We start from the raw sequence: 283357 nt of genomic DNA, 5'->3' as shown, positions 1-283357 counted from the left end.
GGCAAACTACGCTATATTTGCGTTTTTAGCTAACAGCTACAATAAGCATAACAGTTACTGTACGGCTATCATTTGTTAACATGACGCTTGTTCTTATACATGTAATACATTTATTACCAACCTGAGAGTTCATCCGCTGGTCATTCGACATGACGAATGACTTCTGAAGTCTTAATTCAGCTAAAGACGCTGTAGATTCCCGTCGGTAACACTTTCGGTCCGCTAGTAAAACGTAGTTCTATTAATCTGCGCTTGAACCGGAACCGGATGTAAGTTCCAAAAAACTGAATTTTGGAACTGAAATTGAATGGTGAGAAGTGAAACTGAAATTATTCAAGAGCTGAATTTTTAAAGGATAAAATGCAGTTTCAAAGCAAATCAATTCATTTTCAAAATATAAAATTCAATTTCAATTTAGTGATGATCATTTTCAAACCATAAATTCAATTTCAAATTAGACTAATTCAAATTCAGTTTTCAAAAGCATTTATTCAAGTTACAATTCAGATTCAGTCTGAGCAATTCAAATTCAAATTTAACTTATTCAAATTCAGTTTCTGATGGCACAGATTTCTGCCCATACATTGGCTACTCTGTTGGACAAGAGAAAATGAACAACCTGAATAGGGAAACTCGAAATCAATGCTATGATCGGATGATGTGGCTCAGCTTGGAGAAAAGAATCACAACTCAAATTAATTTGTAATGTGAACTCCCATAGATTTACTTTGTGTACAAAGTTTTTAACAACTGAATTCAACAAAATGTCAGCAGATGTTTTCACAGGTATCTGAGCTAAATTCCATTTCCTACACTAACAGTACAATATGTATTGTCTTTATAAAGATTGAACTCAGTGAATTGGCATCATCTGCTTAGATGCAAATTCATCTCTGCTACACTTGATGTAACAAAACAGTGACCATGAGCAGCACAGCCACTGTGCACCAGTCCAATACAATCCTCTTTTACTGTGAATTCACCACAGTACTGTAAGCTGCCCTCTTTACCCTGCACAAAATTAACATTTTCATGCAACTAAATATGTAACTAAATATGCAATTTATCAAGTCTCACTGAGCAGCACTTATTTAAATATAACCTCTCTTCTTCCACTCCTGCCTTTCTTGCATCTTTATCTCTGACTAAAGTTATCTGGTAATCAATTATCTCCCCTGTGAAATACAGTAGCTATACCTCTAGCTAGCAATACACTGTGCAACAAATGCACACAAACAGTTTATGTGTTTGCTGATGTTTGTTGAGCTATGTTGTATTTGAAAATATCCAACAGTTAAAAAATATTACTTCCTTTATGCTCACTATTCTTCTGTAGCTGCATACAGAACTACAGCTGCTACAAGTTATGGAGATCTGCACTCGTTGCAGTGTTGTGCCAAACCTTCCCACTTTAACCCCCTGAGTATAAAAGCTATTAATGATACCATTGAACCTAAAGTAACAAGTCTGTTTGAAAATGTAAGGAGTAGAAAGTACAGAGTTTTCTTAACAATGTAAAGAGTTTAATGTTGTTAGAAAAATAAATACTTCACAAAAGATACCTGTTACTGTGGGAACTGATGAAGTATCTGTACTTCGTTACTTTTCACATGTATTGCTTTTTTATCATCGTGTCATATTTTCCCATGGGATCCAGCAGTAGTCAAAGTCATTCTAATAGCAAGTATTGCAACTTGGCCGCTGCAGGTGCATGAAAAAGAAAAACAGTTTAGACTTTTGAGAAGGTCTGAGTTTGTTTCTACGTTGGATTCCTCTTTTTAAATGGCTGAATTATTATTCATTGAGGTATTGGGTCAGGTATAATTTCTACATACTAAAAAATATGTACTTTCAGGAAACGGGGATCAGTTTCTAGAATCAGGTACTTCATATGTGTCAGGTGAAGGCTCAGATCCTTCTGAACCATCTGTGGAGGCAACATAAGGCACTAAAAGATCTTTCACAGGTTTTAGTCAGGCAACCTGAATGATATTTTCAGTTATAGGAACATTAGAGTCCAGTAGGTTGTACATACTGAACGTGTCTTGAACAACACCAGACTCTCCCAGACAGTTCAGTTTCCACCAATCATCACTTAGTCTTCCTCTTTAAAGTCAGTGTGGTAATGCAGTGTTGACAAATGTGGCTCAGACAAGACGTGGCCTGATGCTTGACTGCATGTCTGAATTCCATTAACCAGTTCCTTTTTCACCAGAAAAACAACACTAAAGTTCATAGAAAATTCTCTGATTTAGAAGAACTACAGACCTCACTATTTATAGTTAAAGTTGACTAAGCAACTGTTACGACCAGAGATGGGGAGTAACGCGTTACTTGTAACGTGTTACTGTAATTCGATTACTTTTTTCAAGTAACAAGTAAAGTAAGGGGTTACTATTGCAAAAACGGTAATTAGATTACCGTTACTTTCCCGTAGGAACGCTGCGTTACTGCGTTACTAAAACCGTGATTTTTTTGCGAGAATGTCTTATGACAGTGATGTAAGCGAGTGCGACATTCGTGACAACAGCTGTGTGCAGATCAACAGTGGATAATATATCAAGTATGGAGAGAGTATGAGCATGCATACTCTCAGCGTTTAAAGCGTGGAAGTACTGACCTTACTTTCAGTTTGATTCCATAAAAAGTGACAAAAACATTAGCGTCCGTTGTGCGTGGGAAGAAAACTTCTTTTTACAGTAAAAAAACCCCCCCTAAACTTCCAAGCAAGCACCGAGTGCGCTACGACGTAATGGGAAACTCACAGAGAAACTCACGGATTCTTCCACTGACACCTGCACCAGGGTAAACCACCGCCTACCCTACCCCTGCTTTACAGGTGAAAATAGAGCAAAAGGACTGCTAGTCTTTGACTTTATTTTCTGCTGTGTTTTACTTGCATCTATTTGAAAGAGTGAGTGTAAACACAAATATATATATATATATATATATATATATATATATATTGAGCAGCTGGATAGCGTAGTGGTTAGACTACACGCCTTTGGAACAGAGGATCGCAAGTTCGATTCCTGCCTGGGGCGTCTGTATCCAGTAAGGGTCCTAAGGCTAGACCCCCTATGCTAAGCAAGCCTACCGCAGACATGAGCGAGACAGATAAATATGAAGGCATGCCGGCTCGGACGTCGCCCGGATCAACAAGGTCCGCGTCAGGTGTTGAGGAACCAGGGCACCCTGACGAAAAGTGGGCTACTGGAACAAGAAGGCATCGGTGGGCAAGGGACGAAAACAGGGCGTTGTTGGAATGCTACTACGCAAGTAACCCCGGCGGAAGGGGCTACATGAATAGGATGAGGGACCTATGGATTCTTCGATACCCAACATCCACAATGACGGCGAAACAACTAGTAGCTCAGTGTTCCAACATTCGAAAGAAGGGACTGCTCTCACAGCTAGAGATTGACGAGGTACAACACAAATGCTACGGCAAGGAGGAGTCAGGACGCCAGGTCAGGGGGGAGATATCATCACCCCCACCCGAGATTGGGTACATAGCCCCAAGTGTGATAGGAGAAAGGATCGTTGAGTGCGAGAGGAACTGACCTGAAAAATAGGATCATGGCCAAGCTTGAAACCTGGATCCCCCGTAGCCGGTTACCAAGATTACGTGAAGTACCCTCAGAAGGTCTGCTAGATGATGTTAATGCAGCACTACGGGCAATACCTACAACCACGATTACCGACACTAACAAGCTGATCTACAATACGGCAGCAGTGATCAGTGAGATGCTTGGCTACAAGTTGAACAGCGACAAGGGGCAGTACCCTCCATGGAGAAGGAGGCTAGAGGGCAAGATCAAAGTAGCACGGAGGGAGGTTAGCCAACTAACGGAGTTGCAGAAAGGTGAGACAAATAAGGTGCATAAGAAATACAGCAAGCTGTCCATACCTGAGGCCTTGGAAACTGCCAAGCAAAGACTCACAGCCTTGGCCAGCCGCTTGAGGAGGTACACCAGAGAGATAGAAGGCAGGAGAATAAACCAGCTGTTCTCCACAGAACCAGCAAAGGTGTACTCTCAGTGGCAAGGGAACAATAAGAGAACAGCACCACCAAGGCTGGAGATGGAGCAATACTGGAAGAGCATATGGGAGAAGGATGCAACCCATAACGGCAATGCTCAGTGGCTAGAGGATCTGAGGGCAGACCACAGCGACCTCCCTGAACAGGGTCCAGTAACCATCACAGTGGCAGATATCCAAGAAAGGGTCTCCAGTATGAAGAGTTGGACAGCACCAGGGCCCGACATGGTTCACGCCTACTGGCTGAAGAAGCTGACTGCACTCCACGAGCGTCTGGCAGCACAAATGAACCAGCTGCTAGTTAACGAGAGACACCCGGAATGGCTAACTGAAGGCCGGACGGTCCTGATCCCCAAGGACCCCAAGAAGGGACCGGTCCCCTCCAACTACCGACCAATAACCTGCCTCAGTACTACATGGAAGCTCCTGTCAGGCATCATATCGGCTAAGATGAACAGGCACATGGGTCAATACATGAGCGGGACACAGAAAGGAATTGGCAAGAATACCAGAGGCGCAAAACACCAGCTACTGGTAGACAGAACAATCAGCCGAGACTGCAAGACCAGACTGACCAACCTGTGCACTGCCTGGATTGATTACAAGAAGGCCTATGACTCAATGCCCCACAGCTGGATACTGGAATGCCTAGAATTGTACAAGATCAACAGGAACTCAATGGGGATGTGGCGTACAACACTAGAGGCCAACTCCAAGCCCATAGCACAAGTCACCATCAAGTGCGGGATCTACCAAGGAGATGCTCTGTCCCCACTGCTGTTCTGCATAGGCCTGAACCCCCTCAGTGAGATCATTAACAAGACTGGCTACGGATACCGACTACGGAACGGAGCAGTTGTCAGCCACCTCCTGTACATGGATGACATCAAGCTGTATGCCAAGAGTGAACGAGACATCGATTCACTGATCCACACTACCAGGCTATACAGCAATGACATTGGAATGTCGTTCGGACTGGAGAAGTGTAGTCGGATGGTAACAAAGAGAGGGAAGGTAGTCAGAACTGAGGGGATTGAACTACCAGAAGGCAACATTGCAGACATAGAGGACAGTTACAAGTACTTGGGGATCCCGCAGGCGAATGGGAACCATGAAGAGGCCGCTAGAAAAGCTGCAGCCACCAAGTACCTGCAGAGGGTCAGGCAAGTCCTGAGGAGTCAGCTGAATGGTAAGAACAAGATCCGGGCCATCAACACGTACGCCCTGCCCGTGATCAGGTACCCTGCTGGGGTAATAGGCTGGCCAAAGGAGGAGATAGAAGCCACTGACATAAAGACAAGAAAGCTCCTTACCATGCATGGAGGGTTTCACCCCAAGTCCAGCACCCTGAGGCTGTACGCTAAGCGGAAGGAAGGGGGCCGGGGACTGGTGAGTGTCAGCACCACAGTCCAGGATGAGACAACGAACATCCAAGAATACATTGGGAAGATGGCCCCAACTGACCGAGTGCTCAGTGAATACCTCAGGCAGCAGAAACCCAAGAAAGAGGAGGGAGACGAGGAACCATCATGGAAGGACAGGCCCCTGCACGGTATGTACCACCGGCAGATAGAGGAGGTGGCTGATATCCAGAAATCCTACCAGTGGCTGGACAAAGCTGGACTGAAAGACAGCACAGAGGCACTAATCATGGCAGCACAAGAACAAGCTCTGAGCACAAGATCCATAGAGGCTGGGGTCTATCACACCAGGCAAGACCCCAGGTGCAGGCTGTGTAAAGATGCCCCAGAGACAATCCAGCACATAACAGCAGGGTGCAAGATGCTAGCAGGCAAGGCATACATGGAACGCCATAACCAAGTGGCCGGCATAGTGTACAGGAACATCTGTGCCGAGTATAACCTGGAAGTCCCGAGGTCAAAATGGGAGATGCCCCCAAGGGTGGTGGAGAATGACCGAGCTAAGATCCTGTGGGACTTCCAGATACAGACGGACAAAATGGTGGTGGCTAACCAACCGGACATAGTGGTGGTAGACAAACAGAAGAAGACGGCCGTAGTGATCGATGTAGCGGTTCCGAATGACAGCAATATCAGGAAGAAGGAACACGAGAAGCTGGAGAAATACCAAGGGCTCAGAGAAGAGCTCGAGAGGATGTGGAGGGTGAAGGTAACGGTGGTCCCCGTGGTAATCGGAGCACTAGGTGCGGTGACTCCCAAGCTAGGCGAGTGGCTCCAGCAGATCCCGGGAATAACATCGGAGATCTCTGTCCAGAAGAGCGCAGTCCTGGGAACAGCTAAGATACTGCGCAGGACCCTCAAGCTCCCAGGCCTCTGGTAGAGGACCCGAGCTTGAAGGATAAACCGCCCGCAGGGGCGTGCTGGGTGTTTTATATATATATATATATTTAATACATATATATATATTTTTTTTATATGCTGGAATGTGCAGAAAATAGGTTTAAATATTAAACAAATTTCTTCCAGTCAGTGAATGTTGCATATAATTAGATTTTGCTTGATGCATAAAGTTAAAAGATTAAAACTAATAAAACAAGTTTTAAAAAGAGACTTTTCCATTTGATTACATTTTGTATGATGGATTATGCAGAAAAAGTAGAATTGGGCTGACAGATCTATCGCTTTATCACCTATTCAGGTTGTAAATCGTGTTTTTAAAAAGTAATTAAGTAACTCGGTAACTAAGTAATTAATTTGGAGTGGAGGGCCCACTCCTGAAGAAATTCTATGACTCTGTTGTGGCTTCTGCTATCTTTTATGGCGTGGTCTGCTGGGGCGGCAGCATCTCTGCTGGGGACAGGAAGAGACTGAACAGGGTGATCCGAAGGGCCAGCTCTGTTCTAGGATGCCCTCTGGACCCAGTGGAGGTGGTGAGTGACAGGAGAACGGCGGCTAAGCTGTCATCCCTGATGGACAACATCTCCCACCCCATGCAGCAGACTGTGACAGCACTGAGCAGCTCCTTCAGTGGGAGACTGCGGCACCCACGGTGTGGGACGGAGAGATTTCGCAGGTCTTTCCTCCCCACTGCTGTCAGACTCCATAATAAAGACTTTAACTGATCAAGCACACACATCCATACATATGCAATAATACTAAGTGCAATAATCCTTTCTGTCATCGTTGTATTTTTACTCAGTTGTATATAGTATTTGTATTCTATTTTTATCTTATTGTATATTTATTTTATTTTATTCTACTGTATATAGTATTTTACTTTATTTTATTCTATTCTGTACAGTTGTGTACTGTATTTATTCTTATTGTATTCTAATTTTTGCCTCATAACTTTTGCACTGTCCACTTCCTGCTGTGACAAAACAAATTTCCCACGTGTGGGACTAATAAAGGTTATATGCATGCCTGCCTTTACTCCGCAGCATACATACTCCAGCTTATATACTTTTATACGGGCATGCATCATTAAACATACAGAGTTATAGACCTTAAATGTTTTGTTCTTTCTTTAATTTTCCTTGGTGCCATAAAATGTCCACTTTTCCCACTTAGCAACGAAAATATCTTCCTTTAATCTGAGAATGTAAGTCATTTTTTCCATTGCATAGATTTCTTCAACAATATTTAACCAGTCTTTTGAAGAAGGCGGATCCAGTTTGTACCAGTTTCTTGTTATAGCTTTCTTTGCAGCTATCAATAGGATTTTTGTCAAATACAAGTCATCGTACATAACATACTCTCTAATATTCCCAAGATATACAGTTTTAAAATTGTGTGGTAATTGATAGCCCAAGATATTGCCTATTACAAGAGTCACGTTCTTCCAAAAATTATGCAGTTTCAGGCAATCCCAAAACACGTGCGTATGGTGTGCTTCCATGTTACCACATCTTCTCCAGCATGGCAAACTGTCTTGAGTCTGTTTACTTTCGATTTTTGGTGTAATAAAGAATCGAGTAAGATGTTTCCATCCAAATTCTCTCCAGCATCTTGAGTTAGTCGTTGTGTTCTGGGTTTCACACATATCTAACCATTCCTCATTTGAGATATCAGTTTTTATTTCCTGCTCCCATTTCTTTTTTATGTGTTCAGTTGATGTTGCTGTGTTCTCCCTTAGATTTTTATATAGTACAGAAATTTCCTTGAATTGGAGGCCCCTGTATGATTTAATTACGCAATTCAGGATGCCATAAGACGTACGCGAACTTCGTACTTCCTTTGAAAAGTAGTCTCTGAGTTGCAGGTACCGGTAAAAATCAGTTTTCTCTAGACTATACCGATCTTTTAAATCTTGGAAACTCATCAAATGGCCATCTTTCATTACTGTACAAATCGCTGTTATTCCTTTTTGTTCCCACTTCCTGAATCCTGAGTCGTGAGCACTTGGTATAACATCAGCAACATAGGCAGCCCAGTTTAACATCTTAACCTCCCTTTCCAACTTACTTTGTTTAACTAGGCCAAACCATATCTCTAGAGTGTGTTATAGGATCAAGGAAATGCTGTAAGGTTTTCTTAAGTTGCTCATTTCCAAGAAATGTCTGGACTGGGACATCCTGTACTTTTATTTCAATATCTTTCCATTTAGCATTAAAGTTCTGATCACACCACTTTATTGCTGGTCTGGTTTGGGCCGCATGGTAGTAACGGGATTACTTTTTTGGGGAAGTAATCAGTAATTAGTTACTGATTACTTTTTTCAAGTAACTTGACCAACACTGGTTACGACCCCCTCTGCTAGGCGACAGGAGGGGAGAAACATACACAAGCCCTCTCACGAAATCTGAAGGGGTTTTATTACAAACATTAAACTAAAAACTGACGGGGCTGTTCAACAGACCACCGGGGAAACAATTACACAATGAAAAGAACAGGCAAGAGTAAAAGCTAAGGGTTAACTAAGGCAAGCCAGCATCACAAAACTAATGAAACTAAGTTCAGCTGTATACCAGGTTTAAACAAAGAGCAACACAGCAATCAGATTTAACAAACAAGCTTCACATGCAAAGCAGACGAGGAGGCCACTGCATGTTCACTTCAGAGCAGCCGTTCCCTATAGTGTGAAGGATCTTCAGCCTTTTATACTCCCAGGTGCAGACAATCAGCCAGTCAATTGGTCATGGAGTGGTCATGGGATCTCCAGGCAGCCAATCGTCCGCGAGGTCTGGCACACTGTGATCTGCATAAAAGAAGGCTGGCACAGGACTCCCAGCAGCTAGTCATTCACGAGTCCTGGCATACTTAGATTTGCATAAACAAAAGGGTAGTCTCACTGTGGCGGAGGCGTGGCCCCGGGCGCAGCTGCAGGGGAGGAGTGGAGCGGAAGGCTCATCAGGGCGGCGCTGCGAGGCCGGTAAGAACAGCTGATGTTGTTTATGGACTGATGATGGTCTCCCTCCGCTGTGTTTATAGTGAGACGAGGAGGAGCGGCCAGGAGAGAGATCAGCTGGGCTCGTGAGCTGTCAGACTGTGTGACTGAGTCAGCTGTCAAAACAACAAACACTTGAATAAATGTGGAAGTTGGCTGTACCTACCTGTGTGTGCGTGTGTCTGTGCCTGGTGTATTCCACAAGTGGTGCCGAAACCCAGGAAAGTGCCGGTGGGGAAATGTCCGACCCACAGGCCGCGCCACCCGCCCAGCCTCTGCAATTCTTGGCGCAGATGCTGGCGGAGATGGCGACGATGAGCCGGGATCAGGCGGCCGACCAGCGTGCCCACCTGGCCGCGCTGCGGGAGCAGACGGACCGGCAGACGCAAGTTCTGGAGCGGCTGGTCGGGGCCGCTGCCACGCCGAAGCCCTCGCCACTGTCGGTGGCGGTGCCCCGGATGGGGGACGGGGACGACCCACAGGTTTTTTTGGAGACCTTCCGTGCCACGGCGGAGGCTTGCCAATGGCCGCGGGAGGAGTGGGCTCCGCGGCTGCTCCCCCTGCTGTCCGGGGAGGCACAAACAGCGGCCCTGAGTCTGCCTCCGGCGTCGAGGAGCAGCTTCGCGGACGTGAGCCGGGCGGTGGTGGACAGGCTAGGGCTCACCGCCGAAGACCACCGCCGGCGGTTCCGGGCCTGTCGGCTGGCTACAACGGACCGACCATTCGCCTGGGCCCGGCAGCTGCGCGACGCGGCGGTACGCTGGCTGCAACCGGGAACATCGGAGGGGGAGACGAAGCTGGTGGACAAGGTGGTGCTGGAGCAGTTCACGGAGGGATTGCCAGCGGAGACGGCGAGATGGGTCCGGTGCCACCGGCCCGCAAGCTTGGAGGTAGCGGTGACGCTGGCGGAGGACCACCTTGCCGCTGGAGCAGGGGAACCCGGGGACGCCGGACGGAGGCCGAACAAACAGGCCCCGGTGCCGGCCCCGAGGCGCCGTGTGCCGGCACCAGGGCAGGCAGAGCGGCTGCCGGCGCTGAGCCCCACTAACCCTTTCGCGGCGTTGGTGCCGTCCAGGGCAGCCGAGCCAAGTGGAGCCGCCCCCGAGCCACGGAGAGCAGCACAGACGCCGGGGCCGGAGTGTTGGAAGTGCGGGCAGCCGGGGCACCTGAGGAGGGATTGTCCGCTTATGGAAGTGGGGCAGGTGTTTCTTGTTGCTGGCGCCCCAGCACCCTCCCCCGGTCCAGGAGGGACATACAGTATTCCGGTAAGGACTCGAGGGGGTATACGCCAGGCGTTGGTGGACACGGGCTGCACGCAGACCCTCGTACACCAAAGCTTGGTTCGCCCCGGGGCATTGCTGGAGGCAGAATGGGTGGAGGTGAGGTGTGTGCATGGTGACGTTCACAGGTATCCCATAGTGCCGCTGTTATTAAAGTATAAGGGCAAAACGCATAGAGTAACGGCGGCGGTTAGCCCGCGCCTGTCGCACCCCCTGATTCTGGGTACCAATTGGCCGGGGTTTCATCAGCTACTGGGACAGTACGCGGGGGTGCGATCACGACCGGAAGCAGGGTGTAGCGTGTGCGAGGCGTTCAGCGGTGACACGGGTCGTCCGACACTGACTCCGGGGGGGAGGAGCCGGCGGGTCCCTCACGGGATGTCCCGCCGGCCCCGGAAGTGTCCCCCATGGGTGATTTCCCACTGGAGCAGTCTCGTGACGGCACCCTACGCTCAGCCTTTGACCAAGTGATGGCTATTGATGGTCACGTGGTGCGCCCTGAGGCCGCGCAGACCTACCCGCGTTTCGTCTTATTAAACGACCGATTATATCGAGTGAGTCGTGACACTCAGACAGAGGAAACACACACCCAGTTGTTGGTGCCGCAGGGCCGCCGGGAAACGCTTTTCCAGGCGGCCCACTATAACCCCATGGCAGGGCATATGGGCTATGAGAAAACTCTGGAGCGAATAACGGCCCGATTTTATTGGCCGGGCATCCGAGCGGATGTGCGCCGCTGGTGCGCGTCCTGCCCGGACTGCCAACTTGTTAACCAGCCGGCCATACCGAAGGCGCCGCTGCGCCCTCTCCCCCTCATTGAGGTCCCGTTTGAGCACATCGGCATGGACCTCATCGGGCCGTTTCACCGGAGTGCACGCGGCTACCGCTTTGTGTTAGTCTTGGTGGATTACGCAACGCGGTACCCGGAAGCAGTTCCGCTGCGCACCATCTCTGCAAAGAGTGTGGCGCAGGCACTGTTTCAGGTCATCTCCCGAGTCGGAATCCCGAAAGAGATACTGACTGACCAGGGCACGTCGTTTATGTCTCGTACACTGCGCGAACTGTACGAATTACTGGGCATTAAATCTATTCGGACCAGCGTCTACCACCCTCAGACTGACGGGCTGGTGGAGCGGCTGAATAAGACTTTAAAGTCCATGATTCGGAAGTTCATTAACGAGGATGAACGCAATTGGGATCACTGGCTAGACCCTCTGTTATTCGCAGTGCGGGAGGTGCCAAATTCTATCATTCCCGCCTCCCTCCCTTGTGATGACCATCTCACACAGGCCCAGAGAGCGGATGTTGTCGCGTTGCAACAGCGTTTTGCGGACGTGTTCTCCCCCCTGCCCGGCCGGACGTCCCTCATCGAGCACCATTTCGTGACGCAGCCTGGCGTGACGGTGCGTTCACGGCCCTACAGGCTCCCGGAGCACAAGCGAAAAATCGTGCAGAGGGAATTGGCGGAAATGCTGAGGATGGGAGTAATAGAAGAGTCGCACAGCGCCTGGTGTAGCCCCATCGTTCTGGTGGCGAAGAAGGATGGGTCTATACGGTTCTGTGTCGACTATCGCAGGGTGAACGAAGTGTCACGCTTTGATGCCTACCCCATGCCTCGGGTCGACGAGCTCCTGGACCGGTTAGGCACGGCCCGCTTTTTCACGACACTGGACTTAACCAAGGGCTATTGGCAGATTCCCTTGTCTGCCGAGGCCAGGGAGAAAACGGCCTTCTCCACTCCGTACGGTTTGTACCAGTTCGTGACACTTCCGTTCGGCCTGTTCGGGGCCCCGGCCACTTTCCAGCGTCTCATGGACCGGGTACTGCGTCCGCACGCAGCGTATGCTGCCGCCTACCTGGATGACGTGATCATCCACAGCGACACCTGGGCGGAGCATGTGCTGCGGGTGGCCGCGGTCCTGGAGTCCCTGAGGGGGGCGGGGCTCACGGCCAATCCGAAGAAGTGCGCGGTTGGACGGAGGGAGGTGCAGTATCTGGGGTACCACCTGGGGGGCGGGCAGGTGCGTCCACAGGTGGAGAAGACGGCGGCTATCGCATCCTGCCCGCGCCCCAGGACGAAAAAGGAGGTGAGACGGTTCTTGGGGTTGGCGGGTTACTATCGTCGCTTTGTGCCGGGGTTTGCGCAGCTAACCAGCCCCCTGACCGATCTCACTCGAAAGGGTGCCCCGGATCTGGTCCAGTGGACGGGGCCGTGCCAGGCGGCGTTTGTGCAGGTGAAAAAGGCTCTCTGTGGGGAGCCGCTGCTTCACACTCCTAACTTTTCCCTCCCTTTTGTTCTGCAGACTGACGCCTCGGACAGAGGGCTGGGAGCCGTTTTGTCCCAGCAGGTAAGGGGGGCCGACCGCCCTGTCCTATACATCAGCCGGAAGCTAGCAGAGCGCGAGCGCCGGTACAGCACCGTAGAGAAGGAGTGCCTGGCCATCCGGTGGGCGGTCGGCTCCCTGCGCTATTACCTCCTGGGACGCTCATTCACCCTCTGTTCGGACCACGCCCCGCTGCAGTGGCTCCACCGCATGAAGGATGCCAACGCCCGGATCACCCGGTGGTATCTGGCGTTGCAGCCCTTTAAGTTCAAGGTGATCCATAGGCCGGGGGCGCAGATGGCAGTGGCCGATTTCCTCTCTCGCTCGCGGGGGGGGGAGTTGGCTCGGCCGGACGGCTCCCCGGCCTCGAACGGGCGGTGGGGGTGTGTGGCGGAGGCGTGGCCCCGGGCGCAGCTGCAGGGGAGGAGTGGAGCGGAAGGCTCATCAGGGCGGCGCTGCGAGGCCGGTAAGAACAGCTGATGTTGTTTATGGACTGATGATGGTCTCCCTCCGCTGTGTTTATAGTGAGACGAGGAGGAGCGGCCAGGAGAGAGATCAGCTGGGCTCGTGAGCTGTCAGACTGTGTGACTGAGTCAGCTGTCAAAACAACAAACACTTGAATAAATGTGGAAGTTGGCTGTACCTACCTGTGTGTGCGTGTGTCTGTGCCTGGTGTATTCCACACTCACTCTCTCCAAAGCCCAGGGCCGTAACAGCAACAAATAAATCCATCCAATACCTCAGTCTACAATGATCCAAAACTGATCCAGTTTTAGATCATTTGACAATGATCCAAAACACACAACAAGGCAACAAAAACTGGCCCAAGGATTGGATTGAGAAAAAGGTCTTGGAGTAGTCCAGTCAGTCTCTAGACCTTAATCCCATAGAAAAAGGGAGCTGCAGGTTTGAGTCGCCAAACATCAGCCCTAAAACATTAATGACTTGGAGAGGTTCTGCAAAGACGAGTGGGACAAAATTCCCCCTGAGATGTGTGCAAAATGTGTGGCCAACTACAAGACATGTCAGTAGTCTCTGTGATTGCTAAAGGTCTTGACACCAAGTACTAAAGCACGTTTTGAAAAGGGATCAAATACTTATTTCATTCATGAAAATGCAATTTATAACTTTTTTGAAATACGTTTTTTTGTTATTGTTTGGTCTCTCACTCTTCAAATAAACCTACCATTGAAATTATACTGATCATTTCTTCGTTAGTGAGCAAACTTACAAAATCAACACAGGTTCAAATAACGACGTCGCGTCGTCTGTGTAACTCAATATTAATCTGTGTACTTTGATCACCTCCACGTCTCTCTGCCCTGCTTTCTCCGTGCCTTTCCCGTGTGTCCTCCGGTGTCCTTATGTTTTCAGTTTTGTTTATTAGTTCTCCCAGTTTAGGTTTATGTTTAGTTCAGCCCTTGCTTTTGTTACGTTTTGTGCACTGTAAATGAACTCATTCACATCACCGCCGCTGTCTGCTACTTGGATCCTCCTTCCCATCTCCACATGACTGCTGCCCCAGCCGTGACAGTAACATTTTTGCAAATAGGCTTTATATTCTCAGCTAAGAAAATATTAAAAATGGTCACTAGCTAGTAGGAGTGCCAATATGAAGAATTACATATGACATGAAATTATTAATTAAATGTGTCATTAATTAATTAAACTTGGAAATTATCAAATATATAAATAATTTATTGTGTTTTAAATGAAATGAACTGAAAGAAGAAACCAGCGGATGTTGCGCTAAACAACAGCAACACGTTTAAGCTTGATCAGCTGTTGTTAGAATTTATTTAATATTAATTTCTAGTATCAGCTGATGCTTGCTGGAGCCACAGCTGTAAAAGCTGCTGGTCATGATATCGATTTGGATATGTTTTGAGAGGGAAACATGAAGATGAAACCAGGAGATGTCCTTACTGAATCATCAGAGCTGAGCAGGTGATGGAGAAACAGATTTACCTTTTAGGTGACATGAATGAGTTGAAGGGAAGTTATGAACTGTTTCTGAGAGACAAATAACAGCAATATCATTTTCTAAGCAGCTGACAGCTGGTAACTGTGCAGGGGCGGGTCTAGCAAAGTTTTGACAGGGGGCCAGGTAGGGCATTAACAGGGAAAGGGGGGCACAAAGAAATACTTTTCTTTCTTATTGTCATTTAAAATGTCTCGCTTTTAATAAATAATTATCTGAATCTCACAACCAAAGTTTTTATCTGACATAAAATGTATAGAAATCATACATATAACAACAAGACAGTGTACATCACTGTCACAACAACGTTTGTTTTCATTAGAAGGTTTTATGGCTTTTCCTATAATACCTGGCGGGCCGGCCTCTAGTCAAAATGGCCGGGCTGATTTTTTTGCCCCATTCCAGACACGCAGTGAATTAATCTGAGAAAGTGCATTAAAAAATAAATGGCCAGCTACCAGATTCAACTTGTAATTGGCTAAAAATAACTTAACCTACTGGCGAGAGGGACGTTGCAAGCTGGTAGTTTTTTCAAGCGATGCTGAAATTTCCACATTCCAACACTTCAAATGCCTCAGAGAGCTGTCTGTTCAGCGCAGCATCAGCACCACGGAAATACACGGATACATCCGTAGACTCGAGACAGAATTCACAATGCATTTTTGGGACTTTCAGACGTATGGACCAATTTTTTATTTTCTGATCAAACCAGAAAGCTTTAATGAGCAGCTGGATTTGTCTCGCATTAACTGGATAACATTGAAATGCAGCTGATTGAACTGAAAAGCTCGACTCTGTGGGGGTTTAAGTTTTTAGAACTGCGAACGCAGCTGGAATCCACAGCTGTGCGTGTTCATGGAGCTTGCATTTTCACCTGCTGGACATCACTACTTGAGAAGTTTAACTGTCTTCAGAACATTGCAGAGGCCTTATTGACAGTATTGGATATTCAAGTATTGGAGGAGCTGTCAGCTGAATATGGTGACCTGCTACTACATACGGAAATCCGATGGCTCAGCAGGGGACGGATTTTGCTTCTTTTTTTGTCACTTTTGGGTGAAATCAAGGAGTTCATGCAATCCAAAGGGGAAGACACATCTCTGCTGGAGGACACTGAGTGGACACTTGACCTTGCGTTTTTAACAGACATTACTGGGAAACTGAACCATTTGAACTGTGAGCTGCAAGGCAAAGGTAAGACTGTTGCTGACATGATAAGTGCTTTAAATGGATTTAAAGCCCAGATGAACATTTTCTCTGTGCATTTACAGAGAAAAAAGGTGCTGCACTTTCCCTCTGTGCAGATGGTGCTGAAAGACAATGCTTCTGCATCTGAGACTTTTGACAAAGTTGCAGAAAAGTACACTCAAGTCATAAACCGACTTGGTCAAGAGTTTGAGAACAGGTTTTGTGACCTTGATCAGCTTGAGCCATGTGTCTCATTTGTTTCCAATCCTTTCATGAATGTGGACACAACATGCATTGTGACATGCTGAGCAACTAAGTTCAATGTTCAGCTTGGATGCTGGACAGGTGGAAATCGAAATTGTAACATTGCAAAATGACGTCCACCTCAAAGCCTATCTGGGTGCACCAAACTTTTGGTGCCTTGTTGACACAGAAAAGTACAGTGGTGTGTGCACAGCAGCTATGAAGGTTGCCAGCCTGTTTGGTTCAACCTATCTTTGTGAATCAGCCTTTTCTGACATGAACTTCATCAAGAACAAACACAGAACACGCCTCTCCGCACATCTGCAAGACTCACTCAGAGTTGCAGTGTCAAGTTATACCCCAGATTACAACACACTGGTGAACAGCATGCAATGCCAGGTTTCCCACTAACAGACAAAGAAAGCCATATTAGATGTTCTCAGTGGCAACATTACAGTGTCATGTCAAAGTTTAATTTAATTATTGAAAAACAAATGTGTTTGTTAAGTGTAACATGTGACAATTTGCTTTAAAATGCTGCCAATTTGGTGAAAAGTTCTGTAAAATTTGAAAGTTGATTTTTTGTATGTTACATACATACAAAAATAATGTATGTAACAGTGCATGATTTGTTAAAATTTGTTAGTGGTAAGTGAAAATGTTGTAGAAGTGATCACTTCAAAATGTAAATACTTGCAGAGATATATAGAAATAAAGCGTTGCATATTGATATTTATGTTTCCTACCTTGTTTCCTACTTGCATTCTTTATAATTATGGTGAAAAATAATTAACATAATTAGTGTCCGTACATAGATGAATATCATTAATTATTAATGATAACACATAATTAAGTTAAACTGAGGAAATTTGTTATTTGAGAAGTGTGTGTCAAACTGGTAGCCCTTCACATTAATCGGTACCCAAGAAGTAGCTCTCACTTTCAAAAAGGTTGGTGACCCCTGCTATAGGACATCATTCATTGTCTCATTAAAAGCATGCCCTGACATACAGTTATGCGTACGAGCCGATGGGGGCCATAAAAACAATTTGTAATGCTGCAATGAATGGACTATGTGTCAAAAACCTGCCAATTTTTTTTGTTTTGCTTTTAATTTCTGAGTTTCATTTCCTTGAAATGGTGTGGCAACATTTTATTCCTAACACATTTCCCAATCCACGACAGTATAGATATTCAGCATTTTTCTTCCTGTTGAGCTCTGGTAACAAAACAAAATAACGATAAAAACCCTGAAAACTATACATTTCACACCTGAGCCTCAACTCTCGCGGCCCTGTACCAAACGACTCACGGACCGGTACCGGTCCGAGGCCCGGGGGTTGGGGACCGCTGCTATAGGACATCATTCATTGTCTCATTAAAAGCATGCCCTGACATACAGTTATGCGTACGAGCCGATTTCTTGGTTTCATTTCCATGAAAAGGTGTGGCAACATTTTATTCCTAACACATTACCCAATTCACAACAGTATAGATATTCAGCATTTTTTTTTTCCCGTTGAGATCGGGTGTGTGTATGTTCCAGTAAAGAACTACATTTCAGGAAATGAAAGAATTATGACTGGAGAAGAAAATGCTACTTTGGCAGGTTGTGGTTTGCAGCTCAGCTGCAGGACAGAGTGGAGCAGTGGGTTCCGGGTTTGGTGTCAGGGGAGGCTGACCCTGATCTGATGACTTAACTGTGTATGGCATGTAGCAGAGGCAGGCAGCTGAAAAGCTGCTGCAACTGTCAATAAAATATCAATAAAAAAAACAAACACTCAACATGCAGTGCTGTACTTTATTGTATACCAGGAACCTCAGCCCCATCAATAGCTATAACCAGTCAGTGCTCTGAGTCACAAACTAACATCTGGTGCTGTGGTTACAAATAGGGAAGCATAACCTGATCCTTACAGTTCATTGCAATGCAATGCAGTCCCACTTGACTTAATTCTTGAAATTTTATAGTCCAACTTCCACATCTGGGTGTATATTGTCTATTGCTAAATTTTACTAGAAAAACTTAAGCTAAGGGGGTTTAAAGTTGGGGATAATCTCTACGAAACAAAATTCAATGTAATGTCCTTTGAAGTGAATTAAAACACAAAAACATGGTGCATATTGACTTTCAGCTTACCTTTGGATTTCTCTGACCTCCTCTTCTTGCAGAGCCACCAGTAAGATGAATAAGATGGTGATCCTATCAACTGGAATCAGAACCAAATGAGGAGGCATCCCAGCTGGTGCTTAACAGAACAAATTTAAGTCCTCTATCCTAAAAGTTAACTCATATAACAGTAAAGTTGCACACAAATAATGCAATGTGCATGTGATGACTGAAAAATAAAAAATGCAATTAAATACAAAATGGTAATCACAAGTTAAAATCATTTAAATCATGTTAAAGTACTAGAATATAATCAGGGGTGCACATAAGTGGTCTGCAGGTGCGCATCCGCTGTCAAAATAAAAGACGCGCACCAGATAAGAAGTTGCAACGCGCGTTTGCGTACATAAGATTTTCTGGAGGAGGACAGACATTTGTTTAGAACTCTTAAAGATGTCGAAGAAGCAAGCTCCTTTAAGCAATTACTTTGGTGTTCCTCCACCATAAAATAAGTGGCTATTCCCGGAAAAGTGGTTGCTGTAGGTGAGCTGGCTTCAAACAAATGATGAACGCACAGAGATGTGGTGCAGTGCCGTGAAAATCCCACTCTAGTGGACAAAAACAGTGCCTTTTGTATGTACGCAAACACGCGTTGCAATTTCTTATCTGGTGCGCATCTTTTATTTTGACAGCGGATGCGCACCTGCGGACCACTTATTTGCACCCCTGAATATAATGTATGTTTTTCTGCTAGGTCCCTGATAATTCAGTACTTCTATCTATTACTTACTATACTTTGACCTATTATGGATTTTACTTAAAAAAAAATATTCACATATGTAGTTCTAGACCCTTTCCCCCCTATTGTTCTCTAAAAAATAAAAATCCTTCTTCTTTTTTTTTTCTTTTTTTTTGCCTGTCCCATTTGGTTCTTTAGCCGTCAGAATTGTTGTCTGAAGACCAACAAGGATACCCAATGGATTTACTTTGCCAAATGGATCATCACGGCCTTGCCATATTGGTCCATTTGATCAACCTTTGTTGCTATTATTTATTTTATTTTCAGTTGTTACAGACGTGACTGAGGGATAGGAAAGGGAGAAAGAAAGATGAAGGAAAAGAAAAATAGAAGGGAAGAGAGACAGTGAGAAAGGGCACTTAAAAAGAGAAAGAAGAGGAAAAAAATCTCCTGGATCACCTGTTGAGAGAAAAAGAAGAGAAAACAAGCAAAAAAACAGAGCAACATACTAAACACAACACCATCCCGTTAATCTAGCTAAGTGTAAACAGCAATAAATACTAAATATTGACTGCTGTTGTGTAGCAAGCAGGACTGACAGCACAAAATGTGTTTGGAAATAGTAGCCAATAAAGGTGTAGTTTATGTCTATGAACAGTGAACACCTGTGTGCACACCTGTGTGGATCAGCGTGCTTGTATTCAAAAGGTTTCCCCATGTAATGGTCTGCTAGAGGATGTAGAGAGCCATAGCCCCGTCCCCCAGGGCATGAAGCAGGAATGGAGGAGATCCAGGCTCCAGACATCCAGAGGCCCCAGAGTGCGAGAGCCCAAGGAGGACCACCGGAGGGGCAACCGTGCCACCCTCCTGGATAGAGCTGAGGAAAGCCCCAGATGAGGGGTCACACAGTAGCCACGGAGCAGAAGCCAGAGGGGGCTGCAGTGGCGTGCCCGCCGGCTCTGCCGGCAGCCAGCTGTGCTAGAGTGAACCGAGCCGCAGGCCCAGGGGCCGGAGGCCCGAGGGCCCCCTTTGCCCCGGAGGAGGCCTGACCGAGCAACAAGCGCCAGGCCCTGCCAAGTAGTCACCAGGAGTGAGCTGGTACATAGCAGCAGGGAGGCCCCACATTCCAGACCCCAATCGGACGGCCAACTTCTCCTCCCAGCCCCCCTGCTCCAACAGGCTGCAGTGAACGGGGGTGTGAGAAGACTCCAAACCTCCCTCCGCCCGCTCATATGTAGTGTTGATGCATATGTCAGGGTTATTTCAGACAGGTGTACGTCTGCATGGGATTAATGAAGACTCAGTTTTTTTTAGAAAGTCCCACCATGCTGTCAGAGAAGAGCTGATGTTGATGCTTTTAAAGCATTCATGTCTTTTGATGTTTGAGCTGATAAATGGTAGGTCTGAAATCCTTAAATTATTGCATAGTGCCTGTTCAACATCTAGCCAGGGCTCATCTAAGAAGTTTTAATCATCCTGAGATGTACTGAAGCCTGTTGGCTAAGAAATATTGTTGAAAATTAGGCCAATCTAATCCTCTTTTATCCTTGGTTCTTTGAAGCGTTTCTAAGCTGATACGCGGGGGTTTATCTTTCCAAAGGAATTTAGAAATATACGAATCCAGAGATCTGAACCAATGTTGTGATGGTTTGTTCGGGATCATTAAAAATAAGTAATTTATTTTTGGCAAGGTCATCATTTTTATAGTGGCGACCCTTCCCATGAGTGATAGGTAGAGATTGCCATCTAGTCAGATCGCCTTCTACTTTCTTTAGAAGTGGGATGTGGTTTAACTTAGTTAAGTCTGAAAGCTTAGGAGAGACATTAATACCTAAATATTTAATATTTCCAGATTGTAGTGGCAGAAGAAGAATTATGGAAGGAGCAGTTAAGTGACTCATTTCCAACTGTGTTTAACCACAGAAACCCAGAACATATAAAAGACTGATAAAGAATAAGGAAACAATGAAACAGTTTATTAGTACAACTGCTCAACAAAAAACTCAAACTTAGTGATCAACTAGAAATAAAAAAGAAACCAAAAAAAACCCAATACTAAGAACAAGAAAAAAAAAGTGAGAATTTATTCACCAAGGAAGATGAAGGACACCAAAGCATGGCAGACTTTCATACCTATGGTTAATCTGACAGTTTAATGGTCTTCAGTTTTAACTTTCAAATCAGAAATTTGTCACTTCTCTTTTAAGATGAGGTCCTTTCTTCAAAGAAAGGAACCTCCCCCCCAACACACACATACAATTGTACACTTTTTGGAGTTCATTAATCACAATTGTTATTCATTTATTGCCTTTTGTGACAGTGTACATTACCACCTTCTCTAACTGTAATAACACCTAAACACTTATTTCCATTTCTACTGTCTAGAAAACTTGTTCTAACGCTAAGGACAATAAATCAATAAATGATGATAAAATGATTCTCTGAAGACAACCTTTATTTTGCTAAAAAGCAATAAAACAACATCCAGGTAATGTTGAAAATGTTTCTCTCTCTCCGATGTTGTCATAACTTTCATTTCATCTTTTTTTTTAATGTCACTCCCCTTTGGAGCAGGCGGGTGGGGCTGTGAGCCTTGGGTCTCCCTGACACACCCACACAAACCACTAACTGACTCTATTGGACTCCACATATCACTGCCTTTGTAAATACAGATGCTGCTCTATGGACAATCCTACTCTCAGGAATCCTACTCATGATGGTTACTCTATTTAACACTGTAATCTGTAAAGCTGCTACATGGGTAATTTAAACCACTTCAAAGTCACTTTAAATCTCAATTTTTAAATTGTAAATTTTACTGTTATTAACCCTTTTTACCTCAAAGTGTATATATATTTATTCTTACTTATTTGTTGTTGTTCTTTTGCACTGAATCGAACTGGAGCCTCATTGTCTCGTCTCTCTATACACTGTACTGTATATAGCAGAGATGACAATAAAGTTTACTTTGACTTTGACTTCACACACGTGGAGCATCAGGCAGCTATTTAAGGAGCAGCATTGCAGACGTCCGGTGTTGGAGTATTTTCTCAGCCAAAAGTCGTAACGAGTCAGTCGTTCTTTGTGTGTAAATTCTGCAACAAAGTATTTATAGGATTCAATGCCAACTTGCTTCACAGTCAATCCAGCCGTCCACAGCCTAAAGACCTCTTCCATGCTCGCCATCTTCCCTTACCGTACTTCCTTCCTTGTCATTGACCCACACCACCCCAGCCTCAGCCACTAGCTCCACCCCGTCCGAGTCCTCAGTAAATGTGTGACAAGTAAGCTGTCCAATTTTATTCTTTATAGGTCTTCCTCTCATCGTTGCCCATTTATTATAACCTCTTCTCACTCTCCCTGCCCATAGAATGATCCAGTGTCTCTGTCAGCAGGCTCCCGCATCCCCGTACTGAATTTGTATTATTTCTCACTGTAAAAAAATATATTTTACTACTACCAAGTAGTGAAATTTTGATCATTTGTACTCACATAAGCTGAACACTAAGACCTTTTACCGTTTTTTTAGCTACGATGTAGAGGCGGGGGGGGCAGCAATCTCTTCCTCGATCTTCCCTAGGTCACAAAACAATGTACTGAGTTTTGCTTCTTCCACAATAAATGCAGCGTATTTACAAAAGTATTCACTCATCCATCCAGATGATTGAATTCAGGTGTATAAAATCAAGCATCTAGGCTTTCACACTGTTTCTACAATCCTTTGTAAAAGAATATGAGAGAAATTTGCTCAACACTAAATATTCCAGTCAACTGTATAAAGTTATAAAGTAACACATTACTGTAATCACATTACATTTTTCAGTTACACAGTAATGTAATACATTACTATTGTAAAAACAGTTTTAATTACTTTACAGTTATAACTATTTTATTACTTTCATTTAAATATAATTTTCCATTATCAGACCAGGCAGATAGAAAGGAAAAAAACATCAAACAATTTGTTTTGTTTTCTTCTTGCACACTTATGAAGCAATCAGCTGATTTAAGTCCATGTGCTGAGAGATGGGAAATGGTGAAGCAGTTTACAATTTTCCAGGAGCAGAAATATGAACACACTATTTCTGTCTTTTGTTCTTTCATTTTTTTAATTGCACAAAAGGACAAGAACACGATGATGAAATGGAAACTGTGTGCAGGACAGAAACAACTGAATTATACTACTAACATACCTTTGACTTTGCAAGCATCTGCACTGACAGTTTGCTAACACAAAAGCCAGTGAAACCATTATCTTGGCCTCCTGTAACACTGTGAGGAATCATTGACAAGTAGGGAGTCATTTTTGACCAGGCGATGTCCTTCAGTGTGCATATTAAACAAATATGTTGGACTGTTGTTCTTGCATTTGTGCATTATAGCGATAATGCTAAAAAACAAGTTAATGCATTTATTATTTCTAGGCTGGATTATTTTCTATCACAGTAGATTTGTTTTCTTTGTGGACATGCTATAGTCAGCTGACCTGTGACCTGCTCTGTTCTGAGGTTTTACTGCTCTTTGTGGATTTAAGCCAATTAAAGTAATATAAAAAAGGGGGACACGGCTGGGACCCCAAAACACATAGATCTCGGCCAGAGGGGCAGAATAAATCCCCTGATCTATGCAACGGACCGAAGGGTAGTCGACCCCTGACGTTGAAGAAAGAAGAACAGCAGAGAATCACCCGACTGGAAGACACTGGTAGCTGCAGAAATAAAATAAAGGTCAAAAGCTCCTCGGACAGAGGTTCTAGTCTGAGTACATTTGAAGGCTTAAGGTAGCACCATGATGAGGGTGGGGGGAAACTAAAGCTGGGGGAGAACTGGCGAGTGATGGGAGTGTTATCTGTAACTACTGCTGTTGTTGTAACCATTATTTTTCTGGCATTTGAATTGCCCAAACACAGCGGTCATCCCACATATGGTCGTCCCGTTAAAGGGGGACAGATGGCCTCAGGGGCAAGAAGAAATGGACCTTGCAACGCTGGATTGTAAGATGTAAGTGATCTCTTTATAAAGAGATCAAAGGGGGAATTGTGAGATTATTATAATATCTTATGCCACCTTATGCTTCTAATCAAATAATAGTTGAATCATTATACGTCTATAGGCCACATTATGCCTTGGATTAAAGATTGTGAAATCATTACACTGTTTTATTATTCATTATACTGCTGAGTTATAAGAAATGCTGTTTGTGTAGAATCATGGCCTTCCTTTTCTGATTAGAAAGAACAAAACATATCAAACAGGAAACCAAGGTCGTAACTTAGGCTCACTGAGAGAGAGAAAGAATGTGGATGTTTAGGTTTTATGACTTTGGAGGGGGGCTGAAGCTATAAGAATGTGAGAGACGGTTAGACACTTCCAGATTTTGCCAGACACCCTCCTGTGAAAATCTCCCTTCCTGACGTAATGCTCAAAGTGTTGTATGGAATAAAGAGATTGTTGATTGAGCATGAAACACAGAGCTTTGTTCTTCCTTCAGCCCAGAGATCAAAGAATTGGGATATTTAACAACACAAATAAAAACATATCCTGAGAATCAAACAGTTTCACCTGCTTTTTTTTTTATTTCATTTTTATATTTTGTGTAATTTATTGTAGATAAAGATAAGAAAATGCAGTAAAGTCACATACGTATGTGCCAGTCACATTCAAAAACACATGTGCATTTAGACGGTATACACAATCAAAACACTGTCAGCATGACAAAAAAAAAAACAGACTCAAAGGACATTACATGGATAACATACAACTCTTGTTATATTCACTGTTTTTATTAAGCAAAGTAGTCAGATATTTGTGTTAGTTAAGCCACTTAGAACTCATCTATAAATTATTTAAGCATAAAAATGCTACTAAGTTAAGGGATGAACTGCTGTTGTGTCTCTACATAACGATTAACCTAGTGAAGAATCAATTTTAATATCATCTCTAGGCACTTTGTTACTAGTGGACAGTCACAAAACACATTTGTTCTCATTTATGTCTGTGAAGGTTCTCAGTAATCCAGGTCATTGTAGTCTAAGGAGCTTGGAAAGAAAAGTGTCTGAGAACAAAGAAAAGCATTTGTTCTCATTTAGTTTCAGACATGGACAAAATTGTTGGTACCCTTCAGTCAATGAAAGAAAAACTCACAATGGTAACAGAAATAACTTTAATCTGACAAAAGTAATAATAAATAAAAATTCTATAAATCTTACCCAGTGAAAGTCAGACAGTGCTTTTCAACCATGCTTCAACTGAATTATTTAAAAAATAAAATGCATGAAACAGGCCTGGACAAAAATTATGGTACCCACAACTTGTTGAGCATGGTACACACCATGTCACCAAACAACACAGTGACTACCTGGAGTTCTATATATAGGCCTACTGACTGATTACAAGATTGTAGACACCTGTGATGCTGATTAGTGGACACACCTTGGATTAACAAGTCTCTTTGGTCACATTATTTTCCTTCTTTTCTAGGGGTACCATCATTTTTGTCCAGGCCTGTTTCATGCATTTATTTTTTAAATAATTCAGTTGAAGCATGGTTGAAAAGCAATGTCTGACTTTCACTGAATTTTTATTTATTATTACTTTTGTCAGATTAAAGTTATTTCTGTGATCATTGTGAGTTTTTCTTTCATTGACCGAAGGGTACCAACAATTTTGTCCATGTCTGTAGGTGAATGTACAAAAAATGCCAATGATGGCACAGTTTGACAGACACAAAATAGTAATTTTGTAGCAACGAGGTGATTCCTAAAAACCTATTAGCTGTAACATGCCACTTTTCTTAAAAAACTATGAAAAATTACATGTTTCAACAAAAAAAGGGGAGGCAGGGTGGAAGGGTGGCTGTCGAGAAGCCATTCCTAAGGAAGGGAAACTACTTGGGAAGGCTTAGGCAGTTTACAGGTCAGGAAAGAGGTACAACAGTGAGTGCCTACAGCTATCTGTAAAACACAGTAGAGGTGGAGATTAAGCCTACTTAAAGAGAAAGCCTGCTTAAGAGGCTGTGCTGAAGAAATCTTCATGTGTATTGAGGGTGAAAAATCATTTTTTAGGCTATAAGATATCATTGCTTTCAGCATGTCAGACTAATTTTCTTTAATGATATTATTGTATGATTAGCATTAAGCATTTACAAGAATAAAGTATAATCAGTAAGCTCTGTATTTTGTCTTTTTTTGGCAAATGAATTATACTCTCAATAAGAATGAAGGGTGATAGAGAGAGTCTACCACTGACCTTTCTTATGTTGTGTGTTGAGGAGCAGGTATGCCATATACTGTATAAATCTGTACTAAAATCCAATAAGCCTACACAGAACTGTGCTGCAGTGGACTCAGGACGGTGTAGGGATTTTAATGGGTTGTTTCGTATGCACATACTAGCGTTTATTCTAAAAGAAAGAAGAAAGAAAAACAACTAAACAATTAATTATTATTTTTCAAGAAATATGCTCTGCAGACTAAACTCAATTAATGAGAAGAGAGCCATAACCTTAAATTCAGTAGTCTCGGTGTCATTAAAAACTGATGATGTGGATGGGGAACTAATACGATTCAATGAAAAGTGAGCAGGAAGTAACCTGAAATGAGTAAATCTCAGCTGAGATGTAAACTTCATCTCAAGATTAATTTATGTAAATAGCAACAGTAAAAGCAGCAGGTACAGAAGGGCTGTGAAAGAAAAACTATTTAATGCAATAACACTTGTAGGTAAAACTGTAACATAGTATTTCCATGTTGGTAAGATAAACTCTCCAGCTGCTAAAATTTACCTTCACATATGACACCGGCGTCTTCTTTGTGGCTGCAGTCGTGAGATCCAAACCCTGAGTGGAGACACTCAAACAGGTTGGATTCCCAGCCTGTGCATGACACCTCATCCATCCAGATGGGCCCTGTGCCTTGTTCAAATAGTGCATTAGTTGGTGCAGAGAGGACCCTACCACAGCCCAGCTGCCTACATACCACCTGAGCATCCCTCAGGTCCCAAGAATCATCACACACTGTCCCCCACTGGCCACTGTGGAGGATCTCCACCCTGCCAGAGCAGGAGCCATGAATGCTATTTACCAGACGGACCGCCCCCTTTACTCCTGTGTTGTTATCCACTGCTGTTGAACCAGTGACATCTACCGGGGTGGATGGAGAGGTCTGTGGTAGTGAAGCAGGTGTGGAATAAGGAGATCCAGGGTCTGTTTATAATTGAAGAAGAAATACAAATCAATTATAATAGTGCGCTGATGCTGAAGGAATTTTGTCAAAAACAGTTTGAGAACAAGATTTAAAAATTAACCCGTTAGCGTGTATTCATATTTAAAATGTATCAATTCAGAGACAAATTTGAGATTACACATTTGAATTTTAACAGTTGAGTTTTAACAGTTTTATGTTCTATTGTGAATTAAAGACATTTGTCGTACTGCCACAGAGAAACCCTCCCAACAAAAACTAAAAAAAAGTCTTTAGATGAAACGAATGAAAGATTATCTTGATCTTATTAAATATTCACCATGAATTTGTTAATGGAAGAGGCAATAATGGAAACATCAGTATAATATAAACTTAAATTAATAATGGTGGACGTCCTCCTGGGTCTAGGTTATTGCCCAAAGAAGCCTTTTTTTGGTTTTCAATAATAACTGATGCTCCAAATTTCATGACTGTAACTAAATTGCAGTGATTGGGTTGTTTCACTGAAATATTTCATGAGGGCCAACAGTTATGAATATTACGAATATTCAAGTTTTTCTTCTCCCATAAAAATAGCTTCATATTTTGTGGTGAATTGTCTGCCACAGGAGGACATCATTATATGAATACCCATAATTTTTGCATTCAGGGAAAATCAAGGTCTTTTTCTGACCACATTTGAGATGGATGTAGTCAGCTTCTGAGGAGGAGTATGCTAAAGTATATAACATGATATGTTCTCTTACAATTAGGTGGCGCTCTAACGATTAATAAATATTGATATTTAATGACAAAATATTTAATATAACAAAACCTGTGGGTAGCACAGTTTGAAGTAAATAAAACATAATATTTCTATTATTGTATAATAAACTTTACAGCATAGACACAGAGTAAAAAAAATGTAACCTCCGTGATGCCACCTTCTCAAATTTACCTTGACAGATGACACCAGCGTCTTCATTGTGGCCACAGTTGTGAGATCCTAACCCTGAGTGTCGACACTCAAACAGGTTGGATTCCCTGCCTGTGCATCCAACCTCATCCATCCAGATGGGCCCTGTGCCTGCACCAAATCGTGCATTAGCTGATGCAGAGAGGACCCTACCACAGCCCAGCTGCCTACATACCACCTGAGCATCCTCCAGGCCCCAAGAATCATCACACACTGTCCCCCACTGGCCTCTGTGGAGGATCTCCACCCTGCCAGAGCAGGAGCCATAATTGCCATTAACCAAGCGAACATTCCTTTGAGTTTCTGCGATAAAAGGGATTACATACAAAAAATAAAGAAATGCAAGAATACAATGATAATTTTAGAATGAGCCCCTATGAACTGCAGATTAACATTGCAAATTACCCAGTTTAAACTCCACATTCCTTCAACTTTAAATGTTTAACAAAATTGAAGCATTCAATGTCAAAGAGCCTGTAGGTAAAATATTTTAGTATAAAGTGAATATAAATGTGTAATAGTTGGTCACTGAAAACCTCTCAGTTAAAATTTTATCAGGGACAAACAGTCAAACACGTACAAACTTGAGTCCATCTGCCTTCTCAAATTTACCTTCACAGATGACACCGGCGTCTTCATTGTGGCCACAGTTGTGAGATCCAAACCTTAACTGGCGACACTCGAATAGGTTGGATTCCCTCCCTGTGCATGACACCTCATCCATCCAGATGGGCCCTGTGCCTTGTCCAAATCGTGCTTTAGTTGGTGCTGAGAGGACCCTACCACAGCCCAGCTGCCTACATACAACCTGAGCATCCTCCAGGCCCCAAGAATCATCACACACTGTCCCCCACTGGCCTCTGTGGAAGATCTCCACCCTGCCAGAGCAGGAGCCATGAATGCTATTTACCAGACGGACCGCCCCCTTTACTCCTGTGTTGTTATCCACTGCTGTTGAACCAGTGACATCTACCGGGGTGGATGGAGAGGTCTGTGGTAGTGAAGCAGGTGTGGAATAAGGAGATCCAGGGTCTGTTTATAATTGAAGAAGAAATACAAATCAATTATAATAGTGCGCTGATGCTGAAGGAATTTTGTCAAAAACAGTTTGAGAACAAGATTTAAAAATTAACCCGTTAGCGTGTACTCATATTTAAAATGTATCAATTCAGAGACAAATTTGAGATTACACATTTGAATTTTAATAGTTGAGTTTTAACAGTTTTATGTTCTATTGTGAATTAAAGACATTTGTCGTACTGCCACAGAGAAACCCTCCCAACAAAAACTAAAAAAAAGTCTTTAGATGAAACGAATGAAAGATTATCTTGATCTTATTAAATATTCACCATGAATTTGTTAATGGAAGAGGCAATAATGGAAACATCAGTATAATATAAACTTAAATTAATAATGGTGGACGTCCTCCTGGGTCTAGGTTATTGCCCAAAGAAGCCTTTTTTTGGTTTTCAATAATAACTGATGCTCCAAATTTCATGACTGTAACTAAATTGCAGTGATTGGGTTGTTTCACTGAAATATTTCATGAGGGCCAACAGTTATGAATATTATGAACATTCAAGTTTTTCTTCTCCCATAAAAATAGCTTCATATTTTGTGGTGAATTGTCTGCCACAGGAGGACATCATTATATGAATACCCATAATTTTTGCATTCAGGGAAAATCAAGGTCTTTTTCTGACCACATTTGAGATGGATGTAGTCAGCTTCTGAGGAGGAGTATGCTAAAGTATATAACATGATATGTTCTCTTACAATTAGGTGGCGCTCTAACGATTAATAAATATTGATATTTAATGACAAAATATTTAATATAACAAAACCTGTGGGTAGCACAGTTTGAAGTAAATAAAACATAATATTTCTATTATTGTATAATAAACTTTACAGCATAGACACAGAGTAAAAAAAATGTAACCTCCGTGATGCCACCTTCTCAAATTTACCTTCACATATGACACCAGCGTTTTCAATGTGGCTGCAGTCATGAGATCCTAACCCTGAGTGTCGACACTCAAACAGGTTGGATTCCCTGCCTGTGCATCCAACCTCATCCATCCAGATGGGCCCTGTGCCTGCACCAAATCGTGCATTAGCTGATGCAGAGAGGACCCTACCACAGCCCAGCTGCCTACATACCACCTGAGCATCCTCCAGGCCCCAAGAATCATCACACACTGTCCCCCACTGGCCTCTGTGGAGGATCTCCACCCTGCCAGAGCAGGAGCCATAATTGCCATTAACCAAGCGAACATTCCTTTGAGTTTCTGCGATAAAAGGGATTACATACAAAAAATAAAGAAATGCAAGAATACAATGATAATTTTAGAATGAGCCCCTATGAACTGCAGATTAACATTGCAAATTACCCAGTTTAAACTCCACATTCCTTCAACTTTAAATGTTTAACAAAATTGAAGCATTCAATGTCAAAGAGCCTGTAGGTAAAATATTTTAGTATAAAGTGAATATAAATGTGTAATAGTTGGTCACTGAAAACCTCTCAGTTAAAATTTTATCAGGGACAAACAGTCAAACACGTACAAACTTGAGTCCATCTGCCTTCTCAAATTTACCTTCACAGATGACACCGGCGTCTTCATTGTGGCCGCAGTTGTGAGATCCAAACCTTAACTGGCGACACTCGAATAGGTTGGATTCCCTGCCTGTGCATGACACCTCATCCATCCAGATGGGCCCTGTGCCTTGTCCAAATCGTGCTTTAGTTGGTGCAGAGAGGACCCTACCACAGCCCAGCTGCCTACATACCACCTGAGCATCCTCCAGGCCCCAAGAATCATCACACACTGTCCCCCACTGGCCTCTGTGGAAGATCTCCACCCTGCCAGAGCAGGAGCCATGAATGCTATTTACCAGGCGGACCGCCCCCTTTAATCCTGTGTTGTTATCCACTGCTGTTGAACCAGTGACATCTACCGGGGTGGATGGAGAGGTCTGTGGTAGTGAAGCAGGTGTGGAATAAGGAGATCCAGGGTCTGTTTATAATTGAAGAAGAAATACAAATCAATTATAATAGTGCGCTGATGCTGAAGGAATTTTGTCAAAAACAGTTTGAGAACAAGATTTAAAAATTAACCCGTTAGCGTGTACTCATATTTAAAATGTATCAATTCAGAGACAAATTTGAGATTACACATTTGAATTTTAACAGTTGAGTTTTAACAGTTTTATGTTCTATTGTGAATTAAAGACATTTGTCGTACTGCCACAGAGAAACCCTCCCAACAAAAACTAAAAAAAAGTCTTTAGATGAAACGAATGAAAGATTATCTTGATCTTATTAAATATTCACCATGAATTTGTTAATGGAAGAGGCAATAATGGAAACATCAGTATAATATAAACTTAAATTAATAATGGTGGACGTCCTCCTGGGTCTAGGTTATTGCCCAAAGAAGCCTTTTTTTGGTTTTCAATAATAACTGATGCTCCAAATTTCATGACTGTAACTAAATTGCAGTGATTGGGTTGTTTCACTGAAATATTTCATGAGGGCCAACAGTTATGAATATTATGAACATTCAAGTTTTTCTTCTCCCATAAAAATAGCTTCATATTTTGTGGTGAATTGTCTGCCACAGGAGGACATCATTATATGAATACCCATAATTTTTGCATTCAGGGAAAATCAAGGTCTTTTTCTGACCACATTTGAGATGGATGTAGTCAGCTTCTGAGGAGGAGTATGCTAAAGTATATAACATGATATGTTCTCTTACATCTAGGTGGCGCTCTAACGATTAATAAATATTGATATTTAATGACAAAATATTTAATATAACAAAACCTGTGGGTAGCACAGTTTGAAGTAAATAAAACATAATATTTCTATTATTGTATAATAAACTTTACAGCATAGACACAGAGTAAAAAAAATGTAACCTCCGTGATGCCACCTTCTCAAATTTACCTTGACAGATGACACCAGCGTCTTCATTGTGGCCACAGTTGTGAGATCCTAACCCTGAGTGTCGACACTCAAACAGGTTGGATTCCCTGCCTGTGCATCCAACCTCATCCATCCAGATGGGCCCTGTGCCTGCACCAAATCGTGCATTAGCTGATGCAGAGAGGACCCTACCACAGCCCAGCTGCCTACATACCACCTGAGCATCCTCCAGGCCCCAAGAATCATCACACACTGTCCCCCACTGGCCTCTGTGGAGGATCTCCACCCTGCCAGAGCAGGAGCCATAATTGCCATTAACCAAGCGAACATTCCTTTGAGTTTCTGCGATAAAAGGGATTACATACAAAAAATAAAGAAATGCAAGAATACAATGATAATTTTAGAATGAGCCCCTATGAACTGCAGATTAACATTGCAAATTACCCAGTTTAAACTCCACTTTCCTTCAACTTTAAATGTTTAACAAAATTGAAGCATTCAATGTCAAAGAGCCTGTAGGTAAAATATTTTAGTATAAAGTGAATATAAATGTGTAATAGTTGGTCACTGAAAACCTCTCAGTTAAAATTTTATCAGGGACAAACAGTCAAACACGTACAAACTTGAGTCCATCTGCCTTCTCAAATTTACCTTCACAGATGACACCGGCGTCTTCATTGTGGCCGCAGTTGTGAGATCCAAACCTTAACTGGCGACACTCGAATAGGTTGGATTCCCTGCCTGTGCATGACACCTCATCCATCCAGATGGGCCCTGTGCCTTGTCCAAATCGTGCTTTAGTTGGTGCAGAGAGGACCCTACCACAGCCCAGCTGCCTACATACAACCTGAGCATCCTCCAGGCCCCAAGAATCATCACACACTGTCCCCCACTGGCCTCTGTGGAAGATCTCCACCCTGCCAGAGCAGGAGCCATGAATGCTATTTACCAGACGGACCGCCCCCTTTAATCCTGTGTTGTTATCCACTGCTGTTGAACCAGTGACATCTGGAGAGGTCTGTGGTAGTGAAGCAGGTGTGGAATAAGGAGATCCAGGGTCTGTTTATAATTGAAGAAGAAATACAAATCAATTATAATAGTGCGCTGATGCTGAAGGAATTTTGTCAAAAACAGTTTGAGAACAAGATTTAAAAATTAACCCGTTAGCGTGTATTCATATTTAAAATGTATCAATTCAGAGACAAATTTGAGATTACACATTTGAATTTTAACAGTTGAGTTTTAACAGTTTTATGTTCTATTGTGAATTAAAGACATTTGTCGTACTGCCACAGAGAAACCCTCCCAACAAAAACTAAAAAAAAGTCTTTAGATGAAACGAATGAAAGATTATCTTGATCTTATTAAATATTCACCATGAATTTGTTAATGGAAGAGGCAATAATGGAAACATCAGTATAATATAAACTTAAATTAATAATGGTGGACGTCCTCCTGGGTCTAGGTTATTGCCCAAAGAAGCCTTTTTTTGGTTTTCAATAATAACTGATGCTCCAAATTTCATGACTGTAACTAAATTGCAGTGATTGGGTTGTTTCACTGAAATATTTCATGAGGGCCAACAGTTATGAATATTACGAATATTCAAGTTTTTCTTCTCCCATAAAAATAGCTTCATATTTTGTGGTGAATTGTCTGCCACAGGAGGACATCATTATATGAATACCCATAATTTTTGCATTCAGGGAAAATCAAGGTCTTTTTCTGACCACATTTGAGATGGATGTAGTCAGCTTCTGAGGAGGAGTATGCTAAAGTATATAACATGATATGTTCTCTTACAATTAGGTGGCGCTCTAACGATTAATAAATATTGATATTTAATGACAAAATATTTAATATAACAAAACCTGTGGGTAGCACAGTTTGAAGTAAATAAAACATAATATTTCTATTATTGTATAATAAACTTTACAGCATAGACACAGAGTAAAAAAACTGTAACCTCAGTGATGCCACCTTCTCAAATTTACCTTGACAGATGACACCAGCGTCTTCATTGTGGCCACAGTTGTGAGATCCTAACCCTGAGTGTCGACACTCAAACAGGTTGGATTCCCTGCCTGTGCATCCAACCTCATCCATCCAGATGGGCCCTGTGCCTGCACCAAATCGTGCATTAGCTGATGCAGAGAGGACCCTACCACAGCCCAGCTGCCTACATACCACCTGAGCATCCTCCAGGCCCCAAGAATCATCACACACTGTCCCCCACTGGCCTCTGTGGAGGATCTCCACCCTGCCAGAGCAGGAGCCATAATTGCCATTAACCAAGCGAACATTCCTTTGAGTTTCTGCGATAAAAGGGATTACATACAAAAAATAAAGAAATGCAAGAATACAATGATAATTTTAGAATGAGCCCCTATGAACTGCAGATTAACATTGCAAATTACCCAGTTTAAACTCCACATTCCTTCAACTTTAAATGTTTAACAAAATTGAAGCATTCAATGTCAAAGAGCCTGTAGGTAAAATATTTTAGTATAAAGTGAATATAAATGTGTAATAGTTGGTCACTGAAAACCTCTCAGTTAAAATTTTATCAGGGACAAACAGTCAAACACGTACAAACTTGAGTCCATCTGCCTTCTCAAATTTACCTTCACAGATGACACCGGCGTCTTCATTGTGGCCGCAGTTGTGAGATCCAAACCTTAACTGGCGACACTCGAATAGGTTGGATTCCCTCCCTGTGCATGACACCTCATCCATCCAGATGGGCCCTGTGCCTTGTCCAAATCGTGCTTTAGTTGGTGCAGAGAGGACCCTACCACAGCCCAGCTGCCTACATACAACCTGAGCATCCTCCAGGCCCCAAGAATCATCACACACTGTCCCCCACTGGCCTCTGTGGAAGATCTCCACCCTTCCAGAGCAGGAGCCATGAATGCTATTTACCAGGCGGACCGCCCCCTTTAATCCTGTGTTGTTATCCACTGCTGTTGAACCAGTGACATCTACCGGGGTGGATGGAGAGGTCTGTGGTAGTGAAGCAGGTGTGGAATAAGGAGATCCAGGGTCTGTTTATAATTGAAGAAGAAATACAAATCAATTATAATAGTGCGCTGATGCTGAAGGAATTTTGTCAAAAACAGTTTGAGAACAAGATTTAAAAATTAACCCGTTAGCGTGTACTCATATTTAAAATGTATCAATTCAGAGACAAATTTGAGATTACACATTTGAATTTTAACAGTTGAGTTTTAACAGTTTTATGTTCTATTGTGAATTAAAGACATTTGTCGTACTGCCACAGAGAAACCCTCCCAACAAAAACTAAAAAAAAGTCTTTAGATGAAACGAATGAAAGATTATCTTGATCTTATTAAATATTCACCATGAATTTGTTAATGGAAGAGGCAATAATGGAAACATCAGTATAATATAAACTTAAATTAATAATGGTGGACGTCCTCCTGGGTCTAGGTTATTGCCCAAAGAAGCCTTTTTTTGGTTTTCAATAATAACTGATGCTCCAAATTTCATGACTGTAACTAAATTGCAGTGATTGGGTTGTTTCACTGAAATATTTCATGAGGGCCAACAGTTATGAATATTATGAACATTCAAGTTTTTCTTCTCCCATAAAAATAGCTTCATATTTTGTGGTGAATTGTCTGCCACAGGAGGACATCATTATATGAATACCCATAATTTTTGCATTCAGGGAAAATCAAGGTCTTTTTCTGACCACATTTGAGATGGATGTAGTCAGCTTCTGAGGAGGAGTATGCTAAAGTATATAACATGATATGTTCTCTTACAATTAGGTGGCGCTCTAACGATTAATAAATATTGATATTTAATGACAAAATATTTAATATAACAAAACCTGTGGGTAGCACAGTTTGAAGTAAATAAAACATAATATTTCTATTATTGTATAATAAACTTTACAGCATAGACACAGAGTAAAAAAAATGTAACCTCCGTGATGCCACCTTCTCAAATTTACCTTGACAGATGACACCAGCGTCTTCATTGTGGCCACAGTTGTGAGATCCTAACCCTGAGTGTCGACACTCAAACAGGTTGGATTCCCTGCCTGTGCATCCAACCTCATCCATCCAGATGGGCCCTGTGCCTGCACCAAATCGTGCATTAGCTGATGCAGAGAGGACCCTACCACAGCCCAGCTGCCTACATACCACCTGAGCATCCTCCAGGCCCCAAGAATCATCACACACTGTCCCCCACTGGCCTCTGTGGAGGATCTCCACCCTGCCAGAGCAGGAGCCATAATTGCCATTAACCAAGCGAACATTCCCTTGAGTTTCTGCGATAAAAGGGATTACATACAAAAAATAAAGAAATGCAAGAATACAATGATAATTTTAGAATGAGCCCCTATGAACTGCAGATTAACATTGCAAATTACCCAGTTTAAACTCCACTTTCCTTCAACTTTAAATGTTTAACAAAATTGAAGCATTCAATGTCAAAGAGCCTGTAGGTAAAATATTTTAGTATAAAGTGAATATAAATGTGTAATAGTTGGTCACTGAAAACCTCTCAGTTAAAATTTTATCAGGGACAAACAGTCAAACAGGTACAAACTTGAGTCCATCTGCCTTCTCAAATTTACCTTCACAGATGACACCGGCGTCTTCATTGTGGCCGCAGTTGTGAGATCCAAACCTTAACTGGCGACACTCGAATAGGTTGGATTCCCTGCCTGTGCATGACACCTCATCCATCCAGATGGGCCCTGTGCCTTGTCCAAATCGTGCTTTAGTTGGTGCAGAGAGGACCCTACCACAGCCCAGCTGCCTACATACAACCTGAGCATCCTCCAGGCCCCAAGAATCATCACACACTGTCCCCCACTGGCCTCTGTGGAAGATCTCCACCCTGCCAGAGCAGGAGCCATGAATGCTATTTACCAGACGGACCGCCCCCTTTAATCCTGTGTTGTTATCCACTGCTGTTGAACCAGTGACATCTGGAGAGGTCTGTGGTAGTGAAGCAGGTGTGGAATAAGGAGATCCAGGGTCTGTTTATAATTGAAGAAGAAATACAAATCAATTATAATAGTGCGCTGATGCTGAAGGAATTTTGTCAAAAACAGTTTGAGAACAAGATTTAAAAATTAACCCGTTAGCGTGTATTCATATTTAAAATGTATCAATTCAGAGACAAATTTGAGATTACACATTTGAATTTTAACAGTTGAGTTTTAACAGTTTTATGTTCTATTGTGAATTAAAGACATTTGTCGTACTGCCACAGAGAAACCCTCCCAACAAAAACTAAAAAAAAGTCTTTAGATGAAACGAATGAAAGATTATCTTGATCTTATTAAATATTCACCATGAATTTGTTAATGGAAGAGGCAATAATGGAAACATCAGTATAATATAAACTTAAATTAATAATGGTGGACGTCCTCCTGGGTCTAGGTTATTGCCCAAAGAAGCCTTTTTTTGGTTTTCAATAATAACTGATGCTCCAAATTTCATGACTGTAACTAAATTGCAGTGATTGGGTTGTTTCACTGAAATATTTCATGAGGGCCAACAGTTATGAATATTACGAATATTCAAGTTTTTCTTCTCCCATAAAAATAGCTTCATATTTTGTGGTGAATTGTCTGCCACAGGAGGACATCATTATATGAATACCCATAATTTTTGCATTCAGGGAAAATCAAGGTCTTTTTCTGACCACATTTGAGATGGATGTAGTCAGCTTCTGAGGAGGAAATCCATGAATTCACATGGTAGGATTTGTAAAGAATTTATTCGTAAATCAGGGTGGAAAATAAGTATTTGGTCACCTCAAACATGGAAAATCTCTGGCTCTCACAGACCTGTAACGTCTTCTGTAAGACGCTTTTCTGTCCCCCACTCATTACCTCTATGAATGGCACCTGTTTGAACTCATCATCTGTATAAAAGACACCTGTCCACAGCCTCAAACAGTCAGACTCCAAACTCCGCCATGGCCAAGACCAAAGAGCTTTCGAAGGACACCAGGAAAAGTATTGTAGACCTGCACCAGACTGGGAAGAGTGAATCTACAATAGGCAAGCAGCTTGGTGTGAAAAAATCAACTGTGGGAGCAATCATCAGAAAATGGAAGACATACAAGACCACTGATAATCTCCCTCGATCTGGGGCTCCACACAAGATCTCATCCCGTGGGGTCAAAATGATCATGAGAACGGTGAGCAAAGATCCCAGAACCACACGGGGGGACCTGGTGAATGACCTGCAGAGAGCTGGGACCAAAGTAACAAAGGTCACCATTAGTAACACACTACAACGGCAGGGAATCAAATCCCGCAGTGCCAGACGTGTTCCGCTGCTGAAGCCAGTGCATGTCCAGGCCCGTCTGAAGTTTGCCAGAGAGCACATGGATGATACAGCAGAGGATTGGGAGAATGTCATGTGGTCAGATGAAACCAAAGTGGAACTTTTTGGTATAAACTCAACTCGTCATGTTTGGAGGAAGAAGAATACTGAGTTGCATCCCAAGAACACCATACCTACTGTGAAGCATGGGGGTGGAAACATCATGCTATGGGGCTGTTTTTCTGCCAAGGGGACAGGACGACTGATCCGTGTTAAGGACAGAATGAATGGGGCCATGTATCGTGAGATTTTAAGCCAAAACCTCCTTCCATCAGTGAGAACTTTGAAGATGAAACGAGGCTGGGTCTTCCAACATGACAATGATCCAAAACACACCGCCCGGGCAACAAAGGAGTGGCTCCGTAAGAAGCATTTGAAAGTCCTGGAGTGGCCTAGCCAGTCTCCAGACCTCAACCCCATAGAAAATCTGTGGCGGCAGTTGAAAGTCCGTGTTGCTCGGCGACAGCCCCAAAACATCACTGCTCTCGAGAAGATCTGCATGGAGGAATGGGCCAAAATACCAGCTACTGTGTGTGCAAACCTGGTAAAGACCTATAGTAAACGTTTGACCTCTGTTATTGCCAACAAAGGTTATGTTACAAAGTATTGAGTTGTATTTTTTTTATTGACCAAATACTTATTTTCCACCCTGATTTACGAATAAATTCTTTACAAATCCTACCATGTGGATTCATGGTTTTTTTTTTTTTTTTCACATTCTGTCTCTCACAGTTGAAGTGTACCTCTGGTGCAAATTACTGACCTCTGTCATCATTTTAGGTGGGGGAACTATCACAATCGGTTGCTGACTAAATACTTTTTTTTGCCCCACTGTACTTTGTTACTTCCTGCATGTATTGCTTTTTTATCATCGTGTCATATTTTCCCATGGGACCCAGCAGTAGTCAAAGTCATTCTAGAAGCAAGTATTGCAACTTGGCTGCTGCAGGTGCATGAAAAAGAAAAACAGTTTAGACTTTTGAGAAGGCCTGAGTTTGTTCTTACGTTGGATTCCTCTTTTTAAAAGCAGAATTATTATTCATTGAGGTATTGGGTCAGGTATAATTTCTACATGCTAAAATATATGTACTTTCAGAAACGGGGATCAGTTTCTAGAATCAGGTACTTCACATGTGTCAGGTGAAGGCTCAGATCCATCTGAACCATCTGTGGAGGCAACATAAGGCACTAAAAGATCTTTCACAGGTTTTAGTCAGGCAACCTGAATGATATTTTCAGTTAAAGGTTCCTTCAGTTAAACGACTATCACAACGTTTCCCAACCAGAAGCCGTGGGTGGATAAAACCATCCGCGACGCTCTGAGATCCCGCACCGCTGCCTACAACACGGGGGACGGGGGACATGGACCCGTACAAAGCCGCGTCATATAACGTGCGGAGGGCGGTGAAAGAGGCGAAGCAGCGCTACGGGAGGAAACTAGAGTCACAACTCCAACAGAGTGACTCTAGGAGCCTGTGGCGGGGACTAAGGACAATAACGGACTATAAAGCACCAACAACCGGTATGACGAACGCGGCCGTGACTCTGGCAGACGAGCTGAACACTTTCTATGCTCGCTTCGAGGCTGCAGCTAAGGTCTCCAACAATGCTAGTGTTAGCGGCGCTAACGGCTGCAGACAGGAAGATACTGCCAGCACCGGAAACGTGCTCGTCATCTCCGAGCATGAAGTAAGGAGAGCCTTCAAGAGAGTGAACACCAGGAAAGCAGCAGGACCAGACGGCATCCCAGGTCGTATCCTCAGAGACTGCGCATACCAGCTAGTTCCTGTGTTCACTGAGATATTCAACATCTCTTTATCTCAGTCGGTGATCCCCACATGCTTCAAAGAGTCCATCATTGTTCCTGTCCCGAAGAAACCCCACCCTGCTTCTCTCAATGACTATCGCCCTGTAGCCCTCACCTCAGTAGTGATGAAGTGCTTTGAACGCCTGGTCAGAGACTTCATCATTTCTTCACTACCAGACACACTGGACCCACTACAGTTCGCTTACCGTCCAAATCGTTCCACAGACGATGCCATCTCTCATCTCCTCCACACATCACTCACTCACTTGGACACTAGAAGGGGGAATTATGTTAAAATGCTCTTCATAGACTACAGCTCTGCATTTAACACCATAATTCCCTCCACACTCACCACCAAGCTGGAGCATCTGGGACTCAGCTCATCTATGTGTCAGTGGATCTCCAACTTCCTAACTGGCAGACCACAGGCAGTAAGGATGGGCGGACATGTCTCAGCCTCCACCACTCTCAGCACTGGAGCCCCCCAGGGGTGTGTTCTGAGCCCCCTGCTGTACTCTTTGTACACATATGACTGTGTGGCCACTACCAGCTCCACCACCATCATCAAGTTTGCTGACGACACCGTCGTGGTGGGCCTGATCTCTGATAACAACGAGACGGCCTACCTGAAGGAGATTAGGAATCTGGAGAACTGGTGCCAGAGGAACAACCTCCTTCTAAACGTCAGTAAGACAAAGGAGCTGATAGTGGACTTCAGCACTAAGCAGGAGAGGAACTACCAGACCCCCGTCATCAACGAGTGCCCAGTGGAGAGAGTGGACAGCTTCAAATACCTCGGAGTTCACATCACGCAGGACCTGTCATGGTCCTGTCACATCAACACCGTGGTGAAAAAGGCCCGACAGCGTCTCTACCACCTCAGACGCTTGAGAGACTTCCAACTGCCCTCCAAGGTGCTCAGGAACTTTTACTCGTGCACCATAGAGAGCATCCTGGCGGGAAACATCTTAACCTGGTTCGGGAACAGCACCATGCAGGACAGACGAGCTCTACAGAGGGTTGTGCGGTCAGCTGAGCGCACCATCCGCTCCGAGCTCCCTGACCTGCACTCAATCTACAGCAGGCGGTGCTGGACCAAGGCCAGGAAGATCGTGAAGGACCTCAGCCATCCCAACAACAGACTGTTCTCTCTGTTGAGGTCAGGAAAGCGATTCCGCTCCCTGAAGACCAACACAGAGAGACTGAGGAGGAGCTTCTTCCCGCAGGCGATACGGTCTCTTAATCACACCACCACACAGTACTGACCCACACATATGGTTCTTACACACACACACTGGACTTTCTGGACTTTGGTTTTGCACAACACTGGTCACTATATTCTTCATTTCCGGTTAATACTTGTACAGCTGCTGTTATTGTGTATATATTTATTTATATTTAGATTCCTTCATACATTCTTATATAGTTCTATATTGTGTATTGTGTATTTTGTTGTACAGTTATTTTATTTTCAACTTTAATTTATATATTTTATCTTATTCTTTCCCAGTTAAATTTACCCTTCATTCTAATTTGTGTTGTACAGTTATTTCATTTTTTAACCTTAATTTATATTTTATTCCTTCCTAGTTAAATTTACCCTTTTTAATTTTTCATATTTATTTCCTATCTTATTCATAGCCTTTTCCTTTTTTGTTTTCTTTAGGTCACGAGCAGTTGTCCAAGCATTTCACTACATATCGTACTGTGTATGACTGTGTACGTGACAAATAAAATTTGAATTTGAATTTGATTTGAATTTGAATTTGAATTTGATAAAGGAACATTAGAGTCCAGTAGGTTGTACATACTGAACGTGTCTTGAACAACACCAGACTCTCCCATACAGTTCAGTTTCCACCAATCATCACTTAGTCTTCCTCTTTAAAGTCAGTGTGGTAATGCAGTGTTGACAAATGTGGCTCAGACAAGAAGTGGCCTGATGCTTGACTGCGTGTCTGAATTCCATTAACCAGTTCATTTTTCACCAGAAAAACAACACTAAAGTTCATAGAAAATCCTCTGATTTAGAAGAACTACAAACCTCACTAGTTATAGTTGAAGTTGACTAAGTAAAAAATTTGTCCATCCAATTCCTCAGTCTCATAAAACTGATCCAGTTTTAGATCATTTGACAATGATCCAAAACACACGGCCAAGGCAACAAAGAGTGGCCCAAGGATTGGATCAAGAACAAGATCTTGGAGTAGCCTAGTCAGTCTCTAGACCTTAATCCCATAGAAAATCTGTGGAGGGAGCTGCAGGTTTGAGTCGCCAAACATCAGCCCCAAAACATTAATGACTTGGAGAGGATCTGCAAAGAGGAGTGGGACAAAATGCCCCCTGAGATGTGTGCAAAAAGTGTGGCCAACTACAACATGTTTTGTAGTAATATAGTGTGCTTGTGGAGGTATGGAAATGCCTAGGAGAGAGGGCAATGGACTTGTTGACCAGACTGTCACTCTTCAGCATTTTTTAAACAGAGTGCCAGATGAGTGGTGGATTTTCTAAACAGAGTTCCGGAGGAATGGTGTCCTAACAAATGGAACCAGTTGTCACCATTGCTGATGATGTCCAAAGCTGTATGAGTTGTAGCATGAAGCTGATGTGGTAAAAGTCTTGACATCCAGCCTTGCCAAAAAGGTGTTGAAAATGATCAGTGCAAAAACATAGCTTTTTCCTATTTGCTAGAAAGCAGATCATCTTTACTTTTGTGTAATAAAGACAAGATGCAAAAACACCCACAAAAAACTTAACCAGTAATAGCTTAGTTCTCCAGATATTCTTGACATGTTGGCTTTAATATTGTGCTCTTAGAAGTGAATACTTGAGACACAGCATGCACGAAATGGAAGCAGAGCATTAGCATTAACGATGAACTAGTTAGCTCATTGTTTAGTTACAGGATACAACACCATTATCAAAAATGTCCTTGGTTGTTCGAAGTGAACTCACCACCAATGGGATAAGTACGATTACAGATGTTTAACCTCACAAAAAGATGGTTCACAAAATTCACAAAGCACTCAATATCCTCTCTCATGTTCTCCAACAACAGGGCCGAGTCTAGGCCACAGATTTCTTCGTCTGTCTGTGCTGTCTTTCTTTTTTGAAGCAAGTTGATGAATGTTCAGACACTAATCCAAACATTAATGCAGAGAGCTGAAAGACATTAAAGGCTAAGTGGACTAAACAAAAGTACATAAAAAGCATTCTTTACTAATATACAACAGATTAGTGCAGATTTGAGAGAACAGGCATTGGGTGTTTGCGGCTCTGTGGGGTTGGTACGTGCCATGGGTCACATTTCAGTGTTTAATACTGAAGTGAAATATCGTTTTATTCTGTTCCATTAGATGTGCTAAAATCTGCATTTACAAACTTAAATTAATTGCTCACAGGTTTATAATTTCAGCGTTAATTTGCATTCTTAATGTTTATTAACAATGTATTAATGTATTTTTTGTATTGTATTGTTATCAAACTGCATGCTTGAGGGAATATTTCAAACTGAACGCAAGCACAAAACATCAAATCCATTAAACAAGTACCAAAGGGTAATGATTAGTATAGTAAAAAAAAATCCAATAACACTGAGAACTGAGAAATTGACAGAATTAAACAATTATTTATTCACTGAAGAAGATGATGAAGCACAAGGTGTGACAGATTTTCAAAGCGAGGCTCTGATGGGATAATGCTTTTGCGCTTCTTCACTTGCAAGCCAGAAACTTCTCACTTCTCTTAATGATGAGGTCCTCCCTTCATTACACGTTTACACGGCTCCCCTCTGCTTTAAGCTTTGTTTCCACTAACATACTGTACTGTAATTTTTATTGTCAGGCTTTTTGTTTAAATTTTGTCTAATAACGTACATTTTGGTTGTCAAAGCTGGACATTTAAGGTTTATTAAAACAAAATTCTTAATATATTGACTGGCAGTACTGCAGTTTTTTCAGTTCAAATAGAACATTACCATCTCTTTTTCTGCCTGTCCCATTTGGTTTTTTAGCCGTCAGAATTGATGTCTGAAAGCCAACAAAGATACTCTACGGATTTACTTTGCCAAGTGGCAAACGGCCTTGCCATTTTGTTCCATTTGATTGACCTTTGTTGTTATTATTTATTTTATTTTATATTCAGTTGTTACAGACGGGACAGACATGGCTGGGGGATAGGAAAAGGAGAAAGAAAGATGAAGTAACAGAAAAACAGAGGGGAAGGGAGACAGTGAGAAAGGACACATAAAAAGAAATCCCCCGGATCACCTGTTGAGAAAAAAAAAAAAGAACAACAAAGTGAGAACAAGCAAAAAAGGAGAGCAACATAATAAACACAGCACCATCACATTAATGTAGCTAACAGTAAATGACAGTAAATACTAAATATTGAAGGTTGTTGTGCAGCACGCAGGACCGACAGTGCATTGAAGTAGCAGCCAAGAAATGGCCTGTATTTATATAGCGCTTTACATATCCAGTCATCCACCCATTCACACACACATTCACACACTGGTGATGGCAAGCTACATTGTAGCCACAGCCACCCTGGGGCGCACTGACAGAGGTGTAAGCTGTGTCCCAAAACGTAGGCTGCATCCTTCGGAGGGGGCATTTGAAGGTCAATTACGTCACAGCCACGCGACGAAGGCTGTCCCAATTCGTCGACTCCTTAAAATGCGGTCAACAAATGCATTCTTCCTTTCCCCGAATTTGAAGGCTGGGCCAGGTGTGTCCTTCGTGGCACACCATATCCCAGAATTTATAGCGCAGCCCAGCCAATTCCAGTTTCCAAGAACGGCGGCTGCTGCCAAGTTTTAATATCACTCTTATTAATCTTTCTGGGTCACAAAATAAACTTTTAATATATTTTCAAGCGAGAAAGTAGCTGTGTAAACTTCAAATATCTGCTTGATTTATCAAGACATCACATATTTGCAAAAGTGCTCCGACGTTTTTGGAGATGTCATTTACCCACCCGCTCGCTCGATAGCCAGCCGGGGTGTTCAATGGTCACTCGAGCCAGCGAGAGCAGCGGACTCCCGGCTTTATCGTTTTCAGACCCCCGCTGTCTTTTGCTACTCAGGTTAAACATGATATATAAATCACTCGGATATCTTAAAAATGTAATTGTTTGGCTTTTTTCTGTGTTTTATTTGTTCCGGAGTAAATCGGTTTGGCTGAGATCAAAGTTATTAGATTAGATTAGATTTAAAAAAAAAAAAGTTCCATTTATTGTTTGTCTTTTGCACTGAATGGAACTGGAACCTCATTGTCTCGTCTTTCTATATACTGTTCTGTATATAGACAATTGTTCTAATAGAATATTATGGTGAACAGTTTCGAAAAGCTGCACTTAAGATCTAGCAGGACATGCACAGAGATGAGTCCACTGTCAGAGGCCACAGAAAGACCTTCACTAAAGCTGTTTGTGTACTGTGATGAGCTTTGAAATCTGACTGAAACTCTTCAAATAAGCCATTCCTCTGCAGATGATCTGTTAGCTGTTTGACTAATACAATTCTCTGAGCTCGACAGGGCCATAGAAGTTCCTTAACCCATCCTGCTGATGGAGGAACAGGATGAGCAATGTCAGAGCCTTAAAAAATTAACTCCAACAGCCACTGGTGTGAATGTCTCTAATTAAACAATCAGAAATGGACTTCACAAGGGTGGCCTGAGGGTTCAAGGTCCTCTCGTGGGCCCTGTGTTCTGTGGAACCTGATTAGCATTTACAGTACTTGGAACGTCCATTAGTAACCTCCTGTGCTTTCTAACTATGAGAGCAGGTTCACCCTGGTAACATGTGACAAATGTAAAAGGATCTGAAGAAGGAATGGACATGTACCTGTAACATCATTCGAAATGACCTGTTTGGTGGTGGGTCAGTGATGGTCTGAGGAGGCCTATCCATGGAGGAAAGCACATAACACCACCCTTTCTGCCATTAGATATCAGGATGCTTTGGTCCACATCTGGGAGGACATTCTATAGGACAGCGGTCTCCAACCTTTTTTGCGCCATGGACCGGTTTATGCCGAAAATATTTTCATGGACCGGCCTTTAAGGTGTCGCGGATAAATACAACAAAATAAAACTAGTACCGGTACCGAAAAAAAGAAAATTTATTCATAACACAAGTGAAACGACCCAGGAAAACCGAGTAAACGATAAAAATGATAACAAAATAACGATAAAAACCCTGAAAACTATACATTTCACACCTGAGCCTCAACTCTCGCGGCCCTGTACCAAACGACTCACGGACCGGTACCGGTCCGAGGCCCAGGGGTTGGGGACCGCTGCTATAGGACATCATTCATTGTCTCATTAAAAGCATGCCCTGACATACAGTTATGCGTACGAGCCGATTTCTTGGTTTCATTTCCATGAAAAGGTGTGGCAACATTTTATTCCTAACACATTACCCAATTCACAACAGTATAGATATTCAGCATTTTTTTTTTCCCGTTGAGATCGGGTGTGTGTATGTTCCAGTAAAGAACTACATTTCAGGAAATGAAAGAATTATGACTGGAGAAGAAAATGCTACTTTGGCAGGTTGTGGTTTGCAGCTCAGCTGCAGGACAGAGGTGGAGCAGTGGGTTCCGGGTTTGGTGTCAGGGGAGGCTGACCCTGATCTGATGACATGTAGCAGAGGCAGGCAGCTGAAAAGCTGCTGCAACTGTCAATAAAAATCAATTTAAAAAAAACAAACATTATAAAAAATACAATTAAATACAAAATGATAATCATAAGTTACAATCATTTAAATCACATATTTACTAGATTAAATCATGTTAAAGTCCTAGAATATAATGTATGTTTTTCTGATAGGTCCCTGATAATTCAGTACTTCTATTACTTAATATACTTTGACCTATTATGGATTTTACTTAAAAAGACATATTCATATATGTAGTTCTAGACCTTTCTTTCCCCTTATTCTTCTCTAAAAAATAAAAATCCTTCTTCAACAGATGTGCCATTCATGCCATTCATTCTGTGTTGTTGTTGTTGGTGGTAGTGATGTTGGTGTTGTTTATATTGTTGCTGGCGTTGCTGTTGTTGCTGGTGGTGTTGTCATGGTCATTTTTGTTGTGGAGGCCGATGAGAAAAATGTAAAAGCTGGCAAAGGTCGCACGGTGGATTTCAGTTTTGAACTCACTGAAGCTGCGAAGAATGACAGTCAGAGTCATAACACTACTACCAATAGTCATAACAATACTGTTCAAATCTGCATGTGACAAACAATTTGAGGTTTTGTGGTGTTTTGCTAAGAATGAAAGTTGTTTTGTTTTTTTTGTCTAAACCTAACAGGTAGTCTACTTAAAAGATTGTCAGTGAGAAGCAAAGATTTCTTCACAGATTTATAGACATGAATACAATTCTTAACCTTTTAGAGTTTTGCTCAACCAATTGGTAGAGTACATTTTCAGGCCCTATACAGTATGTAACTGAGGCTTTCACTGAAATTGTTTTAATGACTTACTGTCCAGTGTAATCATTTACCGTCATTCCTTACTGTGAAGCACTTTGGGGTACCCCCTGGTTTTAAACGTGCTGTATAAATTGTATTGTATCTACAACCATTTATTTGGTTACAAAAATCTACCACAAATTCCAATTCAGAATTCTTTCAGTGCCATGTCTTCCTTTTATAATGTCTCTTTCTGCTATCAGGACCTAACATGGCAGTGATTGTGGATATCGCAGTCTGTCATTCACCAGTACAACATAGCCCGCCTCTGCAAACCAGCCCAACTAGCACATATTGCATAATAAACTCTGAACATCATGACATTATTATCTTTTAATTTGTTTTCAAAGACATTTCTCAGTTTGAAAGAAACCTTAATATAAAGCATGTGTGGTCAAGTTGAAAAGAATCTAAATTAATTCAGAACAATACATTAAATTTCCAGAGCATCAAATGTCACTTGCTGAGCTTTTGTTACCTTTGACGATCTCTCATCTTCCCACCTGTGTGTCTTTTTTCTGATATATTTTGCCTTTAAGAGTAAAGTTATTACTTTTTTTGGACCTTTAGCTAGCACAAAGATGGTCTATGGTCCAAACCACACAGAAAGAAATTGTGTGTGGTGTTTGTTAACCTACTGGAAACATTGCATTTGAAATCACCTGGCATATCAAAGAAAAGTTAGTGAGCACCCTCTTGTGGTGCCATGCACACAAATAAATCATGATGACATTTGTTTCTTACTAAGTTTCTTCTGCCGGGAAGCATCTGGGTTCCTGCAGCTCAGGATGTAGAGCAATAATCAAATATCTAATAATTGGGAGTTTGGTGGTTCAATTCCCATCTTCTTCAGTCATGCTGACTACATGCTGAAGTATCTTTGGGCAAGGTACTGAGCCTTAAGTTGCTCCTGATGCAGTCAGTGGAGTGTGAATGTTACATAGAGCACTAAGATGCAGACAAATGTGTTTTTAGTTACTTTTAGAATAAAACAAATTTTATTTCCTTTGTTGTTGACTTGTTTTAGTTACATATTTTTTATTTGGTCCTTCCTATATGTCCATAGATAAATTATAAGTTTATAATACAAGTTTATAAGTTCATTTCCTTTCCTTTGATTTTTTTGAACATCATAGTCTCAAATAATAATTATATTACTATACTTTACATTAGCTGGTTCATTCGTGAGTAGTTATCACAACAACTTAACCATTTTAACTCATATGTTTCCTTTTAGCTTTATTCCTTAGTATATCTTTCCTATCCATCTCATTCATCATGTCATTAGAGTTGTTTTAAAGCATGCATGAGCTGGCACACACAGACAATATGTAATTTAGATTTGATATCTCTGTGAGTGTAGCGTAGGTTTCGTTCCGGTCCCTGGATTGATGCTGTGGTACGTCAAATCTTCATTTGTGAACACGGCAGAGCACTTCGCTTAGAGAGCACCTAAGAAAAGAATACATATTTAAGAAGAAATGGCAGAATACATGAAACGCAGATCAGTAATGATAAGGTGAAGCAAAAGATGATGACATGGATCAGTCATTACACAACTGGATTCATTTCATTCCACTGGCTCCTCAACAATTGCAAAAACAGTCCAATTACTGCTCTGATCAAAAGATAGCATTTATGAAAAAAAATAGTTATGATTAGCTGTACCTAATAAACTGGATCCAGAGTGTGTGTACATTACCAGCAAATCTGAGTATCATAATTACCTGGGTGACAGAGATCCATCAGAAAAGCATAGCAACTAACAGAAAAGGGAAGGTTAAGTTGGTATCACTCTGTGTTTATATAGAAAGGTTTGAATAGCTTGATTCTTTTTATATATATATTAGTATCAACATATATGCTTAGTCCTGAACCGTCCAACATATTATTGACATAAAATCTGAACAATCTTTGAAATCCTTAATCCCATAAATTAAAAATAGTTTTTTTTAATATAAATTTGAATCCAAATTTATTGTAAAATACAAATTTAAAAGACTTTTCCCTCTCCAATACACTTTTCTCCTCAACAGGCAGCTCCACAATTCTTTCATAGGGGCAGCCATATGGGGGCCACCAAATAAAGAATTTCCAGTTGTATTATGCTGTTGTCAAATACAGGTTACTTGAAAAATATGGCAAAAATGAGTGAAAGAAAAGAATTATATAATAATAATGGATTGCATTTATATAGCGCTTTTCGGGACCCCTCAAAGCGCTTTACAATACCACTATTCATTCACTCTCACATTCATACACTGGTGGAGGCAGCTACAGTTGTAGCCACAGCTGCCCTGAGGCAGACTGACAGAGGCGAGGCTGCCATAACACGCCATCGGCCCCTCTGGCCATCACCAGCAGGCGGTAGGTGAAGTGTCTTGCCCAAGGACACAATGACCGAGACTGTCTGAGCCGGGGCTCAAACCGGCAACCTTCCAATTACAAGACGAACTGCCAACTCTTGAGCAACGATCGCTGTCAACTTAATTTCCTGCTATTAAAGTCGATATCACTGAAAATGGGTAAATATGAAAATCAAATAAGATTTTGAAATCTATAATAATTTGCTTTAAATAACGATTTAATGTTTCAACTCATTGTAGGGTGTTTTTGTCTCTCCTGTGCTCAAGTTTATTTAACTTATTACCATCACAGGACAGTTTTGGCAGGAAGGCCTGCAAATTTTGAGGTGGTGGCCGGTGCCACCTTGGTGCACCCTGTTTACAGTTAAAGAAGAAACGTTCATATCTTTAACCGTCAACAGTTTATTGGGAAAAATTATTTCACAACTTTCATCTTTGTGTCTGAGAACTGAAAAATGACTATTCCTATTTTTACCTGATTCACTATAAAGAACTGAACTGAAAGATCACGCCACTTACACCGTTTTAAGTTCTAAGTGGCGATGCTTTAGTCATCTGAGCTTTCAACTCCATCTGGCTGGGGGCGTGTGGCAGTGGTGTAAACTGTAGACATTTCCACAGGAGGTGGAAATGTCTCCTCTCTGATTTCTTCATACAGCTGGTTGTCCTGAAGGAGGAGAAGAAACCACCTGACTGATACAAACTTAGCAATAATGAAAGTCATGTCTCATACTTCCTAAAACTTACATCTATGATGCTGGAGTACACATTTTCTACTGGAGGTCCTGAAAACATAAAGTTCAGAAAATAAACATCTTGCATGAGGAAACCTTGCAATACGTAGAACCTGAGGAAGCAAACTCTGTAAAATATGAGGAACTAAATCTGAAGAACTAAAATAAGTTCAGGTCAGTGACATAAATATCTAAATGACTAGTAACTATTAACTAAATAGTAACTACAAGTAATTACTGCTGTAACCAGTCACTGTTCTTAGTTATAAATGAACATCTGGTGCTTTGGTTACTGTTACACCCCGGCCTAGGCAACCGGGGTGCAACGTAGAAAAACAAAGCGACGGCGGACGGCTGAAGCGGTCCCCGGGCCCTCCAGCGAAGACAGACGGAGGCTGAAGCGGCCCTCGGACCCTCCAGCGATTGGACGAGCCCCCATATGTTACACCCCGGCCTAGGCAACCGGGGTGCAACGTAGAAAAACAAAAATAAGGAAAATAAAACCACGAAGGCCCTCCACCAAAATCCCAAAACGAAGGTGTCTCAAACGAAAATATTAACAAACCCATTCACAACTATTTACAACAGACTATTTATTTACAACAAACACACCAAACTATTTACAACACGGGGGAGATCGCGACCATGACATACTGAAACACGAGGCTTAAATACATAGAAGGAGCAATCAGGGAATGGACCACAGGAGGGAAACACAGCTGGGGCAAATTAGAACTGACGAGACAGGGAAAACGTAAACTGAACACACTAAGATAACACAGATTTTCAAAGTAAAGCAGGAAATACATAACAGTCACGCAAAAACAAAACACTGACACACCGAAACGTAACATTTCCCCCTACCCAAAAATCAAACATGTAACCCCAAGTGAAATGTTTGATCAAAACCGGATGAAGGCTGGTGGAGGCTGGAGCGGTCCCACGGACCCTCCAGCGAAGACGGATGAAGTCTGGAGCGGTCCCACGGACCCTCCAGCGAAGGCAGACGAAGGCTGGAGCGGTCCCACGGACCCTCCAGCGAAGGCGGATGAAGTGTGGAGCGGTCCCACGGACCCTCCAGCGAAGACAGACGGCTGAAGCGGTCCCTCCCTCGGACCCTCCAGCGACGGCGGACGGCTGAAGCGGTCCCCGGGCCCTCCAGCGAAGACAGACGGAGGCTGGAGCGGTCCCTCGGACCCTCCAGCGAAGGCGGATGAAGGCTGGACCGGCCCGCGGACCCTCCAGCGAAGACAGACGGCTGAAGCGGTCCCTCCCTCGGACCCTCCAGCGACGGCGGACGGCTGAAGCGGTCCCCGGGCCCTCCAGCGAAGACAGACGGAGGCTGAAGCGGCCCTCGGACCCTCCAGCGATTGGACGAGCCCCCATATGTTACACCCCGGCCTAGGCAACCGGGGTGCAACGTAGAAAAACAAAAATAAGGAAAATAAAACCACGAAGGCCCTCCACCAAAATCCCAAAACGAAGGTGTCTCAAACGAAAATATTAACAAACCCATTCACAACTATTTACAACAGACTATTTATTTACAACAAACACACCAAACTATTTACAACACGGGGGAGATCACGACCATGACATACTGAAACACGAGGCTTAAATACATAGAAGGAGCAATCAGGGAATGGACCACAGGAGGGAAACACAGCTGGGGCAAATTAGAACTGACGAGACAGGGAAAACGTAAACTGAACACACTAAGATAACACAGATTTTCAAAGTAAAGCAGGAAATACATAACAGTCACGCAAAAACAAAACACTGACACACCGAAACGTAACAGTTACATACAGGGAAGAGAGAGTGTGTGTGTGTGTGCGTGCGTGCGTGCGTGCATGCGTGCGTGTGTGTGTGTGTGTGTGTGTGTGTGCATGCGTGCGTGCGTGTGTGTGCGTGCTATGGAAGACAAGTTTGACTTCTGTGTACACAATTTAAAAGAAAATTATAGCTTCATAGATGAATAGTATTTTTTAAAAAGTGTTCTTTAAAGTCTTACACTAAACACTTGGTACATACAAATCTGTCCCACTGAAAGTTATTTTTGCAAATAGTCTCCATAAAGTATATTTCTAGATCTTACTGCAAAAACTAGGTTGGGGATAGTCTCCAAAACAGGATAATGCATCAATAAAGTCCTTTAAAAATATTACAAAATGCTTTAAAATTCATTTTTTGTACGCTCACTTATGGGTTTAGTGGCTCTCCTCTTGCAGAAAATCAGCAAAGCTGCTGATAAGAAGGCGATCAGGACAATCACAAACAGACCCGTGTATAGCAGCAGATCTACAGGAGTTGAACAGAACAGACTTAGTTTATTTAGTTTAAATACAGCATGTGGCCGTGGGCCAGTTCATTTAGCCACAGTGTTATGTGAATTCATGTGCTTGCATGTTCACAGTAAGCAGGTATTTTCCTTATCCATTCAGCACCAACACATACAACAGCTCATTAGGTAGAGAGAAGTGTTCACTTAATATTACTTAAAGCATAGTTGCTCCTACATGTCCACCTTAAGATGAAAACTATAAAGAGAAGTTTTTTTTGGTTTTAGGCATGATTATCTACTGCTGTGCTTCCTCGTTTTAATTAAAGTATTCATTAATACCTACAGTTCAAATGAGGCTTTTTGTGTGCTATAACTGCTGTACTCACAATTGTAAAAATAGAAAGATTAGAAGATTAGAAGTACTGCACTTTTTCTACTTGTGTGTTATTTCAATTTAATGTATTCTTACTTCTAACACAATTATTCCTTTGTGGGTATGTGACACATTCTAATAAACTCATGCATAATTTAAATAGACCCATCTACATACATGCAAATATAAATGTACCTGAACTTGCAGGTTGGGTGGGAAAGTGTTGGAAAGCTTCAGTGGAGGATGATGTAGCAGTGGAGATTGAACTCTCTGGTGTCATCTTCATTGTTAGTGTGGAGGCTGATGTGACAAATGTTTATGTTGAAAAAGGTTTCAGAATTAAATTTAGCATTGAAACACTTGAAGCTATCAATAATGAATAATGCAGCTAGTTAACTGACAGGTTCACTGGAGGTTCATTAATATTCTTTTAGTGAAACACGTACAAGAAAGTAATAGTTTGGGCTTCACAGCAGAACTGATAAAACTGCATTTTTACAGTTGATATAATATACAAAGGTTATTTGAATAAGGTGTCAGTAAGTATTTGGACAGGTATGAACAAACATTTTCATGACATTCAGCAGAAACTCACCTTCTTTGACAGAGATCTGAAATTCATAGTTTGAATCAAAAAAATCTACACCCATTCTGCCCAAAGAGCACCTGTACACTCCCGAGTCAGACACTTCCAGCTTTGTGATGCTCGCATACATAATTGTCTTAGTTCCTAGAAAGCTTCCTTCTTTATATTCAATGCTGTATCTGCCTTGTTGAGCTGTGTCCTCTGTTGTTTCAATGAGAATTTTTCCTTGTTCACATTTTTCCTTACAGAAGAGCCTCAAGCTTCCAGACAAAGAAAATGAACAGCCAACTGTGATGTTTCCTCCCTCCCTTTCTGCATGGATGGGAATTTCAGCAGTAGCAAGATCAGCGTTTCCATCCTGAAGTGCTTCTGAAAATGCAAACAATCAGTAATTACGACATGCCCAAAATAATTTAAAACACCTTTATAAATTAAATTGAAGACCAAAAATTATTTAAGCAGATCGAACATTTTCAGTTTCAGTTAAATTCACTACATTTTTATTGATTTTGAATTTGCAAACACAGCTCCATGATTCTTCCTGACATCAACACAAACCATCGGCTGATGAAAACTCAGAACCTTATTTTAAAAAAGCTTGAAAGCTGGACTTTTTGTGTTTCTGATTAAATCTTCTTTTGCTTTCTTTGAATGTGAAATGGAGGTTGTGGATTTGTTGTTTAACATCTGAAGATTGCCGTTAACACGTTCATGTTGTGCTTTTTAAAACTGTCACGGTTCTGGGTCCGTTGGACCCAGTGTTTTGAGTTTATTATGTTTTGGTTTATTTTTGCATTATGGATTGTTTTCTGCTGTTCTGGTGCTTTGTTTATCCACCTCCCCGCACACAGAGCGCTGACAAAAACAATGGAAACGACTCTCTAAGATTATTTTTTTTAATATCCTGCGTATTTGCTAAAGCAGTAAGTCTGACGCAACACCAGTCTGCACTTCTAACTCTTTATACCAGAAAAGGCAACGAAAAATTGATCTTTTAAAAAAAGAAAAACATTTGGGTAATTCAACAAAGATGAAACTATGATTAGAAGGCCAATGTCTAACGAGAGATCTATTGTGAAACTAAAAATATATCTATAAAAAAATATTTTTGTGCTAAGAACTTATTTTCTCCATACATTTATATTTTTAAGCAGTTAAATTGTGTTGTTGGTGAGCTATGTGTGGAAGTGACCTTTTCCCAACTCTTAACCACGTGTTTAACCACAGAAACCAATAACTTGTAAGCGAGAGGTGACAATAATGAGCAAAACAGAATAAACCATTTAAACTGTTCGTTAACACCACATAGAAATAAAATAATAATAAAAGTGATAAAACAAGTTAAATAAGAAAATTTACTCACGAATGAAGATGAAACAGACCAAACTGTGACACAGTTTCATATCGAGGCTGTGATGAGTAACTGCTTCCTCTCTTCCTTCTTTACTTAGAAAAAAGGAACATTCGACTTCCTGTTTTGCAAGAATGATTTAGTCCAATTTTCTGAAAAGGTTTCATTAACTACAGACAAAAATTTAATCCTTTGTTTTGAATGTAAAACAAACCAGAACTAGTGTAAGTAAAAGTGCATTTCAGTGCATGCTTCAGCTGTTGCAATGTTTGTTCATTGCCCCTCATTGGTTTTGTTTCAGTCCTGATTTTAGCTGATATTTGTGCAAAATTGTGAGGTTAACCACAAACAGTGATATTGTCTTTTGTAACAAAACCATGATAATTTACTACTCACACAGGGTTTTTACCGCTCAGAAATTTGACACCGGAAGAAACCTTAAGTTGAATCTAAAGGTTAACTATGTTGGCACATTAGAAAAAGTATGTGTAGGTTTGGTGGCAGAGAAAGTCAACGAGGTTACACACAGATGAACAAGGAAGGAGAGGTGGCAGTTTAAACTGTCACATGAGAGATGACCTACAATACTGAGACACAGAGACTAGAAGGATTTCAGAGTCTGCCAAGTTGTCCAGGTGAAGTTTAAGATGAGCATGTGCAGTTTCTAATGTCTCTAAACTAGGAACCATCTTAACAACTTCCCCAAACACTATTCAGCTGAATTACAGTCAAAATCTTGTCTTGTGTGTTCTTTTGCAAGAACATGAGATTGTACGCTGTGCTTAACACTCGCAGGTAAGTACTCATGACTGCATGTGCCTTTGTTCTGCAAGGAGATCTTACCTGTCATGAGCAAACCAGTCTTCCATACTTGCCTGTTTTTTTTTTTTTTTTAGCATGCTTTTCTTTTTGTACTTTCACTTTGTGTTGGACCATGTCCCGTGTTCCTGCACACTGCACAAAAACATATATTAGTGTCACACATTGTGAATACCCACAGTGGCATTGAAGTCAAGCACTTGTGGTTGCAACATGCCTTAGGTTGTCCCAAGGTTGTGCAGGTGGATCTTACCTGTGATGGTTTCACCAGCTTCCATATTTGCCTCTGAAAATGTAATAAGTGATTTATTCAGCTCTTTTGGTCTCAACTGTGCCAAACATGTTGCGTAGCAGGTTATGTTCCAGATTAGAAATCCACAGATATTAAATCGTCACGAACTGACTGATTGGATCATTGGAAAAAGCATCTCCATTCCTGGAAGATCCCTCAGGCCTCTGTGTGTGTACAGCAGGAGGGTGTAAAGTTTTCCGGTGGGAAAATATGGTTAGGAGTAAGGTGGACATCATAGACATTAATGTCTAATCAGGGAAATGTGCTGGACAATAGATGCTAGTAGACAATTGTGTCTATTTTCTACCACTTTCCCATGATTATCAGTAAGAAATATATAGTCTTCGAGGAAACTTTATTTTTTCCTGTTGGTTCCAAATATTTTGTTTGTTCTCTAAGCACAAATACATGACACTAAAACAGAGTACTTGTTTGTACTTGCTAAACTTACATCCAGTTTGCATGTAGACTAATTTTTAATTTTGTTATTTATTCTTTACTTACTCTCAAACTATTAAACACCACCGAGGATTCAGATGAGAGAATAAAGTAGTGCTACATTTATATCTAGTCTACATCTAGTAGATCTTCAGAGAGTACTTCAAGTAATCTTGGTAACCATGCAGTAGCTTGGTTTCAAGCTTCACCGTGATCCCATCTTGCAGGTCAGTTCCTCTCACACTCAAAGCTCCTTCTTCCATCACTCTTGGGGCTTGTTACCCGATTTTGGGTGGGGGTGGTTATATTGTTAATGGACTGATTCATATATAGCACTTTTTTACTCTCCTGGAGCGCTCAAAGCTCTTTATGCAACATGCCACATTCACCCATTCACACTCAGTCACACATGCACTTTTTTAAGTGCTCACTAACTGTTCTTCTAAAAAATGTAGCTTGATCTCTGATCCTTTAAAGAAAGTTCAATTCACCTTCATTATTAGCTTCAAGGGTCTCTAGACCCAAATACAATATTGTATTTTATATTTGATTTCAGTTAAATTTTAATGGTGTTTTAAAACTTTGAAGTCCTTAAACTTACTACTATGCAGTTTATTATGTTGCCAGAGTCACTGAAGACCAGTGTTGGGCAAGTTACTTTGAAAAAGTAATTAATTATAGTTACTAGTTACTTCTTCAAAAAAGTAACTGAGTTAGTAACTGAGTTACAATATTCTAAAAGTAATTAATTACTTGAAAAGTAACTATTGCGTTACTTTAAAAAAATGTTTAAAATGTTTAAGCCTCTGGGGTCCAGGGGCCATTTTTAACTACTTTTGATTTTCCCTCCACATTTCACCTTTAAAAACAGTTTATTTGCCTTGTTTGGTATCATCCTTTTCAGCGCAACCTTGTGTGTCTGAATAAAGAGTTGTGTTTTCATTTTGACATACTGTATTAACACAACTGATCTAAAATCAGACAAAAAAAACATAAAATCAGAGTAGAAAAAGTTATATTTTTTATCGTAACAACCACAAACATGTTTATTGAATCATATTTCATAACTTTAAATGCAAATACAAATTGTCAATTTTAAAATCATATGCACAAGTTTTGCAAACAACAAAGTTATTCATTTACCTTTTACCCTTTTTTTAAATAACCATTTCAAACTATTTACAGAACAATCAGCTGTTCTGCATTCAATAAGACACACAAATTATTTGTGCCACTCCAAAAACACAATTTCTGTCCACTATAAAGGAGAATATCAAAGCCTGATACGTGCAGGTCTGACAGCAGCAGGTTTCTACCTGGAGACAGCAGTCGCCCCATTGTTCTGACACACAACACAAAACTATCCACAACACTACACACTAACTACACAAGACAACACATTAACACACTCCAAACACACTAGACGTCACAAATCTCTCACATCTCAAAACTCCCTCTCTCTCTCTTTTTCTGCTCTCTCTCTCTCTCTCTCTCTCACTCCTAAAACTTCCCGGGTTCTTTTGTTGTTGTTTTTTTTTTTTGGGGGGGGGGGGGGGGGGGGGTACTCATGAGCAGAGAGTGCTTGCTAGCGCTGTCCTTAGACAGTAAACATGACTAAACTATTCAGGAAAAACATGCTGCCTATATATTGTTTATCATGACTCTGGTTTTACGTAGCCTATCAACACAATTTAAAAACTGGTATATATCACCTTGTTGCTTTGTCTTTAAGTGGTCATGTGATTGGCTTACCACCACTACTTTATTCTTCCTCAGTCAAACAGCAGCACTCATGCGATTGTTTTGACCCCTTAGCTCCAGGTGTTGTGCTAGAAAGTGATCGTGATTACTAGGGGTGCAACAATACTCGTATCGATATTGAACCATTCGATACAGTGCTTTCGGTTCGGTACACATATGTATTGAGCAATACACAATTTTTAATTTATTTTATCAATTTTTCTTCTGTCTGTGTTGAGCGCTCAGTGGATCTGCACTCGACAGTGCAGCCTAGGCGGAGTAGTCGAACGCAGATCCACTGAGCGCTCTGAGTCTGGATGCGGAAGTTAAGCTCGTTGCAACATGGCAACTGCCTCAACGATACCCGAAATTGAACCTCCCCCACCCTCATTCAGATCTGGCGTTTGGAACCATCTTGGTTTTCATGTGAAACATGACCCTGATGGTAAGCGCGTCATGGACAAAAGTAAAACAGTATGTCGGATGTGCCACACAATGCTCAATTGGTGGGAACTAGTGCGTTAGCGCAGTTAGCTCGTTAACGTGTTGACGCCCCACGCACGGAGTGATCCGAGGTAACTTGTTAACGGAGATTTTCCGCGTCATTTTAACAAGATTAACGCTGACAGCACTAGTGGGAACACAACGAATATGACTGCACATTTACGCCGACATCATCCTAGTGCAAAGACAAGTGGAAGCAGACAAAAACAACAAGCACGCATGCTACAAACTTTACCCGAGTCATTTAGACAGCCGTTAGCACGTGATTCTCCTTATGGGGACCTGATATGTTTAATATGCTGCTGGGAATATATCCCAGAAGAAGCGGATAGTATAGCTTTTATTTTGGAAAGAGCCATTTCTCTGTAATAAACTCTCGTTCCCAAAGATGAGTGATTTCTTGATCAGAAAGATTTATTTATTTATTTTTATTATTTTGTTGTTTCAGCAACATTTAATTTAAAAACTGTACTTTTGAATTAAAATATATATTTATAATTTTAATAGATGACAAAATTAAAAGGCATGAACATTTTTTTGTATCGAAAAAATATTGAACTGTGACACCAAAGTATCGAACCATCACTGCTGAAGACAAACAAATTGCTGTTCATCAATACTTTGAAACATAAGAGTTCAGTTTGAAAGCATACAACACAATATTTGTGAGTACTGTTGCATCACCACCAGGTGGTGCTTTTAGGTTAACTGAGGATTTTGTACATTACAAGAAAAAAACAAAAGAAACTCACTGGCACATTCAAATCTTTATTTTTTTTTTTTCATTAAAGGAAAGAAAAAGGATGAGTTTGAAGTCACAATCCATAGTATGAGTTTTTGTTTCTCTGGTTGCAAAATCCATATTCAGATGTGGACAGTATCATTTGTGTTGTTATGTGTGAGTGAAGAGTAGATTTGATCCAGGTCCCTGCTGGCTGGATCAAGGCTCTGATAGATCGAATCGTCTGGCGTCGGGACTGGAGAACAATTCTCATAAAGTGTAACCTAGGGGAAAATATACAGATTTGATAAAACTGTGACACATTCAAACAGAAACTGATGACATGCCTTAGCTTTAAGTAATTGAGGAAAATTGCAGAATTCACCACCATCCTCCCAGACATTTTCACCAGCACAATGCATCCGGACCTCACCACCATCATCTGCATGTTGGTAAAATACTTAGCTAACTAGACATAGAGAGTTAGACTCCATCCCCAATTTTTTCCATGTCACTCTGCACCACTGCTCCTTGAAACCAAGCCCACTGCCTTACTTCCTGTAGAAACCAAACAGCGAGCCCATAAATGCACGGCACAACAAAGACAAGCCACCTCGACAGGACAAGACTCAGCTGTACATCTGCATCTAAAGACAAACGGTCAGATTTTCAAGGATGCAAGTGTTCACATTTTGGTCCAAGAAGACAAATGGTTTGAAAGAGCAGTGAAAGAGACCATTTATGTCCATCATCACTGATCACAGATGAACCATTATTAAACAGAGGGGGTGGCTTATGACATCAATTGTCAGTCTTGAGATCCCTTCCCAGGCACCTCAACCTCTACTCACATCTCGCATCACCTCAATAAATCCCATGATAAGCTGAGGCAATATCACACAGTGGTTTCACCCCAAACCTCTGGTGGTAATGACCCATGCTTTTTTTCACACAGGCAAAAAACACCCTACATGGCGACATCCGATCTGCTGCAAAGATCATTGGCTTATCACTACCCACAAAGGATGACATTACCACATCCCACTCCCTCAGTAGAGCCAGGAACATCATAAAGAATCCCTTACACCCTGGCCATAATCAGTCCTAGCTGCTGGCATCAGGCAGGCACAACAGGACTGCTAAAAAATCCGCATCCAGACTCAGAGATACTTTATTCTCAGTTCCAAAATCATAAACTCTTGTATGCAGTAACAGTCACTGAGTCACAGAGACAATACAATCAATCTTGATTTAAAAAGAAATGTGATTTGTGATTCCTTTCATCGATAACATATTGCCACTGTTGTGGTTTACAAAGAAGACCCGGATTTGTCTGTAACAAGTAGTGAAACCTGAAATATGTGTGATGCACACTGGAAACTGAGATCTTCACATTCAAAGCACAAGTTTCACCTTACAGCTACTCCCAGCATGTTTCAAAAGGCACATCAGCAAACAAACAAAAAGAAAAATGAAATTGTACTAAAAGATTCATAATTGTCAACACAACACAAAGCTATTTGATACACCATTAATTAAAAGAAAATCTGATTACTGCAACTTTAATTAAAGGTGAAGTAGGGATTTGATACAAAATCAGAAATAAAGCTCTTCTAAAAACAAAAGAAGAAGAAGAAGAAATGAAGATGGCTCGCCTCAGTCTGGTTGTGGTCGGGGTTTCTCCGTCTGTTCTGACCTATAGAAAAAACATCAGTTAAATATAACTTCACAGTCATGAGGACAGTAGAAAGAGCATCACTTCCTTTGAGGTGACAGTGCTGACCACTGCACTACTGGGCCACCTGACTATTTGAATGAGTTACAGTATCTCACAAAAGTGAGTACAGCCCATACATTTTTGTAAATATTTTGTTATATCTTTTCATGGGACAACACTGAAGATATGACACTTTGATACAATGTAAAGTAGTCAGTGTACAGCTTGTATAACAGTGTCAATTTGATGTTACCTCAAAATAACTCAACATATGGCCATTATTGCTTAAAACCCTGGCAACAAAAGTGAGTACAGCCCTAAGGGAAAATGTCCAAATTGTGCCCAAATAGCCCTTTTCCTTCCCTAATGTCATGTGACTCATTAGCGTTACAAGGTCTCAGGTTTAAATGGGGAACAGGTGTGTTGAATTTGGTGTTATTGCTCTCACACATTCTGATATCATCATGGCAAAGTATTCTCTAAGGATCTGAAAAAGAGAATTGCTACTCTACATAAAGATGGCCTAGGCCAGCGGTCCCTGACCTTTTTTGATAAATACAACAAAATAAAATGATACGACCAAGACAATAACTGTGGTGCTTTGTAAATATATATAAAAACATAAATTCACTGTGAAATTGTGTAACTTTATTAGCAGCGTCCTCCTGAAATGCGCCAACAACATAGTTATAGTTATAGTTTATTTATTTATATAGCACATTTAATTACAACAGGAGCGTTGACCAAAGTGCTGTACAAGAATACAACATACCTAAAATAAAATAACTTAGAGTATTGATGGCAAAACACCTAATATGAATTAACAAATAACTCTCATGCTGTATTAAAGGCCAGTAAATAAAAATGTGTTTTAAGATAAGATTTAAAAAGATTGACAGTACAAACCTCGCCATGGTCGAATATGGTCTGATGAGACCAAGATAAACCTATTTGGTTCAGATGGTGTATAGGATGTGTGGTGGTAACCAGGTGAGGAGTATAAAGCCAGATGTGTCTTGCCTCCAGTCAAGCATGGTGGCGGGATGTCATTGCTGCATGAGTGCTGCTGACACTGGGGAGCTACAGTTATCTGAGGGAACCATGAATGCCAGTATTTACTCTGACATACTGAAGCAGAGCATGATCCCCTCCCTTCAGAAACTGGGCCACAGGACAGTATTCCAACATGATAACGACCCCAAACACGCCTTCAAAAAGACCAGTGCTTTGCTAAATAAACCAAGGGTAAAGGTACTTGACTGGCCAAGCATGTCTCCAGACTATTGAGCACCTGTGGGACATCCTCAAATGGAAGGTGGTGGAGCGCAAGGTCTCTAACATCCACCTGCCCCATGATGTCATCATAGAGGAGTGGAAGAGCTCTAGTGAACTCTATACCCAACAGAGTTAAGACAGTGTTGGCAAATAGTGGTGGCCACACAAAATATTGAAACTTTGGGAACAGTTTGGACATTTTCCCTTGGGGCTGTACTCACTTTTGTTGCCAGCAGTTTAGAAATTAATGGCTGTATGTTGAGGTATTTTAAGGTGACATCAAATTTACACTGTTACACAAGCTCTACACTGACTACTTAACATTGTATCAAAGTGTCATGTCTTCAATGTTGTCCCATGAAAAGGTATAATAAAATATTTACAAAAATGTATGGGGTGTACTCACTTTTGTGAGATACTGTATTCTTAATCACACAGATAAGGTTGGAAGGTAACTTACGATCAGAGATGTCTGTCTTCTTTTTACAAACGAGAAACAGAAATACGGGCAACACCAAAACCCACAACGCCTCCTTTTTAAACTCAGGCAAATCTAATGGAAGACAATGAGAAAGCGAGACAGAACTTTAAAAGGCCAGAATAACATTATAGGAAGGAAAGAGACCCTTGAAGCTCAGACTACCATGTAGAATAATGAAGGTGAATTAAACTTTCTTTAAAGGATCAGAGAAATCAAGCTACATTTTTTTAGACAAAACTCACCTGTGACGACAATATGAAAATTACAGCACGACTCCAGATTCCCCGATTTGTTCAAAGTGCAGTTGTACATGCCTGAGTCTGAGTTTTTCAGCTGTGTGATGCTCAGATAAAGAAAATCTTCGTTGTGAATGCTGTATCTCTCCCTCTGAGCCGAGTCGTTAGTTGTTTGAAAGAGAATAATTGTGTCACCATTTTTCTTGCAGAACAGTTTCTTTTGTCCAGGAGAAGAACATTTGCACATGATTGTGATGGACCCTCCTTCTTTTGCCATATGATTGGGAAAACCAGTGTTTCCATCCTGCAGCGCTGTTGAAAAACCATTAGTTAAGATTTTCCTACAGGTTAAAGCAGCGCAAAGCTAATTCCTTCTTCATATTTACAGGTTTACAATTTGATTTGATTATTCAGATTCAGAAATTTATACAACATTATCTTCTGCTAATAAATGTATAAGACTTGTAAAAAGAAAAAATACCAGTAGCCTATAGAAAAAATATTGATGTGACCAAAGTTTATTGGTCTTCATCTGTGGATTGCATTTTGTGTAAGAAAAGGTCATGGATGTGGAAGAGTGCATCTACAAATGTTTTTATCAACAAGTTGTTTAGTGGTGAAATGCTGTTCTAAAAACTCTGTGAAGGTTTTCAGTCATCTAGGTCATCGTAGTCTAAGGAGCTTGGAAAGAAAAGCGTCTGGACTTATTTAGGTTGCTTGCAGACGTTTCATCTCTCATCCGAGAAGCTTTTTCAGTTCTAGGATTAAATGGTGGAGGGTCTCAGATTTAAAGGGAGTGTCCCCCCAACAGGGATAATGGACCCCCTTATGATCCTCTAATTAGTCACACAAGCCAAGGTGTGAAAAGAGGTTTAGGTCACAATCAGCCAAGGTTTCGGGTGAACTCATTGTGAAACCTAGCCGTACCCTATCATGTGAGTGGGCGTTAGGTGTCTGGGAAGGGATCTCAAAACTGGATTATAGATGGCAGACAGTTGGTGTTGTAAACCACCGCCTGTGTTCAAAGACGGTCGTTCACAGTGGAAATAGATAGCCCCAGTGGACATAGATGGAGTCACCACTCCCACCACCCTCTGGAACACAAACTTGGAGTAATCAAGACCCTACAACACTATGCAGGAAATGTTCCCTCTGAGCCTGATGGGAAAAAGAAGGAACGCACACATGTGAAAGAGGCTCTTAAAACATGTGGTTATCCTAATTGGGCCTTCATCAAGTCAACAAAGAGACTGAAAAAAAGATCAGACAACTGGGGAGGGGAGGATCAGAAAGAGAAACGCAATATTATTATCCTGTATGTAGCAGGTTTATCAGAAAAACTCAGGAGAGTCTACAAACACTACATCCCAGTGTACCTCAGACCCAGCAACAGACTCAGACAAAAACTGGTTCATCCCAAGAACAGAAATCCTAAACACAAACTTAACAACGTAGTATTTGCTGTACAGTGTAGCCAGTATTGGGGAGTAACGGAATACATATGAGTAACTGTATTCCGTTACAGTTACCGTTCAAAAAGGTGGTATTCAGAATACAGATACTTTGTAGAAATAAAAGGATTACACAGTGGTCTTCTCCTGTTTCATATGTTAGGCTATGCTCTCTCTATTTCTGGTAATTCCACAGCAGTGGGAACCCCCCCCCCCCAAAAAAAAAAAAAAAAAACATGCATTAAGAGGCTCTAATGCCTGTGTCTCAATCTCGCGGCCCATGTCACCCCTAGTTGCGGCCCGCATTATGAAGTGAAGAAATATTTTAAAAAATTATTATTCAAAAACTTATTTAACATGAAGGCAATAGGCTGAGTGTTTGTACAGGCATCGCCCTAAAGAATGTAGCTTCATGGGCAGCGTAGCCCATGCTGCACGGAGAATGGAGGGAAGGAGAAGGTCACTCCTTTGAGGACACCTATGTTCACATTTTGGACAGAGAAGACAGATGGTTTGAAAGATGTCATCTATGAACGACCATCTTTGAACAGAGGCGGTGGTTTACAACACCAACTGTCTTCCATCTATAATCCAGTTTAGAGATCCTTTCCAAGACGCCTTAATGCCCACTCACATCCTGGGCGTTTGACCTCAGGAAATCACATGATAGGGTATGGTTAGTTCTCACAGCGAATTCACCCGAAACCTTGGTTGATTGTGATCTACACCCGTTTTCACACCTTGGCTTGTGTGATTAGGTAGAGGATCATTAGGTGGTCTATTTTCCCTCTTGGGGGGACTCCCCACCATTTGACCTTAGAACTGAAGAAGCTTCTCGGATGAGAGGTGAAACATCTTAAAGCAACTTAAAGAAGTCCAGACGCTTTTTTTTCCAAGCTGTGCTAATAAAATAAAATAGCATGTTTTAGACCAGTGGTCCCCAACCCCCAGGCCAAGGACCGGTACCGGTCTGTGAGTCGTTTGGCACCAGCTGGGGTGTGAAATTTATGGCTTTTGGGGGTTTTAACTCGGTTTCTCTGGCTCTTTTCCTGTATTGTAGTTGTGTGTCTGATTTTGAAAGAAATATACATGTTACCATTGAGACCAGAAAGCATTAAGGGGCACAGAGAGGAGGATTTTACTCTCAATGTTGTCAATATTTTAAAGGCAGGTCAGTGAAAATATTGTCTGACATTAAAACGGTCTGTGGGCAAAAAAGGTTTGGGGACCGCTGTTTTAGAACATAAGGAAGCCTCTAAATTTAGTGAACTTGTCATTTGCAATGGGGTTTTCCTAGCTGCAGTCTAATAAAAGCAAAATCCACCCACTCTTGTTTTGGTTGAGTGAGCTTCCTGCTTTATCTGTTTTAGTATCTCAGCTAGAGCTAGGCAAAAGCAACATGAGTAAAACCTAAAAATGTGTTAAATCTTTAAAAAATATATATATTTTTACAGCTTGGACAGTCTCTGTCGTTGTGTCCTTGGGCAAGACACTTCACCCGTTGCCTACTGGTGGTGGTCAGAGGGCCCGGTGGCGCCAGTGTTCGGCAGCCTCGCCTCTGTCAATGCGCCCCAGGGTGGCTGTGGCTACAATGTAGCTTCCATCACCAGTGTGTGAATGTGTGTGTGAATGGGTGGATGACTGGATGTGTAAAGCGCTTTGGGGTCCTTAGGGACTAGTAAAAAGTGCTATATAAATACAGGCCATTTACCATTTACCATAGTTAGAAATATACTGTAGTATAATATATAATAAGCTCAAGTTATTTGTGTCCAGTTATTTCCAAATCAATACCCATTATCGATTATCCTAGTGCTACACAATGTTTGTGTAGTCAAAGTAAACAGCTGTCATGTGAATATATCAGATTTTTACAGCACTACAAACTCCTTAAAGTACATTTAAAAAGACCAAAGGAAACAAAATGAATATATATACAAAATATATTATATCATTTTCTTAAAGTAAATGGTGCCCAGAAAGTGAGCTCCCTTGGTTTGCTCTCACAGTGCTTCGTGTGTGTCTGTTCTTATCCTGAGTATAAATTGCTATCGAACTGTGCTTTAAAAAGTGCTAGACACTTATTATATAAGTTATTATTATTATTGCTGTTACTGTTATTATTATTAATATTGTTATTATTATATTATTATTATATTATTGTTATTATAATTGTTGCCTAAATTAAAATTGATAATTGATAATGTGCACAAACTTACTGGTCAACTCTAAATATGTTAGTATGTAAATAAAGAATAACATATTACAAAGATGTACTCACAGATGAAGACGAGGAAGATCAAAGTCTGGTATACAGTCATGTTGAGAATCTGGTTTCATCTGACGTCTCGTTTTTCGCTTGCGAACCAGGAACTTCTTACTTCGATTAGTAATGAAACTGTATTTTTCTTTGAAAGACAGCTTTTGTTTGATTTCTCAGCAAACCAGACTTCACATAATAATGAGCTACAACATGCTGAGAGAGCGAAAGATCATTCACCAAAATAACTGTGTAGAATTCATATGATAAGAAAAAGTCCAGTTTTCCCTTAAGAAATGTCTTCATGTATTTCAGGAGCTGATGCATTGGTCAAATCTTAATCACCTCTGCAGAAAACAGAAGGATCAACTTGTAGATTCATGAGAAGGCTACTTTAATGATTCGAGTCATTGTTATAGAAATAACTCCACAGGAAAAACATCATAGTGGTGTCATTTAATGTTTGAGACAATTTTAACTTTTCTAAGAACCATTTTCTTAAACTCCCTTAAATACTGTCACTTCCTTTTTTCAAACCTCTGTATGCAATTGTTCTTATATCTTATAAAGCGCAGATTAATTTTAAATACCTTCAAACTTAGGGGAAGTGAAAAAAGTTACTAGTAAGGCAAGAGTAAATAAACATGTTGTTGGTGAGTCATATTCTAAAAACAAACAAACCAAAAGTCACTTCTGAAGTTCTTTATTGTTAGTAAAAGGAAAGTTAATCACAAAATCACCACTGAAAATGATCAATAATAACATTAGCCTAAACCACATATAACAAGTTAAACATTCTAAGTCAAAACAATTGCATTATAATGAACTTTAATGAGTTTCTTAGATCAGTGATTCCCAAAACGTAGGCCATGTCTCACAGGAGTATCATGAATGTAATGCTCGTGAAAGCGAAAGGTCCTTTAAGGAAGTGTTTGCTCACAGGGGGTCGTTTGACGGTTGGGGTTTTCTCTGTACCACCTTAAAATATAAAGAGTTTCCGGGTGACTGCTGTTGTGATTTGGGGCTTTATAAATGAATTTCAATTGAATTTATTAACAATAAATATACACTAATAATCACGTGATTATGTCCACATTGCTAGGCTGGGCCCCATTTTACCTTAACTGTAATAATTTCAGTCCATATTGACGTGATAGCATCACACATTGCTGCAGATTTGTTGGCTTAACATCAACAATGCGACTCTGATTCAAAAACAAAAGTTGCTTTACTTCCTAATTAAGCTTCAAATTCAAAGTTGCATTTTCCTTGCACCGCTCCATCAAAACTTGCTTTGTAAAAACACATGCTACCAATGATGCCTGAAGCAGTAACTGCTTCGGCCCTCTATTTGAATCGCATGACTGGTCCAAATTAATGGAACTGCTAAGCAACGCAAAATGCTTCGTAACAGCTCATCAGTGCTGGAGAAAGAAAAACTGCAGAAAAGATGTTGTTTCTCAATTACAGTCTTTGAATTCCCATACCATAACTACACCCTGTCCTAGTTATACAAGCACAGCTTACCATCGCATCCCCTGTTTCTCCAAGCACATCGTCTTCCAGCTACTAAGTTACATAAGTTTACAGAATCAATTGGCTAGTCAAACTATCTTTACAAAATTGTATTTACATCATTCACACAATCCTTAGTTACACTCAGCACATGATTACTGAGATGTTGTTTTGGTGTCTCCTGTTTCGCCACTGTCACTTAAACAAAGCTTTGAATGAATGAACCAACTTTCAAAACAACTTATGAAGTGGTTCAATACTGATTGATTGCTTTATTTGCACATCACTACTAGCAAATAAGACAGAAGCAAAACAACCTCACAACTTCTCATCTAGTTTTGTCATGCATCATGGGGCTGAAGAATGACAACAGTTTTGGGTAGGAACAGACTGACAGGGGCTCAGAAAACAGAACAGCAGGAGAGGCAGACAATATACAGTGGCTTACAAAAGTATTCGGCCCCCTTGAACTTTTCCACATTTTGCCACATTACAGCCACAAACATGAATCATTTTTATTGGAATTCCACGTGAAAGACCAACACAAAGTGGTGCATACGTGAGAAATGGAACGAAAATCAGACATGATTCCAAACATTTTTTACAAATAAATAACTGCAAAGTGGGGTGTGCGTAATTATTCAGCCCCCTTTGTTCTGAGTGCAGTCAGTTGCCCATAGACATTGCCTGATGAGTGCTAATGACTACATAGAGTGCACCTGTGTGTAATCTACTGTCAGTACAAATACAGCTGCTCTGTGACGGCCTCAGAGGTTGTCTAAGAGAAAATTGGGAGCAACAACACCATGAAGTCCAAAGAACACACCAGACAGGTCAGGGATAAAGTTATTGAGAAATTTAAAGCAGGCTTAGGCTACAAAAAGATTTCCCAAGCCCTGAACATCCCACGGAGCACTGTTCAAGCCATCATTCAGAAATGGAAGGAGTATGGCACAACTGTAAACCTACCAAGACAAGGCCGTCCACCTAAACTCACAGGCCGAACAAGGAGAGCGCTGATCAGAAATGCAGCCAAGAGGCCCATGGTGACATAGGACAACTATTAGTCGTGCACTGAACAAAGTTGGCCTTTATGGAAGAGTGGCAAGAAGAAAGCCATTGTTAACAGAAAACCATAAGAAGTCCAGTTTGCAGTTTGCCACAAGCCATGTGGGGACACAGCAAACATGTGGAAGAAGCTGCTCTGGTCAGATGAGACCAAAATGGAACTTTTTGGCCAAAATGCAAAACGCTATGTGTGGCGGAAAACTAACACTGCACATCACTCTGAACACACCATCCCCACTGTCAAATATGGTGGTGGCAGCATCAAGCTCTGGGGGTGCTTCTCTTCAGCAGGGACAGGGAAGCTGGTCAGAGTTGATGGGAAGATGGATGGAGCCAAATACAGGGCAATCTTGGAAGAAAACCTCTTGGAGTCTGCAAAAGACTTGAGGCTGGGGCGGAGGTTCACCTTCCAGCAGGACAGTGAACCTCACGTGTACACCACTTTGTGTTGGTCTTTCATGTGGAATTCCAATAAAAATTATTCATGTTTGTGGCTGTAATGTGGCAAAATGTGGAAAAGTTCAAGGGGGCCGAATACTTTTGCAAGCCACTGTATGTACAGGAGCAGATTAGGGCAGAGTGTACACACCCGAGAGCACAGCTGAACAGCATCAGACTCACTAGACAGGGGAAGCAAAACTGAACCTAACACAGGAACCAGAAATAAACAGACATGGAGACATGACTTACTGGGGGCACAAAAGGACGGAACACAGAGAGATGATAAAGAGATAAACACAGGGACCAGGAGATAGAGTGACCAGACAGACACAGGGGTATGACCGGGGAGACAGAAGGAATAACAAAACACAGAGACAAGACTGATTTCCACAGGGTCGCTGATGACAAGACAAGAGACGAGATTGGGACAGATAGGGAACTAACATAATTAAACAAGAACCAAGAACTAGAAATATCTCTAGAAGTAGAAGAAGTATCTCATAATATTTGCAAAGAAATAAATCATAAGAACAGAACAGGCTCAGTGATCCATCACCGTTGGCTTGTGTGTCAACATTAAACAACTCATTAAAAGTCAGGGTCCATCTGCAGATAGGATCGTGTGTGTTATTGTGCCTCCATGAGTGTGGAAAAGGTCCAGTCCTTGTCCTTCAGGTTGCACCAAGAGTAAGGTAAGTTCAGCCTTCACATTTGGAGGTTGGAGAAGTGTCATCATAAAGAACCATCTGAGGGGGGAAATAAATAAATAATTTAGCAGAAGCTGTCAACAGACAGCAGATTTTCACTTCAAGTTGTTTTGTTCATATTTTTTTATCTATCTACTGTATATCTATATATAGTTTTATATTGTATATATATATATATTGATTCCTTTTTCTGTGAAAGCTTTCAAAGTTTATGTAGGTTGTGTGGGTATTGTTGAGAGTCCATATCATAGCTGGTATGCTCTTTGCAGGGCCGATATTTAAACTGCCACAGATTTAAGTAGAAATATTTGATTTACAAAACCAGTGGTTCTTCATCATTGTCATTTTTATGTTTTTTTTTTTAATTTAGTTTGCCTTTCTATTTGAAATTCAATTTAGTTTTAATTTCCAGGTTGAGTCAGTACAAGTGTGAATAAAAATTTGTTTTAGTTATACGTAACTGTGATTGCCAGTGACAACACTGTATACAGATATTCTAAAACATTATATTATGAAACAACTTCAGAAGAGCATTCAGCTTTTTAACAGGTTAATTCTTTTATTCAACAGAAAATCACTGACTGTGTCTGTCTGTGCATTGTACTGGGGGTTCACTGAGCTTTGCTCTTTTTTGTACTCAAAAGGCTTAACAAAAGCACAGACTCTAAACCAAAACAAACACCAACACCATGAACAATAAAACCAAAAGACTGCAATCACAGAACTGAACAATTATGAGGTGTAAAAATTCTGATATTACTGGTTTTAACATTACGTCAAGATATTTGATTGACTGTTAATATAATTGCAGATTAGCGAAATTTTCAGTGAAAAGAAAACTTTAAATAGAAACAGATGAATGATTGATCTTGGACTGAAATAATTTTCTCATGAACATTAACCACAAAGATGACCATGAAGTTAATCACTGCCCTTAAAACACGGCTCTGAATTGGTAGCATAATGATGATTTAACTTTATAGTCTTTGTGTTTTTGAATGTAAAATCCTTGACTGCAGTTTTAGTGGATTTAGCAAACCGTGAAATCACTCCTTGGCTCCTTCTTTTTATTAAGTAGTACTTAATACTAAAGTACTTAAACTTACAGAGAGAATAAACAAAGATAAGTCACCTCAGTCTGGTTGTGGTCTGAGCTTCTCCTGTTTAAATCTGTAGAAAACACATTGCCATTGTCTAATCAGTCATGGCACTGTTGAACCACCGAACTACTGTCCCACCTTTTAATAAATTTAATTTGAATAAATTGCTCTTAAGGGTGCAGAAAGAATCGTTTGGACTCACCATTAGAATGAACTGCCCTTTTTTTATAGATGAGCAGCAGAACAACAGGCAGGAGAAACACAGCCAATACCACTATTATAACCACAGGCAAGAGGATACCTGTAGGAAAGAAGATGCAATTAAAGAAGCCAGAATAACCTCCACTATATGCACTGCAGAGTAGTTAGGAAAGGAACTCTGTTCCTGTCCATTGGCTGAGAGAAAATCTTATAAAATGTAGAATAATGAACCTGAACTTGCAGGTGATGTTTTAGGATGCTTGGTGCTTTCACTGAAGGCTGATAAAGGTAAGGTGCTTCCTGAAGTAAAACTCCATGTTAGTGGTCGTGGTGATGAAGGGAGATGTGCTGACGATGAATTAGGTTTCACATGGGATTTAGTCTTGAAAGTTGAAGCTGAGAACAAAGAAACAATCAGAACAACACTTACTGCTCAAAGCAGTCTCTAACCAAAGAAAGTTCACTAATATTCTAACAACACAGTTGTTCTCAATCTACGATAAACTAAATACACATATAATCCTCAGAGACATGAAGGTTTTCGTGACTTTCTGTAGAAACTCACCTTCTGTGACAACAACTTCAAAATCCCAGTTTAAAGATAAGTGATCTGAAGGTGTTCTGTCCAAAGAGCACCTGTACCGCCCTGAGTCAGACTTTTCCAGCTCAGTGATGCTCACATAGACAACTGTATGAATGAGAAAAAATCCTTCTATATATTTAATACTATATCTGCCACTCTGGGCTGAATCATCTGTTGTTTCAATGAGAATATTTCCTTTTTCACATTTTTCTTTACAGAAGAGCTTCCTGCTTCCAGACAGAGTAAATGAGCATCCAACTGTGATGGTTCCTCCTTCCATTCCAGTGCGGATGGGAATGACTGCACCGACAACACCAGTGTTTCCATCCTGCAGAGCCGCTGAAAACACGAAAAATCATTATTTACTGTCTTCATGTAAGACAAGACTGCTTTATATTTAAAGATACACATGTTGCTTTGATTTTAAACTATTTAAAATGTTCTAATCAATTCTGTTTACAGATACTCTACATAAAAAGGTCAATCATGATCGCAAAGATCTAGATTGCTGAGAATTGTTTAAAAAAAACCGACACGAAAAATCATACAACGATTTTTGATACATTAGTTCTGAATTTAAAATTTACCAGTAGCCCAAAGTAAAACTCCATACTGTGTTGCAGTTGTCTTAGAGAATTACTACAACTTACACATATGAAAAAGAATATTTTCACATGACCCTGTGTACTTCTGTGATTGAGTAGCTTGCTGAACCACCATAGCAGTGGTACCCTGAAATCATTGCTTCTAACATAAAAAGTGTTTGTTTTATCAGTCTTTCATATCTTTGTGGACACAAAGATATGGCCCACTCTTATTTACAGTGTAGGCTCAGTTCAGTCGAGGCTTGCAGGTATTCATTTGTGCACTGCTCTCTTAAGTCCCACCAAAGCATTTTAATCAGGTTGAGGTTTGGACTTTAACAGGGCCATTGCAATATCTTTATTCTTATATTCTCCCTCAAAGGGAGGCAGTATCAAATTGGTTCCATTTGTTTGTCTGTTTTTTAGAAATCCATCCATCCATTCATCTTCTTCCGCTTATTGTGGCCGGGTCGCGGGGGCAGCAGCCTAAACAGAGAGAACCCAGACCTCCCTCTCCCCAGCCACCTCCTCCAGTTTCTCCGGGGGGACACTAAGGTGTTCCCAGGCCAGTCAGGAGCGTGTCCTTCGTCTGCCCCGTGGCCTCCTCCCAGTGGGACATGCTTGTTACACTTCACCCAGGAGGCACCAAGGAGGCATCCTTATCAGATGCCCAAACCACCTCAACTGGCTCCTTTCGATGTGGAGGAGTAGCAGCTCCATTGAACTCCTCACCGTATCTCCAAGGAAGAGGCCAGCCACCATTTGGAGGAAGCCCACTTCTGCCACTTGTATCTGCGATTCTTGTATCTTTCTTTCGCTCTGTCTTCACCACAGTGGACTGATAGAGTGTCCGCATCACTGCAGCAACAGCACCAATCTGTCTGTCGATCTCCGGCTCCCTTCTCCCGTCACCAAGACCCCGAGATACTTGAACTCCTCCACTATGGGCATGAATTCGTTCCTGACCTGGAGTGGGCACCCCACCCTTTTCTTGCTGAGGACCATTTGCCTCAGAGTTGGAGTGGCTGATTCTCATTCCTACTGCTTCACTCTTGGCTGTGAGTGCTAGTTAGAAATCTATCCTTCAAATTCTTATCATATTCTTAAGATTTAGATTCTTAAGATATCATGTTTTGTGTGAAGACAGACAACAACAACAACTCAAGCTGATTTAAGTTTGGTGAAAATCGGGTCAAGGTCAAGGTCACACCGTTTTGGGGGAGTCTTATTTTTAGGCTTCTGTTGTGATTTAGGTTTTGAGTGCTCAGATGAGTAGAAAAGCGCTATATAAGAACCAGTCCATTTACCATCAGCTCATCACAGCGGTTGATAGGGGGGATAAGGTAATAGCTAAAGCTGATGCTAAAGAGGATGATGAGACAGACAAAGGGTTATTTAACCTCACATTTCAGCCTATCAATCTCAGGCTATGTTGGCTGATTAGTTTTGTCCTAATCATAAAGTGAAGCATCTGATCCACTGATGTCATTTCAGTTGCTGTGTAGAAGATGCTTAAAAAAAGATTGTTCTAACTTATTCACAACAATAAAAGGAGACATTGAAGAGAAGCCTGGAGCCTGTGAAACTGCATCAGTGTCAGACAAGCTGCCCACTGTTCATGTCTTTGAGCGTGAAATTAGATTTTTGATGTGTTGCTCAATAAGCAGTTTACTGCCGCACTGCTGTTCCTCTTTAACATTAGTCTAAAAAACAAACAAACATGTTTTTCGTCACCAGCTCTACAAGGCATGTAGAACTATTTACAACACACTTTGTGTAGAATGAAAGGTACACTCTGTGAGTGGGTGGGGATGTTTCAGGCTATTTGTTGATTATAGTTGAATAACCCACAGATCACCTATAAATAAATGAATAAAGCAACAGGAAACAAAGAGGTGGATGTACTTACTGAGGAAGATAAAGGCGATAAAAGTGTGGCAGACTTTCATTTTGATGCTTTGATCGTTTGTCGCTACCTCCTCGTCCTTCTTCACTGGCAAACCCGAAGCGTCTCGTTCTTTTTATGTTTGGGTTCTTCTTCTAAACACAGGACACACTCAGCCCTACTCTCCTCCCCATCTCTCTTTACTCAAGGTTCAAGGTTCTTTATTTGTCACATGCATAGTTATACAAGTATAACACACAGTGAAATGTAGCCTGACACGCTCCTCGACATGTGCAAATTTGGGGGGGGGGGGGGGGGGGGTGTAGAGGAAGAACATTATATATATATATACATACATATAGTATGTACATTGGGTGAATGTGCAGTAGTAGCAGCAAGCAGGTGAATTCTGTACATTAATATGAATAGACATCTGACTATTTTACAGGATAGACAATATAAACATATTTAAAATTAAAGGAATTGAAATGTACATTGTGCCTTGGTTTAGAGTGTCTGGAAGCGAGTCCTGTCTCAGTCAATTATAGATGATGTGAGAGGGCGGGTGTGTGTGTTTAGGGCACGGATGGCTTGGGGATAGAAGCTCCTCTTGAGTCTCTCTGTCCTTGCCCAGATGATGCGGAACCTTCTACCAGATTGCAGAAGTTGGAACAGTTTGTTGCCAGGATGGGACGGGTCCTTCAGTATCTGCGCTGCTCTAGTCCGGCATCTCCTGGTGTAGGTGTCCTGAAGCGGGGGGAGAGCAATCCTGCAGCAGCGTTCTGCTGTACGGATCACTCTCTGGAGAGCTTTTTGGTCCTTCACACAGCTGTTCCCAAACCACGATGTCATGTTCTGTGTGAGGATGCTCTCCACAGCGCCTGTATAGAAAATCCTGAGGATCTTTGGAGAGACCCTGAACTTCCTCAGTTGTCGTAGGTGGTACAGGCGCTGCCTAGCCTTTTTGGTCTGGACCTGAATGTGGGCAGACCATGTCAGGTCTGAGGAGATGTGGACACCAAGATACTTGAAGGACTGCACCCTCTCCACTGGAGCTCCATTGATGATGATGGGCTTGTAGTCTCTGTGCTGACCCCTTCTGAAGTCCACCACCAGCTCCTTGGTCTTGCTGACGTTCAGCTGGAGGTGGTTGTCCTGGCACCACGATGCCAGATTCTTCACTTCATCCATGTAGGCCGCCTCATCGTTGTTGGAGATGGCACCCAACACCACTGTGTTGTCAGCAAACTTCACAATGGTGTTGGAGCCGTGGGTGGCCACACAGTCTGAAGTGTAGAGGGAGTAGAGCAGTGGCGAGAGGACACATCCCTGAGGTGCTCCTGTGTTGATGGTGATGCTGTTGGAGAAGCACCTGCCCACCCTCACCACCTGAGTCCCTGCATTTGATCGTATTAACTGATATAATACAATGAAAGGATAAAAAATTAAAGCCCCATCTAAATGTTCAAATATGTAGAATTCATGTGGTGACAAATGATCCAGTATAATTCCTGGAGCAATTTCTTCACAAATTTCAGAAGTGGAGTTTTTGGTGTAAATTCGGATCTTTTACTCAGTAAAATCATTTTTTTTAGTAGTAATGAAAGACTTACAAGAGCTTAAAACCATTAACAACAACCAATTAACTAAAGAAGAAGTTAAACATAAAGAAAAAGAAAATAATGTTTAAATACAGTTTTTGTCATGGATCCTATGTGTTAGCACATGATACAGAATATAGCGGTGCTTCAAAAACAGATGTCAAGTCATGATTCTGTCTAAATCTTTTTATGAAGTTTTGTCTTCTGCTGGGAGTCATTCCACAGCAACATCAGACATATTTACTTTATTAAAAAGTCAGACCAGATTTTGGGGCAATTTTATACTTCTCTTTTCGACCCATTATCACAGATCAAAAATAAATAAATAAACATAACTAAAAATCCCCCCTCCATGAATCGGGGTTTGTGTCTCCCACAGGTTCCAGGGTGTGTGCTGACAGTTAGCTTTTGTTCCCTGGTAGGGTCTCCCATGGCAAATTGGTCTGGGTGAAGGACCCGACAAAGGCACTTATCAGTGTAAGCTCAAGGGAACAGTTCACCCTGCCTGGGATAGGGTTACCAGGGCCCTGCCCAGGAGACAGGCCTGGAAGAGGGGGGGGCCAAGGGAGAGATCTTGGTGGCCAGGTTGGACCGGAAGAAAATGGGTGGATGACAAAAAAAAAAAATCCCCCCAAATAAATAAATGAAATTGCAATTATTTTTTCTTTTTCTGTTGTAACCATCTCCAAGTAGGTTATGTTTCTGGTAGTTTTAACATGCATGTGTGTCATTCTTTCTGTGTGTAAACACAATAACTCAAAAAGGTTTGTGTGAATTCTAATAAAACTTTGGTGGATGTTTGCACTCTCAGAGTGCTTCGTGGTTTTTAGGGTAGGAGGGTTTGTTTTCCCCTCTGGTTCTCAGATGTTCTCAGAGTTTGGAAAACCTGTTTGGAAAGAAGACATACCAATATACAAATGTTTATTATTGCTTTGCAACTTTACAGATCAGTTTGATGAGCTGTTATTTAATCCTGATATTTGTCACTACTCCTACAGCACCCCCAGGTGGTGCCTTTGAATATAAGATGAGCTCTAATTTTGCACCAGAATGAGAAGAGAAATTATTTTAAACCAAAATATTATAATGATCATAATGCTCAATCTGCAAAATCGTTATCTTTTAGTAAAGTGAAGAATAAAGAAGTGTTTAAAGATGTTGTCTGTTGTATCAATCTGTGTCTGTTGTGACACATAAATTCAGGCCTGAATGCTGGATTATTTGTGCTTTCATGTCTGTTTAAGTGTAAGGTACACTTGGTCTTCATCCCTGCTGGCTGGATCCAGGCTCTGGTATACTGACTCTTCAGGTGGCAACGTCAGAAGATTGTCATAGAGAACAATCTGGAAAAGACAGAATGATGAAAGTAACCCTGTGAAATCAGAAGCTCTTGAGGTTTGAGATAAGCACCTTTAGGTGGGGGAACTCCAGGCCTCAAGGGCTGATGTCCTATCTCCTCAACATGTCTTGAAGTTCTCCAGAGGCATGGTAATGAACTAATCATTTGATTCAGGTGCGTTAACTCACGGTGATATCTAACACCTGCAGGACACCGGCCTTTGAGGCCTGGAGTTGCCCATCCCTGATATATAGTAATAATAAGGACTACATTACCCAGAATGGCTCCAGGCATTCTGGGTAATGTAGTGCATAGAATGAGGCATTACGAATAGGGATGGGTATCGTTTAGGTTTTATCCGATACCGGTGCCAAACCGGTACTTTTGAAACAGTGCCAGTGCTTAAACGGTGCTCAAACCGGTGCTTAAAGAATGGAGAACACAAACGTTGTCGAAAAACCTCTCATGTTTAGCTGTTTTCCACTTTTTCTTTGGTCATTTTTGGCCAGGGTGAAGGGAGTATCTGCCATCAAGCAAGAAGACAGCCGCATTTAACTACGATGGTGTTTGCTAGTTCACCTTACATGCATTAATGTAATAACGTGGTTAGCCTACTCAGCGTAAATTACACATGAACAACATTAAGCTACTCACGCAGAGAAGAACGGCTGCTGCTGCCGTCATCATCCGTCATCATTTCTGCTACACTGGCAGGGCAAGGGATCTGGACTGTACTCTTCGGGTTTTTGGAGGATGTTGCTAACTCCAGGTCCGATAACAGACACCACACCCGCAGTAGATGTGCTCGGTGTGAGGTCCCGCAGCAAGCTATCAAATACGGCGCATTTCTGGGCTTTTAAAAAAAACGCTATGCGTCACCAGGTGTTTCATCAGATTCGAGGTGTTACCTCCTTTGACAGTATCACAGTATCAGCTTAAAGCACTTGTTGCTGCTGAGTTTGCATATTTTGCTGTGAAGTACAGCCAGACTTTTGACCGCTTCGCCTTGGGCATTTTTAATCTGTAGCTCTGCTCTAAAAGAACGTACGTACCTGGCCCCGCCTACTATCCTCGGAAACGTAAAATGATTGGCTAGAATCTAAAGTGTATCACAGCTCAGGGAAAAAAAGCACCGAAATGTGCGCTGCTTTTCGGTCTGGTTACTACCGTTTAATCAGAATCAGAATCAGAATCAGAATACTTTATTCATCCCGAGGGAAATTAGGGCTACAGCAGGCAGCACGCTAATGGCGCATGCGCACTTACAATGTCAGAACGATACCGGTACCCATCCCTAATTAGGAATAGTGCCATCATTATTGTTGTTCTGGCTGAGTATAAAACTTTTGGGCCAAGTCAGTGTACTATAAGCGCTGCTCTATGCTGTTCATAAAAGATGCAAAACAAGATTCCTCCCCCTGCCTTCATTGGTATTCGTCATGTTGACATCATAAACAATAGATTCTGTACAAATTACCTCGCTCTTTTCATAATTCAGAATTTTCTGTTTCTTCAAACCTGAAAACGGTAAAACACAGAAAAGTATTAGACAAACATGAAATATTCTTAGATGTAAGGCTGGTTGGAGACTGTACACTCTGTGCGCTCCACAAATGTCAGCAGTCGGTTACAGGGTTAAAAATCCACACATTAGAATCACTAATCAGCTTATCATAAAGGTGCCAAAGAGGTGAAACATAACTCACAAGAGTCCGTAGTCTTCTTTTTGCAGATGAGATGCACAACAACAAACAACACCAAAAACACCATGACTACAGCTATAACCACAGGCCAGAGAAAACCTGCAGAGAGAAAAGAGAAGACCAAAATATGGGAGAATATAATCTTTGTATAAAAACTACTGTTCTTATATATGTATGTACGTATGTATTTATGTATAGAAAAACTACCCCTTCATGTTTCTGGATTGAGAGAAATAACTTGTGAAATATATTTCACTGCACCTGAATTTACAAATGTTATTTCAGGCTGTTTAGTGATTGCTGTGGAAGTTGAAGAAGATTGCGGGCCCAATGCTGGTGTTGAAGCTGTTGATGCTGCAAACAGGGACACAATCAGAAACATTACTGATGTAAAGAAGTTATCAGTGAGCAATGAAAATATTGCATGTTAATGATGACTAGTAAAAATTCACCTTCTGTCACCGTGAGCTGAAAGCTATCAAACAAATATGGATCCAAGTCTCTGTCCAAATAGCACCGGTACAGCCCCGAGTCAGATTTTTCCAGCTGTGTGATGCTGACATAAAAAACTGCATGACGTGTTGGAAACTCTTCTTCTTTGTATTTAATAAAGTATCTGCCTCTTTGAGCTACAAGGTCGGCTGTTTCAATGAGAATGTTTCCCCTTTCACATTGGTCCTTACATAAGAGCTTCCACTTTCCAAAGATATAAAATGAACATTTAACTGTGATGTTTCCTCCTTCCACTCCTGTGTGCATGGCAATCTTTGCATTGTAAGGAACAGTGTTTCCATCCTGCAGTGCTATGGAAAAGATTAGTAAATCATTACTATCACTCAAATAGATATTCGGGTCTGATGATAATTTGAAGATCAACAAATTGATTTAACAATAATTCTCTGTACAAATATCCACATTTCCTAACACCTGAAATACTATATTAACGTTTTATCAGCTGTAATTAATATTTAGAATCTCTCTATGTTCACCTAGGTTGATTTTCTTGCTTAATTTTATCCTTTAACCATCAACTAAATGCTGATGTTCTTTCAGTGGATACTGAAGCTGAAGACGTACTTACTTGTGAAAGTCTGCTTTGTTTTCACAAGTATTTAAGCCTCAGCTCCACCAAGAGACTCATTCTGCTTTTATGAACTTTATAAAGTGCATTGGCAAAATTCAAGTGGCGCTGTGGGAGTGTTGAGGGTGCCACAGCACCCCCTGTGTAAAGCTAAGATCACTGCATTCCCAGTCAAGTGCAAAAATAAATAAATAAATGCACAATGTAATAATTTAGTAAAATAAACAAAGGTGTTAAAACACTTAAAATATTATTTATCTAAGAAATACATGAGTTGGACAGCTGTGGTAAATAAATCAGTAAGGATTTTTCAAACATATGGTCTTATGATTTTACACGTAGCCTCTTCGTCACCATTAACACGAAATTATGCAAAATGAGCTGACAGATCATTTTGCATAATTTCCGGCTGGTTCAAATGGGCTGGTATCTGATAATTACCACAGCTGTGGTAACGAGCTTGCAGCTGCTGCTGTGTTTACCCATGTCAGTGGCCTCATCCAAGTGAGCATTACTGACAGACCACCATAATGCAAAAGTGACTCACGCACTGTTGTTTTATTAATGTCTTCACAGACATTTTGAACACATCAGTGCCCCTCATGAAGAAATTTATCACCAAGTCACATTATAAGTCACAATATCATAACTGTGCACCCAAATCAAGGTAAGTCTTTGGCTAATTATGAGCAGCACAAGACCCGTTTAACATTAAGCAGTAGTTCACCACTGCTGCGAAAGGGTGTTTGATTATGTTATAATATGTTGATTATGTTACTCAACCTCACGACTATTCCTGAGGCTCTGAATGCAAGTTAACAAAAAAAAGTTTGGTTTAGAAAATGCTAATATAGTTGGAAAAGGCTCTTTGGTTAATCAGAATAAATGTGTTCCTGTGTTGATGTATAAACTATTCTGAGAAATACATGAAATGCAAGAAAGAGACAAGTGGTGTCAGAGTGATGAAGGTAAAATCTCCATAGTGACTAATGAATCTTAAAAATTAAATCAAATAACAAAAACCTTTAGAAATAATACAGGTAAATGTACTTACTGAGGAAGATGAAGCAGATAACAATGTGACGGACTTTCATGTTGAGACTTTATCACTCGAATCCTTGAATTTCACTGTCATATCAGAAACTCCTTATTTCTAAATGAAGAACTTGTTCTGCTAAACAAACAGTCAGCCCTACTCTCCACCCAAATTTTTGCATCATTTCTCTTAATACAGTCACAGCAGGACACTTGATTTAGCTAAGTCACGGTCACATGACTTTGAAAGAAAGCTGTTATTGGTATTTTTTTCTTATAAAGATATGAAATAAGAAAGTTTTTTTTGTTTAGTTTTTTTTTAATTATAAGATTAACTGTATGCTCTTTCATGAACCCTCACTGACCTTTAAGGTGTTGTAATTACTTTAAGATTTCACAAGAGAGATTGCAGGAAAACAGCTGCTATGAGGAAGCACGCTCAATGAGTATATCATTTTGAAATTTCTAAAAATGCAAGAACATGAACATGCTGGTGGCAGAACTGCATTTTTCTTTTTCAAAAAAAGAGGGGGAAAGGACATATTTTTCTCTTCTGGGTACTGGTTGTTTTTTTCATTTGTTTGTTTTGAAATAGAAATGAATACCTAAATTTAAAAATGTGCATTCTGAAACTAGATGAAAAAGTAGCTGATATAAACGCATCTGAAGCGCTATTATTTTGAAATCCAAAGTTCCATAAAGTAACGCTGAGTGTGTACCCTGTCATCTACTCTTCCACTGGTCTGTGGAAACAAAAACTTTCCTTGCAATAGATTCTGAATTCACACACAAACAAGATCATGGTAGCGATTTCACAAGGCTATTATTATGAAATCCAAAATCAGACTGACGTGTGATATTGACTGAGTAACAATATGAGGGCGTATTCTGTTGATCTACGTATAAACTGGTCTGTGGAAACAGGAAGTTTCCTTATAACAGCCTTCTAGTTTCAGAGAAAAATTGCGCATATAAGACATTTCTGAGGGCTTTCAATTTGAAATTAAAATTCATGTTTCTTTTTTTACAAACAAAATATGATATTGGCACAATAAAGGATTTTCTTTTTACCACACAAATACAAAATTAATTGGTATTTTGTAATGAAATCGAAATTCAACTGTAGACAGGCTCATTTGTGTTATTGTGTCTGTGTGTGTTAAAACAGAATGATAATGATATTTATTATGACACTGATGTTTACACTCTGTGAAACAAAGTAAGCATAAACAGACCGGTGGAAGTTTGGAAAGTTTCCTTAAACGTTTTTCTTCCACTTTCTCTTTGAGAAACCTGTCACGCTGTCACTTTTTTTAATGTGTAAATAACTTTGAGACTATGGGGTAAATAGTTTAATTTTATCAGAAGCATAATGACCATGCTGAGGCAAAATCAGGTTTGAAAACTGTAACAAACTCTAATCAATAAAGATGTGCCTATCCTCACCTATGGTCACAAGCTGTGGGTAGTGACCAAAAGATCAAGATCGCGGATACAAGCGGCAGAAATGATCTATCATGTAGATCGACTTCTTTCCATAGTAGAACTTTTGGAAGTATTAGAAGCAGGTGTTACTGGTAGGGACTCAAGCCAATACCATCATTTGCAATAGTTAATATCATTGTATGTATTATGTAGAGACAAAAGTAGTAGTTTTCATCAGGAACGGGTTCTTTAAAGTGTAAAAGAAGGTTCTGGAGAGCTGCTAAGTCTGCAAAGTTTTTGAAAACTTTATTGAGTTGAATGAACTCATTAAGTAAAAAGAAGACAGAGTCATTCAAATGAAAAGACTGAAAATGCTGAGATCAATTAATTAATAAAACTTCCATACTTAGTAAGGAAAAAACAGGTAATTTCAATTTCAATAAATGTAGTGAAGGAATAATAGCGGTGCTATATTAGGCTTAAATGTGGCTCAGCAGTGCACATTCTTGACTCACTACTTCCTCATTTTAAAATGCACTAAACGTACAAATAATTGTTTTCTATATTTATCTATATTGTTTTGGGTTTCAGACATTTTTAAGACATGTACCACAGCTATTTAAATGCAAGTATATCCTTTATAATATTACTGACTGCATCTCATTTTCACTGTATTTTATTTCATTTTTACAGCTCAGTATCCAGAGAAAAGCAAAGAGCTGCCTGAGGTGTCAACACCTGAAGACACAAGCGATCCAATTTCAGGTAAAACACACCTTACAAAGTAAGTCTCCCACTTCTATGGGAGTTTCCCTGTGTGAGATTCAGGGAGTGTAAGTGTGAATATGTTAAGGCAACATTGAGTCAGTTCAGTTCGACTTTCTATGACTATTTCATACAGTTTCATCTCCTGTGTTTAATAAAACAAAATTAAGAAAAAGCTAAAGTGACTGTGGAAAATTACAGTATGTAATTTTCACTGTTCACAGCGTCAACCACGTTCCCTACAACCACCAAACTGTATGAACGGGAGCTGGCTGAGAAATCAACTACAGGTATTAATCCACCTTCTTGGCTTTAATTACCTTGCAGTCCTACAGCTGATCATTTTATTAAAGATGAAAGACTTTAGACAGTTTTTCAACTCTCAGTAATGCCATAGTGATCGTTTGATATATGGACCTGCAGCGGAGTTTAGGTCCAGACACGGCTAGTGACGTCAGACTGAACAACCGGATATACGCTGAATTCTGAGAACTCTCCTTATCAATCTTGCACCTTCCGCAATGGGTGGCTCGCGTATACGGACAGGACATGGCTGCGACAGACTTCCCAAATCCACCTTCGCTTTTATAGCCGTGGTCTCTCATCTTGCTTACATGAAGTAATTTACTATTACTACTCTGAACTGTGAATTACATCTGAAATAATCAAATACATGAAATAGAATGATTAATAGTACATTTCCCTTTTTTTAGGAAATGACCTGTATGTATCTGTATGAAATCAATAAAAGGATCAAGTGCTGCATTATCTTTAGTTACATTGATAATATTTATTTATGGTGAAACAGTGGTAAAATATCGCTGTTGCTTTCGTATAAATGAAGCGGACATACCTGAGTGGCCGCGATCTAATCCTGTTTACATAAAGTGAACCTGCTCCCGAGCAGGTTTACGCTTACGGATCTGTTGCTATGACAGCAAGTCCCGGATGAGCTTCGGAGAACCGAACGATCCAAGACCACGCGAAATCATCAGCAATCAAATCCAGCTAACTTACTTAGCGAGGTACGAAGAACGGACCCCAGGTTATTCTCCTGCTTGTCTTTTTAGTAGACCACATATTGTAGTTATGGCTACAATATGTAATAATACATATGATTTATGTACTACATATTGTCGTATGTAGTACATAAATCAGTTGACACCAAATACTGTACTCAGACCACTTAACCACCTGCAGTATTTAAGTGTTCATGATCTTTTCAACTTTTTAGCGTCCATCAACAGAGTCTGAACAAAACAAGAACAATCAGTAGCAACTTGGATACTTTAATTGGATTGAGAGAGAAAGCATTGTATTGTGCTTAAACAGCACAGCTGCTTTGAAAAGTTCAATAGGTAAACGCTCTACAGCAGGGGTGCCCAATCCCGGTCCTCGAGAGCTACCGTCCTGCAGCTTTTAGATGCATCCTTGTTCCCACACACCCGAATCAAATGAATGGCTTGTTATCAGGCCTTTGCCAAACATGATGGCATGCTGAAGAGGTAATCAAACCATTTGATTCAGCTGTGTTGGAGTAGGGATGCATCTAAAAGTGTTCCGTTATTTGAGGTTATGGATGTTATTTGACTGGAGGCATAACTCACAGACACACGAGACGCGCCATTACTCCAATGAGTGTCCTTTATTATTTTTCATCCCCCCCCCCCCCCCCCACAACAACAACCCAGCAGAAACGTTCCTACCACTTAACATTTACCTGATACTACAAAAAGCTGCAGGATAGTAGCTCTTGAGGACAGGGATTGGGCAGCCCTGCTCTACAGTATTTAATGAAAATTATTACCACAAGGGGGCAGTGTTTTCATCAGGTTTTAGTCAGGCAGCCGCAGTGGATTCAGCTCTGTTCTTCTGTACTGTTATTTTCATGAATGACTTTCTAACGATTCTAGTGCTTCTGTGCTCTTCTAGCTACCAAAATAACTGTGAAATTATTTCTGATCAAAAGTTGAGCTAAAAGTAGCTTTAGGGATTGTAGAACAGCTCATGTTGGGCAGATTTTACTTTACTTTTTAAAAAAAAAAAGTCATCCAAAACCTACATTAAATGAATAAAATGAAGAGATAAGGTGCTATGTGGAATGGCAGAGCTTGGTCACTGTCTTAAATAGACACTACCGGTATGAAGAAAAGTGTATTTATCATGTTTATTCAACACCAAATCTTGCAGGTATTCGTTAAAATGCAAACCACACCTGATCAACTTCCTAATTTCTTGCTTTGTCTCTTATAGTTTACACCCTGATTGTCATATTTACTGCGGTTTGTGCTACGATGGTTGTCATTGTGGTGCAGGTGGTTTTACTACTACTGTTTTATAAATGGAAGTCAAAGGTGGAAACTGCTGGTGAGTTACCTGCTCAGGATTTTATTTATTTATTTATTTATTTATAGTTTATTTAAATATACCACTGGGGATGGGAACTGATAAGATAAGTTCTCATTGGCTCATTGTCACCTTGATCTCTAATCAGCATACCAAAGACATTACATTCATGCAAATGAATCACATGCTACTAAGTCAAATGTTTGTGAATGTTGGCGGTATTGGCCGTCTTTGTTGTGATTGGTGTTGAATTCATTGCTCAAAAAAAGTAAAGTAAAAAAAGTTATTACACATATTGCACACAACACTTTTCTTAAAAGTAATGGAGTACTTTATATAATTACACCCAGTAGAAAGACATTCATTATACTACTTGTTACATTACTTTCATGTCAACAATACAACCCTACAGGCTACAGCCCTGCACACCAACACACACCAGCACAAAGAGACTTTAAAGCATCACTGTGATTCTACTGCAGAAACATAAACAGGTAGAAACGGAGGCAGCAGCATAACTGCTCATCAGTTTGTTACCTGTTAAAGTGACTTCTTGACTAGCTTATTGTTAGCATACTGTCTGTGCAGGTGCTTGCTAAGAGCCGAAGTTGCGTTAACAGTATAATGCAGTTGTTTCTGTCTTGGAGCATTGTCCACTTTACCATTTGTGCAACAAAAATAAACGTAATGTCCATAGTAGGGTTGCCAACTATCCGGCTTAGTCCCTTATGAAATGTCCCGCATATTGACCGGTACCTGCAATGTCCCTTTCTGACCAACAGATGGCACTGTGATACATACCAAATCTGATTTGATCGTGATTATATCAGATAAGCGCTTGTGTCCAGTCAGTGATGGCCCATCATGCACACCAGATGTAAGGTGTGATACGTGATTCGTAAAAATATGGCGAGGTTTGGTCTGCGTAGCATAATAACATGAGTCATTAAAGCCGGTATTTACAGTATTTTAAAATTTTTGTCTTGCTTATTTTTCAAAGGAAATGCCCAGATATGACGCAAATAACAAGAAACTGCATGCAGTCATGACGCAGTCTGACCCAAGACAGTACAAATTTCCTGCGAGTAATTCTTCCTCCCTGTGTTTATTTCAGGAGTTAGAGCTCGATATAAGGGTTGAGTCTAAAGTCTGCACATTTAACCTCATTGCATAATACTCACCACGTTATCATTTACAATTTTTGATGTCATAAAAAGCATTTATATAATAAAACAAGTGAACAGATGTTTTTTCACATTTTTACACCTGTAATTTTCTGTTCAATAAACGAACGTTTTGATCTCATATTGCTGGAATTTGCTCACTTGGGAAAAAATATAAACTGATTAAAAATAAAAACCACATCCTAAAATTGTTGCACTTTAAATGTTTTTATTTTAATGAACACATTCTTCAATCTAAATGAAGCAGCCATCTGATGCTAATAAGAAAAAGAATACAGCAATAAATGCGAAATATGCTGTCACAGCTTCATAAGTTAAATTACACACACAAATAAAAAGCAATTTTATGTGGCAAAATGTGATTATTATTCTTACTACTCATCTGAATCACCTAATTAATCTAGTTACTAATTGATCTAGTTACTTGTCCTCTGAAAAGTGCCAGGACAAAATGTATAGAAGTAGTACAAAATAAGCTACAGCCAGATTTCCAACCACTTGATTGGTCTGTTTTTAATAAATCAGCATGGACTAACAATGCCATATGTGAAAAATAATCAGATAAACTGAATGTCCAATGCATCTCACCTGTTAACCAGTACCACCACAAAGAGATCAACAGCCTCATGTATGAAAACTTTTTGCACCTGAATTTGTTTGTACTTTATGAACAAATAGGCCAGTAGCATATTTACTGAAAACAAGTAAGAAAAATTCTGTATCTGATAAAACTAGACAAATGTTTACAGACGTTTTTTCCTTTAAGACACTTTGCCAACAGAAATTCTGTATTTTAACTAGCATCATTAAAAGAAGATAATCCCTGTTAGCTAAAATCAGAGGTTTCAAACTCCTCTGTCTCTGGTTTAAACAGTTCTCTCTACGAGGCTCCATAAGGGGTCAAAGGAACTAGAGATCCTTAATATGGTCTACCCACCAACCAACTGTTCCAAACATCTGTTTACAAGAGATAGCCAATTAGAGAAAAAATAGCTTAAAAGAGGTTAGCTTTAATGCTACAGAAGCTGATTTCAAAAAGAAGATTAACTACAGGGCTGCACCAAGAACCAGTATAAGATAAAGGAGGATTACTTTGCTGACTGAGGTTAGCGAAACGAGATTAGCATAGCAGATTCAGGTGGGGGATTCAAAACATTATTTGATTTAAAAAATTTATGTCATTGTCATTAAATTCATTTTCAATGTGAGATCTTTATATTTAGAATCTTAACACTTTCTTTAACAGTATATTACTTGAGCTAATTCATACTCTTTGAACCATCAAATATACAATATAATCAAAGTTGTTCTATTTTTTCCTACTAGATACATGTTAAGAAATTTCTGTTTAATTCTATTCTTTTTTTTGATGATCACTTCCACTTTCATTTATATCAATTTAAGAAATCTGTATTACCACAGGCTTTCGGACCCCTGAGGAGAAAGGGACTCTTGAGATGCAGATATCTCTAAATATCACAACCTGTTATGTACGGAAATAGACACAATATATTATCTAATGTGACTCCACAAAGTACTGATTAATTCTGATCATTTTTATTTTTTACAGAAAATCTAATCGGTCTTTCTCAGATCTGTCTCCACCACAATAAGGAAGTAGTCACTTCCTTATTGTGGCACCTGGCATCTATTATTATGTTTAAATTATGCTGCATACCTTCTATGAGTAACAGCCAATCGAATTCAACTGAAATTTGTCAGATGTCCTATAAAATAGAAATTGTATGTTTGGAGGTTAAACTGAGACATGTGTTTATACAAAAAGAGAAATTTCGGGGTGGCACATTTTTCTCAGTTTAGAATCTAAAGTGAAACTTGAAATAAGTTTTTTCTTTTTCTTTGTCATATATAATCCCTGTAAATACAATTCAGAGGGACCAGGGGCTTTAGAGACTCATAAGACTTTATCATTGCATTGACTAAACAAGTCAAATTTATATAGCTCAGTTTAAACCACCAATATACAAATCATTTCAAAATTATTTAATAAACAGACTTCAGTTTGAATTAAGTTCTGGAGGTGGAAGTTTAAAATAGACTTTGGTAAAAGAACGATAATCATAAAAACAAGTGTGCAAAAATTACTGAGGATGCAAGAGTGTGTGGGTGCAGGAAAATATGTTGTAATGAAAACTTTTCAGAAAAGGGAACTAGAAAAAGAATGTATGTGTCACACAGGCAGAAACAGAAAGTGTTTTTTCCTTTACACTTAAAAGAAATGTCCAATCTGTCTCATGTGCTGAATGCTGGGTGGGGACTCATCACCTTAATTTATCTTAAATGCTTTTCTTTGTGTAACATTTGTTCTTTAGTTGTGCTCAGATGGAAAGTTCTGACTACTCTAATTATTATCACCATAGTCTTCCTGAACATGCTCTTCATCATCATCCACACAATCATCATCATGTTTATTAATATAAATCCTTAATTTATAAAACCTGGAGTGTTTCTGTGGACGTAAGATCTAGGCATAACCAGGTGGTGGAGTGTGTCCACTTTGGTGGCCTCAGGATTTCATGTTTGCTTTTGACAGACAGATTGAGGTGATGTCCGCAGTGATGTGGAAGCTTTACTAATATGTTGTGTTAGAGAGAGACCTGAGCATAAAAGTGAAGCTGTCGATTTATCAGTCAGTCTATCTTCCTACCCTCACCTATGGTCACGAGCTCTGAGTAGTACCCGAAAGAATGAAGTCGTGGATACAAGCAGCAGAAATTAGTTTCCTCTAAGGAAGAGTGGCTGGGCTGTCCCTTGGAGATAGGGCAAGGAGCTGGGTCATTCAAGAGGGACTCAAAATAAAGCCACTGCTCCTCCACATCAAAAGAAGCCAGCTGAGGTGGTTTGGGCACCTGACAAGGATTCTTCCTGGGCGCCTTCACGGTGAGGAAGTCCAGGCATGTTGTACCGGGAGTTGCCCCGGAGCAGACCCAGGAGTTGCCTTGGAGATTATGTCTCCCGGCTGGCTGTCTCAGTGTCCCCCTGGATGAGCTGGAAGAGGATGCTGGGGTGAGGGAAGACTGCGTTTCTCTGCTCAGACTGTTACCCCCGTGACCTGAACCCTGTTAGGCACAAAAATCACACAGAAGTGTAAGAATCAGTCTCAGCACTTAAAAAATGATGCTGCAGTTTTTTTTGACACATCTGCCAGTTTGACCTTTTCAAAAAAATAATATGTTTAAATATCTAAGGTGTTTGTTTAGTCAGTTTGTAGAGAATCATCCTTGTCAGTTGTATTCAACCGGGAGAAAGATCTGTCAACACCTGAGACGTAAATGCCAAATAGATACCAGTGAGGAAGAGTGAAGTGGTTTAACTGGAGGAAAGGGGTGACAGGCATCATCTAAAAATGTTCAACATTTATCTCAGGTTATTATTTCCAAATGAGGTCACAGTCAAAACAAAAATAAGGAAGACTGAGTGGGAAATTGAGTAAAAGCTCAGTTTTGGAGAAGGCGGCAGGGGGGTGACATAACAGTTTAGTGGAGTAACTTAACTCAGGAAGTTGGTAAAGGTTAAACTGAGAAGTTGCAAGGATTTATTTAAACACCAGACAGAGGCAGTTCTCCAGCCATTTGTTGATTGTCTGACTGTCAAACCAACAGGCTCAAGATTCAGAATGAATATCCACCATGTTCTGTTCTTCTGTGTCTTATCAGGTGAGTATCCGTCACCAGAATGACTCTTAAATACAGCAGCTCACATTTTGTGAAGTTTTCATTATCATTATTACCAGTTTCTGGGCAAAAAAAGTTAAATTCATACTAATTTATCTCTGAACACACAGAGACTATGAATTTGCAAATTTTGAATGTTTTTTTATTGATATTGATATCATTGTTTGTCAATAAAATAGTCCAAAATATTTCTTACTGTCCAGGGTTTAAATCCAAAACCCAGAAATGTCAAATTTGGATGACAAAAGCAAGAAAAACACACCTGCAAATTTCATAAATTAGAGACATTAGAGAAAATAATCAAAATACAAGAAGGTATTAAATTAGCTAAATACTCACAACTCTTGAGTTGAGTCACAAACAAGAGTTTTATATTGACCAAGGGTGTTGTTCTTTATATCACAGCAGGACTATTTGACAAAAATACTCATCTCATCAACGCACAAACAAACCTTTATACAAAAGTGGAAGGCGAAGACTTCAGAATTGAACTTGACCATGAAGTGCCTGCAGGAAGTAGAAAATATATCTGCAGGAATGACACTGAAAAGGAAGACATCCTCATTGAAACTACTGAAAACAGAGCTGAGAGTGGCAGATACATAATACGATATGACATAAGTGACAAGAGAGTGCATGCAGTCATCAAAGAGCTGACCCAGTCTGACTCTGGACGGTACAAAATTGGTGTGAGCAATTCTTCATCCCTGAATTTATTTCAGGTAGTAGAGCTCAAAGTTAGAGGTGAGTTTCTTCCAAAGTCAAGGATTTTATATTGATTGCTTCAGGTAGTTCTCTATGTCAGTCTATATTTTTATATCTCAACAGAACTCTGTGAAGAAGATATCACCAATGGTAAACCCAAAGTCTACAGTGCTACTGTGGGAGGGGAGGTTACAATCAGATGCCTCTTGCCTTTACATTCACGAAACATAAAGTTCCTCTGTAAAGATGAATGTAAAACAACGATCATCAACACAAATAATCTCACAATTATGAATGGCAGACATGAAATTGAGTATTGGAGTAACACGGTGTTTAACGTGACCATCACAAACCTAATCAAGTCGGACTCTGGGCGGTACAAGTGTGGCGTGCGAAAAAAAGATGCAAAAAATACATGCCTGGAATTTGAGATCTCAGTAACAGATGGTGAGTTTCTACTGGAAAATGTACCTGCATGTCTCCGGGTCTGATGAACGACTTTACTGATACATGCAATGGTCCATAGTAGTCCTTCCATTTGCTTTCATTGTGTTTTCAAGATGAAGAATGAACTTTTCCAGTCCAACTTGATGCAGTCTGCAGAAACCCTGTGTCAACTTACATCCCTTAATCAAAGAGTAGCAGGTTATAATCAAGCTTATATCTCATTTTAAAATGGGAGAATATGTGAGGCATCTTTTAGAGCCCTTATCACAAATAAAGTTCAGTATAACCAGAAAATCCTTTCCTTATCTGATTAAGTTTACTTCAATATCAGGAATCACACAAAGACGGTTACCACCTCAATAAGTTGATCCAGGGTTTCAGGCAGTTTGTTAAATTATTTTAATGTGCATAAAACTCTTTTCTCCTCAGTCGTTTAGTCCTCTTCTTTCAGCTGCAGTCCCAGGAGTGTTAAAAGTGAGATCATGCAATGAACAAGTATGAAAACAAGAATTAAAACCAGCAGGAATGAAGTTTGTAAGAGTCAGTGTTTATACAACTACTACTTTGGATCTTATTAAGCAGACTCCAATCCTGCTTCATCGTACAGACCTTGAAGGTGTACTATATGAGAGAAAATTACAAGCTAATTTGCCCGAGGTCATCTGCAATTCTCATGTGCAAATGGTTTAATTTGTTCAATCGTTCCCACTCTCCCCCGCCTCTCAATCAGGTAACATCCTGCTGCTGGCTGTATGCGTGACTGTGGTTGTGGTGCTACTCGCTGTTTTTGTTCTGCTCTTCTACAAACTGAAGATAAAGCGTAAGCGTGTTCAGTGTAAGTTACTTTTATTGTTTATTAAGTTTCTATTAACTCATTCACTGCCAGCCATTGGCAGTGAATTGACGGCTATAGACGTCAATTGCAGTGAATGAGTTAAAAGGAAAGAAAAAAACACGTTTCTGCTATATCTTACAGATGTGAACACGAGAGGTAATGGAAGAAATATGGAGGTATTTCTCTCTGAAATCAGTTATTTCAGCTATCACTCCTTGTCATCCCAATAATTTGTTTGTGGGTCTGTCTGTTTGCTTGATCGATTGTTTGTTTGTTTTAGGTTGCTGTCTATGATGATGTTGCTGAAGTCTACCAAAGTGCCACTGACGGGTCAACATACCAGGAGCTCAGCAGCAGGGAAGAAGCGCTGTACTCTTTATTTGAGCCTCCACCAAATGCAAATCTGCACTGATAATCAATAGGTTATGTTCGGGGGGGTTTCTTTCTGGTAGAATGTGTCTTTTCCTTTTCCTCACATTGTTTATAAATTTAGTTAGAAAAGAAGAAGAAAGGCAAAAGGTGTGGATTTACTTTGGTAAATCTTTTATTCAGTTAAAAGTAAGTGTTACCTGGTTAGTTATGGAGTATTCAGTAAAGATGTAGTAGTTTCTCGTGGTATTTTTGCTGCATGTGACAATAAAGCTTAAACAGTACGAACAATTTGGAGAGTTTTACTTTTTTTCATGTCTACATAATGAAATAAAGAGAAAAAACATAAAATCAACATTAGCCTTCACTGGTTTATTGCTAGGCAAGGAATGTCTCAAGTCAATGAGCGTGAAGTTAAATTTCAATGTTTAAATGATATCTGATCCCCTTAAATGCGGCCCTGTGAATGTAATTTATTGGTAATGTCACATGAATCATAATTATTCTTTTGTCTGCTAGATACATGTCAAGAACTTCCGTTTATTTCTATTCTTTTTCATGATGACTTCCACTTTCATTACTATTATTATAAGAAATCTGCATTGCTGTAATTTTTACGGCCCTGAGGAGGAACTCAGGTTACCTCAGGTTATATCTCAATATATATATATATATATATACAAACACAATATGCTATCCAGCCTCAATCTGACTCCACAGAATACTGATCACTTCTGACAGGAGATGTAGATGATCTATTTTTTCTTACATCTGTCTTCACCACAATAAGGAAGCGACTACTTGTCAGAGAGGCACCTGGTGTCTATTTTTAATCTCTTTGAAATTATGCTGCAGAGTTTTCAGGAGGAGCTTATCAAATGTAACTAACTTTGATGTTCATATATTTACTCTTTGTAGAGTAAATACAGTATGTATATTTTAGAGACATTATCACGTAAACAGAGGATATGACTTACAAAATATATCCACTTCGTGTTGTATTAGGCACATGGCAACTTAGAACAAGACAAAAAGAGCATTTACCTTCTGCTGCCTTCATCAAAAATGGGCACTGATGTACATGAAATACATAAACTGTAAATAATTAAACAATGTGGTCAGACATACTGTGACCATTAAATTTCAGACAGTCAACATCCCAACAAAAAATACTCAGGTTGAAAAAGTTATTGTAGGAAGGAAGATGTGGCGTGAAAGTTCACTCCAGGTGAACCTCAGCGGGGGTTCAGTTAAAGTGTTTTTGTTTTTAAGATTTTATTTTCTGCAGCGTTAGCGGGGAGGGTAACCTTTGTGTTTTCAAAACAAAGAAAACAATCTTTAAATCCTATATTTTACTGGTAACCAGTGAAGATAGGCCTTTACTGGGCAAGTATTACTGGTGAATTCTGAACCAGCTGCAGGTCAATAGGACTGACTGATTCCTAACACAATTAAATGGTGGGTGTAGAAGAAAAGTTCAAAGCAAAATGAGGAAGTGAGACACTGAAGTGTGTAGCTTCAGCTTCCCGACTGCTCAGATATTTAGAGACTAGAAGCAGTGAAGTGATCTCCTGCAGTTTATTCTCCTACTGAATTAACTTCAGAATGAACATCTACTGTCTCCTCTTCTACTGGTCCTTCTTCTTCTCAGGTGAGAACTCATTGTCCTTCTCATCATATTAATTCAAGCAGTTTAAAGCAGCTATAGGTTCACTCAGGCGCTTTACTTTATTGTGCATTTCAGTGTTTCAGTATTAATCATATGCATCTGTTTCAATATATTTTTGTAATCTAATTTAGTAAGAACTAAAAGGAGTGTAAAAAAAAAAAACTATCTAAACCTAACTGGCCCAATGCTAAAAGAAAGGAAACCACGCAAATACTTAATAATAATTAATAATAATTAAGAATGATTAATACTTATTTCCTTTTATTTTCTGTCATAGTGCTATTTAATTTATGTTTTTATTTATAAACATTAGTTTGACAATTTTCAGCCAAAAATTAAAATTTGACAAAGTAGTAAAACCTTGTGCAAAGAAAGAAGGCAACCATTTTTAATGAGCATGACATAAGCTTAAAAAGAAAAAAAGTTTAAAAATTTTAACTAAGCAGTTAACTGACTGGACCTTTTAACCCAGAGTAAAATTTCCACACTGTAAGATTTAACAAATATAGAGTTAATTATATGAAAGAGAGACGAATGCAGACGTAAAACTTGATTGTCGGTAATAAACTAGATGAATTAAACAGAATCAGAGATATGCTGAACGTTCTCAGCCTGATGCTGGATTCTGTTCAACAATTAACGTTTAACAGAAAAGAGTAATCACTATCATTATGTATGTTTTCCACAGCGCTGTGTAGCTGTGGGCTCATCAGTGCAAAAACAATCATCCACACAGAAGGAGGCAGTATCACAGTGGAGTGCTCCTTCTCCTTATCTGGAAGAAAAAAGTTTCTCTGTAAGGATAAATGCGAAGAAGGAGACGTTCTCATTGAAACTGAAGGTGACACAGCTCAAAGGGGCCGATATAGCATCCAGTATGAAGAGGGATCCTTTCCAGTATCGTCTACAGTTCTGTATGTGAGCTTCACAGAGCTCACAAAGTCCGACTCTGGACGATACTCGTGTGGTTTGGAACGGCCTCTCTTACCAGACTCATATCAGGAGTTTGAAGTCAGAGTTATAGATGGTGAGTTTCTTCGTCATTTATAAATAAGGACAAATCAAAATCCTCAGTCATAATCCTCACAATGCATTGCATTTTTATGGATCAGCCATAAAGTTTTCACCATTTCGTTTCATCTGTTTTGTGTAATACAAGTGCCGCACCTGCAGATTTACCTGCAAGAACAGTCAAGACATGTTTTACTTTACAATCCAATATTGAGCCAGTATTGATAATATTAAAACTTTACAATTTTAACATGAGGTTAAAAAAAACTAAACAAAAAAAACAACCTTTTACTGTTAAAGTCTGATGTGAGCCTTTGTTTCAGACATGAAGGTCACAAATAAGAAAAATGACCTCACATAGACATTGAACAATCCCACTTAATTCTTAAGTCATGCCTTAAACCAAGTAATGGTTTAAGAAATCAATGGTTCTACTTTTTATTATCAAGATTTCTGCAAATGTTAGCTTATTGTGTTCCCGGGTAACATGTATAAAAAATACTCTGGTCCAAAAATACAGTAATTGGTGGCGACAGTCGATGTTGCCAAAACCCTCGTTTCATTTTTTTTATAGATTACAGACAGCTGCTGATCTTTTAAATGTCATATTATTATATTTAAATCAATAAACTTAGTTGTTGGTCATAAAGTATTGCATGCATCATGCAGCTACATTAATTAACTGGTTTATTTTGTTATTCACAGCCTTGAAGACTTTCCCTGAGACACTGAGGCAGCTTGAACAGCAGCAGACTGACGAAACCGCTCAGGCTCTCAGTTTCAAAGGTACAAGTGTGCACAGCTACCTCTCTCATATCTACAGAATATTTTGTTATTTATAACAAAATGTAAAGACTACTTCAAGTTTTTAAAACCTTATTTTAGGAGTCAGTCAGAAAGCTTAACTAGTGACTCTCTGGAGTGTTTTTATTGTCTGGTCTGAGTGAAATAAAGTTGATGCCTTGGACTTGGGAGCTGAGAAAGCACAAATAAGCATGTTGAGCAAAAATAAGCAAAAAGAACTCCCTGTATTTTCCTTGTCCTTGAAAATATTTGTCATCTGACTGCTCTTGTATATACAGATTCATGACTATATACACAAAATGAAAATTTTTCACCTTTAAGCTGTTAAAAGTACATTTTTGAAGGCAGACGTGGTTGGAAGTAGCATAAATAAACTTTATATACTGTCTATATATTCTACATCAAAAGGTATTTAAGTGGGTAAAGTATTCACTTAAATAATGATTTAATTATTAGTCATTTAATTTTTCTGATGTTTTCTTTTACTCCTCTGTCTCTTCTTCCCTGCTCAGCTCATGTCCTGCCTCTGGTCACATGTGTCTCTGTGCTGTTTGCTGCTGTTGTGTTGCTCTTCTACAAATGGATCAGAATAAGGGAGACTGATGGTGAGTGGTTCTCTAGCTCAATATTAATAATCTTTTAACTAAACAGAAAAAGAAAAGAAACAAAAAGCTTTTGTATTTGCGCTCCACAGGTTTGACCACCAGGAGGCAGTCAGACACAAAGAACAACACAAGCAGAAACCTGGAGGTGAATCATCTCTGTTTATGTCTAAATTCAGAGGCTGGATCACCGAGTATATGAATGTAGAACTAATACTTTACACTGTGTTGTCAGTTTTCCACATGCAGGAAGTGCTCTCCAGTCTCTAGATGTGCAGACTTCACCCCCCCAGTGGATGAAACCTGCAGCAGTCATAATAAAATCTACTGTAACCTCTGAACCTTTGTTTCACCTTCTCACCATCAGAACTAATGCAACTAAAACGATCTAATCACTCACCAAACAATTTATTAGGAACATCTTGCTTTTACCAGGTTGGGGCCACTTGTCCCATGCTGGAAGCACCTGCCGTGTGGTCATCAGGTGTTGTACATGTTTAGCAACAATACTCATGAAGGCTGTGGCACTTAAACAATGCACAGTTGGCACTAAAGCCCCTTTTCCATTAGTACCTATTCGACTCGCCACAACTCTACTTGTATGTGTGCGCTTGTCGTCAAACGCATCTCTTATGACTCGAGTGATGCTCTTAAAGGGAGCAGCTAAAAGAAAAAGAACATTAAGATCAGAAAAACATCTTGAATCCCCAAAAGACTGTTTATATGTGATATAGTGTTTGTTCAGTTTGCTTATAAATGTTATAATTGTGCCAAAAAGGACCTCCCAAGGTGTATAACCTAATAAACAAACCAGTCTTTATTTAGGTGAAAAACTGAAGTCCATAAAAATCCACAAAGAAAACTCAGAAAAGACTCCAAAATCTTCCTGAGCTCCAGAAGCACACATGAATAGGCAAAATAAGCAAACTACAGAATAAGGAGAACAGCACAGGGTTGAAATTCAGGCCAAAGTTTGATTAAAATCAAAACGGTAGCTTTTATTGCTGGAAAAAACTAACATCAAATGCAAAACTAAACAGGAAACAAGAAACTTCAACAAGAAAACAAACCAGCATCTGTCAACTTGGCATAATGAGGGTACAACACAACAAAGAATAAGGGAAAACCCAGGGCTTATATAAACAGTGGGATAACAAGGGAATGAGACACAGGAGGAGAAAACAGCTGGGAGTAATCAGACTCAATAAGACAAAAAAAAGCAAAGCAGAATCCAATGACTAAAAACAGACTGTCAAAATAAAAGAGGAAGTATAAAACAGAGAAGCGGACTCTACACTGAGGCAGAGGATTGAACCATGGGACGGGAAAAAAGCACAGAGTAGATATAACATGGACACAGGGAAGGCACACTGACTGAAACTATAAGCTAGAGCAACACAATATAACCTCAAAACAACTAAAACCACGAATAACAAATAATGAAGAAATATTAATTAAACACAAAACACTGGGTCACACCCAGGACCATGACATTGAGAATTACACACAGCTGAACAAGATCAGATAATGAGATTTGAGAAAGTAAAATAAAAACAAGGCACAAAAGACAAAGACTGTCAACTTAAAACAGAAAGTAAACATGGCAGAGAAACAAGAAACAAAGTATACAAGGGAAGCTTAAGTAAACTTAAAGTAAAAATCATTACAACAACATGATGTCACAGCCCTGGGCCTCGGAGGGAGTGAGACCTCCCTTTGCTTCAAGCAAATCCAAGAGTGCAAGGACTCGTTGACAATTGGTTAATTGGAGTCCTGTGCCTCCCTCTCGTAGGCAGATTGAAGTGTGACAGCCCACGCAGATGATTGGCTGCCTGGGGATCCCATGGTAATCCAAGAGGCAATGAGTGGCTGATTGTGTGCACTGCAGTTATAAAAGGCTGAAGCGCCTTCACTCTATTCACTTCTTTCTAATCAATGATTTTAGATGTTATTTTTTTCTCTTTTTATATAAGCAAATATGTGTTTTTGTGCTTGAGTAAATTAAAGCCCAATTTAAAAAATATAAGATGTACTATGTTTCATATTATAATCATGATGATTTTCTTTTGCGTGTACGCCAAAAATCCTGTCAAGTGGAATCAAAACATTCTTGTATGCATAAAAAATTCCTGCAACACATTTTGGAAAACTTTATACATGTAATATGAGACAGAAAATTGCATCATATTTTTATTTGAAAATCTTGTTTTCTGTAACATGCTTTGCTGACTTTTGAGTTGTCTAGTTTAGAGTTAATAAAATAAAAAAAAAAGAGTTAATAAAATCATACATACAGTAGAAATCAGAGTAGAATCAGTCTTCATCTGTATAAGTGCACCCTATTTGCTACTGTCTTGCAGCCACTCACGGAAAATACTTGCTCCAGTTTGGGGTAATAGACTAAACTTCTGGCCACCTGGTCTGCCACATTTTCATCTGGCTGAAGACCTTTGTCTCTCATCGCAGCCATCGCACACTGTACAACATGTTTGTACTCCAGAGGCAGGAATGGGATGAAAACATCAACCAGACAACTGTCAATAAAAGTTGACTTTGAAAAACCGCCTACAAAGAGAGATTTTCAGTAAGAAAGATGATCATCGTAAGTGGTGAACGATAAAGACATAAGGATACACTCACTTTGATCACTGTTGAAAACTATAGGAGAAATGAAACTTTCAAAATCTTTGAGCATCATCTCTTCTCGATCTTTTCCATTTTTCCAGAAATCTACAGCTGTTTTTGTAATTTGATCTGCTCCTGTATTGCTGTGAGAAAGAAAAAAGAAATAGTAAAAACATAAGAAGTGTCATAACGTGAATGAGCAACTGGTCCGTTTTCAAATATTTTGTATTTTATAATAGGTGCTAACAAATATAACTATATATAACTATAATATATTTTATAGATAGTAGATGCTAAGATAGCATCTTAGTTAGTTTGTTAGTTATCACTTTTCTAATCACATGCCTGTTATCATCCAGATTTCGGTGCCATGTCCTCCAGTTAAACCTCTTTTACCTGCGCATGAATTCTGCATCATCACTCCTGCTACTGCTGGACATTTCTCGGCTGTTTATCAGAATATTGGTGTCCCTTCCTTGGACAATTGTTCCCTTAAACCGCATGCTGATCATTTGCTCACTTTGTTCAATACCACTTCTTCAAATGTTCTTGATATTGTTGCTCCTTTTAAATAAAACAAGTTTAATAGGTCTAAAATGATCCTTGGTTAAACTATGTCACTCGGGCTGTCAGAAGGACGTGTAGAAAAGCGGAAAGAAAATGGAAAAAGATAAACTCCAGATTTCCTTTGATTTGTTAAGGGAAGCCCTATTTCTTTATCAGGATGCTATTCAAAAAGTATTTATCAGATATAATCTCTAACCACAGCTACAGGCCCCGTGTCTTATTCAACACCATTAATTCTGTTATCAACCCTCAACCCACCTCACACCTACCAGGGTCTCCAGCCACCTGTGAAAACATTTTTATGTTTTTCTGTCGATAAGGTTGATACTATCAGGTCTCATATCTCTCCTCCAGGTTATGATCCCTTTGTTCCCCTGATTTCCTCAGTTGTGTTTGATCACTTTGAGCCTTTTTCAGTGAGCACTCTGCCCGAAATAGTCTCCCATCTTAAACCCTCTATGTGTCACTTTGACTTTTTTTTTTTTCTTTCTCACCAAATGGACCATCCCAGCCTTGCCATATTGGTCTATTTGATTCACCTTTGATTTAATTGATTATTTTATTTTATTTTCACTTGCTGAACACAGGACAGACTTGACTGGGGAAAAGAAAAGGGAGAAAGAAAGAGGGAAAGAAAAATAGCGGGGAAGAGGAACGGTGATAAAGGGCAAAAAACAAAAACCAACAAAACAAACTGACAAAAAATACATAAATCAATCACCTGTTGAGAAAGAAAAAAGAGAAAACAAGCAAAAAAAGAGCAATATAATAAACAACATCATTGCGATGATCTATGCAAATATAACAGTAAATACTAAATATTGAATGTTGTTGTGCAGCATGCAGGACCGACAGCGCACAGTGTGCTTTGAGCCAAAAAGGGTGTAATTTGTGTGTGTGAGCACCCGTGTGTACACCTGTGAGCATGAGCGCGCTTGTATTTAAAAGGTTCCTTCATGTAATGATCTGGTAGAGGGTGTGAGGGGGGCCATAGCCCCATCCTCCTGGGCATGAAGCAGGTATGGGGGAGATCCAGGCTCCAGACATCCAGAGGCCCTCAGAGCACAAGAGACCAAGGAAGACCAACGGAGGGGCAGCTGCCACTATCCCAGAAAGAGCTGAGGAGAGCCCCAGATGAGGGGTCACTCAGCAGCCGCGGAGCAGAAGCCAGAGGGAGTTGCAGTGACGTGCCCGTGAGCTCCGCCGGCAGCCAGCTGTGCCAGAGTGACCGAGCCCCAGGCCGAGAGCCCGGGGGCACCCCACCTCCGAAGGGGCCCGAGCGAGCCCCAGGCTCCAGGCCCCGACAAGCAGCCACCAGGAGTGAGCTGGTGCGTACCTGGACGCCCATCCCCGAACACAAAGAACCACCAATGCACCAATGTCTGAGAGCGTCTGCCACTGGCAGGGGGAGTGGTGGGGGGAGATAGGCCTCCATACCTTGGATGGCCTGAGAAGTCCCTAGAGAGGTGGCATCTGATACCCGACCTGACATATATTGTAACAAATTAAGTTATTTTACCAGTCCCTAACAAAGTGGAAGCATTAAACTTACCTCTGGAAAGGCTTCCAGATTTTTACCTGAGAAAGATGATGATCGATCTTTGAAAAAAAACTCCTTCCACTTTTCCATAGTCCAAATATGGCTTTATGCTGTCAATCACACCAGGAGGAATTTTGTCCATCTCATCAAATATGAACATTGAGCGTTCACAGTTTGTAACGCTGTTTTTGATGGACTCCTGTAACTGAGACTGAGGAGAGAGCAGCAAATAGAATTAATACAGACAGAACAGACAAACCAACCAGAACAAATAAACTGAGTTTCACTTGAAACACATGATACTCCATACTTTATAGGTAACAATTTCACTTCGATGGGGGAAGTGATGTGTAGCTGAGAACACGTGAACAAACTTGCTGTGATATCCCTTCTTGTAAACATTGTCTGCAATCAGCTGGCTAACAAAGTTCTTCCCTGTGCCAGTTGGTCCGTGCAGAGAGAGCACCAGAGGCTTCTTCGGGTTATTATCTTTCATAAATCCACTCACAGATTTAAAAATGGTATTTGAAGCAATATGTTGTCCAAAGAGTTTGTTTCCCAGGTCAGCCTTCAGACCTATAGAGTGGAAGAATACAGAAAGTCACCAGGATCCGTTGCTAAAAAGTGACTGAAATTACACTAATCCAGTAAAATTCTACTTCCTGTGGTAACCTAACATGTCAAGTCAGCCTTCAGACCTTGAGAATACATAGCAGAAAGTCAGCAGGATTAGTGACTGAAAATGTGACTGACGTGAGAGGAGGTTTAAAAGAAAAGCTATTTGAGCAAGGGTGGACTTAGCAGATCTACCCACGCAAAAATTGAGACAAAATTAATTTTTTGTTCAGTGAATGGAGAAATTGCATAGACTGCACAAGAGCCCTGTCTACTTTCCAAAGGGGTGGGCAGGCTGCAGGCCGACAAAAATGTGTAGATCTTCACTCCTACAGCAATGACTGTTGCTCTGAGAAACCATCACAAAACTTGTGTACATGTGTAGTTTAGTGGAGTTGTCTACAGTGCTAACTTTTGTTAAGTATCATATACAAAACTGCCATCTCAAAAATGCCAGGATCTCAATATGGACTCAAAACAGAAGCCTGCTACTAATAAATACTGCTTTTTAGTGCCTAGCCTGATCAAGTATCTCCATAAAGATTTTTAACGCTCAACAACTGCTGTCTTTTCAGCCAGTCGTGGTTCATGTCATGAAGTCATTACAGTTAAAGTTAAAGAAACAGAGCAACAGAACTGACTTTTTGTCAGCCTGACTACAGTGCTGAAGAGAAATGTAGGGTTGTTCTTATTTTCTTCAATCAGTGATGAATAGTAAAATGATCTAGCTTTATAGAGGGCTTTTTTATAAAGCAGTAAACTACTTTTCCAGACTAAAAGATGATCTTCTAAATTAGTGCACGCCATTCCTTCTCAGGCTTTAACCTCCTAGGACCTGGCGTCCACATATGTGGACATCACATTTTGGGTTATTTAGACCAAAATACTCAATTTTGCTCTGCAAGGGCCTGATATCCACTGACGAGGACTTTATAATGCTACTGTTCAATTGAAATTTTAAAAGAATATCCTCATATGTGGCTCTCATTTTCTTAGAAACAAAAATTAGGTTAAAAATAATCTGGTAATTCTTTGTTTTTACATTCATCGGGTCCCAATCAGTCCAAATATCAAAGAGAAATTAAAAATGCATGCTGTGGAAGAGTTTGGGACTTAGGAGGTTAAGGTGAGTTTTTGAGAGTTATACCAGGAAATCAAATACTTCTGATTTAAGGCTCTCTGTTTCTGAGAAGCTACAGTATCCAGTCATTCACAGTGAAGATGTAAAACCATTAACAGTATAATCGACCTCTGTTGGATTTGCGTTCATGTAGCTGCTCTCCACTGTGTTGGTTCAGGGCATTGAAGATGATAACAGTGGGTGAATTATATTTTTCAACTTAGTTACAGTGTTTTCAGAAAGATATCTACTGTGATGAAATCTACTACCCAGTGCTGTGTAACCAAAATGTAAATGTTTTTAGGAAATGATCAGAAAAAAGAGGTATTTCAGGAAATAATGTTAAATGTTACGTTTCTATGCCATATGTCAGAACAAGATCTAGAGTGTGATTAAAGTGCTGGGGGGCTCTTTTACATTTAGAATTAATTTAATTCAGTCTAATAACAGATTAAATGCTATGCTGAGGCTGTCATTGTTAGCATCTAAACATATATTAAAGTCTGACCACTAAATCAGATTAAATAAAAGCCCTGAGAAATCAGACAAAAACTTTGTGTAAGGCCCAGGTGGACGATAGATAATAACAAATAAAACAGGTTTTTGAGTTTTCCAGTTAGAGTGGACAAGGCTAAGCATCAGACTTCAAATGAATCAAAACTCTGTCTGGGTCTTTGGTTAATTGAGAGTGGAAGACTGCTGCCACACACCCTCCTCAGCCTGCGCTTCAAGGATTCTGATAGTATGATTCGGGGGTGTTGATTTATTTAAACTAACATAGAAACATCAAGGATGATCCAGAAGCAATCTTATCTGGGGCAAAGCTAATTTAAAATAAACTGAAGCAAAGTGCAAAACTGTTCTGTGGTCAGATTTGATCAAATCTGTTGGGGTTTTTTTGTTTTTGTTTTTTGGGGTTGTTTTTACCAGCACTCAGTTCAAAGCCTGCATTTGCTGATAGGATGTTCGTGCATTATTACCTATGGAACTGGCAGCTTGAACAGCTGGAAAGATTTTTAGAGTAACATATGCTATCATTTCTTTTTCTGCAGGGAAAGCTTTGCATACTTCAGGAAGACTGTGTTAAATCATACACTACATCTATTGGAGATTATGTATCTGAATTTCAGGAGCGGGACCACGCCTCCAAACACGCTCCTTCTGGTTGCATCTATATAGGTTCCCCCCAGTTCCACAAACTGTTCATTCTCGTTTACGTGCCCCACCCACCCTCCTTGTTCTCAGTTCTTTAACTTCTTCACTTCTATTTAATACATGGGGATCTGCCAGGCCCGGGAGCCGTCGCCAGTCCCCTTCGAGGCCTTCCCCACACCGCAGCTCAATTCATGTCCAAGCATTCACCTTTACCTACTAAAACGCTGTAAATCCTAAAATGAAGACGTGGGCCCAGCCAGTGAATTACAACAGCATGACTTTGTAGAAGACTCTGGATGCTTTACATTGAGCTCTTTGCCCAGTAGATTTATATTTAAAAAACATAACATAATAATTATCAATTGAAATAATATCAATATCTGTACTGTATATCTATGGAGCTATTTTTTTAATCATACTAGAATACTAGTTCTAGTAAAGCAGAGATCACAAGCATTTCAGAAGCAGTCAAGTAAGCTAGGACTTTTGCGCCCCACCCTGAAAGCAGGTTAAACCAGCACGGCTGCTTCTTGGGTTTTGTTTTAAGAGACAAAAGACACTTTGATATCTAGACTGTGTAGAATCACAAAGACTCAAGGTTACACAGTTCTTCCTTTTCTACATGGCAAATGTATGAATAATAATAATGATAATAATACACAGTGGATCACCCAAACTGTGTGACCATGTTTGCTTCTGTATTAATCTTTTATATTGTTTTGTATTTTTTTTCATGTAGATTATTTAATATACAGTAGTTTTCAGTAACCACAAGGACTTATAATTTGGAAATACAATAAATATTTGTGTTGTATTATTTTGTTATATGCACTTTTGTTTTCAAGGCAGATGCACCCCAGTTGATTTAGGGGGTGGACTTCAGCCCACTACCAAGATCCAACCTGTAAAGGTGCTGTATCTGTGTCATTTATAAACTATATTCTTGTCATCGGTCTTTTTTCTAAACTCAATTTAAATCATGGAAATTGGTTACCTTCCCAAGTAAAGTTAAAAATTAATAATTAGACCTTTACTGTTTAGATTTCACAAGCTGTTTGCTGGGTGTGTTACCTGTCTGGTTGAAGGAAATCCAGTATGAATTACAGCTCTCGCCCCAAATAGAATTCCATGTCTCTTTGATATTAGGGAATTTGAAACTGCTGAAGGGCTCAGTTTCCTTGATCACAGTGGAGGAAAGTAGAATCCACAGCAGCAGGACATGTTGCTTCCTTGGTTTCATTTTGCAAGTATTGCACCTTAAACTAGCCCAAAGAACAAACTGACCAAGAGTTAACATCATGTAACTTCAGGGCGTTTCATCGTGAAACCTAAAAATAGACATCAGTTCAAACATACAAAAGGAAAGCAGTCTGTCCTCTCAAACAGTGTTGTCTCACTTATAGTATCGAATAGTCCCTCTTTTCATTAACCCTGTAATGTAGCGCCATCTTGTGGCCATAGTTGGCCATTGTCTTTGTAACGTGTGTGAACATTCATTCATCATTTTATACTTTACACTTTATTCTACACTTTACTAAGTACACAGTTAAACTGCTTATTATTGCAAATATCTAATCAGCCAATCACATGAAGGCAGTGTTAAAATGTACCTTGAAAGACAAACACCGAAATACCATTAGCTCAACATTTTTTTGTTTGTAACAGCGTGGCAATGAACATTTAGATGTCCACTGCTGTTCTAGCAGAAGGGTATCATTTGCAATGGTAACTGATTTAGTTTTACACACTTGAGTTTCATAATAAGACTGCCAGCCAGTTTCCGCTGTACCCGAATAATTTCCTGAATGTTACTCTAGCAAACTCTTAAAAATAACATTTATTGGTTTACAGTTTTAAAAACATTACACACCAATAAATGATCAACCATTTGTTGTCCTGTAATAAGTCATAGTGATGTAAAAATATTAATATTAATGTTCTTTTTTACTGAAAGAAGGTCGGGAGACAATCTAGTGGTTCACACTATTTTATTATCAAACAATTCGAGATGCACAGCTGTGCACACAAAGTACAATTTGTTATTAAAGACAGACAATACATGTGATTGGCCATTGATGGAGAGAGTCTGTGGTTTAAACTTGATTCTGATTTGTCCTCCTTGTGCTCTTTCCGCATGCCAATTGTTGGTGTTGGTGTCAGCTTTAACCCGACACCTTAAAGTTTCTGTGCCTTGCCCCACCATCACCAGTGCAGGAACACCATTCTATCATAACCCCCCACTCATTTCTAAGGCAGCTCTCGCTAATAGTGATCTGTATTGGTGTCAGTGTGAGCCAGTCTACCTTCAACACGCCCCTTCATACCATGAAGTTAAATACATGCAACTTTCTAATAAGAAGTTAATCAACTCTATTATGAACATACATTACAATTATTATTAAAAAGGTTATTAAAACTTATTTCTAACATATTTACAGGCTCTTGATGATGTGAATAAGCTGGTTGTGACTGCTACACCTCTGGAACACTAAAGCGTGGTCCTTCAGATGTTCATTCCCACTCTACCGTTCAACAAATTTGTCTCATAAGGGAAACAACTAGGTTGTGTAAGAAAAAGCTAATGTTCTGTCATATTAACAACTGCATTTCCTGCTGGTGCTATAACTTTAAAACCACTCCCTTCATAATCAAGCTTTAAAAGTCCTAGATAGCAAACCAGTTTTATCACTGCAATGTTCTTGGTAAATATAAAATTATGCTTTGTTAAGTTCTTTATTCACATGCGTGACTATGTGTCATTTTATTAAGACTTGGGCATTGTTTGTGATTTTGACATATCAGCTTGGGTGTTTTATTTGTCCCTTAATTTATTGATTTTGTTATTAAATATTATTAAATATTTACAATTCGGTTGTTATCTTATTATCGTTTACATTTTCATCTTGTATTTCCTTAATATTTTGAGTCTTTAGTTAAACTGGAATTAGTTGAATTTCATAGAGTTGATTAGTTCCTTTTGTTTTACCCTCTTTGCTTTATTGTCTTTCTCCCATCACGTTTACTACTGTCTGTGTTTTCCTATTTGTTGGTGGCGGTGAATTTTTTTTTTATTTATTTTTTAAACCAATGTCTGGTGATAAAGTGGTTTTTTTTTAAATTAATTTCTCTTTTTTGGGGGGGGTTGACAGTGCTACCACTTAATTTGCTGTTTTCTTTGCCACAGGTCCATATTTTCAGTTATTTTGTTTAATAAAATTATGTAAATTGATTTGCCATGCCTCTGCCTTTGTTAATAATGAGCCTGTGTGCCTTTGCAAGTAGTAAAACCTTTGCGCTGGTTTATGGCAGTTCATGAGATTTTAGATTTTTTTATTCTTTATTTCTAGACACCAATTCCTGTTGTTTGTCCATTTGAAAAACAAAAAATCTATTTCTTCAAATTAGAGCCCGACTGAAAAACCAATGGGAGGTGAAATGTTTTGGGGTTTTCTTTGTGATTTGTTTTGTTTTCAAATGTATAAGAAATCCTTATAACCTGTATTAAAACATGTCTTGCAAAAGTTGCTTTCAATATGATTTATTAGCAGTACAGTTTTTTGATTCATATCTGTGCAAATGCCCATTTCTGTAACACATTTGCTGTGATGACCTGTGTACGGTAAACATATGCATAAAAAATCAAATAAAGACAGTGTTTATTGTTTATCTACTCACATTAACTAAACAAAGCTGGGCCATTTCAGACCAATGCAAAAAAAGTAAAATCAGGAGCAAATACACAGATTTAAAAAAAACAAAAAAAAAAAACAGTGACAGTTTAAAAGGAAACCAACACTCGTTCACATATGACAGCGTTAATCTTGAGGTACCCATTTGTTACCTGAAAAAACAGAAAACTCCTCAGGCTCTTTATTCAGTATAAATGAGACAGGTGAAGGCTTCCTGATATCAAAGCTCAGACACAGAGACAGACCTCCACACAGACAACAGTGAAATATTTGAAATAACCGAAATATATTTAATTGTGAAGGAAAATAGCACAGCTTTCAACAGTGCAGAAAGTGTATGGATTACGATGGATTTTTGGTTCATGGATCTAAACCATAAACCAAACATATTCCTGATTACTGGGGAAAATTCAGTGTTGGCACACATAGACCCCTTGTACAGCAATCTGAGAAGTTAGTTAAGGAATGACTCCTCTTTGGACCCACCTCTAACAACCTCAAACCAGGATAACAGACAAAGGGAGAGAGTGAGCAGTCATCACAAGTGAACTTTACCTCCTTAGATGCTGACATTAAATGTACAAGTACAACCTGCTTGCTACAGTCATACAGCCACTCTTGACAAACACATTCTCAGAGAGGTGAACAAACTGCAAAAGTAGACTTAGTCAACATCATGGGTGTTCCCTGAGGGCATGCAGAAGTGCTGAGTGAAGTCCATTAAAGTACAGGGTGGGCCATTTATATGCATACACTGTAATAAAATGGGAATGGTTGGTGATATTAAAGTCCTGTTTGTGGCACATTAGTATATGTGAGGGGGCAAACTCCTCAAGATGGGTAGTAACCATGGTGGCCATTTAGAAGTCAGCCATCTTGGATACAACTGTTGTTTTTTCAATAGGAAGAGGGCCATGTGACACATCAAACTTATTGGTAATGTCACAAGAAAAACAATGGTGTGCTTGGTTTCAACGTAACTTTATTCTTTCATGAGTTATTTAAAAGTTTCTCTTTGTTCACAGCCATTGACATGTTGAAGAGGTTAACACGTGAGGAGCGGATTGAAATCGTGTTGATATCTGGTGAACGCAGTAACCGGGTCATTGCAGCAGATTTCAATGCAAGACACCCTACGAGACCACCCATCTCCCATGCTACAGTTAGCAAACTGCTTGCTAAGTTTCGTGAAACTGGTTCAGTGTTGCCAAAATGTGGACGCAAGAAAACTGTCATTAATGAAGAAACATCAGTGGCTGTCCTAGCTTCATTCAGCAAGAGCCCACAGTGTAGCACTCGCCGCATGTCACTGGAGAGTGGCATTAGTCGAACATCCCTTCGGCGGATGCAGAAGATTTTGTTCAGTGATGAGGCAAACTTTTATGTGAATGGTGAAGTTAACAAACAAAAGTGATGGTTTGGTGTGGTATATGGGGTACAACGATAGTGGGTCCATTCTTCATCAATGGAAACCTCAAGGCCACTGGATATTTGAAATTGCTACATGATGATGCGTTTCCCTCTTTATGCACTGAAGCTGGCACGTTCCCTGAGTTTTTCCAGCAAGATGGTGCACCACCACATTATGGGTGCCAGGTCCAAGCATTCCTAGATGAACAGTTTCCTGGAAAGTGGATTGGTTGTCGTGGGCCAGTTCAATGGCCCCCAAGGTCTCCCGATTTGACCCCCTGAGACTTTTATCTTTGGGATCATCTGAAGGCAATTGTCTATGGTGTGAAGATACGAGATGTGCAGCATCTGAAACTACGGATACTGGATGCCTGTGCTGGCATTTCTCCTGCGGTGTTGCTATCAGTGAGTGAAGAGTGGGAGAAGAGGGTTGCATTGACAATCCAACACAATGGGCAGCACATTGAACACATTTTATAAGTGGTCAGAAACTTGTAAATAACTCATGAAAGAATAAAGTTACATTGAAACCAAGCACACCATTGTTGTTCTTGTGACATTACCAATAAGTTTGATGTGTCACATGGCCCTCTTCCTATTGAAAAAACAACAGTTGTATCCAAGATGGCCGACTTCTAAATGGCCGCCATGGTCATCACCCATCTTGAGGAGTTTGCCCCCTCACATATACTAATGTGCCACAAACAGGACTTTAATATCACCAACCATTCCCATTTTATTACAGTGTATCCATATAAATGGCCCACCCTGTATACCAAAGTGATCTCTATCCACACATTTCAAACAGTAGTGTTCTGTACCACAGAGATGCTAACATTGTCTTTTTGCATCAAGCCTGTAAATTCCTACCACCTTGTGGTTGTAATTGGCTGTCATCTTTGTAAGGTAACTTGACTACCAGCAACAGGAATAAGTGTATAGTTGGTGTAGCAGTCCTGTTAACAACTACTGTGAGTAAAAAACTTCTTCTTTTTTTTTTGTGACTTATTACACTCATGATAATTTTCCTTAAGGACCTGAATCCTGAGTTCGAATTTTGGTTGGTGCACAGTGTTTAATATTGATTGGCTAGTAAATAACTTTGAAAAGTAACTTTTTATTTACTGAAAATGCAAAAGATTTCAGGGCTGGGGAACGCCCCCATTGTTTCCCTATCCTAACAATGCCTCTGGTGATCATCAAAGAATGCAATAACATTTCCGACCATTATTCTATGTTTAGAAAGTTGTTTATCCTCTACTGAGGGGGTATCAGTTTCATTCTGACTCACATAAGTTTCATTTTGAGTCTCTGCTCAACAGAAAACAAAAGTTAAAAAGTTCAGACCAACTAAGGCTACTCGTGGGTGCACTCAGCAGAAACGCACACACTACACTCTTTGTTGAGCAAGAGTAGGTGCTCCTGGTTCAGTGTTTATACTCAGTTTTGGATTGTGTAACACCTATGCCAGTCAGTCTTATCTGGCGGTGCTCTCTGAGTTACTCAGCTCCACCTCTCCTCCTTGCAGTTGAGCTAAAACCATGAGCTAAATCCTGTGTGTTTGTTTCCATTCAGAATTCTGTACAGTACCTACACCCCCCTGCTGAGAAAAACAAAGCCCCAGACAAAGACAATAAAAACCTGGCCTGAAGGAGCCCTTTCTCAACTGCAGGACTGCTTCTCAACAACTGTATGGGATTTGTTCTCCAGCCACAACCTCCAGGAGTACACGGACACTGTACTCTCGTACATCAGGAACTGTGTTGACAATGTCACCGTCAACAAAGGGTCAGGGTGTTTCCAAATCAAAAACCCTGGATGAATAGCGAAGTGCAATCCCTCCTAAAAAGCCGCAACACTGCCTTCAAGTCAGGGGACAGGGCTGCGTATAGGGCGGCCAGGGCAGACCTGAGTAGAGGCATCAGGAAAGCTAAGGCTGCCTATAGGAGGAGGATTGAAGATCACTTTGCTGACAACGACCCCAGAAAAATGTGGCAGGGGATCAATCACATTACCAACTACAGAAGCAATAACCAGGAAACATCTAGGACTGATGCCTCACTGGCTGAGGATCTAAACTGTTTCTTCGCCCGCTTTGAGACGACCAGGCCCTCAGCTGCCACACCACTTCCACCCGCCCCCAGCACTGGCACACTAACACTTAGGGAGCATCAAGTGAGGTGTGTTCTAAGGTCAGTGAATCCCAGGAAGGCGGCAGGTCCTGATGGAATACATGGAAAGGTTCTCAGAGCATGTGCTGATGAAATGACCGGAGTCTTCACTAAAATCTTCAACCTTTCCTTGTCATCAAACACCATCCCGCCCTGCCTCAAAACCTCCACCATCATCCCCATCGCCAAGAAGACAGCTGTGGCCAGCCCAAATGACTACAGGCCTGTTGCACTTACGCCTGTAGTGATGAAGTGCTTTGAGAGACTGGTCTGTCAGCACATCAGGGCCGATCTGCCTCCCACTCTGGACCCCCACCAATTTGCCTACAGGACAAACCGATCCACCGAGGACGCTATCACCATAGCGCTCCACACTGCGCTGAGTCACCTGGAGCACCGAGGAAGCTATGTGAGAATGCTCTTTCTGGACTTCAGCTCAGCATTCAATCATATCATCCCGGAGATCCTGGTCCAGAAACTGTCTCACCTGGGACTCTCCACCCCCATCTGCCTCTGGATCAAGGACTTCCTGACAAATAGACCACAGTCTGTCAGACTCGACCCCCACCGGTCCAGCACCATCACACTCAGCACCGGGTCTCCACAAGGATGTGTTTTGAGTCCCCTCCTGTTTACGCTCTACACATCCGACTGCTCCCCTACCCATCTCTCAAACACCATCATAAGGTTCGCGGATGACACCACAGTGGTTGGACTCATCTCAAAGGGGGATGAGTCGGACTACAGAGATGAGGTCAACAGACTGACTGAGTGGTGTTCAGTTAACAACCTCCAACTGAACACCACGAAAACTAAAGAACTTATCTTGGACTTCAGGAAGGGCAGAGCAGACCCGGCCCCACTTTACATTCACGGGAACTGTGTGGAGAGGGTACGCTCCATGAGGTTTCTGGGCGTGCAGATCTCTGATGACCTCTCCTGGACTGCAAATACTACGGCGGTGGTTAAAAAGGCCCAGCAGCGTCTCCACTTTCTGAGAGTGCTCAGGAGGAACAACCTGGAGGAGAGGCTGCTGGTGACATTTTACAGAGCCACCATAGAGAGCATCCTAACGTACGGCATAACAACATGGTATGCAGGGTGCTCAGCTGTGGACAGGAAAGTACTGCAGAGGATCATCAACACAGCCCAGAAGATCACTGGCTGCTCTCTGCCCAGCCTGGAGGTCACTGCAAACTCTCGGTACCTCAGCAGAGCTGGCAATATCATCAAGGACTACTCTCACCCCAGCAACCAACTGTTTGAACTATTACCGTCAGGCCGACGGTACAGGTCACATAAAACCAGGACAAACAGATTCAGGGATAGCTTCTTTCCCAGAGCTATCACCGTAGTAAATAAGCACAAAAACAATTGAACCTATTCCATACCGTCACTGTCATTATATTAATGCTGCTATTCGTACTGTCATTATATTAATGCTGCTATCCTGTATATATTGTACATACTATTGTTTGAGTACTTACGATTGTTTTTTTTGTACTTTTTATATTTTACATTTATATTTATTATTGAAACTTGCACCAAGGGAGTGGCACTCCAATTTCGTTGTACTCTGTACAATGACAATAAAGGCTATTCTATTCTATTCTATTCTAGTTGAGAATTAAAAAATGTATGATACAGGTGATGAATGCTGTAATGATTTTCCAAACATCATAGTAACATAAAAGTTGTATAAATGGCGGGAATACATCTTCAATGTTAAGCCAAGCTTCAGTGTTGCAGTTAAGATGGCGCGGCCATGTCCAGACGCCTTCCTGACCGGTCCGCTCCGACTATGCACGTTTTTAGTTTTTCACTTATTTTTTGCTCTGGTTTACATTCCAAAATCCTCTAGTTTTATAGTCTACGACAGCAGATCACTTGTAAACATTGGTGACAAGGTTGCACATTTAATCTTGGACACTTTTAAACCCGACCCATCCTGGCCACCAGCGATACTACTTGGCACGGAGAACAACAACGGACGGGCCGCTCATCCAAGGCGTAGAACAAAGAAGCGCGCTGGCATTCGGGACAGACTGAGACAGCAGGCGCATCGCTCACCGCTGGCTGCCCAGCATTCTACTGGCCAACGTACAATCACTGGAGAACAAGCTCGATGACCAAAGAGCAAGAGTCACCTTCCAACGTGACATGAGGGACTGCAACATTCTGTGCTTCATGGAGACATGGCTGACCCCCACCGTGCCGGACCAGGCCGTAACTCCGTCGGATTCATTCTTTGTGCTCCGCGTGGACAGAACAGTAGAGTCAAACAAAACCAAAGGTGGAGGAGTGTGTTTCATGGTAAACAGAAAGTGGTGTGATGCCGGGAGCATTTCTACTCTTTCCAGCGGCTGCTCGCCACATCTGGAATTCCTGAGCATTAAGTGCCGCCCTTTCTATCTGCCCCGTGAGTTCACCTCGGTCATCGCCACGGTGGTCTACATCCCACCCCAAGCGGACACAGGTATGGCTTTGTCCGAACTACATGATGTGCTGAGTTCGCTTCAAAACCAGGACCCGGGCACAGCCCTCATTGTAGCAGGAGACTTTAATAAAGCGAACCTTGGACAAGTCATGCCAAATTTCTACCAGCATGTCTCGTGTCTGACGAGGGGGGAATCGAATTTTGGACCACTGCTATACGCCATACAAGCAGGGCTACAAAGCTGTCTCACACCCGGCTTTTGGGAAGTCTGACCACAACACCATCTTCCTCATTTCCCAGTATAAACAAAACATACGGAGGGAAGAAGTAACCACGAGGGACGTGAAACGTTGGTTTGCCCAATCAGAAGCTACACTACAGGACACACTCAACAACATGTTCAGAGCATGCACAGTCGACATCAACGAGTTTACGGAAGTAGTAGTATGCTTCGGCAATATGCTAGCGGAGGCGATTATCCTCACTGCGAGAGTCACCACATTCCCGAACCAAAAACCGTGGGTGGACAGATCGATCCGCACTGCAGTGAATGCCAGGACCGCCACCTACAACGCGGGTCTCGCCACTGGCGATATGAGCTCCTACAAAGCAGCCTCATACGGCGGTGAGAGATGCCAAGTGCCGGTACCGGGAGCTACGCACCATTATGGACTACAAAGCAAGGGACACTGCACTGATCAACGCCGACTCTGCATTCACCAACAAGCTGAACCAGTTCTACGCCCGTTTCGAGGTTAGCCAGGCAGCTAATGCTAACTATCGCCTGACTACCGAGGACAGTGACGTCATCAGCGAGAGACCGGCGATCAGCATCGCGGATCACGATGTCCGAGCGGCACTGAGGAGAGTGAACACAAGGAAAGTGGCGGGGCCAGACGGCATCACCGGCCATCTGCTGCGCTGCTGTGCTGACCAGCTAGCAGGTGTGTTCACTTCCATCTTCAACGAGTCCCTGGCAAATTCTCTGGTCCCCACATGCTTCAAAAGATCCACCATCATCCCTGTGCCCAAGAACAGCAAATCCTCATCCCAGAACGATTACCGGCCAGTTGCACTGACCTCGGTAGCAATGAAGGTGTTCGAGAGGCTGCTGAAAAACATCATCTCCTCCTCCATCCCACACACCATAGAGCCGCTCCAGTGCGCCTACCGACCCAACAGATCCACAGAGGACACCATCGCCCACGTCCTGCACACCACCCTTAGCCACATGGACAAGAAACAGGGTAACTATGTGAGAATGGTGTTTGTTGATTACAGTTCAGCGTTTAACACAATAGTGCCCAGCAGACTGTTCACAAAGCTGATGGATCTGGGACTCAGCAGCCGTTTGTGTGCATGGGTGTTGGACTTCCTCACTGGCAGAACTCAGGTGGTGAGGGTGGGCAGGTGCTTCTCCAACAGCATCACCATCAACACAGGAGCACCACAGGGATGTGTCCTCTCGCCCCTGCTCTACTCTACACTTCAGACTGTGTGGCCACCCACGGCTCCAACACCATTGTGAAGTTTGCTGACGACACAGTGGTGTTGGGCGCCATCTCCAACAACGATGAGACAGCCTACATGGATAAAGTGAAGAATCTGGCATCATGTTGCCAGGACAACCATCTCCAGCTGAACGTTGGCAAGACCAAGGAGCTGGTGGTGGACTTCAGAAGGAGTCAGTACAGTGACTACAAGCCCATTATCATCAATGGAGCTCCAGTGGAGAGGGTGCAGTCCTTCAAGTATCTCGGTATCCACATGTCCTCAGACCTGACATGGTCTGCCCACATTCAGGTCCAGACCAAAATGGCCAGGCACCGCCTGTACCACCTACGACAACTGAGGAAGTTCAGGGTCTCTCCAGAGATCCTCAGGATTTTCTATACAGGCGCTGTGGAGAGCATCCTCACACAGAATTATGGTTTGGGAACAGCTGTGTTAAGGACCAAAAAGCTCTTCAGAGAGTGATCCGTACAGGAGAACGCTGCTGCAGGTTTGCTCTCCCCCGGCTTCAGGACATCTACACCAGGAGATGCCAGACTAGATCAGCGCAGATACTGAAGGACCCGTCCCATCCTGGCAACAAACTGTTCCAACTTCTGCAATCCGGTAGAAGGTTCCGCATCATCCGGGCAAGGACAAAGAGACTCAAGAGGAGCTTCTATCCCGCCCCACCCCACCCCTTTTTGCACAAGTCGAGGAGCATGTCAGGTTACATTTCACTGTGTGTTATACCTGTATAACTATGCATGTGACGAATAAAGAACCTTGAATCTTGAACCTTGAAGCCAGAACACTGAGGATGGGTCACAAATGGGTCCAAATCATAACACCGATGCAGCAAAAAGAATGGCTAAAAAAGAAGCATATTAGGGTAATGAAGTGGCCTAGCCTAGTCTGCTGCAAAAACAGACAAAACCCATCATTTCCATGGTGAAGAGAAACCAAGTGAACAACACTCTCCAAGAGGTGGGCACATCGATATCCAAGTCTACCCTAAAGAGAAGACTGCATGACAGTAAATACAGATGCCACTGTCATTTTCGTTCATAGCCTTGTTACCTCTCAGATCTACTGTAATTTACTCTTATTTGGCCTTACACAATAATCCTTTAATAAGCTTCAACGTGTCCAGAACTCAGCCACCCGTATTGTCACTAGGACTCCCTCTACCCACCACATCACCCCTATTCTGAAGCAGCTTCACTGGCTCCTGGTCAAATCTCACATTATATACATTTAAGGCTATTCATTCTCTCTCCCCACCATACCTTTCTGACTTGGTTCAGATCGCCATCCCATCCCAGTGCCTCAGATCATCCTCTTCCCTTTCTCTTTCTGTTCCTTCCTCTCCTCTTGTTTCTATGGTGTGGCAGGGCTTTTAGTCGCTCTGCCTCTTGACTTTGGAATTCCCTACCCACTTACCTCAGAAACATCACTTCATTCCCTCTTTCGAAGTCCAACCTGAAAACCCACCTTTTTAAAACTGCCTACTCCATATAAATTATCCATGATCTTAGACTTTCTATTTGCTACTCTAATTATTGTGTATATTTCATGTTTTTATCACTTTTTTATTTTGCTGTACAGTGTCCTTGAGTGTTTTGAAAGGCACTTTTAAAAAAAATTTATTATTATTATTATTATCGTTAATATTACAGAGGGTTCACTGCAAATGCAAGCCACTATAAGCTTCAAGGATAGAAAGGATAGATTGGACTAGATTGACACTAAGACACTCCCAAACCAAGACATTCTCCTTTGGGATTTTTGGTAAGGGGGAGAATTCATAGCTCCATCAAGTACGTTCAGGTCCTGAAGCAGCAAAGCAGCCCCGGACCAGAGACACACTACCACCACAAGGTTTGACTGTTTGTATGATGTTCTGTGTTGTTTTTACAGCAGACATAACGAGACTTCAGGACGAAAAAAACAAACAAACAAAAAAAAACAGCAGCAATTTTTACCTTGAAACTCTCCCGTGATTCCATTTTCACCCAGTCTCTTTCTTATGGTTGAATTACAAACTCTGATCTTAACTGAGGCAAGTAAGGCCTGCAGTTCTTGAGATGTTGTTCTAAGTTCTTTTGTGATCTCCTGCATGACTATTGTCGGTGTGCACTTGGTTGGTCGTCCCAAAGTCATAGAAATGGATTTGCAACCCTTGTCACACCAAATTTGTTGACATCTGTCAGTTGCATAGTTATCTGTCAAAATCATCTGAGGAAGTCATCTGACAAAGTAATCTGTCAACAATGCCATCAACTTTATTTCTGATCTTGAGGTTTTTAGACTGTGGCATAACGTGATGCTTTTTTAAAAATCTGTTAGCCTGATTGTTCAGACAGGTTAAATTTAAGCGATTTCTCACTTCAACATGGAAGTAATCAGGGTGTTGTAAATTAAATCAACTCAGATGATCCTATTTCATTATCATTGTGTGCAGTGATACAGCTTGTTTTAAGTTCGTCCTTCCTGATGCTTGCAGAGTTCAGTAAACTCTGTGACTAGATTTTACAATGTTCCTGTCTGATATTTGTCATCAGTTCTTAAGCACTGCATCACTGTGAAAACTGTACCTCCAAAAACAAAAGTTTTTGTCTGTGCAAACTGATATAAATCAAAAGATGCAAAAAACCCAACCTATCTCATAGATATTAGATGACTTTAGTTTCATTTGGAATCACAAGTTTTTAGTATGTTAAACAGAAAGCAATTAAAATAATTGTTTTTCTTCTAATGGTCTTCTATTATGCACTTGTCATAGTATTTGAAAAAAGCGGAAGCTTTTTTTCTTAACAGTTTTTAAGATTTTTAAGTTTTGAAAGACTTTGATAAACTTATACATACATTTATCACCACTAGACTGGACTACTGCAACTCTCTACCTCTGCCTCCAGCACTCTTCTCTCCATCGTTTGCAGTTATTTAAAAATGCTGCTGCACGCCTTTTAACTGGTACTAGAATGTATGATCACATCAATCCAATTTTAGCTAACTTGCACCGGCTCCATGTCAAATATCACATTGATTTTAAAATTCTCTTGCTTACTTTTAAAATTTTAAATAACTTGGCACCTAGCTATCTATCTGAACTCCTACAACCCCAAAAAAGAACAAAGATCTTCTAGTCAGATGCTCTTAGTTCAACCAAGGTCTCGGCTGAAGTCCAGAGGTGATCATGCCTTTGCAACTGCAGCACCTAGACTCTGGAGTAAACTTCCTGTTGATATTCATACTTCTGAGTCTATTCAGTCTTTTAAATCACTTCTAAAATTCACTTTTTTACTTTGGCTTTTAAATCAAAGTAGTTTGACTATCATTCGGCTTGCTTTTTATGTTTGTCATCTGTGTAGTTTGTTGGTCTGTTTTGTTTGTTGATGTTTTGTATTTAATTTTTTATTCTGTTTTTGGCTGATTGTGAAACACTGTGGTCAACACTGTTGTTTTTAAAATTTGCTATAGAAATACATTTTGATTTGATTTGATTTGATTTAAAGAATCACCTTCATTGCAAAAATCAGCGGCTATGTATTATTATTATTATTAATAATAATAATAATAATAATAATAACAATAATAATAATAATAATAAACATTGACTTACCCTTAGCATCTGGATTTGAAGGAAAGAAAAAATGTTATTTAGACAAGATTTTTAGTCCTTTTTAAAAATCAGATCAAACTTGTTGAACTCAAAATTACTTTTTTACTTTTTTTCTAGTCATGTTTACTCCATTCGAGATGGAAGCAAATGAAAAAACATACATATCAGAAACTTTTAAGGTTTACGAAAAGGTGATAGCGTTGGTTAAAATATATTTCTTGTATTTCTGTACAGTAAACAAGAAAATATGTTTGTTTGCATACCAGGCATCTTCACATGATTTTTAGTCTCTCTTTACTCTGAAATGAAATGTTAACCCATGATTAAATTATTAGACTAGTAAATTAGTAAATTATAGATTATATAATATTAAATATTGAATCCAGAGAAAATGATTTCTGTATGAATGTTCAACAAGTATTTAAAATTAATTTTAAAAGTCACAAAAAGCTGATTCACAGTCCTCTGCAAGTCAGCTTTAAAAGTAACAAAATATCAGAAATCAGACAAACTATAACTTGCACTAAAACATGCCACACCATTTATATTATAACACACTCACACACATAGAGTTTTTTTGAACTCAATAGTTACATCATCCCATGATTACTTCCTTAGAGAAGTTGCTCAGATTATAGGAAATGGTCTTGTGCTGGATGCACCGAGGCGGAGGGGAACAAATACCAGACCAAAAATAGAAGAGCCCTCCCACCCAGTTACTGTGTGTGTGTGTGTGTGTGTGTGTGTGTGTGTGTGTGTGTGTGTGTGTGTGTGTGTGTGTGTGTGTGTGTGTGTGTGTGTGTGTGTGTGTGTGTGTGTGTGAGTTTGACAGTAATATAGTGCACGTAAGAAAGAAAATGAGAAGAGACTAATACAATTAATAAAATATGGTAAAGGGCTCATACAGTGTTGTGTACAAGCCCTGACCATCTTTATGCTTTACTTAGCTGACAAACTAGTATTGAAATAAGTTGAAAGATAAAAATTTAAAAATTCAGCTATTAGTAGGTAGAAGACTGACCATTCTAAATTAAATACCGCACGTGTTTATTATTCATCATTCTATTATTCTTCATTTCTCTAATAAGTCTTTATTATTCTTATTTTACCATTTCACACATCAAGGTCAGTGAAACTGCTATATAACTTACCATGTGGTTAGGGTTAGGGTCTTAGAGGGTTAGATGCCTTGATATCTCGCTCTGTGACTTTGCACTTGTGCTGGATGCACAAGGGCGACCGTGCTGTACAAACTCTAGCACCAAAGCTGTGGAACAGTTTACCTCCCCCTCTACATACCATTAACTCTGTGGCTTCTTTTAAAAGCTGGTTTTTATATTCCCCGTAAAGCACTTTTTAATAGAATCCTGTTTTTAAAAGTGCTATATAAATCAGTTTTACTTACATAGCCTGATTCTCTGACCTCACCTGCAGCTCAAGTGTTATGTAACCCTCCATGGCGTCAAGGCTCTAACATCAGCATGTGTAGTAGGCTATCCACAGAAACCTTAGAATCTCAGCTAAATTCTCATACAAACCTTTTGTACAACCACCACATGTAAACGGCTAAAGAAAGGCTAGTTCGCTTCTAGAGCTATCACCAATTCCAAACACCAAGTTTCACCATGCTCCAACTAAAATTCAGTGAACGAGCCGCAAAAGAAGACCACAAAAACGCGTAGTGGCACAAATGAAACTGAGTTTTTAATTGCAGAGAAATGCTCCACTGCTTTTGGGCATTTCATTTTCAAGCAGGAAGCTCAGAAAACCCCTAGGGGCTTAACAGTGACCAAATATATGGGTCCATCTCTCTGTTAGCACTGCGTCAGACTGACCAGGGTGTTCCCTGCCTCTCGCCCTGTGCAAGTTGGCTCCTCTTTTCCAGATATTTGCTCAGTAGGTACAAATGAACAACTTAATAATAAATCTTAGGATGTCCCATTTTTCTTCATGACATGTTTACTTTTGTGCTATATCAGTATTTGTTTTTGTTTGTGTGTCTGTGCCTGCTTGCACATCTTATAAGGCTGAAAACTAAAGCAGACAGAGCTTTCACCACAGCAGCCTCCAGACTGACTTGCGTTTGGTAAACTTTTATTTTCTTCTTTTTAATGATCTGGTATTTTTGTTGTGAAGTACTTTGTGACTCAAAAGGCGGTATATAAAAACTTACTTACTTGTTTATTTGGTGTCAAAACCAAAAGGATGAGAGAAAAAACAAAGACTACTGTATGATACACAGTCAGTCTTAAACCTTGTGAAGTAGTATTGACCTCCAGCTCCAGTCCATCATTTACATAACCAGGAGGCACTCTGAAGGGCACCTCTTAGCCAAACAATGGACTGCTACCCAACTTCTGGAAAAGGTGCAGCAGACTGTTTTTCTAAACCAGCTTCTGTCTCCAAAAGTCTTCACATGTACTCTGTAGATGTGTATATTACGTACATGTAGTACCTACATGCATGTATTGATATAGATATGGGTAGATGAACATTGGTGTGTATATACTGAAACCAGGCTGGAGGGTTCCTGTTTTCTTATTGTTAAAGGGATGTAGTGGAGTGTGGTCTGTGACTCAGCTGCAGGGAGGGGTAGTGCATTGGGTTTAGGGGGCATTGCCAGGGGAGGCTGGCCAACGCAGCTGGCAATGACCATCTAATCATGCCTTTCCTATTTCAGTGGCACGTGGAGACCTGGAAGGGAGAGGAGAGAAGCGGGAAGTGGACAGCAGCAGAGAGCAAAACACAAACAGAAACTCTCTATGAGCTAGTTGATGACATCATCCTGAGCCATCCTGTAAATCAAAGACTGTAGAGCACTGAAACGGTTGTCCTGGTCAGGAATAGCACAGAATCATGTTACAATCCCTGTGGGATGGAGATTTTCCAATCCCACATTAGCAAAGAGCTTGCTCATGGGGTCATTTGATTGTTGCCGTTTTCTCTGTATTACATTGTGTAGTCTTTACATTATAATAAAAAGTGCCTTAAAGAAAGCAAAGCAAATCAGTTCTGTCAGTTTGACAGCTTTATACTCCATAAAATGTTACCATTGTTTCATTTAACTCTGTAAGTCATGACAGAATATTGAAATTGTCAAAAACTTTTATACAAGTATTTTAAAATGTATTTATCACGATTCAGCATAACAGAATAAAAAAAAAACAGTCAGTTAAGGCCACGTGTTTTTTGGGCAATGATAATTACTAATTTGGTAATTTTGGATAGGTATACCATTACAGCACATTTTAAGCAAACAGCTGAGATGAGATTAAAGTGCAGAGTTTCAGCTTTAATTCAAGGGCTTTAACAAAAAATGCATTAACAGTGGATTAACTGTTAAGGAGTTAGAGCCAGTTTATATACGGTACCTAATCCATTCTATTGCCTATCCAATTCAGAGTTGAAGGGTGGTGACCTTTAACAGAGTGTAGACTGAAAATGAAACTGTCAGTTGGGTTAAGGATAAAAAACTTTCTAAACAGAATCTATCAACAGGAAATACACTGTGTATTTACCACATTTTACTTTCTATTTAAACCAGTCAACTTTTCACTGCTGCTGTCGGTGTATAAGTTTGTGTGTGTTTTGGTGGATTGCCTCTAAAACTACCTAACTGTTCTTTACGGCTTTTGTCTTGTCTTTCACTTTTTCTTTCTGTTTACTTCAAGAATATCCAGTGCTTTATGGTACCTTAATCATGTTTATACAAATCATATCGTGTGATAGAGTATACTAATACATCTTGTCGCATAGCTTTACTCTGTGACAAGATGTTTCTAATTTAAAAGATGTTGCAGAAATGCAAGAAAGCAGTCCTAGATATTTGTTAAATATGGAGATTAAAGTACATAACCTGGTCAAAAGGGATTCTAAGATTCTTCACAACCAAGGTAATAACATCCAGAGTAAGTCTGGCTAGACAGCTCGACTTACCAGAATTATAACGATTAAAATTTCACTATTTATTTTAGTGCTATGAAGCTTTAATAAGGACAAAGCTATTTTTTAACTTTATTATTAAAAATGTATTGATCAGAAAAAAACAAACAAACTGCACCTTCCATCTACTAAACCAATTCAAACGATTTAAATAAAAAGACGACTGCCTAACGTGAAGTAAAAAAAACACCTTCAGCTGCACGATGTTGTTAATTCTCACCTACTGTACAGATGTCTCAAAAAACATTTCTAATTTCCTTTTCTTGTTTTCTGTTTGATCGGCTTCTCACTCAAAATTTAAATGAAAGCCTTCTAACTACCCCTAGCTCAAATTAATGACACCCCCTTTTCCTGTCAGTTGTCCTTTTACCTTTTTCACATCTTGTAGCTATTTTTGGCTGCTAGGACACACACACAGACAGAGGGTGGACTTTTGATCTAGTATTTAGTCCTCTTCCCCACAGTGGACACACCATAAGAGCATTTCTTATAACCCAAGCAACTTCAAGTAATTGAAGTAAGTAATCATGGGATTTTTTACATATGCGATTTTTTTCCTTCTAAAGTGTATACATTAATTGTCAGTGTGCGCATTTTGAGTGTCTTTTGTATTTTTGATTTCTTTTTGCTGTTTGGGGAAAATGTTTTAGTTCTAGTGTTTACAGTTAGAACCTAACCAAGACTAAACTCCATACCAAGTGTAAGTGTAGTTAGTCTTATGCTCTGTTTTCTTGTTGATGTGTCTTTCCCTGTTTCCTGTATGAGCCTGTATGTCTCTTAAGTTATGCCCGTGTCTCCCTCTGTCTACAAACTATGTAAACTCTTTCGGTTTACATATTCCGCTCATTATATTACTCTGTGTCTCCCCAGCATGTCTCCTCCCATCGTTGTGTGAAATAGTCTGCGTCTTATTGTTTCCTGTTTTACTTTGACAGTGTCGTGTCCTGTGTTCAGTGTGTATAGTTTTGCTTCCTCTGTGTTGTCAGTCCAACTTGCTCCAGTTTTGTTCCCTGTGTGTTTCCACTCTCCCTAATTACCCTTGTGCACTTATATTGTGTCTTTTTTCCTCTTTCCTTTGTCAGATTGTCTCTATTTCCTCTGTGTCCTTTGTGTTATGGTCCAGTTCGCTCATTCGATTTTCCCTGTGTTTTACTTTTGCTTTTGTTTTTCAAGTTTAGTCAGTTAGCCTGGTCTCGGTTTCATGTTTTGCCTTTTATGTTAACATTGCAGCTTCAATAAACGGCTCGCTTTCTGTTCAGCTTTATTAATTTAAAATGTCTGTAGAACATTAATCAATAATTAATAAATTGTTTAACAACTTGTGTCAGAGTGGAAATATATATGGGCCTGACTGTATTTACATATATATTGGTTGGGATTATTTGAAGTTAAATAAGGCCAAGCGTGAATCTGACAAACATTTTTGCAATTTTGAAAAAATAATACTTAAGCTAATGAAATTTCTCTTGTTTTTTCAGATATGGAGGCTGAGGGTAAGTGATGTAATGTGGCAGTCCTACAGTCATTTTCAGAATGTCTTTTAAAACTAAAATAGTGGTAAGGTGTGCGGTGAGATGAGAGATGAGAGAAAATGGGAGTAGAGAGATACGAGAAGAAAACACAAAGTAAGGAAGCTGTTTGAGAGGAGTAGATTAATAAGCTGGAGCCTGTAGCGTAAGAGGCAGGCTACATCCTGGACAGGTCACCTGTGGGCTAACACTTAGAGACAGACAACCATTTGTACTCACATTCACACCTACGGACTCACACCTAATCTAGAATGACCATTTAACCTAACCTCACTAAATGTCATGGTCCTGGGTCATTTGACCCAATGTTTTGTTTTAATTATTATTATCTTATGCTTTAGGTTATTCTGGTTATGTCTTTTGTTATGATTTCTCGTTCCTAGGTTTTGGTTCCCATGCTCCCTCTGTTCCAGTTCAGTCAGGTCTTTGTGTAAAGCCCGTGTCTCTTAGTCTGTGTCTTTGCATGTGTTTTTTGAGTTTCCTGTTTTATTGTGAAGGTCTTTGTCTTATGTCAGTGTGTTCAGTTTTGCCTGTCTCGTCTTGCTTATTAGGTTCAGCTGTGTCTCCCTCCTGTGTGCGGTTTCCTCATTTCCCTTTGTGTATATTAGTGTGTGTTCTCCAGTCAGTAGTGGTTTTTGAGATGGGCGACTGGTAGTGGTGTGCGGATCGATACTGAAGTATCGATTCTTCTGATACCAGTAATTTATGTTCTAGAATTGATTCTCATATTAAAATATCGATATTTTAGTACTTTGGGGTAAATTTGTAGTTTATCATTAACAGGAACACAGTGGAAAGAAACTCATTCGGATCATCTGGATTGTAAGGAACTACTTCCCCTTACGCCTTTCATAGTCATGTGCGAAATACGGCTGAATAAATGTGTCGCAGCCCCTGGCATGCGCACTCACAACAATGGCTGAGCATAAACGGAGTGGCACCTAATAACCAGCTCGAAAAACAAAACTACACAAAAACAAACCAACAAACTAGGGCTGTCAACGTTTTACGCTGTCATCACAATTAACGCGATTAAAAATTTTAACGCAATTAATCCATCTGTGGCGCAGAATTACTCAAAATCCCTGAAATGTTTCTGTCAAAGCATTTCAGGCTGTTTGTCCAAAGTTTGTCCATTCTGCGCTCCAGATGGGTTGATTGCATTACAAATTTTATTCGCGATAATCATGATGACAGCGTTAACGCATTAACATTGACAGGCCTACAACAAACACAAAAACTGAAGTAAGTAACTATAAGTCTATTATGATATAGACTTATAATTTGCACCGATGTGTTTTCTAAATTCTATCACACACATATACGCGAAAATGTTCGCCCAGGGCACCAAACAGGCTGTTGGTCCATCTGTGTTACCTACGTTTCTCTGCTCACCGTGTCCCGTGTTTCTCCCTGTGTGCTTATACAGTGGGATGCAAAAGTTTGGGTAACCTTGTTAATAGTCATTATTTTCCTTTATAAATCGTTGGTTGTTACAATAAAAAATGTCAGTTAAATATATCATATAGGAGACACACACAGTGATATTTGAGAAGTGAAATGAAGTTTATTGGATGTACAGAAAGTGTGCAATAATTGTTTAAACAAAATCAGGCAGGTGCATAAATTTGGGCACTGTTGTCATTTTATTGATTCCAAAAGCTTTGAAACTAATTATTGGAACGGAAATTGGCTTGGTAAGCTCAGTGACCCCTGACCTACATACACAGGTGAATCCAATAATGAGAAAGAGTATTTAAGGGAGTCAATTGTAAGCTTCCCTCCTCTTTTTATTTTCCCTGAAGAGTAGCAACATGAGGGTCTGAAAACAACTGTCAAATGACCTGAAGACAAAGATTGTTCACCATCGTGATGATACAGAAAGCTGCCTCAGAGATTTAAGCTGTCTGTCTCCACAGTTAGGAACATATTGAGAACATGGAAGACCACAGGCTCAGTACAAGTTAAGGCTCGAAGTGTCAGGCCAAGAAAAATCTCGGATAGACAGAAGCGACGAATGGAGAGAACAGTCAGAGTCGACCCACAGACCAGCACCAAAGACATACAACATCATCTTGCAGCATATGGAGTCACTGTGCATCGTTCAACCATTTGGCGCACTTTACACAAGGAGATGCTGTATGCGAGAGTGATGCAGAGGAAGCCTTTTCTCCGCCCACAGCACAAACAGGGCCACTTGAGGTTTGCTAAAGCACATTTGGAAAAACCAGCTTCATTCTGGAATAAGGTGCTGTGGACTGATGAAACTAAAATTGAGTTATTTGGGCATAACAAGGGGTGTTATGCATGGAGGAAAAAGAACACAGCATTCCAAGAAAAACACCTGCTACCTACATGGTGGTGGTTCCATCATGCTGTGGGGCTGTGTGGCCAGTGCAGGGACTGGGAATCTTGTCAAAGTTGAGGGACACATGGATTCTACTCAGTATCAGCAGATTCTGGAGACCAATGTCCAGGAATCAGTGACAAAGCTGAAGCTGCGCCGGGGCTGGATCTTTCAACAAGACAACGACCTGAAACACTGCTCAAAATCCACTAAGGCTTTCATGCAAAGGAACAAGTACAACGTTCTGGAACGGCCATCTCAGTCCCAGACCTTAATATTGTTGAAAATCTGTGGTGTGAGTTAAAGAGAGCTGTCCATGCTCGGAAGCCATCAAACCCAAAATACCTTCAACCACAATCTAGACTCTCATTGGAACCTACAGGAAGCGTTTAGAGGCTGTAATTTCTGCAAAAGGTGGATCTGCTAAATATTTATTTTCTTTCTTTTTTTGTGGTGCCCAAATTTATGCACCTGCCTGTTTTTGTTTAACAATTATTGCACACTTTCTGTACATCCAATAAACTTCATTTCACTTCTCAAATATCACTGTGTGTGTCTCGTATATGATATATTTAACTGACATTTTATTTTTTATTGTAACAACCAACGATTTATTCAGGAAAATAATGACTATTAACAAGGATGCCCAAACTTTTGCATCCCACTGTATAAGCACACAGGGAGAAACACGGGACACGGTGAGCAGAGAAACGTAGGTAACACAGATGGACCAACAGCCTGTTTGGTGCCCTGGGCGAACATTTTCGCGTATATGTGTGTGATAGAATTTAGAAAACACATCGGTGCAAATTATAAGTCTATATCATAATGTCTTCAGTTTTTGTGTTTGTTGTAGGCCTGTCAATGTTAATGCGTTAACGCTGTCATCATGATTATCGCGAATAAAATTTGTAATGCAATCAACCCATCTGGAGCGCAGAATGGACAAACTTTGGACAAACAGCCTGAAATGCTTTGACAGAAACATTTCAGGGATTTTGAGTAATTCTGCGCCACAGATGGATTAATTGCGTTAAAATTTTTAATCGCGTTAATTGTGATGACAGCGTAAAACGTTGACAGCCCTAGTTTGTTGGTTTGTTTTTGTGTAGTTTTGTTTTTCGAGCTGGTTATTAGGTGCCACTCCGTTTATGCTCAGCCATTGTTGTGAGTGCGCATGCCAGGGGCTGCGACACATTTATTCAGCCGTATTTCGCACATGACTATGAAAGGCGTAAGGGGAAGTAGTTCCTTACAATCCAGATGATCCGAATGAGTTTCTTTACACTCTGTTCCTGTTAATGATAAACTACAAATTTACCCCAAAGTACTAAAATATCGATATTTTAATATGAGAATCAATTCTAGAACATAAATTACTGGTATCAGAAGAATCGATACTTCAGTATCGATCCGCACACCACTACCAGTCGCCCATCTCAAAAACCACTACTGACTGGAGAACACACACTAATATACACAAAGGGAAATGAGGAAACCGCACACAGGAGGGAGACACAGCTGAACCTAATAAGCAAGACGAGACAGGCAAAACTGAACACACTGACATAAGACAAAGACCTTCACAATAAAACAGGAAACTCAAAAAACACATGCAAAGACACAGACTAAGAGACACGGGCTTTACACAAAGACCTGACTGAACTGGAACAGAGGGAGCATGGGAACCAAAACCTAGGAACGAGAAATCATAACAAAAGACATAACCAGAATAACCTAAAGCATAAGATAATAATAATTAAAACAAAACATTGGGTCAAATGACCCAGGACCATGACATTTAGTGAGGTTAGGTTAAATGGTCATTCTAGATTAGGTGTGAGTCCGTAGGTGTGAATGTGAGTACAAATGGTTGTCTGTCTCTAAGTGTTAGCCCACAGGTGACCTGTCCAGGATGTAGCCTGCCTCTTACGCTACAGGCTCCAGCTTATTAATACTTATTATTAAGTACTTCAAATACTGTAGTGGTTAATACATTAAAAACTGTAAGGCTGCACATTTAATTCCAGCTGGAGATATTAGCTTTTAATAGTAATAAAATTCTGGAGCTTACCACCAGCACATTGTTATTATCCATCATTAAGATGGTATATTTCCTTCTGTGTAGCCCATGCAGATATCTGAGGACCTTATGTTGGGTTATTTGGCAGACTGGAGGTGATCGACACTTTTCTCTTTTCTCTTTATATCTCTGTATTTGCAGCGCATGCAGTTCTGCAAGGAGGTGCAGAAATTACTGTTAATATGGCCGGGATAGTGGAGATGATCGACACCTTTGATCGGCCCGGTAAAGCTTTTGCTGCTGGTACCTACGCAGGAGCAGATGCATTTGCAGATGGATTTGAGGACAAACCTGGAAAGCGTGTTCCAAAGGCAGGAGTGTATGCTGCTGCAGGAGTGGGCTACGCTCGTGCTGAATGCAGCGTTTTTGACGCGGAAGCCAAAGGTCCAAATGCCAGTGCAGGAGCCGGAGCTTCTCTATCTTCTCTCAGTGCACGAGCTTTTGCCAGAGCAGAAGTAGCCAGTGCTTCAGCCTCTGCTGGTCCATTGAAAGCTAAAGTCGGCCTGGCAGTAGATACAGGAGTTGGAATTGGTGCCAGTGGTCTAGAAGCACAAGTTCTAGGAACTGGTTTCACTATTGGCCCTAGAGTGAAGATTTCCCTGTTAGGCAACAGTTTTGAACTTAACCTTGTATAGATGTCGGCTTTATACCAAGAAACCATCATCTATTTATGGCTTCTTGGTGAAACTGATTACTAACTAATAAATAAATAAAATAACTAATTATTTATTAGTTCTTTTAGTTATTTTAAACAATCTGTTGGGTAATGAACTTACAATGAAATTCAGAATCCACTTTAAAACTCTGTTATTAACATATTAAGTTGTAGATTACAGGTCCCTGCTTATATATCACAGCTTCTGAGACCTTATCAATGAAGCTGGCATCTCCAGTTCTCTAACCAGGGTTTCCTAACTTTGCCTCGCACTGATTTTGAAAGCAGGGCTGATGGTGCTTTTGAGGTTGGTGCGCCCAAGCTGCTTACTGCTGAAAACACATTTTTATTCATTAGCTTTTCTTTAATGTTCACCTTACAGCCATAGTTGGCAACTATTTGCAGGTATGTGTGTTTGTTGGAATGAATGTCTGAATGCTACGGTTGATTATGTGTCTGTAAATTTGAACATGTTTACATAGCTTCAGTCTGTGGCTTTTGTTTTAATTCAATCTTTTGCTTCAATCTGTTTTGAAAAGTGCTATACAAGAGTATACAAATAAAGGTATTATTATTATTATTGTTACTACTACTATTATTGTTATTATTATTGTTGTTGTTGTTGTTATGGCAAAAAATTATAATCATGACTACTTTAGTCAGTATTGTAAATATTTTTCCTAATTATTCAGAAAATAAAAATAATGCCATTGCTGGAGTTGTGTTTTTGCAGGAAGTTGCTGTTGTTGAAAAACATGCAAAAAAAAAAAATTAGAACAAAAAAGAGAAAAAAATAAATAAATGATGAGGTGGTGCAGGACGCAAGTTCATCCACTAGGTACAGTTTGGCACTTTTTCACCTGTAAATCTTGTGAATAGGATGAGCAACTGTAAGAGCTTGTCACCACTGTAGGATTTTGAAGGCATAGATGAGGCTGAATAGATGCCTGGGTGGCAGTAGACTCTCCTCATGTCTTAGATCTAAGGAGAGAGGATTTGAGGCAACATGTAGTTAGTAGAATGAGACATCCTTACCTCACAGCCTCATTTTGATTGAGTGATTGATGACAATTGAATACACTGTGCAACAGAGCTACATCATAAATAATTTCGTTTAATTAATTGTCCTCCTTTCTTCTATGGTTTGTATATTTGACCTGTGTGCCTCTTTTATATGTTGAAATCACTTCTAACGGATACACCTGTGTGTCATCCAGCAGGCTTCTATTCATCACATACACTTTAAGAAGAAAGACATCTATCAACATGGCTTTCTGAGATCAGATTCTGGGTCACAGACAGGAAGACAGGACACAGGAAGGCACAAATTATAGAAATTAAAAATGAATTAGGTTTAGCTTGGGATGAGAAACAGAAATCCAACAGCTAGCTCTCCCAGGCTAACAAGCACCTTGTATGCAAACAATGGATACAGTCTCTGTGATGTCACCTACTGGTTGTGTTGCACTGTATTGCGTTGTGTTAGTTGGCTAACTCTATCCAGACATTTGTTGGTCAAAGTGGCCACACGTGTCTAGCAAGCTGGTGCTCTTTGGTGGTGGAGGAGGGAAAATATCCACAAAGGCCCAAACACTCTTTTAAAATATTTGTTTATTCTCACCCACTGTACATAAATCTGAAGAAAAGTTGTGTATTATTTTACTACAGCAGTTCTCACAGTGAAATTCCAGGACTAATCAGCTTTCATTCAGGGTAAAGCTGAAGTCAGAAAATAGGCAAAAACAATTTCAAAGTATACTTCTTTACTTAACTCAAATAACTATAGTTTATTAAGGATTCTAAATAAAAGAGATTCACTTTGATTAACCTTTAGTTCTGACTTAGATATCTGTGGAAACAAATTAACCTTTTTATGTTGATAGATTTGAGCTGGGCATCAGTGATATTTTGCGCAGTTTTCACCTCTCGCTATGAACACTTGCTGTCAGCTGCACACAGTGATAAGCTGGTTTAATGTTGTGACTGACTTTTGTAATACCATGGCCATAAAGGCTGCCACAAGCACAGTCAAAAGTTTCACAAGGTGTGCAAACAAATTGACAAAATGACATGTAGATGCAGGGTTTGTGTTCTTTGTTCCCCTTCAAATCTTAGTGTAACAGATGCATGCCAGAACCGACCACATATTCACACTTTCGAACACTTTATTTGCTGTCTCTTGTAACGTGCGGTGGAGATGAAGTGACAAGTGTCAATGCAGTTTATTTCCAAATCATTAAGCCCATTCCCATATCCGGATCTGGCCCACACATGGGCCAGCACAAGGCCAGTTGCAGACACACTGGTGGTCCTGTCCTGGCGCATGTGTGGATTACCTCTGGCAAACCTGATCTGGGCCACCAAAGGGCCATCATTCTTTGCGGTATGTGGGCCATGTGTAAGTTTTGTGCAGCCACAGGGCCAGTTGCAGACACACTGCTGGCCCTGTGCTGGCCCAGAACAGTTTCAGCTCTGGCCCCAGATGTCAGCCTAATGTGTACCTTAATCAAGCCATGTAATAACAACATGTGCATAATAGTGCAAACGTAACATGACAAAACTCTGTTCAGACAGTGAATTAACTTATTCTTATATAGGGCTTTTGTACTCTCCCATATTACTCAATATGCTCTATACAACATTCAGCCAATTTCTCTACACTGAATGCCCCCTAACTACATTCATACACATTCACACTTGACATGGTGGAATCAGGGATTGAACCACTAACCTTCCGATCCATAGGTGACCTGCTCTACCTCCTGAGACACAGCCCCCCAGTGGTAAACATGAGTAAGCCCTCACTAGGTTTTCGATAAAGTGTACGATAAAGTGACTTTAATATCGCCAACCATTCCCATTTTATTACGGTGTATCCATATAAATGGCCCACCCTGTATATTAAGGAATTACTTTTTTTTTAAATAAACGTCGATTCTTGTCTACTGTGCAGATATCTAAAAACAATCAAGTTATTTGAACTTGAAGCCAAACAGCAACACTGTAAAATCTAGAGCAGATTTTCGTTACTTGAATATTCTCACTTTGACAACTTTAGCTTATCGTACAGTACAGATATCTGGGGTGGTTTTGATCCCTCCCTGTTCATATTTCCTGCCTTCACAGTGCAAGCTGGAACAAGTGCTCCCCCACAATAACAGTCTATGCCGCTTTTAGTTTAACTTCTGCATTTTAACAGAATCTTGTGAGTCACTTGTAAACCCCCCCCCCCCCCCCCCCCCCCCCCCCCCTCCCAAGGCCTCCACCCTCCTGCTCTGCTATTTATTCCTCTCACCCTCAGTGCTTAGAGCAAAGGCGTGCAAACATTTCCTGTAACCCAAGCGACATTATTCAAGTAAGTAATCATCGGATTATTATCTGATTCTTACATTCTACAGTCCATATCAAATGTTGTAGTATATATTAATCTATGATATTTTAATTGACCTGTTCTTGCAAGTTATTGTTTTAATGAGAAAACTTAACCCTTTCTCACAGATGATGACACATAATCTATTATCAGTGTGTAACTGATAATTTTCTATATTAATTTTTTACAGCAGCTCTCCCAGTTTTCTTAACAATAACTGACCAAAAGATGCCTCGCAGGCAAACTTTTTTTTTTCCAGGCTTTTCCAAGAAACAGATTAACTTATTAACTTACTCGTACTTTGTTCTGAAAAACAAATCAAAACAATAAAAAAAAATACTGCATGTTTAAGCACCTTTGTGTTTAAATGTTTATATATTCAAGTATTTCAGAAGTAACTTTTTTCTTTCCAGGACATATCCAAACAAGAAGCAGCTCAACAGCAGCAAATATGGGAGGTAGGTTTCACCCACAGGCTTCTAACATAATTTTAAGGGTGTAATTTAACCAAAGTTACTAATTTCTCCCAACAATGAAAAAGTACGTGTGATGCAGTGTTGCCAAATTAGCGACTTTTCCGCTATGTTTAGTCAGTTTCCAGACCCCCTGAGATCATTTGCAAGTCCCAAGCCCGAGTAAAGGAGGAGAGTTGGAATTCAAAGATTGAGAGGGGAAAAAACCCAATAATTGCTAAAAGAAATTTAATTTGTAGTTCTAAATACACACACACATATATAAATACAGAGACAAATATAAATAAAATATACAAAGGGGATAAATAGAATAAATAGGAATAAAAAATAAAAATACAAGTGAATTGCACATTTCAAGTATTGAGTCTATTGCACTGTTGACTATTATGAACACAATAATACTATTATAACACTATTATGACATTATGAACACAATGAAACATTTTACAGTCCACAGAGCAAAGTAGCATACATGATAAATAGATACACATAACACGGTCAGTGAGAAGTAAAACTCATCATCTTACCACGTGTTATATTCTGTAAACTTAAAATAAACCACAGAAATTAGTGTTTAGTGTTTTAAAGTCATTATTAAAAAACATGAGTCAACATTACTGAAGTGACACTTTAACGATGCTTCATATCACAGTCTTTATGATGATAAAACATAATCTCTCGTTAGCACATGTCTGCGCTGACACTTGTCATGAAAATGTCCTGAGCCAGGGTTCAAGCTTCCTCTTCAATTACCATTAATCATTAATAGGACGCACAAAAGATTTGTCGCATTATCCCCATAAACAACATGCTTTTATAGAAATCATTGTGACACAAATATTTAGATTCTTGTTTCACAATGTGCCTGAACTCAAAATCTTTAGAGTTTCATATTTATAAAGTATCGCAAAGAATACATTTATACCATTGTATGAGCTACACTTCTTGTAAAAAATAAACTGATTGGTAATGCGTTTGAGAAAACCTCCTGCTGTGACCTTCCTTCTGTGAGGGCACACACACTCATACAGCGAGAGAGGGGGGAGATCATTAATACAACGGCTTGGAACCGGTTTTTGGATTTTCACTTGTTGTTGGCTTTAATATGAACAGTCACATAAAATTCATTCCAATTTTTTGCCTTTGCTTCAATTAAGATGTTTCTTTAAATCTACAACAGCTTCCTTCCTTCCTTCCTAAATTTATTAATAAAAATGTATTGATCACAAAAAACAAACAAACTGTACCTTCCATCTACTAAACCAATTCAAACTATTTAAATAAAAAGACGACTGCTAAACATGGAGTAAAAAACACCTTCAGCTGCACAACGTTGTTAATTCTCACCTACTGTACTAATTTCCTTTTCTTGCTTTCTCTTTGATAGGTTTGTGTCTCAAAATTGAACTGAAAGCCTTCTAACTGCCACTAGCTCAAATTACTGACACACCCTTTTCCTGTTGGGTGTCTTATCATTTGTTTCACATCTTCGAGCTATCTTTCAGTCCTTATTTGGTCCTTATATCCTTCTGATCATTATTCCTCTTAGCCACAGTGGACACACCATAGGAGCATTTCTTATAACCCAAGCAAATTCAAGTAATTGAAGTAAGTAAACATGGGATTATTGAAATATGGGATACATACACCATGCATTAATTATCAGGGTGCTGAGATGTTGACCCAGCATTTTGAGTGTTTTTTTGTTTTTTTTTTGTATTTTTTATTTCTTTTTGCTGTTTGGGGTAAATTTTTAAGATCTAGTGTTTACAGTTAGTATGGAGTTCAGTCCTGGTTAGATTTTAAGTGTAGTTATTCTTATGATCTGTGTTTTCTTGTTGATGTCTCATTCCCCATTTCCTGTATGAAGCTTTCATGTCCTCTGCTTATGTCTCCTAAGTTATGCCTGTCTCCCTCTGTCTAAAAAATACAATATGTAAACTCTGTCGGTTTACATATTCCCCTCATGTTATTACTCCGAGTCTCCCCTGTCAGTATTTTGTTTTGTGTATGTTCTACCGAGTCCGCCATGTGTGTCTCCTCCGTTGTTGTGTGACTTAGCCTGTGCCTTAATATTTCCTGTTTTAATTTGATTTTGTGGTTGTGTGCTTATATTGTGTCTGTCCTTTGTCAGGTTCTCTGGATCTCTCGTTTTGTGGTCCAGTTATATATATATATATATATATATATATATATATATATATATATATATACATATACACACACATGTGTATATATGTGTGTGTGGAACGCCAGGACTGCCATAATATAATAATAATAATAATGGATACTTTATTGATCCCCATGGGGAAATTACTTGTTTTTCTCTGCATTTGACCCATTCACTCAGTGAAGCAGTGGGCAGCCCACTAAGCAGGCGCCCGGGGAGCAGTGTGTAGGGACGGTACCTTGCTCAGGGGTACCTCAGGGTAGCCGTTAAGTGGATTCGAACCGCCGACCTTCCGATCATGGGGCGACCACTTTACCTACTGAGCTATCCCTGCCCCTATATATATATATATATATATATATATATATATATATATGGACCTGACCGTATTTACATATAAATTTGTTGGGATTGTTTGAGGTTAGATCAGGCAAAGCATGAATCTGACAAGCTTTTGGAATTTTGAAAATACAATATTTAAGCTAATGAAATTTCTCTTTTTTTCAGATATGGATGTTGAGGGTAAGTAATGTAATGTGGCAGTGCAACAGCATTTTGAGAATATCTTTTAAAACTAAAATAGTGATAAGGTTGAGGGTGAGGAGGAAGAGAAGAGAGAAAATAGGACTAGAGAGACACAAGAAGAAAACACAAAGTACAGAAGCTGTTTCAGAGGAGTACAAGTTACATGTATAACGTGTACAAGGTATAATTACATTAATTATACCCATACAAGAATAGTACTTCAATGAAATACTTAAGTAAATAACCTACTAGAGTACTTGTTTTTTTATTATTATTATTATTATTTAATTAATATTAATATGGGTTAGCACAGTGAGTCGTGAGTTCGACTCCACCAGCGGGGTCTTTCTGTGTGGAGTTTTCATGTTTACCTAGCATTTGTGTGGGTTCTCACTGGGTACTCCAGTTTCCTCCCACAGTCCAAAGACATGGAGTTAGTGGGGTTAGTTAGACAGGCGCAGGGCCATGCAAAGATGTTTGAAGGGGCGGGGTCTCAAAGTTAAAAAAGGGGCACATAGAACCAGGCTGAATAACAACAACCGATGACACGAAGTACCATCATGTGGTGGCCTTGCTGGATCCGCTGTCCACTCGTCGTGTGATGACCCTCATCCGGGATCCCCCCACCCAAGGGAACAACCAATCAATGAGTCGGTGGCCCCTGGGAGATTTGGTGGGGACGCGGGAGATGCCATCGGATGCCGAAGCTCCTAGTAGCCGGGAGAATGTGATCCGGTTCTTCTGTGAGTGAGTGGTAATCCTTCGCGGCCAGCAGCAGGAAGTTGGCAAGGCCAGCTGGCATTAGAGCCAGCAACTGTTGAAGGAAGAGGTGAGTGAAGAGGAATCCGCCATTATCCATTCCTGGCAAGGACAGCATGCTCTCCATGAACTCGAGAGCGGTACCATCACCCAGGCCTGAGTGAGAGAGGAGTTTCTCAGCCCGCTCTGCATCAGAGAGGGAGTAGTGCCGCAGCAGTGCCTTCAGAGTGGTGTATTTACCTTGGGTTCAAGGTTCTTTATTTGTCACATGCATAGTTATACAAGTATAACACACAGTGAAATGTAGCCTGACACGCTCCTCAACATGTGCAAAGAAATTGGGGGGGGGGGGTGTAGAGGAAGAACATTATATATATATATATATAGTATATACATTGGGCGAATGTGCAGTAGTAGCAGCAAGCAGGTGAATTCTGTACATTAATATGAATAGACATCTGACTATTTTACAGGATAGACAATATAAACATATTTAAAATTAAAGGAATTGAAATGTACATTGTGCCTTGGTTTAGTGTCTGGAAGAGTCCTGTCTCAGTCAATTATAGATGATGTGAGCGGGCGGGTGTGTGTGTTTAGGGCACGGATGGCTTGGGGATAGAAGCTCCTCTTGAGTCTCTCTGTCCTTGCCCGGATGATGCGGAACCTTCTACCAGATTGCAGAAGTTGGAACAGTTTGTTGCCAGGATGGGACGGGTCCTTCAGTATCTGCGCTGCTCTAGTCCGGCATCTCCTGGTGTAGGTGTCCTGAAGCGGGGGGAGAGCAATCCTGCAGCAGCGTTCTGCTGTACGGATCACTCTCTGGAGAGCTTTTTGGTCCTTCACACAGCTGAAGGATGGGGGTGGGGGTATCTCCGGGTGGGGGTATCCCGGAGTAGGGTCATCACACGGCAGGTGGACAGCGGATCCAGCAAGGCCACCACATGATGGTATTTTGTGTCATCGGCTGAAACACCCCAAAGAGCAAACTGAGCTTCGACTTGCACAAACCGCGAAGGAGGGTCGTGAAGCCAAAAATCTGGCCGCTTAACCGCCACAGCAAAAATGAAAACATACAGCTCTGCTATCACTTCCAGCATAAATGAAGACAGAAAACTAAACAGCAGTGACGTATGTAGGGTTGCTGAAGTTGGGCTAGCTGGTATATAATGATGTGCTATGTGGTGGCTAGCTACACAGCTATGGTTAGCATAACATAAACACAGTGCTGCCAGTGTCCGGCAGCCTCGCCTCTATCAGTTGGGTTATTTGGCAGACTGGAGGTGATCGACACTTTTCTCTTTTCTCTTTATTTGCAGCGCATGCAGTTCTGCAAGGAGGTGCAGAAATTACTACTGATTTGGCTGGGTTAGTGGGGATGATCGACACCTTTGATCGGCCCGGTAAAGCTTTTGCTGCTGGTACCTACGCAGGAGCAGATGCATTTGCAGATGGATTTGAGGACAAACCTGGAAAGCGTGTTCCAAAGGCAGGAGTGTATGCTGCTGCAGGAGTGGGCTACGCTCGTGCTGAGTGGAGCGTTTTTGACGCGGAAGCCAAAGGTCCAAATGCCAGTGCAGGAGCCGGAGCTTCTCTATCTTCTCTCAGTGCACGAGCTTTTGCCAGAGCAGAAGTAGCCAGTGCTTCAGCCTCTGCTGGTCCATTGAAAGCTAAAGTCGGCCTGGCAGTAGATACAGGAGTTGGAATTGGTGCCAGGGGTCTAGAAGCACAAGTTCTAGGAACTGGTTTCACTATTGGTCCTACACTGAGGATTTACCTGTTAGGCAACGGTTTTGAACTTAACCTTGTATAGATGTCGGCTTTATACTAAGAAACTGTCGTGTTTTTATGGTTTCTTGGTGACACTGATTACAAACTAATAAATAAATACAATAACTATTTATTCATTGATTGAGTGATTGATTAAGTGATGACACTGTGCAAGAGAGAAACATTATTTTGTGTAATTAATTGTCCTCCTTTCCTCACTGTTTTGCATATTCAACCTGTATGCCTCTTTTATATGTTGAAATCACTTCTAACGGATACACCTGTGTGTCATCTGACAGGAGTCGCTTCGCCACATACAACCTGATCGGAAGGTTGGTGGATTGATCCCTTGCTGCTCTAGTCTCCATGCAACTTGGGCAATATACTAACCCCAAGTTGCTCTCCATGCATACATTTGAGTATGAATTTCTGTGATTAGTAGCTAGTAAGCCCTTAAGTATAGAAGAAAGTGCTTGGATGAATGGGTGTGAATGAAACAGGTATACATGTATAAAGTGCTTTGAGTGCTCTGGGAGAGAAGAAAAGTGCTACGTACGAATCAATCCATTTACCCCCTTCCCCCTCTCCTCTTCATTTGTCTTTGACCAAGAGTTAACAATAATCCTGGACCAAGATTATTGTTACCCTAGACCCAGATCAATCCAGTATGGAAATCTTATTTTTGATGATCTGCATGTTTGATTTGGTGAATGCTGTTTTAATGCTGGACACCGTTCCTCGTGCAACCGTCTACATATATACAGGCTTGGGACCAGCCTAATGTGACCTTAAAACTCATTACAGTTGAAGAAACTTTTGTCGCGGGGTCCTGAAGAAATGCAGGCGTAGTCAGGAAGCGTTCAGTGTGGATAGTTTATTCTGCTGGCATCCCAGGTGCACAAAAGATTATTTACAAAGAAAATAAACAACTAACTTAATTCAAAACAAAACAAACATCTATATACAAAACACAAGCAGCTGAGCCAGTCTTCAAGTTACCCTCACTGTAACATCTCACAGAAAGCCCAGGTAGGCCCTGACGGCCTCCCTTTATATCCCATTGCCCCTCCCACTAGGCATAATAGTCATCCCTTTATCATTTCTTTCCCCAAAACACTCATTTTTCCTCAGCTTATTTCCAGCTGTATTCCTACAATACATATATGTATACACAAATTTATGGCCACTTCCAGACAGCCTAAAGTGTTTCACAGTAACAAAAAAAACACAAACAAAAATAATGCAGTTCACGTGACCTTTCCAAGCGCATGCGAACCCACTATTTGAACCCCAGAACACCATACCATTATGGCATTATTTTTGTGCCACTATTCTGAGCGCACGTAAAAAAAATTGAGCGCACGTAAAAAAAAATTTGCAGGTGCAAGTGTTGCATTTTGAGGAGAAATTTTATTTTGAGCGAAGAAAAGCTAAATTTGAGTGAACAAAATTCATTGCTGCATGCAAAAGATGTATTTCAGTGTTTGCTATTATCCACACACACACACACTAGCAGCCCCTCTCGCTCAGTTTTTGCATTTGTGCTTGCTCGCAATGTGTTGCTTGCGCTCTCAACATTTCTGCCCGTCTGCGTCAACTCTTTCTGTATATTTGTGCCACAAAACCAGCCAATCACAGACTTGGATGCAAAAAAATCTGATTGGCTGTTTTGATCTCCAATCAGCTCGAAATGACGAAATGCAATATCCCAGAATCCATTTCGTCCAAAACTCAAACGAGGCAGTGGCGGAAGAACACAGAGTGGCGGAGTTTGAAATATTACTCTTTCTGGGTCAAAAAATAAACTTTTAAGATATTTTCATGCGAGAATGGTGCTGTGTAAACTTCAAATACCTGCTCGATTCATCAAGACATCACATATTTGCATAAGTGCTCTAATGTTTTCGGAGATGCCTGTTACCCACCAGCTGACCGGGTGGTCACTCGGGTTAAACATAATATACACTGAACAAAAATATAAACGCAACACCTTTGTTACTGCTCCCATTCCCCATGGGATGGACGTAGAGACCTAAAATTCAGTCCAGATACACAATATAACCATCCCTCCCAAACAGTGGTCACAAATCAGTCCAAATGTGTGGTAGTGGGCACATCTGCTATATTGAGATAATCCATCCCACCTCACAGGTGTGCCACATCAGGATGCTGATCTGACATCATGAGTAGTGCACAGGTGTACCTCAGACTGCCCACAACAAAAGGCCACCCTGGAATGTGCAGTTTTTTGCGCTATTGGGGGTCTGGGGACCCAGAACCGGTCAGTATCTGGTGTGACCACCATTTGCCTCATGCAGTGCAACACATCGCCGCATGGAGTCTATCAGATTGTCAATTGTGGCCTGTGGAATGTTGGTCCACTCCACTTCAATGGCTGTGTGAGGTTGTTGGATATTCGTGGGAACTGGTACACGCTGTCGTATACGCCGGTCAAGCACATCCCGAACATGCTCAATGGGTGACATGTCCGGTGAGTATGCTGGCCATGCAAGAACTGGGACATTCTCAGCTGCCATCTGCCCTGAACAATGTGAACCATGATTCATCCGTGAAGCGCACACCTCTCCAACGTGCCAGACGCCATCGAATGTGAGCATTTGCCCACACAAGTCTGTTACGGCGACGAGCTGGAGTCAGGTCAAGACCCCGATGAGGACGACGGGCATGCAGTTGAGCGTCCCTCAGATGGTTTCTGACAGTTTGTGCAGAAATTGTTTGGTTGTGCAAACCAATTGTTCCAGCAGCTGTCTGGGTGGCTGGTCTCAGACGATCTTGGAGGTGAACCTGCTGGATGTGGAGGTCCTGGGCTGGTGTGGTTACACGAGGTCTGCGGTTGTGAGGCCGGTTGGATGTGCTGCCATATTCTCTGAAACGCCTGTGGAGACGGCTTATGGTTGAGAAATGAACATTCAATGCACGGGCGACAGATCTGGTTGACATTCCTGCTGTCAGCATGCCAATTGCACGCTCCCTCATTGCTTGTGGCATCTGTGGCATTTTGCTGTGAGACAAAACTGCACATTCCAGGGTGGCCTTTTGTTGTGGGCAGTCTGAGGTACACCTGTGCACTACTCATGATGTCAGATCAGCATCCTGATGTGGCACACCTGTGAGGTGGGATGGATTATCTCAATATAGCAGATGTGCCCACTACCACACATTTGGACTGATTTGTGACCACTGTTTGGGAGGGATGGTTATATTGTGTATCTGGAATGAATTTTAGGTCTCTACGTCCATCCCATGGGGAATGGGAGCAAAAACAAAAGTGTTGCGTTTATATTTTTGTTCAGTGTATAAGGCTGAACTGACAAAAAATCACCGACTACACCACCAGGTATTATAGGAAAAACCATAAAACCTTTGAACTAAAACAAGCTGACCACCAGCTGACCAGGAGGTCAAGGCTCAATAGAGCGTGCGAGCACAGCTAACTCCTGGAGTATGGTTTTCAACCCCCCTGCGGTATTTTGCTACTCAGGTTAGTTAGTTATGGCTACGATTGAAAATACCCCCCACACCCCACCCCTAATGGTTGCACCTCCCGAAACTTTTGTCTGGGCTCTTATCTCATTTTTTTATTTGAAACAATCAACAGAGAATTTCACACATTTCACATATTTTTATAAAGTTTTTAAGGCTGTGGTGTTAGTTTTTTAAGTAACATGAGCCCAGCAGCAGCAGCAGCAATGCTAGGCTAACACTAACTAGCTAGCCATATTATAAACCTCATGCTAAACTAACAGAAGCCACAAAATCAGTTTAAATAATAGTAAACATTTACTCACCAAGTCAGTGTATCAGGTAAAGATCCACAGCAATGACAACAATAATCTCTTGAGCTGTAGCTTCTCCAGGTTTGCTCAACATATTCCGGAAAAAAAATGCTGGCACCGCAAACATGCGGACTGATCTGTGCGAGGGAGGAGGATGGTAGTGACGTGGCATTTTCAAAACACATCTTTCATCCTTCCGCACTGACGAGCAACATTTCCAGTTTACTTCGTTTTTCTAAGTTAAGAAAACTCAAATAAATTGAGCTGATCAGCATTTTTGCATAAAAAGTATTGGTAACTTATTTAAATTGAGTTCTAATAACAAATTGATAAAGATTGAGTTCAGCATACTTTTTAATTAAACACAATATTACATTTTACAGTGTAGGTTAATTGGTAATTCTAAATTACCTGAATGCTAATGGTTGTTTGTCTCTATGTGATAGGCTGGTAAGCTGACCAGGGTGTACCCTGCTGCTTACCCTATCACTTCTTGCCTCAATGACTACCGCCCAGTAGCACTCACCCCCATCATCACTAAGTGCTTAGAGCAGCTGGTCCTAGCACACTTCAAATCCTGTCTCCCCCCCACCCTGGACCCCCACCAATTCGCATACCGCCAGAACAGGAGCACAGAGGATGCAGTCTCCATCGCACTGCACTCTGTCCTCTCACACCTGGACAACAACAACACCTACGCCAGAATGCTGTTTATAGACTTCAGTTCAGCATTCAATACAATCCACCCCTCACAACTCACGAGGAAACTGACAGACCTGGACATCAGTTCCCTCATCTGCAAATGGTTACTGGACTTCCTGACCAACCTCCCCCAACATGTCCGGCTGGATAACCGCTGCTCATCTACAATCACAGTGAACACCGGTGTACCACAAGGCTGTGTGATGAGCCCTTTCCTCTACTCCCTCTTCACCCAGGACTGCAGACCTGCTGATGGTTCCAACACCATCATTAAGTTTGCAGATGACACCACGGTGATTGGCCTCATCAGTGACAATGATGAGGCCGCCTACAGGGAGGAGGTGGATCGTCTGGCTGAGTGGTGCGACACAAACAACCTGCTGCTTAACACCGAGAAGACCAAGGAGCTCATCGTGGACTCCAGGAGGAATGCTGACCCACATCCACCCATCCACATTAAGGGGACGGCTGTGGAGCGTGTGAGCAGCTTCAAGTTCCTGGGAGTCCACATCTCCGAGGATCTCACCTGGACGACCACCTGCTCCAAGCTGGTCAAGAAGGCTCACCAGCGCCTCTTCTTCTTGAGGACTCTGAGGAAGAACCACCTGTCCTCAGACATCCTGGTGAACTTCTATCGCTGCACCATCGAGAGCATCCTGACCAACTGTATAACAGTCTGGTACGGGAACTGCTCTGCCTCGGACCGGAAGGCGTTGCAGAGGGTCGTGAAAACTGCCCAGCGCATCGCCGGAGCACCACTTCCTGCCATAAAAGACATCTACAGGAAGCGGTGTCTGAAAAGGGCTGGGAAAATCATCAAAGACCCCAGTCACCCATCACATGGACTCTTCACCCTCCTGCCCTCTGGGAGGCGCCACAGGAGCCTCCGGACTAAGACCACCAGCTTCTTCCCCACAGCCGTCAGACTCCTGAACTCTGCCTCCTGACATCTGACCCACGTTAACACATGAACTGAACATACACACACCCACAATGGACAACTGTACCCTCAAACACAATAATAACATGGACTGAACCACCACTCACAACCACTAGCACTTTATACAGCCTCTGTAGAAACTATCTACACCCTCACTTATCTTAACTGCACTACTGTATAGCCCTGTGTAAATAATCATTCTGTACATTCGATAATTTTTAATCCTACAACTGTTTACAACTTGCATAGTTCCCATTTCTGTATAGCTGTATATCTCAGATTTCTGTAAAGTTATTTATTTCATATTCTGTATAGTTTTTCATATTTATATCCTGTTCATAGCCTGTACATAGCTTGTACTCACTACAGCCTGTACATACTTATAGTTATAGAATATTCACAACATACTTCATACCGTGTACATTATAACATACCATAATAGACCCATTTCTGTAATATACTTACATATCTATACTATTGCTAATATATATTGTAATATATCTATATCACTAAAGCACTTCTGGATGGATGCAAACTGCATTTCATTGCCCTGTACCTGTGCATGTGCAATGACAATAAAGTTGAATTCTATTCTAATTCTATTCTATTCTGGGTTATGCCCTTGCAACCCATATAAAGATAGGAGGACGGTAGTCATTGTAGATCCATTCAATTCTTATGTCAAATCAGACTCTAGACTTTGTTGAACATTATGTAATATGAAGACAACATGTAGTATTTAAGTGACCAAGTAGTATTGGGGTAAACGTTATTGAATAGTGTTGAAATAAAATGAAACTTGTTTTATTAGTTTTAATCTTTTAACTTTACGAATGAAGCAAAAATTAAATTATATGCACTGGAAGAAATTTGTTTAACATTTAAACCTATTTTCTGCATATTCCAGCATATAAAATAAAATGTTTTTTGTGTTTACACTCACTCTTTCAAACAAATGCAAGTAACACACAGCAGAAAATAAATAAAATCAAAGGCTCAGCGGTCCTTTTGCTCTATTTTCACCTGTATAGCAGGAGTGGGGCAGGCGGAGGTTTGCCGTGGTGCAGGTGTGTCATAGCGGTCAGTGGAAGGATCTGGGAGTTTCACATTCCCGTGGCAGCGTGTGGGTGCTTGCTCGGAAGTTTAGGGAGTTTTTTTGCTGTAAAAAGAAGTTTTCTTCCCACGCACATCTTTTTACACACATGACTTAAAATAATTGAATGTATTTTTTATAGTTATGTTGCATATTTGCATTTACAGTCATGAAGTATAACACCTTTGCATTCAAGACAATCTTACTATAACATCATAACATCATTCTTGTATAATTACAGAATTTTCCATCCTGTTTAAATGATACTCTATGAATAATTTACACTGTAACATTGTCTTCTATATCCAGTTTTGGTCAGAAGTTTACGTACACTCATCATGGGCATTAATGACAGGGCAATTTGAGGGTTTTGGTGATAAACAACAGTTCAAATGACACATCTTTAATGATTATGAAAACAAACAAAAAAATGATTAAAAGCCCAAAATTGCCACAACATTGATTCTGCTGATGAATGTATGTGTCTTCTGGCCATAACTATATCTCAAATATGATATTTCTCCTTACTTACAGCACATGCAGTTGTGTGAGCAGGTGGAGGAGTTACTGCTAGTGTTAGTGGAGATGATCGATACCTTTGATCGGCCTGGCAGAGCTTTTACTGAGGATACTTTCGCTCGGGCTGGAACATTTGCAGATGTTTGCAGTTTAAAGACAAGCCTGAGAGGCATCTTCCCAAAGCCAGAGTATATGCTGAAGCGGGAGTGGGGCACGCCCGTGCTGAATGGAGCGTTTTTGATGCAGAGGACAAAGGACCCAATGCCAGCGCAGGAGCTGAAGCCTCTGTGGCATCTCTTGGTGTAAAAGCCTATGCAAAAACAGTAATAGCCAGTGCTTCAGCCCCTGCTGGTCCAGTCAAAGCTTCAGTTGGTGGGAATCGGTGTAACAGGAGTGGAGGCCAAAGTGCTGGGAACCAGTATCTCCTTTGGTCGAAACTAACAGTCTATGCCACTGTTAGTTTCACTTTTGCATTCTGTTTAAAAGAATCTTGTGAGTCACTTGTAAACCCCCCCAAGGCCTCCACCCTCCTGGTCTGCTATTTATTCCTCTGTCCCTCAGTGCTTGCAGCAAAGGCGTGCAAACATTTCCTGTAACCCAAGAAACATTATTCGGGTAAGTAGTCATGGGATAATAATCTGATTATCTGAGTCTTACATTCTACAGTCCATATCAAATGGTGTAGTATATATTAATATATGATATTTTAATTGACTTGTTCTTGCAAGTTATTGTTTCAATGAGTAAACTTAAAACTTATTCACGGATGATGACAAACCATCTTTTATTTGTGTGTAACTGATGTTTTTCTATATTAATTCTTTACAACAGTTCTCCCAGTTTTTTAAACAATAACTGACCAATAACAATGAAGAAAGTACTGGATGTTTAAGCGCTTTATAGTGTTTAAATGTTCATATGTGCAAGTTTTTCAAAAGTGACTTTTTTTTCCAGGACATATCGAAAAAGGAAGCAGCTCAGGCTGGGAGAAAGAAAGTGGAAACAAAGGCACAATAACAGAAAATATGGAAGGTAGGTTTCACCTGTGTGTGTGTGTGTGTGTGTGTGTGTGTGTGTGTGTGTGTGTGTGTGTGTGTGTGTGTGTGTGTGTGTGTGTGTGTGTGTGTGTGTGAGAGAGAGAATACAATATTGATACTTATTGATAGAAAAACAATATTGATATTTTCATGTGATAGGACATATTTGCCTTTCATATTTGTGAGGTTTAACACCTTTGCATTAACAACAGTGTTTGTTAGTCCATCATTAGCATAATTCTTGTTTTAGTACATTTTTAAATCCCATTTCTATAATATTGTAGGAATATCCACTGCTATAACATTGTCTTCTATGTAGCTCAGATTACATTTCTCCTTACTTACAGCCCATGCAGGTGGAGCACTTTAGATGATCGATACCTTTGATCGGCCTGGCAGAGCTTTTACTGAGGAAACCTTTGCTCGGGCTGGAACATTTGCACATGCGTTTGAGGACAAACCAGGGAAGCGTCTTCCCAAAGCCGGAGCGTATGCTGAAGCGGGAGTGGGGCACGCCCGTGCTGAATGGAGTGTTTTTGATGCAGAGGCCAAAGGACCCAATGCCAGCGCAGGAGCTGAAGCCTCTGTGGCCTCTGGTGCCCAAGCCTTTGCCAGAGCAGAAATAGCCAGTGCTTCAGCCTCTGCTGGTCCAGTCAAAGCTACAGTTGGTCTGGGATTAGACACAGGAGTGGGAGTTAGTCCCACAGGTGTCGAAGTCAAGGTGCTGGGAACGGGTATCTCCCTTGGTCGCAAAATGGGCATTTCTCTGTTTGACACTGGTTTTGAATTCAATCTGTGGTAAACTGTGCCCAGTACAGATCTTTCTAAACCGTGCAGTGCCTTGTATTAAAACAACAAGCCCTCGAATCTGCATATAATTAATAAATTGTCATGACATCTCCAATCACTCCTGAAAGATTTTTCTTAATATGTGTTGTCGCTGGTGATAAAAACATTAAAATTGATAAATGATATTGTGTGTGTTTATTTTTATTGCTTTCAGATTTAATATTCTCATATGAGCACAAAGTTTTACCACTTTGCTTATTTTATCATCTTACTTTATCACTTTATGACACAGAGATTAAAGAACACACACCATCCCGCAGGTGGTGACAAGGAAAAGGAAAATTCATTGTAGCTTATTAGAGTTGGATGTCTCGAGACTGGTCTTGGTTGCAACACGTAGCAACTAAACTTTCCACACTGTGTCACGCTGAATATGATATAAAACTTTAACCTATAATAACACAAAACTCCAGACACTGAAACGGGTCACTCAGCAATCACTGGGCCCATAAATCGATTTATTCCTACCTACAAAACTAAATTCAGAAAAATAGCAAAATGTTATCTGAACTTTTTGATTTCTCTTTAACGTGCAGGGCTCGAAAGGATGCCTTCACTTCCTCAACTAAGAATAAACTACTTTGAGAATTCGGTATGACGCTTGTTCTATTTTTCTTAATATGACCTCAATATCATAAAACACTCAATAAAAGCACTGAAGAGAATGTGAAATCTGGTGAGTCATGAATAGGGATGGGTACCGGTGTCGTTCTGACATAAACGGTAGTAACCAGACCGAAAAGCAGCGCACATTTCGGTGCTTTATTTCGGTGCTTTTTTTCCCTGAGCTGTCGTTTTACGTTTCCGAGGATAGTAGGCGGGCCCAGGTACGTACGTTCTTTTAGAGCAGAGCTACAGATTAAAAATGCCCAAGGCAAAGCGGTCAAAAGTCTGGCTGTACTTCACAGCAAAATATGCAAACTCAGCAGCCTGCAACAAGTGCTTTAAGCTGATACTGTGATACTGTCAAAGGAGGTAACACCTCAAATCCGATGAAACACCTGGCGACGCATAGCGTTTTTTTTAAAAGCCCAGAAATGCGCCGTATTTGATAGCTTGCTGCCAGACCTCACACCGAGCACATCTACTGCGGGTGGGTTGCCTGTTATGCAACATCCCCCAAAAACACGAAGAGGAGAGTCCTGGCCCCTAGCCCTGCCAGTGTAGCAGAAATGATGACGGATGATGCAGCAGCAGCCGTTCTTCTCTGCGTGAGTAGCTTAATGTTGTTCGTGTGTAATTTACGTTGAGTAGGCTAACCACGTTATTACATTAATGCATGTAAGGTGAACTAGCAAACATCATCATAGCTACATGCAGCTGTCTTCTTGTTTGATGGCAGATGCTCCCTTCACCCTGGGCAAAAAGGCTAAAATGACCAAAGAAAAAGTGGAACACAGCTAAACATGAGAGGTTTAGGACAAAGTTTGTGTTTTTTCCATTGTTTAAGCACTGCTTCCAGCCAAGAGTGATACCATATATGCCCCATAGCTGCAGAAAAGGCTAACATTGTTATCTTTTTACAAAAACCAGCTGAACATGAGAGGTTTTTGGAACAATTTTGTGTTCTCCATTCTTTAAGCACCGGTTTGAGCACCGTTTGAGCACCGGCACCATTTCAAAAGTACCGATTTGGCACCGGTATCGGATAAAACCTAAACGATACCCATCCCTAGTCATGAAGCTGCAGAAAATCCAAAAAAAGCACTCAACAAAAAAAGGACTGGGAAAAAAATCATCAATTAAGTCTAATGTGGCTATGAATTTTCTTTATATAGTGAGGAACTTTGTTTCTTTCTTTCTTGTCTTCTGTATCACCACAATACTGTGATAACATACAATGTCTCCCAGAGGCTCCAGGAAACTGCAGCTCTAAACTGATGTTGGCATTTGTTCATTCAGAGTAAAACACCTGAGGATGGAATAATGGCAAAAACTGTTTATTGATCCCTCTCTTTCAAGCAAAAGCTAAATAAATTCTCATCTACTGTGCAGATATCTAAAAACAAACAACTTATTTCAACTTGGTTTTGCTTTCTGTTTCAGGCTGGAGGCTTGTGACTCAAAGTGAAACTAAAAGCCTTCTAACTGCCACTAGCTCCCATATTAAATTATGACACTCTTTTTCCTGCAGTTTGTCTTAATTTGTTTTTTTTTTACATCTGGAAGCAAACCAGTGAACCTTTGGTGTCAGAATCGGCTGGTACAGACTTAAAACCTGTTTTTTGGTTTGTTTTCTCTTTAGAAGTTACATAGTTTTTAGGTTTTGATACATTCAAGTGAAGATTTGATGGAAGAATTTAGGGGTGGGCGATATAAACAATATACGATAGAAACTATATAAATTTGGCCAACGATAGAGATGACTATATCGCTCTATCGCGATAGCGCATGTTGATGATGTCATCAGGCTGCGCCTGTTTTGGTCGAAAGCATCACAGCGGCTACAACCATTATCATCTGCAAATTATGCCGGGCGGCAGTCATAGCAAAGAGATGAAGCACTTTTGAAATATGGGGAAAGCCAAAAACTGCGCTTCCTCCACTTCTGTAACATTGATTCATTAATGTTGAATTCTCTCGCAGCTGCTCTATTCCCATGTTGTTGCAGTATATTAGTAACTAACCTCGTATTGCGGATGAATAATCTCAGTTGTTCTCCTGACTGAAGTTTGGCCCGTGTATAGCATCCTGCTATGCGATTGCATTTGTCCCTGACCACCAGAATCCCTCACGTTCACTTTTATCAAGTCGAAAAAAAAGTTGGCGTTCATCCTCCAGCTTCACTGTGCTAATGTTATGCTAACATAGCTGTGTCGCTAGCAATCACGTAGCACATTATATACCAGGTAGTCCAACTTCAGTAACCCTGCAAACGCCACTGCTGTTTAGTTTTCTGTCTTCATTTATGTTGGAAGTGGTAGCAGAGCTGTACGTTTGAATTAGTTTCAAATATCGTGATATATCTCTCAGTCAGAACACGGTATGAAATGTTTAGGTGTAAACTAGCGAGCTAACTTCCTGTTAACTTCTAACTCCATTAAATTTCATAAATTCTGTTTTCATGGATGCCTGGATGTTAAACTTAATTGTTACACCCGGTAAAGCAGCAATGCTGATGATTTGATTAAAGATGAAAGAATTTAGACCGTTTTTAACTCTCGGTGTTCGTTTGACTTTGGGACTTGAAGAGGACGGAGTTTTGGACCCAGATTACTCCGCGAAGCTCCTCACTATGGCAGCCGTAATGCTCTGACAATCCATCAAGCAGTGCGGCTTACCAAAGTTGTACTAAAACGTTTTTTAACAGATTTCTGCACGCCAAAATCTGTTCGAGGTCAGTAAGCACAACCAGAATTCATACATAAGGCACACTCTCGATTTTTGAGAAAATTAAAAGATTTTAAGTGTGCCTTATCGTGTAGAAAATACGTTATACAGAAGAAAATAATATATCGTGATATATATCGTTGCCGCACATGCTTCAAATTATATCGCGATATGAATTTTAGGCCATATCGCCCAGCCCTAGAAGAACTTTCAGTTTCCATGTAGCACTACAGTTAAGTGATGTTCAAGAACTGAAGACAAACAGGAACACTGTAAAATCTCGAGCAGATTTGTATTACTTGAATATACTCAATTTAACAACTTTACCTGTATCATACAGTACAGATATCTGGGGTGGTAGAAGTTGAACTTTTAAACCCTCAAGTACTGTTTATATATATCCTGCCTTCACAGTGCAGCCTGGAACAAACTAACAGTCTATGCCACTGTTAGTTTCACTTTTGCATTCTGTTTAAAAGAATCTTGTGAGTCACTTGTAAACCCCCCCAAGGCCTCCACCCTCCTGGTCTGCTATTTATTCCTCTGTGATGAAAGATTTTTGAGTTTTGTGTTATGTTTATTTGTAGCTTCATTTAAAGGAAGAAGAGCTTGTGAGTTGGACAATTGAAGGAAGGGAGTGAGGCACTGTGTGCAGAAAATATGGAAGGTAGGTTTCACCTGTGTGTGTGTGTGTGTGTGTGTGTGTGTGTGTGTGTGTGTGTGTGTGTGTGTGTGTGTGTGTGTGTGTGTGTGTGTGCGTGTGAGAATACAATATTGTTACTTATTGATAGAAAAACAATATTGATATTTTCATGTGATAGGACATATTTGCCTTTCATATTTGTGAGGTTTAACACTTTTGCATTAACAACAGTGTTTGTTAGTCCATCATTAGCATAATTCTTGTTTTAGTACATTTTTAAATCCCATTTCTATAATATTGTAGGAATATCCACTGCTATAACATTGTCTTCTATGTAGCTCAGGTTACATTTCTCCTTACTTACAGCCCATGCAGTTATGCGAGCAGGTGGAGGCATTACTACTAATGCAGCTGGAGCACTTGAGATGATCGATACCTTTGATCGGCCTGGCAGAGCTTTTACTGAGGAAACCTTTGCTCGGGCTGGAACGTTTGCAGATGCGTTTGAGGACAAACCAGGGAAGCGTCTTCCCAAAGCCGGAGCGTATGCTGAAGCGGGAGTGGGGCACGCCCGTGCTGAATGGAGTGTTTTTGACGCAGAGGCCAAAGGACCCAATGCCAGCGCAGGAGCTGGAGCCTCTGTGGCCTCTGGTGCCCAAGCCTTTGCCAGAGCAGAAATAGCCAGTGCTTCAGCCTCTGCTGGTCCAGTCAAAGCTACAGTTGGTCTGGGATTAGACACAGGAGTGGGAGTTAGTCCCACATGTTTCGAAGCCAAGGTGCTGGGAACGGGTATCTCCTTTGATCGCAAAATGGGCATTTCTCTGTTTGGCACTGGTTTTGAATTCAATCTGTGGTAAACTGTGCCCAGTACAGATCTTTCTAAACCGTGCAGTGCCTTGTATTAAAACAACAAGCCCTCAAATCTCCAGTCACCCTGAGAGACTTTTCTTAATATGCTGACAAAAACATTAAAGTTTAACACTATTAGTGCCACCAGAGCAGACACCAGGTTTGTTCTAGAGATTTCACTCAATCTTTAACACACAGGAAACACAGGTCATCCCTCCAATCTTTATGTATGTATTAGGGGTGCAACAATACTCGTATCGATATTGAACCGTTCGATACAGTGCTTTTGGTTCGGTATGCATATGTATGAACAATACAAAATTTTTAATTTATTTTATCAACTTTCCTTCTGACGATGCTGTCTGTGTTGAGCGCTCAGTGGATCTGCGTTCGACAGTGCAGCCTAGGCGGAGTAGTCGAATGCAGATTCACTATGCGCAGGGCAAGCTAGCGAGACAGAAGTTAAGCTCTCCTTGCAACATGGCAAATTGGACCTCCCCCACCCTCATTCAGATCTGGCGTTTGGAACTATTTTGGTTTTCATGTGACGTATGACCCTAAAGGTAAGCGCGTCATGGACAAAAGTAAAACAGTATGTTGGATGTGCCACGCAATGCTCAATTACATGGGTGGGAACTAGTGCGTTAGCGCAGTTTGCTCGTTAACGTGTTGGCCGTCCAGCCCCTCGCACGGGCGATCCGCGGTAGCTTGTTAACGGAGATTTGCCGTGTTGTGGCGTTAACGTCATTTCAGATTAACGCTAACAGCACTAGTGGGAACACAATGAATATGACTGCACATTTACGCCGACATCATCCTAGTGCAAAGACAAGTGGAAGCAGACAAAAACAACAAGCAAGCATGCTACAAACTTTACCCGAGTCATTTAGACAGCCGTTAGCACAGGATTCTCCTTATGATATGTTTAATATGCTGCTGAGAATATAGCCCAGAAGAAGCGTATAGTATAGCTTTTATTTTGGAAAGAGACATTTTTCTGTAATAAACTCTGTTCCAAAGATGAGGGATTCCTCAATCAGATAATTTATTTTTTTATTACTTTGTTGTTTCAGCAACATTAAATTTAAAAACTGTACTTTTGAGTTAAAATATATATTTATAATTTTAATAAATGACAAATTAAAAAGGCATGAACATTTTTTTTTTTGTATCGAAAAAATATCAAACCGTGACACCAAAGTATCGAACCGAACCGAACCGTGAATTTTGTGTATCGTTGCACCCCTAGTATGTACGTGTACATACATACATACACATGTGACACCAAGCTGCATGTCAGGTAAACATCCCGGGGAGATTGTAATAATTATAATAATAATTACAGTAAATGGACAGGCGTGCACTGAGATTTTAGACTTTTCTCTTTCCATGGATGAAAAGTAGATTTATTAAGAAGTATATTTGTCTAGACGATAAAGGATCTTAACACAGAGCAAAGAATGCTCATGTTTTTCTTCCGAACCGACATAATGACTCAGTGATGTGTCCCACAAACAGACTGGATGTCAAGACAAATAAAAATTTATAATAGAAATTGAAGGGGGAAAAAAGTTCATGGCAATGCAAAATCTCTGTCGGTTTCTATTTAAGAAAGCTGGAAGTAACTTTATTGAGAATATTATTTTCTGATTAGAGAGGTTTGAGAGTTTTGCTGAGGATTTTTTTCCCTTGTACTTGTTCTGGAAAACCAATGTGCCAGTAATTAAAATAGTTTATCCTCCAGCTTTCACGAGGCTGGAAAGTTCATGTACTAAAGCAAAAATAAGATTTGTGTTATATATTTGTTTGGGTTTTTTGCTACAGATTAAAAAGGAGAACATCAATCACGTGAGGTTAATTTCCATCATTTTTAACCACTTTCACTCACAGATTAGTCAAACTTGTGATGTTTATTGTACCATAGTCAGTTTTTACATTCCCATAAAATTTTGATAAAACAGTCAGTGATTCCTGACAGACATATTTACAGTGTGCAGATTTTTACAATGTAAATACAGCCACAAAGACAAACATACAAGACTTGTTCTATGAACTCAGCAGCCTGTTCTCACACTGTAGATGCTGTCAGATGCACAATGTTACGTATGATTCATAGCAAGAGTCGGACCCATTCAGGACCACCTGGCGTCACATTTAAAGGCACTCGGGCACTTTTTTTCTCTGCGTATGGATTTCTGTGTATTTTAGCTCCAAACCTACACGAGTAGCTAGAAGTTATCAGTGAGTGAACACAAAATTTAAAATGGAAAATGCTACCATACGAGAAACAAACCGCAGCCCTCCTGCTTTCTCAAACTCCTCACATCGAACTACATCTTTCATGTATCTTTGTGTCGCCAGCAGATTCTGATAAAACACTGAGCTGAGAACGGCTCAGGGCTGCATGCGAATGGCTCCGTCCAGTCTAATGACCTCCCCGTTGATCATGGGATTCTCAACCAGGCATGTGACCAGGTGAGCAAACTCAGCGGGGTCACCCAGGCGCGAGGGGAAGGGCACCTGGCGCGCGAGGAATGAGCGCACCTTCTCTGGAAGACTGGCGAGAAGAGGAGTGGAGAAGAGCCCTGAAGGAAAAAACAGTTTTGTTGATTTTTGTGTCAATTTTTGATAAAATAATCAGAAAATCTAATTTCTCCACATAGTTTTCGGTTTAGTCTAAGTTAACTATAACGGGCTAAGTAGGAACACTAACCGGGTGCTATGGTGATGACTCTGATGCCCACGGGTGCCAGGTCTCGTGCGATGGGAAGAGTCATCCCAACGATGCCACCTTTAGAAGCGGAGTAAGCCGCTTGTCCAACCTGAAGAATAAATAAATACAAAATCACTCATTTATTTTATCACTCACTTAAGAAATACTATATATAGTATTTTTTTTAACCTTACCTGTCCATCGAAAGCTGCCACGCTGGCGGTGTTAATGATGCAGCCTCGGTGTCCGTCTGCGTCGGGTTCGTTCTTCCCCATCTCGCCCGCAGCGAGGCGAATCACATTAAAAGATCCTGCAATGTTCACCTGCAGGTTAAATTAAATAAATAAATAAAAGCCACATGTGATTCTCTGATTACTACTTCTTCTGTCCGTCTGATCATCTGTCCGGCCGTCTTACATTGATGACACGCTGGAAGTCCTCCAGGCTGTGAGGGAGGTCCTTCTTAAAGTTATATGTTTTCACAGCCACAGCAATGCCAGCGCAGTTAACCGCCAAGTCCAACTTCCCAAACTTCTCTTTGGCCAGGGAAACAGCTGACCGCACCTCTGCCTCTGATGTCACCTGGAAAACGACGAGGACAAGAAGCCCTTTTGCTCACATCAAATTATAAAGCATTCCAGCCAATAACAACCCCAGTAGAAGAACTCGAAATGCACCAAAGATTCTTTATATTCCCTGTTTGCAGGAAAATAGAGGACAAATAAGAATAATTATGGCCAAAATATACAACATGAATGCACTGGGGCTCAGCATCTACTGTGTGTGATCGCCATCTACTGAGCTGACAGGGTATTACATTTCCAGTGGTACATGCAGAATCTACACGATGGTGAGAATTTCACATCCAAACGCTGAACAGACAAAGATTGTATCCACGTGATGGCTATAAAGGAGCTGTTGTAATTTTGCCTTTGTGTCAATGCTGGTGTGAACCTCGTTCATGCTGTTTTGATCCCTTTCCGAAGGTTTTCACTTTCTTTCAACAAATCTCAGAAATCTGTTTGGTTTTGATGCTCAAATTATTTTTCCACAACTCACCCCACTATATATTTATCTGTCTGTCAATCAATCTAGTGGTCTCTGGCTCAGGTTTTAGCTGCCTTCATGTCAAAATGTATGCCACATTCTTTTCTATGGGGTCAGAATGGCGTCCTTGATGGTTCTAGGTTGAAGTTGTTGCACTTTTTTTTTCTTATTAATCCCACACACCCCAAAAATCCACTAAAATAAACCCTTTTTAGGAAAAGTCACGAAATATAAGATGATTGTGTTTTAATTCAACAGAGTTACTTGATTTTTTTTTAAATGCCAGGATGTCAAAATGACCGCTTTTGTGGTTCTAGTGCTAAAGGACAATCAGTATTCATTTCACACATGGCTTAAGAAGCATTTTGGTCCATTTTGTTCTATTCGATTCATGTAAACTCTATGCCCCGCACAGCTCGCACAGATAGGAGTGTTTACAAATGTGACTTTCTCTGTTAATGTTTCCAAAATATGCAGTCTCGCGTCGGTTGAATTTTGGACTCACATCTGCAGGAGCAAAGGCACAGCGGTTTCCCAGACTGGCTGCCACAGCCTGTCCGTCAGAGGAGGGCAGGTCCACGATCACAGCAGACGCTCCGCTCTGCACCAGACGCTCCACGGTGGCCCGCCCCAAACCGGAGGCACCGCCTGTTACCAGGCCGACCATACCCTGCTCAAAACACACGTAAAGAGGGACGCCCACCGGGACAAGAGGAGGGGGCAGAAGAAAAGGGGAAAGAAAGTCGCAGGTCAATAAGAAAGACGAGTGAAAGGACAGATCAGAACATCACTGGGTTCCTTTCAAAAAGACACTGCATGTTTTATCTGTTCAACGTTAATTCCTCAGTAATGGATTATATTAGGTACACTTCATGAAATTGTGATGGGATTTGTTTTTGGTTAGTCAAACATATTTGATGTTAAAGCTGCTTCATTGAATTTAAAATACTTTTAAAATCTTGTCCTGTGTCTTTAAGGTGACTACCAATGAATCCTATTCAATATCTCTCTGCTGTGGTTTTCAATTAGGGCTGCCACGATTAGTCGACTAGTCACGATTATGTCGACTATTAAAATCGTCGACGACTAATTTAATAGTCGACGCATCGTTTGAAGCTTTGTAAGATCACAAAGGCCGCAGGAATGAGTAGTAGGATTTAAGAGTGTAATAACGGACTGAAACAGAAGATGGCAGCACTGCATGTACAAGGATGCCAGCTGCCGTTAAACCCCGAAGAAGAAGCTGTGTCCCAGAATTCATAGCGCAGCCCAGCGCAGTTGTCAACAATGGCGGCAGCTAGTTAGTTTTAACTTTACTCTTATTATTCTTTCTGGGTCACAAAATAAACCTTTAACATATTTTCAGGCGAGAATGTAGCTGTGTAAACCTCAAATATCTGCTCAGTTTATCAAGACACCACATATTTTCAAAAGCGCTCCGACGTTTTCGGAGACATCTGTTACCCACTAGCTCGATAGCTAGGCGGGGGCAAGGCTAACTAGAGCCGTGAGAACACCGGACTCCCGGCAAATCGTTTTCAAACCCACCGCCGTCTTTCGCTAGTCAGGTTAAACATATATATAAGTCACTTAGATAACTTAAAAATGTTATTGTTTGGCTTTCTTTAGTACTTTATTTGTTTCTGAGTAAATCGGTTTGGCTGAGATTAAAGTTATAGTTTTTGCACAGCTAAAACTGTCAAGCAGACAGCTGATTATCAGAAGTGTGAGACGCTGGAGAATATACTCCGGTGTCCTGTTATATTTTAGAAAGCAAGGAGTTTATTAAACTTCACCGAAACAATCTGCAAATTTCATTAAAATTTAATAAACTACCATCTTGTCTTTATTTTTAGTTAGCACAAACACTTCAAGCTGTAAGCTAATGATAGTTATATAAGAGCAGATGCTGCTGGTGCAATAAGCTGTAGTTTTACGTCCAATGGATGATGATCTGATTAGTCGACTAATCGCAAAAATAATCGGTGACTAGTCGACTATCAAAATAATCGCTTGTGGCAGCCCTATTTTCAATGATTGAAATTCAATAGTAATCAGATCAATACTCCAATAAAGGCCTTTCAGAAATAGTATAATACTGCAACATCCACACTGCATTGAAAGAAAGCTTTAATTCGAAATAATTGCATGCCACAATTTCCCTAAAAATACTGTTGGAGTGGAAAAAACTGCTAGTTGAATGAACTAGACAAACTTTGGCACCATTTCTTCGTAACCCTGTACCTTGAACTTTGACCTTCCCGCCGTATGTGTAAGCTGCTGCTGTGGAATGAGGAGCATTTTAACCCAAAACATAATCTTTACCGACATCTAAGCAAATGGCATTGTTACTTAAATTTAACAAAACGGCGACTGAAAACATGTTAAAGGAATGAAACCTTTATGGCAGAAACATTGAATATAAAGTAGCCAGTTGCCATAAAGAACATAAACAACATACATAACTTCTGACTGTCTGATCACAGACATTTCATAGGAAATTTAGCTGTCATTCAAATGTTTTAATTAAAGAAAAAAGAGACATGAATTAAGGTCTTTGCTGCAATAATATGAACTACATTCCTTCCATTGTATAGGAGGCATATGAACCATTATTCTACATGTAAACGTCTAGATCGTGTCTTTATATGGGAGATGCAGTCAGTGTTTTCTCAGCGTTTGCTGGGATCAGTCATTCAGTCTACATCAGGAGACCCATTACATCATAATGCCACAGGTTTCCCTGCATATGAACATTTTGTCACCCACCAAAGAGGCTTTTGTTTCCCCCATGAAAGAAAATCACAGGATGTTTAACCAGGGTTTTATACACTCCAGCATAACATAAGACTGTTTGTATCAAATATCCGGAGATTATAAGAAACTTCCCAGGCTTCCGTGATGTAAGGTGACACAGACTCATTGTGCTTTTGTTGGCAGACAGTCTCCAGAGACCAGACTTGAGCCTGAAAAAACCTGATGCGTAAAATACTGGGGGGAAAAAATTTTTAAACACCTTCTTCTAAATGATCTTATTTGTCTTATTTGTTTTTGCAAAGTTAACAAAAAAAGGGGGCTAAGCAGCACACATGCGCGCACCTTCATTTACTCTTCAGATTCATCTCAGTGACCGGTTTTTATTAACTGAAATATAAATACAGCATTATTAATTTAATTAATTAATTTAAGCTGCCATGTTTAAAAGCCCTCGTGTGTCCTGTGTCCATCTAACTGACAGCCGGAGGTCAGCCGGGAGGGCTGAAGGGGGAGCTATCAGCATGTTTGCTAACCTGCAAGTATGCTAGCCGAGCACTCAAACTTATGGACTACAAAGAGAGCGTGCACGCCGAAAGAACCAGAAAAACTCGCACAAATCGAAACCGAAGCAGGGTGAAAGTCTAGCGTCATATTTCCTCAGAGGAAAAGAAAACGGCGAGGCAGCGCGGAGGTGTTTCATGTTTATTCTGCTGCTCACCTTCACACACCGAATGTTCGCCATCGTAGATCCGACTCGGCTGACGTCATACCAAAGATCGTGTGTGTACGAGAGAGGCTGTGATGGATCTTCTTCTTCTTCTTCTTTGTGTTTAACGGCGGTTGGCAACCAACGTAAAGGAGCATTACCGCCTCCTACTGTTCCGGAGTATGGGTCAGACAGTGAGTTCACAAGCTGTATAAAAAAAAACACTAAAAAAAAAAACCCTACACTCTTTCATAAACACCTATAGCCTTCAGAAACCCCACCAGTTCCCTCACCTGTGCCCTACTACCCTCCAACACACTCTTCAGATTAAATTCCCCAATTCCCCGCTCCGTCAACCTATTCTGCAGAACTGACCTCTCCACATCATAACCCTTGCACCGTAGTATTACATGCTCTACTGTCTCCACCTCCTCCTGGCACACTCCACAAAGCCCCGTCTCATGTTCTCCTATCATCTGTAGCGTTTTATTTAATGCACAATGTCCCAGTCTAAGCCTGGTAATGACCGCCTCATCTCTCCTATTACCCCTATACAACCTACTCACTGCCACCTCCTTAAGATGATACAATTGCCTGCCCGTACTCCCTGAATCCCACCGCTTCTGCCACTCCTGAACAACCTGCCTCCAAACAACACCTTTCGCTTCAGATCCACTGCTTGTAAGTTCCATCTCAGTCCTACTTTTAGTCAATGATCTTTTCGCCAACCTATCCACCTTTTCATTTCCACTGATCCCTACATGAGCTGGCACCCAAAGAAAGTGAATATTGCCACCACAACACCTTATCCTGCTTATAGTCTCCAGAATAGTATACAGCATGCCCTGCCTTGTCTTCGAACAAAACGACTGTAGACTTGAAAGAACAGCTGCCGAGTCAGAACATACTACCACCTGCCTGATTTTCGAACACTCTACCCATTTCAATGCTACCAAAATTGCTACCATTTCAACCGTGTATACTGCCAGTCCATCCGAAGTGTATTCTGTGTATTCCAATATTTTTTGACGGAACTGTTTCCAAACCCTGTACTTCCAGTAACTGGACTTTTAGCACCATCCGTGAACACATGAATACACTCAGGGTATTCAGTCAAGCTGTGAAAATGAAATGCTGAAACAAGATCGACTCTGCCTTTCAATGTTCTCTTCAGATCCAGCAAGTACCAGTCCACAGGAGGAGTCTCCAATAACCATGGGGGAACCACAGAGAACACTACTGCAGGACATATTTTAAGTTCATACACCTGACACTCCTTAGCCCACTGATTCCCCACCTTTCCAAAATGAGCCTTCTGACTTCTTCCATACTCCCAGCATTCCAAAAGTACCTCCTTTGTGGGATGTGCATCACCATGACCACCAAGATGAACCCAGTAATTCACCGACACTTGCTTCCTCCTAAGATCTAGGGGCATTTCTCCCATCTCCACCTGTAGGGCACCGACTGGAGACGTCTTAAAAGCTTCACAGCACACTATAAGGGCTTCCGATTGCAGAACATCCAAACGTCTCAACGCAGAAGGAGCTGCTGAACCATATGCCACACACCCATAATCAAAGACCGACCTAATTAATGCCAGGTAAAGTCTTTTCAAAGCAGAAGAGCTTGCTCCCCAACCCCTCCCAGCTACACACCTCATAACATTAATAACTTTTTAGCATTTGGTTTCAATCCAATCAATATGCTCCCACCATGTCAGTCTCGAATCAAACACAACACCTAAGTACGTAAAAGAGCTCACTTTCCCAATTACCTTGTCATACAGTGTCAATGTCAAAGTCTCACTCACTTTTCTTTTGGTAAAGAACATCATTTTTGTTTTTTCCAAAGAAAACCTGAAGGCTGTGATGGATGAAGACGAGCTGAGCTCTTTACTGTTACTTTACTGATTTACTGTGACCGATACCGCGTCTTTAATATGAGATTTAAAAAGGTGTAAAACGTTCTTTACGTCCTCACCGACTGATAATAATAATGTGAGCAGCTATTTACAGTTTGCACTTTATGCTTTATTCTGCGCTTGTAATATGAAATGTTTGTAACATAACAGCTACAAACACTTGGTAGAGCCTACATTAAGACAGACACACACACACACACACACACACACACACACACACACACACACACACACACACACACACACACACACGGTTTGTGTACCCGAAAAACCATCAAAGTGAGAGCTCTTTTACTTATCTTTGCTCAGAACCCCGCCCACTAAGTTCTGACCAATCCGGTCTTTAAGTCTGACATCGTAGGGTCGCTGTCAGACCGGATAGATAGGCTGAACTACTGTAATTCATTATTATCAAGATGTCCTAAAAATTCCCTGAAAAGCTTTCAGCTACTCGAAAATCCTGCAGCTAGAGTACTGACAGTACTGCATACTGCAGCTTTCAGTTTGGATTCGGGAAATTGACACTATCTCTACTTTTAAGATTAGGCTTAAAATTTCCCTTTTGCTAAAGCATATAGGGCTGGATCAGGTGACCCTGAATCCTCCCTTAGTTATGCTGCAGTAGGCGTAGGCTGCTGGGGGGTTTCCATGATGGATTGAGTGTTTCTTCTTCAGTCACCTTTCTCACTCACTATGTGTTAATAGATTTCTCTGCATTGAATCATTCTTGTTCCTAATCTCTGGCTCTCTTCCACAGCATGTTTTTTGTATCCCTCTTATCCCCTCCCTGAGCCTGGTTTTGCCGGATGTTTCTTCCTGTTAAAAGAGAGTTTTTCCTTCCCGCTGTTGCCAAAGTGCTTGCTCCTAGGGCGTCATATGATTCTTGGGTTTTTCCTCTGTATGTGTTATTGCAGGGTCTAGTATAAAGTGCCTATTTTTTTTAAAAAAAGGAATTGAACTGAAAATTGTTCCCGTCCTGGTTCCCTGCGAAAGCAAAAACCCGTGCCTCCACCGTGACAGAGCTGGAAACAGCTTGAGGTTATTGGTGCTCATCTCCTTATCAAGAGCATTCTCAGTCCATGTGACAAAGTCAGCCAGGGTGAGACTCCCTTCAAGGCTGTTGTCATCTTAAACTTTTCACAATATTAAGCACGAACTGCCTAGACTTACTTTATCATTTTAATCACTGGTGGTTCAAGAAATGAAGTGTAATCTCACAGACTCAGATTCATGGAATCACGGGTGTTTGAAAGATTTTATTGCATGTGTTGTAAAAAAGTTGTGTTTAACTGCAGTAACATCATAACTTACAGGGCAAAAAGTGACTTAATAACAATAATAATAACAACAACAATTATCATCATCATCATCATCATTATTATTATTATTATTATTATTATTAATACGACAGTGTATTTGCTAAAAACATCAGTCATAATCAGGACAATCTCAAGCCCACCAAGGGAGGGCTCCAGCAAAGTAAAATCTATGGCCAGGATTTCATTTAGCCTAGATGCCTACAAGTGGCCCATATAGCTATGCGATACCAACCCTGAATCTTCTGTAGTTTGACAACGCTCACAACCCTGGACCCACTGCTTGATGTCAGAGGACATCCCTGGGCAGTAACAGTGCTGTCTGACCAATTCGGTGGTATGCTATGGTCCTGGTGCAGCTGTCTCAGCTGAAGTCCCAGAGACTTTAGAGCATCTGGGAGGACAAGTTGGAGCACTTCCTCACCCCCATCAGGACGTGAAGTCTGCTGATAGAGTATGCCATCCTTCTCTACCAAACGGTCCCACTGACGTAGCAGAACCATAACTGGCTTGGGAACCTCGCTCCTCTCCCTTGGAGATGGCGGAGACTGCCTTTTCCAAAACACCAAGAAATCCCTCAGGTGTGGATCAGCCTGGTGTCCTCTGGCAAATGCTAAGCTTATGTACTAAGAAGTGGTCTGTGGTCACCACCTTGCTAATTGCCTATAATTTCCACCTATTGTCTATTCCATTTTCACAACAGCATGTGAAATTGATTGTCAATTAGTGGACAGTTTGATTTCACAGAAGTGTGACTGACTTGGAGTTACATTGTGTTGTTTAAGTGTTCCCTTTATTTTTTGAGCAGTGTATATACATCCCAAAAGGCTCACACAAGCTAGGTCCCTTAACTTTTGGTAGCTGTTGAAAGGATTAAGTTGTGGTATACCAATGGCCAGAAATGCCATTATTATTACTTCATCACAAAGTCAGGGGTGATCTGAGACGAGTGCTGCAAGGTACACTGTGCTGCAGATGTGCTGTTGCTATCCTCCATCTTCAAAATGCATCACCCTCCAGGACCTGAAGATCAGTGAAGCACCAGCCAAACCAATCTTAATATTGGAACAATATTATAGTTTGATGTTGAATTTCCACCACCTTTGCACCAGTGGTTAATGTTGAAACAATAATAAAATCATGATTAAAAATCAACAGGACTTCACAGATATTTCAATCAATACTAAACCACTGCAAATTACCATCAATGTCTTTTTCAGAGGTTTATTATCTAAAAAAAAAAAAAAAAGGACACAATTTAACATGTCCAAAATAATATCTCTATAACATTGAGTGCCAGACCTGATCTAATAAAAAAAAAAAAGACATTTTTGCATCAATTAAGAAAACAGTTTATTTTATGAAAACATTTTTTTGTTAAATCTATTATTTACACAGTGTTTTCAGTTTACTCTGTGATGGGGCTGGACCCCCCAGGACCGTGACTCAGATGTTGCAGGACACTAAAAGCTGTAAGGCTTGCAAAGAAACAACAGAGAAGCACCTAGAAACACTGTGAGACTAGTTAACAGCACCCAGTGCAGGAGGAGTTTCAAGTGAAACCATTGTGAGACCTTCTCTCTTTAAATGCCCTCTTTTGCTTAGTCAGGCCCTTATTTTTTCCTCCCAGCCCAGTTAGGTCCAGAGGCCAGCTCAATTGTAATGGCAAAGGCCAGCATGCGACAGACTTGCACCTCCTGTGTGTTCCCTCCAATCAAAGAAAAGCCTTCCAGGTTTTGAATTAGTTTTTCTCTCTCTTCCTGATAATTTTGACAATGGAACAAAACATGTTTAATAGTTTACTACTACATTTCCCCATTTGATTTTTCCCTATAATGAACAGTGAACTGTTTAACCCAGTGTGTCCGAATCTGAATCGAGATATTGTCTCTTCTCTCCTGGTTCTCCTACTTTCCTTTGAATAGAATAAAACCATCTCCCTGTCCTCTCCTCCTCCCACCGATTTGCCATCTTTCCCTTGTTTTCTGTTTTACCATGCTCTTCATTTCAGCTTTGCCAATACTGACATTTAAATCAACTTGATCTCCTTTAGCAGCCTGCTTTGCAATTTTATCTGCCACCTCATTGCCAATAACACCATAATGTGCTGGTATCCATACGAATTTAACTATCAGTCCCATTATATTTATTCTGTAGATTGTCTGTAAAATCTCAATTAAAATGTCTGGTCTGGCATCTGAATGACTTATCCAAGCTGGTCAATGATGAACTAGAGGGAACAGATTATTGTCCATAATGGCTTGTTATCCTCCACCCACTGAACAGCTAACAACAAGGCCAACATTTCCCCTGTGCACACTGAAAGTCCATTATTGAGCCTTTTTCCAACCTTTATCTTCAATTCTGGAAAATTGAATGCCACACCCACTTGATTGCCTATATTTTTTGCTGCATCTGTATAGAGTTGTTCAAAATCATAAAATTGATTAATATAACCCTGCACTATATAGGAATTCAAAATAAATTCCTTGTCTTTGAAAACATGCGACACTGAAACTGTTAGGTATTTTAGTACCATGGTAGCATTTACTGGATATTGTTTTATAGTGACATTATGCAGGAAAACTCTGTCATTCAATAAGGCCCCTTTGTTTCAGTGTTTTTCTCTTTGACCCAAGAATTGATGTGTGAGAATCACAGGCTGGTACAAGGTTGAAATACCACAGAGATCACTCCCTCAGCTACATTAGTTTCTTAATCTTTTAGACGCCTGTTGAAGGCCAAATGGTTTGTTTCAGATTTCACTAATGAAAGAACTCTTTATTTTGTGCCTTGAAAATATGTCGCTGAGATAATCACAATTGTAGCTGAACTGATAAACTACACAAAGGATGCTTCTTCACCCAGGGGCAGGAAGACGCTCCCTTATCTTGGTCTGTACTGGTTTAAACTGATAATCTGCTGTCTCATGAATTTTACCCTCTATATAAACTGTTGTACTTGTGAATAAAGTTGAGTCACTTTGGGAAGACAATCTAAAGCAGTCTCTGTTTTCTTGTTCTCCCAAGCTGCTCCCGAGCTCGTACTAACACGCTGAATGGCATGCTTGAATATTACTTGAGAATATATTTGACTGTGTTACAGACTAAGGGACATTCTCTGCTGATAGGTGAAGGGACATTCTCTGCTGATAGGTGAAGGTACATTCTCTGCTGATAGACGTCCACGCCTCGAAGGAAGTCGATCCACGGATTAGGCCTTGGAAACCGTTTCCTTCAGAAACCACCACGTGTGCTGCAGGCACTTTGGAAAATCTGATCACATTTCCACAGATAACCTAAGCAAGGATCTATAATCCAAAAATAATAGAAAAATGATTAAATATTTTTAAAAAAAGACCAGTAGAAAGTTACAACACTGGAACAAATTTATGACCAAAAACCTGAGGAGGTAAGACGATGGAGGGGATGGTTTCGGTTGCCGTGAGAAAGACAGTAGGCTGTATAGTTATCTCCCAGATCTGGTGTGATCCTAAAACTATACAAACTACTACCTCATTCCACAGCTCCCACTTTCTCCCTCAGTCCACCCCGGTCATATATTAACTTTATATGAGCATAATAAACATGGCCCTGCACTCTTGGAAACAGGACAGATGACCGGTCTTCAGAAAATCCTGCAGCCTTCTTCCCAGAAGCTCTTTGTTCTTGAGGATAGGTAGGCATCTCCCAGGACAAACCTAGGAGAAATTTAAAAAAAAAAGTAGTAATAATAATAATAATACTACTACATCTTTAAATGATCACAACCAACAAAACCTGAACAAAACAAAAAGCATCAAAGAAGAGTCAAATAAGATGTGGGAGATGTTATGACGCATCATTTGAAGGCCAGCAGAAGGTGACATTAGATGTGCTGCTAATAAAACGTGTGAATTAAGGTATTTGTTTGCGGTACCTTTTAAACTCATCTTTGCTGATACTGTGTTTGAATATTATCACATGTATCTGCACTGCATAGGCTCAGGAGGGCATTTCCTGTTCTACATGCAATATATTTTTACAAAGCAAGAAACTTCTTCTTGACAGTGAGATACGAGAACAATGACAGCGAGCAGATGTGGGGAAAAAACAAACCCCAAAACAGTCAAACAGGGTTTTTAACATTGCTTCTCTGATTGTTTAGTGAACTTCTGTCATTGTCACTGAACCCTGGTAGATATACAAGATATTAAATGGTGGATGGCTCAGAAATTCCTGCAGCTAAAGAGGAGATCATTACCTGCCCTCACAACCATGTCAGAAATGACACTTTCCAGTTGTTTTTTATTCAACAACTCAGTATGATTAACTCAATTTTATAAAAAACAAAATCTAGGGACAGCCATGCATGCATTAATCTCCTCAAGGTTAGATAATTGCACTTTATGACACACTTTCAGGCAATATAACATGAGGTTGCTCTGCTGACCATCCCACAGTCTTGGCTAAGAACCAAAGTGATTGGGCTTTTTCTATCAGGACACCCATCCTCTCCCTGAGGAGATCAGTTTGACGAGCACACTGTTATATTTTATATCCGTCTTAAAGACATTTTTAAAGCAGGTTTTTATCTCTTTAGTGTCCATAATTGTTTTACCACCTCCTCTACATTTTTTATTTGTGCTTTTAAAATACCTGCATTTCATTTTTAACTGTCCTTATTTCCCCTTTTAACTCCTTCCTCTGCCATTATTGATGTTCACTTTTTCCACGTCATACATTTTTTATTTCCTCTGTCACATTATTCTTTACACATCAAAATCAACAGACATTGTGACGGTCCATCTGGATTTAAATGATAGATTCACACAGTTAACAGCGTGGAATAGTGGTCAAAGTTTTAGTCATTTTTGATGGGTCACATCACACTGGCCACTAATGAGTGGCATGACGGGAATCTGCAGTGTTTCTGGATGCAGCTGCTTTTTGAATTGAAAAAGGAAGAATGTGATACAACACCACAAACCTACAGCCGAAGCAAATCCAACATGCAAGCTTTTCCCCGTAACAAAAGCCTTTACGTTTTGCTATTTCTCTGTGGGCGCTATCCAAACACAGCCATTTCTAAACATCAATTTGTGTTATTATATTAATAAAACGCAAATGAAACCCTCAGCTTTCTGCCTGTGTGGTGTTCAGAGGTGATACTAAAGGTTTGGGTGGGCCCCCTGCAGATTTTCACACTTCAAACTGGTTAGTCTGATGTTTGGAATGACTGCAGTAAACGATGTGGAGTCACTATTTTAAACATGTACGCATAAAGTGTGTGCGGCAGAGAGTTAAACTAAAGCAGGGATCCCGTATCATTCTACATTATTAGGTGGCGCTAACATGCTAACCCGAGCACAGTCTCAGCCTCTGGAAACATCGGCTGCTTGGTTTACAGTAACCCTGTCCCCGTCAGAATCACAGCAGTATCTGTTAAAGGAGGATGGAAAGCAGCCACTGCCACCGTGTGTGGAATATTTATCTGAGCCTGCCTCAGAAGTAGCTAGCCTGCTGTTAGCTCACAAAGCTAGCTGACAGCTACCTCGAATTGGCGGTTCTCGACCTGCTGTCATATCCGCACCGCACGCGACAACACACACCTGCCTGTAGGCTCGGTACTTCCCCCCGTAACTAATCGAGTGTTTGGGTGCCGACCTACAGTAGTGGTTTACCTCAGAAGCCTCCCTGTAGCCTGGGTGGCCCCCCCATATCATCGTCGCCATCTTTCCGAGCGGAGCGGTTTGCAGCCAGCTGCTGATACGCACAAATATCGCGAGATTCATGTGTCGTGCCGGGATTTTTTATTTTTATTTTTTTTAACGCGTATATAATCCCTGAGCTTATAAAATATCAAGATTTCCCACTTTCAGGACTTCTTACTTCAGAGTGGGCGCCAATAATATGAAAATTGTGTGTGTGTGTGGGGGGGGGGGTAAACTTCATGATAGATTTAGGCAATAGATTTAGTGGAGTCGTTTTTTTATGAAGTTCCAGTCTGAAAGTCACTGTTAAGCATAAATTAGCAGAATGCTAGAAAATTAAATTAAAATTTTATGTCTAGAAGACAGTGTAAATAATAATTTTAAGCGCTTAGTTCTATCATGAGCGCCCTCTGCCGCTCTCCAACGTGAATTGCAGCCAATTTCTACATAACGGGAGTCAAAGGAAGTGGAGTCACTCTCGATAGATTGGCTCCGATTTTACATACATCTTCAGCAGAGGTGCTTTTTACTTCTTTATTTAAAGAATTTACACCTGGGTCATTTCTTATTAAGTCATTGGGAGGAGACAGCGAAGTAGTAGCACACCAAGAAGAGCGCATCTACTGATCGTGAAGATTTTGAAACTTAAATTTCAAAGCCGTAACACACATCTGCGAGTACTGAGAAAATTATTTTAACACAGAAGGAATTACATCTAGAAGTTTGTTTTCTTAAATATAAATATGGATAAAAAGGATAAGGTTGAACTTTTTTCTTTGACCAACCAAAACAATATGACAGGACCCTTTAAAGCAGGGGTGGGGAACTCCAGGCCTCAAAGGCTGGTGTCCTGCAGGTTTTAGATGTGTCAGTGATTCAACACAGCTGATTCAGATGGCTACATTACCCTACTCACCATATCTTGAAGTACTCCAGATGGCTGGTAATGAACTAATCATTTGATTCTGGTATGTTGACCCTGGATGATATCTAAAACTGCAGAACACCGGACCTTGAGGCCTGGAGTTCCCCACCCCTGCTTTACAGGTTATCCAAAGTGGACTTTTTGAAATTTCCTCCAGTGAATCATCAGTGTTTTTTTTTTCCTTTTTAAAATCCCTCTACATCACAGACATTACATTGGTGCAAATTTTGCTATTAAAATCCCTCAAAAATTCAATGAATGAAGACACAGGACACAGGAAATACTTTTTTTTACTAAAAGAATAAATTTTATTTCAGCACTGTAAGTCATTTCCCAACCAGTACAAACATGACTGCCATCTTTGTCTCTTTCTGAACCAATCCTCCCCTGCCTCTGTGAGATCAGACCACCAACAGCCAGACAAATTAAAAACAAAAGAACAAAAAAAACTTTCTCTCACCTTTCCACAAACCGTCTGGTGCTTCCATAATGCTAACAATGATGACAAATTATACCAACCATAATTATAACAGCAATAATGATGATGATAATATTTCTATAACAATAATATTATGGATAAATTTTAACCCTTTTTTCGCTGCACAGGTAGTTTTTGGGTGGTTCCGGGTACTGATGCGTTGACCGATGTGATGTGAAACGGCCCCCAACTTGACGGGGACTTGGCCACGAAGGGAGGGAGGTGGAAGGGGGGGACAGGTTATTCTGAACCTTCTGGGGGGCTGTTGAGGGGGGGAGAGTGGCAGTGTAGAGAGAGACAGAAATTAGGGACCCTTATTCAAACCGGACAAGAATGCTGTGAGATTTCCTGGACAGATACAACCCAACCGATGACTCCTTTCTGTATGACAGAAGATAATACTGTTTCATTTCTACAATAATACATGCACACACTCCTGTTCCGGGGCTTTTGCTTCTCTTCAGAGGATGCTCCCGTTTTCGTGGGCAGAGAGGTGGGGGTTACTTTTAACCAGCTTTATGACACAAATACTATCATTTCAGTCAGAGAGCAAGAATTTTCCTCACAGCGCTTCAGCTGAGACGGTTTAAACCTCCTGATTTAAATCAGAAACTGGAAATAAAATTTTATGATGATCAAAGCGAGATGTAAGCCATGGATTGGAATTTGTTAACTAGGACTGCAGCTAAGGCTTGCTTTATTGATTCCTTCAAAATAAAACCGCTTTTAGCAGAGAAAATGTCTTAAAATTGCTTCTTTTTATTTGAACAAAAGCCTCTAAACCAATAAATGCCCTAACTAAGATGGAAAATAATTTTTATTCACTATAAAAACAGGATGTTGACTATGGACTGGGATTAACTAACAAGTTCTGCAACTTGCAATGATTTTCACTACTGATGTCAAAAGTAACAGACAGCATCTTAAAATCTCTTATTTTTGTCAGACCAACTGTCTAAAATTTATATATTTAGCCTAAATCATATCCGATCATGAAGTCAATGATGCAGCTAACAATTCCTTTAAATATAACTTAATGATTGCACTAAAATGTGCCAGGAAGTAGCTGTATTTTCTGCAGCTCGATGAGACTAACGTCAATTAGCTTGTTATGGTTTAAACGTACAAATGTCAGAATAAAACACTAATTTCCACCAAGAGATCGGCCCTACATCTACCAAATATGCATTCTGATTTTTAGTAAGTGACAGAAAATTGCTCATCTTGCAGCAGCAAAACGGCATAATTAAAATCGCAAGTTCAAGTCCACAAAACTATGAGATTCTATCAAATTATTTTGTATGAGAAGCCCGAAAGCTCTGAAAGCAGATCCTCATGGCTAAAATGTTTATTTCCTTGATGTGAATAAATCTCCTGGATGGTCGATCAATCTCAGATTCGCACTGTGAGGAAAACTGTCTCTCTTTCCTCCGCCTCAGTGCCCACGTACAGCATGAAAAGACCCGCTCAGCTCAAGTCCTGGGAGCTAAAAGACAATGTTTTGAAGAAGAAGAAGAAAAAAAAAAAAAGCAATAGAGGGTGCCAAGAAGCTCGGCGTGACAGAGAACATATTTGTCAGGTGTCGTTCCTTCTTCCCGTGTGTGTGGTTACTTGTAATAATTTGATGTGATAGGAGCAAGTGGAGCAGTTCACACCGCCTAAAACTTCACCATGAGGAGCGAGCGGGAGATTTTGATGAGACGCTCACTCGCCGCCCGGTCCGTCTGCATCTCCACGAAAACCACAGTATGAAAAACAACAAAAATAAAAATGAAACACCACACCGTTACCTCACAGATCTGTCGGATAAATCACACGTGCTGTAATGTCATTATACATATAATCATCAGAAACTTATTACTCAGGGTGGAGGGGCGGGGAGCTGTCAATGTTGGGCAGGGGGAGGGGCTATAGAGGAGCTTGTTTTTGGGGGGGCGGTGGGATAGACGGGGATACTAGGTGTACTTTGGTTCTCAGGTGTTCACAAGAGATATTTCGCTGCTTTGTGCAAGGGCGCAGAGTTGAGCTTTGATTAACGACGAAGAGCGAAAACTCGTTATCGGGGATAATATGAGAATCGAACATAGTGCAGACGACGATTTTCAATCCGAAAAAACGGGCAATATTTACTTACGTACAATAATAAAACGGTGAAGTGGTCTACAGATGCCATATAAAATACAGGTAAGGAAAATGGCGATCGTTACAGTTCAAATCTCTAGGTTGGCTAAGCGTATTTCAGTACTAACTGAAGCGATGGTAGAAGGATTAGATTAGAAGATGTAATAACATTAAAAATAGTAAGAAAAAACACATTTTGCACAATTGAATAAAACAGTTTTGATTTTTTTTTCAGATTTTTTTTAAATCCACTCTGGCTAGATACATACAGAAACTGATTATCAACGTTAATATAACCTTTACTGTTAGTTGGGTTGATTAAGGGGGCGGGGCAGCCCGAAGAGAAAAAGAGAAAAAATTAAAACGGCCAATAGAAACGGTCCTAAAGGGGCTAACGGAGCGGCAGAGAAGGAGGTGAAAGGAAACTGAGATACAGTGGGAGGAGGACAGGGGTGGGATTAACCTGTGTGGAGGATATCTGTGTGCGTGTCTGCAGTGGGCTTGATTTATGTGTGTATGTGTCTGTGTGTGTTTTCGTGGATGTAAGTACTCTACAAGGAGGCCGAGGAAAAATTTGAGGGTGGGAGAAAAGAATAAATGGATGAACAGCGAGAAGAAGTGTCATAGCAGGGGCGGGTTAGAGGATAACAAGCATAAAAATCACTGATCAAATACCTATCAAACTAAAACAGACGAGGACAAAAGAGGGACACTACATCATGTGTTGTGTTGACTTTTTTTTTCTTTTTTTTTTCCAAACTACCTACTGTGTAACTCAGGATTTAACATCTATATATCCGTGTGTTTATTATGTGCGTGTATTCTAAAAATGTGTCAGTGTGCGCGTGTTTCTCCAATCTGTGTCCATGCAGCAAAAACTTGAACGTGAATGTGGGATTTATTTATTTTTTCTTCCTCCTCGCGGTCAGTAGAAAGTGTTACCAAAAAAGATCTCCAATGAACTGACGACCACTCCACTGGGAACTGAAACTGCACGAAAAGAAATCACTTCAGCACGAAAGCAGAGAGAATGCCGCTGGTAACAAATCAACTGATTCCTCTGTGTGTGTGTTTATGTATTGTGAACGTGTGTGTGTGTGTGTGTGTGTGTGTAACTGTTATCTGGCGAGCGAATCGAGAGAGGGCATCAAATACCAGGTCACACTCTGGATCGCCGCAGAAAAGCCATCTTCTAACAATGTACTGCTGTAATACACGTATTTGTAGTAATGTCAAAAGTTGAAAGCAGTTAAGTATATGACTCCTAGTAATTCTAGACTTAGTATTTCGGCCAGTGGAGCTATATTCTCTAGCCTAGTCTTGGTGTCTGTTTTACAGTCCTGTGTTAAGCCCCGACACTGTTTACCTACTCTCAACCTAAGAACACCTAAAGTGCTCGTAGATCCCTACCCATTAACGGCTAACTAGTCCGAACCTTTTTTTGATTTCATTTGGTGTTGGTGTAAGAGGCGGCGGCGTGGCCTCGGCGGGCCTACGCTCACGGCTGGGTCGACTGTCAGCGTGTCACTGTAAATGGCTGAGTTCATAACAGAGGGGATGTCTGACGCGACTACATTAACACTTACTTATATATATTTATATATATAGTCAGGGTCTTCTGTTTCCTTCAAAAAACAAAAAAGAAACGAAAAAAGAAAGAAAAAAAAAGCATTTCATAGGAGCTTTTTTCTTCCGTATTAAATTTTGTGGCACACGATGAAGCGCAAGTCATCAATGTAGTAAGAAAATAAGGTGCTTCTTTGCTGACTTGCCCTTTTTTCCATGTGACGAGTTTATTTCAGCCTCTCTACGTACGTTTTAGAGAGATTACAACGACCATGGCCAGCATCTCTCAGGCAGTATCTGTCGCTCTACTGCTTTGACGTTTGCAGTTGTGCTACAGCTAATCGTTAAGAAGGTACATGCTTGTATTTCCTTTGTCAGATGAGACGTTACTGTGTGTGTGTGGAGGTGGGGGACACATTTCATTCTCTACAAACATAAATGCTCTAATAAAACATTTCCTAGAAGTCTCAGATTGTGAGCGGCACGCTCGGGGGTCCGCCACGAGGCCTCCCTCTCCCCTGTCAAGTGACGATGCGGTCCAGCCCGTGAAGGCTCGCGCCACGCTCGGCTGAGGCGCTTCAGGGGCAGGGAAGTGCTTCCTGCTGGTCTAAAGTGACACACCGGAGCTTCGCCGAGCAGCGGCTCTCAGTGTCGGGCATTCGTAATGACAACAGCTGCTCAATCTTTTGAGGCTTTGCTGCCACGCCCCTTTTATATCACATGTGTCTTATGAAAATACACTTTGGAAATAGTTTTTAAGAAATCTGAAATGATTCCCAGGATCTCCTCGACGTGGACGATCAAGACTCCTTTTAGCTTCATAGCAAAGTGAATGTATGAGGGCAGTCTGAGGGGAACTCTGCCTGGCAGCAGTCGCCCAAAAACCTCACCGCTCATTTCCATCTTTTACTGGACAGTTTCCATTCCTACGTTTTTGGCCTTTAACTGAAGAAGGTGCCTCAGAGAGGTTGTCATTTCTATATCAACTGTTAGAGGACTGTCCAGTGTGGTTTAACATTTTTTAAAACAAAGTGCTTCTTTGTCTGAAACCACTCTGTTCACATTCTGACGTCTCTCAAATAGATCTCTACCTTTAAATGTAGATCTATGTGTCATAATGATTTAATCGGGCGCGGGGAACGCCCCTCACCGACTGTCAATTCAACTGTCTAGGGGCTTGTTGAAATCCATTATATTTAAATAGAACATTAAGTGCTTCTGCTGGGGTAGTACAATCAAAGCTTTGGGAGGAGGGGGCCGGGGTGAGGGGTGGGACAATAACATAATAATGCAATTTTTTTTTCTTTTTTTGGAGGGTCGGGGGGAAATCTTGCATACTGTAGGGCTTAAGGTGCATAAATTCATGGGATCTCTTAGCACAGCTAAGTACTAGGCTATGCTACACTGGGCAAAGTAAGATATCACACTAATGCCGTGGTGGTGCAGAAGTGCTTCAGTGACTGATTAACCAATCAAATCAATCAATCAAAGAATAAAATGAAACAAAAAATAACGGGGTTTGATGCGAGTGCTACCGCTGCATGTTTAGCAGCGCTGCCCGCCGACCTGGTTGCAGAATGGAGTTTGGCAAGGGTCGCTGCACAGAAGAGTCAGACTCTGAACATCTCTGACCTCTCGTGAGTTGGCTATGGCAACAAACCACATCAACATACAACGACTGCCTGTCACCGTTGCTGCATGCTTAACGTTTGTGTGCAGAGTCGAACAACGGGACGACTGAAAAAACTAAATAATCAAACTGTACAAACAGACCTAATAAACGGGGGCGGGATTGATTAAAGATGTGGCGGTGATGGGGCGGGGTTTTAAGCTTATTTCACTCTGAGTGCGGATAGGGGAGGATTTTTTTCTTTTGACAGGTGGGGCGCTTACGGACTCATGGAAAAACGTCTCTTTAGAAACAATGTAAAACCATATGAGAAAACTTATAGGGGGGAGGGGGGAACGGCTAACTGGTTTAGCTAATCACACGTCGCAGCAGAGGAGGCGAGGACGGGCCTCCCGTCGCCTCCTGCGCCGTGTGATGATGTGCACAGCTAGCAGACAGGGCTACAAAAACAGGGAAAGGCAGTCGAACACAGATAACTCTCTTAGAGCAGCACATCCTGATAAGGATGCCATCACTCCTCCTTCTGTAGTGCTCCGTCTGACGGGCAGTCGTCAAGGCAACAGGGGGCCTCCACTTCCACCCCCTCTGATTGGTTGTCTCTGCTGGCTAAGGCACACGGGGTTGGCTGGGCCAGGGGAGTCAGCTCCAAGGGCTGGCCGATGGCGGAGGCTGCTGAGCTGCCATTCAGCTGCTGAGAGGCAACCTCTGGCGTGGAGCCCACCTCCTCGGAGGGCTTTGGGGGACTGCTGGATGGGGGGGACGACGTCTGGGGAAGGAGAGACAGAAATGTTGGAGTGCAACAAAGTTGACGTCCACGCCTGATTTCAGTGTTCACCTGAGAGTACAGAGGCTTGTCTGGGTTTGTCTGCTGTCACACCTGTGTTCTGTTGGCAGTTGTCTTCTTCCCTCCCCTTAGTTTTGCTGGAGTCTCTTTACCCCTCCTGTGGTGCACAAAGAGAAAGGCTTTTTAAAAAAAGTCTCCACTGGGTTAACATTACAGTTCTTTTAGGTCGGCTCCAATGCATGAAGTGGCTAGTATAACCTTTAGGCCTTTGACTAGAGATGAACTAACTGGCTGGTGACCAGAGCAGCTGATCAGCCTCAAATATATCCAGTTCTGTAGCTTTATATTCAGTTTTTTTAGAATGATTTTACATAATGTAAACAGGAGGGAGGGAAAAATACTACACACTAGTTTAAAAGCAGGAAAACACAGGAAACGGTCAAAACACAACTCAATATTCAGGATTAAACTAAATTAGGGCTGCCACAAACGATTATTTTGATAGTCGACTAGTCACCGATTATTTTTGCGATTAGTCGACTAATCAGATCATCATCCACTGGACGTACAACGTACAGCTTATTGCACCAGCAGCATCTGCTCTTATATAACTATCATTAGCTTACAGCTTTAAGTGTTTAAGGTGCTAACTAAAAATAAAGACAAGATGATAGTTTATTAAATTTTAATGACATTTGCAGATTGTTTCGGTGAAGATTAATAAACTCCTTGCTATCTAAAATATAACAGGACACCGGAGTAAATTCTCGAGCATCTCACACTTCTGATAATCAGCCGTCTGCTTGACATTTATTCAGCTGTGTAAAAACTTTAATCTCAGCCAAACCGATTTACTCAGGAATAAATAAAATACAAAAAAAAAGCCAAACAATAACATTTTTAATTTATCTAAGTGACTTATATATTTAACATGAGCAGCGAAAGACGGCGGTGGGTTTGAAAACAATTTGCTGGGAGTCCGGTGTTCTCACGGCTCTAGTGAGCCTTGAACCCCGGCTCGCTATCGAGCTAGTGGGTAACAGACGCCTCCGAAAACGTCGGAGCGCTTTTGAAAATATGTGGTGTCTTGATAAACTGAGCAGATATTTGAGGTTTACACAGCTACATTCTCGCCTGAAAATATGTTAAACGTTTATTTTGTGACCCAGAAAGAATAATAAGAGTAATATTAAAACTAACTAGCTGCCGCCATTGTTGGAAACTGAGCTGGGCTGCGCTATGAATTCTGGGATACAGCTTCTTCTTCTTCGGGGTTTAACGGCAGCTGGCATCCTTGTACATGCAGTGCTGCCATCTTCTGTTTCAGTCCGTTATTACACTCTTAAATCCTACTACTTATTCTTGCGTCTTTTGGGATCTTACAAAGCTTCAAACGAGGCGTCGACTATTAAATCAGTCGTCGATGATTTTGATAGTCGACGTAATCGTGACTAGTCGACTAATCGTGGCAGCCCTAAACTAAATGCTGTTCTACTTATCATGTAGTTGAAAGAATAACCAACTCATATTGCGCATTTGGGATGGTGACTTCACGGCGGTCATCTTTTGTACAGGCTATGATCGACACAGGATTTGTTTCATTAAGTAGTGATCTCTTTTTTACAACTGTCTGTCCTTGAAGTCCGAACAGTAAGAGCTGACTTTACAAACTTGATCCAAGCAAGAGGCGATCGATGGTTTTCAGAGGCTGAAGAAGACTCGTCACTATAAGAAAGATGAATTTTGAGAAGAATTTGTTTCCCTGTCAATGTAGATTTTTACTACTTTGATATATTAATTAGATACCAGAGCTGTTAATAAACGGAAAGAAGCCCAGAGACTATGGCTCAAACGACATCATGACTTTTTAAACTCAAGCCGCTTATTCAAACCCTGCAATGTGTTTATTTTACTTGAAAAAAAAATTATAGCAGAACTCACCCTTTCCCGGCTCCCACTGACACCACCTGCATGTTCAAGCCCCCTCTCCCACGGACTGGTTTGTTGCCAGCCCACTGACCAACCACCATGCCAGCGATCTCCAGTTTCCCTCCCTGAGGGGGGATGGACTGAATGCCTGAAAGAAAAGATTGCAAAGTCACTACACACCAACTCCCTGTGTTCCTGTTTATATTCCATATTATCTTAATAGGACATAAACTGCGTATTTATCTATATTCTACCATGTTTTGTCACCTAGTAGATAACCAAGCACACAGTTTTATACCAACAAGAAACTGTACAACATTAGTCTGGAGTCAGAAACATTTTCTTGTATCAATTAAATGTAACTGCATTACATACAAGACAACTTTCTGTTCAATCTGTAAAAGGAAATCTATTCTGCTTCATACTGAGGTCAGTGTATATTCAACGACTACTTGAGTCGTACAAATCTCAGTTTTCAGACTGCTCCAAATGCTCAAGAAGTATTTTCCTGCTTTGTAACTCACAGAGTGGATATTTATAATATGGTCATCTCAGAGCTCAAATGTTTTGTTTGCAACAAACAATCAGAAAAAAGTTGCTTAAAAGAAGTTGGAAAGGAGCTCAAACTACTTGTTTCAAACAGTGGATGAACTGTGGCATACCTGGGAAGCCTCGGGGTCTGTGCTGGGCTGGGTGGTGTGGATGATGTGGGTGATGCGGGGGCATGCCGCCCATGGGACGGGGTGGGTAGAGAGGAGGCATGGGGTAGAAAGGGGGCATCATGGCAGGGGGAAGGAAGGCAGGAGGTGGAAGAGGTGGTGGTGGAGGAGGAGGGCGAGACAGGTTAATGCCCTCGAGGATCGCCTGGCGCATCTTCTCGACCTTGGACACCAGCTCTTCCTGCAGAGAAGAAAGAATTACGGCTGTTAATACGCGACAGATACAGAGTAGATCCCACTTTCTCTTTAACTGTCACTTTTATTATCCATAAAACTGGAGTGGGCATATTGATGTATGGAAAAATAATAATAATAAAAAATAATAATAAAAATAAGTGTTTCTCTCTGATGGCGACTCAGTGCTACGTTTTTCCTCCCACGCCAATAGTGTAACTCCATACATATAGATATCTATTAACTTATCTTCCTCCAATCTCTTATGTATGCACCTATGTGGGTCAGGACGTAGTTAGTTGTACTCTCACAGTTCTGGATGTAGCATGCACCACACTCATTAACCCCCCCAAATCTATCCTGCTTATTTTAACTTGTCCTGTTTCCGAGGCTGCATGTCTGCATTCTGTCTTATTGAAGTTCTATTTTTGCAAAAAGTTAAATATAAATATATTCTTGCCATACGGTAAGTCACTTTATTACAAAGGTTTAATAACATATGAAACACAGCACAAGCCCATTTTAGCCCATGTGACACCGTCACAATGATTTCAAACACAATTTTTATTCATTTTCAATCTGCTGTCATTTCAGCTGTGAGGATGAATAAAGCTTTTTTCTGAAGCTCTTTGTGCTTCCTCCTGTACTCATTTTTCATTCTGTTCTTTTAATGTCTACTTTAAAATTTGGCCATGGGATAACAGCTGGAAACTTTGTTAACACACACATTCAGAGACATGGTGACTCATTTGCACTTCTCCTGATAAAGTGAACCGAGCAGCCAGCCTCCACCACGGTCACTGATTAGGGCTTCAACCAAAAAACACAAAACAAGTCTTTAATTCCTTCAATAATTCAGTTTTGTATTTGTGTTAATTCTTATAGTACTTTCTATTTTTTTTATTAATTTAGCTGTTTAGCATGATGAAACATCGCTGCCCTAGCAAGCTAGCAACAGAAATATAAAGTTAAACTGATCAGTGATATTCTATTAATGTAAATTTACAGTACCCTACAGGAACTAATGCGTTAATAAGGCAAGTTTTGTATCACGGCTGGGTAAGCTGATACTGTGTGTTTATTTTGGGGGTTTTAAAGGCTTCGTTTGACTGGAACAGCACAGGAACACTGGAATGGACCTGAGCTCAGAGCGCTGCGGTAAGCATCAGGCCCATGGGCTGCCAGATGAGCTCCTATATGAAGTACACCAAGGCTCTTAAATAAAGCCGATATTTGCACGACCGCAGTCATTAAAATGGTCTCAATTTTGACTTGTCTCAATGTCTTATTTGTTTCTATCCCAATGAAGGTCGCCAAGAAAATTTGTGGTTTATATTTTTTTGAATGTTTTTTTGGTGCTTTTAGGTCAAAGGCAGTGTAGAGCAGATGGCCTGAGGGTGGAGTTGATCGACCATCCCAGTACATGCAGCGTGCTCCAATCATTTACAATTGTTACGTTTTTGTGTTTTTGTGTTATTGTTGGGGGGGAAAAAAGGACAATTACAATATGTAACAAATTAAAAAATATATATTTAGAAGGCAGCTGACTTAATCTTTTTTTGACTCCTAGTTTTTCTTGTCCAACATCCCATTTTATTCACCTCTGCGCACTCCCATTTTCTATAGTTATTGGTTTGTGCCGTGTATTTATTTCAAACAGCTGTTAGCTTGTGTTTTTATAAGCTGTATTGGTGTGTCCAACTTAAATGGGCAGAGTAACCGTAAATCATTTTGAATCAATATTACACTTCAAGTCTTAAAACAAAAGAAGATATGAACTTCCCCATCCTGCTCTTTAAAATAACCTTTACAAATTTCTTAAATTGTGGGGGAAGGTGGAAAAAGTCCATTTTAAAAGCCATTTACACACAGAGCTGTATGATGACTGGACTATAATTCACCCTCCAACAGGGATTTTGGGACATGAAAGACAAACGATGGTCACACTCAGCCCTGCGATGCTCTGCTTCGTACCTGCCCCTCACACATGTCCAGCAGGGCGGCTCGGTCGCGGGCGGCTCGGGCCAGTTTGCTCTGGAACAGTTTGCCGTCGAAGAAGCCCCAGGGGCAGCAGTGTTCCCACGGCAACGGCTGACCGCAGACATCATTGATAAACAGCGCCGTATCGACGCCGGCCATAAAGAGAGCAGCCAGCTGCACGCCGCGAGCATCCACCTTCTCCACCTGACAGCCAACACACAGATGAAAAATGACAGCATTTAAGAGGTGGGAACAGAAACGAGAGCAGAGAGGTGACGGCGCTGAAGAGCTGCGAGGTCTCTGCGACACGTGAGCGTGCACTCTTCTCAGAGACTTTAGCTTATCGGGGATTTTACTGACTCTACAGAGTTTCATAAAGGCGCCTACACACTGCGCTCTCTGGAGGTTCACTGCCACCCACATCACAGCTGATGCATGTATCATGATAATCAATACCTACTCAGGGCCAAGAAGCACATCGCCACTATTCATTTTCACGCTACTTCCTCCTTGGCTCGGTCGATGATACATCATTCAAACAAAGCTTCTGTTAAAACTGAACTAAATTTTCCTTCCACAGTTGAATCTTAACTTTTTTCGAGGTTTTTTTACCGCCACCTTTTCTGTTTGGGTTTATTTTGCTGTTTTCACATTTAATGGTGCATGATTGTGCATTTTGGCTTCTTGTGGATCTCCTGTTTTTTTATAACCTGCTTCACATAGTACAGCCAGGATTTCAAAAGAAAATTTGAAAAACGTGGCAATGACTTCACTGAGTGAGTTCTGATTTTTTTTTGTAGTTTTCTGGAATTAACTTCTGGAGTTGTGACACATATCCTTAAGGAGAAACACGGAGCATGTCGAGGATGCATCAACCATGACCGTGGCATGAAAACCTACGCAAAAGCGGGAGTGTTTGCAGTCAGCTGGCAGTTTGGGTACGTCGCGTCCACCTGCAATGAGCTCCTTCGCCGATGGAAGCGGAGTATAAAGTATGTGATACAACCAGTCTGTGGGATACTCTTGATTCGTTGGTCCGAGCCAGCCGTGGAGAAAGGCGAAGTTATAACAAAAAGAGCGGAAGTGAAAACGAGTGTCCATTAGAGCCGCAGCCTGTTCTTTTCATGCTGTATTTTTCATTTTTGGTGGGGTTTTTTTTTTTTTTTTTTTGCAGTTCACCTATTTCTAGTGAACTCTGCCGTCACTCCCTCCCTTATTTCAGTCCACTTGTCAACCGGTAAGCATTCAGCAAACGCATTCCCCATCCAATTCCAGCGACATGGAGTCGGCATCTGAGGTGTGTGAAAACCCATCTCCACTCACCATTCAAATGGAAACATATGAGAAGACAATAAATTACACTTTAACATGCCATTACATTCTTCCCTTATTAACCAAACTGCCTCAGAGGGAAAGGATGTTTTATTTTTCAGCACTTCAGTTTTCTCAAACAGCACCAAGACATATAATTTACACCACAAAGCAAGAAAAATAAGTGCAGGAACAACTCTTATTAATGATTATTCCCTGAAAGGAGGGGACTCTCACCTTCAGCTCCTGTAGCTGGTCAGGCTCATAGAGCTGGCTGGAAACAGCTTGGGCCAGGAAGGCATCGAGCTCATGTCTCTGGAGGATCCTTCCTCCAGGCCACTGCATCATATACCTGAAAGAACAATAATTAATTCAAACAGTGCCCTGGAAGTTTTCAGTTTTAATAAGCAACAACAGAAGCAGAAACTGTAGTTTTCTTTCATTCTTCAGGGAATATGACATAACAGTTCTCAGAGACACACACTTATATTTAAATCAAAAGGATGACTCGAGTGCAGATTTTGATGAAAAAAAGAACAATAAAAAAAGATTAACTTCAGCATCACTCTTACACTCTTCTTACATGACTGGAGTGGAAAATCTTTAAATCAGTTTTTATTGCTTATTGTATGAACGAAAATTATTTCTTGCAACACAAATTGTGACAAACAAAAGCAATTATATTTATTTTAGGGGATATCGAACAGTCGAACGCTGATGTGCTTTTTCAACATGTACGCAATGAGGAAGTGAAACTGGGAGTCTTGGGCTAACACACGCAGCATTAACCTGCATGTTTCTGAGAAACCGGAGCTCCCAGGCAAAAGCCAGAACAAGCCCAGAGACATCCTGCACCATTACATAAATCAATCCTAGGCAAGGCATACATTCAGTGCCAGTAAGCTGTTCCAGTTCATGTCTGAAATGCAAAAGTGAATTTTCATCTCGTTATTTGTTAATTTCTCAAGTGTGCCTGTTGTAAATGTTCCTTCCTGCTGTCACTTTGTCTGCATCAACAAGGCTGAAGCTTCCCTTCATGTTTCACTCGTGAAAAACAAAGCAGCAACTATTACCTCTCTGATGAATTAAAACGTAGTTACATTTAACTGTAAAGCATATAAATACCCACACATAGAGCTGGGCGATATGAGATTTTTTCATATCACGATATGTTTTTTTCATTTCAGGCGATATCAAACAGTTTTAACAGTTACTTTAGTCTGACAAAAGCCGAATGACGAATTAGCGCTTCCAGTCAGAGACTGAGGCTACGTCCACACGTACACGGGTATTTTTGAAAACTGAGATTTTCCGTTTTCGTTTTAAAAAATAATCCCGTCCACACATAAAGGCAGAAATGAAGGAAAACGCTGCTATGAACATGCCAAAGCAGCAGGTGGCGCTAGATTCCTAACCGTGCAGAAATGTTGGCCAATCAGAAGTCTAGAAGCCTCGGTGGGAAAAAGTAAAAGCTGGGGCATAGAAGCAGAACCGAGTCGTATGTGTGGAGGGACAGTAACTGTGTGTATATGTAAGCATTTAAACACTGCAGAGAGTAGAATTAACAGTAACAGTATTGTAGAAATTCATTTCACCGAAACAATAACGTGGCGCACAGTGTGACGCATGCACCAGTTTATTGTATTTCCAGACTTGCTTTCGGCACAATTTACAGTGCACCCTACTCTATTTTTTGTCAGACTTGAAATAGCCGAAATACCTTCAAACTACGGAACTTCTATGGCTCTTCCGTTCGACAATCTCTCCGGCATTGGAACCATCATCTGTTTTCTCTTCGGTCACGCTCGGTTGATTTTTCTAGTCGGCACACTCATTTCCTCCATGCGCTGGCTCCATTACCCGCTGGCTGCTTCCCAAACAAACACACGTGCGGCTTGGCACTTGTGCTGTACGTAACAAGTCACGCGACGTGACGCTGCGGCTGTGATTGGTTCGGCTCTGCGCTGCTTAATTTGGATTGGCTGACCTTTTTTTTTTTTTTAAGAGAACAAGAGCGGCGAGGTCTATCGCGATAGCTTAATTTCTCTATCGAGTAAAAGTTATATCGCGATACATATCGTTATCGTTCTATCGCCCAGCTCTACCCACACAAATCAAAAATAATCAGCATGTTGTTTAGTTTGTCTCCAGAAAAAGAAAGCAGGGCAATCTTGTGTAGGATTTATGCTGCAAAGGCTGAGTTACTGGCTCCATTGTATGAACAGACATGTCATTTTCTGTCAACCTACTGATGAGCCTTTTTCACAGAAGACATCCTGACATGTCACAGTAAGAAAAGCACTGCTATAAATAATAACGCGACTGTTGAACTGCAATTAGAGTCCTGGTGTTGGGAGTGCTGGCTCACTACAGCGCTGATGGGGTTTAATGGGAGAGCAGACAAAGTTTTTGTTAATGGTATTACACGTGTCTTTCCTGCTGTAGTTAGTGGAAATGTCGGTCTTTTTAATTTGTAACTATTTGTTATAATCTACTTTAATAACAAGCAGACAGGAGGATACTTCTAAGGCTGTAATCCATGTCTCCAGCTGGTTTATCAACAAGTGAAACCAGATTCAAGCAGTGTGTATTTATTTTATTCTTGTAACGCGTGACCCTGAGCAAAGGTTGCTCTGACCTGAGTTTTTGGGCAGAATTGCTCCGTAAATACAGCCACGAATGAGGACTGAGAGGAGACAGGAGATCGGCAATAAGAGAACATGACAAGAACAAGACACGTGCTGGAGCGCCACAGTTCACGGCCTTGTTTGCAGAAGACATTCTGGCTTTAACAGGTATAATTATGACATCGAACTGAGTGACATTTATCGTTGTGAGCTTCCTGTTCTGTGGTAGCCTGTATGCTGACTCACTGTTTGACAGGAGCAGAGCCATCGTTATCATAACGGACATCACGTGTGACAAAACTACTACAAACAGTAAGGTGTCAGTTTAAACTGAGTAAATTTAGCATTTGATGAACTGGATAAACATAAATACTACAAACAAATATAAATGGCATATACCTGCTACTGCTCAAGTCTAGGATATTACTGTTATTACTGAACAATGGCCAAAAAGAGTAAATCTTAAGGAAACCAGTAGGGGTTTTTAAGCTTCAAGAGAAAGGTTTTCTTAAGACAGGGCTCTAGACTAACTTTTTGCCATGGGCGCACCGGTGAGAATGAAACAGAAAAACATGAAGGAGATTTTTCTGGCCTGGCTTTTTATAGCAGATAACCTTAAAAATATTCTGCAATATTCTGCAGTTTTGCATAATTTTAAAAAGTTTAAATTTCTTCAGTATTGAACAGCAGAAATTTGGCTTTCTTGTCCGAGGTCATTTAAGTGAAAAAAAAAAAAGAAAAGAAAAAGACAGCAGCCGACAGCGCTGTAAACAACGGTAGACTGGTGGGTAATAAGCGAATGAATAATGCAGAAAACAGATTTGAGACGGGAAACTGTTCTTGAAGTACAGAGAGAGAGAGAGAGAGAGCTAGCTGTGCATGAAGTGTGATTTTTATCGTGGTGGAAGCAAAACAGCAAAAGTCAGAGGGAATTCATGACGACATTTATCAAATGTGAAGCGCAGTTTGCTGCTTCTTTTGCTGCTGGCTCGGTGAATTTTGGTTGGAGAGAGACAAAACCTGCAGCTCAGAATCAGCGCAAAAAGACGTAAACACAGAGCGGACCCGACGCATCAGATTCGCTGAGCTCCGACAGCGTTTCCATGTACGGACCATCGGGTGAGAAAGCCGAGAAAGACAAAGCTGATTCTGATGAGTCGGGTACGCTCTGTGTTTACGTCTTCGTGTGGAATCCGTGTACCTGCTCTCATTTGCTGTTTGGTGATTGTTAAATAGTTTTGTGAGCTTTAATCTGAGAATCAGTCCACACCTGGACTTTCAACTGGACCACAGCCAATCAGAGAGGTCCCGCCCCTGACCATCTCCGATTGGTTTAGTCCACAATTTTATTTTTATTTTTTTTTAGTCGCACCACTGAAAAATTTGGTTCGCAAGAGTTAAGTCTTGCAAAATGTGTTTTATGTATCACCATTATCACTAAACAATAGTGCCTCTGGGAAAATTCAGGAGAAAAATGTAAATACTTTGAATTACCTATGACATCAGCCTAAAAAACTGTTTCATTGTAACAAAGGCAGAAGTAACATTGGATCAATTCTCAAGCAGGGAGAGGAAAAAAGAAAAAATAAAGACACAAGGTCTGTTTTTCTTTTCTTTTTTTTTAACTATTTGACCAGATTCCTTGACATGTTTTAAAGTAACTACCTACAGGAATTGTCAAGATGCCTGCTGAGTGCCAAAACTTGCTTCTGAAAGGATTGGCTGTTTGGTTATACCCAATTATGCACATATTTTGCTCTGTCACCTTTATACAGGGCAGTATTTGCAACAGAAAACATATTTGGATATCCCACCCTCCAAAAAACCCTATTTGCCAAATTTAGATTTGCACCCAGCAAAGCGTTTTAAAATCCCTATAACTGATGATACCTGAGCACGCAGCACATGAGCAGCAGATGCTGTGGGACCTGTGCTGGGTTGAGGAGGGCTGGGCAGTCAGAGCGTAGGCAGGCCAGGAAGGCCCTGGTTCTCCTGGAGCGGTCCTCGCTGGCACGACCTAACCAGAGCCGCCGGAGGTTGGGGCAGGTCCACTCACGGAAACACAAGGCGGGAACCAGCTCTGGTGTTAGGGCCGACTTGGCCTTACCGCTGCTCCACTCTTTGATAATCACTGGAGGAACTGCAACACAGAAACAAATGTTGGAATAATAAGATACATACGGTGGCGTTGCTTATGATGCAGATGCCTCAGTTTTGGAGATTTCCGAAGCTGCTAAAGATGAGAGCATGTAGAGGTTTGAGCTGTTTCACACATAGAGATTCTGCCAGTGCTGTGAAATTGGAATATTTAGTGAAGAGACCTTGAGCTGTAACGACCAGCTGGGTACACAACTTCTGCCTTTGTTTGCCACACATGACAGTCGAGTGAATCTTTTGTAAAACAAAAATTCGAGGATGTCCAACATGTCACTGCAGTCATCATTATTTAATGTTTACAAGCCTGAAGGCTCGTCTGACCTATAATGACAATAAACAACAACTTTAAGTCAGTTAATGTATCTCGAACATCTATGGCTGCCTGAGCCATACCGACTCAAATCAGGTAATGGCAGCATACGTACAAGCCTGATTGGCATACTGACCCAGGTAACAGCAATGTATGAGGAACAGGAGGTTTTAAGCCTGTATATTCCTTGACTTTAACAGTACATCTCCCTACAACACAGGTGTCGAACTCCAGGCCTCGAGGGCCGGTGTTCTGCAGGTTTTAGATGTGTCCTTGATCCAACACAGCGGATTTAAACGGCTAAATTTCCTCCTCAACATGTCTTGAAGTTCTCCAGAAGCCTGGTAATGAACAAATCATTTCATTCAGGTGTGTTGACCCACGGTGATATCTAAAACCTGCAGGACACCGGCCCTCGAGGCCTGGAGTTCGACACCCCTGCCCTACAATGTAATATTAAGTAGTTTCTCAATATGAAATCAAAATGACTTCTGGATGAAAAAGCCCAGGAGCAGATGAAAAACTTCAAATAAGCATCTAGCCAGCTTTCTGACAATTCAGCAAATATACCTTTTAGTCAAGAGAACAGAGAAAGGAGAGAAAGGGAAACAAGCACAACTATAGCTAGCAAGATTTTAAACGACAGGTGGCCTAGTAAGAGGCCAACATGAAAAATGTACCAAGTAAGAGTAAGGTTTGGGAGGCTACATGATACTGACTGAAAGTGTAATAAAAATTGAGTATCTGTAGTCTGTAAAGTCTGTAATCTGTCTCAGCTGATGCAAGCTTTAGATGAGAGGCCTATTTAAAGTGAACCAATGTGGCTTCAACACACTTTTTATTCTTGAACTCTAGTAGAGCAGCATGACTTTGTTCTAGCAGTATCCAGTTCACAGCATGCTTGAGCCTTGGTGGTTCACGGGTTCTTCCTGAGCATCCTAACCAACTTCCTCTCATCTGAGGGTGACTGTTCGAGACTTCCTCCAAACATTAGAAAAGTGGAAATACATTCAAGTAACTTCTACTTGCATAGAATTGTTTGAACTAATGATCTTGGAATCTGTAGTTATTTAGAAATGGCTCCAAGAGGCCGTCCCAGCTTGTATAAATCAATATGCACTTCTCCTCCTTAGACCTGCTTTTTAAAGTCATTAAAGATGCATGCCATACAATCGTTCCAGCTTTGATAAAGAACAGTTCGAAGAAATCATTAAAAGCCCCAACTATGATGACATTCATGCCATAATTCATTCATTCAACTGTAGTTACACTGAGGTTAACTGGTCTCTCAAATGAAAATATTTCAAAGAAAATTGCAGTGTAAAGTGTTTATCCAATCACAATGCCTGTTATTCCATATTGCACTCAGGTATCTAAGTCCATCCCAGACCAAGACCTACCTTCCAGGGGAGCCCTCTTGCGGAGAGCGAGCCTCTCCAGGCGGCGGTGTGTTTCAGCCAGGCTGAAGAGGACGCCGTAGGCATACTGTCTGGCAGCACGGAACAGCAGCGAGGCAGGAGGCAGCTCAGAGTTACACTCATCCTCTATACACACTGGCATCTTCATCTCTCCCTGAGGGATGCAGGGGCATAAGGAATAGTTGAGGACAAAATGAATAAGAGAGCAGGATCGAGAGCTCTAAAGAGTCTCATACGCTCTCTCTTAACAAGACAATATCATTTAGACATGGACAAATGCATAGATACGGCTTTTGAATGAAAACAATAACTATTTAACAGTCTTATGCAGAGTGGTGCCAGCCTAAGAAGGTGTTTTCAAATTTGTTTATGTTGAGTCTTTCAGTCAGCCTTGAATGTATTTCGTTAGTCCAGTTTAACCTGCAGGAGTATCTGAACACTTCCGTAATGCATTTTTCTATGCATTTAAAACTACACGCTTAGGTTTCATTGTTGCGGTACACCACATTTTACTACAAAACAATTCATTTAAAATTTCGGAAAACCCTTCTTGCTTTTTGGGGTTTTTTTTAAGGAAAATGACATGGGATCGTAGAATATAAATGGCTGGGATGAGGATTAGCACCTACAACATCGAGGCCATACTTCTCAGCCACAAAAGTGTAGCATGCCAGCTGGAAGTTGGAAATTAATTTCTTCGTCAAGTTGTAGCATTGCAGTAACACGGGGATACCGCGGATCGGGGGATAGACAGACGGATTGGTGCAGCATCTGCAGTGTTGCGGATGTTGTACCGGACTGTTGTGGTAAAAAGACAGAGTATAAAACCAAGGCTGTCGTTTCACTGCTCAACATACGTTTCTGCCCTCACCTGTGGACACAAAGTTTAGGTACTAACTGAAAGAATGAGCTCATGGATACAAGGGGCATAAATGAGGCTCCTCCAAAGGGTTGTCTGTGCTGTCTGTGGGCTGAAGCTCCTTTTATCTGACGGGAATGCCTCCTGGCCGCCCTCTTGGTGAGGTGACCCTGGAGCAGACCTAAGACTTGGTGGAGAGATAACGTCTCTTGGCTGGCTTGGGAAAAACGCAGTGTTCTCTCAGAGAAGCTGATGGAGGTGGTTGGAAAGACGGCGGTCTCGGCATCTCTGCTGAGCCTACTTTCCTGCATGTATCCAGGGTTGGTACACATGGCTGAACTTTGATGGATAGATAGGTAGGTGTATGTAAGCATACGATGGCCATTTTTCAGCAACCATAACTTCAGTGTTCAAAAGACACACTGCGCACCTAAGACATACCTATGAGGTTAAAAGAACTTTTTTCCCTCATAACATTTTTCAAACTTATATTAGTACAAAAAAACTTTTCTGCTGATTAAAAAGGAACACATTTCGTTAGTTGAGTGTGTGGCTCATGAGTCTCTGTGGGTTTGATTACAATCTCTAAACTTCAAACTTTCAGAAACCTGAAAGTGTTTTTGTTCCAGGAAATGAAGGGTATTCATGTGACACAGTGTTTCATACAGGGGTGTGCACTACTCTCTTCACAAAATAACACCAAAAGGCTCCAACCAGAGAAAGAAGTCAGAAATCCCAGCACAAATCTGAGCAAAAACACCAGTACACAAAGGGGGTTTTCCTGCATAGAAGCACTTTTTGACAACCCGCAGAGACTTTTTAAAGAATTGTAATAAAGTGCCAGAAATATAATGTTTATAAATAGATTTCTGCAACATAACACAGCAAAGGTATGGCGTTGTCTTTACTGTACATGGCTTGTTCATGTTTAGTAAATGGCCTGTATTTGTATAGCGCTTTACTAGTCCCTAAGGACCCCAAAGCGCTTTACACATCCAGTCATCCACCCATTCACGCACTGGTGATGGCCGCTACATTGTAGCCACAGCCACCCTGAGGCCCACTGACATATGCATAATCAACCAACAAAGGCTCACTGTAAGCCAGGAAAAACCTTAAGAAACAGGTGCCCTCACAGGTCCATTAATGGTAGTTTGTGTCAGGTTGTGAAGGCAGTAGTACACACAGCTGTAAAGTTTTTGGGCATTTGAAGACTAAAATCAAAACTACAAAGGACAGTCCTTCAGAAATCTAACCAACCCAATGATCTTCTCCAATGAGCAGATTTTCTGCTTTCTAGTTGTGCTGTTAACATTAAAACTCGTATTACATAACACAATGTCTGTGCTGGAGCAAAGGATTGATGGTCTCAGGTTCAAGTTTCCTCTCAAAAACAGATTTCGAAAAGGAAATTAAAACCTTAACGAACTGTTACTAAGAACTGTTTCACCTTGGTCAATATGTGGTAAATCTGGGGGTACATCAGCCCTCTTCTGTGTCTGTGTTCGGCTACACGAAGAACCTCAGCGCTGACCTAAAATTAAAAACAGAAACACGGTGACAGACTTTCCCCAGAAACACCCCACAACTGTGCTGTGAACTCTGGAGTTTGTGTCTGACCTGAGGCAGAGGGGGTGTGGTTATGTCCATGTGACTCCGCGTCGCCATAGATAACAGTGACGGAATGTTTGACCCGCTCCCGTTGCCTTGGGAACCGTCTCCAGAGCCGGAGCCCCCTCTTCCAGTGGGATCCTCCCACCGAGAGGACTTGTCTGTCAAATGGCTGAGGAGAGAGGGATTATGAGAATTTTTAAGTTATCCAGAAACTGGCATTCAGGGTCAACATGTGTGTATTGTGGCTAGTTGAGGTGTAACGATTAGATTGACAAGGACAAACCAATAGTTTAAAAGTTTAAAATAATGTTTTGAGTAATTTGACTAATAGCCACTTCTGACTATTGTCTCTGCATTTATCAGCACTGGATGTTACACCTGTCATCATTATGACATAGATGTTAAAATACAGAACAAACGGATGCTGTCTGTGACTTTTCAGTAGGTTTGCATGAACATTATTGGCCACCAAGAAAGCAGTGCAGGGTGAACCTGTATTAACAAGGTGTTAATAAGGTTTAAAAATATAACAGCACAACCATTAATATTCTAAAACTAATTATGGCTGTGTGGTTTTATTAAATAATTTCATTAATTTTTGTTATTTATTATATGACATTTTATATTCTACCTGCAACGGGTGTGTTAATGGTCGCTCATATCAAGGATCACCCCTGGTCACCGATCATTTTCACCAAGAAATCTCCCCACAGATGCATTAAATTATTAACAGACTCATAGTAAACTAAATCAGCCTCAATATAATATCATGTTGCATCTCCACATGTGAAAGAGACATTTCTGGATGTGCACTTTAACATTCATTGCTATGTGTGATCAATCAACCATCTTTAAAAGAGAAAACAGGAGGCCAATTCTGGCTGCTGGTTGAATTAATTTCACAGTGCACCTGATGAGACACTCATCTATCACGTTCTTCACTTAATTTTTCTCCCACCCCTTCCCGTGGCATGTGTGATTTTTGGTTTAAAAAACAAAACAAAAAAACTCCACAGTGTGTGGAGGGCACAGGTGAGACACGCACACACAAGAACAAACTTCAGTTGTGTGTTTATTCATAAACTAACTAAATAAAAACAACAAAAATACACAGTTTTAGCAGTTCAAATATGTGTCCTCTCATGTTAACCGGCTACTTTAAAATTAGATCATTTGTAGTTGTGTGTCGACGTCTCCTCTAGAAGTGAGATATGGGCCCCACATTGCACATCATAGAGAAAGGGTGGATAGCACAACCATAATGTTTGCACATTCACCTCCTGTGCCAGCCTGCCATGGCTGCACTGGTATGAGTCATAGGTGATGTCACAGGGGAACAACCGGATGATGGAGCAAATCACCCAGCCCTACTACCTATTCCTAGTAGGAGTATGAATCACTGAAATCCTATATAAAAGCCTACTTATGAAAAATAAGATTAGTAATTAAACATTAAATACTCCGACATCGTGTGAAACTGTAATTATTTTATATGTGGTGTCAGTGTCCACTACACGTCAGATTTATGAGCCATGGCTGCCTGGGCTTGCTCAGTCTTGTCTTGATGAACAAGTGCCCTAACAGGTTGGTATGACATGCATATGTCTTCATCCAGAAATGCAAAGCTCTTTGACTTTACTTTTCAGACACATGGTACCAGGGTTGTTTTATACTCCCGAGTAGGGCTGCCACAAACGATTATTTTGATAGTCGACTAGTCACCGATTATTTTTGCGATTAGTCGACTAATCAGATAATGCATCCATTGGACGTAAAACTTACAGCTTATTGCACCAGCATGCATCTGCTCTTATAGAACTATTATTAGCTTACAGCTTTAAGCATTTAAGGTATGTGCTAACTAAAAATAAAGACAAGATGAAAGTTTATTAAATTTTAATGAAATTTGCAGATCCTTTCGGTGAAGTTTAATAAACTCAGCCTTCTGCTCCTTGCTATCTAAAATACAACAGGAGTAAATTCTCGAGCATCTCACACCTCTGATAATCAGCTGTCTGCTTGACGTTTATTCAGCTGTGTAAAAACTATAACTTTAATCTCAGCCAAACCGATTTACTCAGGAACAAATCAAACACTGAAAAAAGCCAAACAATAACATTTTTAAGTTATCTAAGTGACTTATAAATCATGTTTAACCTGAGTAGCGAAAGACGGCGGTGGGTTTGAAAACGATTTGCCAGGAGTCCGGTGTTCTCACGGCTCTAGTGAGCCTTGCCCCCGGCTAGCTATCGAGCTGGTGGGTAACAGACGTCTCCGAAAACGTCGGAGCGCTTTTGAAAATATGTGGTGTCCTGATAAACTGAGCAGATATTTGAGGTTTACACAGCTACATTCTCGCCTGAAAATATGTTAAACGTTTATTTTGTGACCCAGAAAGAATAATATTAAAACTAACTAGCTGCCGCCATTGTTGGAAACTGAGCAGGGCTGCGCTATGAATTCTGGGATAGGTTGGCCCACGAAGTATGCACCAGACCCATCCTTCAAATCTGAGGAAATGAAGGCCGCATTTGTCGGAGCCTTCGAATTTGGACAGTCTTTGTCGTGTCGCTGTAAACAGGAGGATGCGGTTCCTGAATTTGGACACAGCTACGATAGCGGACACTACGTCGTCTTCTTCGGGGTTTAACGGCAGCTGGCATCCTTGTACATGCAGTGCTGCCAACTTCTGTTTCAGTCCGTTATTACACTCTTAAATCCTACTACTTATTCTTGCATCTTTTTGGAACTTACAAAGCTTGAAACGGCGTGTCGACTATTAAATCAGTCGTCGACGATTTTGATAGTCGACGTAATCGTGACTAGTCGACTAATCGTGGCAGCTCTAGTCCCGTGTTAGGAACCCACAGAACCACTTCAAACTGTGCAAAAGGAACCTGACATGCTCGAAAAGTGTCTTACTTGGCGTTGCTGTCATTGGGTTCATCTCCATCCGACGATGAGGAAGGAGACGGAGAGGGGCCAGACAGAGGGCCGGTGTGATGATTGGGTAGTCGACTTCCCCCCTGAGTGGAATCATATGGAGCTGACCAGTCAGTGAAGCCCATCTTGCCCGTCAGTGAGTCATTGCAGTCTTGGGATGGTGGCTGTGGGGTCTGGAACAGAGGGGCGGAGCCAGGTCCATATGGAGCATTTTGATAGTGTGGCTTTAACCCCGGGACCTGGGGGGGAGGGAACTGGGAAAGGGGGGATAAAGAAGGAAAATTGGGTTGGTGGAGGAAGAAGCATGGGAAATTGAGTACAAAAGAGGAAGAGTAGGGAAGAGAAGACATCTCAGGGGTGGGAACTGATACTGTCCTATTTTATATCAGATCAAACTGGAAGCATATCATCAAGGCTGGTGGGAGGATACAAGACGGGAAGAAGTGCACCCTCCTCCATCAGTCACTAAACGAGCACATGCCTCAAAGGGATTTCAAAGAGCAAAGGGAAATAAAGCCTAATCCACTATTCTACATGTAGACTCATGTAGACAGAACACAATTACACATCAAAGAGACTTAAGGATTAGCGAGAAAAGGAATCTACCTGATTCTTTCCAGGCTGCATCGGTCCCATGTGACCAGGTGGTCCCCCAAATGGAGCAGGTCCAAACCCAGGTACTGTGCACAGCGAGAGAGAAAAAAAACAGGGATTAAAAACAAATAGACAAATGTGTTTTATTCACAGTGAATAAAATTACATCGAGCAAGCCAAAAAGATTACATAACAGCAATCCTGTTTTCTGAACTTGCGTCCTGAGCAGCTTGCTACTCACAGATGAAAGAGGAGGGCCCCATGTTAGGTGAGCGGGGTTTGGAGGCAGCTGAGAAATACTCCACAGCTTTCTTGAATCGCTCCACCTTGTCCTCCATACGAGACTGCAAAGGGGGGGCAAAAGCATTATGAAGACTACTGAACCTGCTGGTATTACAGATGGCAGTGAGGATGTTCTAACTGAGGGATCTGCTGGAGAGATTTCCTGCATTACGCACCCAAGAAGGAAAAAACAAGAACAAAAAAAACCTTTGGCCTGTTCTCTGTCCGTGGACCAGTGTTTGATGTTTTGGTTTTACAAAGGGGAGGTTGTCACAGCAACATAGCCATAAAGTCAAACCTACTTGGTCACTGGTTTATCCAGTGTAAACAAGATTAAATAACATGCCTAAGGCCTGATTTAGACCTCTGCGGGGACTCTTTGTAGAGCCTACAACCTATAACCTACAACCTATAACCTTTGCAAGTGGCCGATATCTTTGCCTGCATTCATGCTCATGTGTGGCACATATGCATTAATTACCGTATGGTTGTGTCCCACTGATTTACATGCTGTGCTATCCAAAAGAAAGAAAATAATGGGACGTTTTTCACTTTTAAGTCCCTGCTCTTTGTTTTGGTCAGTTTATTTTCCAGGGGCACATGGCTGTGTCCCTCAATTTTTTCTACTTTTTTGTACATCTCCCCACGTCCAGAAACAGTTTCAAAAATCTTCCACAGCATGCATTTTTAATTTCTCTTTGATATTTGGGCTGATTGTTTTTACATTCATCGGGTCCCAAAGAATCACCTTTTTTTTTTTTTACCCGATTTTTGTTCCTAAGAAAAATGAGAGCCACGTATGAGGATATTCATTTTAAATTTTGATGAAACTTAGGCAGTAAAATGTCCTCGTGAGTGGATATCAGGCCCTTGTAGAGCAAAATTTAGTATTTTGGTCTAGACAACCCAAAATGTGATGTGCACATATGTGGACACCAGGGGCCCGTTCTTCGTACCTCGCTAAGTAGGTTAGCCGGATTAGATTGTTGACGATTTCGCGTGATCCTGGATCAGTCGGTTCCCCGAAGCTCATCCGGGACTTGCTGTCATAGCAACAGAGCCGTAAGCGTAAACCTGCTCGGGAGCAGGTTTACTTTATGTAAACAGGATTAGATCGCGGCCACGCAGGTATGTCCGCGTCATTCATACGAAAGCAACAGCGATATTCCACCACTGTTTCACCATAAATAAATAACATCAATGTAACTAAAGACAATGCAGCACCTGATCCATTTATTGATTTCACACAGGTCATTTCCTAAAAAAGGGAAATGTACTATTAACATTCTATTACATGTATGTGATTATTACAGATTTAATTCATATTTCAGAGTAGCAATTGTAAATTACTTCGTGTAATCAAGATGAGAGACCACGGCTATAAAAGCGAAGGTGGATTTGGGAAGTCTGTCGCAGCCATGTCCTGTCCGTATACGCGAGCCACCCATTGCGGAAGGTGCAAGATTGATAAGGAGAGTCCTCAGAATTCAGCGTATATTGCGGGACAGACAGGATCCTTTAGCTCAGCGCGACAGTGTGCTCATAGAGAGATATCGATTTTCCCGTGAGGATATTATTTACTTAACCAACTTGTTGACGAGGGGGTGCAGGACCACCACCTGTCTTTTGTTGCTCTGCCCTTTTCTTGGTTGCTGTTATAAACAAACAGATTATTCCAGGGTCTCTTTCCAAGAGACTAAAAGCAATATAAGTGATAAATATTACCATTCTGTAGAATATTCTTATATTTCACTTTTACCTGTTCCCATGTTCTAGTGGGTCCTGTCGTGGCTCTAATGTGACAGAGGATAAAATATAACATATTATAATATAATGTAATATAATATTGGATAATATAGTGTAATATAATAAATCTACCCTACCGCCTACTGGTGTTGGCCAGAGGGGCCGATGGCGCGATATGGCAGCCTGGCTTCTGTCAGTCTGCCCCAGGGCAGCTGTGGCTACAACTGTAGCTGCCTCCCCCAGTGTGTGAATGTGAGAGTGACTGAATAGTGGCATTGTACAGCGCTTTGGGTGCCTTGAAAAGCGCTATATCAATCCACTCCATTATTATTGTTATTATTAAATTACTTACGAGTTTAATTTGTCAGCAACTTCCTGCCAGCCCTCTCTCCTTGCTTTTGCAGCCTTTGCAGTGTTCCCTTGCGTTCTGATTAAACTCTGAAACTCCTGAAATCCCTCACTCAAGAGTTCTTGCTCTGCTGCCGAAAAATACCGAGCCGAGCGCGCTCCGTCGACATTTTCGCCGACCAATCAGAGGGTTGCCGATCAATGTTTCTACTATCGATGCGTAGCCCCTTTTACGACACCCAGTGATGTCACATTACTGCGTCCAGCTGTAGTAATCGTCAACAGCAGGTGTGTTCGGGGAACCGGATTAGCGAGCTCACGGTTAGCGCGATGATTTGATCTTGGATGTGTCATTTGATCTTGGATGTAGCGACGTACGAAGAACGGGCCCCAGGTCCTAGGAGGTTAACATTTACTGATATGTTGACACGAGTCTATATGGCTGAAGTATTGGTCCTTTTCTGTGTCATTCATTACTACAGGAACAACTGGTTTGGTTTCTGACACCTGGTTAGATGTTTGCCGCTCTGGTTCCAGATCACTAAGTCCTTGTAGCTGGAAGAGAGTCGCCATGTTTACTATAAACTGACCCCATGCAAAGGTTTATCTTTCAATCTCCCCGTCCTCTCTGTGACACTTTGGTTATAACTGAAGACACAAATCTGCTTTTGAAGAAGAAGAAAAAAGGCCCCACATGTACTGTTTAATATCAAACAGGAGAATATACTGCATTTAGAAACCTATACTTTGGTGTGGATTAAACCACGTTAATGCTAGAGTGAGCACATGTATAGACTCAGAGTTTAATGTGAGATTCGTTCAAATTAAAGAGTGAGCAATAAGTTATACGTACATCGTTATCAGAATCTAGTTTGCTGCTGGATTCAGGAAAAAATACAAATAAAGTCGCTTCTTACTGAACTCTGTGATTATTCCAGCTCAAGAAAAATGTTCAGCTTTACATACTTTAACTGCAAAGATAAACTGAACATGTTATAACAAGGATGGCAAACTCTGTTTTACGAAAGGCTATGTGGTTTATTGATAAGTTGCTTAATATGAGATGGGATGGACGCGGTTTTTCCAATAACCCAGTTTGGGCCATGGTGTAATGGCAAGAATTTAGACATAAGCCACACAGTAAGTAACAGCAGCACACTGCTGTGGTCATGGCAGGTCAAAGTAACTTTTTTCTAAAGGTTTATAACATTTTTTTTTAACCTTTATTAATGGCTGAATCCAGCGTGTCGCTTTCCATCAAATGGCTGAATAATTACCATTTAACTTTGTATTATGGACACAGGAGAAGATAAGAACAATTACCTATACTTTTACATCTTCCTCCAGAAAATTACATGTAGTGTAACCCTCTGTTTACTTAAAGGAAATCTATACTTCCATGTTCCACTCTACAGTAAAATGGCTGTTGATTGGTTCCTAGTTACAGGGGGGACAACTGTCATCTCTACTCTACATAATTATCCCATAGATGCCATTTTATTTTTTTGGTCCCTCATCCTATATCCTTGTAGGTACTTTCCTGTCCCATTTAGTAATTACAACTGTAATAACAACTTTACTCAATCACAACATGTTTTTTCCAACGTATCAGTTTATTTGGCAGCCCTAAACCATTTTGACGTCACATTTCATCAAAGTCAGAAGCCTTAAGTACTTGAGTTTAGCATGCATCTTTGCTTCACAGATGGACAAAAACAACAAAGATGCACTGGTTTATTTTGGGTATTTTAGGTTTGCCTCAACTTTGTGCGAGTCGCTCACCCTCACAAAACCTGGAAGGCCTGTTTTGGGCCATGAAAACAAAGTACAGAATGGCTTCTTGTATGTGTTGTCAAGTAAATGCACCATCTTCACCGTTCAGCTTTTTTTTGCTGTGTGAAACAGTGGAAAAACACATGCACTCTAGCAGCGCAGCTCAACTGATCATCTAAACTAACCACAGTGGAAAAACCCTATTAGTCAAAGAGCCATATAGTTTATAAACATGTTCAGTAAACTACGACTTAACTCCTACCATAACTTTCCTTTTACAGAAGACATCAAACTCAACACGCCACCCAATTATAGATTTAAATGTTTATGTCCTTTAGACATGAACAACACAGCAGAAACCACTTCCCGAGGCGACACCGGGGACTAGCTAACCCCGTGCAGCACAGATTTATATCGGATAAGCAGAAGGCTACAGTTTAGCACTGATGTGTGAGGAAGTACAGTTGCTGACTCAGGCCTTGTGTCAACAGTAATAACCTATTTAACTGTCAGCAAAAATCTGATATGTAAAGTCAAACCTCGGCTAAAAGCATGTTCACATTGTTCTTTTCTTTTCATGTAAATCTTATTTAAAGACATTTTAATTCACCCGGCAGGATGTCGGTCTCCGAGCAGTCGGTAAAAAAACCCATCAGTGACACACATGACCTACCTGTGACTGTTTGAAGACATCTCTGGCAATGGCGTCGAGGTTTCCCAGGTCTTTGATGGAGGCGACGTACTCTGAGACGGCTTTGATCACCACCTCACAGGGCGGCAGCACCAACTGATGGGCTCGCACCTGACAGCAAGAGAACAAAGGCTCTCATGTACTTATATCGAGCTACGAGGACAGCGGCACTGTGAAACAGCCGCATGACAGACAGGTAGATTTTTTAAGAAGCATTGCACAGAAGCGGCATTCATATTGCTCACTTTTTTTTATTAGATATTTATTATACACTTTTTTCTAAGCAACTTTGGTGATATATATATATATATATATATATATATATATATATATATATATATATATATATATATATATTAAAAAAAACACCAAATACTGCAATGTTCACCAATAAAAAAATGACACTTTTGACAAAAGAATGATTCCAATAACAGAACGATCGCGTTACAGATATGTGGCTTTTGGCATGTGCCCATAGGAGCGTTAAATTAATAACGCCTGTTCCTCGCTCTGAGGGAGAGGCTGGTTAGGTTTATCAGTTTGTTTGCAGGGTAACTAAAACTTTATGGAGAGCTTTGCATGAAATTTGTGCCACTGGTGGGGCTTGGCCACACTTGAAGAAGAAAGAAATGATTAACCAATAGCATTTCGTGGCAGGTAGTAAATATCAGAAACTCTAAACTATTGATCGACTCCTGGATAGGAATTTTCCACTTTAACTATCATCTGACCCATTTCAAAAGTAGTCATTTGTGTCCATGTACACGAAAGTGTATTTTCCTTTTTTTTTTTTAAAGAGTGAAAATGTCAACGTTCGAGTCTCATAGGTCACAGATTATTATCTACATTTTTTTTAACATGCTATTAATTTTATGATTAATTTGCATGGAAAACCACTTTGTTAGAGCCAGGCATTCAAAATGACTGAGATTTAGGTATAGAAAAACAACTTATGTTTAGTCATAAAGACTCACTGTCAAGTTTAGAAACTAAACTATGTGATTAGGGTCAGACATCATAAACAGGTTAGGTCTAGTCTTTAAAAGATCATGGATAGTGGGAAACAACGCAGTTGCCACTTTTTTCAAAGCTTCATTTCTTTGGTTAGCATACTGACAGATTCCACACGCAAGCCTTTGGACTGTGGGAAGAAGCCAGATTATCTGGATTGAAAGATCCCAAAACCTTCTTGCCACAGTGCTAATAACAGTCCCACCTGCTGAAACACTTTACTTACAAAGTCATGTTGACTGTCACAAAAAACCAAAAGAAAACAACAAAAAAAACATGACATTTCATGATCATGAGCACGATCTATGTTCACAAGTATTTCACAAGTTATTTACCTTGTGAAATACTTGTGAACACAGATATGTAGATTAACCTCTGAAGTCAATCTACATATGTGTACAAGAATTACCATTCCTGCCAAGGAATGTTAAGATAAGTAATCACTAATGGAAATCAATAAATGTTAAAAATGAAAAAACAAATTAAACTGGGAGATCTGCTTTCCAGTTCCAATATGATACCAGTGGTGTTGCTTCAGGTATTTGCTGATAACAAGTACTCATCCAATACCAGCGCTAAATTAATAAGCCTTATCCCTCAATGCTAGGAAAGGACTTGTAATCATCATTTTATGTGTCAGGAAACATACAATATGCAAAAGTAATGGACTGATATTTGCTGATAAATTAATGCATATCAAAGGAAAAAGCGTAAAAGAAAGATAACTGTATTTATGTAAGGGAACTAATTCATTAAAATTTGTTGTTTACCGGTCACACCGGCTTCTTCTTTCCCTGCTCTCAGTTTCAATGTGGGTACACCTCTTCATATACGAGAAACAAAACAGATGAGAGGAAGATGAAGTGAAGATAAGAAGCGAGTAGAAAACAACTTACGTCACCCTTAAAACAGAAAATCTTCTGAACAAGTGTTAAACTTATTGGAACTATAGAAAGAGGGTGAAAAGTCAACAAGGATAGCGTAGTCATCTGAGCCTTTCAATCATCGTCAGCAAAACTTGTTAGTGCAGGTATTCCATACCTGCTGCAAACTGCTAACCCTTTTGTTAGCACTATTTCTAGCAACTGGTGCACTGCTGCTGAGGCATGGCAAAGTAAACACAGACCAATGTAGAATTAAAATATTGACTGCTTGCCACCAGTACACAACTTCTTGAGTCACTGTCAGAATAACGTTTTTTAAGGTTCATCTGCCTCTGCATTTGTCTGGCTAGCAAAGATAAACACTACCTGTATTTTGGGGGTTTTCAGCCATAGCTGACTGTGTGCTTTAAAGGGATGGATGGAATTCACAGTATTCACATAATCATATCAAAAGAAGAAGAACATTTCATTTGGATGTTAACCTTTGACAATATCACTGAGGGGCAAGGCCTCTCTCGTTTAACGTAATCTGATCCCTGATCACTTATATCCACTGAAGCAGAACTGACTGTAAAATATTTATAAGAATCCAGGTTGTCTGCTTTTTACAGGATAATGGGAACTAGGCTATACTGTTATATCTTGGCACAAAGAGTCACTTTTGAAAGTAAAATTAAATTTTAATGCAGCCACCAGGAGCCCCGACCTTTGACAACACTTACCACACACTGTGTGATGGGAAATTATAAGCAAGCTAGATGGAAAGTAAGACAAGACTGGCAAGTGAACCAGCAGCGTACTGCATTACTTCAAGCTTGAAAACACAATCATATAAATGCCGTGTCAGCGTAAACCACATCAACCACATTGTGCAGAGTGTGGACGAAGGCTGCAAATGCTAGCAGTGCTACACACCACACTCGGCACTCTGTAAGCCATTAATTGTAATACAACGTCGGTCTGCCACTGTTGCGGGCACAACATCAAAGTTCAAAACAGCCAGTGGAGGAAACGTTGAAGGCATGTGACTTAAGCACTGCACCCGGACCACGGGACCAAAGGCCTTTCTTGGAAACAGGTTCCATCCGGTGATACACTTCAGGTGTATTTTAACAGTCAGCTTGTTGGAACACGTCAATACATTTATTTATTATCATTTGCTACAAACATTTCACAATAAAAGCCTTCTAAAGATCAACAGATGGATCTTGTTGTAAAAGGGGGAAAAACGTAGTGAGAAAAATAAGACACAAAAATGAGGTAAGGGTTCATGTGACATTACATACTGTTACAGCTAATATTTTCTTTTATTCGCAGAGAACTATGGACAAAGAAGCAATCGTTACCTTGAGGGAGGCTAGTGGGTGTTCTGGTCCCAGCAGACTCCAGTGGAAGGCAGCCAGGTCTTCATCAGGCAAAATATGATTTCCTGAAAGAAAGAAGTTCTTAACTTTTTGTTGCATCAGTGAACAAAAACAACAGACAAAGGCAGCTGTCAATTATAACCCACGTACAGGGGTGTGTCCTTCAAAAGTAAGAAGTGTGGTATATAGTTTGGATTTTGAGGTGTGTGCCATTGTATCGCTCCTCACCCAGCAGAGCAGCAAAGCAGGGCAGGTGCTGTGTCTTGAGCCCGAGCTGCCTGGCGGCCTCGGACAGCAGATACTGGTGTGTGGTCAGGTTCTTTCCGTTCCAGCTCAGTTTGAGCGCATGCGAGGAAAAGTAGGCGGGGACGTTGCAGAGGGCAAACTCTGAATCCTGAGCGATCAGGCCTGCAAATCCATAGTCCCTGTAGAGAGAGAGCACTTCCTGGTGGTGGTCCTCCAAAGTCTGTACAACCTGTAGATACAGAGAAGACAAATTTGTTAGCTCTATGAAATTTCGCACCACCTCTTTCATATTTAAAGTATAAATGGATTAAGAAAAAGTTATTTATTGCTTATCTGATCACTGTTTAAGTTGCTTTTTTTAAGAATAAGAGACAAGTTTTACTCAAACTTAGCTTCTCTAATTTGTGGCTTTTTGATATCAGCGTTTCCCCACACAGAGCCTGGAGGTTTATTTTATTAGCTTTCTATACAAGTTTACAAGTGGAGAGCCTGCACACTCTTATTTTGAAAGCTGAGCTGCTGCTAAAGTCTGTATACAAGTGACGGAGCTAGCCATTGGGATGTTCCGCCTCAACCTGAGACTTTTTGTTTGAATAGCTATCTGTCTGAGAAAACATGGAACGCTGCTCAACCATAGGCTAGCACAGCTGTCAATCACAAGGCACACCTTACCCTGCTTTACCCCAAATGGTTTTTGTTGTTTTACACCAATGGGGACCATAATTTACAAAATAAACTTTCTGCTGCATTCATTAAAACTTGAAGCCAGTGGTTGAGACTATAAATGGTCTAATGAGATCACAGAGTAAGAGAGCTGAAGGGAGGTTTAGATAGATTGGACTGTAGAATTTGGTCACCCACACCACTGTAGTACAAGACAGCTGGTTGGTGAATCACGATGGGCATTTTTCAGTACTCCCCAATGTTTTATAGACCAGATGACATTTCAGAGGAATTGAAATTATTATTTTTTTTTGAAGTGGACTGCCAATGGAGAAAATGACAGTCTCTCGTGCAAGCTGTCACTACAACATACTTCGTTTATGATGAATGTAGATGACAGACTAAAACTGGCAGTGACACATTTTATGCCAACACAATACTTCTGCTCCACGGTCCATGACAAGGTTTCATAAAACACTGTTTGCTCGCAAAATTACATCTGAGGCAAAACTGTGCTGTACCGGTTACTTTCAGTGTCCTGGTGATGCATCTTTCTCAACATATGGCCGCGTAATATTCTTCATAGTTTGTGGATGAGGGGCCATATTTTTGTCAGATAGAGGGAGAGCACTACGGCCTCGGGATTATGTGGAATCTTTTTAATCGATGTCAGCGTTGATCAATGTGAAAACTAAATAATTAGACAAAGCTTTGTTATTAAAATTCCATTTAATGAGCTTGTAATCAAATATCTTTTTTTCAAATGAATGCAATATGGGACAAAGATGGCAAGGATGATTGAGACTTGTTTAAACTAGAGATGGACCGATCCGATATTACGTATCGGTATCGGTCCGATACTGACCTAAATTACTGGATCGGATATCGGAGAAAAATAAAAAATGTAATCCGATCCATTAAATATCACGAAAGCACCTCACAAAACTTGCAACACGCCGTAACTCGCCTCAGAACGTCGGAGCAGTATGCATCACGTGATAGAGCGGCTGTGGCATGCGGGACCTGTCGGTGGTCTGGATAGCATTTGGAGCTTCGCTAGCAACCTGGCATTTCATCTCCGACAAAGTTATCCCCGAGAGAAGTAAAGCAAGTGTGTAAGTCCATCTCTGAATGTTTGTAAAGCATTCCTGCGTTAAGCTTAACGAGCGACTGCCTCTCGCTCTCCGGCTGCTACTTCAATCGTGAAACTGCTAATGATCAGCTGATCGGCTTTTCTGTCGTGAGTCTCTCTTGTTTGTTTTTGGTCCACTTTGCGCCAGAAAGAGCAAACCAGCGGCTGAACAACAACAGCACGTTTAAGCTTGATAAGCTGTTGTTACAATTTATTTAATATTACTTTCTACACCAGGATCTTTTTCTAAGTAGCTGACGCTGGTAACTGTGCAGGGGCGGATCTAGCAAAGTTTAGCCAGGGGGGCCGATAGGGCATTAACTGGGAAAAGGGGGCACAAAGACATACTTTTCTTTCTTATTCTCATTTAAAATGTCTAGCTTTTAATAAATAATTATCTGACACCCAAAGTTTTAATTTGATGTAAAATGAATAGAAGTCAATTACTGTATATAGTGACTATTAAGTCTAATATATATATATATACCCTAGTAAGCTATAGTACATTTTCCTTTGGGAAGGTACCATCTGTGCAGTCTGCAATTTTGTTGAAGAAAGATGTTGAATCTATTTAATATTTCTTGAAAAATAATTGATTTCTGTGCATTTTTTTTCACACTGCATCAAATTAAGGTTGATTACGTTGATTAAGCATCATGAGGTGGAGCGTGAGGGGTGGTTCCCTATTTTTTATTTATTTATTTTTGTTGTTGCTGGGAGTTGGAACCCTATTAGTTAGGTTGCTTAATATTTACGCTAAGTACTCTTTAAAATACCAGAATAGGGAGGATGGTGTAGGTCTAAGTTTATTAGATTGATCAGTATTGCTGAACTATGAAATATTTTTTTTGTATACAGGTATAACAGAATAGCTTTAGTGTAGTTGTTGTTTTAAACTTGAGTATGAACTTCTACAAAATGCAGCAAGATATTTTAAAAAACAGTTTTGTTGATTAAAAAACACTATATCGGATTCATATCGGTATCGGCAGATATCCAAATTTATGATATCGGTATCGGTATCGGACATAAAAAAGTGGTATCGTGCCATCTCTAGTTTAAACTATTTCATCTCTCTGTATCACTAAAACCAAGCAAACATTAAGAATCAATCCATTTTAAGATCTTAAATAAAACTGAAGAATGAACAATGTCAAAACGATGCAAGACATTTATTATCATTGGGAAATACTAATTAGTTACTATTCAACAGTGCTAGAACCACTACAACACGATGATGCTTTTAAATCAACTAACAGTGAAGCAGACTTTAAAAGCCTAGCAGCGATATAACAATGACATTCAGCGACTGGTAGCAACAACAGTTAGCGACAGGGAGAGTGGGCGTGTACGAAGTGAAAATTCAAAATTTTGAGGTGGATAATTGAAGTGACTACCAATGGGAGCAAAGAAAACCACTGATTGATGTATAAAAAAAACTTTAGGGTGACAACTACCGTGTTAAAAAAAATGCTGTAAGCTCAATTAGATAACGCAGTTTACTCAACATTAGTTTACTGAACTTAAAAAAAAATCTTTAAGTCTTTTTTTTCCCCCCATCAACTACATATACTGTATACCTAATTCAACGCACAAATCAGTAGGTTAAAAACGTGAAAGTGGTGGAGCATGCAGATGCAAATATATTTGACTATAAAGCCCAGCGATTCTGAGAAAAAGGCTGCGCTAACTGTGATGATCCTTCCACCTTCGTTTGTTGGATCCTTTTATGACTTTTACTGTTTTGAGATAGCTTGTAAACCAAGGACACTCTTTAAGCCCACTCAAATCGAGCTGAACAAAATGATGATTGCGTTTGTGCTTCAAAGGAGAGGATGAATGCACGATGCTATGAATAAAAGGTCTGCAACCCAAGACAAAATGAGTGACATATTTATAAAGGCCTGTGGCTAAATCCAAAGTAAAATGTTAATTAAAATTTCAATAATCAAGCCACAACATGCAGTAAACACTAGAGACGTGCATAACTAGTTGGCCAGATATTTAAACGTTGCCACCCTCACTAGTCAGCATTAGAAACTAGTTGGTTACACATTGATGTGTAGCAGTTGGTTGTCAGATGTTATTATAGCCATGGCAATAGGCTGTATTTAGTCCCAAATATTTTGAGTGTTTTTGGGGGGGGGATTAGTCAGTCTTATTTTTTCCCCCTGCATATTTAAACATTCAATAAATTAGTTGCCAGGGACATCCTCAGTAAATACCTGACTATTACAAATATTCAAATTTATTTAATTTTATTAAGACTAAGAGTAGGTTATTAATTGTTTTGGTTGTATGGTCTTTGTTTTATTTAAGTTAACGTTTATAACAATGTTAAAACGTTAAACGATCGTGGCTCAAGAGTTGGGAGTTCGCCTTGTAATCGGAAGGTTCGAGCCCCGGCTCGGACAGTCTCGGTCGTTGTGTCCTTGGGCAAGACACGCAAGACACTTCACCCGTTGCCTACTGGTGGTGGTCAGAGGGCCCGGTGGCTCCAGTGTCGCCGGACACTGTCAGTGCGCCCCAGGGTGGCTGTGGCTACAATGTAGCTTGCCATCACCAGTGTGTGAATGTGTGTGTGAATGGGTGGATGACTGGATGTAGCGTAAAGCGCTTTGGGGTCCTTAGGGACTAAGTAAAGCGCTATACAAATGCAGGCCATTTACCATTTACCAATTTGTTTCTGACAGAAGAATGAATGCCCACTTAAATAGAAATTATACATCAATAATGGCATAATATACAATAAAACAGCTAGAATCTTAAAAAATATTGTGATGTGAATTTTTAGCCACACAGTCCAGTGCTAAAAGTAAACAATTAGTTTCAGCTTTAAGTCTGTATATCTAGAATTAATACCAGAGTTTAATGACCAGAAAAAGGCATGTGTAGCAACTCCAAAAACACTAAACTGGCATCCAGTACACATAGAAGTAAGCAGAGACCCAAAGCTGCACAGATAAGAACAACAGTAACTAAAGTGAAGGTGCAATGCAAGCAGAGGTGAAATACTTGGAGCTGCAGAAGCAACACAGTTTCTCAGAATACAGGTAGGGCAAAACAAGCGTGCACACATGGGAACTGTGAGTAACGATGCTGTACGAGCACATGAAGCATCAGAGTGTGTTGTGTTGTAATGTAGGTGGGATTTTTCTATTCTAACAAGTATCCTCTCAGGAAACAATATGGCACTGTGTTTTTGTTATACTAGCTATGGGAATGTAGATCAAAGGCCAAACATGACAGCAGGCTACATAAAGCTGACAAGAGGGGACTGCTAGAGGCACATTTATGGCTCTCTAGGATGCATTATATATTTCACATTACTGTATGATAACAGCAGAGTGGTTCAGTGCATTTATAAAGCACATTACTGATGTTTCAAAAGGTCAGATGCACAAAAATATTTTATTTCTAGTATTCTGTATAGGGCTGTGCAATATGACCAAAATCTCATATCCCGATATAATAATTCTATCGTCTGACGACGATATAAATCACAAAAATGTAACATTTTCTGTAAATTCTGTGAATCTCGGGCAGCTCGACTTGCGGGAAGCGTTTCCTGCATGAAACTATACATTTTTAGACATAAGTTGTAACGGCCGCCGTTTTCTTTGTGAGTATTTATTACACGGCGTGCTGCGGGGAAAAGCCTGTTCTAACATTTGAGTCTAAGGTTTATTTTTTAGCACCTGGAGGCTCTTTTTTACTTCTCATCTGTAAATAATCTGCTCTTTCACGTGATTCAGTTTATTTTGAAAAGTCTCAACAGGGTCTTGAGCTTTATTGTGAAAGGCTTATGTGGAACATAAACAAGCGGACACGCGATGGTGTTACCGTCGTTGTTGCTAACCACAACGCATAAAAACAGGCGCTTGTCCGTCTGTAGTGTGGTTATATTAAATATGAGAAAGAGAACTTTAAGAAATTAATATAGCCACTACAGTGACCATCAAAACGATGACAAAATATTGCCTCAAACAGTTTATTTTGCGACACCACGAAACAAACAATAGCGTAAAATTAAAGATAGACGTTTTTATATCGTCATCCGATTTATATATCGTTATATCAAACAGCCCTATTCTGAAACACCAACTAACTCAAATATACAAATTAATTCAAAGTATACCACTGTAAGTCACCTGGGAACTATAAATAGTGCTCCCAACTCAGCAGCTGCTCAACAATGTATAAAAAAGTTCACCGAGTTCATGTTATGTAATATATAGGCTAGACAGGTCATGCCTTAAAGTACATGTTTCCAATCTCCACTTTGGAATGACAAATTCTTTTAGACCAAGCATTTATCACTATATCTGAATTTATCTTGGACAGACTTCACCTCCTTCCAGACCGTTACAAACACGGGGCACCAGCTGCAAGGACCAGCTAGAGATACCAATTGCTAAATTCTTTAAAATCATGACAGTTGTGTGAGACATATCAAATCTACAGAAATCTTGCTGAAACACATCTAAGCTATTAAAATCCAGGCATTTAGAAATCCCTTTTTGGACAGGTATTTTAGGCACCTCTGAGCAGGTGACTTCTTCAAACAAAAGACAATAAAGTAGCCTGTTATCAGGCAGAATTATCAGCCGTTTACACTGACTTTCATGTTTAAACACGAGGAAAAACAAAAAAGGACTGACAAGAACTGAATCACATCTATGGGAAGGGAAAATAAATGAGAATAATTATTTGAAAGTAATGCAGAATTCCCCAAGAGATTTGCTGAATTATACCCCAGATATTAATAGCATAAAGTGAAAGGTGAAAATTGGCCTAAAAATTCACCATGAATAAGTGCAACTAAATGCCCTGTGCTTAAGCCTGCATCCATGATTGACAAGTACTAGGGGCTCAAGGAACAACTGGAGCAGATGCGGAAGGTGAGGACGGTCCCAGCAGATTCCAAACGCATGTGAGTGCAAAGAAGAGCAGCTACACACAACAGCTAGAAGCAAATATGTAGCTCAACCGGGTAGAAAAAGCCTGTGCAAATTTTCATAAATATCATCACTGGTGTATATGGAAAGTGTAGAATTTCTTTTCTTAAATAGGCAGAAATCCTACATTAAAATTCAGGGACTTATAAATATATTTTTGGACAAGTGTAATGCAAAAGCAGGCTATATCACCCCCCCCCTCCAAAAAAAAAAATCAAAAAAAAAAAAAATCACAGAAGTAGCTCACTAGCTCACTTTCAGACAGAATTATCAAGTATTACACACTCTGATTCTCATGTTTGGTCCACAAGCACAAAAGAGACCAGAAATGAAATCATGAAAGCAATACAGAATGCATGAGTGAGACTATACACTACATCCCAGATATATGCAGCATAAAATGATGCAGAAAAGATGGGAGGGGGGGAAAAAAAAAATCACAAAGAGTGCACTAGAATAAGTGTCTGGCGCTCCAGATCTAGTGGGTTGGAAAAAAAAAAACCTATGCTCAGGATTTTGGGACTACCAGTGGCCAAAAGAACAGGCGTGTCTGAAGCATTGGAGGCTGTAACCCCACAAAGCAAAGAGCAGCAGCCACATGCAACAGCTAGAAACTGACATCTGGCTTTGCTGGGTGGAAAGAGCTAGTCCAAAAAACACTGCTTTAACAGAAAGTGATTGCATTTGTGCAAAAAAAAAAAAAACAAAACAACGGGAAAAAAAAAACAACGAAAAAATAAGCATAATAATAAGACTCAGGTGTTCACTCGTTTCTGTGGTTAGAGCTGCTTCTTGCACTTGCCACAAACCAGGGAAGGCGTTAAAACGGTTGTGAATGATGCAAACAGCTAAATGGGCCTGCTGCACCTAACAAGTGTAAAATGAGCGGCACGCCGTATGACACGACCACAATAAAACAACTTTCACACAGCCATGATTGATCTGCTTACCCGCACTCGGAAGCGGAACATGGCGAGGCGGACACAGTGGCTGAGGCAGGCCGGGGGCAGGAACCATGCCCGGGGAGGCGGGGTGGCCTTGCTGCCGACGTGGTTGACTATCAGCTGCGCCGTCTGTCGCTGGCTCTGAGCTCGCCGCGCCCACTCGGGCCAGCGCTCCTTCCCCAGGGTGCCGTTGAAAACCACGACCAGCTCCAGGCCACCCTGGTACAAGCAGGCCTGCGACAGGGCGGCCAGGTATCCCAGCATGGCGTTCCACTCGCCTCCGCACACCCAGTCCGTCTGGTAGCCGCCGTACAGGCGCTGCAGGCCGGAATCAGCGTCGATTAGGATCCTGGCAGGCGGGGGCGGGGGAGGCATGGGCCCGGGGTGATGTGGGTGGTGGTGTGGGTGATGATGGTGAGGGGGCTGGCGGGCCGCGGTCCGGGCAAGCTTGAGGAGGTCCACGGGGACCGTGGCCCCGGGACACCGCTTCTCTAAATACTCCTGAAAGCCCTGCACTCCCATGACGGTGTTATTGAGCCGGTGCGTCTGACCGGGAGCGGGCTCTGAATACGTTCTGTACGCCGTGTTTGTAACGTGTTGTGGGGCGAGACTTGCAGCTAGCTGTGCACTCCGGGGCAAAGCTAACTGGTCTCCGATGTAGTGACAAAACTGTAGTTTAGGTAACCCAGCAAACCAACTTGGCTGTCACGCTGCCTAGCAAAACGAGTCACCATGCACCGCCGCACGACTGTTTCTGGTAGTTATCGAAATGCCAATTTGTTTGTTTTATTTCTTTACTTTAGTTTTGGTCGAGGGTGCTCAGTTTAGTGTCCATCCCTGTGGATTTTTGGTGAGATGCCAGAAAAGGCCAGTGTAGCTACCTACCTACCAGAAAAAGTTTAACACGTTTCCTGCTCCCATAATTTGGCTTTAACAAGACCAGCTTCCAAAATGCAGTCGGTAGCGAGTAACAAAAATGCAGCGAGATGGTGGACCGAGAAATGTCTGCAAAATAAAAAAAAATCCCGCTGTTTTGTGCACATGAAACAGATGCAATACTGCGCTTTTTTTAGTTAGCAAACCCACAGGCTGGATGGCCAGTTCGCGGACATGATGGTGAACCGAGCAGCTTGAAAACCGTTTTTTTTTTTAAACCTGACAGATGAAAATGTTCACATTTATTCGCCACTGGCTCTGGGAAATTTCAGCACGTGTGCTACACCAGCGTGCAGGATAACAGGTGTCAGAATATTAATTTAACACAAACTAATGAGCAGCGTGCCTGGCTGCACTAATATTTGCTAACTGTGGCTAAGCTGCTAGCTGCTGCTGGCAGGGTCCCCGGCGTGATTTGACGCGTCAACTCCCGAAGACAAGTCCGGGGCGGACACGACGCGGAATGAGATGGATGTTTGACGAAAGAAAAGAAAAGTAACTAAAAGAAAATAAAAATAAAAGCCCGATGGTGCCTCCCTCGCTTTCTTCCACGCTCACGGCTTCATGTTGCAGAGGGGAACGTTACTTCCAAGCGACGTCAGCCATCTTGCGACTTCCTCGCGGCCCAGTGGAGTGGGAGGGAAGGCGGAGGGAGGCGAGGAAGGAGGCGCGGCAGAGCGCGGGGAGCGACGGGAACAGTAGTCTGACTATGGCATAGCGTCCGTCCAGAACACGAGCGTCGGCAACGAGAAAAAACTACAACTGCCAGCGACGGTTTGTACGAGGATAAAAAAGCTGGAGAGCAGCAGTTCTCCAAGTGAACCCAGTAAATACGTGATTATTTGACAGTTCAACGTGCAGACCGTTATTTTTTCTTTAAAATAAAAGCATAAAAGCAAGCAAAATGTATCGAAATATAGCTGGTGTTTTATATTTCTGATATTGACGCACCAATCTCTATCGTGTTGAGATTTTTTAAGCATTTTATTCAAGGAATCAAAGTAGTATAAAGTGGTCAACTACAAAATAGATATAAATTGGTGGTAGTTTAAAATGAATCAGTTACTTAAGCAGTGTAACAGGTAGAATGGCGCTGTCCCACCTGTGCCGAAAGTCTTTGAGTTTGTCGCCTCCTTGTGGCAGCATATATCAAATGTGCTGTTGAGAAAAATCAACGTACTGTATTAAAAAAATCATCTTAATAAGTCTTTATACAAGTTATATGAAAAGAAAGAGGAAATGAAGAATGAAATGAAACCAGGTGGCGTGGTCTGAGGGGAAATCAGAATAGCTCTGGACTCCACCTGTGGGAAGACTGTGCAAGGTTTTCAAGCTGATTTCTGGATATGACTAGAAGAGTAACTGAGCCTGTGGTGACTCAGGAGGGATGTATTAAATGAGAAATTCTGAAAGCCTAACATTGCTAACGTCTGCCCAGCAGAGACTCACCTGCTCTCTCACATTAATGGTTTATTTCACTTTAGACTCTGTACATTGAGCCACAGTAATTCTGTGAAAAAGGATATTTGAGACACTGTTATTTACTTCTACCATTCAGTAACATTAAGCATGTTTAGTATTGTATCCAGACTACTGAAGTTTTGCAAACATGTGACTGCTGGATGGAGGATTGTGTGAATAAGGCCCTGGTCAAGCTTAGAGACTGCTCTGGTCATCTGGCAACCACCATTTATGAAAGAAAAATGATTATTCCCTGACTGGTTGGAAGGTTGCTGGGAGAATGACTACCAAGGCCAGGAAGATCGTGAAGGACCTCAGCCATCCCAACAACAGACTGTTCTCTCTGTTGAGGTCAGGAAAGCGATTCCGCACCCTGAAGACCAACACAGAGAGACTGAGGAGGAGCTTCTTCCCGCAGGCGATACGGTCTCTCAATCACACCACCACACAGTACTGACCCACACATACAGTTCTTACACACACTGGACATTCTGGACATTGTTTTCACTTCATCACTTAAATCACTTTAAGCATATTTGCACTGCACAAGACATAATGTGGATTGCACAACACTGGACATTATATTCTTCATTTCCAGTTAATACTTGTACAGCTGCTGTTATTGTGTATATATTTATTTATATTTCTTCATACATTCTTATATAGTTCTATATTGTGTATTTTGTTGTACAGTTATTTTATTTTCAACTTTAATTTATATATTTTATCTTATTCTTTCCCAGTTAAATTTACCCTTCATTCTAATTTGTGTTGTACAGTTATTTCATTTTTAACCTTAATTTATATTTTATTCCTTCCTAGTTAAATTTACCCTTTTTAATTTTTCATATTTATTTCCTATCTTATTCATAGCCTTTTCCTTTTTTGTTTTCTTTAGGTCACGAGCAGTTGTCCAAGCATTTCACTACACATCGTACTGTGTATGACTGTGTACGTGACAAATAAAATTTGAATTTGAATTTGAATTTACCAAAGCCCCAGTCATGTTGGCTAGAGATCAATCAGTAGGCCATATTTTTCCTTAGAGATCCACCTGTTGCCAAGGAAAAACCTTGTTGCATGTAATTTGCATGGAAGTGATTTTTCTCCTAACATTGCAGCTACGCACTTGAAATTGTGAAAAGTGTGATAGAAACCAGAAACAGGGACCATTCCCCTTTGAACTCAGTGTTACACCTTTTGAAACATGTTGGCGGCTCCGAGGCACAGCTTTTACTTCAAAGGCGAACATTAAAGGCCCATCTATTCACATTTTACTACCATTGGAGTAGTTAGCGAGTGTTTGCAGAAAAAATAACAAACTAAAGGCGACTGTGTAAATCAAAGCAGTCACTGGCATGTTTTTGGTGCTACACTTTATTTACTGCTGATTTTAATACCAAGAAGTTATACGCGCGTTTCCGTAGCAACCGGTGATCATATTATTTCCAGCGTTACTGAGGAGGACTTCACGTTAAATTGTTACAACAAATTTTCGATATGTTTCAGGTGCTTTTGGTTGGTTTTTAATTCTCATTTCTGAGGTTGTTTGTTTTGTTTTTTTATTTCCCATGAGCCTCCGCCCTCCACACCCTGATTCTTGTAATCCCCGTGGCACCCCATTTAAAACTCCTGGAACCGCCCCTGGCTGTAGGGCTCAAATAAAACCTACGCCCATTACAGACAGATTAACGTGATCGCGCAGCTCGTCCCCGTGTCTTCCTGTCTTCAGAGGGAAGAGTAGACATGACGACCCGCTCTATGCGCGCTCTGTCCGGTACCCTGAAACCGCTCTTCAGCCCCCGGTCACCGCAGGTAGGAGCCGCCCGGTGCGGTTACCTGTTGAACACACCGCGTTTTGGATGGTGCAGCAGGTGGTTAGTTAGCTGCCGCTGTCCGTTCAGCACCACGGGTCAGCGTCCGGTTCGCGTCAGCGTTTTACGTAATTCTGCAGTTTGAGGATGTTTCCTGCTGCCATCTGTAAGCCTACACTCTTCCCTGCAAAGTCATGCATTATTCAGAGACTACACCTCTGCGCCGAGTAAAGACAGACAGGTTCACTTCTCCGGCGGAAAAGCTGTCTGTTGTCCACGAGTCCGTGTTTTGCTTGTGTTGTTACTCAGACGCAGTTTTAAGAAGTTTCGAGAAGGTATAACTACACAAATATGCGCCTCGCTGTTGTGTAGACATGCCAGTCTGCACAAAACAAACGCAACAAGCCTCATCAGGCTCGCTCTTATGTTTAAGCTGCCAATCCGGAAGGCATTTCCTGTTTTGTTTTTTATTGTATTTGAGCTCAAAGAAAAACCTCAGTTTTCCACGCTCGTCGACTCTGCTATGCTTACATGTTCATTAAAGTCTGCAGGTCACGGTGGAAATGCATGTTTTTATTTATTTATGATTCAAACAGCCTGTCGAGACCCATAATTACGTTTGTTTTCACTCCTGTGTGGTAATACTAGCATCACAACATAGAAAACATCGACTAATTATTACTTTATTGCACTTGTAATACTTCCACCAACCCTCCTAAAAATATCCAAACAACAGAAATGTTTCTTTTGTTTCATCTGCATGTGGATGAGTAGTGTCAAACATATGGGCCGGGTTCCAGAACAGGTCCATCAAACACGTCCAGATCAGCCGTCTTTATCTAAATAACAGCGTAACAGTGAAGCTGCTAGGAGTAGAGGCAGCCAGCCTCCAACGTGTCTGTGACCTGGTTTTATAGCTAAAAACAAATAAATAAAATGAAATAAATAATTTTTATAAAAGTCAAAAACTATATATATGTAGATATAGTTTTTTGGTTTTTTTTTTTTTTTTAGAACATTTTAAAATTAGAATACTATTTATTATGAAGGTAATTTGGTCATTTTAAGAGGACTTGTCTGCGTGTAACCTCTGTTTTTTCTCTGCATCTTTAGGGTTTTGTTGTGGCAGCCTGTCATCAGACTCACAAGTCAACTTACACTGTAAGTTGTGTTATATATGAGGATTTATTTTATAGCTTCTATAATTTCTGTAAGCTCGGTCTTTAGGAGACCTTCTGACTCCCCACCTCTCACCATGATTCACATTTAGAGTCGATTCTCCAAGAAAATGTGGTCTCAGCCTCTCCTTTGTCCTATTTTCTCTCCCCTGTTTGCTCTGAATCCTTCCTCCCTCCACCCACCCACCCAAGACCATAGTGAGTATGGATGCTTATAAGTGCTTATAAGATTTAGTGTAACAGCTAAAAGAGTGACAGGTCTCTGTAGTTTGTTTAGGGTTGTATCTAAAATGTGTGTGTTTGTGCATTACAGGCTCCACCTGCTCGTTACGGAGGCAGACACACCGTGACTCTTATTCCTGGAGATGGCATCGGACCGGAGCTGGCCAAACACGTGTGTGAGCTATTCCGGTGAGAATTCCCTCATGCACTCACGATTACTCTCTGCAGAATTTCACTGAAACATTCACCACCAGCGTGTTGAAAATTCAAAACTTTTTACAATTTTTAGCACTTCATAAATTTCGTCCAGAGGCTTTTTGCCTGGCTGCCATTGTAAAGGATGTCTGGATAAATAAAGGTTACCCTGACTTCTTGAACCATCCTCGGCTAATGTTTCCTTCTCACAGTGTGTGCACATTTTAGACAGAAAGCTGTTCATAGTAACAGCTTTTAAAGTATTTTTTAAAACACAGAAATGTATAAGCAATGAATTTAAGACTTCAGTAGAGTTTAGAGGATTAGATTTGCACCTCATGTCAACTGGGATACGCTCAAGCCTACATCCATCCATCCATGCATTCCCATGTCAGATGAGATGTATAACATCTCTGGTTGATTCTGTGTCTTCAAAGAGAGGAGCTCAGACAATTGAACCATGTCAACTAGCTCCTTTTGACGAGTAATACCAGCAACTCAACTCTGAGCTTCATCTGGATGTCTGACTTCCTCACTATATCTCTAAGGTTGACTCCAGCCAGCACACAGAGGAAACTCTGATGATGCCACACAAATCCGGTCGTCCTCACGCTCCCTCTTTCTTTCACTTCTCAGTAAGATTGTGAGGTCCTGCTCGGAGCAGCCACTCTCCCCAGTCCAGAGGGAGCAGTTTTAGAAAAAGAAGAAGCTTAAGTTGGATAAGCGGTTAAAAACAAATGGGTGACTGATTAGTTCCTTTTGGCTCTTGCTAAAAACATAAACTGATGCAGAAAGGGCACATACTGGTGCATTAACATTCAACAGAATGCCAGGATTTAAGTTGCTGATGCTCAGAATTTCCCGTGGGATGCCCTGAGACACACTCCATAATGTTGACTACACACACACACACAGATGCAGTGCTAATATTAGGCCACTAAATGGTTCAGCTCTCTCATTCATAAGTGCTCTCTTTGCCTGTGTTCACTATCAGATTCTGCTGTGTGCCTGTAGACTTCGAAGTCGTCAATGTGGACTCGACTAAGACCTCAGAAGATGATATCAATAACGCCATAATGGCTATCAGACGCAATGGAGTTGCACTGAAAGGTAACTGTGGAAAATATACCTTAAATGAAGTTATAAGGCAGGTAATATGCAAAAGAAACACAAAAATTGTAAAGTTTTTTATTTTTTGTGTCTCATAAACAGTAAACATCATGTTCCTAAAAAAGAAAAAAAAACACAAAAGAAGCAACTTTCATGACTAAATCATTTTTAGAGATGTAAGTGAGACAAACGGACATAAATCATTCCCAGAGGCGATAACACTGAACCAATCATATACAATAAACACAATTGAACTTCTTTTTCCTCTTCTGTTCCGATTTATTTTACTCAGTTTGATTCTTGTGCTCTACTTATAATCACTTCCCAACAAGTACAAGATGAATTTCAGATCAAAAGAGGCAGACAAATGAAGATCAACATGTGAATTACCTCTGATTAGTCTTTATACTTTTTTCATGGTAAGTATTTGAATGTAAATTTTTAAGTGGCCCAACAGTGAGGTGTGACTGGTACAAGAGATTTTTAATGTTCTTAGGAAGCTTTATTGATTCCTTTTTCGTATACATGTAAACATTTTATTTATGTTTACAATTCATAATAAAAATAAATAAACGGAAACTCTGAAATGAAATATTTGGATGTGCATGTTGAGAAAATCACATAGTCAGTGTTGTGCCTAATGATGTAGAGAGCACAGAGGAGGAGGAGAATCCAATCACAGGACATGAGAGGAAGAAATAAGAAGCTCAAAGCTGAAGTATTTTACTATCCAGGCTGAGGTCATACAGGAGTAGACAGTCAGTGAGGCAGACACCAAAGGTAACAGGTGTGCAAACATGTCATATCCACAAATAAAGAACCAATAATAAGAGAAACAAACTGAACTTTACACAGGAAAAACGTATGCAAGGAAATTAGTAGAAAACTTAACTAGTGCAGAAAAAATCTGTTGGAAAGATGGATTTTTTAATTTTGGATTGCAACAGTTCATTTTTTTTCTCTTTTAAACATAAATATGTTTGTTTATTTAGGAAATATTGAGACCAACCACAACCTGCCACCTTCCCATAAGTCCCGAAATAGCCTCCTCCGGTGAGTCGACAACTCTTTGGTTTTCAGCTCGGATTTTTTGCTGATGTAAAGTCACAGAATTTGAGCTCTCTGTTTGTGCTCATCTTCCTCGCTGCAGTACCACTCTGGATCTGTACGCCAGTGTGATGCACAGCCAGTCCCTGCCAGGAGTGAGGACGCACCACAGAAACATCGACATCATAACAATCAGGGAAAACACGGAGGGCGAGTACAGCAGCCTGGAGCATGAGGTGTGTCTCTGTGTGTGTGGATCCCATCTCTTTGAGTGCATCTCTAACTAATCAGTCTCTGTTTTATCTCCACTGCACCTCTGCAGAGTGTACCAGGCGTCGTCGAATGTCTGAAGATCATCACCAGGACCAAATCTTTACGCATCGCCGACTACGCCTTCAGGACAGCTCGAGAGAAAGGACGCAGACGAGTCACCGCCATCCACAAAGCTAACATCATGTCCGTTTCTGTTCCTGTGTTTTATCTCGTTTCTTAAATGTGTTCCACTCATTTTTCGTCTGTTTCTCGGAGCAGGAAGTTGGGCGACGGCCTCTTCCTGGAGTGGTGTAAAGAGGTGGCCAGTGGTTACCCTGAAATCACCTTCAACAGCATGATTGTGGATAACACAACCATGCAGGCATGTCCATGTGAGACCATTTCATTGTGTGGTGTCTGTGTCAGCATGTCCCTCACATTCTTACTGGGGTATTTAATCAGAAAATGTGAGTGTTTTCAAGCCAAGACTCTTGAGAGTCACAACAGAAGGCGGTTAGTCATTGAAACCTCCTTCTGTATTCAAAAAAACGTGTGTGTGCTGGCTTCTCCAGCTTGTAAACATGTCCTAAAATGAGCTTTTCTGTGTGTGTTTTAGCTGGTTTCCAGGCCTCAGCAGTTTGATGTGATGGTCATGCCTAACCTTTATGGCAACGTTGTGAGCAACGTGTGTGCCGGCCTGGTGGGTGGACCCGGCCTGGTGCCTGGAGCCAACTACGGAGAAAACTACGCTGTGTTTGAGACGGTGAGACAGGGTTAATGAGATCTCTACATGTCTTGTGGGTTCTTTGTTTTTCTCTCTGGGGTTAGCTGCAGTTTTTCTAGGGTCCACTTGAGGCTCTCTCCAAAAGCGAGTCATCTTTGTGGACTGCCCTGTTAAAATCCCACCGTTAAAGCATCAATAATCATGTTAACAGCCTCGTACAACAAAGGTTTTGGTCTCTATCAATATTTATAACTCACCAGCTAAAAGAAGAAGTTGGAGTTGGGTGTGTGTGGCCACTTTGACTGGCTAAGCTTCCTGTATCGTCAGTGATTTGTCTGCTAGCCTCGCCTCCACTAACTGGAATCACTGAACTGGTCCGGTTTTCAGACAAGTTTTTTTGTGGGTGTGTATGATGTTCATCATCTCCTAATGAACACATGTCCATGGCTGGGTGGTCTGAGTGCTCCTCACCTCACCCTCGGCAGCTGAATCCCAGTCCTGCTTCTGGTCGTCTGGTTCTTTCCTTCTTTTCTATTTCACCTCTTTCATGTGAACGTGCAGCGTTAACTTCCCTCTTTTGAATTTTTCCCTATTGTGTAATCTAAGCACTTTAATTTTTAACGAAACCATAATTGTTGTTTTTCCAATCAAGCTCTATACGCACATATGAGTGTACACTCACTCAAGCCTCCCCTGATGTAACATCTCATTTTTGTAAGGACGTATAAATGGATGTATCACTTTTCTAAATGTGCTCTTCTCTGTACAGGGCACCAGGAATACTGGGAAGAGCATCGCTAACAAGAACACGGCAAACCCCACGGCCATGCTGCTGGCCTCCTGCCTCCTGCTGGATCACCTTAAGCTCCACGGCTACGCCAGCATGATCCGCAAAGCCATCCTCTCTACAATCACCGATTCCCAGGTACGATTTGACCAATGCTACATGCAATTTGTTGGTGGTATTCAACTTTTATTGTTATGTCCTGCTTTGTATTTCGACATTACTCTAAATATGTTATCTCCTTTGTGTTCCAGCTGCACACTGCTGATCTGGGAGGTAAGGGCTCCACATCTGAAATGGTCCAGTCCATCATGGATGCAATCCAGAGCAGTGGACCTCGCACACAGAGACACTAGAAACCAGATGACTGTACGATTGCACCTTTCATTGTAAGACTGGACTGAAGCTGTAATGTATGGACAGCTTTTATTTCCTATGTGGGTTCAGTGGTTTAAAAAGCCCTCTGTGTAAAGCAGAAATATATAATAGTACTATGATAGATATTATATTCAAGATTTCCTAATTATTGTATGAATAATTTGTGAAACTGCAAAAAATAAAGCACCTGTTTGAGATCCAACTAATGCTTTCTATGTATCTTATTCTGGATCGATTTCTTATTATTATGGAAAACTGTTATAAACCGTGCACTAAAAATCAAAACATTAACCAAACTGTTGTCACCTACTGAAATATAGCTGTTCCAGCTTTGCATTTCACATCATATTGTGCAACCACAACATTTTGATGCATGGGTGGATGGATAGCTGAATGGATAAATTACTGTGCCTATTTGCACCCCCCATATTTGCATTCTTGGACACCTACAGAGCAGCTTTGCACAATTCAAAGATAGAAAAAGTAATCACGTAAAATAAGCTGGAGCCCTTCAGTTCCTCCACTGTCTCTTTAATCAGTGTTTAGAGCCTGAGCTTTGGGCTTACAGGGATTACTTGCACTTACACCTCAGTATTTGAAACTCTGGTCATTTTTATATGAACCACTGTGATAATAAATATATGGAAAATGTATCGCAGCCCTGCTTCAAATAACTAAATATAAATAAAGTAACTCAGATCACAGATCAAGTTGGTCAAGGGCAGTCTTTCCTTAGACTTCTAATGGAAGTATTTTTGCAACCAGAAGTCGCCCCCCGCTGGCCAGTAGAAAGAATGGAGGTTTAAGGCATCAGAGATACGGTTAACTAAAAACCTGTGGAGCATCCATCCATTTTTTACCTGCATGAATTTATTTTGGCTTGTTTTAAATGGGAGGGGCCAAGGCTACAGGTGTTGTAACATGGTGTTAATAACAGTAATTATGTAATGTGGCAGCCCTCTGGTCACATTTCCTTCCGTCTCGTCTGTGTTGTTGTGCAGTTTTCAGAGTGGGCGGGGTTAATTAGCGCTAATGGGCGCACCTGTTCAGTCTCCGCAGAGCATTTAAGAGCTGGCTGCGTCGTTCTCTCCCCGTCCACCCAGCATCACAGTGTTTGTTTGGGTCCCTTCAGCCTCATTATTTTGTGTTTTGCACTACACAACACCAGACGTTTCAATACTCCTCCAGCTGCTGATGCGCCGATAACACTAACAAACCCCATCAATTTAATTATCGTTTTGCTTCTTATAAATACAATTAAAGATCAATCCTATTCACAGAATTACACACCCACCATGGTGGTATTTCCATTGCCCTCCATTTAAAGGTAAAAATACAGCATCAAATGTAACACAATAAACATTCAAGTGATTGTGAAATATCCCTTTATAATCAGTGAAAATCAGTTAATTGAAGGCTTAACCAGAGTGTTTTTAACTTAGAGGTTTCTGTTTGTTCACAGTCTGATGGTTAGAAGGTAAAAGGCCCACCGTTTTAAAAGGGTGGAGTTACATAGACTCACACATGTGTCCTACAGATTGACATATGCTGGGTGTGTGCGGTAATTTATTAAGTTACTGTGAATTCTTTCGGCCTTGAGACAGTTTCTCCATCAACCATCACAACCAGCTACATGAAAGTATCTGTTGCAGTTTAACTACACTTCTGATGACTAGTTATGGAGAGTAAACAGGCAGAGAGTCTCACCCTGACGTAAATCCAGATTCAATTTAATTTGGTTCAACTTTATTTATATAGCACCAAATCACACCAACAGTCTTCTCGAAGCACTTTATATTTTAAGGTAAACACTCCACATTAATAGAGAGAAAACCTCAACAATCAGCACTTGGCAAGAGTAGGAAGGAAAAGTCCCTTTTAACAGGAAGAAACCTCCGGCAGATCCAGGATCAGAGAGGGGCACCTATCTTGCGACTGGATGGGGTGAGGGGAGGAAGAGAAGAAAAGGACATGCTGTGGAAGAGAGCCAGAGATTAATAAGAACTAATAATTACATGCAGAGAGGTGTATGAACACATAGTGAGTCATACATCATGAGCATCATGGGAATCCCCCAGCATAACGTATTGCAGCATAACTAAGGGAGGATTAAGGACCTCCTGATCCAGCTCCAACTATATGCTTTAGCAAAAAGGAAAGTTTTAAGCCTAACCTTAAAAGTAGAGACATCTTTTAAGTTCAAACTAGAAGCTGGTTCCACATAAAAGGGGCCAAAAGGCTGAAGGCTCTGCCTCCCATTCTACTTTTAAATCCTCTAGGAACAAAAAGTAAGCCTGCGGTCTGAGAGCGAAGTGCTCTAATGGGATAATATGGTACTATAAGGTAATGAAGATAAGATGGGGCCTGATTATTCAAGACCTTGTATGTGAGGAGCAGGGTTTTGAATTTGATTCTGGACTGAAGAGAAGCCAATAGTGAGAAATATGTTCTCTCTTTCTAGTCCCTGTCAGTACTCTCACGGCAGCATTTTGGATCGACGGAAGGCTTTCAGGGAGTTTTCAGGACAATTAAAATGGATCAGTAGCCATTTTTGGATAAAATCAACATTCAACTACCTGTGTGGCTTTTTTTTTCCCTAGAACCAGGCCTCAATAATGGTTTCCAGTTAACTGGAAATAAAAGACAGGAAGCAAAATATCTCTCACCCGTAGCTGGAAGTTGCAGATCTATGAAAGGTTAGACTTTACAAACAAGTAAAAGGACTTTACAGTCTTTTCTAAAAGGCGCAGGAAGCCAGTACACTGACACAAGCTGCGAGACATCAGTATGCATGACCTGCCTTAAAAGGACAAGTTTCTTCAGTAGGAACAGAGCACAGCGGGTAATGAAGGGATTTGCTGACCAAAACAAAAGTCTTTTTTTTGACTGCCGTGCAGCTAAAAAAACCAACAATTCACACGTAAACTAAAACTAATTGAAGCCTGGTGTTCATGCTTAATACTTAACAGACATAAGAAAGTTGTTTATACACAAATGGCGGAGCAGCAATGAGCCTCGCGCCCGACTGTTTCTGTGTGTATGTTTAAGGTTGCTCTGCGGGCCCCTCGATAATTAGAGGCCTCTCCAAATGAGGGAGCAATCGAGGGGAAGCAAGCAGATTACCGCCCCGTCAGAGGGAGAAGGAATGAGAGCGGGAGAGGAAACTGGAATGCAGGACAGCGAGATGCAGAAGAAGGGAAAACAGTGGAGCAGGGGTGAGAGGGAAAAAGGTTGCTGAGAAAGACAAGTCTCCTTCTGTTGCTGCTGCCTTCTCATTTCTCTCCAAAAACCTGAGCTCCCATCTGTCACAACATCTGACACTCTCTCTGCCCGCCTGTTCACACCCCTCTCGACCACCCGCTGATGCAAACTCACACGTACGCATATTAGTTTGCGCGTATGAAGGGTCTTTGATCATTTCTGGAAGCCTAATAGAGAAAATCTCATTTCATCTGCTGGTGTATGTTCCCCATGATCTGCTCTGAAGGGTGGATCAAAAGCAGGGCCAACAGCCACATGTTTAATATCAATAATCAACAGGAAATCACATTAATTCGCAAACACTGCCCGGGCACTGCGTCCTTTCATCACCCTCTCTCTCACTCCTCCTCTTCTTCTTCCACGTTCATAAAATCCAGAAAGGCGAGAGAGAGAGAGAGAGGGATGTGCTAAAGAGGAGAGAGAGGAGAAACAGCAGAGCGAGTTGGCAGAGGTCACCATCAGTGTAATAAGCACACAAACGCACACAGACACATGCAGCAGACACAGCATGGATGCAGCTAGTGTGTGCAACAGCAGATCAGGTTGTCCTGGCTCCTACAGATGCTTCACGGGACGCTGAGGAGGAGGTGAGTCGGCTCCGTCTCCTCGTATTTCCCTATGATTTTCCTGTTTTTCATGAAAATGGGAAATTAAAATCTGTACAGATAGATGTTAATTTTAGTCACGCACTTTAAACCTCCTGTTTCATGCTCTTTAGGGTTGTTTTTTTTTTTAATCAAAAGCGGTAGAGGATTGCAAAAAACGAGTAAACTGAATTGATTTTTAGCTTTACGGCTTCTGCAAAGCAAATTATGTGTAAAGCAGCAGGTGTCCAGCTTTCTAATAGGATTAAAGGAGCTGAAAGGTGTCAACAAACTCAGCTCCGTGGGCTGGAGGGAATTCTCTGTTCATCTCTAGTGCTTCCAACCTGACACCTCCGGCTGACTGGAAAATATTTTCTCCTCTTCCGACTGAAATTCATGATGTTCAAACTGAAGCTTAAAAAGAAAACAGAAAAGACTAAAGAAAACTGATGATTTTAGCTTTAGCTTTGCCATTTTTGCAAAGCAATAGGCAAATAACCTTCAATATAAAGCAGGCGTCTAGCCTTCGTCATCAGTCTCGGCTGTTCAGTTTATTTAAACAGATACTGGAGTGACTCCTGTATTTAGCTCCTGCGCAGACACCTCTGGCTGAATGAAAAATACTTTCTCACCTGCAGACTCTAACATTTACATCCTAAAGTGTTTCTTTCTGTCAGACTTGGCAATAATTTCAACAAAAACATAGAAAAAGAGGAAACACAAAAGAGATCTGATGACTTTTCTTTAGTTTTGACATTTAATTAGCATTTCGTGAATGAGTTTTAACTGCTGCAGTTTTTTATTATATAACTACTGGAGGATGAAGTTAAAAAATCTGTTAAAGTATATATCATATAATAAATTATTAATATTACTGTATCCATGCAAGGTTTTACTGTTGGAGTTCATTTAAATCATTTTCTGTCTGCTAATGATTGTTTTTTTTTAAATCAATAATTTATCTGCTGATTCTTTTATTGTAAAAATTGGGATTAAATCAGAAACTCGGCCATGATTACCTCAAATGATTTTTAAAGCAGCTGCCAGTTCAGATGATTCACTGGCAAATCCCTTTAGCTGTTTTTGTACAAACTGAATTTTAAAAAGATGATGTTTAAAATGTAAACAAAACGGACTGCAATGATGTGCTAATGTCACAAACCCGCATTTTATTCACAATAGAGCACAGAAAACATATCAAATGTTTAATCTGAGAAATCTGACAGCATTTTAAAAAAAATCCTTTTTAAATTTGGTGACATTAACACATCTCAAAAATGTTGAGGCAGGTGTTTAAAAGGCTGGAAAAGTGGTACTTTTAACAACCGGAGAATCACTTTTCAAGTAATTAGGTAAAATGGCAACAACTAACATTGACTGTTTGATGTGAAAATAGCATCTTGGAGAGACAGAGTGGATCTATTTCTGAATAATGTTCATCAATGTAATATTGTGAAAACTCTGAATACTCATCATCTACAGTATGTGATATCATCAAAAAAATCGGAGAATCTCGAGAAATCTCTGTGCACAAAGGACGAGGTTGGCAGGTATGCCTGTGATGGACGGGTCTTCCGACAGCACTGCATTAAAAACAGACGTTATCACTGCATGGACTCTTCCAGGAATCATTGTGAACAGTTCACGGTGCCATCGACAAACGCAGTTATAAGCTCTAGCATGCAAATGACAATGAAGGTTTGACTGGATTTATATTTGATGACAGCTTGATTAAAGGCATTTAAAACGTGTGACATCCTGCGACGAGCTGCTTTTTAGTAAGCAATCAGAAGCATGTTGCATTGTTATCCGCATACCAAAGTGTTTGACTCCAAACGTGGATGAACTTAGAACAACCTCATTAGGAGCTCAGATCATCAAAGTATGCGAGCAGTTTGCTGCGTTTAATCCAAATCCTGACCTAATTCAGTTTTGCCAACACAAGCAAACGCATCAGTTGACGAGCTCTGTGTAGACCAGGGGTTTCAAACTCCGGTCCTCGAGGGCCAGTGTCCTGCAACTTTTCCATGTGTCCCTGTTGCAACATACCTGAATACAATTAGTAGGCCATTAGCAAGACTATAGAACCTGACTGCATGCTGAGGTGAACATTCAGCCATTTGATTCATGTTACAGCAGCTCATGTGTGAATGAACATGATGCAATAAAAATACTTTGAGAAGTATATCTTTCCAAACACATTTACTTAAATTTACTTGAGTAGGGTTAGGGGTTGCCACTTCAGCATGCAGTCAAGTTCTATACTCTTGCTAATGACCTACTAATTTTATTCAGATGACACATGGAAAAGTTGCAGGACACTGGCCCTCGAGGACTGGAGTTTGAGCCCCTGGTGTACGGTGCGAACGTCCTTGGATGTTCCAGCATCAGTGTGCACTTCACGGGCAGTTTGGTGCCTCCTCAAACTTGGACTTGGATCTGATTTCATGACCAAGCAGGACATCTGTCTGATTTTGAATGCCATGTGTGGAGTTGCACCGGGAACTGAATTAGGACCTATAGACTTTCAAAAATGGATTAACAGTTCAAGATAAAACAGAACACTGGAGGCATATGGATGACATGACTCATGACCCAGGTGTGAGGTCATCATTATCCATGATGATCTACCCACTTCCAGCGAGTCAGTGGGTAGACCATGCTATAACCTCAACCAAGACGAAGCTTTCTTTTTCTACTGCCCAAAGAAATTTGTTGTCTGAGACTAAGAAGTGTTTTTATGTCTGCAAATGCTGCATGCATCTACTGATGTCTGTCACACTCACCTGACTACAGAAGCACTTAAAACAATGAAAACTATGCAGAAATGGGCCTGTAAAATCAGACTTGGCCAGAGGTTCTTAGGACACTTGAACAGCTCTTTGCACACTTGGATTTTGTAGGTCCAACTTTGCTTTGGGTTTGCTGGGAAGCTGCTTAGGTCTACCTTTACCAGCCACTTCCATGTAGGGTTTAGCAATAGTTCAGGAGAGGGGATTTATTCACATACAGAATAAATTAGACTGCCCCGGTGCTCAGAATCTACATCAGGGCTGCCCAATCCCAGTCCTCGAGAGCTACTATCCTGCAGCTTTTAGATGCATCCCTACTCCAACACAGCTGAATCAAATGAATGGCTTGTTATCAGGCCTTTGCCAAACATGATGGCATGCTGAAGAGGTAATCAAACCATTTGATTCAGCTGTGTTGGAGTAGGGATGCATCTAAAAGCTGCAGGACAGTAGCTCTCGAGGACCGGGATTGGGCAGCCCTGATCTACATGATATGTGCTGGTGGTGATGAAGATGGCAAAGGAGGATTGGATAAGGAGGAAGCAAGTCAGAAAGGCAAATAACAGAAGAGCCCGGAGCTTTAAACCGCAAAGAAGAGAGGCTGATTGGGTAAAAGGAGGAAAAGAGAATGATTGGCCTACAGTAATGATGTTGATACTGAGTTTGATGGGAAAGAGGAAGTGATGTAAAGAATAGAGTAGCAGCCTGAACGCCAAGGAAAATCAAACAGATTAGCTCTTTATTGAATAAATGCATAAACTTCATAAATGATTAAAAAAAAAACCTGTTTTGGACGTTATTTAGATTAGTGATTATTTCAAATAAATACTCAAAGAATTTGGGGAAAATGGGTGTAATGAGTACAATAACTGAAAGAATGGAAAAGAAGAAAAAAGAAAAAAGAAACAGTGCATCTGACAGAAAAAGAAAGGGAACATTTTCAAATGTTTTTATAGGATCTTATACAACAGTGTCATTTGTCTGGCCCATTTGGGATCAAATTGGTCTTTTTGTGTCCCGTGAACTAAAAAGAGATCAACACTTCTTCCCTAAACAAACAAATAAAGGGGTGGAGGGCTTCAAGAATCACAAACAAAGACACTCGGCAGTTTTTACAGTTCAGTGCACGCACGCAGACACAATCATAGAGCCCACAGGGCTCATCAGACCAAATGTGAAGGCAGTAATGAAGTCCTGTTGTTTGGCCAGTCTCCAGTGAACATCATTACAAACTTACGGGCAGTTAGGGATTTCCCCAAAACTGCACCTGATTCTAAGAATTTAACAATAAACTTTTTATAGTGACTGAAAATACATCAAATTAAGAAAAAATTGAATAAATAAATAGATTTTAAATTAACTTGAGTGCTGTACTTCAACCCCCTTTTGAGGTGCTTGTATTAAACTTTCTAAAACGTAATAATAATCACCTGTATACAAAAGATGGACCAGGAAAGATTAACGTTTGTTTCACAGTTTTCCTTCATAACGATGTCATCGTCTTGTCTTTCTGTGGTGTTCCTCTCCTGTCCCAGCCAGCATGTCCGTTTCTGTGATAACAGACACGTATACGTCCATCGACCGGCCGGCGGTCTCTGAGACCCCCACCGGTGCTAATGCTACAGAGCGGGAACGAGACGCCCTGCTGGCCGTGGCCGAGGTGGTGGTGCTGGCGGTCATCTTAGTGATGGCGTTACTTGGCAACGGGCTGGTCCTGGTGGTGTTGCTAAGACGAAGGCGACACCACAACCCCCTGCACCAGTTCATGCTGAACCTTTGTGTGGCTGACCTGGTGGTGGCGCTGTTCCAGGTAGCAAACACTCATTCACGTTGTGGGTTATATGTGTGTTATACAGGTGTGTAATTGTAGTATTATCTGAAAATATGTGCAGATACAATAATCTGGAAATGTGATCTTTTTTTTACAGTTTGTAAACAAATACATAAATCTGGAAAAAGACAAACACACTGAAGTCAGCAAATGTCTTCACAGGTTTCCAAATATGCACACCTACATGTAAATGTGAACTAAACTGGGGTAAAAGTGCACATGAATCTATTATGTGGGGCGACCGTGGCTCAGGGGGTTGGGAAGCGTATCTGTAACTGGAAGGTCGCCGGTTTGATCCCCGGGCTCTCTGTCCTGGTGGTTGTGTCCTTGGGCAAGACACTTTACCCTACCGCCTACTGGTGTTGGCCAGAGGGGCCGATGGCGCGATATGGCAGCCTCGCCTCTGTCAGTCTACCCCAGGGCAGCTGTGGCTACAACCGTAGCTTGCCTCCACCAGTGTGTGAATGCGAGAGTGAATGAATAGTGTAAAGCGCTTTGGGTGCCTTGAAAAGCGCTATATAAATCCAATCCATTATCATTATTATGTGCACAAATACTTGTAATTTTTCATTGATTTTTTTTTTTTTTTTTTTGGTGTTTTTTGTATTTTGTACACAAATTTGAGATTTTAAATGTACATGCAAATTCAGAAAAGTGCACAGAAGTCTTTCAGTTTTTGCATTAATCTGTAAATTTGAACTGGAATATGTAAATGTGCTCTGGGATTTATGAATGAGCACACTAATCTGTACCTCGAGATTTTTAATATGCACAAATGTCTGTGTGTTTGTGTGCATGTGTGTGTGCATAAAATTTGTGCATCATATACCACAACTCTCCACAGAGAAAATATATTGCGACATGTTACTTCAAAAGCATATATCCTTCCTCCCTCTCCTCTTCCTCTCTGAGGTGTTGCCCCAGCTCGTGTGGGACGCTAAGGGACGCTTTCCTGGTCCTGACTTCTTATGTCGCCTGGTGAAGTACCTTCAGGTTCTTGGAATGTTTGCCTCCTCCTACATCATCGTGGCCATGACAGTGGATCGCCACTATGCTATCTGCTGCCCCCTGCAGGCACATCGCAGCGGGGCCACGAAGCGCTGGAACAGCTTCATCGTGCTGGCCTGGGTACTGTCGCTGCTGCTCAGCCTGCCACAGGTATGCCAAAGAGGCTGGCCACAGATCTGCTCCTGAGATGCATAACTTAGGTTCTGATTACCGTTAGGCTCTTAAAATTAACATTAAAAAGAGAAGAAAACAAGGTGATAGTCAAAGAAAGGACAGGGGCATCATTCTGGTCTTAAGCTGTTACTTTAAAGGCCTATCATCAAATTCACATATGTTTGCCTTTAACTTTGAAGATAAACAGAGGTAGTGTCCCATTTTGTCACATTTCCAACCAACACTTTTATCACGTTAAAACACGAAGTCGTAAATAAGCACCGTGCCAATTAAAATCTTATAGAAGAGAGCACAAACACAAAATCAGACTGTTTGCTGTTTCCATCATCTCCACTCATCTCTTTGCTGGTTTGCAGGTCTTTATCTTTTCCCGTTCTGAGTTGGCTCCAGGTGTGTATGAATGTTGGGGCAATTTTGCCGAGTCCTGGGGCCTCAAAGCCTACGTGACGTGGATGACGCTAGCCATCTTCATCCTCCCCGTTCTGATCATCACCATCTGCCAGGTAGAACAGAGAGAACCAGAAGACAAGATGCTTCTGGAAACAAAAATTTACCCTCTCTCGTCTTTCTTCCTTTAGGTGCGAATCTTCAAGGAGATTCATAACAATCTGTACCTGAAATCAGACTGCCGCCTGTCCCCCGCTGCTCTCCCTCAATTAAGAAAAGAAACCCAGAGAGGAAAAAGAGGAGGAGGAGAAGGAAAGTCTAATGTCCCCTTCTATGTTTCCCCCCTCGTGTACAACAACCCTGGAAATGACTGCAGTTTGGACCCTGTGTCCACCTATCAGCACCTCCCGATGGGTGATCATTCTTGGACTCTACAGTAGCTTTGCATGATTCAATAATGATAATAATGCTTATTTATCCTACACTGAGCCTTGAGATGGACGTATCTATAAGCCTTAAACCTGCAATAGTTTATAATGGCCAGCAGGGGTCGACTGCTGTAGTTGGTAAAGGACAACAGTCTGTAAAGAAGCTTATGGAGAAACAACCCTCATGCTAACTCATGTTTCCTGATTAGTTTAGGCGCTCAGTCACAGCTCTGCAGTCCTGTTGAAATCAACATTATGTTCATTTGGTAAATTATGGTCCTCACTGGTCTGCAGACAGTTAATTATGTATATGAATTATGGAGTGTTTTACCACATGACTGGCACGTCACCACCTAAGAATGTGCACTGTTCTTCAGTTTCTCAGTCAGCAGTTATGAATAGAATAGAATAGAATAGCCTTTATTGTCATTGTACAGAGTACAACGAAATTGGAGTGCCACTCCCTTGGTGCAAGTTTCAATAATAAATATAAATGTAAAATATAAAAAGTACAAAAAAAACAATCGTAAGTACTCAAACAATAGTATGTACAATATATACAGGATAGCAGCATTAATATAATGACAGTATGAATAGCAGCATTAATATAATGACAGTGACGGTATGGAATAGGTTCAATTGTTTTAGTGCTTATTTACTACGGTGATAGCTCTGGGAAAGAAGCTATCCCTGAATCTGTTTGTCCTGGTTTTATGTGACCTGTACCGTCGGCCTGACGGTAATAGTTCAAACAGTTGGTTGCTGGGGTGAGAGTGGTCCTTGATGATATTGCCAGCTCTGCTGAGGTACCGAGAGTTTGCAGTGACCTCCAGGCTGGGCAGAGAGCAGCCAGTGATCTTCTGGGCTGTGTTGATGACCCTCTGCAGTACTTTCCTGTCCACAGCTGAGCACCCTGCATACCATGTTGTTATGCCGTACGTTAGGATGCTCTCTATGGTGGCTCTGTAAAATGTCACCAGCAGCCTGTCCTCCAGGTTGTTCCTCCTGAGCACTCTCAGAAAGTGGAGACGCTGCTGGGCCTTTTTAACCGCCGCTGTAGTATTTGCAGTCCAGGAGAGGTCATCAGATATCTGCACGCCCAGAAACCTCATGGAGCGTACCCTCTCCACACAGCTCCCGTGAATGTAAAGTGGGGCCGGGTCTGCTCTGCCCTTCCTGAAGTCCAAGATAAGTTCTTTAGTTTTCGTGGTGTTCAGTTGGAGGTTGTTAACTGAACACCACTCAGTCAGTCTGTTGACCTCATCTCTGTAGTCCGACTCATCCCCCTTTGAGATGAGTCCAACCACTGTGGTGTCATCTGCGAACTTTATGATGGTGTTTGAGAGATGGGTAGGGGAGCAGTCGGATGTGTAGAGCGTAAACAGGAGGGGACTCAAAACACATCCTTGTGGAGACCCGGTGCTGAGTGTGATGGTGCTGGACCGGTGGGGGCCGAGTCTGACAGACTGTGGTCTATTTGTCAGGAAGTCCTTGATCCAGAGGCAGATGGGGGTGGAGAGTCCCAGGTGAGACAGTTTCTGGACCAGGATCTCCGGGATGATATGATTGAATGCTGAGCTGAAGTCCAGAAAGAGCATTCTCACATAGCTTCCTCGGTGCTCCAGGTGACTCAGCGCAGTGTGGAGCGCTATGGTGATAGCGTCCTCGGTGGATCGGTTTGTCCTGTAGGCAAATTGGTGGGGGTCCAGAGTGGGAGGCAGATCGGCCCTGATGTGCTGACAGACCAGTCTCTCAAAGCACTTCATCACTACAGGCGTAAGTGCAACAGGCCTGTAGTCATTTGGGCTGGCCACAGCTGTCTTCTTGGCGATGGGGATGATGGTGGAGGTTTTGAGGCAGGGCGGGACGGTGTTTGATGACAAGGAAAGGTTGAAGATTTTAGTGAAGACTCCGGTCAGTTCGTCAGCACATGCTCTGAGAACCTTTCCATGTATTCCATCAGGACCTGCCGCCTTCCTGGGATTCACTGACCTTAGAACACACCTCACTTGGTGCTCCCTAAGTGTTAGTGTGCCAGTGCTGGGGGCGGGTGGAAGTGGTGTGGCAGCTGAGGGCCTGGTCGTCTCAAATCGGGCGAAGAAACGGTTTAGATCCTCAGCCAGTGAGGCATCAGTCCTAGATGTTGCCTGGTTATTGCTTCTGTAGTTGGTAATGTGATTGATCCCCTGCCACATTTTTCTGGGGTCGTTGTCAGCAAAGTGATCTTCAATCCTCCTCCTATAGGCGGCCTTAGCTTTCCTGATGCCTCTACTCAGGTCTGCCCTGGCCGCCCTATACGCAGCCCTGTCCCCTGACTTGAAGGCAGTGTTGCGGCTTTTTAGGAGGGATTGCACTTCGCTATTCATCCAGGGTTTTTGATTTGGAAACACCCTGACCCTTTTGTTGACGGTGACATTGTCAACACAGTTCCTGATGTACGAGAGTACAGTGTCCGTGTACTCCTGGAGGTTGTGGCTGGAGAATAAATCCCATACAGTTGTTGAGAAGCAGTCCTGCAGTTGAGAAAGGGCATGGTTGACATGTTGGTGCTGCTCAGGTAAACTAAACTTTCCATAAAAACTCTTCACCCATTTCTGATCATGCTTCAGGCACTTGACTTATTGCAGTCTTACTCCTAAAGCAATGTGCTGGTAGAAGGTGACTAAGATCTGGAGTATGCTCCTCATCTCATGCCTGAAATTAGCTAATATGTGCTTTTACTACAATCAAAAAGTTATATATAAAAAATTAATAAATAAAAATGTAACCATATTTATGGTCTTAACTCATGAAATGAGGAAATTCAGGGAGAGTGAGCGTCACAGGAATGTTTTTGTCCTCCTCGTCAGCTCAGCTGCAAGCCGGCGTCCCACCAGATCCAACAACGCCCTCTGCTGCCTGCTCACCACACCCCACCAAACTGCCTCCTGTCAGAGGTGGAGAGGTAACAGCAGCCATGTCAAAAACGGTGAGGATGACGCTGGTCATTGTGCTTGTGTACTCGCTCTGCTGGGCCCCGTTCTTCAGCGTCCAGCTCTGGGCCGCCTGGGACCCTGACCCACCTCAGAACGGTACGTACACACACACACACACACACACACACACACACACACACACACACACACACACACACACACACACACACACACACAGTCCTGCCAGACCAACTTGATGTAATTTTAAGGATTTTTTTGTTCTCTACATCCCTAAAAAAAAATTAAATAACTTTACATAAATACCTTTAACCCAATTTAAATGGAGCAGTAATCTGTCAGGGTGTTTCTCCGCCTCTCATCCTGTGACAGCTGGTGCAGGGTCCAAACTGTACAACACAAAGATGCCTTAGACATGAAGTCATTGTGTTAACTTTAAAACTCTCTAATAAACTTTTATATACAAGACTACAATAAGTACCTCTGGGCTACCAAAGATACCACCCTGAAGCAGAGTTTGACTTGATGGCCTGATCTGCAGTCCCCTGTGCCATTTACGGACCTCCTCCTCCTCCTGTGTGTGTACACAGGTGTAGCGTTTACCCTGCTGATGCTGTTGGCCAGTCTAAACTCCTGCACCAACCCCTGGATCTACTCCGCCTTCTCCAGCAGCGTCTCCCCGGAGCTTCGTCTGCTGCTTCACTGTCGGCCGCACACTCGGCGCCGAGCTTCCGAAACAAACGACTCCACCATCACGCACACCTCCAACTGAACACTGGACACGATGAAGGGCAACTCCCTCTCAGTGGCACAGCTGAGTCGGCTGATGTTTAAGGAAATATTAGTTGAACTTTTAAAATGAGACCCGAGTGAACCCATGTGAAGGGGCGCTGAAAATGAACAGGGGTGAGTGGAGCGAGGATTTTTATTACAATAGAAATATGTGGAAAAAAATTCTAAAACAAAAATGTAACTGTGTGTATTGCCTTAGCCATGAAAAACACAATAACTACATTATTGGGCTTCGGCACTGCAGAGCTCCATCACTCACACACCCTCCATGACACCATGGAAACCACGAGTCTCTCCAAAGACTACAAAAATCCATCTTCCAGCACCTGTGAGGCTCATTTCTGGGTCGTGTTTGTTAAATCTGAATGTTAGAGCTATGCACTCATTCCATTTCATTAGGTACACCAGTGCAAATTCTTAAATCAGCCAATCAAATAACTTTGTCTGCACGACTGAAAGCACCATGTTGAGACAACCAGCTGAAGTTCAAACCGAGAATCACAACAAGTAATTTAAGTGATTTTGGAAAAGGTGTGATTGTTGGTGCCAGACAGGCTGGTCTTTCAGAAACTGTTGATCTGCTGGGATTTCCACACACACACAACCATCTCTGGAGTTTACAGAGCTGTTAAGAAAGAGAACATATCCAGTGAGCAGTGATTCTCTGGGTGGAAAAAAGCAAAACTATACAATAACTCATAACTCCTGGCTATAACCAAAGTATGTAAAAGTAAAAGAGGCAAAAGAGCATCTTTAAATGCACAACATGTTAAGCCTTACAGCAGATGGGCTGCAGCAGCAGATAAGCACGCTGGGTGCCCCTCCTCTCAGCTAAGAACAGGAAACTGAGACTCTAATTTACACATGCTCTCCAAAATTGGATAATGGAAAATTAGAAAAACATTCACATGGTAGGGGTCAGAATTTGGAGTGAACGAGCACGAATCCATCCCACCTTACACCAGCAGGCCGAGCTGCTGGTGTGGAGGATATATTCTGGCATGCCTTTTGCCACGTGGCACCAAATGAGCGTGGTTTAAACACCGCAGCATACACACAGATTGGTGCTGTCCGACCCTTCTATGTCTGATGGTTGCATCCAGCAGGATAACACATCATAGAACTCAAATCATCTGAAACTGGTTTCTTGGATTTGTATGTCCCCCTTGATCTCAAGCCAACAGATAACAGATGTGCCATGAAGAATCAAGGAAGTCTAACCCTGTACTAGCAAGGTGTACCTAATGAAATGTCCAGCGAGTGTGAATTTGTCATCGAGTTTCACGTTTCTCTCTCGTCAAGCTTCTGTAAGTATTTGCTTGCTGTGGTAGCTTCAGGTATATAGAGATGCCTCCTTTTCAGGATTTGAGTGCAAGAATTTAAGTTTTATATAAAAATGTTAGACATGTGTAATGACTGTAAATGTACAGTTTTTCTGCTAATTTTGAAAAAAAAAAAAAAAGCTTTATTTTTAAGTTACAGAATCAATACAACAGGTTTCATTTTAAAAACTGTTTATTCTCAACACTCAAAATAATAAGAACACACATAAAAAAAATTCACAGCAACTAAAAGAAAAAATATTACAGAAACTAAAGTTTTGTCCGCTTTATAAAAACACTAAAAAAGGCGACTATTATAATACCGTTTTAAAACCCAGTTTAAATGAAACAGTATCGCCTCCTTTCAGTGTGTCACTTCACAAAACGCTCATCCTGAAAGTAGAACAACTTTAAATTTGAAATGACCATAATTCAGAAAATAAAACCTAGAATAACAGTTTATCGATTACCAACAAGTTCATGAAGGTCAGTTTTTTGTTTTTATTTATTTTTTAACGGAGAAAAATAATCAGGGTTTGGAGCAGTCGAATGTGGCCGTACCGATGCAGCAGATGCTCTTTCCCCTGAAATATGAACCTGTTGAACAGGTGGATACTTCAGCGAGGAGAGAGACCAGTTTCCCCATTGGTACCAGTAGTACCTTTACAAAAATACACATGAAGAAACAAATTCACACTTTGTAATTAATCACTTTGAATACTAACATTTGGTCATATTTAGTCACCAAAATACATAATAACATAATAAGTATCCATTCCTACTGAAAGGGAAATGTAAAATCTGTCGCCCAATTGGAAGCTTTCCTCTGTGAGGAAGGAAATGCTCGGGCGACCGTGGAAACGTCTCATGTGGGCAGGGACTTTATCCGATTCTAAAGCTGGTCATGTGCAATATTTCTGTTACTCTCAACGTGATGAAAACAAAGATGATAACCGTGTTAGTCCCTCTCCCAACAGGGTTCTTTAAACGTTCTCAGCTTTCAGCCCCGTTAATTCACCCGGTTAAATCTTTCCTCCTGATATGAGTAATTCTGTACACTTCACAAACTGACTGGACTTACAATGAATGAAATGACAAAATCCCCCCAAACTTTAAACCTACCTGCTGGAACACAAACACACCTCACTCACTCACGTCGCCACTGATCCAAATACATTAAACTCTATAAAAAGGACCTCGTTAGATTGTCGTTTCCTGAAAGCTAAAATATTTTACTTTTTTTGTAGGGATTTGTAGAAACTGAACTAAACCGTTTTCACTATTCAAATACCACAAATGTGCTGTTCTGCGCCCCAAAAATTACATTAAAAAAAAAACATTTTTGTAACAATGTTCAGAGCACACAGAAGCCACCCAACCATCCATCTACTCCGCACAGCTTCACCCCCTCACACGCACCAACGTGTGGTGCCGTTTATTACCCAACCCAGCCTGCAGCTCACGTGGTGGATGCATCAGCAGGGTTGGAGCCCGTCTGTGTGACCTGTTCCGATGATGTTCATAATCTTCATCAGTTCAATAAAAGATCAGAGCTGCTCTGAAATTCCACATTTCTGCCTCCATACCTGCATCCTGACCTAGTTTCATACCGCTCAGAAGATTCCTACATTACAGCTTCCTGATTTTCCACAAACAGGAAAACTGATATTTGTTATTCTACATTCCTAAAATGTTAAAAAGAAGAACCTTAACTTTTCCCTGTGTTGTAGTGAACTACTTTTTACCCCATATTTTTTTAATTAATTAAAAAAAAATCCTAACTAATATTATGATTAACAATGTGGATGCGAGCGCTTACATCCAGCCCTTGAGCAGTGAAGTGATTGTGCAGAACACGAGGGAGAAATTTCTGTATTGTAACATGTATGGTGACTTATTAAAAAAAATAGTTAAAAAATGTGCGCACGAGGCCCTGAACCTTTGTGACAGCTTGAGACCCTGAGACAAAGTCCTCGTTACTTTCCGGGATGGTTACAGTCACTCCGTCTGCTGTGCGTCTATCTGGTGTTTATGCAAGCAGCACCGCCTGGAACGCTCTCAGTTCACCAAAAAGGCACGTCAAAGACCAAAAACCGGAGGTCTGAATGAGGCCGAGCGCAGATTCACATCAGCGTCACCGCAGCAGGCCTCTGGTTTTAATCATGGAGCGGTTTCTATGGCTTCAGGGTGGTGTAAAAAGGGATTATTCTCTATAAAGATGCTGTGTGGTTGTAACTGCAGCTCTCGTGCGTGTTCATTTCTTCCCAAGTTTGTCCGTTTACACTGTGTCCTCATCCATCCTGGAGACTTCGTCCATTGTGACAGCTGCTGGTACGCCATCCTCGCTCGATTTTGCCGGAGAAGAAGGCGGCAGCATGGCAGCACGCTCCTCTTTGGGCTCCTCCCTCTCTTTTTGCTCCTCCGCTTTCTTTTCTCGGTCTAACATGTGGTAGTTGATGCCCATTCCCACAAAGAGGAAGATGCTTCCTATAATGAGGACGATGCCGCAGGTGATGTAGGTGAAGTCATAGTGTTGGTAGTAGTTATAGAAGCTGCCTGGAGGCGGGCAAAAGAAAGGAGATTCAGATTTTATGATCTGCGTCAACATTTTAACAATTATTACACCGATAATCTTTGACATCAAGTTTTATAACAGCCCAAATCTCCACCCTCCCTCTCCCTGGGATGTCTTACCTGTCAGTGGTGGGCCCAACAGCACCGGCCCACACTCCACGATGGTGACCAAACCCACAGCTGAAGAAAACCTCTGAGCCCCCACCAGGTCCATCAGCGTCTCAAACAGCACAGAACTCAGCCAGCCAAAACCAAAGCCAAAGAAGATAGCGTAGACCACAAATCCCGAGTAGTCTTTTGAAATCGGCGCCAGCACGTGACACACACCGTTGTACAGGACGGATGCAGCAAAGTAGTACTGGATCCTGGGCCGGACCCATTTGGTGTTCGCCAGAAAGCCCATTGAGGGCCGAGCAAACATGTCGATGAACGCCAGCACTGACAGAAGGAAGGCCGCCTTTTCTTTGCTGATGTCCTTACTCTTGGCGTAATTGGAGAGGAAGACGAGCGGAGAAAAGAGACCAAAGAACATGACGAAGTTGCCCAGCAGGTAGAGCAGGAAGCCGCGGTGCTTGAAGAGCGTCAAGTCGATGAAGGAGTTGATTTTCTGCAGCACCGTCCTCTTGGGCTGAGGCTGCCCTGCTTCCACCGCCTCCACTTTGGGCGGCTGAGGTTTGGGGCCGATGGGACGCATTAGCGAGCCGGCCACGCAGCAATTGAGCAGGAGTCCACCGAGGATGAGGAAGCTGCCTCTCCACCCAAACTCATCGTACAGCCAGGAGTTGAAGGGAGCCAAAGTCGACAGAAACACGGGGCTGCCCGCCATGGCGAGGCCGTTGGCGATGGGCCGGCGCTTGTAGAAGTATTTACCGATCATAGTGAGCGCCGGATTCAAGTTGAAGGCCAGACCCAAACCTGGAAACGAGGGCACAGAAACAACATTAACAAGAAAACAAAACTCAGCCATCAAAAGAAAGTGTCCAGATTTCCCTCATTTTGAGGATTTACTCAAGAAAACTGATGAAAAACAAACCTCCAATTACTCCAATGAAGAAGTACAGCTGCTGCACCGTGTTGCAAAAAGAAGCTGCAACCAGACCAGACCCTGACAGACAACCGCCGAGGATGATGATCGGTCGGCTGCCGAATTTATTCACGAGGATGCTGCTGATTGGACCTGGAGAGGAACAAGAGAACGGTAAGAAAGAGAACCATCACCAAGTAGAGTGATAGAAGAACAGAGTTAAATATTTAAAGTACATCTGTGGCCAATATTTTGCAGCCAGCACAGCAGGTAGGACTAACAAGCTGGTTCAGCAATTTCCCATTTTTCACCAAAGAAGAAGAATATACACTTTTTGATCCGTGCCAGTTTAATTCCACCCAGTTTTTGAGCTTAAGTACAAATTTTCTTTTCTTCTACCATGTCAGAACTAACTACGGTATTTTCCTTCTTTTATTTATTTATTTATTTATACATACATGAGATTTAATCTTTGGTTTAAATAAAATGAGATACTTAAGATGTCTCCTTGAGTTGCTATTAGGAATTCCACCTTTTTATGCCGCACTGAAAACAACTTGAAACCATTTCATGATAAAAACCAGCAGGAAACTGAAAATCTGTTTACTGATATTTTAACTCGTGTTTAATACGATTAAATCCCCTTTAAATCAATTAGAATGACCAGAAGCCAGATAATTGGCAGAAGTTAATCTAATTTATATTTGTTGAGCTCCTGACATGAAATACTACTTTTAATAACTGCGTGACGGACTGCCTCTGGTAACACCACCCACTCAAACATGTGTCTCAAGTTTATGCCACATCTACACCATCAAAGAGTAAATACTCAAAAAAAAAAATGTGTAAATTAAATTTAGGGCATCTTACAGACATGGATTCAATGCTTTTAAGACCTTAAGAATTACAGACAGACTGGAGAGCAGATTCACCAACAGGTGGTGCTATGACAGCACAAATGAAAAACTGGGACAATACTTGCATAACAGCAAGAGTTATAAGATGTTCACTAGAGAAAGAGGGGAGGAAGGAGTGAGACGGGAAAGAAATGGGTGAGGAGGAGGAGAAGGGAGCCAGGCAGAGGAGGCCCACGTGTCTCCGCCTGCCTGCCAGGCTCGCTATGAATGGGCCTTCACATGGATCCAGGCTGACAGTGAACACTGGCTCTGCTGGATGCGAATACAAACTGAAGGCCTGCACATGAGCCTACAGTTACTGATCGTACAGCATTTTGTTTTCTATAATGTAAACCAAATATCTTTGGGGTTTACACAAGTCAGGAGAAAGATAAGATTAATGGTGACCAATTACAAATTAGAAACATTTCCAAGTTTCCACTCACATCTGGTCTGACTCCCAGTGAAGACTAAAGTGCAGTTTCGCCACTTGTGCGTTTTCCCTTGGGTTCATTTCATTATTAAAGGTGTGAGAGGTGCATTTAAGTCGACCCTTATGTACCAACCATGACTCAGTCGTTTCCCCTCACACTTCAGGTACAGCATTAGTTAACTTAATTCTGGTATTAGCTCCCTGAAGTTAAGATAAGACATTTCTGAAAGCTGCACGGTCAAAGTGGTGCATCTTGGTTTCAAAACCAGCACATCCTTTACATCTGTGAGGCTGACTAACACAAGGACAGTGAGCTTTTTCAACCCCAAAGGAGCTGGTTGGCTCCTCCTTCCTAAGGAGGGACAGACACTGAAAGACAGCCGTCACGGCTGATTAGGGATAAACATCAGGATAGTCATTGCTCATCAATAGGGAACCTAAGGTGACTCCACAGCTTCCCAACCAGACATTTATCACAACGTGTTCCACAGCAATATTTTTGAAATCCTGCAGTCATCAATAAATAATTTGTAATCATGTCCAACAATAAGCTCCAAGAGGACAGAGAGAGGAGGACAAAAATAGAGTCTTTAAATATTCATGATTTTAGAAGACTCAAAGACTCAAGTGCACTTAGCCAGCAGCCATTTCCATTTCACTCGGCCTGGGTCCTTCACGTAGACCACGGTGGCTTTGCCCTTCAAACTGGGCAGAAGGCCACAAAGACCGAGGGCGCTCTGGCTGCACGAGCACTTACTCATGCACCGTCTAAATACCTCTGTCTCGGACAGCTCGCTTCTGTGTTGTGTCTGTCCCCGACTGAGGGTCTGACCGGCTGGCACAAAGCCCAAGCTGGGCAGGCTGCCATGTTCAGGATGGTGGGTTTCCACGTTCGAGTCAAACGGGTAAAGTCGTGCTGTGCTTAAAACAAAGACTTGTGCCTGCTGTCAGAGCTTGTTGGAGCTTCACGGTAAACTGAAGTGAAACTGCACAAAGACAGGAATAAGTACAAACCCTCAGCACACAGGCTGCACATAAACAACTCCTGACAGTGTTTGCTGGCAAAGCACAGAGAGCAGTGTTCTCAGATATTATATAAATGATCCCTTCTCCCCCTCCTTCATTTGCTCCCTTTCTCCCTGTGACACCACAAAGACTTGTCCTCATCTCCACTCTGACACAGCATCCACAAGCAGAGAGCAGTCAGGTGTGCAAGCATCTAATTTTAGCACCGACCCTTCTGCTTCAGTCCAGGACTAGATTTATTTAAATAAAAGCATCCCAATAACAGAGCGCTAGCATGTCTTAATTTCATTTGTTTCATTAAACAACGACTGATCAGACTCCGTGGCAAAAAGAAAACTGCAGAAGAAACAGCTGATTGGATTTGCCCCAACAGTTCTACTGCATCACATTTCTCCACCAGCCACATTACTCACAAATCAACGTCCCTCCATCTGGCCTGCATTAAATGAATCCTTTTTTTAAAAAAAATAAATAAATTGTTTTAAAGCTCAGTATGACCATCACATTCAAAACATCTACAACAACTTGATTCAGGCAGAAGAAGAACTGAGGAGTTGCTCCAAAGCTCACTATAAGCTAAATCGGTTTTATTTATGACACTGACTCATGCAAAACTACTCTAGGCCAAAGCTAAAAATATACAGACAATCTGGCAATGAAACTGCAGTTTCAGTGCATATTTTATCACTCTTTGTTCAATGCTCATCCGAAGCCAAAGCACAGCAGGGTTTGTAACAGAAAAACACTCATTTTCTAACACTGGAAGCCAATATGAATGAATGCAAGAGAAAAACAAAACAAATTGCCAGCAGTGTCAACAGGAATAAAAATGGACAATAAAACATTGTTTGTGTTTGGTGACCAAAAGTGAACTTCAAACTCTTTTTGCTCTAAAACATCAAGACACTAAAGAGCCTCTGCTCTTAGTGCAGCACAATAAGCACCAATTCCCACTCATCCCTTCTTCAGACACAGGCTCTTTTTCCTCCTACTGACTCAGAAAAGTCCTTAGATCACAAGATAAGTCAGAAAGAGACGTCCTGTATCCGTGCGCCTACTCATCATGAGGTTTGTGACCGGAATTACACACGGGCCACATAAAAAGCCCCCTTTCCCCACTCCGCAACGTAAAATCCTGGAATTCCTGACGACAAAGTTAGCGAACGTGTTTTTGTTTGCAGCTCCGCTACACGTCTAAAGCTGTAAGGATTACAAAAATCAGGATCAATAATCCTCTTGCCTGGGTTTCCCAAACTGCTTCTGCCAAACAATTGTATGCAAACTTTTCCTGTATTAATATATGCATTTGTTGTTTTTATAAAAATCAGATGGCTTTCTTTAAAGGGACCCAATTCTACAGCTCTACAAAGAGCACTTCTTCACAGAAACAGATGCTTCTGCGTGAACCTCACGGTATTCTTTTATGAGAGAATACTGATACACAGAATGAGAACACAAAAACTAAGGCTCTGTAAGCATCGTGTTTGATTTCCCTTCATCCTCTCAAATTTTCATTTTGTGCAGAGTTTTATCTGAAGCCTTTCATATCGTTTAATACATGAGGTCTGTAACCTCAGTAACAGTTCCAGTTGAAAAACAACTTTACAACAAGAACTCATCGTGCACATCGCCACTTATAACAGTTCCTCCCAGAAAGACAACTTTTCTGCTTTCTTAACTAGCCTTTAATTCCATGCTCTACTTTCTTTAAAGCAGCAGGCAAAAGAAATCATGTATGAGAAAGTACAAACCTTGGGAAAGATGTGGGTTGAACTTTTAAGCATTTAACAAAAGAACAGGATCCCATTTAGACTGAGTCAATCAGACATAAAGAGCTGGTGTACACAGGGCTATTGACATTGCTCAAACAGCCAAATCTCCCAAAGCTACTGCTAAATCAATGCAAATCTGTTTACTGCATTTACAAAGAGGGTATTTCGTGTGGTTTCTGGGAAGAAAACCCCCCAAAACAAACCCCACACACACATTAGTGGGGTTCAATGTCAGGAAAGATTATTTCACAGCTATGATTAAAGATGTTTTGACTAAGTCTATCTGACCTTCACACTAAAAATGCCCTCAAAGCATCACATAGCGAGTGTGAACACCAGGAAGAGCGGGGGTTATTAGCAATGTTTTCATGAGTAAAACTAATCATGGCTCTCTGAAATCTTTATTCCTGACAAGGGAAATATGGAAAGTTTTACAAAAGATTTAAAAACAAAAAACAAAAAACAAAAACCTCTTCACTCACGACCGCGAAAGTCACATTCATCTCGTCTGGGACCTTCGATCACGTTTTCCTTTCGGCTGAAGGAACAAAACTGAGTTTGGGTAAAAACTGACCCTTTTAAAACAAACCGAGATGGACCAGATTTCAGTGTGAGCAGGGTGCCAAGTTCAACCCACTTATTTTACATGCTCTTATTTATATAACTGCTAGAGACAAGTTTCAATAAAAATTATATCCCAATAAGAGGTTTAATGAAAAACCTATAGCGTCATTCACTGAGAGAGGACAGTCCAGCTCAAGCTTCCAGCTCAGTGACCACATGACCTCTCCTAACCTAAGTACACTACAGTGTTTGGGTGTGGTCTATGGCCAAAAACAGCTCTACTGGTGTAACATACAAACTAGTGAGGAGTCAGGGGTTAAATGGCAGTTTCTGGGTCAAATAATGATCTTTGTGAGAAGATTCTCAAAGATATGAAGTCATTTGTACTACTTTGTTGTTGGTATGTTTAAAATGCACCAATAGTACATCAAGTAAACCCAAAGATGTTTAACCAGAGCTGAAGAATGACCTGTAATTGCATTCAGAGTTTCCCGTCTCTGGATTAATTGCCCCTTGTTGTACATGGACTGACTGTTTTTTGCATGTGTAAATCTAAGCCTGGAAAAAAAAAAAAAACATTACATCAGACAGTTTAATACAAAACAAACCCGTTTTAACCAATGCCTGGCCTTTTTGCCATCATTCTGTCAGCAGCTGTGACCTTTTTATGCACCACATGGTGTGACTTTGAAAGCAGTAGGGCAGAATGCAAGTGAAACTCACCTGCATTTTGCCTAATGCTTTAATACAGCTGCTCCTTTTACACCATGTTAAACCGATCTGCTGCTGGAACACAGCAAAAAATGACTATTCTTTTGTTTTAATGCATCTGATCCTGAGTTATACACTTGCTGGTACACAACATTACATTACATACACTAATTCTTCATTTTTCGTAAACACTAAGTCTTGGATCCTGTTCCCTGTTAAACACAAATATTCCAACAATTTTGGCTAAACTTGTGGCCGGCTGCTGAAATATTACTTTCTACTGCCAAATGACAACTTTGAGGGAATCACTTAGAATATGTTGGTGGTTTTAATTTCAGTACGTGATGCTTGACTCGTCTTTGGTTTCTGGTTAAAAGGGAAGTTTGCGGGTGTTAAATAGTCTCCCTTTATGATTGTCTCACTCTTACCTACGTACAAAACATCCTGCGCATTTATTTGTTCACACTGTTACTCAGCTTTCAGTGACGTTGTGCATGACTCGTGTGTGGTGTGTTTTTTTCCCCCTCCTTTTGTGGAAGCCGGTGTGTGTACGTGCCTTGCCTCATGTGTAAACCAGTCGGTGAGTAAAATGGTTGCGGTAACCTAAACCTACAGTCTTTCAGCTCCTCTCATTTAGTACAACGACTCCAGGAACTGGTGATCTGTGAATTGTGAAGCAAGAAAGGAGGAACATTTCAATATTTGGGGGAATACATTTCACCAGCTGGCTCCTGTTGTGCAATTTCACTCCTCCCATCATTTCCTCCCTCGGTAGTTTTATAAAAGTCTTAACCTGCAGAAAGAGAGTGCAGACTGGCACACAGCTCAGCAATATGAAGTACTAACGAACACAGACTGTGTGTGTGTGTGTGTGTGTGTGTGTGTGTGTGTGTGTGTGTGTGTGTGTGTGTGTGTCAAATGAGGGCTGTGCTGACTGAGTACACTTAGGTCCTTCTTTATCTGTCTCTCCGACTTTGTCTTTAGAAGAAAAGCAAAGAAATTCGATCTGAAAATCCCGCCCAACCTGAAAATCCACTTCTGTCTTTTTGTAAATATGTCTCAACAATCTCATGTATATGTAATTAAGCCCAAGGGGAGGCTGCTTTCCAGTGAGCAGACTCATAGTTTAGTTGTGTTTGTACAAGGACTTTTTTCACAGGATAGCAGGAAACAGCCCATTAAAGATGCATTTACTGGAAATACTCTGAGTGCTTTAAATGATGAAGATGCCTGGACAGAACATGCAGCAGGACTTGCTAGTAGTAAACCTGGACCTAGTATGTTAAAGATCAGACAATCTGATCACATCTGACAATCGTGTTCTTACATGCGTGACAGTCGAGGAAGTCCTAGAAAGCAGCTCTGCAGATTTCCCTTTCTGCCAGGCCCGATGGGACATTGTTCTTACCCTACCCTCTAGTCCTGACAACTTCAGGATACCTAAATTTAAAGCTCTATTCCCAGCAGTGACAGAGGTGCCTAACTAGAAGAGACAGAAGACACTACCAGAAATAACACTGCTGTAACGCCCATCTTTTCAGATTTACAAAGACTTGTGAAGTTCAAGGTGATTCCTCTGCAGCCAAAAACAAATCTCGAACTGCTCAGCAGTATGGGTGGCACATTCATTTCAAACACACATGTATCTAAACATGCAATTAGCAAAATCTCTCCAAGCAGCACTGAGCTATAAGAATACACAGCTTAGAGGCAGCTTGAGATGACTATTCTGATGACCAGATTTGTTCCCTGATTATTCAACAAGCACAAACTTGATTTTTGTACAAAGTGTTGAGTTTAGCAAGCAACGAGCCACCAAGACATCGAGCCAGTGTCGATACTCAGTGCATGTTCATGTTAACGTCAAGTAAAGCTGCGTTTCTGGGTTTATTTTAGAAATTAGTTCTTTTCAACTAAAGTAGTGAGTTTGTGCAGATGAGCCTCATACATGCCAACTGAACCTTTGTCAGCTTTAGGAAATGCAGCTGAAGAGTTAAACGTACTTTTCATATCACTAGTTAGCGTCACTGATGGCCTTAAGACATCTCAGCCAGAATTAGACCCCAAATAAGATAAACAAACACCACATTAACATCTGGGCAATCCAGTGGAGAGCGCCAACTCCAGCCATTGTCATCAACACGTACTTATAACCCAAATGAGGTCACGTGATGCATGGGGTACTTCCGTGTGCATGTTACTGCTTTTTCCAGCTTAAGTGGAAGTTTCACCAATACACAGCCCACAGAAGATTTTTAGAAGCCAGAATTTGGAAAACTCTGGCTTTATGTTGGAGTCAAGTGTTAAAATCGATGGTATTATCCTGATTTTTAAAAAGCTATACGAGTGTCACCTTTGAAACTCCCATTTCAAAAGTGCACTTTCACAGCCTCATGAAAGAGTCAGTTAAAACTTTGCAATGAAAAATTTCAGATATGTTGAAATACACGTAGATTTCTTTTGTATTATGAGCTGTTCAGTTCATTTTATTTACACTAAGCTTATGTATCGCCCATTGTAATCCCTACGTTTACCCAGTAAACCACAGCATGAACCCTTATGAGAGAGGTGAATTCAGTCATTAATACAATGTGTTCTTTTTCCATTAGGTTTTGAATGGGTTACAGTAGAACAAACATCTGCTTGATTTCCTTTTTCTTTTAAATGCAAAGGCACCCATTGAGTGCTCAGTGAGGGCTATTCAAGCTGTGAATGACTCAGAGTTTGAGTGGTAACGGATGGAGAGCATGTTTACTTTGGGCGAAAGACAGAGGCAGAACCAAGAAAGCGCCAATAAATGTTTAAACCAACAATGACAGATTAAATAAAAATAAAGTGCTCCAATAATTCTGTTTCACTGCCAGCATCCCTTGCTCTGCCTCAAAGCCAGGACACTACAGGGTCATCCAGATGAAGCCCCATTAGAGCCAAGTTATATAGGTCTATCTTAATAAACTATGTAATTAAATGTTGACTGCAAATTGTAGTCAACTTGACATATTGGTTTGACTATCTCAGTCTGCCTGCCATCAGATATGAAGTCTTTCAGGAAACTAAAACCTCAGCTGCAGTTTTGTTCTTCTGTCAGGTAGTGACAGACTTTTCCTGGTAGCTGAAATGAGTGACTTGTTCCAACGGTGGAATGGCATAAAAAGGGGGAAAGGGGAAGCCCCGTTTTTGAGGCCGTGCTGCATGCATATTAGGTTAATGGCTCATAATTAAAGGATAATAGGAAGTACATCAAATGTTTAAAATGATAAACTCTAAACTAGAATGAAAGATTTAACTGAGCTCCAGGACATGAGTTCAAATCATATCTGATTAGCACCATTTCTGCTGTTTACACAAAAACATAACATTTGCACCTGATACAAGGACGTGTTTCTATAAACACAAAGCAATCCAGTCTTTGCAACACCAGGTGTGGAGGTGTGTTGTATATTAGTGTAGCATCCTCGAGTAACACTTCAGGAAGCTACAGCTGAACATAACTAAAGCATACAGGAAGACTTTTTCTTGCAGCAGGTTATTAAAAGTAAGCTCTCAGTGTTTCGGAAGCTGTGCAGTAAGTTTGGCTGACTGGGTTTATCACAGAAGTCATTCCTCTAACGTCTTTGACCATGACCATTATATTAGGAGTGGTTCTGTAAGGAAGAATGGAAGGAATGTCCAAAATGTGGATTTAATGCTCATGACTATCAATTAAGGTGATAATTGATTGAACAAAAATCAATTTAGTAGTTTTTGATTCTAAAATTAAAATTACAACCTTAGTTTCAGCTTCTTATCTTAAAGCGTTAACAACACTTTTCTGCTTAATTCTGGTTTAGTGGCCACAATAAAAAGGTCTAAAAACAAACATCTTTGTGCATTTGTATAACACCTGACAACAAACCAATTTAAAAATAAATAAATAAAATTCTTAAGGACACGTCAAGGTTTTAGTTGTTGATGTTGACGGCTGGTCACTCACCTCCTGCATACATGACAGCCAGCATGATGGAGGAGATCCAGGACACTTGACTTGGTGTGGCATCAAAGATGACCTCAATGTCTTTGAAGAACACAGTGATGGATTTGGGGAAGGCGTAGGAGAAGCCAATGGAGATGAAGGCCCCCAACACCACCACCCAACCCCAGCCACCCTCAGGAGGGGTGTACCCTACTGGCCCGCCCACTGCTGCAGGCATATCTGCTCACGACAACTGGGATGACGATGGAAATTGTGTTTAAGGCTGTTCCTGGAGGACAGCGGAGCGTCACAGGATTAGAGGATGCAGCACAAACTGGAAGTAGAAGCTGTACCTGTGAAGGAAGCGAAGAGCAGGGAGTGTGTTAAAATCCAGAAAGATTGTGCAACAAGGTGATTGCGATACAGAAAATTCCTCAGAATTTATCTAAATTACTCCCACTTACAAGGCACCAAATCAAAGTACAGTCTTCATAATACTAGACCTGTCATACTAATACAAAGACATTTACTATTTTTAAAACTTTTAATATTCTGACAAATCTCAGGTGATCTGGTCTTCCTCAAAAGGAATTAAAAGTCACCAAGGATACTGCAACCACACGTGTATGCAGGGTCGTCCCCCAAAGGTGGATTTCTCAGCCAGGAAAAACCCTGCTCGTCATAGCAGGAAGAGTGCTGGTGTGACTAACAACACATCTTAGCTGAGTTGTGCCAGTAAGACACAAAAGTGCCGCAGGGGTGTATAATGCTAGAAACCTGCAACTGAAGCTTCAGAATGAAAATTAATACTCTAAGGCCAAGGGACTCGCAAGCCAGTCGACTGACAGCCTAATGGACAGATGGATAGATCAGGGGACATCATGCCAAAGCCACCACCCTTTTGAAGCCCCAATATATGACATTCTCAATTCCCAAAGAACACCTGCCAACGTTTTATTCTTTCTCAGCCATCGTTTTAATTGGGTACAAAGGTAAACGCCAAATGTCTTCATACATGTTGCCATTTGGTGACCTGGTGAATTACTTTATCGATATAAAATTCCACAGCATTATAAACGTTGGCACCATTGGGTCTGATGAAACGCCAACAGCTCAGCTGGCAATCATTAGTCATGTCGAAATTCAAGACCTGAAGGACCATTGATCAACTGGTGAAAACCAAGTTTTAAAAAAAACAATGAACAAGGCCAGGGTGTGGCGTACTCCGTTTTATTGTTATCTAAGATAAGATGGCGTAAGTAGTTAGCTTTGGCCTGTTCTTTGTTGGTCTCCCTACAGTCAGAGTTTATGTTTTGCACAGAAATTAAGAAGAGAGGTTCAATCTATTCCCTGCTCCATGATGTAAATTAGCCTTTCTAGGTGAAGTGCTTAATGTCCACTTGCACAGACAGCAAGCAGGAATCATGAAGCTCTTATCTTATTTCTCTTCTGATGAAACTCAATTGCCCGGTAACTGTGCCATTTAAAACATTCCTGTTCGTGTTCAGTTCTTGAGAAACACTCCTCCCTTTGAAATGGAAGAAATCGGAAACGTAACAATCTTTATTTAAAAATTAAAAAAAAAAAAAGTTGTTACATCAGACTCATTTCATGGCAGAGAAAGCCAAACACAGAAGCTATTTAGTGAACTGAGTGTAAAAAATAAATAAAAAAAAATAACCAGCAGCCCCAAAAGAATTACTGTTCGCTTCAATCACATCTCAAAACCTGCTCGTCCAAAGCAGCTTGCAACCCAGATAGCTGTCATGTTTCCTGTTAAACTCACTGTAAGGTTTTCATTAAGTGTTTGGCACATTTACAGCTGGAAATTCCTGATCTGCTTCTATGAATGCAACCATCTAAATGTCCCCTTTCCAATTTAGGTCACACACAGACAACTGAGCTATTTATAGCTGGCTCTGACATCATCTCTGCTACTGTTTGGTTTTGCTTTACCTTAAATGGACTTTAGAACACACCTTTATTAACCAAAAATAGACTGAAGGAACACTATAGCTCTATACTGATGCTATTTAAAGCAGAGTCATAGAGAAGCTCCCACTCAAATCACTTAAACCAATTTTTAGTGCACTGAATAAGAGGACTGTGTTCTGGGAAACTTCAAGAGCATCCAGCCAGTCTTTCAGTAAGAAATGAACAGCCAGGAGTGAAGTTCTCCAACACAGCATTTAGCCTTGATCATGTTGTAAACAACCATGCTCCACCAATCATTACAGATGTAGAGTGACTGGTTAACCCAGCCCCATGCTCACAGCACATCCCCACAGCTCTCACTGTTCACTCTTCTCTCACATGCTGAAACTTGTGCAGCCATTACCTCTGCCTGTGTTGGACAGAAGGGAACTAAGTTACTAGGCTAAAGACTGCATCAGCCAAATTTAAAGCACAGACTCGTGTCATTTGAACTTTGAACACATGTTCACCACAACACATACATACACACGAACATGACTGCTTGCAGCTCTGATTGTTAATCAAATCTAAGACCACAGACTGAAGTATTAAAGCCCTGAATCTGGTTGTTTTGCTTTTTTTTTTTGCTTATTTGGCTTTTATAATGAGCTTTCAGTTTCTCCAAGGTCCATCAGTCAAACAATGCTGTTTGGTCTGGGTCTAAACAGAGCGCGTTGTGTGTGACGTCTTCTTTTGCGCATGCGGCCGCTTTGAGGGTTCACACTAGAGCGCGTTTGCTGTTGCATTTTATTTGTAGAGTGAACAAGCAGACAAAAAAAAGAAGAAAAAAAAGAAAGAATCAGATTTGATCAAAAAATTGGAATTGAGCATTAAGACCTGCAGTATGAACGTAGCCTAAATCTTGTCCTAAAGTTCATGCCTCTTGTATTGGTAGTCTAAGGCTCCATAAGCTCAGAGTTCAGACCCTATGAAGGACTGATTAAGGCATATTGAATCACTCCTAACTGTTACTTTCACTGCAATTTATTCCTAGATTTTAACTTGTATTTTTTATAAAAGTCGGGTTTTGTCATTTTGGAGCTTATGAGCCAGATCATTTCCATAAAAATCGGGCTGGGATTCACAAAAGGCCCTGGGTAAAGATGTACCAATTTATGGGTAAACCTACTCACTTCAGTGTTCATGTTGCCATTACTTTCCTCTAACCCAGGGGTAGGCAACTCCAGGCCTCGAGTGCCAGTGTCCTGGAGGTTTTAGATTTGTCCATGATCCATCACAGCTGATTTAAAGGGCTAAGTGACGCCTCAGCATTTCTTGAAGCTCTCCAGAGGCCTGGTAATGAACTAATCATTTGATTCAGGTGTGTTAACCCAGGGTGCAATCTAAAACCTGCAGGACACCGGCACTCGAGGCCTGGAGTTGCCTACCCCTGCTCTAACCTAATTACAATGTACCAAGAGCTGCTGCTGTCATATGGGAAAGTGGCAGCTAGTGGCAATTCACCCTCACTACTCCAACTAGTACAACCTGTGGTTGAGGGAGTTGATAAAATTGAAAGGAGCAGACGTACGACAATTCCCATCAAGAGAGAAAGCCGGTGAGAACCTTGTTCACATTCAGCACACAGAGTGAATAAAAGACAATTATCAGCCTGCATCATAGTAATGTGACTCAGTCTTTGTTCTTCAAAATTCAACTGCTTTAGAGCCACTTTAACGACTGACAACATTTAACAGCAATAGGCTAGTAATTAGCCAACTACGCAAATGTAACAGAGCTCTGCAGTAGGGCTGCCACAAACGATTATTTTGATAGTCGACTAGTCACCGATTATTTTTGCGATTAGTCGACTAATCAGATCATGCATCCATTGGACGTACAACTTATTGCACCAGCAGCATCTGCTCTTATATAACTATCATTAGCTTACAGCTTTAAGTGTTTAAGGTGCTAACTAAAAATAAAGACAAGATGATAGTTTATTACATTTTAATGAAATCTGCAGATTGTTTCGGTGAGGTTTAATAAACTCCTTGCTATCTAAAATATAACAGGACACCGGAGTAAACTCTCGAGCATCTCACACTTCTGATAATCAGCCGTCTGCTTGACATTTATTCAGCTGTGTAAAAACTTTAATCTCAGCCAAACCGATTTACTCAGGAACAAATAAAATACTAAAAAAAAAGCCGAACAATAACATTTTTAAGTTATCTAAGTGACTCATATATCATGTTTAACCTGAGTAGCGAAAGACGGCGGTGGGTTTGAAAACGATTTGCCCAGAGTCCGGTGTTCTCACGGCTCTAGTGAGCCTTGCCCCCGGCTAGCTATCGAGCTAGTGGGTAACAGACGTCTCCGAAAACGTCGGAGCGCTTTTGAAAATATGTGGTGTCTTGATAAACTGAGCAGATATTTGAGGTTTACACAGCTACATTCTCGCCTGAAAATATGTTAAACGTTTATTTTGTGACCCAGAAAGAGTAATAAGAGTAATATTAAAACTAACTAGCTGCCGCCATTGTTGGAAACTGAGCTGGGCTGCGCTATGAATTCTGGGACACAGCTGCTTCTTCTTCTTCGGGGTTTAACGGCAGCTGGCATCCTTGTACATGCAGTGCTGCCATCTTCTGTTTCAGTCCGTTATTACACTCTTAAATCCTGCTACTCATTCCTGCGTCTTTTGGGATCTTACAAAGCTTCAAACGAGGCGTCGACTATTAAATCAGTCGTCGACGATTTTGATAGTCGACGTAATCGTGACTAGTCGACTAATCGTGGCAGCCCTACTCTGCAGTACAAGATTTCTTCCTGTTTTAAAAAAAAAAAAGTTTTTCCTTCCCACTGTCACCAAGTGCTGGCTCAAAACACATTTAATTGTTTGGCTTTTCTCTGTATTATTGTAAGGTCCATCTTACAATATAAATCACCTTGAATCAGAATACTTCATTAATTCCTAAGGAAATTAGGAAGAGACTGCTATTGTGTAAATAAAGTTGAATTTTGTTTTGCTACCTATGAAGTGCACTTATGACAGATAATTGGGCCCACTGCCTTTGAAATACAGCAGGCCTTCTATGCAAAGTCATTGCTTATAGGAAAAGATTTTGCTGCAGGTATTCAAGTTCCAGCTGGGCTTCAAGTCCACTGGCGAGAACCCTGCGCTTATGAATAAACACGCGAGCTGGTTGCGAGCGTGTATAGCAAGTATGCTTCAGCACCATTTCAAGTATTCAAGCACCCAGGAGGAAGACCAGCAGGTAGGTTGAGAGAGCTTACCACATCCCAGTTGGTCTGCACTTTGCAGAGTGCCAACTCGCGGTGTATTTCATCATATGGGTTTAACAGACCTATTGTGTTACTACTCATACTAAAAGTGGTCTGTGCAATGAGCATGTGTCACCATTCCTGAAAAGGAAGGGATGACACTGAGGTCATCTCCATCCAGTTTTACCTGCATAAAAATAATGTGACCTTTTGAGATATTATATGGCTAGACATGACCTCCACGTGCGCCATTATGCAGACACATGGGAGTTTCTGAAACTCAGCGGGACTCTAGACTGAGTCATGATGTACCAAGACAGTTCAGTTCTCTCAATATTTAGGCCACAAGGGTTGAAGCAATGTTGCAAAAACATCAGTGGATTTACAGCTAATTATGGGAAGTTTCTGACAATTTTAAAAGCAATTACTGAGACAGGCTTGTTAAACGGTGAAGAGCAAACAAGGCAGTTCTACTTCCTCTTTACATGCCTGTTCTGACGGTTTCAGACTCCTCACATTAACAACTACAGAGCTGCCAAACACACACAGCTGAGACCTCAACATGAACCCTAATGGCCATTAAATAACATTTACTCCAAGCTGGCTGGTCTACACTGCATGCCTGGTCGGATCTTCTGTCGTAGACTTTGACACACACACACACACACACACACACACACACACACACACACGAATAATTTCAGAGTATCTCCGTGTACTTGTATTTATTCATTAGAAAACATTCCTCTCCGTCGTCACGTCACCACGTCACTCACTCAGCACTCAGCCCAGTGGCTTAATGTTACCTAACAAACGATCTTACCACTGGTGCAATTTTGAAGGAGGTCCAGATTAGGCCAACTAAATGTCAGTAGCTCAGATACTTTGGCTCTGGCCTTTAATGTATCATGACCTTCAAGAAAGCCAACTGTAAGTCATCCAGGGGCCACAAAGTAAGCCTGGCAACAGCAGTCAGGTCTTCATGTTGCTCAAGGAGTTGTTACCCAAGTCCACTTTCAGTGACCTCACCATGCAGAGTTCTCACATGCTTGTGCAAACACTTGCACTGTACCACTGCCTTCCTGTGCTGAGGAGGAATGTGATGACACTGCACCCAATCTTCCTTTATTACTGACAAATCAAACTGCACTGTGTGCATTTTAAGTGTCCCCCACCACCCAGAGTTTCCTCTTCACTCCAACTTGTGGATGTTTCTATTTGAGGCTGATGAAATAGTCCCATCAGGCTCATTTATGATCCTCATCATTTACAGGAAAATGTGACACTAACTGCTAGACCGAGAGCAAACATCGCAAAGAAAGCTAAAAGGAAAGGGTCAGCAGTTTGATGGATGTTTGAAATGGACTTAACCACCAACTGTGGTCAAGATGACATCTGATGAAAAGCTCCACAGACGCCGCGCTTCCTTTCTGCCGCTCACTCACCATGTTCCTTTACACTTGTTGGGAAGGTTTTACTACACTTAAACATAATGAGTTCTTGGAAGACTAGCCTCTTTTTAAGTACATATTTCCTTCCCTCTCGCTTATGAATTAAAATCCAGTAGAGTTCATTTAACGCTGAAATGTCATTAAAACACTGACAGATGCCAAAAGTCAGGGTCTTAAAACTGATCGGGATCTGTGAATCTTTATTATACCTATGAGTAAATCAATACTTACACAATGCGTTGATTTTTCTATTCATGGAAACAAAGTGAAATAGTTGCACAGCTGCAATTTGATAACTGGAAAAACAGATCAAAACACAGGATGTTACAATAAGCCATGTTCCCTTTTTTAATGCCTTCAAGCATGAATGAAAGATGTCGCAGATAAGGAGAGCAATATCTGCAATTCAGTCTTTGGTAACTGAAGCTAATAAAAAGAAGCTTTTTAAAGCAAGTTAATCTGTATTTTGTTCTTTGTACTGTACATAGCCTTGCGTGACCGTGGGTTACCTTATGTACTTGGGACAGAAAGGTCATCAGAGGCCAGATCTGGCTTGAACACGCCAGCTTCTCAATTACACTTGGAAAGGGAACAGCTTATAACAACATATAATGTTTCTTTCTGCATACTGGATCCCATTTTAGCACCATACTAACCATACCAAGACTAAGACACATTACTTTCAATTTCTCCAGGAAATGTGACATTTTCTGAACAGTGATGCTCTGTAGACCAACAGCAAGCTAAGCAAACTTTGAATAATTTGGTCCATGCAAAACAGTTGCCCCATTACAAACTTTGTTCGTATCATATACAAATAGCCTTGACTGTTACTAGCCTTAATTGTAGTAATCAACCTCATTACTGCTCTGTGTCTTCAGAGTGTTTGATATGGGTGTAAACTTCCTGACAGGAAACTAAAAAGAACGTGTTTTTTAAACTACCCCTTTTTCATTAGTAGTATAGTATAGTAGGGCTGCACGGTTTGCATAAAATGAGAATCACGATTTTTTGGCTTAGAATTGAGATCACGATTCTCTCACGATTTTCCTTTCCAGTATAAATATTTATTGCACTTATTAACTGCACATCAACTTCGTAACAGTTGAGACTGAACATAAAAACAATAAATAAACATAAAAACAACAAATGTCTCACGTTTTGTTGTTGCCGTAAAATGTTGTACTGCTTGAAATTCCGTCTCCACCGTTGCTCGACGCTGCGTGTATAGAGCAGGTAGTGCAACAATAGTTGCGGGGCGGCACTGTGTAGCGTTTGTCTAGGGTGTTGATCATTCTCCTAAATCCCTCGTTTTGCACAGTGTTGATGGGAGCCATATCTTTGGTCAGGTGATAAGTGATAGCCTCCGTAATTTCTTTGTGCCTGCGGGAGTTCGACGGGTATAGGGAAGCGCTGTATAAGGTTCCCGTTATTGATGTTTGGGTGGTTGACCGGGACGGATTTTCTCCTGTCACTTTCTCGTCATCCCTGACGTGCTCTCCGTTGTTTTTTCCCTGCTAATTTTAGCATCACACAGCACAGCTTCTGTATCACGTGGTATAAGGCTCCGCCCTTGTCATTTGTTGAGCAGGAAGAGTGAGCGCTTGATTTCATGCAGATTACGTCCCGGATCAAAATGCGGTACAATCGTCGTCGTCTTTTTTTGTTCTTTTTTTATAATTGTTGTCATTTGGAAATGAGATCGCACATAAGTATGAATCGAGATCGCGATTTTCTAACGATTAATCGTGCAGCCCTATAGTATAGTATAATAATAATAACAACAGATTGGATTTATATAGCGCTTTTCAAGGCACCCAAAGCGCTTTACAATGCCACTATTCATTCACTCTCGCATTCACACACTGGTGGAGGCAAGCTACGGTTGTAGCCACAGCTTGATTGGGGCAGACTGATAGAAGCGAGGCTGCCATATCGGCCCCCAGTAGGCAGTAGGGTAAAGTGTCTTGCCCAAGGACACAACAACCAGGACAGAGAGCCCGGGGATCGAACCGGCGACCTTCCAGTTACAGATGCGCTTCCCATACATGAATCAAAAAAAGCTGCTCGAGGTGAATCTTGCATGCTCTTACTGAAAGATTCCCAGAAAACAAGTACACTGTACCGTGGGATGTTCTGTCAACCAAAAAGGACTACACACAAAAATCAGTTAGAAAAAAGAAAAAGCTACTACATAGTAGTGCACATCAAAGGCCTTGAGTAAAAAATAAAGACCTAAAGCTGCCTGGAGAAGTTACTGTGAGAGCTACCCATCTTATGATGGCTCCAAGTTTGTTTAAGGGTACCTGGAAACCAAAAATCCCTTCAGAAAGAAGAGATTTCTCTTTTTTTCCAGTTTTATCCACTTCAAAAGATTCCTGGACCTGAATTGGAGGACACAAGATTGTTTGTTGGATTGTGTAGAATTATCTGACAATGACATGGATGAAGGTTATGCCAGTGGATCTTATTCCTAAGCAAAACTGGGTTTTTTTTGTTTATTTGTTTTTGTAAGCATTCCAGACGTGTTTCTGCAGATATGAATACAGGTGGGCATTGAAACGTTTGGTTTGCACTTCTGTGTACCTCTGCTGCCCTACAGCACAAGTGCAAATGTGCAGTGTGCGAATAAGAGGCTTGCTACAAAAACAAATTCTCACTTCATGTATTGCAAAAACCCAACTACATGTGCAGCACCGGTTAGAAACATTCGTTTTTATACGTCACAGACCAAACCAGCATCAGATATCATGTCACCCAGACAGAAAGAAGTGAGATGTGAAGTTTACGGACTGCTGTTACTGTGAAACAGGCTTCACCAGTGGGAACGGAATAATGCTACCTTTTCCCCTGAGGTCCTACTGAGCTGTGCTGAAGCCCGGTTAGGTGTTTGTGTGCGCCAGTAAAGCAGGACAGGTCCTGAAGGAACCATCAATGAGGCCATTCATCCCCACTAACAACGCTTCTCTCAGAGTGTAGAGGGGATGGGGTTACCTGAAATCCAACAGACTGAGAATAAATAAGTGGGTACAGCAAGTGAAAGGTTACAAAAGTCTGACAATAAATCAAACTGAGGCTGGATTTATACAATGTGCCCTTGTACTGAGATTAATGACCAACCTTTAGAGGGTTCGACTGCAGGACAAACACTATCAGCACTGAGATTAAAAATACCAGGCCTACTTAATTTCCCAAATGAAAGACAAGATACTGCAGCCACTCACTGAAAACTGGTGACAGGAAGCAAGGGAAGGAAGAGAGAGAAGAGGGTTAACCAGGGAGGAGTGAGTGTGCAATTTTACAGCATCATGATGACTCAGGACTTCCTTAACCCCATGACTGAACATAAGACAACGTAAGTTTTGAACTCTCACTTTCGATTGGATTTTAATATCTTGGAACAGCAGAAAAATTACTTTAGATGACACAAGATGATCTTTTCAGTTAAGACTTGTTTTTATATAAACCAACTGAACCCATTTTTCTGATCATTACACCAAACAATATTACTAGTCAAAATAACTGCAGTGTGATGTTTACCAGCTTGCAGTGATTAGCACTTAAACCCCACTGCTGTTAATGTGGCCCCATTGTGCATTTCAGAAACTCACGTACACATAAATCCTTATACTCTTGCATGCACGTAGGCCTGATCGAGGACAATCAGCTGCCACACGCAAATGTTCTAGCCTGGAGTCCAGCGATGCTCACGTAAAGCTCGTGCAGGTGTAAATGCACGTACTCAAACCATGACCAGTGTCAAATACTACTATAGCATTCAGATACTCGCATTACAGGATTCCTCTTTGTTGTGGAGTATCTGCTTAACTGACCCGTTTATTGGAGAAAATAAAATATGGATTTTTTCTAAGGCCAAGTTTTAAATATTTAAACAGGACTTTTTATTTATTCAAACAAGCTGAAAGGCCAAAATTACAGATTTGGATTATTAGATGGAGGGAAAATGTTTTCCCTCCCATCTGATCACTTAATCGCTTATCATTAATTGGGGTGAATTAATAATTCATCCATTTGGATAAGGGAATTACGGGTGTGGCTGCTGTGACTGACAGGTTACCTGACACACCTGACCTGCAGTCACTAAACTGGACCTTTCCACTGCATTTATGTAGTCACTGTGACACCTTTTTAAAATATTATCCCACTTGCTTTACATAAGTCATTTGCACGCATGAACTATGTCCATGTCAGGAGAATCACTTGAGGACATTGTCAAACTTGTGGTTTCTAACATGTGGAGAACTTGTCACGTGCAGGCAGGCAGACTTGCCTTTCACCACATGAAAACAGTTTGTCCCCTCCATCATGTGGTGCTGCTTGGGTTAAGGGAACAGGAAGACGATCCGGTGTGAATTCCCTATACAATTACCTGCTCAACTTTCATATGGACTAATTACACAGACTCTGTATCTCATTGTACAACTGTATAGTGACAATAAAGGCATTCTATTCTATTCTATGGGGGAGATGACATGGTCAAGACTATTTAAAGTCCAACCTGACAAATTAAGAGATTTCTGTTCTCACGTCCTGCTGCTCTGGTTAATGTCTATAAGGTTGAGAGCTGTGGTGCCAGTGTAAAATAGCTCAAAGCTATAAATGAGAGTACCACACTACATTTACTATCTATTGCTCCAAAAGATCCGCCTAAACCAACCCAGGTTGATTCAGGTGATAGATACTGGGTGTCTTCTCCAACCAAAACAATGCAGTCTGTAACCAACGACTTCTGGTTGGTTACTTCAAGCCGACTTCAAGCCATCCGTCTCCTCAGCAAAAAGGGACTGACTGATAAACACGCACACACACACATACACTAACATTATCACTCAGCTTAACTCAAATACCTCAAAACATTGAGACTGGACTGACTAACCAACACAAAGTGCAAACACACTGACCTACACCACCAAACCATCGCACACACCAACCTGTAAATGCTCTTTTGCACAATATTATTACTAGATATATTATATATTATTATTTTTTTTGCACTAACTTGTCTTGTAGCACCTTGGTTTCTGGAGGAACGTTGTTTCGCCTCACTGTGTATTTTTAAACTGTATATGGTTGAAGTGACAATAAAGTTGAACTTGGAACTTGGACTTGGACTTGGTATTAACACACTGGATACCTGCCAACAATCACAAAGACAAAGATGCACTTGAGTGTTGCAGTTTTTGAAATTTGGCTGTCATATCCTCAGAATTGATCAGTCCTAACAATAAAGATTACCTGCAACAAAGATTTAATAATGAAGTACTGCTGACTACGTGCTCACCTTACCGGCAATACCTGAGTGCTAGAACATGTCTGTAACACAAAAACCACACTGGGAAGACCTGGAAATCTTTCAATAAATGCTATGTGTGTTTTTAAACAGGAATACAACCAAGAAAGAAAGTGAACAAGTGAACTTGTTTTAATAAGGTGTTCAGTGGGAAGATATATTTGAGCTCCGGGTCCACAAAGTCAAATTTAGTATCATTTTTGGCCCCCCACAGATAAGAGAACTCACAGCTGGAGCAAAGTGTTAGTTTAATATTTAGTGCAAATGATTAACTTTGGGCTTATGAAATGTCCGGTTAAAGCTGTGGGCTTGCGTACATAGTTGAAGAGGGGAATCTGTGACACCCATGGTGCATTTTGGCAACGAACTTTTAACCACATTAATTTGATTTCAAATGTACCTACTGGGCTCATTTCCAGTTGCACAAGGAGAACAGTATGTCACTATTATTAAGTCTAATCAGGAAACAAGTTTAAGCAGGACCTGTTCTGCTGGTTTCAAGCTCCATATTTTATTCTTGTGCCTCTATTAAAAATAACTGCACAATTCAAAGTAATCCTTATTTATCTTAAACTGTGCCTTGGTGCAGCCACTCAGTCTGAAACTAGCCATTTTAGCTCGTAGGCTTTGTATAAATGGTAATATGGTTAGTGAACTCCTGTTGTGAAACCTCAAGCCGAGGCCCTTCACAATGGGATGTTAACACCTTGGTGTTTTGAAACTGGAAGTAACAAAAGTGCACAATTGTAGAGTAACAACTTTGCTAGCCCCGCCCTAAAGCGTACCCATGTTCTTGATTTCCATTGAAATAGGGACTGTTGTTTACAAAATAAACCTGGAATGTACATCCATTTACAGACCTTCTTAAGGCCACTCTCCCTGTCAGCTGAAACAAAACATACGAACAGCAGGTAGGTACCTGGTAAATGTGCTTAAAAAAAAATAAAATAAAATAAAAAAATAAAAAAATAAAAAAGCTGAAAAGTCTATGTAGTATCTACACTTTCTCCTCCAATGGTGGATATATTTCTGTGAGAAATTTTAATCTAGTACTGTGACAATTATTCACAGTAAATAATCATTCTGACTAGTGTGGATAGTACTTACAGGAAGTTTAAATGTTAAATATGAGCAGACACTCAGATTTCAACTTTAAGACATCTTCCTTTCAAAATATAGAAGGGACTTAAAAAAACCAAAAAAAAAAAAACCTGTTTCAATAACTTCTGTCAGCTACAAATTGTGTTTTCCTGAAACCCAGGGGGAGATGTTCAGCTGTTTAACTGTCAGTCCACTAGGGAGGCCAGAGTTCAGAGGACAGCCACCAGCACTCAATAGCTACAAAGAAACATAAATCCAGTGCAGTGTTTATCCTTGTAGGGGTCACCTTGTCACCGCAAGTGGAAAATGACACAGCAATCACTCATTTTATGCACCACAGCTTGAGAACATGCCCTGGTTACACACCTATTAATAAACAGTTCTGGCTGTTTGGGGACAATAAGGGTTGCATGGGATCCCTTTGCGTGTGGCTGTCATGCGATCTTTCCATTCACCCGTGACCCTGAGAGGGTCAGCATGTGAAACTCATTGAGTGAGATAACACGTTCGCCTGCAGTCAGATGCAACATACTGGAAATCACACCTAAGATGCAATTTCTATGTTGCCATTAGAGCTTTTTAAACAACAGGGATGATTTGATTCTTTTTCTCCCCTCTGCTCACATATTTTCAAGCTGTTGCATCATTGCTTTCTGTGTAATCTGAGAACTGGACTGAGCTTTTTGAAATGCAGAAACAAACTAACACGACACCAAAAACAGAGACTTTATCATATTTGGATGCTTGGAAACAGTGTTATCAGCCAGTAATATCAAATCTAGTAACTAATAATCCAATTCTTATTACACTGGGCCAGATGAAGCCATTGACCACAAAAGCTCGACGTAGCTTTCGGTTGAAAATGTGAAGAAAATAGGGCAATTTCTCAAACCTGACTTCTGTTTAATTGCTAGCATGGAGCAACACTTGTGACTGCTAAAAGACTACTGTTATGCATAAGAACTTTTTTGAGCCCTTTTAATCTGACTTCTGAACTCTTTACTGGTCATTTTATGGACTCAGTCGCAAGTTTCAGGTCATACAGAATAAAACATTAAGACATTAAGAGTTAGAAACTAGGATTATCCAGAGTATGTTCACTGGTTTAGATTTGTCCATCACTGGCTGTTAGCCAACAAATGTACTGTTCCCAGACAGACTCTCTTGCTCATCACATCCAGTTTCAAAACACTAAGATGTGGATGGCAGAAAAAAAAAGCAAAAAAAAAAAAAAAAAAAGCTTGGGTCCATGCTATATAACATGACTTCAGAAACCATTTCTGTGATGGCACATCATCTGTATCCAAGTTTTACACCACCTACGAGCACTACACAGAAAATTTAAGAGTAGTTTTCCATGGGGAAATGACCACAGTGGTCAGGATATGCAGGCTGAATCTGGGAATCACTTCTGAATTTCTTGCAGCGGTGACTTTTAATAGTCACTGACATGGGTGGGACGATGGTGCTGACATTTTCGAATAAGAGGCAGTGGAAGAAGTTTCAGCCTTGGCACTGGCATGGTGTCTCTGGAAATTGTGGCATCTCCCCCCCAAACAGACAATAGTCAAGAGATTTTGTTCACTTTCTGAACTCTTCACTCACTTTCCAAAGTAATAAAATACATTTTGCTTATCAAATGACTGGCATGATAACAGAAACTCATTTCCTTAAAACAATACAGACTAATCATGCCTAGTCAAGAGCTCCATTTTAAGCCAGGAAAAACACTTTGTGGGGACGTGCCAACCGAATTAAGTGAACTGGACCTGTGGGTGGATGGGGGCACGCTAGGGACCCAAAGGTCCCAGGGGGAAGGGGTGAAATCACTAGAAGAGTGAAACGTCCGTGGAAAACCACAATAGGACACGAGGGAGAGGACTCTCAGTCAACACAATGAGATGGAAAATGACAAAATTGACATCACACTGACTTTCTGTTTGACTGTTCTGGTAAAGTCACAGAAACCACTAAAATTCCTTTTTTATGCGGCTTCGACAAACCTCTCCAGCAGATGAGATGTGAGGCCCTTCACGTGTTTGTGCCACAAAAATTTTTTTTTTTTTAAACATCCACATTGCCTTCACATGTGGATGTAAAAATAGCGGCAAGTCAGCATCACGCCACGGTAAATGAAACCACGTCGCTTCAGAGCGTCCTATAAGGCCACTTAGCTTCAATCATGTGCGCCTTGTCGTAGTAAACGGACTAAACAACGACAGCGGAACTAGGTGGGATGAAAGTGGCTCACACATGAGGCGGCTAACCGAGAAGCAGAGCAAGCTAATTTAATGCAGCTTTAGCCGTTGAGCCCAAATTGTGATTTAAAACTATAAAAAGCGGATCTTTTGCCTCAACGCGCCACGTTGGGATTCTCGGTCCCGCTCACTCACCGCGGAAGGTTCTTCGGCTGCGTCCGCTGGAAGCTCGGTTGAGCTCGAGTGGCCCCCGGTGTCCCTTTTGTTGTGGAGTACAGCGACACGTTGCTACGGTACCACCTCCGGGTACCACAGACCTCAGACTGAGAGGAGTTACGGGATGGTGATGGCGTTATAACCGTAGCGCATGCGCATGTGAAAGAATCTCTGAGTCGCAGTAAGGGGAAGCTGAAAACGTGCACGTGCGACTATGAGGCGGGGCCTAGCGGGAACCATATGTGACTTCAACGGAGAACGGACGTTGCTTTGTAAAGATGAAGTCTAACACGTCACACTACGTGCTTTAAGCGCCTAATTTTACAGAAGAAATGAATGGAAACCAAATGGAGTCACTCTACTGAGCCTCTATTTACTTACAGTTTTATTTGGTTTAGGTTTGAAATATTGAGAGATGCTTGAGATCTTTGTCTCGAGTAGCAGCCTAAATACTTTTTATATCCATCACCTCATATCCTAAAACCATATTGATTAGCAGAAACACTGCAATATCCAGCAGGCTGTCTCTAACAGTACAATTTATATTACTCAGACATGCCAGTATCTACCTATGCTTCAACCCCAAGTCAAAATTAAATCTAGCTTAAATTCAATAGAGCATGAATGTCAAACTGACTTTACGTAATGGGCCACACTTTGATCTTAACTGGACTGGACTGGTGAAACTTGTCGTTTGTGTCAGTGTAAAGAAGTGTAACTGCGCATTTAACCCTCATAATTAGCCGTTAGCATGCGTCCGTTCTACCTGCCCCAGGAGTTCTCGCATGTTATCACGATAACAGCGTAGGTCCCCCCCTCGGCCAACGCGGATGCAGCCTGTGACTCTCTCCACTCTGTGGTCAGCAGACTGCAAACACAATCACCGAGAGCCCTTCTCATAATATCAGGGGACTTCAATCATGCCTCACTGGACTCCACACTGCCCACCTTCACCCAGTATGTGACCTGCCCAACCAGAGTCAATAAAACACTGGACTTACTGTATGCCAATGCAGAAGAGGCATACAGTTCATCACCTCTCCCTCCCCTGGGCAGATCTGATCACAACCTGGTGCACCTTGTCCCTGTGTATGAGCCCTTAGTGCGCAGGGAGCCACCAGCCACCCGCACAGTACAGAGATGGTCAGAGGAGAGCGAGGAGGCTCTTAAGGATTGTTTTGAGTCGACTGTGTGGGAGGTGATTTGTGATGACCACGGAGAGGACATCGACAGCCTTACTACATGCATTACTGACTATATAAACTTCTGTGTGGATAACACTGTACCTACCAGGACTGTACGGTGTTTCTCCAACAACAAACCTTGGATTACCCCAGAAATTAAAACCGTCCTCAAGCAGAAGAGGAGGGCCTTCAAATCCAGAGACAAAGAGGAGTTGAAAAGGGTGCAGAGAGAGTTGAGGGGACTGATAAGGAATGGGAAGGAGAGCTACAGGCAGAAGATGGAGAACCAGCTTCAACAAAACAACGTTGGTGAAGTCTGGAGAGGCCTCAGAACCATCTCGGGCCACAAACAGCAGAACTCTCTGCCTGGGAGGGATGTGAGATGGGCAAATGAACTGAATCATTTCTTCAACAGATTTGATTCAACCATGAGGCAGTCTGCAACATCGGCTGCAGACTCACCCACCCCCACTGCTGCTGTTCCACCTCAGACACTTCACACCTCCTCTATTCACCCTGCTCACTCCCCCCCACCCCCAACTGCAGCATCCAATACACACTCAACACAAGGCTCCAGCCTGTCTCTCTCAACCACCCAGGTTAGGAGGGAACTGAGGAGGATTAATGGCAAGAAGGCAGCGGGTCCAGATGGCATCAGCTCGAGGGTCGTCAGGTCCTGCGCAGACCAACTGTGTGGGGTGATGGAGCACCTCTTCAACCTGAGCCTGAGGTTGGGAAGAGTCCCACAGCTCTGGAAAACCTCCTGTGTTGTACCAGTGCCAAAGACTTCACGCCCCAAGGACCTCAACAGCTACAGGCCGGTGGCTCTGACATCCCACCTGATGAAGACCCTGGAGCGGTTGGTCCTGGCTCAGCTTCGGCGCCTAATAAGCTCATCACTGGACCCACTTCAGTTTGCCTACCAGCCTGGCATTGGAGCGGATGATGCCGCCATTCACCTCCTACATCGTTCCCTCGCTCACCTGGAGACCGCTGGAAGCACTGTGAGAATCATGTTCTTTGATTTCTCCAGTGCCTTCAACACCATTCTTCCCTCGGTTCTAAAGGACAAGCTGGAGAACTCTGGAGTGGACCATCACCTCACTACCTGGATCCTGGACTACCTCACCGACCGACCACAGTATGTGAGGACTCAGGGCTGTGTGTCGGACAGGGTCGTCTGCAGTACGGGGGCCCCACAGGGAACGGTTCTGGCTCCGTTCCTCTTCACCATCTACACTGCAGACTTCTCCCACAATTCCACCCAGTGCTTCCTGCAGAAGTTCTCTGATGACTCTGCAATAGTCGGCCTCATCACTGATGGGGACGACAAGGAGTACAGAGGTCTGACCCAAGACTTTGTGGACTGGTGCCAGCAGAACTACCTCCAGATCAACGCCAGTAAAACCAAGGAACTGGTGGTAGACTTCTGCAGGCACAAGCATTCTCCACTGCAACCACTGAACATCCAAGGTATGGACATTGAGGCTGTGGACAGCTACAGGTACCTTGGTGTTCATCTGAACAACAGACTGGACTGGACTCATAACTCAGACGCCCTCTACAGGAAAGGGCAGAGCAGGCTGTACCTGCTGCGGAGACTCAGGTCGTTTGGAGTGGAGGGCCCACTCCTGAAGACCTTCTATGACTCTGTGGTGGCTTCTGCTATCTTTTATGGCGTGGTCTGCTGGGGCGGCAGCATCTCTGCTGGGGACAGGAAGAGACTGAACAGGGTGATCCGAAGGGCCAGCTCTGTTCTAGGATGCCCTCTGGACCCAGTGGAGGTGGTGAGTGACAGGAGAATGGCGGCTAAGCTGTCATCCCTGTTGGACAACATCTCCCACCCCATGCAGCAGACTGTGACAGCACTGAGCAGCTCCTTCAGTGGGAGACTGCGGCACCCACGGTGTGGGACGGAGAGATTTCGCAGGTCTTTCCTCCCCACTGCTGTCAGACTCCATAATAAAGACTTTAACTGATCAAGCACACACATTCATACATATGCAATAATACTAAGTGCAATAATCCTTTCTGTCATCGTTGTATTTTTACTCAGTTGTATATAGCATTTGTATTTGTATTCTATTTTTATCTTATTGTATATTTATTTTATTTTATTCTACTGTATATAGTATTTTATTCTATTCTGTACAGCTGTGTACTGTATTTATTCTTATTGTATTCTAATTTTTGCCTCATAACTTTTGCACTGTCCACTTCCTGCTGTGACAAAACAAATTTCCCACGTGTGGGACTAATAAAGGTTATCTTATCTTATCTTATCTTATCTTATCTTATCTTATAATTAGAAAAAGTGGTGCAATTAAATGATAAAAAGTAAAATTACTGAAAAGCTTCTAGCAGCTCATTGCCCAGACTGTCCTGTAATCATACAGCAGAATTCACAGAAAATGTGTTTAATTTACTGTTTACATTGTAAATAAATAAATACATTTCTGTTCTAGACAGTAAAAAACTGAAAAAAACTGAGACTTTTCTCCAGTTTAATTGTTTTTCAGTTACTACATTGCTTTAGTGTAGCGTGAATGTCTGTGGTGAAAGTCTATCAGTAGGACAAGCTGTAAAATTTATGAAAATCCAGTTAAAAGCCCTAAATGTAAGTACTCCTCATTTATCGAGAAGGGCTGGATTGGAGTCTTTGCTAGGCTGGTTCTTGTACTTATTTTTGCAATAGAGAGTCTTTAGGGACTTTAATCCAGTAAAAGACAGTAAATTATCATTTTTCAGGAAACATAAACCAAAGACAAAGGAAGAGAGGAAAGGGGGAAGACATGTTAGGAGGTCTGAGAGAGAAGGGAAAAGAAAGGACCACAAAGATTAGTGGATGTATTAATGGAGGACATACAAAGGGTTGGTGTGACAGAAGAGGATGCTAGTAATAGGATGAGATGGAGGCAGATGAGCAGCTACTGTGAATCTTAAAGCAAGAAGCCAAAAAAAGAAGATATGTAATGAGACTCTTTGGTATGTTCTGTAGTGGTCTCAAATAACTGAGTTTAGATTTCACTCAAAGTCCTTCTAGAAGCCAATCCAATCTGATTGTAAAAATTCAAGGAGCGTTTGCTGACTCTTTGCTCATACATGACTGTATTTACTTAATAGATGCTATTAATCTTAGGCTCTCTTCCACAGTGTGTTTTTGTCCTGTCTTCCTCCCCTCACTCCAACTGGTCTCGGCAGATGTCTGTGCCGAAGGTTTCTTCTTATTAAAAGGGAGTTTTTCCTTCTTACTGTTGCCAAAGCGGTTGCTCATAGAGGGTCATATGTGTTTTTGGGTTTTCTCTGTGTTATTCTATTCTATTCTATTCTATTCTATTCTATTCTATTCCACAGCATGTGTTTATCAGCAAGTCAGTAGCATGAAGCATGTATGAATGAACAGGTGGCACCAAAGAGCATGCTGTTCACTCCAGGCTCAGGTAGCTCGCACGGCCTCTGATCAGGTCAAAACAGGCCACAATACAACAGAGGCACGTAGGACACCCTGAATTACTGATCTGAAATACATACTCAGCACTTAGTGTTAAAAGCTTGCCATATATGCTTCAGCTGCTACACACACAGATGCACACACAGTCATTAGCTGTTTATCATTAATATATATTTGAACATTTTTATGATTTAGAATAAAATAAATGAGAGGTAAAGCCACAGGTAAAAATGACAGAATTACATAATATTATAATGCATGTATTGCATTACCTTATTATATTACAGATGCTGAAATAAAATATCTATTTCTCTTTGCTGAAAAAAAGAAGAGTTTGCGTAAACCTGTTGGTATGAGCCGTCTCTCTAGAACCAAATAGTAGAGGCGCATTTTAGCGTTTCAGGAGGTACTAACAAATATACAGTATATACATATTCATAGTACTTCTCTGTGTTTGGATAAAATGTCATTATATACAATGACACACATGCAGCCTCAAAAAATGCTGACTGAGCACTCCTCTGGCACTGACCGATTCTTGGAAAATTTCATATTTCAAAAGACGTGTGTGTGTGTGTGTGTGTGCGCGCGTGCGGGTGCGTGTGTTTCATTTGACATTTTATTCTAATGCATTATACAATATCATATTTTTACTGCATACACACAATTAAAATATCATGTGTTGCAATCATGCTCCCTCCCATTCTTCTCCACTCAGACGATTGTTGCCCAAACTGAGAACCCCTGAAATGACCTGAGGACATGACGGGTGTGTTGTTCAAAGACACAGCGCTTAGTAATCAAATCAGATTTGAAGGTATTACAGCTGCAGTAAGATAAGCAGGAGGCAAACTCCTTTGCAATATGTACTCTGTTCCTTTTCTGTATTATTACTGATAGATATTAATGTAATCACAAGAAGATCAAAGGCACAAAGGATGTAATGTTTGATAGTGATACGCTCAGTACTGCAATCCAGGAATTTCTAAATAGGAAGTTTCTGTCGCATTTCTTTAAGTGCTCATTTATTTATCGAACCTGTACCTTTCCTCTGCAGCTCCTGCTTTACATTCCCACAGTGAAGCTAATGTACAGTTCATCGGATTAACATTCCTTCCTCATCCTCCACTGAAAAAAGAGATCACATGCCCACTGACCCTGCAACAGTGAATGCAACTGTATGTACCCCTACTACACTCTGTTCTCCAGCGCTCTCATGAAAGCACTGCGCTGGGGAAGAGATGAGATTGTCACTCATGTACAATGGGCATTTGTTTAGTTACCGCGGCCATCACCGTCCTCTGTCAAATGCTTCCAGCTGACTGCATGTGAGGATGCTTTTGGCACCGTAATATGACAGCCCTTAATTGGAATATTCATCATATTCATTCAGCTTCTGCTAATGAGGAAGAGAAAGAGTCCGACTGTGGCAAAGCTGAGTTTGGAAGCGTGAGAGATGGAGAAGAGGAAGGAGTTTAAAGTAAAGTATATATCAGGTCCAGTCCAGTACAATGAATATGGCTATGACTGCTTGCCTAGCTGCCTGTGATCCAAATCCTTAATCCGAAGCTTAAGTCATAAACGTGGAGGCAGTCGTATAGGTGAACAAACCAGTGAGGAGGAGCCTGGTCCAGCAAAGGATCACACAAGGTTAGAACTAAACTAAAAACAAGGAACACAAATGAACTGAGAGAAAAAATCATGAACTAAGAAAATACACAATGAAAACGTTAAATAAAAGAAAAACGAAAAATACACTGCAAGCAAATAAACATAAATATGTACTTGGGGAAAGACTTGTGTTAAATAACAAGCTCATACTGCAAGTGGGAGGTGGACTGATTGGCTGATTGAACCCACTTATGATACAAAAAAAGGAAAAGAAAAAAAGGCATTGGCAATAACGAATAGCTACAAAAGCTTACAAAAATAATCATCCTTCCAAAAAAAAAAAAATCCAATTCAGGGTCACCAGCAGGGCGTTGGAACCAGCTGACACGTGAGAAGCAAGGTACATGTAAACTACACGTCCTAGCACAGTGGGAGGATACCAGAATATCTCCAGGCATGGATAGAACATGTAAATGCCACACAAATGCCTTCTTGCTGTGAGGCACCAGTGCTAACCACTCCACCACTGTGTCAGTCCAAAGGAAACAACTTCAGCAATGAACACAACACAAATGCCCAAATACTAAAAGATCTTACTAAGGTCATGTCTATCCACTCATTCGTCGTCTAAAAAGCCCAATACTCTGATGTTTTTCAATCCCTAAAATCAAGAATCAGTTTTAGATTGAAAACTCCGGGAGCGTTTTTAGTTTGGACAGATAGAAACGTCTGCAAATTATGACACAGGCTCAGACTGAGAACTGCAGAATGACTCCTGTCCAAACTCATAAACAAATGTTTTTGGGTTACATACCTCCAGCATCTCCCCATTAAGAGCAAGGTGTCCTTTGGTGCCAGTTTTCCGACTGATGGCCACAACCAGCAGAGAGGTAAGAGGCTTACAAAAACCACATTAGAAGTTTAGAGGACAGATTTCTCTAAACTTCAGTTTCAAGTTTGCCAAACTGGTTTGCATCCCATGGGATCTTTGTGTTTCTGAACTTTGGCTGTTTTTGGTAACTCGATGTTTAGGTTTAGGTAAAGATTGTGGTAAAATGGGTTACTACACAATAGCCCCAAACTTGCAGCCTGAATCAACATGGTATCACAAAACAGTGATTTTCTAATAAGCAGGACACTGTATCTGTAGCTACAGGATAAACACCAGATTTCTAATGAGGTGAAAAAGCTGGTGATGTGCATTCATTCACTACCCTGCTAATTTCTAGTTTCTGTTTCTTTGCAGCAGCTTAGTTAAATACCATTTACTTCTTATTCATTCCATCAGCACTCATGGAGTGGTTATGATGGTAATTCAAATTGTTGTGGAAATCTTTCTTGGTAAAGGAATATCTGAAATAAGAACCTGTAATGTACCATGTTGAATCAGGGGTTAACTAAACAACAGGAAAGCGGCAAAGCTTGTGACAAAAGTCCACAATAACAGTTTAAATTAACTGTGTGGGGTCACAGAGATAAAGAGCCCCATAGCTAACAAGGTGACAAAGGGGGGCAGACGAGTGTCCAAACAGTCCAAAATCCACAGGGATTTGATAAAAAGCAGTAGGACACGAGCAGTAGGTCAGCCAAAAAAGATTCAAAGTATCAGCAGGAAACTGTTGGTACAAAAAGGATCACGGCTGTTTACTAGGTGAGTAATAATGTTCTGTTCCAGAAGTCAGAATTTCCCAGTCAAAATTTTCAACTTCCTTAAGTTCAACTTCTGCTCTGTAAAGTGAAGTCAGCTCCACCAACCCTAACTTTGCAATCCAAGATGGAGGTGGCAGATGTTTGACCAGGTTCTATCCATGAACGTGCTGCAGCAATGTTTCAAAGAGCAGAAAAACAAGCATCGTGCTGTATTTCTGGCAATGCATGAATTGGTCTAGCTTGTCAAGGAGAGAAACATAACCTGTTTTTCCTTTCTTTTCCAACTTTACCACTGAAATGTGCCCAAGTGTTGTCACCTCCAGCTCTGATGTCATGTGAGGTAAATGTAATTGATGTGACAAAGTTGTTGGTGGGAAACAGCAACAAAGGCAGGAAGAACAACCAAGAATAAAGCAACTCATTTAAAATGTAAGAGAAGAGGAAATAATTATTTGGAGACAGTCTGGGTCTGTCCCACCGCTAACATAGACTCGACTGATTCATCATTCCCGAACTCTTGACTGTTTTCTGGAACAAAGCAAAGGCCTTCATCCTTGTGCAAGCATGGATAATGAAGGACAGGTACTGCAGGACATCTAAGGCTAAAATGTGCAGGAGTTAAACAACCGATTGCACAGGAGTGGTAAGCAGTGACAAAGCCTTCTGAATGTGTGCTAAACTGCTCATCTGAAGAACTCATTCGTACAGATGCAGCCAAACACAATAGCCAGTTCAAGGAAGACACATGCTACTGTGTAAACACTAACCGAGATGAGGGGGAAGAGAGTAAAACAAAGACATGGGGGCAGGCAGTAAAAACAAAAACCGTAACAGTGAGGGGGATGGTATCTGTGAAAAAAAAATAGACTGAAGGAGAAATAGTTTTTGTCCTTTGAACAGTTCAGTTTCGGATGTTAGGAATTCATGCTGCAATAACAGTTTGTGCGCACGAGGATTTCCTTCTGTTTACATAAGTATTTCTGCTCATGTGAGCCAACAATTTCTTCATAATTCATCATTCTCCAGCAGACAAACCTTGAATCTATGAAAGCGGTCAAAGTACAGAGCTCACTACTTCTGTTAAAGTAAGCCGCTGATAAAATTCTTCTGTTGAGCATGTCTTTATCTGTGCCCAGATCTTCGTCTGAGTTCTGATGTCTTCATACTTTTATTGTATCCATTGTCTAATTTACAACCTTTACAGGTACAGTGTAATTATTTACTTAGGTGAGATCATTTTTTGTCTCATGCTTTTGCATCAAATCACAATAACAGTGGGTTCAAGGGGGTAAATCCCCTGCCATAATACAGAGGAACCCCCAACAATCAGAGAACCCCCTATGAGCAAAAATTCCCTTTTAATGGGAAGAAACTTCCAGCAGAATCAAGCTCAGCTAGTCAGCTATCCTCTGTGACTGGTTGGGGGTGAGGGGAAGAAACACTATGCATCATGGGAACCCTCCAGCAACTTATGCCTCTTGCACCGTCACTCATGTGTGAATTATGTTTCTGCTGGAAATCTACTTTATAAGAAATGTAACTACAAGTTAGGTTGACCCACTGCACAATGAGAAAATGAGTTTCTGGTTATGATGTAAGTTAGGATTAAGATGTCCCGCAGTAATCTAAATCAAGCTTCAGAGAGGATTCACGGTCGCCTGATCCAGCCTTAGCTATATGCTTTATCAAAAAGTGAAGTTTTGAACATGCTCTTAAAAGCAGAGAGGGTGTCTGTCACCTGAACCCAAACTTGGAGTTTATTCCATAACAGAGGGGCCTGAAAGGGGCCTGAAAGCTACCGATAGTGAAGTACTCTATTCAGGTGATATGGTACTGTAACATCTTTAAGATAAGATGGGGCCTGATTATTCAGGACGTTGTTGTCATGGTCCTGGGTCGTGTGACCCAGTGTGTTATGCTTAACCTATTTTGATGTTTATTGTTTGCTTAGGTTCTTTAAGGTAGTCCAGCCCTTTTTGTAATTATGTCACCCTTGCATTACGTCTCCCTTGCCCTTCGTGTGTTTATGTCTGTGTGTCTTGTACTGTCAAGTTCATGCTGTCAGTTATGTCACCTCCCCCTGTACTACGTCTCCCCGGTTCATGTCTCATGTTTCCTGTTTTACTTTGAAGGCCTGCATTCACTGTCTGTGTATTCAGCTCACTCCTCCTGTCCTGTCGTTAAGTTCATGTGTGTCAGCTGCGTTCCCATGTGTGGCCACTTCCCCTGATCATCCCTCATGTGTATTTAGTCTCTGTGTTTCTTACAGTCTGTGTCGCGTCGTCTGTGTTATCTCCCCTACCCCTTGTCATAGTTTCCCAGCCTTAACTAGTCCTAGTTTGTACTTTGTTTAGCCATAGTTTTCCCAGTCTATGTTCAGGTTTTCCCTCAGTTGCTTTGCTGCCTTGTTCCTTAAGTTTTCGGCCCTAAATAAAGGCTCGCCTTCTGTTAAGTCCGGTTTTTGTGTCCTCACCTCTGTTTGCTCTTGGGTCCTCCACTCACTCCACATGGTCTGCCCCGGTGGCCCGTGACAGTTGTAAAATTCTGGATATAAGAGGAGAGTTCGCCAGTTTGCGAAAAATACACACTTTCTCTTAGTCCCTGTCAGTGATGTTGCTGCAGCATTTAGGATCAACTGAAGGCTTTTCAAGGAGTTTTTAGGACAGCTTGAATTCTTCTAGTCCAGCCTAGAAGTAATAAATGAATGAACTAGTTTTTCAGCATCACTCTGAGGCAGGATATTTCTAATTTAGAGATATTGCACAAATGCAAGAAAGCAGTCCTACATATGTGTTTAATATGCAAAACTCCAACATTCCAACATTCGTGTTACTGGAGAACAAGGTGATGCCAGCCATCTGGTTAGATATCCTGTTTTATGGATCCTAACATTTGTGAGTATGGCACATTTAACCCGAGCAGCACAACCTGTTGTCAAGGGCAACAAGACAGCATATAAAAGGTATTAAAACAAACAAACAAAAGTTACATTTCACTTCAAGCTACGGTATAAGCTAAATCTGCCACCATGTTTTCACTCACAGCTCGTCACATACTGACACGTGGTCAGGAGCCCCATTTTAAGACAAAGTGTAGCCACTTAAGCATCAGCTTTCCCCCACTTATTTGTTAATCCACCCCTTCTGTTGCTGGTTGTTTAGATCAGCCATTAAATTAGGTGTTGAATGCTGAGAGTTGTTGATGGGATAGGAGGTGAGGAGCTGAGAGTGAGAATGGGTTGGATCTGTGTGACATTTGGACAGACATCACCTTGAAACTTTAAACCGACCTCAAAACGTGGACATCTTAGCCTGAGCATACACAAAATGTGATCGATCGGGTGTTTATGCTTGATTTGATTTCATCATTTCTCTTACAAACAGTACACCAAGTGCGTCATTGTCAATAAAAACTATGTGTTCTGTTCTGTTTGTGTCTGTGTCTCAAATCAAGCATGCGTTGAACCAACAAGTAGTGACGTTTCTGTGTTTTTAGATTATTTAACCCCTTCCGCCCCGGAGGCCTCTGTCCTGGGTTCAGGCTATGTGCCATGACGACAGACTTAAATGGATAAATCATGTTGTGTTTCACTTATGTTTCATTAAAGATCTTGCAGGTGCAGTAACATCAACGTCCATTCACTCAGAGTTGTAAAGAGGATAGATGTAAAACTGTCAATATCTGCTTTTCAGATTCTACCCTGGACTGGTGAACAGGATTACACGTCTCTGCTCCAGATGTGAGAAAGTTTCTTTGGTGGGAACGTCAAAACAATAGCCTTGGACTTTAAGAGTTAAACTGGAGTTTGGGTCTGTCATCTCACCCACGCTAGTGCTGGACTCCCTCACCTTTGTCCCATAGATAGTGTTCATTTTTAAAGACCCTCTTACCTTTGTCCCATTAACCTTCATCCCACTTTTGCCTCCCACAGTTTTATCTTCTTTTTTTTGGCTATAGGGAAAAAAAACCCTGTGATGGATTGGTGACCTGTTCAGGGTGCACTTCACCTCTCACCCAGTGGGATGGGCTCCAGCTCTGTTTAACAATTATTGGTAAGGGCACAGGCAGAGCAGCTGATTTTACAAAGAAATAAAAAACTATACTGAAGGAGAATATGAAGATGTTAGGTGAACAATACAGAGTAAAAAGCGACACTGGAAGCAACACAGCTGCACAGGTGAAACTAATGAACATGAGAAAACCATCAGGAAATCACAGTAGTGAGAAGACAAAGGCAGAAACTCAAAAAAAGGAAGATGGACAAAGAGAAGCAAAACCCAAAATAAAACTGTCAGAATTAATACTTCATTTGGACACATTGCAAAAGAAGATATACAGTAAAACAAGAGATTCTGCTGAGGCAGGTAAACCAAAGCTAAACTCTTTAATCAATAACTGGAGATTAGAGTGTCATTGTGCAAATGTTGGGTCATCTGCAGAGATTTCTGGGGAAGACTTCAAGGAGTGGATATCTGCATCCAATAGCAACTACAATATTTGTTTTATCTTTACCATGATTTAAATCTTAAATTCCAAGGACATTTATTAGAAAACATCATTTTAAGATTTCATTCTAGCTAGCTTGCAGGCTATGAAGTTCACAAGAGAAACAGAGTGTGGAAAAAAACACAACTAAAGAAAACAGTGGATGTGATCCTGTCTGCTTTTATCACAGAAGTTTAGTTGATTATCTGGCGAGGACTGAATGGCCAGGCGTGGTGTGGTGCAGATGGTGTACTAAATGATGACCCAGAGGTTTGCAAGTGTGCTGAAACTGGAGAGGGTCATGTCTTTGGGGATCTACACACAAACAAAGGCAAGTAAACACAGAGAGGGAGCTGGGTAAAAAGACTCACAAAGCACAGCTGGGCCACAGTGTAGGCATGCATGAGGCAGATAAGGAAACAATAAGAAACGTCATTATCTCAAAAACTATCCCAGCTCTTTATAAATACCTTAAAAGCTGCTGTTATCAGTATGGATCCCCAATAAACCTTAGCCCTGTGTACTCATAATGCCTCCAATATTAAGCGTAACTCCTTGTGATAGAATTCTAAAGCGTTCCCAGAAATATGATGTTTTCTAGGAATTTCCCCATAATGTTACGACTAGATCTTGGCAAAGGTGTTATTTACGAAAGTCCTTTAGCCTTAAAAGATATCCTAAGGAAAAAAAACAATGTTGGGAGCACAGAGGACTTTTATGAGGTACTGAAACTCACCAGTATGATGCTCTGCCACATTTTCTCTCCAAATGAGGAAATAGAAAATACATATTCTGCATAATTCAGTTAATTCTTCTTGTTTAATGAGACAATGAAAGTGCATCACCATGAAAAAAGTCTGTCAGTTGCCTTTATATAGCACAGTGAGTCTGTTTAACTATTTTCTTCTAAAGTCTGTGGCTGATAAACTCGTGTAAAGTGGACTTACTGACCTATTATTTGATCGTGTGGTTTAGAGGCGGCCGATTGATACAAATATTGAACAGCATTGGTATTCGTATCGGACCAATACTAGTGCGATATGATAGATACTTTATTTCTATCCTCTAACTTCAGTGCACAGCCCGCTGAATTGTATTGAATAAATTACTATTTTTAGAAATGAGAAAATAAAACGGTTAAGGTTCAAAATTTTGCTTTGGTGACTATTACTACCATCTTTTTATCCAAATTAATTGTGCACAGGAAACCGTCTGGTAATAATCATTTAAAGACATTTAACGATATGGAGCAATTTGATATAATTTTCTAGAAGCCTCAAATTGCGGAAGCTTTTACCAAACCACAAAGAACAACTAACAAAGGCAAAACGAAAATTAGGAGGAAATGGTAAATATTTAAAAACAGAGGAGGGTTGTGAAATTGGAGAGTCTGTGCGCTCTGCTGGACCTCAGCCCTGAAATCAAAGGCTGTTTGACAAACTAGCAAAATGACATTTCTCCGGAATGGCGCTGCATCCATCCTTGGATGAGGCGCTCAGAGATTTACTTCCATAACGTGTTTAATCTTAATCAGGACGACCGTCGCTTTTCTGTTCAAGGTCACTGCTAAGCTCCTTTTTACAGCGCCCCCTGCTGTGTGGATGCCAGTGTCAACAATTCATTTACATCAGCTGTATTTACGTCACGGATAGCGCGCGCGCGCACGCACACACACACACACACACACACACACACACACACACACCGCCAAATGTCAAGCAGCAGGTCCAAATGTAACTTTCTTATTCGCTTCAGAAATGTTTTCACCAAAATGACGTTTTTGTGTTTGTTTTTATTACTTTGAGTGAAATCCTGCTGAACAGAGCTTCATCCACAGATGATATTCCTTCATGTTTTGTTTTGTTTAATTTGTGTGCCTCATTATTGTTATTATTATTATTGCCTGCATGCTATAACACTACCCTATACGTGTAAGAATGGTACATTTGACGCTCTCACATCCGCGTCCTTCCACATTCCCAAACATTTTTCCTCTTGTCTATTTGCAGCTATATCCCAGCTGCAACTAGAACATAGCTTTGTCTGTTAGATTCGCTGCTCAGAGAACCTCAGTTATTTTAAATTAGAGACAAGATTCAAGAGATGAAGAAGAGATTTGAGAACATGAGGACTTTTGTCCTTACTGGACCATGCAGACAGGAAGAGATGATGTGGAGCAAACTCAGACTGAGGCTACTGCAATCTTCAGTATGCGGCCTAACAACAGCAGTTCAGAGGCTACAGTGAATTTGAAGGCGAGGATAAGACTTGCCATTAGTCAGCTTCAAAGACACATCAGCAGCCAGCAATGGGACAAATATGGATGTCAACAAATGGTGAAACTGAACAGTCATCTGGAAAATCCCTGGAGATGTTCCTGGATCTAAATTCTACCTTAAATCCAGTCAGAAGAAGAAAAGGAAGAGATGAACTATACACTAAGGATGAAGAAGTAAGGATCAGTAGTGATCAGAAACTTAGCTTCCTTGTTTTAGTGTTTTTATGACTTTTTTTCTTCTTTTTTTCTTATTTTATGAGAAAAAAAAACGAAACAAAAAATGCTTTTGTTCATAAATAGGCTGTAATACCAGTAAATGTCAAATATGAACCATATATGGCATCAGTAGTTCTTGGAATTGGGATAAACATCTGCTAAAGATTTCCAAATACATTTTTTGGCTTCATTGATTAAAAAAAACAAAAAACACCAGACCCTCGACACTGGCTGACACCCAAATATGAACACCACATGGGTGTTACACATTCACATGCAACAGCTGGTAACTCTAAGTGCTCTGCAGCTAAAGAGGTAGCTGAAGCAACAGAGGCTTTTAAACCTTATCTTACAATATCTGATGTTTACAAGAGGAGTTGTGATTCATTAAATAAATAATAAGATATAAAACTAAGCTAAACAACTAAAAATGGGTTCAGAAAGAGGTCAAAACACACAAGGTGAGCCACGTGTCTGCCACATACAGTGTCCAGACTAATGGGGAGGCTAAAGGTAAACGTTTAACAAGAAGAAAGTATCTAACAAGGGCAAGTGTGTGGTCATTTCATCTCAACAAATGAGCGAAAAACAAATAAAACCTAATCCAAACCCAATGTCGAGACGCTGCCAAGGACACTTTGTGCAGCACAGCCCACAGTCAGGAATCCATCGCAGGCTGCTGTGAATCAAATCATGCAACACACTGACTTTCTGTACATGCTAGCCACAGCCTCTGCACCCTGGAACAAAGGCGAACACCAAAACTTTAAATTAAAGCCATATGTAGATTCCACCCATGATTCCCTCCAATCACAGCCAAGGTGGAGCTACAACCCAACCCCCGCCGACGAGGTCATCAGCGACAAATGACTCAGCTTTCTTTTCTTCCTCATTCACATGTTGATGGGGGCTGGATGTCTGTCCTTCGTTTCTTGTGATGGAAACACTGTTCTGTACTTGAATGTTTAATAAAATGAGACATCCTTGTTTCAGAGATGTCATTTTAAAGCGATATCAGCTAAAGATGAAGTGTGACACAGCAACATCACCTATCCATTGTTTGCTGCTCATTTTCTGTGGACCTCTGCCTCTCCTCCTTCACTACATCCATAAATCTTCTCTGTGGTTTTCCTCTTTTCCTCCTGCCTGGCAGCTCCATATTAAACATCCTTTGTCTAATATGTCCACTCTGAAGGGGTTTGTTTACCCGTACTCATTAACATTGTGACTGGGATGTATTTACCCAGTGTTTTTGTCACATCATAGATTCATCATCCTGCTGTCCTCATTCCTACCAGGGTGCCAGACAGGGAAAGGTGAGCCACACCGTACTGACTATGGCATTTAAACGGGTAGGGAGGAAGGGAGGAGGATGATGAAAATAAAGGGATGATGGGATCAAAGGATCAGGCACAACAGGTGGTAGGACACCGCCTCTAGAAATTACTTCATTAGCAAAAGCACACATTGATTCAAGCCTTCTGAGAAACGGCTCCAGGAGTTGTACTCAGGCTTCAGATGTGGTTTAAGTGCCAAAGTAGCTACAGGAAGTCTATTCTTTATCAAAGAATAGCAAGTCTACATTAGCATTCCTGATCAGTTTTTCACATGAAGAAAGGCCAAGGTGTTGCTGACACCATTCAAAGTGGCCAAGTGAGAGCCATGAGCTGAAGTAGGGCTCTTCAGGCACAAACTCAACCTCTTTAGCGTTAGAGAGAAAGATCCTTATATCCAACTTAGTTTATTTTAAGTTTTTTTGACATAGTGTTGTTTGTTTGTTGACATCCTCTCACAGTTCACTGAGAACCCCACACGTCTCCTTCCAACACAAATAGAACACAAAGAGTCCCTAAAAGACCCATTTGATCTGGTTCTTAACTTATTTGCAGCTAATTGTGCTGATTGTTTTTATTGCATCGTGTGGAGATTAGTAGTAAAACTTTCTGATTAAAAATAGTTGGCTTTCCATTTATAATTGGCCAGAA

At 41.1% G+C, this 283357-nt stretch overlaps 14 protein-coding genes and 1 long non-coding RNA gene across 20 annotated transcripts; 6 read left to right on the top strand and 9 right to left on the bottom strand.

Annotated features, from left to right (window-relative positions):
• Nucleotides 1-25895: 25895 nt before the first annotated feature.
• Nucleotides 25896-29127, bottom strand: LOC143414418 (uncharacterized). Its single transcript, XR_013095040.1, has 3 exons — nucleotides 28981-29127; nucleotides 28351-28671; nucleotides 25896-27415 (listed from the first exon to the last, which is right to left on the bottom strand). It is a non-coding gene; the product is annotated as an uncharacterized LOC143414418 (long non-coding RNA).
• Nucleotides 29128-30273: 1146 nt separating this feature from the next.
• Nucleotides 30274-36614, bottom strand: LOC143414431 (scavenger receptor cysteine-rich domain-containing protein DMBT1-like). The gene is made up of 7 exons (XM_076878776.1): nucleotides 36279-36614; nucleotides 34924-35343; nucleotides 34294-34614; nucleotides 32951-33358; nucleotides 32321-32641; nucleotides 30966-31385; nucleotides 30274-30656 (listed from the first exon to the last, which is right to left on the bottom strand). Exons 1-7 carry the CDS (start codon nucleotides 36388-36390, stop codon nucleotides 30274-30276), a joined length of 2385 nt encoding a protein of 794 aa, XP_076734891.1. The 5' UTR covers nucleotides 36391-36614.
• An 11730-nt stretch (nucleotides 36615-48344) lies between these two features.
• On the bottom strand, nucleotides 48345-55715 carry LOC112430112 (uncharacterized). Its single transcript, XM_076878655.1, has 7 exons — nucleotides 55669-55715; nucleotides 54315-54674; nucleotides 53915-54019; nucleotides 53265-53363; nucleotides 51076-51113; nucleotides 50848-50995; nucleotides 48345-49414 (listed from the first exon to the last, which is right to left on the bottom strand). Exons 1-6 carry the CDS (start codon nucleotides 55706-55708, stop codon nucleotides 50876-50878), a joined length of 762 nt encoding a protein of 253 aa, XP_076734770.1. The 5' UTR covers nucleotides 55709-55715; the 3' UTR covers nucleotides 48345-49414; nucleotides 50848-50875.
• A 15028-nt stretch (nucleotides 55716-70743) lies between these two features.
• LOC143414450 (uncharacterized) lies at nucleotides 70744-75784 on the bottom strand. Its single transcript, XM_076878826.1, has 6 exons — nucleotides 75699-75784; nucleotides 73188-73544; nucleotides 72854-73018; nucleotides 72624-72722; nucleotides 72454-72491; nucleotides 70744-71360 (listed from the first exon to the last, which is right to left on the bottom strand). Exons 1-6 carry the CDS (start codon nucleotides 75736-75738, stop codon nucleotides 71313-71315), a joined length of 747 nt encoding a protein of 248 aa, XP_076734941.1. The 5' UTR covers nucleotides 75739-75784; the 3' UTR covers nucleotides 70744-71312.
• Nucleotides 75785-76177: 393 nt separating this feature from the next.
• On the bottom strand, nucleotides 76178-82538 carry LOC101485657 (uncharacterized). 2 transcript variants are annotated; one of them, XM_004560235.4, is made up of 6 exons: nucleotides 82453-82538; nucleotides 80770-81120; nucleotides 80579-80671; nucleotides 80321-80416; nucleotides 80092-80132; nucleotides 76178-78618 (listed from the first exon to the last, which is right to left on the bottom strand). In XM_004560235.4, exons 1-6 carry the CDS (start codon nucleotides 82490-82492, stop codon nucleotides 78505-78507), a joined length of 735 nt encoding a protein of 244 aa, XP_004560292.3. In that variant the 5' UTR covers nucleotides 82493-82538; the 3' UTR covers nucleotides 76178-78504. The 2 variants fall into 2 exon arrangements, with proteins under 2 accessions (XP_004560292.3, XP_076734831.1); XM_076878716.1 differs by lacking the exons at nucleotides 80092-80132; nucleotides 80321-80416; nucleotides 80579-80671; nucleotides 80770-81120; nucleotides 82453-82538 and adding an exon at nucleotides 79269-79728.
• Nucleotides 82539-91761: 9223 nt separating this feature from the next.
• On the top strand, nucleotides 91762-94483 carry LOC143414415 (polymeric immunoglobulin receptor-like). Its single transcript, XM_076878715.1, has 6 exons — nucleotides 91762-91830; nucleotides 92254-92592; nucleotides 92677-93000; nucleotides 93731-93835; nucleotides 93977-94011; nucleotides 94116-94483. Exons 1-6 carry the CDS (start codon nucleotides 91791-91793, stop codon nucleotides 94245-94247), a joined length of 975 nt encoding a protein of 324 aa, XP_076734830.1. The 5' UTR covers nucleotides 91762-91790; the 3' UTR covers nucleotides 94248-94483.
• Nucleotides 94484-95767: 1284 nt separating this feature from the next.
• On the top strand, nucleotides 95768-99111 carry LOC101486239 (uncharacterized). Its single transcript, XM_004560236.4, has 6 exons — nucleotides 95768-95855; nucleotides 96562-96900; nucleotides 97590-97670; nucleotides 98201-98293; nucleotides 98383-98438; nucleotides 98526-99111. Exons 1-6 carry the CDS (start codon nucleotides 95810-95812, stop codon nucleotides 98628-98630), a joined length of 720 nt encoding a protein of 239 aa, XP_004560293.3. The 5' UTR covers nucleotides 95768-95809; the 3' UTR covers nucleotides 98631-99111.
• Nucleotides 99083-107259, bottom strand: LOC101486532 (torsin-1A-like). 2 transcript variants are annotated; one of them, XM_076878545.1, is made up of 5 exons: nucleotides 106984-107249; nucleotides 103333-103598; nucleotides 103061-103233; nucleotides 100931-101058; nucleotides 99083-100855 (listed from the first exon to the last, which is right to left on the bottom strand). In XM_076878545.1, the coding sequence occupies exons 1-5, from the start codon at nucleotides 107210-107212 to the stop codon at nucleotides 100611-100613; spliced, it is 1041 nt and encodes a 346-aa protein (XP_076734660.1). In that variant the 5' UTR covers nucleotides 107213-107249; the 3' UTR covers nucleotides 99083-100610. The 2 variants fall into 2 exon arrangements, with proteins under 2 accessions (XP_076734660.1, XP_076734661.1); XM_076878546.1 differs by lacking the exon at nucleotides 99083-100855 and having other exon boundaries at nucleotides 100976-102967; nucleotides 106984-107259.
• Nucleotides 107260-134557: 27298 nt separating this feature from the next.
• On the top strand, nucleotides 134558-140489 carry LOC143414340 (uncharacterized). Of its 3 annotated transcripts, none has more exons than XR_013094875.1 (4): nucleotides 134558-134646; nucleotides 135075-135119; nucleotides 136522-137826; nucleotides 139908-140489. XR_013094875.1 is itself a non-coding variant. In XM_076878522.1 (4 exons), the coding sequence occupies exons 2-4, from the start codon at nucleotides 135113-135115 to the stop codon at nucleotides 140399-140401; spliced, it is 516 nt and encodes a 171-aa protein (XP_076734637.1). In that variant the 5' UTR covers nucleotides 134558-134646; nucleotides 135075-135112; the 3' UTR covers nucleotides 140402-140489. The 3 variants fall into 3 exon arrangements, 1 of the variants encoding a protein (XP_076734637.1); XR_013094874.1 differs by having other exon boundaries at nucleotides 135075-136742; nucleotides 137812-137826; XM_076878522.1 differs by having other exon boundaries at nucleotides 137812-137826.
• A 12686-nt stretch (nucleotides 140490-153175) lies between these two features.
• Nucleotides 153176-154355, top strand: LOC143414388 (uncharacterized). The gene is made up of 2 exons (XM_076878661.1): nucleotides 153176-153292; nucleotides 153635-154355. Exons 1-2 carry the CDS (start codon nucleotides 153286-153288, stop codon nucleotides 154123-154125), a joined length of 498 nt encoding a protein of 165 aa, XP_076734776.1. The 5' UTR covers nucleotides 153176-153285; the 3' UTR covers nucleotides 154126-154355.
• A 1653-nt stretch (nucleotides 154356-156008) lies between these two features.
• hsd17b10 (hydroxysteroid (17-beta) dehydrogenase 10) lies at nucleotides 156009-161468 on the bottom strand. Its single transcript, XM_014407417.4, has 6 exons — nucleotides 161353-161468; nucleotides 158383-158547; nucleotides 157248-157412; nucleotides 157025-157153; nucleotides 156831-156939; nucleotides 156009-156702 (listed from the first exon to the last, which is right to left on the bottom strand). Exons 1-6 carry the CDS (start codon nucleotides 161374-161376, stop codon nucleotides 156512-156514), a joined length of 783 nt encoding a protein of 260 aa, XP_014262903.2. The 5' UTR covers nucleotides 161377-161468; the 3' UTR covers nucleotides 156009-156511.
• A 10010-nt stretch (nucleotides 161469-171478) lies between these two features.
• fam120c (family with sequence similarity 120 member C) lies at nucleotides 171479-214042 on the bottom strand. The gene is made up of 17 exons (XM_004560239.6): nucleotides 212460-214042; nucleotides 204739-204985; nucleotides 204493-204575; nucleotides 201234-201362; nucleotides 196653-196755; nucleotides 196424-196497; nucleotides 195797-196071; nucleotides 192881-193043; nucleotides 192711-192794; nucleotides 190384-190555; nucleotides 188407-188656; nucleotides 184127-184241; nucleotides 182573-182782; nucleotides 180368-180605; nucleotides 179718-179853; nucleotides 177870-177933; nucleotides 171479-177758 (listed from the first exon to the last, which is right to left on the bottom strand). The coding sequence occupies exons 1-17, from the start codon at nucleotides 212973-212975 to the stop codon at nucleotides 177504-177506; spliced, it is 3114 nt and encodes a 1037-aa protein (XP_004560296.3). The 5' UTR covers nucleotides 212976-214042; the 3' UTR covers nucleotides 171479-177503.
• Nucleotides 214043-216546: 2504 nt separating this feature from the next.
• Nucleotides 216547-222756, top strand: LOC101487578 (isocitrate dehydrogenase [NAD] subunit gamma, mitochondrial). Of its 2 annotated transcripts, XM_076878456.1 has the most exons (12): nucleotides 216606-216665; nucleotides 217778-217825; nucleotides 217935-218040; nucleotides 218156-218253; nucleotides 219254-219369; nucleotides 220362-220422; nucleotides 220520-220652; nucleotides 220739-220872; nucleotides 220948-221050; nucleotides 221285-221431; nucleotides 222162-222317; nucleotides 222431-222756. In XM_076878456.1, the coding sequence occupies exons 5-12, from the start codon at nucleotides 219336-219338 to the stop codon at nucleotides 222530-222532; spliced, it is 870 nt and encodes a 289-aa protein (XP_076734571.1). In that variant the 5' UTR covers nucleotides 216606-216665; nucleotides 217778-217825; nucleotides 217935-218040; nucleotides 218156-218253; nucleotides 219254-219335; the 3' UTR covers nucleotides 222533-222756. The 2 variants fall into 2 exon arrangements, with proteins under 2 accessions (XP_004560298.2, XP_076734571.1); XM_004560241.4 differs by lacking the exon at nucleotides 217935-218040 and having other exon boundaries at nucleotides 216547-216665.
• Nucleotides 222757-226274: 3518 nt separating this feature from the next.
• On the top strand, nucleotides 226275-238595 carry LOC101467015 (vasopressin V2 receptor). Its single transcript, XM_076878579.1, has 7 exons — nucleotides 226275-226402; nucleotides 230727-231001; nucleotides 231935-232180; nucleotides 232561-232707; nucleotides 232783-233005; nucleotides 235869-236090; nucleotides 236543-238595. Exons 2-7 carry the CDS (start codon nucleotides 230732-230734, stop codon nucleotides 236722-236724), a joined length of 1290 nt encoding a protein of 429 aa, XP_076734694.1. The 5' UTR covers nucleotides 226275-226402; nucleotides 230727-230731; the 3' UTR covers nucleotides 236725-238595.
• Nucleotides 238242-266659, bottom strand: LOC101488045 (monocarboxylate transporter 1). The gene is made up of 5 exons (XM_004560242.5): nucleotides 266477-266659; nucleotides 251040-251371; nucleotides 241674-241817; nucleotides 240761-241555; nucleotides 238242-240622 (listed from the first exon to the last, which is right to left on the bottom strand). The coding sequence occupies exons 2-5, from the start codon at nucleotides 251254-251256 to the stop codon at nucleotides 240345-240347; spliced, it is 1434 nt and encodes a 477-aa protein (XP_004560299.1). The 5' UTR covers nucleotides 251257-251371; nucleotides 266477-266659; the 3' UTR covers nucleotides 238242-240344.
• Between the last annotated feature and the right edge of the window lie 16698 nt (nucleotides 266660-283357).

Source organism: Maylandia zebra, linkage group LG20 (assembly GCF_041146795.1).
Source record: "Maylandia zebra isolate NMK-2024a linkage group LG20, Mzebra_GT3a, whole genome shotgun sequence".
Lineage (NCBI taxonomy): Eukaryota > Metazoa > Chordata > Actinopteri > Cichliformes > Cichlidae > Maylandia > Maylandia zebra.
The sequence above is the reverse complement of the archived record's forward strand: the minus strand, read 5'-3'. Positions and strand labels throughout refer to the sequence as shown.

Excerpts from the sequence above, each read along its gene's own strand:
- LOC101467015 (XM_076878579.1), top strand. The coding sequence starts at position 230,732 with ATGTCCGTTTCTGTGATAACAGACACGTATACGTCCATCGACCGGCCG. Across the intron at positions 231,002-231,934 it reads TGGTGGTGGCGCTGTTCCAG|GTGTTGCCCCAGCTCGTGTG; the intron begins GTAGCAAACACT and ends TTCCTCTCTGAG. Across the intron at positions 236,091-236,542 it reads CCCTGACCCACCTCAGAACG|GTGTAGCGTTTACCCTGCTG; the intron begins GTACGTACACAC and ends GTGTGTACACAG.
- LOC143414431 (XM_076878776.1), bottom strand. The coding sequence starts at position 36,390 with ATGGATGAGGTTGGATGCACAGGCAGGGAATCCAACCTGTTTGAGTGT. Across the intron at positions 34,615-34,923 it reads CGCCGGTGTCATCTGTGAAG|AAACTCAAAGGAATGTTCGC; the intron begins GTAAATTTGAGA and ends CTTTTATCGCAG. Across the intron at positions 31,386-32,320 it reads CGCTGGTGTCATCTGTCAAG|ACCCTGGATCTCCTTATTCC; the intron begins GTAAATTTGAGA and ends AATTATAAACAG.
- LOC143414415 (XM_076878715.1), top strand. The coding sequence starts at position 91,791 with ATGAATATCCACCATGTTCTGTTCTTCTGTGTCTTATCAG. Across the intron at positions 91,831-92,253 it reads GTTCTTCTGTGTCTTATCAG|CAGGACTATTTGACAAAAAT; the intron begins GTGAGTATCCGT and ends TTTATATCACAG. Across the intron at positions 93,001-93,730 it reads TGAGATCTCAGTAACAGATG|GTAACATCCTGCTGCTGGCT; the intron begins GTGAGTTTCTAC and ends CCTCTCAATCAG.
- fam120c (XM_004560239.6), bottom strand. The coding sequence starts at position 212,975 with ATGGGAGTGCAGGGCTTTCAGGAGTATTTAGAGAAGCGGTGTCCCGGG. Across the intron at positions 188,657-190,383 it reads CAAGAGGGCTCCCCTGGAAG|TTCCTCCAGTGATTATCAAA; the intron begins GTAGGTCTTGGT and ends TCTGTGTTGCAG. Across the intron at positions 177,934-179,717 it reads TCAGTGGGAGCCGGGAAAGG|GAGGGGTAAAGAGACTCCAG; the intron begins GTGAGTTCTGCT and ends TGTGCACCACAG.
- LOC101485657 (XM_004560235.4), bottom strand. The coding sequence starts at position 82,492 with ATGAAAGTCCGTCACATTGTTATCTGCTTCATCTTCCTCA. Across the intron at positions 80,672-80,769 it reads TCAGCTCACGGTGACAGAAG|CATCAACAGCTTCAACACCA; the intron begins GTGAATTTTTAC and ends CCCTGTTTGCAG. Across the intron at positions 80,417-80,578 it reads AATAACATTTGTAAATTCAG|GTTTTCTCTGGCCTGTGGTT; the intron begins GTGCAGTGAAAT and ends TTCTCTCTGCAG.
- LOC101488045 (XM_004560242.5), bottom strand. The coding sequence starts at position 251,256 with ATGCCTGCAGCAGTGGGCGGGCCAGTAGGGTACACCCCTCCTGAGGGT. Across the intron at positions 241,556-241,673 it reads CTTCATTGGAGTAATTGGAG|GTTTGGGTCTGGCCTTCAAC; the intron begins GTTTGTTTTTCA and ends CCTCGTTTCCAG. Across the intron at positions 240,623-240,760 it reads GTTGGGCCCACCACTGACAG|GCAGCTTCTATAACTACTAC; the intron begins GTAAGACATCCC and ends GCCCGCCTCCAG.
- hsd17b10 (XM_014407417.4), bottom strand. The coding sequence starts at position 161,376 with ATGGCGAACATTCGGTGTGTGAAG. Across the intron at positions 158,548-161,352 it reads CGAACATTCGGTGTGTGAAG|GGTATGGTCGGCCTGGTAAC; the intron begins GTGAGCAGCAGA and ends TGTTTTGAGCAG. Across the intron at positions 157,154-157,247 it reads ACTTCCAGCGTGTCATCAAT|GTGAACATTGCAGGATCTTT; the intron begins GTAAGACGGCCG and ends TTTAACCTGCAG.
- LOC112430112 (XM_076878655.1), bottom strand. The coding sequence starts at position 55,708 with ATGAAACTGTGTCACAGTTTGGTCTGTTTCATCTTCATTC. Across the intron at positions 54,675-55,668 it reads GGTCTGTTTCATCTTCATTC|AAGCACTTCAGGATGGAAAC; the intron begins GTGAGTAAATTT and ends TTGCATTTTCAG. Across the intron at positions 54,020-54,314 it reads TCAGATCTCTGTCAAAGAAG|CCTCCACACTAACAATGAAG; the intron begins GTGAGTTTCTGC and ends TTGTCACATCAG.
- LOC101486239 (XM_004560236.4), top strand. The coding sequence starts at position 95,810 with ATGAACATCTACTGTCTCCTCTTCTACTGGTCCTTCTTCTTCTCAG. Across the intron at positions 97,671-98,200 it reads TCAGGCTCTCAGTTTCAAAG|CTCATGTCCTGCCTCTGGTC; the intron begins GTACAAGTGTGC and ends TTCCCTGCTCAG. Across the intron at positions 98,439-98,525 it reads ACACAAGCAGAAACCTGGAG|TTTTCCACATGCAGGAAGTG; the intron begins GTGAATCATCTC and ends CTGTGTTGTCAG.
- LOC143414450 (XM_076878826.1), bottom strand. The coding sequence starts at position 75,738 with ATGAAAGTCTGCCACACTTTTATCGCCTTTATCTTCCTCA. Across the intron at positions 72,723-72,853 it reads AACATCACCTGCAAGTTCAG|GTATCCTCTTGCCTGTGGTT; the intron begins GTTCATTATTCT and ends TCTTTCCTACAG. Across the intron at positions 72,492-72,623 it reads AAGGGCAGTTCATTCTAATG|ATTTAAACAGGAGAAGCTCA; the intron begins GTGAGTCCAAAC and ends TGTTTTCTACAG.
- LOC101486532 (XM_076878545.1), bottom strand. The coding sequence starts at position 107,212 with ATGATGTTAACTCTTGGTCAGTTTGTTCTTTGGGCTAGTTTAAGGTGC. Across the intron at positions 103,234-103,332 it reads GTGAAATTGTTACCTATAAA|TCTCAGTTACAGGAGTCCAT; the intron begins GTATGGAGTATC and ends CTCTCTCCTCAG. Across the intron at positions 100,856-100,930 it reads AGTTTTCAACAGTGATCAAA|GCGGTTTTTCAAAGTCAACT; the intron begins GTGAGTGTATCC and ends CTCTCTTTGTAG.
- LOC101487578 (XM_004560241.4), top strand. The coding sequence starts at position 216,597 with ATGACGACCCGCTCTATGCGCGCTCTGTCCGGTACCCTGAAACCGCTC. Across the intron at positions 218,254-219,253 it reads CACGTGTGTGAGCTATTCCG|ATTCTGCTGTGTGCCTGTAG; the intron begins GTGAGAATTCCC and ends GTTCACTATCAG. Across the intron at positions 219,370-220,361 it reads CAATGGAGTTGCACTGAAAG|GAAATATTGAGACCAACCAC; the intron begins GTAACTGTGGAA and ends TTGTTTATTTAG.